A 288,358-nucleotide genomic window follows, 5' to 3' on the forward strand; every position below is an offset into this window, starting at 1 on the left:
AACCAAAGGAATTTGAAGTGGGTTAAGTTTTTATAGAGTTATCATTTTTTTAGAACACAAGAGTGGGAAGTCTAATAGAGTTGAAGATGCTCTTAGTAGAAGAAAACTTTTGCTAGCAGAAATATAGATTAAGGTGGTTGGGTTCAAATAACTTAGTAATTTGTATCTAGAGGATCCTGATTTTGGTGATGCATGGAAGGATTATACAAAACCTATTACACCTGATAGGAAAAAGTGGTTGGATTTCATAATCCAAGATGGTATGTTGTTGAAAGGAAAATAGTTGTGCATTCCAAGAAGTTCAATGAGAAAGAATCTCATCAAGGAGAAACATAACAGAGGATTGGTTGGACACTTTGGTAGAGATAAAACTATTGCTTTGTTTTTTGATAACTATTATTGGCCATAGTTGTAACAAGATGTGAATAAGTTTGTGCAAATTTTCAAAGTATGTTTGTAATACCCTAAAATTGGCACATTGCCATGCTAAACCAATTCTGGTCTATTTGATCAATCCTAAGTCCTATTTTACTAAGAAATTATGATTCTAATAATCTCTACTAGACCTAAGTGTCAAATGTAGAAAATCATAAATCTATATTAATCATAAATCTTATTTAATTCCTAAACATCGACTTGAATTGGCTAAATTAACCTTCTAATTGAATTAATTTAACTATAAGTCATAACACTTTAATTAAATTAAATTCACACCTTTTAGCTAATATAGATGAGGAATTAAATATATTTGATTTGATTAAATATTCTCACTCTAATTGTTGAATTTAATTATTCAATTTAGAATACTCAATTATGAGGTCATATTTAATTTCCTTAAATCAAATATCTTCTCCAATATTCTCTCTTCAGTTCAAAAATGGAAACTCTAAGTGGACTAAAATTAGAAAAGGAATTAAATTAGTTAACTCCTTATTCCACTGAAAAGAAATCAATTAAATTCCTTTTCACAAGGAAAATTTCTATTCTAATTGAATCTTCTTCAGATCACAATTGTATAATCAAATTAATCTTGACCATTGATCAAATTCTTGGATTCTATTTAAGAAGCCCTTAATTCCTCATTTCGAGGGTTAATAATTGATTTGCATTGAAGTTATGTTGAATTAATCACTCGAGCATTTTCATTCATAAAATTGTTATTCTTGCATAGTAATCTCATTTAGTTTAACTGCAACCATTTAAGATTAATTGTTCTTTCTTATTTCTAGCTTAAACTTTCACCTTATCTAGCTTACTATTGCATCTCATTTAGCTTTAAATCCTTCATTCTAGATGTCTGGTTGCTAGGTTATCAGTCTGAGAGCTATAGCATAATCATTCTAGTTAGGAGGTAAGAGATCAAATAATTGGACATTTCAAATGAACAATCCCATGTTTATCCTAAGATGATCCCTCAAATAATGATCATGTTGAAGTGTGTGTGAAGATAGAGGCCCACATTTCCTACATACATTTATGATGCTGACTATTGGGCTGAAAAATCAATTTTTTGGCCTCATCTGTTCCTTTTTTGCATATTTTAGTGTTATGTTGCTTTCTTCCTTACTTGTGTGAAAAATCTCATTCATGCATGAAGAAACTAATATTTCACTCCCTTTAGTACACTTCCTCATGTGAAAAAGTGTATAATTGTGTATTTTCTCACATGGTACACATCATTTTCTTGCTCGGGCATGTGCAAGATTTCATGCAAAATTCAACTTTAGTAAATGAAAAATGCAATTTTTAGATTCTATTTTTATCATCATGATTTAACTAATTGTTATTTCTAAAGAATTTTTATTTTCAGTTTCTAATTTTCAACAACTTAACTATGGTTTGTAGGACACTTTTCGAAGATACCTTATTACAAACCCTTAAAACAATTTGATGGTTTGATTGTAGGATATTTTTTCAAAGATATGCATGTCAAAGAATCAATTCAAACCCACTAAAACATTATGTCCTCTTTTACTACTTTCTTACACATAGTTTAATAGGGCTTGTGAACTTTGTAGGGCTTCAGACAAAGGAATAGTGAAGTATACTCTTTGCTATTTGGAAGTGATGCCCAAGAGTAAATTAGAAACATAGATGCCTTTAGAATATGGTACCCAAGGGAGACAAGAAAGATAGTGGTTCTCCCAAGTAAAACCTTTGATGAAGAGATGATGATTTCCTTTTAGGAGATCAATGTCTTGGAATAGGAAAAGTTGGGATCGATAATCTAACTTGGTGATGAACATGTTCTACATGTTTGGGTATGGTAACAAGGTAGAGGAGTATGCTCTTTCCCCTTGTGGGAAATCAGAAACTTGGATCCTTAGATCTAAACCACCAGTCTGAGTCAACCTTTACAAGGCCTATTGGAATGATCCAAACTTTGAGAACAACCCAAGTGAGCACACTTCTTCCAACAAATATTCCAACTCATAATAATAAAGAAGCTTTGTTGAGTGAAAGACTCCAAAGCCATGTTAATTCCTTCTTCTTCATTCTGATATCACATATCAAGAAGAGGCTTTGTAAACTATACTAGTCGATGCTGACCCTAGTCTTGCTATTTAAGTGTGTGCACTTATAGATGCTAGTTTGGGCTAATAGCCTCAACATTGTTCATCAAGAAAATAGGGGTTAATATGAATGGAAGCCAAGTAAAAAGCTCTTAGTTAAATTGTGATATGAATATCAGGATTTAACTATGTGATTTTGAGTCAAACTCGATGACCCATGTTTCATGAGTAGTGATTCAACATGAATCCATCTCTCATGAGAATAAATGGAACACTTAGCACTCATTGGATCTAGGTGATGCTCACAGGAGTGAAGCACCAAGACTTCCCAAGAGGTCACCCATCCTAGTACTACTCCAGCTTGAGCACACTTAACTACAGAGTTTCCTCCATAGTTAAACCCAAAGCTTGCAACCGCATTTGCCTAGCTTTGGGTTTAACTATGGAGGAAACTCTATAGTTAAGAGTGCTCAAGCTGGAGTAGTACTAGGATGGGTGACCTCTCAAGAAGTCTCGGTGCTTCACCCTTGTGAGCATCACCTAGATCTAATGAGTGCTAAGTGTTCCATTTATTCTCATGAGAGATGGATTCATGTTGAATCACTACTCATGAAACATGGGTCATCGATTTTGACTCAAAATCACAAAGTTAAATCCTGATATTCATATCACAATTTGACTAGCTATGGAAAATATCTTCTACTTATCAAGCTCTTAGTTAGTTGCTACCTAGTTCACCTCTGAAAGGAGGCATAATCTTTGTGCAAGGAGGGGGAAGAATCTCTCTTGTAGATACCCATCATAGGCATGTACTTGGATTTTGGAAGCTTGTATATGTGCTTGACCCTTGCTAAAAGGTTTTTCATTCAATGTATATGTTATTGAGTCCTTGGAATACACCAAAAACATGTGCACCCTCTAGTGGGGTGACACAACTATGTGAGGTGAACGCATGCACATAAGTTGTGAGACAAAGGTTTTGCTTCCTCTACCATTTTTGGTTATAGGGATAAATATTGCCCTTTTCAAGTCTTTAAAGTTGTCCAAATCTATCAAACAAACAAAAGATCAAGGCTCCTCTTTCCCTCTGAGTTACTTTTTCCTTAGTTAGATTATTTGCAACTACTACTTGCTTCCTATGTCTAAAAACAACTGTCTATTTGAGAACCAAAATGATGTCCAAAACTTGAAATATGTGTTGATATCTACTTGAAACTTGTAAAAACAATTAGTCTTCTATTCAAAATTGTTGAATTTATTGAAAATCTCTTCAAATTTAGTCAAAAACTATTAGTCTATCCCTTTTCTCATGCCGAGTTATGCAAATTTTTGTGCAAGAAAACTCCCTATCAGCACTTCCTTGCGAGCTTCTTTGGAGTTCCTCACATGACTATCTAAAAATCTCCACATGAGATTTTTCCAAACACTATATATTGATGCCAATTCCATCTTTTAGTCAAATTTTCAAATCCTCACATAGCTTTGTGCAAGTCCTTGTGCAAGAAAACTAGTCAAAATTTTCTATTCTAAAACTTTTTCTAGTTCATTATGATTTCTCATGCGGTTCCCTATGAATCCTCACATAGGATCTTGTTCTAAAATTGTCAAAATTTTATTTTAGAGTTATCTACACTCCAATTGTAATTTGTGTCTGCAACATTTGATCACTTCTCTATCTATAAACAATGTCAAATAGTAACTTCTTTCTTAGTTTACAACTTGCAATCTACACATGAACTAGTCTCCTCACTTAGTTATCTTATTTTGTCTTTTTGTGTTTGTCATACTTTGTATCATAATAGTCATAAATCTTGGTTGTTCTAGACATTACTTAGATGACTCATACCTAATTATACAACACTCTTATCTCATTTTGAGGCTACATTCTAGTGTGGTCCTTGTTTAGGCTTTTGCTTTTGGTCATTGTCTATGACTATTGGAACAAGGAGTGGAAACATGTTTCATCCCTATAGACTTAGATAAGGTAGAGCTAGGGGTCATAATCATGATAGAGGCTACTTCTTAGCTTATACATAGCCTATGTCCATTACATCTAGTGAGGAGTCTTCACAATCTCCTTCATCAATTAGATCTCCTTCTGTCCAAAGAATGTTTTCCATAAACTTACAACAAACTAGGAATCCCTTGTATCAAGAGGATCCCAAAACTATAAAAGGTCATACATCTCCAAACAACATAGCTGAATTCTCATTTAGACAACCTTTTCAACCAACATACATTGAAACTTATCACATTCCTTAAATGGATGATCAAGACCAAGAAAATGAAGGACATAGTGGAGAACAAGATCACCAAAGGAATGAAAGATGCAAAGAACCTTTTATTGATGAGAATGAGGAAAATGAAGAGATACTTCCTAAAAAAATTGAAAGATTTTGTAAGGATAAAGACTTCTAGAAAGTTGTGGAAATCTTTCTTAACAAGAGAAAGAGAATAACTTTATCAAACTTGCTCAAGAGGGAGCCAAGCTACCTCATCACTTTAATGTCGAAACAATCATAACACCTGAAGAGGAATCTCAAACAACTAAGTTGTAAAAAGAACTAAAGATCATGCAAGAATAGTAGCCCAAATGATGCATGACAAGGATAAACTAGTCCAAACATACACCCTAGACACTCTTTGTCCATTTCCTTTTGATAAGAGTATAGACATACCTTTTTTTACAAGAGGAGTTAAGTTACCCAAGTATAATGAATACTTTGGAACTTTTGATCCCCAAGATCATTTGTAGGAATTTGCTGCCTTGTCTATGGAATTTATGCATAATCAGACATATATCATAGATCTATTTCCATGAAGTCTAGGTGGTCAATCCATAGAATGGCTTTCATGATTATCTACTAGTATCAAAACATTTGATGAGATTACTAATTTGTTTGTTCAATAGTACTCCCACAACATACAACATCCAATTAACATACAAGACTTGTGTAACCTCAAATAGAAATTTGGGGAACCTTTCCTCACATTTCTTTAGAGATGGAGACAAATTTACACCAAATATTCACAAAAGATTCTTGAAATCGAAGAGCTTGATATCTTCACTGATAATCTTTTACCTAACTTTGGGTATAAATTTAAACTTCAAGGTCCATGCACCTTTGAAGCCATGTTTACACAAGCTATCCAAATAGAGGAATTCATGGTCAAAAAGGGAGAAATAACCCTTTAAAAGGACACCAAACAAGGATTAACCTGTAATAAGGACAAATCTAAGTATATGAACAAGAACCAAAAGGTGGTACATGATAAAGTCATTGATGATATTACTCCTAAGCTTGCTAAAGAAACTTTCAATCTTATAGACAAGATTAAAGCATCTAAAAACATTGTCAAACCTCCTCTTGACAACAAGATATTTGGAAAAAACCAAAGAAATCATCTTGGGTTACATGCCAAAAATGAGAATATACACCTCTTCACGAACCTCTAGATGTGGTCTATAAGACTTGCTACAAAACAAGCTCATTTCTCCATTGGATAACTCTCATCATTATGATCCATAACCATGACCTTCATAGTAGAATGCAACTACATTCTGCAAATACCACTAGAAAAAGGTCACAAAACTAGCAATTGCATCAAAATACATCACAAAGTTCAAGACTTAATTGACAATGGTGACATTATTGTGCATGGACATAACAAGAACTTGAATCATAAGGCTTTCAAGGAACCATGCCCATCTTATGAAAAAGGAGAAAAATCAAAACAAAAACCTCATAATAAAGTCAACTACATTTACTCTAATGATGATGAGATAGTCCACATGGTTGAACTGGTGGATTTTGAGCATTGTGACATTATCACCATCAAGGGAAAACAAGACAACACTAAACCTAAGACAACATTTGTCTTATGTGGCACTACATTTAAAACATCTAACAATGAACCATCACAATCTTATGCCAATGCTATTACACATTCTCATTCCAAGATAGTACTCAAAGGCCCTGTGCCTTCTGCTTTTAAGTTAGAACAACACAAAACAAACCTCTTGCCGGTCTATTTGGCAAAGGTATAAAAGTTACAACATCTTTTGCAACTACTAGCTACAATATCCTCAACCAATTACAATGAACAAATGCTCAAATCATGATCTTTATAGTGCTCAAAATCTTGCCTACTCATAAGAAGATTCTTGACAAAGCCCTCATTGAGGAAAATGTACCTCAAGATCTTGATCTTGATATATTCCAATCTATGGTAGGTCATTTGACCTCACCTTACACTATGTCCTTCTTTGAGGAGGATGATAATTAACTGAGTCATCCACATAACCAACCTTTATACATTGAAGTCATGATACACCAAAAACATGTCTACTTTGTGCTCATTGACAATGGAGCTGGTTTAAACATTGTCTCTACTTCTCTACTCATATAATTGGGCTATTTTGAAGAGTCGATTAACCCTCGCCACAAGATAACCATCAAGGCACATGATGAAGTCGAGCATAAATCTTTGGGTCATGTTGTGTAGCCTCTCCAAGTTGGTCCTATAGAAAGGGATGTCACTTGTCAAGTCCTTGATATCCCATTAGTGTACAACATCCTACTAATGGGACCATGGATACATGAAATTCAAGTTGTATTCTCAACTTAACATCAATGCATCAAGTTTCAATTTCACGGCTCTGAAGTCACCATACCTGCAAATACTAGCTATCCTTGTAACATGTTGAAATATATTGAAAGCTTTGCACATACTAATAGGGAATCTATAGAAAATAGTAACAATAAGCTAAAAAAATTTGAGCTGTCACTCAAGCTAAAAGAAATTGGAATGGGTGAATACCACATAGAACTAGTTCTATATTTGACATCTCTTCCTGAGTCTCCTTGTCATTATGGGAGACCATTTGAAGTGAAGAGACCTTTTGTGTTAACAACTCAAACTAAGTACAATGTTACCCTTGTCAAAGCTACTATACCTCTGAAGGAGAAAGATAAAAATAGAGCCATTGCTTCATGGATATACAAAGAGGAAACTCATTTTGACCTCATAGAACAATCTCATGAAATTACTCCTAAAAAGTATGGTCGAAGTCTTAACTCATGGAAAAATTTTGCTACAAGAGGAATGGTCCAATTAGATGCAATAAAAATGGTCTAATTGATCCTATCAAATCAATAGCTAGAAGGTCTCAAGATACATCTAATCTAGGCTTCAAGAAGATTTCCTTCCATCTAGGGCTTAACAAATTTATACCAAAACTTGAGAGTTCACCTAAACATGAGTCACAAGCTGAGTTAGATGACCATGATGATGAAATTGATGATGAGTATCCATATCCTTATCCAATTCCTATTGATCTTGCTAAATTCTTTGCAAAACTAGATGACTTTGTACCATGTGTCAATACTGTGGATGGTGATAGTGATTCTTCTAATAACACTACTAATTCTCCCCATATCCAACAAGAAAAAGGAGAGTCTAGGCATGATTTTTTCATTGAAAAACTTTGTAAAAATCTACATCATGAAGGAGAATGGGTCCCTATTACTAATGGGGAATTCTATAATCTATCTCCATGTACCACAGCTTCTCAAGAATATGAATTCAATTCTCTCTCAGAAGCAACTATAAACAAGGATATAGATCAAGTTCATGTCTATGAAAATTAGTTCAAAGTAGATGAATTATCTAGGATTAAGTTAGATGAGTCTCATCCAACTAGTGTCATTGAGTCTTTAATTAATGATGTTAGAAATCAAAGGCATTTGGACACACTTGTGGGTGAAGCCACTCTAGGTGTCAAATTGCTTGTCCAAGAATTTGATGATTATATTGTGAACACTATCGAACCCACCACATATCTTTCACTCACCTATCTTGAGCTCATAGACTAGAATTCCAATACATGTAGTGAAGTCCCTACATTCCAGAATGACTATGCTCTTGCTTGCTACTTAAAATTTGTTGAACCTATAACATCTTCCACCAGTGAAAAAAGAATCAGCATGACTAAAGCTGACATCAAATATCTCAGTTACATAATAAAATATTAAATTAATAGAAGGTTTGATGGTGAAAATTGCATTATGGTAGTATTGGGACCTAAAATAGTAAAAATAAAAGATTTATCAAAAGGTTAAAACCTCTTTGAGGTGCCCACCGATGAGATATATGATGCACTTCCTACTCATTTTCAAGAAATATCATCAATGTTGATAGAACCAACATAGTCAATAAATTTGGGAACATAGGAATTACGTCACATGATTGCCTCACATGATACATCTTACACAATCTCTATCTCTAGAAGAAAAAGAGGAAATCATTGCCTTCTTCCAAGAGAAAAAGATAATTTTTGTGTGGACATGCTCAGACATGCCAGGCTTGGATCCTGAACTCATTATGCACCATTTATCTATTTCACTAGAAGTTAAATCAATCAAATAAAAACTTAGGAAAGTGCATCCTCATGTTGCATTACTTGCCAAAGCTGAACTGGAAAAGCTTATGAAAGCTAGTTTCATATGCTCTATTGACTATGTTGAATGGGTTTCTTACATTGTTCCAATCTCCAAACATGAAAAATCTATTAGAGTTTGTACAAATTTTTGAGATCTGAACTTATCATGTATGAAGGATTATTTTCCACTCCCCAAAATTGATATCATAGTAGGATATGAAATGTACTCACTCATGGACATATTTTTTGGATATACTAAGATTAAATTTACACCAAAAGATTAGGAAAAGATTGCTTTCACTTGTGCATGGGGAACCTTCCATTGGAATGTGATTCCATTTGGTTTGAAAAATGTTGGTGCCACATATCAAAGGGTAGTTACTAAAAATTTTTGTGATATGATGCATAAGATAATGGAGGACTATATCAATGATAATTTGGTTAAGAGAAAAAAACACAACACTCACCTTCAAGATTTGGGGCCCATCCTAGATCATATGGAGAAATTTAGTTTGAGACTTAATACCAAGAAAATATGCATTTGGTGTAACATATGGGAAATTACTTGGTTACATTGTGTCTACAAAAGGAATCAAGGTCGATCTAGAGAAAGTTCAAGCAATCATGGACATGCCTCCACCCCATAATATAAGTTATATGAGAGGATTACAAGGAAGAGTTCAATCCATTTGTAGATTCATCTCATAGTTGGTAGATAGGTCACAACCATTTACTAAGACTTTGCATAAAGGTGTGAAATATAACTGGAGCCAAGTTTGTTATTAGAGTCTAACACAAAAAAAGAAATACCTTGCTAATCCATCAATCTTGATGCCCCCTATCTATGAGAAGCCTCTAATTCTATACATCTTAGCTATAGAGTCATTTGTTGGTATCTTGCTAACTCAAGAAGATAATGATAACAAAGAAAGAGCTATCTACTATCTAAGTCACACATTGATTTCTTATGAAATGAATTATAGTATCATTGAGAAGGCTTGCTTGGTAGTCATCTTTGCTTCCCAAAAGTTGAGACACTACATGCTCACTCATACTACACAAGTGGTTGCTAAAATTGATCCATTGAAGTACTTACTCAACAAGGAAGCTCTAACAGGAAGGTTAGGTAAGTGAGTCATGATACTAAGTGAGTTTGACATTCAATATGTTGAGAGAAAGGATATCAAAGGAAAAGTAATCATTGATCAATTAGAAGAAGCACCAATGTAGAGTCTTCTTCTGCTAAACATTGACTTTTCTGATGGATCAATTATAATGCTCACACAACAAACTTGGGTGATTTTTTTTTATGGTTCATTCACACAACAAGGATTCGGTGTTGGGCTCTTATTCATAACACCACAGAGGCATTCATTGCCTAAGGCATACAATAATTTGTTTCCCTTTACAAATAATATTTTAGAATAAAAATCCCTAATTAATGGCATGAAGATTGTAGTTGAGTGGAGAGTGGATGAATTAAATATCTTTGATGATTCACAGCTCATAATTAACCAAGTCAATGATGTGTATCAGACAAAGGATGAGAAATTGATACCTTATAAAAGCATGGTGGATGACCTAAAGAAATACTTTGCTCATATCGCTTTTCAAAAAATTCCTTAAGCAAACAACAAAGCAACTGACACAATGGCTAATCTTTCTTCCATGTTACAAATGTTAGAGAATGATCTTCAAAATGAGTTCTTGGTGGAAATGTTACTCTACCTTGCCTATAATTCCCCTGATTCTTAGATGATCTATTCTATTTTAGGACATGACTCCCCTTGCTACCACCATATGTATTCTCACTTGCATGAGCAAACATTTCTAGACTATCTAACCCAAAATTAAAAATGTCACCTTATTTATAATGCTTCACAATATGTTATTATTGCTGATGACTTGTTTAGGAGAGGTCTCAACAGAACACTCCTTAGGTGTCTAGAACCTAATGAGTCCAAATACACATTAATTGATGTACATGAGGGCATTTTTGGATCTCGCTCTAATGGCTTAACACTAGCTCATAAACTTATTAGAGCTAGTTACTACTAGCCAAATATGGAGCAAGAGGCAATCAAATATGTCAAGTCCTAAAAACAATGCTAGCTCCATGGAAATATAATTCATGCTCTAGCTCGGGAGCTAGTTCCATCTATTACATTTTAGCCATTCCAATAATGGGCCTTTGATATTGTGGGTCAGATTCACTCATCTTCTTCAAATGGACACAAGTTCATCATTATAGCTACAAACTACTTCACTAAGTGGGTAAAGGTAGTCTCTCTCTATAGCAAATGGAAAAATTGTAGCTCTTTTCATTATGAATTACATCATATGTAGGTATGGTGTACCTTCCTCCATCATTACTAAAAATAGAGGATAGTTTAAAAACAAGGATCTCAAGTAGTTGTGCAAAAAGTTTAGAATCACCGAACATTGGTCTTCTATTTATTACCCCTAGGGTTATGGACAAGTGAAGGCATCCAACAAGGTGATCCTTAAGATCTTGCATCATATAGTTAATAAATCTAGAAGGGAGTACCACCTTTAGATTAATCTAGATTTATGGGCTTATAGAACTAGTATCAAAACTCCAACAAGTACATCACCCTTTTCTTTGGTAAATGGAGTAGATCTTGTGCTTTCAATTGAGGTTGAGATTCCTACTTTGAGAATCACCACGAATGGCCTCATTACTAATGATGACTATAGAATGTCTCAACTTCAAGAGCTAGAATTGTTAGATGAATGTCAACAAGTGGTGTATGATCATCTTTGAGCTTATCAGTAGTGTATGTCTAGAAGCTACAATAAAAAAGTTAAGCCACGTGACTTCCAACTAGGTGATCTCATTCTGAGAGAAAACCCTAAGAATTGAAACAATGGGTATAGAAGGGGAAGTTTTAATCCAATTGGCTTGGTCCATATATAGTTACTACAATGTTTGGATCTAGTGCTTACTAAATTTCTATAGCCAAGGGAGAGGTGCTCAAGGAGCCCATCAACACTCTCCATCTAAAGAAATTCTATAGCTGATCTAATTTTAAAAAGCTCTCTGAATATACTTAAAAGTCCTACAAAAAGTCTAAAAATTGTAAAAATTCCTTAAAAAATCATTATCTTGGTGAAAACCTGGCAATACAAAACTTGGTAATACCAAAAAAATTAAAAATCAAAATACAAAAAAATTACAAAAGTCAAAAATTCAAAAAAAATCAAAAACAAAAAAAGTGTCATTGATGAAAACTTGGCAAACAAGCATTGTGGTAGCAAAAATAGAATCTCTACCAAGAAGGTGAAAACCTGGTAAATAGGCACCTCTTGTTTCAAATGCGACATATTATAGCACATCTTCTAACTTCTTGTACAGTTGCTTTCATGCTTTATTTTGTTTCTTTTTCTCATGAGTTCATGGATTGAATCTTGTCATAGTCTTGGGTGAAAAACCCTATAGTGTCATAGGAATCTCTTTCACATTAGTCACTAGTTGTTCTAACTACATCATCCTATTTTCGCTTGTGTTACTTTTGAGATTCTTCTCATGGACAATGTCTCTTGTGTTAGTCACCAATTGTTCTAACTATATTTATTTACTATCACTTGGTTTCCTCCAAAGGTTATTCTTACTATAGGTTCCTCTTTGACTTTAGTCATTATTTTTTCTAACTACATTTATCTACTATCATCACCTTACTAAAGATATTTCTTTCATATATGTTCTAATGTTGACACTTGACATAAATCCTATAGTAAAAAATGATGAACTTGTTTGGGATATGCTGATCTTTTCTTTGTTTGTTTTTCTTTCACTCTATCATGTCTCTTTAAGTCACTCAATGATTTCTCTTTTGACTAGAGTAGCAAGGACTAGGGGCATGATCTTTTCTTTTCTTTTTATTTGATGGTTTAGTTCCAATGATCTAAAGCATCCATATTAAAGGGGTGTCCAAAATAAGAGCCTCTATCACATATTGCATGGTTGTGTGTACCTTGACTTGTTTTATATGGTCTCTTCATTAAGGTTGGTTCTTCTCCTTGATTGTTTGAGTGAACTCTCTATGTTATATTAAATACTAATACTCATACTACTAAGTGAACATATGGGTCACTGCAAGTATACCTAGCACACTTCTATCTCAGGTTATGAATGCAAGGGTCATTGTGAACATAATACTTACTAATTACTTAGCATAAGAAGGATCTCTTGTTTGTCTAGTGTGTCTACACATAAGAAACATTCTAGTCATCCTAGCATTTATGCTCTAATTTTTATGTTAGCTTGCTACATCAAAAGGGACAAATATTGTGGTCATTCTGGCTTCTTTTTCCTTGAATTCTTACATTTAATCCCAACAAAACTAGAACATAAGTCCTATTCATATTCCCATGATTGCAATGTTAATGGGAATCATATGACATTTGGGATTTAGGTATATGCTCAATGATGATAATTTTCAAATCTTGATAACTAGAATTAGGGTTGCATCTAGCATAGGGCTACATTGCATAAACATATGGTTTGATCATTGATTTACTTGCATCCTTTATTATGAGGGATTGCTAGTTTCTTCAAACTGTCATGTTTCTTCACGACTACACAAGCTTTTAGTTCTTTGGTTTGTCTTATCGATCTTCATGGGACACCTTTCACTATCAACAAAATGGAACACTACATGAGATGTTAGTTCATTCACATTTTCCATTTCAAATACATAATTTTATGACTCATCTCATCTACACTACATTCATACATCATATAAAATTTGAATTCATAATCATAGCATTAACATCACATGTACAAAAACTATAAAGAAAGAAAGACGATACATGTGAGGATACTCAAATCAAAAATCTTGTATATATGTGTGAACTCAACTATGTACATCACTACAAAACTGCATGCTAATTAAGCACTGTCGATCTCAATATGATAAAAAGTGATATTGGAACACTAATTGATACACAACCAAAGAAAAATTGGAAGAAACTAAGATAATTTTGTCCTTCTCCCTCCTCTATAGCTAGTGGAGGAGGAGGAGGCATATCTAGTCTTGTCAGAGGTTGTGAACCTCCTGACTCTCTAGCATACTAGGAAAATTGGGACACTTACTCTACCACATCTAGCACTACCATAATATATGTCACATAATAGTACATTTCTCTAGATGAATGAAGATGAGCATCATCTTCATGTCACTCCATATGCTCTCATAGCTCACAGATCTCTCAATCTCACTCTGATAAACATGTATCTTGCACTATAAGCTATATATGCATCTCTCCCAACTACCACTATGTTGTCCTTGCTCTCAAGATCTCCTTAGAGTATCCTAGGTCTGTGCTAGGATATCTCTGCCCTATGGCCCCATGGTCAATTTTTCTTGCATCTCATCATCTCCTATTGCATGCTTTGTCTGCTCACCCTCTGTACATGGCCTCTAGGTGTCCCCTTCAATAACTCCTAGGAATCCCATATCATTGTGCAAATGTCTATGTCCTATCCCACTACCACAAGAATCTAGATCTAACCCCATCTACTGAGGAGGAATAAGATACTATCATGTCCTTTTTCTTGTTCTCTCCTACTATGGCTGCTATAGTGGTGGTTGTGGTGCTTAAATTGGTTGTAATAGTATAGCCATCCCTACTGGGTCTATGAATTGAGGGAAATGATGACTCACAAAGTGTTCCTTATATGCGAGTATCATCCTCTCATCTACTATAGTTGGCATGTAATCCCACTATGTTTCTACTATTGTTCATACATCAATCATCGAGTGACCTTGGTCTAACTTTATTGACCACCCATGATCTAGATCTATGGGAAATCAAGCATATGAGAAATACTCCTAAGAGATATCCTATTGTCGACCATACTATTGCTAAACACAAGTAAATGAGAATCTCTTAATGACCTACATGGAGTGACCAATCAATGTTTGAGATTAAAACATGTATCCCACCTTTTCAAGTGCATCATCCCATGCCTCCATCTCTCTCTAGGGTCTCCATACTACATCTACTAGGTCATCTAGTTGACCTCTCCACTACTCAGTCTTCCCCAAAGCTATCTAGGTCAATTGTCCTCGATATCTACATATATATGACTCCAATACCTATCTCTCATCAGCAAAAAATGATCTCATGATGGGAAAATGCTCCCATGGCCACACTTGAACAACATAGAGCCTAGCGTCCATGCTCTTCCTCTTGTGATAAATGATCTCATGCATCTCATGGAACATATGTGCAAGAATGTACTGAGACCATCTATATCGCACCAGCTCATCCAACATCTTCTACAACATCCTACCGCATCCATACTCAAGTTCATGCTAGCCTTTATTGGGCATTAGAAAATAGCTAATGAATATTCTCAATACTATTTCCAACCTATGAGTGGGATAGTAGGTATGCACTAGCTCATCCCATGTGATGACTCTACCCATAATGAAGTCCTCTTAGAATATGGCCCTCAATGTTGTTGTGACTATACATGGCACTATGTCATATACCACCCGTGGCCCATCCGTAGAATCATGTAAATGTGCTTTAGAGTGATAGTCATCTCTCCTTGGGGAAAATGGAAGGTTTTTGTCTCTGAATGAAAATGCTCATGTAGTACTGTCAATAGGTCGCAATTCACTAGTAATACGAGAATCTGGCAAAGATATGACAAACCAAGGGCATTGATGTATGCCATGTTGGCATCATTTAGCTATCATAACAAGGTACCATAAGGAGGATAATGTGATCTAAAAGTGATATTAAGAAAGCTAACCTACACACACAATAATAATAGGCAAACAACTAGTCTTAGATAAGCAAAAATGACGAATGAAAATGAAAAATATCAATGGAAAATAAAATTTCAAACATTAAATTTTACAAATTACACCAGATTTTCATACAAGACTTCATCTTCTCGCACAAGATTGCACCTTTTTGCATGAGGAAACACATCTTCATGCAAGAAATTTCAAAATACTCAGCAAACAAATTGCTAAGTATACGGTTTCTTGCGTGAGATATGGTTATCTTCCATGCAAGGAAACCCACAATACCTAGTGAAGAAGTACTAGCTTGGTACTTCCTCATGTGAAAGGTGATTGGAGTTGCATGAGGAACAACATCCTCATGAAAGAATGAACATGACAAAATTGAAATGCATGAAATTTGAAAAACATAGTGAGATTATTGATGGCTCACTATAGGTTCATAGTCCACCAGCCAGTTGTGTCGCTTGAAGCACTCAAATTGATGTGTATGCATAGGGACCAAAATCTTTCTCCTTGGAGCTCTCTTCTTCACAAAGGAAAAAAGCACAATGAATTGAAAATGACCATTTAGGCCCTTATATAGGTTTTGACCCAATTTTTCAAAGTACTCTGATTGGCATGAAAATCACCCCTAGCTAATTTGGCTTGTCTAAACCCATTTTTGGGATCAAATTTGAAATCTGATACACTTAAACAACTCAAAATTGTATTTGAAAATTTTGGGACTGACGTGATCAAATGCTTGTGCAGTCCATGTTTTTTGATACTTTGTGAATCTTGGAATCTTTTTGAATCACATTTTCTAAATTTTTGGAAAAATTCAACTCTAGTCAACTTAGGTCAACTTTGGTTAAACTTGGTCTTTTGGACCTTGAAATCACTTTGAATCAACTCCAAATTTTCCTTTGATCCTTACAATATCTTCTACATTATTCTGAATCTTAGATTTATTTAGTATCTCTCAATGTAATGCTCTCCATCAGTGTTCTAGTGTGTCATCTTTTGATTTTTCTCCCAAAGGAGGCTAGATGATTACATCATTGAATCTTTCAAAACTAGATTCAACTCAATCTAAATCTTATGCTCTCATCACTTGGGGCATCTTGTTCCCCTCTATTTGGAACCATATGTCATCTACCTTATCTTTTAATCAACTGATCAATCTTATAACAATTCTCATTAGAGTTCAATGTTCAAGTATCAGGATAGTCCAACTCTAACTCTTGAGAATTAAGCCTCATTTTGGGGATGATTCTATGACGCATGATCTTTTATGGACCAGTATTTAGGTGTTCTATCTAGACTATGGGAAATTAAGCACCATTCTAGAGATAATTCCAAATTCTTGTTGAGGATTAAGATTTGTTATTGAGATAATCCTAACTCTCTCTAAGAATTAAGCCTCTTTCTGGGGACAATTTTAAGCTCTTTATTTTCATCACCATTCAATGGACAGTTATCAGGATAGTCTAACCCTAACTCCTAAGGATTAAGCCTCATTCAGGGGATAATTCTACGAATCATGATTAATCTTGTCATCTTCTCATGGATAGGTATCAAGACAGTCTAACCTTGACTCCTCAGAATTGAGTCTCATTCTGGGAACAATTTTGTGAAGTTTGATAATCTTTGTTCTATCAATTTTGGTATCTATGTGTTCTATCTAGATTCCCTAAGGTTAAGCTTGTTTCTAGAGATAACGTTAAAAAACTTATCAATGTTAGTATCTAGGTGTTTTATCTACATCCCTTAAGGTTAAGCTTCATTCTAGAGCTAACAATAAAAATCTTATCAATTGGTCTCTATATCATCAATTTCAGAACCAATCTCATTTCTTGATCTCTACTTCATACTTTTTATTTTTTTGAATCGACATGTTGCTCACACATTCATTCAAACAGGGGAAAATGTAATACCCTTTAATTAGCACATTGCCATGCTAAACCAATTCTGGTATGTTTGATCAATCTTAAGTCCTATTTTATTAAGCAATTTTGATTTTGATAATCTCTACTTGACCTAAGTGTCAAATGCAAAAAATCATAAATTTGTATTAATCAAAAATCTTATTTAATTCCTAAACATCAACTTGATTTGGATAAATTAACCTTTTAATTAAATTAATTAAATTATAAATCCTAGTACATTAATTAAATTAAATTCACCCCTTTTAGCTAATATACATGAGTTATTAAATATATTTGATTTAATTAAATATTCTCATTCTAATTGTTGAATTTAATTATTCAATTTAGAATACTCAACTATGAGGTCATATTTAATTTCTTTAAATCAAATATCTTCTCCAATATTCTCTCTTCAGTTCAGAAATGGAAACTCTAAGTGGACTAAAATTAGAAAAGGAATTAAATTAGTTAATTCCTTATTCCACTCAAAACCAATCAGTTAGCTTCCTTTTCACAAGGAAACTTTCTATTCTAACTAAATCTTCTTCGAATCTCAACTATTCATTCAAATTGATCTTGATCATTGAAAAAATTCTTGGTTTCTATTTAAGAAGCCCTTAATTCCTCATTTTAGGGGTTAACAATTGATTTGCATCAAAGTTATGTTGAATTAATTACTCAAGCATTTTTATTGATAGCATTGTTATTGCTGCATAGTAATCTCATTTAGCTTAAATGCACCCATTTAACATTAATTTTTCTTTCTTTCTTCTAGCTTAAATTTGCATCTCATCTAGCTTACTATTACATCTCATTTAGCTTTAAATCCTTCATTCTAGATGTCTAGTTGCTAGCTTCTTGGTCAAAGAGCAATAGCATAATCATTCTAGTTAGGAGGCAATGGATCAAACTGTTGGACATTAGGATGGTCAATCCCATGTTTATCCTAGGATGATCTTAGATAATGATCATGTTAGTGTGTGTGAAGACAGAGGCCCACATTTCCCACATACAATGTCATATGGTAAAAGGAATAAAGAAAAATATAGGGTTGTATCAATCATTACCTATACTAGAGAATCTTTGGGAGGATGTCAACATGGATTTCGATCTTGGACTACCAAGGAGTTAGTGAGGGTATAATTCTACTTTTATGGTTGTTCACAAGCTTTCAAAAATGGAACATTTCATTCCTTACAAGAAGGCTAGTGATTTTGTTCATGTGGCAAAGTTATTTTTTGGAGAAGTGGTGAGACTACATAGTTTTTTAAAGAGTATAGTTTCTGATCATGATACCAAGTTTTTTGGGCATTTTTGGCATAAATTATAGAAGAAATTGAAGAAAAAATTGAAGTTTTGTTCATCACATCATCCACAGACTGATGGGAAAATAGAGATGGTGAATAGTAGTTTGGGGAATTTGGTGAGATGCTTGTTTGGAGATAAACCAAAGGGATGGGATCTAATTTTACCACAAGTATAATTTTCATATAATAATTCTATTTTTAAGAGTAGTGCTAAATCACCCTTTTAGATTGTATATGGGAGCACTCTTTGAAATGTTTCTAAATTGAGGCAATTGGATAAATGAGAAATAAGTAGTGTTGAAGTAGAAGAATTTGTTGAATATTTGAAAAATATCTATGAGGAGGTGAGGACATACATTATTAAGATGAATACATAGTATAAAGTCAAGACAAGTGTGAGAATGATGTATAACAAATTATAGACTAGAGATGAAGCCATGGTTCATTTTAAAAAGGAGCATTTTCCACTGGGTACATATAATAAGTTGAAAATAAAGAAGTTTGAACTATGCAAGATAGTCAAAAGGCATATTTTGGAAATTCCTATTAAGTGGAAGTGCCTTTTGAATTGAATATTTTACCAGTATTTAACAATTCAAAATTGACAAAGTATTATGAAGAAGGTGAGGCAAATGAAGTTGTAGAAGCATAGTGGAATATTCTAGTAGCTAGGTTGACTCTAAAGGATTTTGAAGAGATACTAAATAGTCATGTTGGAAAAAGTACAAGGAATAGAGCTTATGAAGAATAATTGGTCAAATGGAAATAGAGATCAATAGAGGATTCATCGTGGCTATGTTCATGTTGATATATCAGCCTACCAATTTAGGCTCAATGTTATATCATGAGTATTTATGGATTTATTATAGATTTTTGGTGTGTACGTTTTGTATAAAAACTTCAAGGCCACTATTGATGACATAAACATGCCTGGATGGGGCCCAAAAATTGGACTGGTGACCACTTACATGGATCCAAACCTATAGATTTGGAGCAGAGGATTCTAAAAGTAGTTATAATAGCCAATTGGAGAAATGGTTCAAATGTTATGGCCTTCTAAACTCGGGCTGACCAAAAATTCCAAAATAAATGTCAAAGTTGTATTTGGCTAACTCTATATGAACTATTAAGGACTATCGGCCCTAGGATTAAGTTTGAGTGTCTAGAACCTTCCTAGGTGGCATACAAATATTTATTTAATAAATGCCTATATATTGTTTAGGAAAACTTTGGGTGATAGTTTGCAGCTTTGTCTTATTGATTACTATAATGAAGATTCACATGGTGGTTAGCATATTATAATTCCAAATTCTATAATTCCACATTTGCGGTGATATTAAGAAGCCCATATTTTGTTCTTCAAATTTGTTGTTATTTCTTTATTTATGTTATGTGTTTATGGTATTAAGAGGAGCACCCTTCATCAGGAACCCCTAGATCTATCTACCCATGCTCATGAAAATAGTATCCCTACCCTAATTAAAATGTAATCATAGATATAAATCAAGGCTACACTCACACAAAATAGAATTCATGACTCAAGGGTGATGTACCAATCTAAATAATAGAGACAATGCAATACATAAGGTCCATACATAATACTTGACATATGGATCACATTGAATCTTGATTGTAAAATATATATCCAAACTCATCAAGATACCATACAAGTCTACTAGTCCTAGAAATAAGATTACTAACCATGGTATTAGACTACATGTATAAGCGTTAATCCTAGAATTTGGGGTGATAGTATGATCTACTACCCAAAATAGGGTCAATTCTAACCTCTTTGGGAAATAGTTTCCAATTAATACACATGGGTCAATCTTGACATTTATAAAATACCAATTATTCTTATTTAAAGTTTTAACCCAATTATTTATTATAATTTTACATTTTAGTAAAATCCTAGATTTCTCCACTATAGTTACTTTTGGGCTAGGATCACCATAAGCGGATAATCCCATAACTAGTCAATGTACATAGTCCAAGGCTTAACATACCACTACAAAAGACAACAAAAGGAATGTCCACTCAATATTCATGAGGAGAAAACTAGATCTTCATCAATTTGGATACCCAAGTATGGTAATAAGGACTTTATTCAATTTTCTACAAAAGGACATATAGAATTGGTTTCATTTTCATGGTCTACACCAATGAAAAAAATAAAGAAGCATAAAAAGAATAAGGGGTTGGAGGATAAATCCACTCCAAAATATGTAGGAGTGCAAGCATGATGAAACATAACCAAAAACTTTTAAACAATTCTTCTTAATTAATGACTTTTTTAAGGGTGCATATTCCCAAGAAATCCATTTAAAACATGATAGATACTCACAATGGTAGAAAATGACCAAAAACCTAATTTTTGGCAATTTTTGACAAAGAGTGAAAATTAGTAAATTTGTATTGAAAGGGAATATATTTTGATTGTGATACATGATAGTAGAATATCCTATAACCATTATTATTTTTCAATCCCAAAATAGGCATGAAAGACTACCAAAAATACTCAATTATTTATTTCTAGAATGATTTTAGAAATATTCTAGGTGGCACAAAAAATTATGAGAACCCAATAACACCCAAGATTCCAACATCTCAAAAATCAATGTAATTAAAACCCATTTGAGATTTATACCCAACATCACATAAATCCAATGAAAACCTATTATAGGAACTTCACAAAATCCCAATAGCATAAATATTCTAAAACCTAAAATACAAAGTGGGAAAGCATATATAAATTTGCATAAATCCAACTTCATAATATAATTGCACCAAATCATTAGAGAATATGATAATTCTCAACCTGCCAATCACAATCAACTCAAATAATTTTATTTTTTTAAATGTCAAAAAAGTTATTCAAACAGTCCCACCTCTCACAAAAAAGGGAACCCCCAAATGAGGAGGAAAAAACATAGAATCCACTATATTAGATGAATTTTTTTAGGTTACTCCTTAGATTCAAGTGGATTTTTATGGAACCACAAGAATATTTATGTGTTGGTGTCAAGTGATATTCATTATTTAGGTTTTTGTAAGGCATATTGTATGTTATATTTTATACATCCTAGCATTAGAAGATGTGTGCTAATCTTAGAGAATTATACTTTTGGGAAAGTATGATACATTCCATTTTTAATTTAGTGGCTTCATATCTTGAATGAGAGAGATTCAAGGTAGAGAATCAACATTAAAAGGGTGTTTTTCAACCACATTCTATTCTTGAATGGTAATGGGACACTATATCTATTGATTTCATTACCTGGTTTCCTATCTCATCACATTTTTATAATACTATTATGGTTATAGTGTACAAGTTATCCAAGGTGGCTTATTTTTCACTAATAAGAGCTTTATATACTATTAATTTGGAAGTACATGTGTTCATGGAGGATATAGTTTGGTTTCATGGGATACCTTGTAGGATTATTTCATATAGAGATCTAGTGTTTCCTTATGCACTATGGATATCCCTACAACATGCTTTGGGTGCAAAACTCAAATTTAGTTTAGATTATCAGCTTGAGACCAATGGTCAAACTAAGAAGGTGAACTAGGTTCTCAAGGAAATATTTAGAAGTTCTTGATATGTTAAAAATGAGGTGAGGAGACTATTTTTAATTGGTTGATTTTGTATATAATAATGGGCACCATATTTCTCTTGGCATTTCCCCTTTTTAGGCCTTGTATGGTTGACTATGTTGTACACTTTTGGGTTCGAATCTATTAGAGTAGCAAGTAGTTTTGGGTCATGTGATACTTTAGTAGATGGATGAGAATGTTTTTTTTGCATTAGAGAGCATTTTATGACTACCCAAGATGGATAGAAGAAGTATGTTCTTGTCTATAGGCTTGATTATCACTTCTTAGTTGGTGACTATGTAGCTATGTGAGTTTGGCCACAAAAGATCCCCATCCATTATGGAAAATTCTCTAAGATAGTATCACATTTTTGGACCTTTCAAGTTCCTTGAGAAGATTTTTCATCTTTCCTATCACTTTGTGTTTCTACCTAATCTATCATACATATGTTAATATAATATATGCTTGATGTGACCCATGTTTCTAATTGGGATGCTTTATAGCTAGAGGATGATAAACTTTATTTGGAGCCCATTTGTATCATTTAGCATCAAAGGTTTAACCTCAAAGTTAGAGACATAGAGTAGATAAAGGTCCATGCAACCTGAGTGATGAGACTCCTACTATGTAGGAGGATGCTTTGTAACGGAGAGTTTTGTACCCTTATATTTTTGTAGGCTTCTAGAAGTAAGCATATTCTTAAAGGGGGAGGATGAAGTTACTCTCATGTTTTCATTTTTTCCATGGTGATTTTGATTTTATATATACACTTTTTGTGATATTGTATGATTATGTACATGATGAGTTGTGTTGATGGAAATTAATATTTTTTTCCTTCTAGTAGCTTGCTTGTTATATATGGTTTTATTGTGTTACAATTTTCTATTTGATCATATATACATGATAGTGCTTGTAATATGACATAATTCCTTATGATGATATCTAGTGTATTCGTTTGAGATTATAGATTCTATCATCAAGATTATTTTAGGATTATTACATGATTTATGTTCTTTATATTCTATTGGGTATTTCAATTTCTTAATTTCCTAGATTATTCATATATTACTATAAAGTGATTTATTTAAATTTACTATAATTAAATGGAATTTTAATTAAAATGATATAATGTTTGCTTCTATGGTCACACAACCACTATGCATTATTTTCCTTGTGCTTGTATGAAGTGAGACAAAGTTTTAGTCACTCATTTGTGAGATCTAAAAAATGTATCACTCTCCTTCATTATTTTCTACCATGTATTTTATGTGTTTCAACTATTTAAATATTATTAGTTATACTTTGATGTTTTCATGTTTCGCTAAATATGTACTAGACACACTCTACCTAAGTAAATTTGGTCTTTCAAAATCAAATAATTTCATCCATGTATGGACAATGTATCTATGTTTATTATATTATTCCCTTTGTTGCATATTAATAAATTGATATTCATATTTCATATTATGTTAGATCCATAAGTGGGTCTATACACTTAAAGCTCCACAGTTTTTGGGGACAAATAAATTTTTACTTTTATATGTTGTAGGAATTTTAATGTTATTTGTATTTATCCATTAATTTTTCATAGTTGTGTTCTACTTGATTGGGGCAATTTTATTTAATTTTAAAATAGGTCATTTATTTTATCTAATTGTTTAAATAATCTATTTGAAAGTTACTTTTGGGAAAAGTGCTTTGTATTTTACAATGAGCTAATTGTTACTCAATTCTCATTTTTTCTTGTGATAAAATTATGATTTAATCCAAATTTAAATTGGAAATATCCAAAAAAATCTTGTTCTAGGTTAAACTCATTTTTGAAATTCTTTGTTAGAGTGGTTTATTAGATTTTTGTTGAGATTTATCTTCTTTGTCAAAGATCTTATGTGATTTGGTAGGTTCTTCAATCTAAGCTCTCCTTTTTGGTTTTATCCACTTTGTGAGAGGTATGGATAGTTGGATCTCTAATTTATTTCTTTTTTTGGGTAAAACTAGTTTCTTTGGATTGGTGGGATGAGAATCCATATTTCCCATTTTTTGTTTTATTTCATCACCTAGTGGAATGGGTTTGAGTATTTATGTATTTTTCCATTTTCTTTTTGTGGTTTTAGTGTAGTTATGTTTAATTTTCATGAAGTGGCTAGACATAGAATTTTATGTGATGAATATGCCAATAGGTGGCTAAGAGAAAATGAGTTTTGACGTTGTCAATTTTTATGATGTTTTCTTTTGCACATTTTTAGGTTTTCCTCATTTTGTGTGCTATCCAAAAATTTTTATTAGCTTGTTTAGCACAACCAAACATTGGAGTAGACTTTCCTCTATGTCTGAGATCACCCTATGATTTTTTCTTTAGACTCATTCATGAATCCACTATTGAAAAGAGATTGTTTGAAGTGTATAACCAATCATGGAACAATCATTATTTTTTCAATGATGTCAAGCCTACTACTTGCTAGGGAGATAATTATTTTTTGGTCTAAATGCTATCATTTGTTTGATTGATGAGGAGGATTTGAAAAGAGGAGATAGCAAGACAACCTAAAGAAAGGTTGAGTTATTTAGTGTATAAAAAGAGCACTAAGACCAAGTAAGACATTGATGATATTATGTATTATTGATCTACTTAAGGCTAATGTAAATGGTTACTTTAGCTAAGCCAAAAAGAAGTATTTTCATAAAAAGTGTCTTCCAAGCTTGGCTGAGCAAATAGTGTAAGCTAAGAAAATTCTAGTTCAAGTTGAGCAAAAGGTTAATATAAGCTAAGCATCAGTAAAATTTATTAAGTATCAAGCATTAGGGAAATAATAGTAGTGGCTAAGATGAGAATATGTAGTTGGTGCAAAGCAACCTACTGTTGGTCGAGCATTAGAAGATTATTATTGCTGAGTGAACAATGAAGATGTTGAGTGACAATAAAAAGAGTTTAATCAAAGATTTGACAAATCATAGCTGACTAATTTTATTTCTTGATTTATGTGAAGCATGTGGAAGATAAGTATGATGAGTTGGTGCAACAAAATTCAAGATAAACTATTTTGAGGAAAATTCAAGGAAGCTTGTAGAAGAAGTTTCTAGAAGAGATAAAATAGAAAAGTGGATAGATTCATCAAATATTACCTAACCCTAAAATGTACAATTGTGGTTAAATGAAAAAAGATCTAAATTCTCTATTTATAGAGATAGCATGCTAGAAGCAAAGGTTGTCATGTGTGATAAAATAAGGAAGACAAGAAGTCTAGGGTGTTGCTTCATTTAGTGGCCAAATAGAAGAAACTACAATTGGCATACAAAGCAAGAAGGCTTAAGAGGTTGAATTCTTGAAGGGTGAACAAGCTATCATACATGAAGAGAAGGAATGCCAAGTAGAATGGAGGACTGAACTAGGGAACTATAATCTGTAGATGTGTTGTACTTTATTATCAAATCAAGTCTTGTTGTTACTTTCTAACAATTATATTAGTCCAAATAAATCATTTGGATTAAGGTTGACCTAATAGTCCTTTTTAAATCTTTTAACATGGTGACATTCTAATGGAATGTTCTAAAGTCCTCTAACAAGTCTCCCTCCTAATAGGGTGATTGAAATTATAGTGCCTCTCATGTTTGTAGTCTGAACCTTGTTATATTTTGATTTGAGAGATACTTGATACTCTTGTTATGTTTCATTTGAGATGACCTGAGGGTCAAATATTATATTTTGATTTCAGTATCATAGATGTGATATTGCTATGTTTTTCAGTTGATCATATTTTCATATTGATGTCATTTTGAGATGATAGTAGGTCTATGATGATATATGGTTATCTAGTATTTGGACACATCTCTAATTCTATTATGTGATAGATTTTATGCTATGGATATTTAGTTCATTCTTTCTTCATTATTTTTTATGCAAACATGAGTGATATAAATGGATTATATCATTATAATGGAGTAAATTACTAAATTAGGAATTTAATGTATTTATTGCTTCAGCTATGATATTATATACAATTACAATTTATCATGTGTTTTAGTGTGTAGAATTTATATCCTTGGCAGTGGCACATGGAGTTAGTGATTCAATTATTCATTTTACCAATGTCATCCTATATGATCGACATATCTTTTAAAATGTTTAAATTAAACCCTCCATTGATTTGTTAAATTTGAGCTCATTTGCATTATGTGGCTAGACTTGTGAAAGTGTCTATGCACTTAGAAGTTTGCATTGTTGTGAAAGTTGTTAAGGAAATTTTTGTGATTTTGCATTTTCAGGATTTATTTATTTGATTTTTTTAAAATTTTGGCAACTTTTTCATAGATGAATTTCAATTACTTGGAATAGCCTATTTTTGTCTGGGTTGATTCTATGAATTATTTATTTGACCTAACTATTTTCCATTTTAGCCCTTTTGGCTATCAGGTAGGGCTCTCCTATTTTCATGTTTCAGTTTTGTTTCTAGTAGCTATTTGTTTGGAGTTAGCACTTTTTGCTGTCAAGTAGGGCTCTCCTATTTTCATGTTATAGTTTTGTTTCTAGTAGTTATTTTTTTGGAGGTTGAGAACTAGTGTTTCACTCTGATCTGTTTGATGGTTAAGCTCAGTTGGTCGGGTATGAACTTTTTTCCAATTTTTGGGATGAGGGTTTGGGGTTTCACACTGTTATGCTAGCCATTTTTGCATACAACACCTTAACTCAAATTTTATTGGATTTTTGAGGCTTTTGTGCCCTAAGACCAAATGGGTTTTTATTTCAAATTTGTCTACTTTTGGGGTTTTTATCGTGTTTTGTGTGCTGCCCTATTTTCTTGAATTTTCTTGGCATGATGTTGGTGATGGACCTGGATCATCCATTTGGATGTTATTCAGACCATTGTTTCTCTTTTATGTTGTATTAGGATATGTGTCACATCCATCCTTCTAAGCTTGTTTTTAGTTGAGTGATATTTTGCTTGTGTTCTCATCTAGTCCTTATGTTATGATCTTCATGATGGTGGTGCACCACACGAGTACATGGATGTACATTATTTTGTGACTTACACGGCATCATGTCTCATTTGTACTTTGGTGGAGTTATGATCATTTGGGGTTGGGCTGGGAATATGAATACCTACGAGCACTCATTGTTGGATGAGAATGGGTAGGATAGGGTAGTAAACAGAGGGCGCTTTTATCTTGTAACTTTGTGTTTAGGGAGCCATAGCATTGGTAGAGAAAGTTTTAATTAAGTGATAACTAAATAAAATATTGGGTGGTAATAAAACTTAAGATAATAAAATGCTTCAGTGTGAGAGCCTTCCATTGGAAAGTTGAGTTTGCACGATCAAAACTTAGACTTTCTAATGCCAAGCAACTCTCCATGGTGTCAACCCCTACATATTTACCCATTAAGTGACTTACTAGGACTTGTAGTACTTGCATTATCTCATGATCTTGGTTTCAGTCATCATTACTATCTAGTGTGAGTATTAGCCATGGATATTTTCATTATGTGTATTTGTAGTTGGAACATTATCTCCATCAGTATAGTGGGAGTATACCTATGGTTTTACATGGTTGGGAGGCATAGCTACCTATACCACTACTAGGGATTGGTGTATAAAGATAGTCTATTGTCCTATTGTGATCATTTCTAGATGTTTTCACTTAGTGCTTCAGGTTTTGGAATATGTTTTCTTGTGATTTATGCTTTCATTGGAATGCCTATATATCATGTTTAGATTATGTTAGTTTATTGATACATTCCATTATTATGATGTTTAGGATATGATTTGATCATGTGATTCGGTTAGTTGGAGTATCTATTACTTTTGGATTAACATGTTAGATTTCCTATTCTTATGATGTTATTATGCTTTAGTAGTGACATCCTTATAAGATAGCTCTAACTACTTAGTTGGTAGTTGGGATGTTATGCATGGGGGATAGCTAGGACCTTCGAGGTTTCATGATGCTATTATAGTTGGGAGGAACTACACACTTAGCTTACTATTTTAGTATATTGTGATGTTTCTTTTAGTCTTTCCCTTCATTGTTATGTTAGATGATTAAATGCAATTTTCATCTTGCAATTTAGTGTTTGAGTATCTATACCTTGATATGTGGATTAGGTACTCCCAATGTGGAGGTTATATCTCTTCTTGTAACTTTTTAAATGCTCATTAGAGTGTTCTTGCTTGTTCTAGGTGACCATGTTCTAGCAATAGGTGACACTTATAAAGTGTCACATGCCCAAAGAAGAAATATCGTGCGATACTAGAAAGTATCACACATCTTAAGGAGAAATTTCATGTGATACTAGAAATTATCACAAGCCCATTAAAGAAAGGTCATACGATACCTATGAAGTATCACATAGCTTAAGAAGAAGTGTCACCTAAACCATCAAAGTGTCACACACTTTCTTTAGAAAGTTTGTATGATACTAGAAAGTATCACACAATGCTAAACTAAAGTATCTTGGAATAACCTATTGGGCGAGATAGTAAGCACTTTTTAGTGTGACCAAAAGTTTTTGGGAGGTGTTATGGCTACCCTCTATGATGTTTTTGAATACCTTGGAATTGAATTTTTATTTTGAAATGTTTCAGATTTGAAATCATCTGCATCCTTTTGTGGTTAGTCATTTTAGTCAGTAGTGGCATTTGGAGATCTGTTGGTGATTGCATGTTTGTTTAGTCTTCTATTGTGATATTTATGATCCTCATATGTCATATGTCATGTGAATCCATACTTGTTTTTAAAAAAATTAAAAATTAATCTTAGCTTATATTTATCCATGTTCCAAGGATCTCCAGGCAGGGCATTACATCTAGTATTAGAGCCCATATTGCAACATTGGGATCTCTATGTTATGCTTCCATTAATTTATTGTTTTTAGTTGGTGTTTAGTTAACTTATTCTTGTTTTTTTTTGTCTCGTATGGTTCATGCTTATGACTCTTATGTTTATGATGTATTTTTTTGACCTTATCTTGTTGCTTCCTTAGTAATGCCTCCTTCATGTAGACCTAGTAGTTGGAGTGGTAACTAATAATTTTTTCAAGGAGAAGAATGCCATGAAGAAGAATGGCAAGAAGGAAAGGGAGAACAAGGTAATAATGAGCAGGTTGGCATTGGGCCACTAATGTTAGTACTTCAAGAGATTCTAGCTCGGTTGGGACCTTATGCAAAGGAAAACCAATGTGACAATGGTCAGGAAGAGGAATCTCATCATGGAGATTCACACATGTCTAAGCATAGGGGAGAGGAACATGGTCATGAGCATGAACATTCTCATACACCACCCAATGGTAGAAGGCACCGATGGAGGGGTACTAGTTGAGATAATGATGATTTCACTCAAGTTGAAATGATGTAGGAACTTTGGAGGTCCAAACCACCACTATTTGATGGCTAGGGGACAAGAGTCAAGGCTATGGCTTGATCACTAGATATGGGGTGTTTCTTCTCCTCGCTACCTTACAAGAGTAACATGAAGGCCTATTGCACTAACACATAGTTGAGGGAGCATGGTTCTATTTGGTGGGATATGGAGTGTGTGAAGATTCATATAGGTGTGGTAGATCTCACTTGGGATATCTTCAAGGAGAGGTTCAGGGAGAAATTCCTTTCTCCACAATATTATGAAGCTTATATTGATGAATTTCATGAGCTCAAACAAGGAAACATGATGGTAGACCAATATGAAAAGTGTTTCCATGGGTTGAGACAATATTCAAGATACCAACATGATGAGGCACTCCTCATGCAACATTTTGTTAGGGGCCTTCAGGACTCTATCATTGGGAATGTCCATGTTCACTAGTCAAACACTTGCACATGTAATGGAGAAGGCAAGAATTCTATAGAGTAATGTGACCAAGGGGTTTCAATAGAAAATCTAATTTTTAGAACCTAAGTGCATGACCTTTGGGTTAGGATTCTTAGTCCTTCAGAAAGGACCAAACATTGTCAACACCCTCTCAGGGTGGTAAACATCATGGTCAACAATGAGGCTATTGGACCAAGGGTGGGCAGCCTTTAGGAAACTCAAGGAAGAAGGGAAATGACTAGAGCCATTAATAGAAATCCCAATAAGATCACCCTCCTTAGAGTAGTCAAAAAAACTCTAACAAGGGTAGTACACCATATTCTAGTACTACTCAAGGCGGTCATAGAACTAGTTCTAGCTTTAGGGGAAACTATTATTCTTGTGGCCAGCTTGACAATAAAGCTTTGGGATGTCTTATTAAACCCCCTTAAGGATTTGGTAGAGGTGTGGCTAGATTGAAGCCTACTATAGGAGATGTTGGTAGGAATCATCAAGATGAGCATCAAGGTACCATAGTCGAGGCTATAGGTAGATTGCATGGTATTTCATCTTTAGTAATATTTGGTTTAGGTAATTTAGATTCTTTTATTTTACCATCTCTTGTTCAGTGATGTGGGCTAGTGGTAATCAAGTCAATAGGTGGCAGGTTGAGTTAGCCATGGGATGAAAAGTGGTCAAAGTGGTTATAGACTCCTTGGTTAGTAGTTGTAGTTTGAATTTGGGAACCTTCACCACCACAACAAATCTTTGCATTCTACCTCTAGGATCATATGATATTGTGTTGGATATGGATTGGTTAGTCACCCATTAGACAAATATAGATTGTCACTATAAGTTGGTGCAATATGTTGATGACATTGGTGGGCAGGTGGAACTTTTAGGGGTTTAGAGACTAGTCTCATTTTGTATGGTCTCAACTAATTAGCTGAAGTAGAGTATGTAGAATGGTTGTTAGATGTTTCTAGTTTATATTAGTGGTCTTGAGGAAGTTGAGAGTCATATTGTAACACTTGATGATCACCTACTCCTTTGTGAATATGTAGATGTGTTTACCGATAAAATACCACGTATGCCACCACAATGTGACATTGATTTTCAAATTGATCTCATACTAGGATAAAAAATATTTTCACAAGCTCCTTACCACATGACTACTTAGGAGTTGAGTAAGCTCAGATTGTAGTTGGAAATTTTTTTTTCCAAGTGCCACATTCATCCTAGTGTATCCCTGTGGGGTTTACCAGTTATCTCCATAAATAAGAAGGATGGATTATTGCATTTTTGCATTGACTACCAGTAGTTGAATAATGTGATGGTGAAAATGGTATCCTTTGCTGAGGATAGACGACTTGTTCAATTAGATGAAGGGAGCATTAGTATTCTAAAAGAATTATCTTAAGTCAAGATACCATTAGCTTCATATCCAAGATGTGGACATTCATTGAACAACTTTTCATACATGGTATGGGCATTATGAGTTTATAGTTGTACCCTTTGGGTTAACCAATGTGTCATTGGTGTTTGTGAGCTTAATGAATAGAGTATTTTGCATGTACCTTGATTAGTGTATCATTGTATTCTTGGATAACATATTGATCTATTTAAATATTGTTGAGGAACATGAGGTCCATTTACGTTTGGTGTTGTAGTGCTCGAGAGACCATCAATTGTATGGCAACTTGAGTAAATGTGGATTCTTCTGTAAAGTATTTGGGGCATATCATCATCAGTGATGGTATTGTGTTGGATCCAAAGAAAATATGAGCTATCATAGATTGGTTGTTACCCACTAATGCTTTAGAGGTTCATAGTTTCATGGGATTGGTGTGTTACTACCATCACTTTGTGAAGGATTTCTCATGAGTGTCTCATCCCATCACTTCTCTTCAATAAAAAGGGAAGAATTATGTTTGGTTAGACTAGTGTTATGAAACATTTAATGCTCTTAAGGAGTGTTTGACTAGTATATCAATCCTTGCAATGCCTAATCCTATAGGTGAATTTATGGTTTGCACAAATGCTTTATTGAAAGGTGTGGGTGCAGTGTTGATGCAGGATGTTCATGTGATTACTTATGAGTCTAGGAAACTCAAGGAACATGAGCTTAACTACCCCACTCATGATTTGGAACTTGTAGTCATAGTGCATGCCCTAATTCATTAGAGACATTTCCTTTTGGAACATAGGTTTGAGTTGCATAGAAATCATAGGAGCTTGTAGTATATCTCTACTTAGCCAAACCTAGATGCCCAACAATGTCACTAGATGGAATTCCTATGTGAATATGACTTTGATGTTTAGTACATTAAGGGGAAGGAAAATGTCATCACAGATGCCTTAAGTAGAAAGTGACATGTGATATCAGTGTTGTCATTGGGCATGGATCTATGAGGCCATATCTTGAGGCTTTTCCTAGTGACACTTGGTATTAGGAGGTGAGGGAAAAGATCAAGTCTAGACATACCCTTGAGGGGAGGTTTTCAAGTTACTTGCTTGAGTCTAATGGACTACTGTGGCAGTTGGAGTGTATCTATATACCTATTTCTAGTGATCTTCATACCTTGGTTTTGTTGAAAGCACATCATGCACCATATTTTGCACATACTGGCATCAAGAAGATGCATGTTGATCATAAACAATTGTATTTTTGGGTAGCAATGAGGTGCAATGTTGCTAATTTTGTTGCTTGATGTCTTGACTATTAGAGAGTGAAGGTAGATTATCAGCATCTAGTGGGCATTTTGCAACCACATTCCATTCCACAGTGGAAATGGGAAATGATATCCATTGATTTTATCACAAGGTTGCCTATGTCATCATGGAAACATGATTGTATTATGGTGATAGTGCACAAGTTTTCTAAGGTAGCACATTTCTCACCCATGAGAGCATCCTACACAACTTCTTCTATAGTGTATGTTTTCTTGGAGGATATTGTTCTTTTGCATGGGATCCCTTGTCAGATTATTTTAGATAGAGATCTAGTGTTCATTTTTGCATTATGGACATCTCTCTAGCACACTTTGGGTACACAACTCAATTTTAGTTTGGCTTATCACCCAAAGACCAATGGTTAGACTAAGAGAGCAAGGTAGGTTTTGGAAGATATACTTTGCATGTATGTGATGGATAGGTAGGTGAAGTGGTAGGAGTACTTATAACTTGTTTAGTTTTCATACAACAATAGGTATCGTAGTTCTCTTGGCATGTCACCTTTGTAGGCCTTGTACGGTAGACTATGTCATACCCCTTTGAGTTGGGATTGTTTGGAGGATCAAGTACTTTTAGGTTAGGAGATGCTTTAGGATATGGAGCAATTGGTTGTTCATATTAGGGAGCATTTGGTTACTACTTGAGATAGGTAGAAAAGGTATGCAGATGCCCATAGGTTGGATCATCACTTTTTTGTTAGTGATAGGGTGTTTTTGAGAGTGTGACTGATGAAGAGACCCATCTATTATGGAGAAGGCTCTAAGTTGGCACCACATTTTTTTGGATCATTTGAGATCCTCAAGAGGATTGGTCATGTTTCTTATTGAGTAGCATTGCCACCTAGCCTATCATGCATCTATGATTTTTCTCATGTTTCTATTTTGAGACAATATATTCTTGATGTGATCCATGTTCTTGATTGGGATGCTTTATAGGTGGAGGAAAAAAAACTTTCTTTGGAGCCTATTCGTATCCTTCATCATCAAAGGCTGACTTTGGGAGGTTGAGACATAGAATAGATAAGGGTCTAGTGAGACCCGAGTGATGAGACCTTTACAACTTGGGAAGATGCTACATGATTGAGATAATTGTACCCCTATCTATTTCTGAACTTTTAGGAGTAAGCCAATGGCTAGTGCGGGAGGATGTAGTGCCTCTCATGTTTACAGTCTAAACCTTGTTATATTTTGATTTGAGACATAATTGATACTCTTGTTATGTTTCATTTGAGGTGTCTTGAGGGTTGTATGATATACTTTGATTTTAGTATCATAGATGCTATATTGCTATATTGTTTAGTTTATCATATTTTCATGTTCATGTCATTTTGAGATGATAGTAGGTCTATGATGATACTTGGTTATCTAGTATTTGGACATATCTTTGATTCTATTATGTGGTAGCTTTTATGCTATGGATATTTACTTCATTATTGCTTCATTATGTTTTATGCAAACATGAGTGATGTAAATAGATTATATCAGTATAATTTATTAAATGATTAAATTATGTATTAAATGCACTTATTACTTTGGGTGTGATATTATATGCAATTTTACTTAATCATGTGTTTTAATGTGCAAGATTTATATCACTTATAGTGGCACATGAAGTTAGTGCTTTAGCTATTCATTTTACCAATGTCATCCCTATATGGTTGATGTATCTTTTAAAATGTTTAAATTAAACCCTTTGATTATTTGTTAAATCCAGCCTTATTTGCATTATGTGACTAGACTTGTGAAAGTGTCTATGCATTTAGAGGTTCACATTGTTGTGAAAGTTGTTAAAGAAATTTCTATGATTTTAGGTTTTTTGGCTTTATTTATTTGGTTTTTTAAAATTTTGATAGCTTTTCCATAGATGAATTTCAATTACTTTGAATAACCTATTTTCATTTGGGTTGATTCAAAGTCTAGCTAGTCTAATTGGCTATTTACCTTAATCAATTATTCACTCGAAAAATGAATAAATATTGAAAGAGAAATTTAATTCCTCACTTCTCACTTTTGCAATTTGGAAAATTGTGGGCTTTTTCTAAAATCCTATTCTGAAGGATTGGTTTTTTGTTCATTGAGAGAGCTATGGGCATGGGATCTTCACAAGGACATACTCATTAGAGCTAGCTCAAGGAGACCTTGCTTTGTCACAATTTTTGGTCATATCTATGGATTATTTGTTTTACCTAGCTATTTCCATTTTAGCCCTTTTGGCTATTAGTTCAAGCTCTCCCATTTTCATGTTTCAGCTCTATTTTTGGTTTTGATTCTAGTAGTTTTTTGCTTGGAGGATGAGAACTAGTGTTCCCATCTATTTCTATTTATTGGTTCTATCCCATTGGTTAGGTATGAATGTTTTCCCAATTTTTGGGACAAGGGTTCGGGGTTTCACACCATTATGCTAGCCATTTTTCATACGATGTACAAACCAAAATTTTATTGGATTTCTAAGGATTTTGTGCCCTAAGACCAAATGGATTTTTATTTCAAATTTTTCCAATTTTGTAGTTTTATCTCATTTTGCATGTCACAATGTTTTCTCAAGTTTTCTTAGCATGATGTTGGTGGTGAGCCTAGATCATCCATTTGAATGTCAGTTAGACCTTTTTTTCTCTTTTATGTTGTAATGGGATGCATGTTGCATCCATCCTCTTGAGCTTTTTTTCGATTGAGTGATATTTTTCTTGTTTTCTCATCCAATATTTATTTTATGATCTTCATGATGGTGGTGTGTCACACATGTGTATGTGCATGTACATTTTTGGGTGACTTATGAGGCTTGATCTCTCATTTTTAATTTGGTGGAGTTATGATCATTTGGGGTTGGGTTGGGAATATGCATACCTATGGGTACTCATCATTGGATGAGCATGTGTAGGGTAGGGTAGCACATGGAGGGAGCTTCTATCTCACAACCTAGTCTTTATGGATCCATAGGGTTGGTAGAGGAAGTTTTAATTAAGTGATAACTAAATAAAACATTGGGTGGTAATAAAATTTAAGATAATAAAATGATTTAGTGTGAGATCCTTCCATTGGGAAGTTGAGTTTGCACGATGCAAGCTTGGGCTTTCTAATGTCAACCATCTCTCCATGGTGTCAACCCATACATAATTTCCCATTGAGTATCTAACCAAGACCTATAGTACTTGGATTGTCTCATGATCTTAGTTTCAGTCGTCATCATTGTCTAGCATGAGTCTTAGCCATGGGTATTTGCTTTATGTGTTTTTGTGGTTGGATCATTATCTCCATTACTATAGTGTAAGTAGACCTATGGGTTTTACATGGTTGAGAGGCTTAGCTACCTATAATACTTCTGGGGACTAGTGTATAGAGACGGTCTATTATCTTAGTGCAACTATTGCTAAATTTTTTTATTTGGTACTTTGGGTTCTAAAGTATGCTTTCTTGTGATTTATACTTTCATTGGAATGCTTGTATATCATGTTTAGATGATGTTAATTTATCAACACATTCCCTTATTATGATGTTTAGCATATGATTAGATGATTTGGTTTGGTTAGTTGGAGTATCTATTGCTTTTGGGTTAGCATGTTAGATTTCTTGTTGTTATGATGTTATTATGCTTTAGTAGTGACATCCTTATGAGACAGCTCCAACTATTTAGTTGGTAGTTGGGATATTATGTGTGAGAAATGGCTAGGACCTTCAAGGTTTCATGATTCTATTACAATTGGGAGGAACCACACAATTAGCTTACTAATTTAGTATAATGTGATGTTGCTTTTAGTTCTTTCCCTTCACTATTATGTTAGATGGTTAAATGTAGTTTTTGTCTTGCAGTTTAGTGTTTGGGTGTCTATACCTTGATATGTGGATCTAGTACTCCCTAGTATGGAGGTTCTATCTTTTCTTGTACCTTTTTGAATGCTCATTAGAGAGTTCTTGCTTGTTCTAGGTGACCGTGTTCTAGATTTTGGTGCCACTTATTAAGTGACACACAACTAAAGAATAAATACATGTGATACTGGAAAGTATCACATGTCTTAAGGAGAAATTTTGTGTGATGCTAGAAATTATAGCATGCCCATTGAAGAAATTTCATACAATAATTATGAATTATCACATAGCTTTAGAAGAAGTGTCACCTAGACCTTGAAAGTATTGCATGCCTTTTTTAGAAAGGTCATATGATACTGGAATGTATCGCATAGTGTTGAACTAAAGTATCACTTAGGTCTTGGAAAAACCTATCCGAGAAAAAAATGGGCACTTTTTCATTCGACCAAATTTTTTTGGGAGGTATTATGGCTACCCTCCATGGTGTTCTTGAAAACCCTTGAATTGCATTTTGATTTTGGAATGTTTTGGATTTGAAATCATCTGTGTCCTTGCATGGTTAGTCATTTTGGTCTGTAGTGGCATTTGGAGATCCATTGGTGTTTGGATGTTTACTTAGTCTTCCATTGCAATATTTGTGATCCTCGTATGTCATATGTCCTATACATCCATACTTTTTTTTAAAAGAAAAATCTTGGCTTATATATATCCTTGTTCCAAGGATCTCCGGGTAGGGCATTACAAAAATCCTTTAACTAGGTCACATTTAGCAATGTGTGTTATAATCTTTAATAGGGTTAGCGTTTAATAGGGCGTCACTTTAGAAGAGTTAAATTGGGTAGCATATTACTGGTGTTTTTTCCCAAATTAGGTTTCCACATAAAATCCTTCTATCAAATTGTGTGAATTAGTTTGCGGTATTTCATTTTTACATTTTTGTAAAGTTATTTTGACCTAGGACAGTGACCTACTAAGTTAAGGTATTGTATGATCTAATGGATGCATGCATGTTATGATTTTATTGATATGAATTTGTTAAGCACTAAAAATTTATTTTTACATTTGGAGCTTGGATAACTAATTAGTTATTCTAAAGATTTCCAACATCGACATGCTTGGCAAAATTCCTAGTTGAGGTTTTCATGTGCACTTGCTTTGCATATCCCTTCTTGTATATTTTGCCTCAATTCTCAAATCAAGACTACATTTTGATTATGTGATAAAGGTTTTTGAGATTGATTCATGAGCACACTAATTATTTCTTGCTAAGATCTTGAGAGACCCACACTCATCATTTGAGACCAATATAAAACCATGTGTATTTTAGGTTTCATTGTTTTTCTTATCTATTTCATTTTGCATTGTGATCATTTTATAATGAGAGGATTTTATTAAATGGTTAGAGTTGTGGAGTGCATTCTTGCATTTTCCCTAGATTATAAGTGGTTCAATCTAGTAACATGTAGAAATTCTTAATAAGTGGAAACATATTAAATGAAATTAGGGTTAGAACTTAATAATAAGAGAAAATGAATACCTTTCTACTTGAGGGTGTTGATCTAAGGTAAGTCTTTGTGTGATCATTTGAAGATTTTAATTCAAGACATGTTTTCTAGCCACCTAAGGGTCTTATCAAAGATACATTTTATTCGTCTTCTATAAATATTGATAAAATAATTGATGCTACTATGATCCAAGTTTTACCACTCCACAAGAATCCTTGCATATCAAACCTCCTATCACTTAGAAGTGACCCTAGGATCATGTGTCATATTTATACTTGGATTGTGGTTTCATCCTTAAGTCACACATTTTTTTTGGCATGAGTGTATTTGATGTAGGAGCATCCTGGGTGTAAGCAAAATCTTGTATCACCTAAAAATATTTATATTTTTGTCATTTTCATTAAGGGATGTTTTAGTGTAGAGTTGTTATTTTTAGAAACTTACTAGTTTTATTAAGTTGGTCATATGAGCTTAGAATGTTATAATTTAACAATTGGAGGCTCATCTTAGATATATCAACATGCCAATTGAGTTGCATTTCAATATCATATGTATTGGTGAAGTTACTAAAGAATACTAGTATACATTTTTGGTATAAAATATCTAACCTTAATTTTGAAGGCCTTAAAGGCTTTAAAACAAAGGTCAAACCCTAGGTGACAAATGTTAGATGAGATCATGAGCTATCATTTCCAAAATGTGGTTATAATAGCCAATTAGGTCTATAGTTAAGAATTTATGGCCTCCAAAATTAGGGATACCTAAAATTATAATTTGAAATTGTTTTGAATTGAATCTATGTAAAAAAATGTGAAAAAAAAAGGGTTGGTTGACCTTAAGGGTTGGGGCTAAGTTTATAGCTTCTTGGGTAGTGAAAATTTCCCTATATAAAGAAGGCTCATAGGGTTATCTAGGGAAGTTCTAAGTAGCTTTTTGTGGCCCTAAGTTACATAATATTGTAACAAAAAGACCTTGTATGTGGCTTCACATGGTGTATTTTTGAAATCTATAATTCTATACCTTTTGAGATAATAAGAAGCCCATTTTTTCTTCTAGTGAATTGTTGTTGTTTCTATATTTTCATTATGTGTTTTTGGTATTAGGGGGATTACCCTTCATCAAGTGGTATTAGAGAAGTTTCTAAGTGTGTAGATAGATTGCCAACTATGAGGTAGTTTACACCATGACCATGGTTTGGGGTTTCAATGACAAGCATGAAAATGCCTCCATAAAGGGAATGTCATAGAAGTAATAGATTCATTTTCATAAGCCCAAAAAATCCTTATTCAATCTTCTTATCTTCTACTTATTTTTCTCAAATTCTACTAGCATAATCTCTACTTGTACTTAAACTCCTTGTGAATGTAGGTTTATCCTTTTATATGCTAAACTTTGTTTCCACTCTAACCAGTTCTTCACTCTATTTAATCCATAATTTAGATGAGTCCAATATTGAAAAAATAGTTTCCTTTGTAAGTTAGGTTTATAGGGGACAAAATTTATAATAATTTGTTCCCTTTGGTGTAAAGAAAGTGTCAAAATCTTGAAAGATTTCCACACAATCTCCTATTCTTTCTAGATCCACCAAAATTTCTGATTCCAACAAAAATTACCGATATTATAGAAATTAGTCTCTTATAATTTCATCATTATGCATCTTAGCATCTTGAAACATGCATATCAAACTCTATGATCTATCCTTCTTAGCATGATCATCACCTTCAAATGTTTTATGTAAAGCATTCCAAATTTCATAAGAAAGTCTTAAATCTTTTACCCCTCCATATTCTTATTTCATGAAGAGTTGGTAGTGCTTCTTTAGCAAGCATATTTTGCATGAGTAGATCTTTTTCACTTTCTTCACTAGAGTCAAGCTTATCCTCTTTTATCACCTCCTTTAAATTTGATGTAGCTAGCCAATATTCTAGATCCATGCATAACAAGCGAGTCTTCATCTTTTTCTTCCAACTGTCATAATCAATTCCATCAAACACTACACTTCCTTTTCTGAAATAAGAAGCCATGAATCTCCTTAACCTATTAAAATTTTCTTTCAAGGACCCAATGTTCTAATACCAATTATTAGAAAGTAAAGTCCACTAAGATAACTAGGGGGGGAGGGGGTGGGAGATAAATTACTTATGTAATTACAACAACTCTCAATCAGAGATAACTTTAAAAAAATCCCTCCACAAAAATTATATAAATTTGTGGAAAATCCAACATTAGTTTCAAGAGAAAACATTAATTTCTTTTATTCATTTATTTTCAACATCAAGAAAAGTTTAATTTTACATGTGATTTTTCTTATTCCATAGTAAAATTTCACAAAATCAAGGTAATTTTTTCCTTGAGATAGTTAAAATATATAATTTAAGAGGCATTTTTTTCCCTTGTGATAGAAAAAAAATATATTGTATGAGGAAATTTTTCCCATTTAGTAGGAAAAATATATATTATTAAAGGTTATATTTCATGTTTAGTGGAAAAAAAATTATTTTGGACTAGGTGATTTTTCCCATTTAATAGAAAATACAATACTTTATTAGGCAATTTTTCCCATCTAATGAAAAAAAATATGTTAGGAAATGTGCATTTTGAGATAGCAACTACGGTCATATCATCTGCAAATGATGTGATTACTCAATGAATTAGTTGTTTGAAAATTTTCAAAGGTAGATATTGAATGTTTTCATTTATGGAAACATATCTTCGTTATGAAGAAGGAAAACCTTGAAGATGAAGTTATTCCATTCATACTTAGAAAATTGTTCAAATATTAGTTAGTTTATATGGAAAATCAAATATAGTTTTGATATGTGAAGTTGACTTGAGAATAATGGTAATGTTTATAGTTAGGTATGGATAATACAAAGTGTCAGGATGATGTGCTCAAGTGTTAGAGTTAGTATAGTCAATACAAAATAAGACATAATAGTTTTACCAATTGCAACAATATATAGATAGGAATAGAGTATGATAAAAAAATGGATAATTATGGATTACTTGGAATTATTTTATTTTCAAAATAATTACTTAATTAATTAGGGATGGCATCCTAGATATTAAACCTAAAAGAACAAGTTGTAATAATATTTTGTCAAGCATGTGAAAGCTTGAAGGTTGACTAGACAGTACTATGTGAATTACAAAGGTATAAAGTAAAGTTTGTAAATGTGAAGTTAAGTGTTCTTCTAAGGAAGACTATGTGAACTTCATGTAATGTTAATTTTTATGTATGATTAGAGGATTGTGAATTTTTTGAAGAGTAGCAAGTGCTTTAGTAGATATTGAAGATATTAGCAACAAGCAAGAGGTTTTTGTGTCTATCTTTTTTTATCAAGGAATTCTACTATATATTTCATGCTAGCGTAGTGGGATCTTATTGAATACATTTTTTACTTGTACATAACAACTTCTAACAAGGTTGAGGCTTCCAGCAAGGCCTAAGTCCTCTAACAATGACCAAGACACTTTATGTATGTAATAGACTCCTAATAGGGTCAATATCATTAACCATATACTTTTGATTAGTGGATCATTTTGTTGGTACCATCCTCACCAGGGTTTTCCCTTTTCCAAGGTTTCACTAGTTAAAAAAATATAGTGTTATGAGTTCTCTTATTGCATGGTTATGTTTACTATTTAGTATACATAGTTTTATTTCATATGCAAGTTATAAGGAAATTAATAATCTTCATTTTTGGGCTAAATTTTCTAGAATATTGATTTACAACCCCCCTCCTCTTAGTATTTCCTATATCTAAAAATTAGTATTAGAGAATACTTACTTAGAAGAGGCTTAACAACTTTAGTAAGATCCCTATGGATATGGGACAATTAAAAAAGAATCTAGGAGAAGCTCTTGAGAATATTGACATTCTCACTAGAGAAAGAGAGATAATCTGAATGAGTGATATGAAGATGCAAAAGACTACATTGGTAAGTTAGAAGACAATATTGATCATCTCAAATCCATAAAGGAATCTAAAGATCAAATTAAGGATAGTCATGAAGTCTCAATATTGATGAAATAAAATGAGATTCTAAAACATGAGTTGAAGATCACTAAAAAAAAGTTAAGTTTAAAGAAAGATGATAGGAAAATTGAGTCAGATCTAAAATCTAAGAATACATACCTAAAATCATGTCTTGCAAAAGTTATATCTAAACTTGAATCCACCAAGTTAGAATATGTATAACTTGAGAAGTAAAATACTATTATGAAAGGAGAGTTAGCCTAGACTAAGCAACAATTAGAAAAGTTATATCCTTATAGTGAGAGAATTGATGAGAAATTACATTTTTAGAGACCTTCCTATGATAAGACTAGTCTTGGATATTTTATTGGATAAAAGTTAGCCAAGAAATTTGAAGCTAGAAAGGAAATTAGTTCATAGATTCATCAGCTTACACAAGAGAAAGAAGAACTAAACAAAGTTGAGGCAAATCAGTCTAATAATTCACCTGAGGAGATTGAACAAGTTGACCAACCTAAATAAACTAATAAACCTAAGTAAACTAATCAAGTTGAATTACCCAAGGAAGTAAGTGTAAATCTAGAGGTACATGTTATGAATGCAATTAAATTGGTCATATGATAAGGGATTTTACTTTGGTAATTTATTCAAACCTATTTTGAATTTATATTGTTATAATTGTCATAGTTTTGGTCATAGAGAAGTTGATTGTAAGAAACCTAAATTTGATAGTAATGATAGAAATAGTAGAATGTTTAGAGGTAGTAACCTCGCATGATAAAGAAGGAGACCTAATGAAGGAGCTAATGGAGCAAGGAGCAATATTGTGATACAAATGTAATAACTTTGGACACATTACCTTAAATTGTAGAGAAGTTGTTACCAACCTAGACCTAATTATAGAAATAATGCACTAGTATGTCAATTATGCAATAAGTTTGGTCATTTAGAAAGATTTTGTAAAATGTATATGAGGAACATCAATAGGAACCAAAATTTCAGATGGAATGATGAAATAAATGTCAAAAGGAATGATAACAACAATAGCAATTAGAAATATAAGTTAAGAGAGCATATAGAATAATTCAAAGAAGTATTTGTCAAAACTAAAGATCTATCTAGTTGACACATAGTATTAGAAGAGAAGTCATTTGATGCACCTAAAGCAAGACTAAAGTCAAAAATTATATGTGATTCATCCTATTTGAATTAATTATCTTTTATAATAGAAATAAGCATTAGAAAGATAGAAAAAGTAATAGAAGGAGAATTATGACTTGTGGTATTAGTATGAGGTACTTCATGACCAATTTAAGACGTGGTTAAGAGTGCATATGATTTAGAGACTATATGTGTGTGCACAAAAGAAAACAAGTCTACTTGTAATCATAAACAATATTTTATGAATTGTGTATTTGCGCAAATAATACAAAGATCAATTTGTTAAGATTTAAAGGTTGTGAATGAGATATTGTGTATCATTTGACTATGTGAAAACTTAAGAAGATAATTTACTATTAACCCAAGGCAATCTATGAAGCATTAAAGAGAAGTTATCACAAACTCTGCATTCTGTTGGTCTGATTTTTTGCAAGATAAAGTTTTCCCAATCTAGGTACAAAAAATAAAAGCTGAATCCATTTTTGAAGGCTAGGTTTTTTGGTTTTTGGTCTTACAATTTTTATAACCTTTAAAAACCTAAGTCAAACTCTATATTTCATTTCTTTTGAATTTATTTGGACACGAAACTTTTTAAAATGTGAATATTCCATGTTTAATTCAAATCTTTCGCAACCCCAAGTGACCTTTTTCCCTTTTGTTTCACACTATCTGATCCTTATTAGATCTATAGTAGTCACATCATCGCTATCAATAGATGCAAGTTTTTTACCCTACGCGACAAAGTGACTATCATGAAATTGAAGTGGTAATGTCAAGAAATAGAAGCACAGTGACTAGAAAGTGTTTTACTTCAAAAGTATTTAGTCATGTGTTTTATGTTAGATCTAGCAGAACCATTAAAGGAACCAAAAATAACAAAGTGCAAAAGGCATAAAAAAAATATAGTTTTTTCGATGGGTCACTATGTCGCTGTTAGACTAACTTTACACCCTATAGGTAGCAACATGGAACCTTAATGAAAAATATAGATTATAGTAGCTTTTAAATTTCCCAGTGACCATAAAAGCTCCCAACTAGCATGGTGGACATGCAATTTTATTGTTCTGTTAGAACATTAATTAGGATAATCATGATTTGACAAGTATTTATCTTTGTGGCACCAATTTTTTACAAGAAACCAGAGGTCATTATGTTGTGATCAAAAAATGAATGATCTTCATCATTAATGACATATTGCCTTGACAAAAAATGATAATGCAACAATAATTTCAAAAGATGGGTCCTAGACATATGCTTTGTCAAATATGAATCATGTAACCTTTGGGACATGATGGCATCAAGTTGGAGACATGTATTCATCAAAAATTCTAGGAACACCAGAGGTCACTATGTTGCGATTAGAAAATCTTTGGATCCTACTGTTAGTGACATAATGCCTAGCCAAAAAATGTGCATGTGGTGGGACCTAAGCTATGAGGTGATACAACAAGGATTAAAGTATTAATTTGTGAGCCAACTAGATAGTACATTCTCATGTCAGCAATAACCTGAACCCACACTCTAGTCAGACACTAGATGAAGAATTGTGATCGTTTGATCAAAATGAGATCAACGATAGTTGCTATCTTGCTATGAAAAGATGTTCACTATTTACTCTATGTGACATAGTGACTGGGGACCCACCATAGCTATATTACATGATGCATCAAATGTCCTCCGCTCAATTAAAATGGAATCAATGATAATCACTTTGTTGCTATTGGAAGTTGCTCACTCTTTATGTATAGCAACATAGCAAACAAGGAAAATGTAGGAGGGACCCACCACTCTAGTAGTGAAAATGTAGTAAAATGCATGCCATCAAATTAAGATTAGATCAAGGATTGTCACTTCCTTGCTATGGAAACATGCTCACTCTTTATGTATAGTGAGGTAGCGACTCAATGACACGTGTCCTTAGAAATTAGTGGGTGCAATTTAAAGTGCCAATAGTGAAGGAAATATACACATGGAAAAAGCTCATTAGGTTGAATGCCAAAATGTCAAGTAGAACATGAGTCATCCTTGCTTGTATCCCTAGATCATTGAATTTTTCAAAGATCAATGACACAATTTTGATCGTAGAAGGTGGTGCCACATTGTGCATTTATGAGGAATGAAAGCTTTGTGTGTGAGAAAAATAGAGTATAATATAGGAGATTTCACTAGTTCCATCTCACACAAACAAAGATTTCTAGTTTTTTTTGAGCAAAAGTCATTACTGGGAATATTGTGTTGAGCCTGACAAGAGTGTGAAACAGTTTCCCATTGTTCATGAAGATATTATAGAATTACAGAGAGGAATGAGTAGATAATCAAGTAAGTACTTATATTATAACCACTATAGCATTTCAGTTTTTGCGAATTATAATCAAGATGTCTCCAAAGAAGGTGTTTTCTCATCAAGAGAATTATTTGGATAGCAATATCCACAATAACTTGCTTGAATTGCTCCCTGACTCCACTATTGAGATTGTACAAGTTTAAAAACTAACTTCATTAAACCCTAGGTTGAGAATTGGAGATGGATATATTATATGGCAAGGGAATTGGGTCTAGGATGCTAATGTAGACACCTAAAAACCTTTAGAAAATAAAGTATTTTTATTTTCTGAAAAAGTCCTGATGACATCATCATTAATTAATTAATTAATTAATTAATTTTTATGCCATTAAATCCCTTTATCTTAATTAAAAATATTTAATTAAGGAATCCCTCCCAAAAATGTTTAAATCTTATTTAAACATTATTTCCTTATTTATTAATTATTTAATTAATAAATTGACCAAAAATCCTAAAATAAATAAAAAATTTATTTTTTGCCCAAAAGTTGGCCAATTTCCTTATGACCAATAACCTCTTCCAAAATCTTCTAATCCTTCTTTAATTTTGATTAAAGGCTAATCCCATCATTTCCTACCCCTAATCCCAACTCAAAATATTTAATTAAGATTAAATATTAATCCTCATGTTTATTAAAAAAGTTTTAATAAATATCTCCTCAACCCAAACCCTTGAAATAAATAAAACTTTATTTATTTCCTAAAAATCTAATTTATCCTCATCCTAAGAAGTTCTAGACTATTCTAGAAAGTCTTTATCCTCCTCCAAAATCTAGACTCTTCTAGAAGATGTCTTTAAACCTAATCCTAATCCCCTCCTAACCTTGTCACATTCCCTAAACATGGGTTAAGACTTACTAACCCAAGCCAAAGCTAACAAATATCTCCTCCTTCACCCACCCTTATTAAATGCCATCCACTTGCCTATCCCTAAGCTAATCCTAAACCATCCTAATCCATCCTCTAATCATTTGCACAAGCCTAAGCAAGCTTAAAACCTTCCTAATCAAGTCCAAGTCAAATTTTCTCTCATCACCCTCAAAATATCTCAACCATAAAACTTTATGAAGTCCACTAGGTCATAAATGACTCTTACAAACCCTTTTATTGCTCTTACAAGTCATTATGAGGGTCTTTATGAAGATTTTATCTCTTGAGCCTCCTTTGTTGACTCATCCTTGCCCTTTCCTCCATCCTCTCACCATGTGACATGTGTCACTCCTTGATTGGCTATAAGGAAGCACAATCCATGTGCTCTCCTCTCATGCAATCTGAGCCTTCCATAAGCTTTTTCCCATCCTTGCATCTTAGCCCTCAATCCCTCAAGCCTCTTGCCTATAAATTGGATCCTTCCCCTTTACAAAATAACACAATCCATGAAGTAAAGTTATAATGCTATTTTGAGAGCCAAATCCATACTAAAGCCATCTATCCACACCAAAAATCCACAATCATCCATTGAAGCCTTTGGAAGCATATTGAGCATACATCCTATCCATTTAGACAAAGCCACTCAACAAGAGAGCTTCTTATTGAGAGAGTCCATTAATGGCTCATATTCTCAATTGAGAGCTCATCTTAGTCTATCTTGAAGTTTATGAATTTTTTTTAGTTTGTAGAAGCTTTATTTAAATTTGGCTTCTATTAGCATACTAACATTGCTCATATACATTTTGGCACGCCCGGTGGGACCCTGCATGGGTCATCTTCATTAGCTTTTTTAGTCAAGTTTTGTATGTCATTTGCTGATTTTGGCTAATTTTTCTTGTTTTTGTGATTGGTAGGATTGTATAAATTTGTTTTGTAGGTCCACATGAGCATGAAGAAGACAAATGAACTCATAGTCTATCTCATAGTATTTGCAGATTTTTCAAGCTTATAGGTGGACAAAGCACTTGGAATTCTTCTTCCTCTTCTTGTCTATATTCTTCTTATTCCATCTACATCTTCTTCTTCTTCTTGTGGGAGATCTTGGCCATTTTTTTTTAAGGAAGCAAAATCATACACACTTCTTTTTAGTGCTTAAAATGAACCCCCAAATCATACTTAAATCCATTGAAAAATTAAAAATTTGCAAAAAAGAAAAAATCTTTTAACAAGTGAAACTAAACCAATCTAATCATTTGCATCCTTGCAACATCAAGGTTTTAGATGCATTAATGCAAAATTAGGAACACTTCATTTTTGGGAAATTAAAAAGAACTTCAAGTTTCCATTTCAAAAGGTTCAAAATCAACACTAAGTGCACACTAAAGTTCTTTTAAAAAATCTCATGAAAACTAAGAGTCCTAAATGGTTGCCAAAAATTGTCCTAAAAGCTTTGTTATTTGTTCCAAACAAATGTCTTATTGCCAAATCTTGAAATGTTTCTTAGGTTTTTCATGCATCAAAATAATCTAGGAATATCATTTTTGGGCTTAAAACATGCAAACTAGAACACAAAATCTTGAATGAAAACCAAAGTCCAAAGAGTCATTTTCACTTTTGAGTCCAAAACAATCTTGAATGATCTAAGGTTAAAACAAAGCACTTCAAAGTTCTTAAAACAACACACAAAATCTCAATCTTGAATGCTCAAAGGAAAAAACTTGAATGTTTAATCACTTGTCTTTGAATGCATGTTGCTAAACACACTCTTGAATGCCATGGATTAAAATCAAATTTTCCTTGAATGCACATTAATCTCGCTCACACTTCATTTGGGCATAAAAATTGGACAAATCTTGACGTGGAGGGCCTCCGGGTGTGCGCTTGGCAATCGAGTTTTACACATCTTTGTTTTGGGCTTAAAATAAACTCACACTCAATCTTGAATGCCTAAAAATCAATGAACATCGCATGGTTTTGACGCATTTTCAATGGTGCTCGCATTTCTTATGTTGACGATCTCTCGACTTTCATTATGCTAATGACGCTATCAAATTGGAATGAACATTGTATGCCATAATCAAAAGCGTCTTCAATCATAGCTTACAAAATCTAAATCATCAATTGGAAAAGAACTCTACTTTTTAGCCCAAGGTCATCTGAATCTTCTCTCCCCTTGTCGCCTTTGCAGGCCATCTTGGGTGCATAAGACTAGGATCCAAAACCTTGTTTTTAGTTTTAGGAGGCCTGCTTGGGGATTTCATCACCCCTTGGAACGACCTCAACTCCAGCGTTCCGGCGGAGTATAAAAATCGGGAGGTGAATCCAAAGACACCTCTCTTGGAATCAAGATTTTGTCACTCGGGCTAAGCCTCAAGGAACTTTATACCCTTGAGAAGTGAAAGAGGAGAAGTGGGTTACCGCTCCTCTCGGCTGTGTGACATCTTTTTGGTTTCATCTATGGATTTGGGCCTCACGTACCTTGTGTATATCGAGGACTCCCTAGCGAAACCAAATTTCATCCTTGTAGAAAGCTTCCTAGGATGTTGGTGTGTTTGACGTGCTTGCTGAAAACTTTTGTCTGCTTGTTTGTTCATAGCTTTTGAATGAATATTTGCCAATTTTGGTCAAAATCCCAAAAAAGTAGAAATCTCCCAGCTCAAGGCATACTTCGTGTAGTCACTGCCTCATCAGAAAATCATCCAAGCTCCTCGGATGCAATCGAATCTATCTAGTTCTTTGCCTTAGAACAATCCCAAATCCAAAGTCCATCCAAATCATCCCCCCAGCCAGCTAGCAACCCAATCCAAAATCACCCAAGCCTTTAAAGAGTTGTTGTTACTCTGCCAGAGTTTGCTATCCAATCAATCTATCCTACCAATCAACCAATCTCACCAAGGTTATCCCTCTGACAGAGCATTGTCTAGGGTAATCTAGCTTTGTCACTTGCATCCCTCATCACCTTGAGCTAAAGGTTGGGATCCACAAGTGGTCAATCTTGTGTCATGCCCATAGGATCATTAGTCTATCCTCAAGTTGACACAGCCACCACCAAATCTAGTGCATAGGAAAGCAAAACTCTCACCTTTTGACAACATGCCCTTGAAATCTTCCATCCATAGGAAAGCCAAAAATCTCCAGCCAATCCTCCTTAGGTCTGTCATACAACTTTGACTCTCCCTAGGAAATCCTTCATCAGCCAATCAAAAATCTGTGCTTAATCCAAATCCAACCATGAGCTTCCGTGTTCATCCATATGCAAGACCCCATCCCCATCAAACTCATCATCAAAGCATGAAGTGCCAATCCTATCATGATGTGTTTGGTCGCATTGTCCTTGCTCCTGCCACCTCTTATTCCAATGATGATGAAAATCTTGTTGACTATGACGGGTATATTGAAAGCCTTAGAAACATTCCCCTAAGCATCCCCCAAAATCCAAGAGTTATTCCAAACTATCTAGTCATGCCATCTGATATTCCAGCTTCCCCTCCATCACCCCATCAACCAAGCTTCCAATCTTCCACCCCCATCACACTAGCTATTCCTGTCAATCCACCTCCACCTTCAACACACGAGTCTCCAAGGAATCTCCTAGAGGAAATACAAGAAAAGTTGCCTCCAATAGTTGATAAGCCATGTCATATAATCCAACCATGTGAAGTAGTCAGTGATGAAGCTTCCCCATCTATAATATCACCTCCATCTCCCATAGCTATCATCCCCATACCATCCATCAAATTGCTTAAAATCCTTCCACTTCCCGCAAGCATCAAAATCCCACCACCTGTCAAATCCCTCCAAATCCTATCCACATCGCCTCCAAGCATTTCCCAAAGCTCTCGTAATGACCCTTATGCATCCATCTTCTACTCACCCATCTCCACTACTGAATCTCCCATTTATCCATCCGCTGCCTTTGAAGAATCCATCCCTTCACCTCCTATCGCACCATCCACTCCAAACCAATCCTATCAAGATCCTGCCCAAAAGCATGTTGACATCCCCCAAAGCATAAATGAAGATATCATCATACCATGTCTTCCATCCATAGTGCAGTCACCATCTCCTCCATCTCCAAAACCTCGAGCCATATCTCCTCCACTACAAGATATCTTGTCATCCCACCAGCTACATCAAGATCCTATCCTTCCATCTCCCCCGCTCCATGCTTCCATCTTACCACCTATCCAAGCTATTCCACCATCTATAATCTACCCTCTTGGTTCACTTACATTCATCCATGGTGGCCCTCTCTCAGCAGAAGAATTAAGAACAGTATCTCCCCATTGCAATACACCTAATAAATCACTTCTACCATTTTCTGCAAGCAAAAAGTTTCCTCAGCTAGTTCAAATGCTCAATCGATGGCATTATCAAGATCAAGGTTTAGGACCACAAGAGCAAGGAATCAGAGAGCCTATTATTGCACAAAAAAATCTAGGATTTCATGGTCTTGGATATGTATCCAAAGGCTCACCATCTAAAGGTGTTGGTACACCACACCCCCAAACCAAGCCTATCTCCAAGCCCACCATGCCAGCCTCCCATCACTCCTTCAAGAAATCTTATGTCATCCCCCCTCCACCATTTTTGCAACCCAAAACAACCTACCATATCCCCCCTTCATCCGCTAAATCCATTTTGGGTCCCTATGTCCCAAAATCTACCATCCTCCATCCTCCTATTAGCCATCATAAAAATCCTATTCCATCCATTCCTATGCAAGATCAACAAAGGCACATATCAGGGCACATCATCCATCATCATCCCCCTACATGCTCTTTCATATCCTCTCCATCTCACAAAGCTTCTCCTAACCATCTTCCCAAAGCTTACCATAGCAATGTGAATGCCAACTTCAAAATGCATAAAGCTAAAAATCCACATCCTAGGAAATCATATGTCTATTCTAAAAGACATACTCCAAAAAGGAAAAATCCAATCAAAGAATGCAAAACAATGCAAAAGCCTATGAAAAGAAAATCCAAAACCATGTGGATCCCCAAGAAAAAAGTTGAAACCCAATGCATAATGGCATCCACCATTGCTAATCCCCCATCTAGTGACTCATGTCTCCCATCTCCTAACTCCATCTTGAGTGCCTATATCCCCAAGCACACTTTCACAAATCCTCCATCACGCCCACATCTACCATCTATCCCCCATATGCTCTTTTCACACCCGTTCCAACATGTGCCAATGTTGCTCTTGCAAGCATCCCCATCTCATGCTCCTTTCCAACATTTTCATCCCTCCATCGCCTACCATCAATCCCATCTAATCCGATCTATTGCATAAATCACACATCCGGTGTACCAACAGCTAGCAACAAAATTGAACATTCCAACAGCCAGTGAAAAATCCCAAAAAAGCCAAAATAACTGAAGAAAGCCAAAATCATTCCAGCTAAGTCCAAAGTCAAAAAGTCAAAAAAAGAAAAGAAAAATAAAGCGTCCACTGGTGAAAACTTGGCAATTCAAGCACCTTGGACAAGTACCATGATGAAAACTTGGCAAACAAGCGTCATGCGTAATCCTGCCATCCCTAGCTTAGCCTATCACCCTCATGCTTTTGGTTATCTCTTGACATCCCACTCCATCTTCCAATCTATCCACCTATCCTCCATCCTCCAGCTTCCATCTCACACCATCCACTAATCTTATGCAACTTTAGCCAATCATCTCAGCTATCATCCATCTCCCTATCCCCTTTAGCTTTTTCCATCCTAGCTTCAATCCTATCAAATCCATCATAAGACCTCCTTCCACATGTTATCTTTTGATTGGGGGCACTATATTCCTTGGAGATCTTTTCTTGTCCATCCTCCCTTGTCATTGGTATCTAGCTCTAGGCTATCCTCATGCAAACCCAATGCCATCTCTTTATATCCATCATAATTCTAGCTATCTACCATCCTATCCAGCCATCTCATCCTGCTCCTCTAGCTATCCTTGGTCACAAAATCTCTCATCATCATTGGATGCATCCTTCCAAATCCATATCTTTCATTATCACCCCACCCTTAGCTTTCACATCTTGCACAACATCGAACCATCCCGCTATCCTATCATCCTGAGCTTTTGCCTGCTTGTAACTATCTTGGTCAGCTTCAACTTGTAAATATCTTGGTCCGTCAGCTTGTACATCCTCTTTAGCTTAGTACCATTGTATCTATCCAGCTTTTGTGTCAGTTCCTCCTTGATCAGCATCTTGCACACATCGCACATCTTGGTTAGCTATTCCAACGCATCCTTTAGCCAGATTTCCTATCACCAAAGTGTTATCTTTCTTAGTTCAGCTTGCTAGACGCATCACTCATCCAAATCCACCAGCTTTAGTGCTCTCCGATAGGTCCTTGCAGGATATAGCTTTCCTCATGTCTGATCTTGGTCCGTTAGTACCTCGTCCTACCCATCTCGTTGGCAAACAGTTCTCTTTTGGATTTTCACTTTCTTTTGATTTGGGATCTTCCCTTTTGGGTCTTGAAGTATCTTTTCCAAGCAATCTCCTTGTTCCCTCCTCAAGGTTGCCACGATCTTCCATATCATGGTATGCTGCGAATGGGGCAATTAGAGCGTAAGGTCTTGATCATGTCTTTTGCTTGTTTTCTTTTCTGCTTGTGGGTTACCTAGTGTCGTTTCCACACTGCTTCCTCTTGGATTCATGTGTGATACTGGGGCAATCCTTGCGTGTTTGTTTTGAGTCAGTTCGTCAGTCCTTTGGACGGTTGGTGAAAAGGCCTTGATGTTCTTGGTAACCTTGGCAATTAACCAATAGTCCTATAGCAAATCTAGTGCTCAACTACATGGTGGTACTTCTCTTTGAAGTATCCCCTCGCTCAAAAAGCTTCAATGGGTTTCCTTCATCTCCATTATCCCCCATCCATATCCAGCATCCATCTCTCCTACCCCGGCTGATGCATCAATATCTCTTTGAATCACTCATCACTCTTAGCTTTAGGGATCCACAATCCTAGTCTTAGGGATCCACCAATCCAAATCAACCCACCAAGCCTCATCTTTTGAGATCCACAATCCTAGTCCTAGGGATCTCCGAAACCCATCTTCCACCAATCTAACTCTTTGAAATCCTGTTGCATCAGCTTTATAATCCCCTCATCCATCTCCCCATCCTAGATTCCTTTTTATAGCGCTCTACTCCTTCATCCTCCACCTTCCCTAAAGTCTTAAGCTTGCTTCCTCTTGTGCATCTAATTCTCCTTTATCATTCTCCCATAGTGAGAGTTTGAGCTAATTCAGCCCCTTCTCTTTGCCAATCTGAGTTTCCTTGCTCATCTGAGATTCTTGTACTTTTCAAGAAGCCATCGAGCCTCGCTTTCTCTCCCCGCTACCTTCTTGAGGGGGCATCTCACAGCCTATTCTCTCCTCTTCTGCTCTAGCCTTGGGCATCTTATTTTCTTATCTTTGATGCCATGCCACTTGCGGCATCACATCAAAGAGAGGCAAAATGTAGACACCTAAAAACCTTTAGAAAATAAAGTATTTTTATTTTCTGAAAAAGTCCTGATGACATCATCATTAATTAATTAATTAATTAATTAATTTTTATGCCATTAAATCCCTTTATCTTAATTAAAAATATTTAATTAAGGAATCCCTCCCAAAAATGTTTAAATCTTATTTAAACATTATTTCCTTATTTATTAATTATTTAATTAATAAATTGACCAAAAATCCTAAAATAAATAAAAAATTTATTTTTTGCCCAAAAGTTGGCCAATTTCCTTATGACCAATAACCTCTTCCAAAATCTTCTAATCCTTCTTTAATTTTGATTAAAGGCTAATCCCATCATTTCCTACCCCTAATCCCAACTCAAAATATTTAATTAAGATTAAATATTAATCCTCATGTTTATTAAAAAAGTTTTAATAAATATCTCCTCAACCCAAACCCTTGAAATAAATAAAACTTTATTTATTTCCTAAAAATCTAATTTATCCTCATCCTAAGAAGTTCTAGACTATTCTAGAAAGTCTTTATCCTCCTCCAAAATCTAGACTCTTCTAGAAGATGTCTTTAAACCTAATCCTAATCCCCTCCTAACCTTGTCACATTCCCTAAACATGGGTTAAGACTTACTAACCCAAGCCAAAGCTAACAAATATCTCCTCCTTCACCCACCCTTATTAAATGCCATCCACTTGCCTATCCCTAAGCTAATCCTAAACCATCCTAATCCATCCTCTAATCATTTGCACAAGCCTAAGCAAGCTTAAAACCTTCCTAATCAAGTCCAAGTCGAATTTTCTCTCATCACCCTCAAAATATCTCAACCATAAAACTTTATGAAGTCCACTAGGTCATAAATGACTCTTACAAACCCTTTTATTGCTCTTACAAGTCATTATGAGGGTCTTTATGAAGATTTTATCTCTTGAGCCTCCTTTGTTGACTCATCCTTGCCCTTTCCTCCATCCTCTCACCATGTGACATGTGTCACTCCTTGATTGGCTATAAGGAAGCACAATCCATGTGCTCTCCTCTCATGCAATCTGAGCCTTCCATAAGCTTTTTCCCATCCTTGCATCTTAGCCCTCAATCCCTCAAGCCTCTTGCCTATAAATTGGATCCTTCCCCTTTACAAAATAACACAATCCATGAAGTAAAGTTATAATGCTATTTTGAGAGCCAAATCCATACTAAAGCCATCTATCCACACCAAAAATCCACAATCATCCATTGAAGCCTTTGGAAGCATATTGAGCATACATCCTATCCATTTAGACAAAGCCACTCAACAAGAGAGCTTCTTATTGAGAGAGTCCATTAATGGCTCATATTCTCAATTGAGAGCTCATCTTAGTCTATCTTGAAGTTTATGAATTTTGTTTAGTTTGTAGAAGCTTTATTTAAATTTGGTTTCTATTAGCATACTAACATTGCTCATATACAACTAACACCTCTTAGACTAGTCTGAATTTATTCAAAAAATGGTTTTCAAAGAGGAATTTGTTTGCCCCGCATACCAATATTTAGAACTTTGATTTAGGAAAATTAGTAGTTCCAAGTGTCTTTATGGATTATGACCTCCTTGAGGCTATGGAAAAAAACTATGACCAAGCCATTAGAGTGGTGAGAAGAACTAATGGTGAGATCTTGGTCACAATCAACACAGAGGTAATTAGGGAAGTATTTGGTTTAGGGCATCTCACTGATTATCTTGTGCCCATTGACTTGAAAGGGTTAGAAAAGGAATACATGTCCAAGAAGGATTTAGTTAGGCAAGCTGCACTAAGGGCACATATAGGAAAAAATGGAACTCTATTAGCAATAAAAACATCCACTTGGGAACCTTTCAAAAGGGCATACTTCAACACCAGGGCTGTGGAGGCATACATGACTCTATGCAAAGCTTTTGGAGAAGATGAAGAGGAGTTTATGCCCATGAGTTTTATGTACATGATTACTCAGCTTTCCTCTTTTGGTGTGGACATAATTTTTTATTTTGCTTGTTATTTAGCTGAAGAAATTCATAAGGGCCTAGTTGGGATTGCAAAAGGCAAGGTGGAAAAGATTTTTGGTCACTAGTCTTTGATAATGCACATGTTTTTGTTCAAAGGAGTAACATATTTTGGAAAGGAGATGAAATTGCACAAGGAAAAAGATGGGGAAGCACTGCCAATCCAATTATGGAGTGCAGATATGACCTAGGAGGCAGAAAAGGCTAGTTTTGTCAATTTTGATAGGTATTTTGCTTCCAAATTGAGATGTTTACTATTAAGTGAGAATCCCAGAATACCCAAGGCATTGCCAAGTCATATTAGGCCCCTAGACAATCCTATTGGTTTAAAGGTTTCACACAATTGAGGAGACATCATCCCATATTCAGTCTCAACTATCATTAGGATTCATGGTTTTAGAGGTGCTCCCTGTGTATTACCTTACCAAGTGCCTTTACATGTAGGAATAGCTGAATTTTTGTGGTAGCTAGGTGGATTAGAGGAAATTTATTTGTTGAAAAGGGATAGGGGCTCAATTTTCCCTACTTGCATAGTGGCCCATCAGTTTGTAATCACAAAAGGGGGTTGACTTTCTCTACACAATATTTTGGATTAGTATAAGATGGTTGTTTCCCACCCTTATTTTTTTGACACTGAGGGATTTTATCATTTGGCTTTTAGACATAGAATTAAGCTTGGTAAAATTGAGTATGAATTCTATTTTCCTAAAGATATAATAAGAAATGAATACTCCCTACAAGAGTAGGAGACTAAGAAGGAAAAGTGGAGAGTTTTCTCAAAAGTTTTGGATTTCATTCATTGTTTTGATGTAGATTATAGCCCTTTAGATAATGTTGTTAAAACTACAAATAAATAAATAAACTTATGAATACCTTTCCAAGGATAATAGAGGCCATGAATGAAAAGAAGCAATTCTTTTTTAATTCTTTCCTACATAAGGCTAGGGAGGTAATGAGAAGACTGAGATTTACTCCCAACATAGGTGTAGGTCAATTAACTATCCAAAAGAGGCCAAGTTATACTATTATTCAAAATAAAAGGACCACTATTGACAAAGGTAAACAAATAATTGGGTCCACTAATGCTATCTAGGAAGAGAGGCCTACTGAGTCCTCCCCTAAGAGGTAGAAAGTAATAAGGGAGGAAGGTCCTCACATTGAGGAATACTCACCTTCACAGACCCCTTTAAGGATTGATGAGCAATAGTTCATTGGGGAACAAATTGAACAATTGGGGTCTTAAGGAGGAGCTTTTGTTACTTAATTTGAAATAGATGAAGGAAACCCACAAGAGCCTCCTATGCAAAGTTTTGAGTTGAAAATTGTATATTATAGAGGAAGGGAATTAGACCCTATGTTGGAGCAAGCAAGTCAACAGTTTCTATCAGATGACAATTTTGTCAAATCTAGAGCTTTTTGATAGATTGCATGGAGAACCAACATGAGCAAGTTCGAAGAAAGATGCAATAAGTTAATAATAGAACATCCTGATCTGGAAGAGGTAGCCTTACAAAATCAAATAAAAGAATAGATGATACAAGAATTTCAAAACATAACCCTTGAAGAGGGGAGACGAATGGTAAAGGCCTCCAATATTTTATTATTACCTAATTAGGATATAGTTGATGCCTTGATTTTTAATTCTATTTCAAATAAATTGGATTTGCAAGATCCAAGTAAGAAGGAATTCACAGGGATTGCATTTAGTGAAGACTAGGCTACTCTGGTGATATGGTCATTGAGAAAGGAATCTAGGGTTGTTTCATCACAGCCAGATGATTTAGGATTAATGGGAAATATCATTGTGAGAAGAGTGGTAGAGACATCCCATGTACATGCAGCTCATATGGGTGTAGGAACCTCTTAATTTTTTTTAGCCACTATAGAGAAAGAAGAAAAAACAATATTTGAATTGTAGAGTAACTATGAGAGTGTTTTGGAAGCCTATAATAAAGAAGTTCAAAAGAGGATTGAACTTGAAAATAAAGTAATGGGGAGTCTACAAGGCCAAGAATAACATATCCCTACCCTCTAGGTGAACCTTTTATGTCCACTCCTCTCATAGAGATGCCAGATACCCCACAAAGAACACAATATTACACTATTGAAGACTTTGAAGAAGAAAAGAGCAAACTATGGGCATTGCATGTAGAGCTAAATTTATAGTATGAAGATAAATTGAGAAAAGCTCTCACATATCTAGGGGATAAATTGAATGGCCACTTCTTTATGATCAGTTGTCAAGAGTGATAAACATATGGGATGAGTTGAAAGCCCATGATGAGGCCCTCAAGCCTATTGTGAATAAATGGGTAAAAAGAAGGAAAGAAATGACAATTTTGTGTTACTCTGTCATAGAATTTTCACATGATCAAATTGAAAAAACTTATGATATGGTTACTAATCTTCTAGAATTTGATAATAAAATAATTCATCTATAGAGAAGAATAGTGGGCTACTTGAGCAAATACAAGAGCCATAAATTTGGTTTATTCCCTTGTGCTATAGATAGGAAGAATAAATTAAAGAAAAACAAGACATGCACTAAAGAATTAGATGATTTTCTTTTTCTAAGAATGAATAAAATCATCAATGAAACAAGACATGCATGGTGGGCCACCACAATAGAAGAAATGGTAAAAGCCCAAATATTCTTTGATTCTTTGTTAATATTGGCAGTGAAGTTGGTATGTTATCAAGAAGCAATAGGATATTCTACATTTTGATTGGCCAGATGACACACTTTATGACAAGTGGATGACAAATATTACTTCTGGTGAATAGTTAGAAGAAGCTGAAAGTGATGATGATGAAACACATGAAGATGAACTACAAATTATCGATTCACTTCCATCAACACCTCAAAAAGAAGAAGACAAAGAAGGGTAGTCATCTCATGCAAAATATACAATGGATCAGTTGGATGATGTAACAAAAATAGAACCAAGTGTAACTATCACCTTGGTAATACATGATGCTATGAGTGAAAATGCTAGAGTGGAGGTGAAGTTGCATGAATCAAAGCCAGACACATCACTAGCGAATCTGATAGCTACATATGCTAAGGACTTAGAGTAAATAAAGACCAATCATTGGATGTATAGCATGCAAAGATGTAATAGAAAAGGGGGCCTACCAAGAGAATGATATGATGTTACTTTCATGTTACATGAAGTTTTGTCTTTTTATGTTAAGCATAATGTAAATATCTTTTGTAAAAGGACACCTATCAGTTCTCTATGCCTAAAGCTTGTTGCATCTCACATTATTTAAGTGAGATTCTAGGGCTAGAGAAGGGTCCAATCATTGATGTACTTTTAGTATTACACTTAGGATTTTTTTGGTCTAGTCTTTGAGCAAACTTTATGATGTATCTTCTCTGCAAATTTTCTGAGAATACATTATTGTGGAGTGATCTTCGTGTTTCTTTCTAAGGTCTTTCTAAGTTTACTAAAATTGTATACAATTTTCAAGGAAAATTATTACAAATTTTGAGCTGTCCCCATATCAGTTATTACTGAATTTTGTCTCTTTTATTGTCACCTAGTTATTTTGAGATTGTGTGAGTAAAGCTTGTTCAATTGAATGCAATTCATTTAGGTTGTATGTCAATTCATTACTACTATTAATTCAAATGAATTAAGTAAAAGCTTTGATGAATGTGATGGGATTGTTATGGTAATAGAAAGGATGTTTGTAAGAATGAATTACAGTAAGAATTGTTGTTAATATTTGTTGTAAAGGAAACAAACTAGATCCAAAAGTTGGAGTAGAATATGAATCCCAATGGAATAGGCACTGATCAAATTAATTCAGTTTGCAGATAGGTGGATCATGAATAAGCATCAAATTTAAAATCACAATCAAATTTATTTTACTTTTCTTGAAGATTTTCAAAGGTGGTCAGCACTTGTTTGCATGGAATGTTTTAGCCTTAGTTAGCCATTATTGCTAGGAATAATTGCAAATATATAGAAGAATTTGTGACCAAATCTATTGTATGGTATGTATTTTATCTAAAATATCAAAATCATGTATGTGTCTGAGGATAGAAGATGAGAATCAGAATGAAACTAATATAATTCTCATACAATAGCATTCAGTTTGAATCATCCCTTGGGTCAGAACCTAAAGAGTAGAAAAACATCCTTGCTTTTGTTGAAGTTGGGTAAAAATGGTTTTCACATGTAATTGTTAATAGGAATTAGCTAATCGTTAGGTTGTGTGAGTAATATCAATCTAGTATTGAGCATTTTGTTGTTCAATAGTTTTAAAACATCAACAAAATGGCGACTCTACCGGGAATTTGTCCAACACATGTGCGAGAAGTACTACAATTTCTTTGGTCCTATTGGGTACACATGTGTTAGATCTTTTAGTATTTCTTATGGTTGTGACAAACCTTGAGAATTTAAAAAAGAGGGAAAAGATAATGTGCCATAGAGCTACACTAATGTATTTAGCCCTTCCAAGTGTCTTATCTATCAAGCAAGAGTTGCAATCTTATGATCTTAGTGATTGGTCCATCTATGTGCTAGATATTTCCATATTATATTGTGTTTTTCCTTGAAGTTGGGAGTAATTTTAATTGTTGTATTTCCCTAGGATAGGGTGGCAACTTAGTTGAGGTTTTTAAGCTAGTGCTTATTTGATAAATAGTAAAATTTTTGACAAAAGAAAAAACACAAGAACATACACAAGAGCCAATCCTGATGTACCAATGTATATTGACTTACCTAAAGCTAGTAGGAAGAACCTAAATAAGAAAAAGGTAGACCCAAATCCCACTTGGAAACCTAGAGATAATGTATCCATTAGTTCTCAATATCAACAAGTGGTAGGGAGAGAGTCTTCTTCACTCAGCTTTGAATTAGAAACCATAAGACTCTTACGAGGGATATTTAGTATCCCAATACTAGATGAAAGAACATATCAAGATAAGGATATGTCACCAGTAGGGAATATATCCCCTAGACTAGATCTGACAGCTACGATGAATCACAGGATAGGACTCAGAAGTTCATTTGGAGATCCTTTTAATCCCAAGGTACTCCCATACATGGAACCTAATCTGATAGACTTGGATGATCCTGTTGATTTAGAAGCCGCTTATGTAGATCCTAAAGAAGCATGATCAGAGATAGGAGTTTTGAAGAAATGGATTGTTGAGGAAGAAGCCAAGTGTATTTTCCTAGAAAAAGAAAAAGAGCAAGCCACCTTAGATGCTATAGTGGAAAGAGATAATATGCTTAGAAGGATGGCTACCTTAAAAGAACAAAATAAGAAGTTAGAAGAAAGAACATCAATCCTTCATATTGATGTCTTTGGAGATGTAGACAGTTTGAGAACTAAAGTTTAAGAACAAGAAAATCTCTTTAGTCAAAAGTAAGAACCAGTTATTACTTAAGTCCAAGCTTATAAACCTGTCCATGTAGATCGTGTAGAACCTACTGTAAAGCTACAAATAAAGGAAAGGGAAAAGCCATAGGAATTCAGATAAATGAACCTCAAGCTCTACCAAGAAAATACATAAAACCTTCCATGTAAAATTTAGATCTAGATCTAGAGAAGGCTAGAAAGGAGAAGGAAGACCTTGCAAAAGAATTTGAGAAGGTGGAGAATTAAGCTCAAGCTACAAAAACTAGGAGAAAAATTTAGTTCATTAAGTCTAATTCTACATTAGCCTCATGGCCAAATTTTTCCACCCCAACTTCAACTTCTATACTGGCTTGTGAACTAGTAGGTTCAGTTAAGGGAATATCTCAATCTGCCCCTACCTCATCATCCACCATTAATACTCAAGCCCTTGTTGTCCAATTTTAACAATCTCAAAGTGTTCCTCTTGACCAAGCCAATGTAGCAAGCACTTCAAATGTTGCTAGTTTTTAGAAGAAACATGTATACATGGAAAAAATTAGACAAATATCATTTGCAAATATTCTTGACGCTCCACATCCCATATCTTTTGATTTAAGAGATAAAGTTATTAAGTTCTCTAGAAATAATGTTGTTACTAGCAAAGAGCATTTGAGAATTTGCATAGATATGCTAAATAATTATGAAGTTGAACACAAGGATGTGGTGATGAAGTTATTTTTTCATTCACTAACTAAGGATGCAAGAGATTGGTTTAGAAGGTTACCTGATGATAGCATTAGTTCATGGGGTGATTTAGAGAAGTTATTCAAAGAACAATATGGAGACAACACTAATGTTGGATTCATGTTAAATGAATTCAATAACATCAAAAAGAACCCTAATGAGTCTAAATTTGATTTCAATGTAAGATTCTAGAAAGGTATGTACAAATTATTTCAAGTTATGGGGTTGAATGAGGATGTTTGTCTTACAACATATTTTAATTCTTTTGATAGAAAAATGGCTTATTAGTTGAGGGATAAAGATCCTAAAACTTTGAGAGATGCTTATAAGGTTGTAGTAAATATTGAGAATAATAGGAAGGCATCTAGAAAGCTTGGTAGGAGAGATGATCCAAAGTTGTTCAATCCCAAGAATAACAACAAAAGGGAGGTTGATAAAACTCCTATAGGAAAGAAGCCAAAAGAACCCACAATAGGCCAGGTGTTGGAATTACTAAAAAAGATGAGTCCTACTAGTTTCAATACCTAGAAGCCAAATGTTGCTGAGAAAGCCCCTATGAATAATACCAATTTTAATAGACAACCTAGAATGTAGAATTACCCTTATACCACCCAATGGAAGGATGGAAAGCCAATCCCTAACTAGACCCAAAATGTAAAAGATAAAGGTACACCAAATCCTCTACAAAGAAGTTCTATTAATATGAATGATAGTGTTCCATGGTGTATTATTTGTCAATTAGCTCACTCTTTAGAGTACTGTGTAGTTGCTCAATCATTTTCTTCAGACTATAGTGCACAAACCAAGGAGGAAGAAGAAGAAAAAAGCCATGATGATGTAAGTTGTAATATAATGAGCATTTGCAATGATTTTATGGATTCTGATTTGGAAGAAATAGAAAGTGATCTTGAAAATAAGAAAGTTTCTTATAGGTTGCATTATCAAAAAGGGTTCTCAGATAATGAAGGATATGATGAAGATCATGTATGGGTTACATCTTCTAAAGTTGGTCATGTGAATTTAAGAATTCCTTCTAAAAAGGAAATTGATAGGATCACCATAGAAATGATCTCCCAAGTACATAGTAATTACAACTTGAGAAACCAAACAGTTAACAACGATGTTTGGAAGCCTTTTGGTATATTCATAAAAGATATTACACATAAGCTAAAAGATGAAGAAAAGAAGGCTAATGTAGAGATAGTTAAGATTAAAGAAGTCAAAACCAAGAAGTAGGAACCCAACAAAAAAGTTCAATTTCAAACAAATGAGATAGCAAAAGCAATTGTGCAAGAAAAGGGATTAGGATCTAATATTGCCAAGCAAATAATAGTCCCTACTACTCATAAGGTTCTTACTCTAGGTATGATTGCCAAACCCACTATATCTAATCCTATTGACATGATATCCATGTTGTCACAAATTACTATAAAAGTATCCTTGTCTGAACTATTTAGAATTGAAGAGGATAAGAGAAAAGCTTTATCATTATTGGGAGGGATAGGAAATAATAACAACAATGTATAACAAAATGCCATTCAACAAATCCCCTCAATAGTAGAAGATAGTGGTATTATGTCCTAAACTCCCCAAATGTTCTTGGATGATTCATCAGTAGCATACATAGAAGATATTGACCCATGTTTTCTCAGTATGATTATAAAAGGAAAGACCCTAAAAAATTGCATGATATATTTAGGAGCTTCTAAAACTATCATGCCATTCAAAGTAATGGAAGCTCTAGGATTGAAAGTAGATACTAAAAAAGGAAGATGTAGAGGTATGGATGCTAGAGAAGTCCCAATCATAGGTACTATAAATGATTTACCATTTAAGCTAGCTGCATAACTTGAGGTAGAGTTGACCATGTCAGTCCTTGTAGTTGATATTCCTCCACATTATGGAATGTTGCTTTCTAGAAAATGGAGTGCTTCTATGGGAGTTAGTCTAAAATCTGACCTAACCTATGCAACTTTTCACATAGGTGACAAGTTTTTTAAAGTAAACAAAGAGCCAAGGGTTAGTCATATTTTTGGGGAGGAAATTGACAAAGATGCTAGTTTCCTTTTAGATACTGGTGTGAATGCATTCAGAGCTAAGTTAATTATCCAAAAAGTTGAGAAGTTTCCTGCTTTGATTGAACATGAAGTTGAGAGTTGTATGGACTCACCAATATTATGGACAATTTTCTTTGATGGGGCCAATTCTAAAGAAGGCACATGGGTAGGGGTGGTTTGTGTTTCTCCTAAGAAAAAAATTTTTAGATACTCCTTTACCCTAATTTTTTTTTCATGCACCAACAATATAGCTAAATATGAAGCCTTGTTGTTAGGGTTGAAAGTTGCTACCCATCATAGGATCAAAAGATTGCATGTTATAGGTGATTCTAAATTGATTATCTCATAGATAAGGGGAACATATGATTATAAGAATAAAAGGCTGAAACAATATAGAAATGTTGTTTGGGATCAGATTAATTTTTTTCATGCATTTGGTATATCATGGAGAGATAGAACTCAGAATAAGATGGCTGACTTATTAGCAAATGTAGCAATTAAACCCTAGAAGATATCATTTGTAGGAATCTCATAGATTGAAGTTCAAAATAGGCCATCAATACCTGACAATATTGAACATTGGCAAGTCTTTGAAGATGACAAAGACATTGTGAATTTCTTGCTAAATGAAGATAGATATCATGGTCAAGAGTTGGACTATAGTGATTTGGTTCAAACCATAGATGGGAAGGAAACAATTTTTGGACAAGAGGTTATACAATTAAAGACTAACAAAGTACCTAAAGGTTTGGTTTTTTGGAGAACATGTTTGATAATCAAGATAGGGTAAGGCCTGGGGCTAAAGATTATAAACCTTAAGAGCTAGAAGAGATAAATTTGGGTACTGATGAGGCCCCTAAGAAGGTTTATATTGTCCAAAATTTGTTAGCTAAAATTAGAAATCATTTGATTGACTTATTGAGAAAATATAGACATGTATTTGCATGGTCATATGATTATTTAAAGGCTTATAGAGAGGATCTCTTCCAACATGTCATACCATTGAAGGACAACATAAAACCTTTTAGGCAGAAACACAAACTAGTTAATCCCACTCTAGCACCTAAAATGCAAGAGGAATTAATGAAGTTAAGGGATGGGGGAATAGTTAAACCTATTAGAAATTCCACTTGGGTCTCAAATCTAGTAGCTATTAGGAAAAATAATGGAGATATCAAATTGTGTGTAGATTTTAGAAACTTGAACATTGCTTCCCTAAAAGATAATTATGGGTTACCAAATATGGAAGCTATGTTGCAGCAAGTAACTAGGTTTGAACTTATGTCTATGATGGATGGGTTCTCAAGATATAACCATGTTCTAGTGAAAGAAGAAGAACAATTTAAGATAGCATTTACAAATCCTTGGGGAACTTATGTATATGTTAGAATGCATTTTGGATTGATTAATGCTAGTGCCACTTTTCAAAGAGCCATGGATGTGGCTTTTCATGAGTAAATCAATAATTTTATGGTTGTATACCAAGATGACCTCACAACTTATTCTAAAAAGGCCGAAAACCATTGTAGGCACTTGGAGAAGATATTTATCAAAGCCGTGAAATATGGAGTATCATTAAACCCTAAGATGTGTACATTTGAGGTAACTAAAGAAAAATTATTGGGACATATAGTATCAAAGGATGGAGTAAAGATAGATCCTAAAAGAGTAACAACCATTGATAAAGTCCCTAAGCTAAAGAATGTGAAAGGAATACAATCTTTCTTTGGGGAAGTAAATTTTCTAAGGAGATTTGTTACAAACTTTGCTGAGATTAGCATACCTATTTCAAAAATTATCGAGAAAGGTTCTATTATTAGCTAGGATGATGAACCTTCATAGGCATTTCAAGATATTAAAACTACTATATAGAATGCTCTACTCCTTAGGACTCTAGATTATACAAAACCAATGCACATATTTTCTTTTGCATCTTTCCATACTGTAGCTACAATCCTATTGCAGAAGAATGAGTAAGGATATGAATAGCGAATTGCATTCTTCAATAAGTCATTACAGCCTGCTAAACTAAAATATGAGATAAATGAGAAACAAGCATATGCTTTAGTAAAGGCTATTAAGGCTTTCAGATGTTATTTGGTAGGTGCTATTGTTATTGCATTTGTACCCATTACAGCTATAAAGGACATTTTTTCTCAACAAGATGTTTTAGGTAGAAGATGCAGGTGGATTAACAAGATCCAAGAATTTAACATTGAAATACAGATAACTAAACTAGTAAGAGGTCAAGGTTTGGCTAAGCTTATGACTTAGTCCAACCTAGATGCTAATCAAATAAACATGGCAACAGATGACCTTAGATCTGACATATGTGACATGGATCACTGTGAGTGGTATACTAATATTATCCATTATTTACAACACATGGAAGCTCCATCTCATTTGACTGAAAATGAGAGGAAAAACACTAAATTACAAGCTATCAAGTACATAATTGTCAAGGGAAATTTATGGTGGAAAAATTTTGAAGCTGTGTTACTAAAATGTGTTGAACAAGAAAAGGCAAAAGAAATCTTGAATGAAATGCATGCTAGAGTTTGTGGAGGGCATTATATGGCCAAGACCACTACATACAAGGTAATGCAAGCTTGATTCTAGTGGCCATTCCTTTTTAAGGATGCTCAACTCATGGTTAGGAAATGTGATGCCTATCAAAGGTTTGCTGGAAAATTGAAGTTCTTAGGTAATACCCCATTAAAGCTAGTTGAGGTTCAAGCACCATTTTAGCAATTGGGTATAGATTTCATAGGTGAGATCTCTCCTAAATCTAGCACTGGCTATTCCTAGATTTTAGTTGCTACTGATTATTTCACAAAGAGGGTAGAAGCAATCCCTACAAAAAATGCAACTAGTAAAGTGGTCAACAATTTCTTGCTAAGAAACATTATTTCTAGATTTGGTTGCCCTCAAAGAATTGTAATAAATAATGCAATGTGCTTTAGGTCTGATAAATTCATAAGGTTCTATGAGAAATATAAAATTACTAGATCAACATCCTCAAGGAAATGGATAGGTTGAATCCTCAAATAAGAGCTTGTTAAAAGTCATTAAGAGGACCTTGGATGATAAAAAAAAGGCATGGGATTCTAAGTTGCAGCTAGCAATATGGGCTAACAGAGTGACTGTGAAGAAAGCCATTGGAGTAGCCCCATTTGATCTAGTATATGGAATTCAAGCAAGGATACCTTAGAATAACTTGGTAGGACTTTACAATTACATCTAGTTGTATGATGAAGATGTTTCAGATGACATGCAAGAAAGGCTAGATGAGCTTGTAGGACTAGCATAAACTAGAAGAGAAGCATCTCTCAAAAACCAAAAGTTGCAACTAAAAGTCAAGACATTATATGATAAAAGGACAGTGAGGCAAAAAATTGAAGATGGAGATTTAGTCCTAATGTGGAATACTAGAATTGAGGATAAAGGAAAACATGGTAAGTTTGATCCTATCTAGTTAGGTCCCTTATTAATTGAAAATAAATGGGGAGAAGACTCTTATATCCTCAAGGATTTGTTAGACAATATTCTTGAACTACTAGTTCATGGATAGTTCTTGAAGAGATACTTTTCATAGAGTATCTATTTTCCATGAATAGTAGCTCTAGGGTTTATTGTTCCCTTGTACTTTTGTATATTTTGGAAATCCTTGTAAATGTCTTTGTATAGTGTTTTTCCCTATTTCTATTATTTTGTTCCTATGCCTTCTGAAGAAGTTTTCATTTTTAAGGTTAGGTATGTGGCCTACTCAAGCGTAGATTTTAAATTCTTGTATAGACCCGGGTAGTCTATCATCCCCAGACAGAGCCACTGTTGGTCTGATTTTTTGTAGGATAAAATTTTCTCAATCTAGGTACAAAAAATTAGAGTTGAATCCATTTTTGAAGGCTAGGCTTTTTGGTTTTTGGTCTTACAATTTTTATAACCTTTAAAAACCTTTGTCAAATGCTAGGTCTCATTTCTTTTGAATTTATTCAATTGCAAAACTTTTTAAAACGTGAATATTCCATGTCCAATTCAAATCTTTCATGCCCCCAAGTGACCTTTTGCCCTTTTGTTTCACACTATCTGATCCTTATTAGATCTACAATAGTTGCATCATCTCTACCAAAAGATGCAAGTGTTTTACCCTACATGACATAGTGATTGCTAGGAAATTGAAGTGGCAGTATCGTGAAATAGAAGCACGATGATCAGAAAGTGTTTTTCTTTAGAAGTATTTAGTCATGTGTTTTATGTTAGAGCTATTAGAATAAGAAAAGGAACCAAAAATAATGAAGTAAAAAAGCCATCAATAGAATCCATTTTTTCTGATGGGTCCCTACATCGCTATCAAAAAAACTTTGCACCCTATCAGTAGTGACATGGAGCTTTAACAAAAAATACAAATTACAATAGCTTTTAAATTTCTCGGTGACCATAAAAGCTCCCAAGTGGCATGATTGACATGTGGTTTTATTATTCTATTAGAAGCACTAATTAGGATAATCATGATTTGATAGGTATTTATCTTTTTGGCACCAATTTTTAACGAGACATTGAAGGTTACTATGTCATGATTAGAAAATGAACGATCTTTGCTGTTAGCAACATAGCACCTTGACAAAAAATGATAATTTAGAAATAGTTTCAAAAGGTGGGTCCCAAACATATGCTTCACCAAATATGAATTATGTAACCTTTGGGACACGATGGCATCAATTTGGAGACATGTATGCATCAAAAATTCTAGGAACACTAGACATCTCTATGTCGTGATCAGAAAATCTTTGGATCTTACAATTAGTGACATAGAACCCAGCAAAAAAATATACATGTGGTGGGACCTAAGCTATGAGGTGATACAAAAAGGATTAAAGTATTAATTTGTGAGCCAATTGGATAGTACATTCTTATGTCAGTAGTAACTTGAACCCATGCTCTAGTCAAACACCAAATGAAGAATTGTGATCGTTCGATCAAAATGAGATCAATGATAGTTGCTATCTCGCTATGAAAAGATGTCCATTATTTACTCTATGCGATAGTGATTGGAGACCCACCATAATTGTATTAAATGATGCATCAAATGTCCTCTACTCAAACAAAATAGAATCAATAATAATTGCTTTGTCACTATTAGAAGTTGCTCACTCTTTACGTATAGTGACATAGCAAACAAGGAAAATGTAGGAGGGACCCACCATTCTAGTAATGAAAATGTAGTAAAATGCATCTTGTTAGATTAAGATTAGATCAAGGGTTGTCACTTCCTTGCTATGGAAACATGCTTACTCTTTATGTATAGCGAGGTAGGGACTTAATGACACGTATCCTTAGAAATAAGTGGGTCCAGTTTGAAGTGCCAATAGTGAAGGAAATGTACACATGGAAAAATCTCATTGGGTTGACTACCAACATGTCAAGTAGAACATGAGTCATCCTTGCTTGCATCCCTGGATCATAGGATGTTTTCAAGATCAACAATGTAATTTTGAACATAGAAGGTGGTGCCACTCTGTGCATTTATGAGGAATGAAAGCTTCGTGTGTGAGAAAAATAGAGTATAATATAGGAGATTTCACCAGTTCCATCTCATGCAAATGAAGATTTCAAGTTTTTCTGAGTAGAAGCCATTATTGGGAATATTATGTTGAGCTTGACAAGAATGTGAAGAAATTTCCCATTGTTTGTGAAGATATTACAGAATTACATAGAGGAACAAGCAAAAAATCAAGTAAATACTTATACTATAACCTGTATAACATTTCAGTTTCTATGAATTATAATCAAGATGCCTCCAATGAAGGTTTTTTTTGAGTTAAGAGAATTATTTGGATAGGAATATCCATGATGACCTACTCAAATTGCTTGTTGACTCCACTATTGAGACTGTACAAGTTAAAAAACTAACTTCATTAAACCCTAGGCTGAGAATCAAAGATGGATTATATGACAAGGGGAATTGGGTCTAGGATGCTAACACCTCTCAAACTGGTATGAATTTATTCAAAAAATGGTTTTTAGAGAGGAATTTGTTTGCCCCACATGCCAATATTTGGAGCTTTGATTTAGGAAAATTAGTAGTTCCAAGTGTCTTTATGGATTATGACCTCCTTGAGGCTATGGTAAAAAACTATGACCAAGCCATTAGAGTGGTGAGAAGAACTAATGGTGAGATCTTGATCACAATCAGCCCAGAGGAAATTAGGGAAGCATTTGGTTTAGTGCCTCTCACTGATTATCATGTGCCCATTTATTTGAAAGGTTTAGAAAATGAATACATGTCTAAGACGGATGAAATCAGGCAAGGTGCACTAAGGGCACATATAGGAAAAATTGAAACTCTGTTAGCAATAACAACATCCTTTAGGGAACCTTTCAAAAGGGCATACTTCAATACCAGGGCTGTGGAGGAATACATGACACTATGCAAATTGTTTGGAGAAGATGAAGAGGAGTTTATGCCTACGAGTTTTATGTACACGATTCCTCAGATTTCCTCTTTTTGGTGTGGACATAATTTTTGATTTCGCTTCTTATTCAGCTAAAGAAATTCATAATGGCTTGGTTGGGATTGCGAAAGGCAAGGTGGAAAAGATTTTTGGTCACTATTGTTTGATAATGCACATGTTTTTGTTCCAAGGAGTAATATATTTTGGAAAGGAGATGAAAATGAACAATGAACAAGATGGGGAAGCAATGCCAGTTCAATTATGGAGTGCAGATATGACTTGGGAGGTAGAAAGGGCTAGTTTTTTTAGGTTTGATAGGTATTTTCCTTCCAAATTGAGATGCCTACTATTAAGTGACAATCCCAAAATACCCAAGGCATTGAAAAGTCTTATTAGGCCCCTAGACAATCCTATTGGTTTGAAGGTTTCACACAATTGGGGAGACATCACCCCATATTTAGTCTCAACTGTCATTAGGATTTATGGTTTTAGAGGTACTCCTCATGTATTATTTTACCAAGTGCATTTAAAGGTAGGAATAGCTGGTTTTTTGTGGTAGCTAGGTGGATTGGAGGAAACTTATTTGTTGAACAGGGGTAAGGGCTCAATTTTCACTACTTGCATTAGTGGCCCATTAGTTTGTAATAAAAAAATGGGGTTTTCTTTCTCTACACAAGATTTTGGATCAATATAAGATGGTTGTTTCCCACCCTATTTTTTGTGACACTAAGGGATTTTATCATTTGAATTTTAGACATAGAATTAAGCTTGGTAAAATTGAGTATGAATTCTATTTTCCTAAAGATATAATAAGAAATGAATACTCCCTACAAGAGCAGGAGACTAAGAAGGAAAAGTGGAGAGTTTTCTCAAAAAATTTGGATTTCGTTCATTGTTTTGATGCAGATTATAGCCCTTAAGATAATGCTATTACCACTGTAGATAAAATAAATAAACTTATGAATACTTTTCCTAAGATAATGGATTCCATGAATGAAAAGAAGAAATTCTTTATTAATTCTTTCCTAGATAAGGTTAGGGAGGTAATGAGAAGATTTGGATTTACTCCAAACAAAGGGGTAGGTCAATTAACTATCCAAAAAAAGCCATGTTATAGTATCATTAGAATAAAAGGACCACTGTGGATAAAGGTAAACAAATAATTGGGTCCACTAGCATGGTCTGGGAAGAGAGGTCTCCTAAGCCCTTCCCTAAGAGGTAGAAAGTAATAAGGTAGGAAGGTCCTCACATTGAGGAATACTCACCTTCATGGACCCCTCTGAGGATTGATGAGAAACAGTTTGTTGGGGAACAAATTGAATAGTTGGGGTCTCAAGGAGGATTTTTTGTTACTCAATCTGAAATAGATGAAGGAAACCTCGAAGAGCCTCCTATGCGAAGTTTTGAGTTGAAAATTGTAGATTATAGAGGAAGGGAATTAGACCCTATGTTGGAGCAAGAAAGTCAAAAAAAATTGTCAGATGACAATTTTGTCAAATCTTGAGCTTTTTGCCAATTTGCATGGAGAACTGTAAGAATTTTCCTAAGGGCAAAATTCACCCAAGAACTAAGAACTCAAACACAAATACACATTAGACCAAAAAATGGATCTGATCAATTAATCAGAGTATGTCTCAATACATTGCTCTATTCAGAATGTGATGTTCAACACACTAGGAGTGCCTGTATATAAAGGCCTCTTAGGAAGCACCTAGAATGTCTCTAGAAACAACTAGGAGATAAGACAACTAAGCACCTTATCAAACATTCGAGATGAATCGATAAGAATGAAAAAGTGTCATATGTGTGTAGAAGATTCATGTGTTGTAGACAACATGTGCTTAAAAGAGGTGCGAACCCCTATGATGTCATCATGACAACACACAAGAGTGCACAAACTCCTAAGTTTCTCACTAATAATATAATGCAAATAAAATAAATAATGCATTAACCTAAGTAAACTTAAGTAAGTGTAATAAGAAAATAATTATTTACACCAATAAGAACAAACATGGGCATGTTTGAAGAAAGATGCAATAAGTTAAGATCAAAGCATCCTGAGCTGGAAGAGGTAGCCTTACAAAATCAAATAAAAGAATAGATGATACAAGAATTTCAAAACATAACCCCTGAAGAGGGGAGATGAATGGTAAAGGCCTCCAATATTTTATTATTACCTAATTGGGATATAACTGATGTCTTGATTTTTAATTCTATTTCAAATAAATTGGATTTGCAAGACCCAAGCAAGAAGGAATTCACAGGGATTACATTAAGTGAAGACCAGGCTACTCTGGTGATATGGTCATTGAGAAAGGGATCTAGGGCTATTTCATCATAGCTAGATGATTTAGGATTAATGGGAAATATCATTGTGAGAAGAGTAGCAGAGACATATTATGTACAAGCAGCTCATATGGGTGTAGGAACCTCTCAATTTGTTTTAGCCACTACAAAGAAAGAAGAAAAAATAATGTTTGAATTGCAAAGTATAAGAGTGTTTTAAAAGCCTATAATAAAGAAGTTCAAAAGAGGATTGACCTTGAAAATAAAGTAATGGGGAGGTCTAAAAGGCCAAGAATAACATATCCCCACCCTCTAGTAGAACCTTTTAAGTCCACTCCTGTCATAGAGATGTTGGTTACCCCACAAAGGGCATAGTATTACACTATTGAAGACTTTGAAGAAGAAAAGAGTAAATTGTGGGCATTGCATGTAAAGATAAATTTATAGTATGAAGATAAATTGAGAAAAGCTCTCACATATCTTGAGGATAAAATTGAGTGGCCTCTTCTTTATGATCAGCTGTTAAGAGTGATAAACATATGGGATGAGTTGAAAGCCCATGATGAGGCTCTAAAGCCTATTTTGAATAAATGGCTAAAAAGAAGGAAATAAATAACATTTTTGTGTTACTCTATCATAGAATTTTCACATAATCAAATTAAAAAAACTTATGATATTATTACTAATCTTCTAGAATTTAATAATAAAATAATTCATTTGTAGAGAAGAATAGTGGGCTACTTGAGCAAATACAAGAGCCAAAAATTTGATTTGTTCTGTTGTTCTATAGAGAGGAAAAATAAATTAAAGAAAAAGAAGAAATGGGCTAAGCAATTAGATGATCTATTTTGTCTAAGAATGAATAAAGTCATCAATGAAATAGGACATGCATGGTTGGCCACCACAACAGAAGAAATGGTGAAAGCCCATATATTCTTTGATTCTTTGAAACAATAATTTGTTGATATTGAGAGTGAAGCTGAGTATGTTATCAAGAGGCAATAGGATATTCTACATTTTGATTGGCTAGATGACACACTTTATGACAAGTGGATGGTAGATATTTCTTCTGGTGAATAGTTAGAAGAAGCTGAAAGTGGTGATGATGAAACACATGAAGATGAATTAAAAATCATTGATTCACTTCCATCAACACCTCAAAAAGAAGAATATAAAGAAGGGCAATCATTGCATGCAAAAGATATAATGGATTAGTTAGATTACATAACAAAAATAGAACCAAGTGTAACTGTCAGCTTGGTAATACATGATGATATGAGTAAAAATGCTAGAGTGGAGGTGAAGTTGCATGAATTAGAGCTTGTCACATCACTGGCAAGTTTGTTAGCTACATATGCCAAAGACTTAGAGTAAATAAAGACCAATCACAGGATGTATAGAATGCAAAGATGTAACAGAAAAGGGGGCCTACCAAGAGAATGATATGATGTTACTTTCCTGTTACATGAAGTTTTCTCTTTTTCTGTTAAGCATAATGTAAATATCTTTTGTAAAAGGACACATGTCAGTTCTCTACATAGGAAGCTTGTTGCATCTCACATTATTTAAGTGAGATTCCAGGGCTAGAGAAGGGTCCGATCTTTAATGCACTTTTAGTATTACACTTAGGATGTTTTCAGTCCAATTTTTAAGAAAACTTTATGATGTATCTTCTTTGTAAATTTTTAGAGAATACATTAATGTGGAGTGATCTTTTTGTTTCTTTCTAAGGTCATTCTGAGTTTACTACAATTGTATACAATTTTCAAGGAAAATTAATACAAATTTTGAATTGTCACCATATTAGTTCTTATTGAATTTTGTCTCCTTTATTATTACCTGGTTATTTTGAGATTGTGTGAGTAAAGCTTGTTCAATTGAATGCAATTCATTTAGGTTGTATCTCAATTCATTACTACTATTAATTCAAATGAATTAAGTAAAAGCTTTGATGAATTTGATGGGATTGCTGTGGTAATAGAGAGGATGTTTGTAATAATGAATTATAGTAAAAATTGTTGTTAATATTTGTTGTGAAGGCAACAAATTAGATCCAACAGTTGGAGTAGACTTTGAATCCCAATGGAATAGGCACTGATCAAATTAATTCAGTCTATAGATAGGTAGATCATGAATAAGCATCAAATTTAAAATCACAATCAAATTTATTTTACTTTTCTTGAAGATTTTCAAAGGTGGTTAGCATTTTTTTGCATGGAATTTTTTAGCCTTAGTTAGCCACTATTGTTGGGAATACTTGCAAATATACAGAAGAATTTGTGACCAAATCTACTATTTGGGATGTATTTTATCTAAAATGTCAAAATCATGTATGTGTCTGAGGATAGAAGATCAGTATTAGAATGAAACTAATATAATTCTCATACAATATCATTTAGTTTGAATCATCCCTTGGGTATACCCACCCTGGTTTTGTAGAGCCTAAAGAGTAGAGAACCATCCTTGGTTTTGTTGAAGTTGGGTCCAAATGGTTTGCACATGTAATTGCTAATAGGAATTGGCTAATCCTTAGGTTGTGTGAGTAATATCAATTTGGTATTGAACATTTTTTTATAGTAGTTTTAAAACACCAACACATTCAACAAAAATCAAAGTATTTATCAAATTTCAAGAGTTCCTTTATGATTTTGAAATCAATTTTTTTGATAATCATGGATAGGAGTATGATTCATAATGTGGAGGATGAGGCTAAACCTAAAATGAAGATAAAACCCATCCAACCTTTAGAGGAAGACCCTATAGTTGTATTTTACTTATCCTAGATGAAGTATTATATTTGGAGAATGTAGGATGCTATTTTAGGAGAAAATTTGAAATAGTTGGTGAAGATTACATTTCAAAGGAATTTGATCACATCTACAACCAAGCCATGATATTTGAGAGTGTATATGAATACCTAGAATAGAATTAAATGATTAATATATATTTTTGCATGACTTTGAAAATGAGGATTCGGAAATTATCATATTGAGTAAGATTTGTGATAGAAAATTCTAGTTATGAGATAATGTAGTAGAAATATTAGCTAACCTAATTCATGAGGTGATTGGTCTATGCAATGAAGTGGCAATCCCTATAAATGAAAATAATGTCTAGAAACTAGTGCTAGAAAACACCAAGTTTGAGTATAATGGGAGAGACATTGTAATAAGAAATAAAACAACATGATGTAAGACTCATATGCAAAATTATCACACCAAAGATATGTGCTAACTCCAAAGAGGATGACATTGTAGAAATATTCATACAAGAGATTTACAAGATGTGTGTAGAAAGAGTTAAGGTCAATATATCTGAAATCCTAAGAGTGTAATTAGTAGAGAACTTAGAAAGGGTAAAGAGAGTTAAAAAAAGTCAATTTAGATTCAGATCATTGGTTATCTATATGTTTTTCCATTTGATTAAAATATTTCCATTCCTATCTATGAATGAACTAATTAGTTGTGATTAGTGCACATTTGAGAAGATAACCAACATGTATATAAGATATCTAGTAGATAAGATTGACAATAGTGCAGATTTGATTATAAGATCATTCTAAATAGAGATGAGACAAAAATATAGAATTCTGCTTTCATTTATGAAGAAATTCAAAGATAATATATGTTTTATGGTTGACATAGATTTCACCTATATATAACTAGTGGAACCAATAATGATCTATGTTGAACAACTTGGTTATGAAGTTAGTGAGGAACAAGCAAAAGGATATGAGGAAGAAATCCTAAAATCAGCTAGAAGTGAAGAATGTAATAGATTTGGAACCTATGAAGAGATAATGCAGATGACATCTCAAGTTTAGCTTGAGAAATCTTAAAAGAAAAAGTTTGAGGTCACAATGAGAAAAATCATGCAAGAATCGCATATGTCACTAGAAGAACTAGTAGAAAGAAAACTTATTACTAGAATAAGATAGATTGGTCAATAAGGAATTGTCTATGTGGAAGCATTAGTAGTGGGAGGAACATCTAAGGGCATAAAAGTTGCAAAATCACAAGTAGAAATATTAACCACACCTTATGCCAAAGTTTCAAAAATACAACCTATAGTTGCATTACTAGTGAAAAAGGAGAAAGGTGAAGAAGAAGTAACTATACAAAAAGTGCAATCAACAATGCCTACCAATACTAGTTGATTAGCAAGGTTAACTAAACTCAAGAAAGAACAAGCTAAGTCACAACCAAAGAAAATAATAAAATAGATGGCTAGTGGATTAGGAAAAAGAAGAAAAAATCTACAAATAATTGAATAAGATGAAACTAATGAGGAAGAAGAAATAGAGGACAAGACATTTGAAAGAGTAAAGGTAGATGTAAAGAAACCTTATGGAATAAAAACATGGAAACCAAAGGTTGAGAATTTGAATGTTCAAATTATCAACAACAACAATTTTGTACAACTAAACAAGTTTTATGATCATTATAACAACATGGACAAATTCCAATTGGAGAATGTAGCAGTTAGACATATGATTCTAACAAATAAGAAATTTGAAGATATTGAGAGATACATACCAAAAGATCTATATAATAGATTGATTAATAGAAGGAGTAGGAGAAAAAGAATCAAAGAATAAAAAAATCTAATTAGAAAATTCTGCAAAGTTAACATTGATGTTGACTTAGATAAAATAATGAAGGGCATTGAACCCTTGCTAAGTAACAAAAGAAGAGCAATATTGTTGATGGGTGGTAACTATGAAGAAATAAATAAGGAAATTGAGTCAACAATTGTGAAATTTATGACCTCTACATCAAGTATTCCATATCCTAGTAGAGATTTAGGAGGAGCAATCATTCTAAAAGAAAAGAAGACACTTCTTGTTGAGACCACAACACTGCAAGATGAATCTACAATATCCATAAGAGAATTACATCAGCAACAAAGGTTAGAACAGATACAAAAATGATAGAGACTACTCTATAAATTACCATTGCCACTGATACAATATAGATTGACAAAACAAATGTCATAGTTGATATAGTAGAAGATTCATTCAAAGACTATGGCACAAATGTTATAAATTTGGTGAGCTACACCAGCTCTAAGAATGAAGAAGACTTATCAAATATTAAATTCTCCAACTCATAAATAATTTTCCTTCAACAACTTTGACCAATCTAAAAATTTAACTATGTGGCTAGGAATCTCAATTCCATCACAAACTATCAAATACTAACACTCGACCAATACTATGTTCCTTGACCTTGGTCATCAAGAGATAATTTGGTCAATACTAGATGATTTTCTTAGCTTATACTATCTTTACTTGGTCTGACTTTTCTAATAATCAGTTTTCTTGATGCTTAGTTGACAATATATTTTCTTGGCTTCTATTATTCACTTAGTCAGCACAAGCATAACTCGACTTCAAATATAAGTTTTTTAATCTTATGCTCTATTGCTCAATTTAACCTATTCATTTTGTCCTTCATTGATCATCTTAACTAGACTTCAACTCAGCTATCTTCTCCACTTAGTGTAATGATTAAACAACACATTATCTTACCAATGTACCAAATAATCAAGTGCCTATTGTAGTTTGACATAACTTAACCTTTCCACTAAATCTTTTTTTTATCTCTATTTTTTGAATTCTCTTCATCAATCAAATGATATGAAACTTTGCTTAGGTATCAATTGTCTCACTAGTAAGGTATGATATTAATGACAACATAATAATTGTTCTAACTTGTTTCCAATAGTCTATCAACAATTGTATGATGTAGTGTAAGGTAGGAGAATGCCTAGAAGAGATGTTCCAGCCCCCAACAAATAACCACACAATAGAAACATAATATAAATGCAAGATCTCATACCAAATCACAACTCTTTATTCATAAAATAACTGATTACATGCAATGTGTCAGGCTGTAAGGCCTTCCTAGTTATGGCCAAATACAAAGCAAGTAATAGTTTTGCAAGATCCCTCAAGATCTAATCAAAACACTAGCTAGTTCAGATCTACACTCTAGTAGAAACCTCCAAGGAAGATCTAAACTTGTGCTCACAAGCCCACCAAGAAATCTCCTTTCTTCTAAACCACATCCACTAGCTCTCCTCACAAACTTGCAAATCCACCACAATCCTAATATAAACTACCTCATATTTTGCACTCTATCCATAGACTCAAGAAAAATTTCTCCTTGTCTTCCTCCTTCTCTCTAAGCTTCTACTAAGAAGAGATCACACCTTGAAACTTGATTACAAATGCTCATATACCTTGCTTAAGTAGAAAATTACCATCCAATATGTTACAAACACAACTAATGTGGGATAAAAGGTAAATGCAACTACCTTACAACAAATATTTAATTCCCACCCAAATAGAACTAAGCACCACCATGTGGCCCAACAAATATTAAATGCATGATTTAAGGAAATGTCCACAAACTTCTAGAATTCCACCTATACACCTCAATAAATGGAATGACAACCGTTTTTATTTATTTTTCTACTTATGCGACCTAAGCACCTTAAAAATAGAAATTCCTCTTTTTTACTTTTTTTCTATTTTTTAATTTTTAATTTATTTTTTCCTCTAATTTTTGTCAATTTCTCTCTCCTCCAATTTTTAATTTATTTTCTAATGCAGGATTCTCCTACATCAGACTCCCCAAGTAGATAGAAAAGTGTATCCCACACTTTGACATCAAAAGAAAGATCTACAACCATCTTCATCTTCACCAAAGGTTTCCACTCCATTATGGACTAGAAAAACAACATGCAAATCATCCACATCTACATCACTCTATCAAAAACCAGAATCTCAACCATCCAATTAGCATGCTCATTCCCAAGAACAAAATAAACATAATGCTTCATCTCAAAACTTCATTCACATCAGCAACTAATGAATCCACACTAATAGAAACAAACTCCATATCAACAACAATATGTAGATCTCCATCAATAGATTCCAAACTCACAATATGAGCAGTCTCATTGCTCACAACAAGATGCTCTACAACATACAAGTCACCACCAACAACAACTAGATCATCCATGACTGAGTGCTCTACAATCTCCATGTCAGACTCAACTATTGGTAATGAAAACTAATCCCCATCCCAACATCAACAATGTTAGGAATATCCTTAGCAACAACCTCTAGTTACTTTGTTGGTTCTATATCAGACTCCACAAACTAATCAAAAAAACTAACCTCTTCCACTTCAACCTTGTGATGCCATCTTCTCTCTTGAAAAAGTCTTCTAACTATCTAAACAAATCTCTTCTAGATCAATAGACCCCAACTCCAATAACATATAACTTCCTTATTCTATTTCTCAACTCTTTTAGAAAAAGAAGCATCCACAACAGTGTACACTCGAGCTATTGTCTACTTAATCCTCCCCTCCACTATATCATAGATATTTGAAATCATCCTAGGGTCCAATCCTCTCATAGTCATCTTCTAAGATCTTCACAAACTCTCTACAAAAAATCACCAATAGATCAATCTTCTATCCTCACAACCATAGATCCATCTACATGTCCTCCCAAGGTCTTGGTGCAAATTGCCTCAACTTAGATGATCTATCTACACACTCAAGAAAAACCTTCACTCTAATACCACTTGATGTAGTGCAAGGTAGGAGAATCCCCAAAGGATATGTCCTAGACCCCAGCAAATAACCACACAAAAAAAACACAATAACAATGCAAAATTTGATACCAAATCACAACTCTTTATTCATAAAATAACTGATTACATGCAATGTGCTAGGCTATAAGGCCTTCCCAATTACAACCAAATACAAAAAAAGTAATAGTTTTAAAAGATCCCTCAAAATCCTATCTAAACTCTAGCTAGTCTAGATCCACACTTTGATAGAAACTTCCAAGGAAGATCTAAACTTGTGCTCGCAAGCCCACCAAGAAATCTCCTTGTTTCTAAACTGCAACCACTAGCTCTTCTCACAAACTCGCAACTCTACCACAACCCTACTATAAAATGCCTCACATTTAGTGCTCTATCTATAGACTTAAGAAAACTTTCTCCTTTGCTTATTCCTTCTCTCCAAGCTTCTACTAAGAAGAGATCACAACTTGAAGCTCGATTACAAATGCTCATATACCTTGCTTAAATAGGAACTTACCACCCAAGATGTTACAAACACAAAAAACGTGGGATAAAAGGTAAATGCAACTACCTTACAAAAAATATTTAGTTCCCACCCAAATACAAATATGCACCACCATATGGCCCAACAAATAATAAATGCATGAATTAAGAAAATGTGCACAAACATTTAGAATTCCACCTACACAACTCAATAAATGGAATGACAACCATTTTTTTTTTTTCTATTTATGCCACCTATGCACCTTGAAAATAGAAATTCATCTTTTCTCCTTTTCTCCTATTTATCTATTTATTTATTTCCTCTAATTTTCATCACTTTATCTCTCCTCCAATTTTTTTTTCTAATGCAAGATGCTCTTGCATCATTATAGTTCCAACAATCTCCCTCTTTGGCATTAATGACAACACCTCAAGTTACATGCAATCCAAAACATTTGACTTAGTTCAATCAACTCCATCTATGTTAACTAAGAGATCTTTATTAATATCCTTAGTTTCATTTTGATTCTCATCTCAATTTCCAACAATCTCCCTAATTTTATCTTTGGGTTTCATCTTGATTCTCATCTCTACAACTCTAATACAAATCTAATATGCAACAACTTTAGACACCAATGGTAGAAACAATTGTAATAGCTCCCCTTATCATATCAAAACATGATCTCCCTCTTTGATATATATATTCTCTTGTGGTACCTACATCACTTATCTCCCTCATTTTTTATGGTAATTTTACATACTCTCCCTCATTCTCATTATTGATGGTAACTTCTTGACTCATCTCCCTCTTTGACAATAATGCAAAAGAAACTTCAATCTATCTTATACAGAATAAACATGTAGATATCTCTTTCTCATTTATGTGAACTAGATTTTCCTTTTGTCATCTTGCTTATGATTGCAATTTTCTGAACTTTGCATCTCAAACTCCTGACAATCTTCTCACAAGCTTTCAACATGTTCTAAAGTGTGACCTTATGCATCAATTTGTAAGATAATTTGATCAAAACTTTTTATGCAGAGCTCCATCTTAGCTTAGATAGCCTCAACTAGGGGAATCACCAAAAAATTAACACTTAGATATTCATGAGTATACTTAGGTAAATATTTGTGAATATATTAGCTATTTGTTCCTTTGTATTCACATACTCCAATCTTACTTCTTTGTCTTGTACTAACACTCTTAAGTAGTGATACTTGATAGCAATATTCTTGGTATTGGTGTGCATCAATATATTTTTAGATATGTTTATATCACTTGACTTATCACAGAATATTATGATAGGTTCAATGATCTCTTCCATTATTCCTTTTAACAATTTCTTAATCCACACTATGTTCAAATAATTAACTATTGATGCTATATATTCAACTTCTATTGTAGAAATATAGTTATGTTTCCTTCTTGTTTATGAAACCAATCTCTTTCCTAGAAAGAAAGCTCCAACCCTTGTGCTCTTTCTATCATCAACATTTCTAGCCCAATGTATATCAGTATACACTCTTAGTTCAAACTTGTCATTCTTATTGTAATATAATCTATAATCCTATGTTCCTTTCAAATATCTCACTATCCTTTTTACACCCACAATGTGATTCTCCTTAGGATTCATAGAATATCTAGAAACAATTCCAATTGCTAGTGTAATATATGGTCTATTATGTACAACATATTATATATTTTCAATCATTGATCAAGGTTTGGTTCACATCAGCACAATCATAATTTTTTGAAAGTTTATGTCTAGTAGCCATAGGTGTACTAATTGGTCTTGAGTCTATAATTCCAAAGGTCTTCAATATTTCCTTGATGTACTTGGACTGTGTGATGTATATTCCTTTCTTGATTCGATAGACCTGCAAACCAACAAAAAATTTGATCTCTCCAAACATAAACATTTCAAATTATTTCTTCATTTCATTAGAAAAATGATTTATATGATGATTCTTGTCCTCAAAATATGATATCATCCACAAATATCTCAGCTAACAATATTCCTTTCCCATGTTCCATCTTCAAGTATAGATTACCATTATCATTAGTTCTTGCAAAACCAGTCTTTACCAAGTTTGTGTGCAACCTTTCTTACCATGCTCTAGGGGCTTGTTTCAATCCATACAATACTTTATATAAAAATTCTTCAAGTTGTTCAATGTAGATTTCTTCTTCCATAATTCCATTAAAAAATCAAAATTTAACATCTATTTGATACACTTTGAATCCTTTGTAAGTAGCATATGCAAGAAAAGTTCTTACTCCTTCTAATCTTACAATAGGGAAAAATATCTTTCCATAGTCAATGCCTTCTTCTTGTGCATATCCATTACAAACTACTCTTTATTTGTTTCTTGTGACTTCACTTTCTCATTCATCTTATTTTTGAATACCCATTTTGTTCCAATAGAATTCTTGTCCTTTAGTCTAGGTACCAATGTCCATGTCTTATTCTTCTCTATCTACTCAATTTTCATTCATGGTTGCAATCCAATCTTCATTCTCAAGTGCATATTTTATTGATTTAGGCTCGAATTCACATAATAAGCATGTATCACTCCTTAGTATTTTTCTTGGCATAACTCCTAAATCTTTGTCTCCAATGATCTAATCAGTGGATGATGTCTTCTCACATATTTTACCGACATAGGTTCTTTTCTTCTTACTTCTTGTACTAGATCATTAGGTTCATATTCTATGGTCACTTCAAGTAGTACTTAATATATCTATCCTTCCACTTTTGGTTGTTTGGAAATCACTTTTTGATTCTTGGCATGTTCTTCTTGGCACTCAATACCAATTGCTTGATGCTTGACACATTTTTGTTATAACTTTGCATTTACTAGTTGCTTCTACTTGACAACATTTGTCTCAAGTTTAGGTAAAGTACTAGGCTCTCCTTCATCAATGTATATGAAATTTCTATAGCTTTCAGGTTCCTTCTTACGCTCTACTTCATTCTTTTCTACATATTCATCAACTTTCACATTTGAACTTTCCACTACATTGTTAGTGTTAGAATTAAAATACTTAGATACTTTTCTTTTAGTGGAATAAACTAATAATGTTCCTTCATCACTTATTGCATCAAGTTTTCCATGTCTATTATCTTTTAGTATATAACATTTTCTTCGAAATACTTTAAAATACTTCATATTAGGTGCACATCCATACCATAACTCAACCAGTGTAAAATTTGTACCTTTCTTGACTTGTACTCTATTTAAGGTATAAACTATATTAATTACATCTCTCTCTAGTGCTTTGGTGCAACATTCTTCTTAACAATCAATGTACTAGCATAGTCCATGATTAATATTTTCCTCCTTTTATCTATGGCATTTTGTAGAGGGGTCCTCGGTGTAGACATTGATCTCTTGATTCCTTTATCATTGTAGAATGTGTTGAATTGCTTAGATATAAATTCTCCTCCTCTATCAAATCATAAACACTTCAAGCTTTCACCTATTTCCTTTCCAACTCTATCCAAATACCACTAAAACAATTGAAATACATCATATTTTACTTTAATAAATGTCGCATTCATCATTCTAGAGTAATCATCAAAAAAATATAATAAAATATGTGTCACCATGGTCGCTTTTCACTCTAATAGGTCCATAAAGGTGAGTATGAACCAACTCCAAACTATCATAAGAAGTATAGGTCTTTCTCTTGAAACCAGACTTTGTCATTTTTCCTAATTGACATTGTTTGCACATCACATTATTAGGTTTCTTCAATCTTGGTAATCCTCTCACTCTTTTCATCTTACTAATGGTTAACAAATTATAAAAGTTGACATGTCATAGCCTATAATTCCATAAGGTCAAATGTCTTCATATTGTGCAAACAAGTGTGTATCATTAGATAGGTCTAGATAGAGAAAGTTACCTCTTGTTTTATCTCCACTTACAATCAATTCAATAGAACCACCATAGATCTTATCCTTCTTGTGTTGAAATTAAACTTTGTAACCTAAGCTATTTAACTCTGCAACAATCAACAAATTGTAGTTAAGTCCAACCCAATAAGCATGATCACATATGATCTTATTAGTCAATCTTATTTATCCCTTGCCTTTCACAAGACATGGTTCATCATTACCAAACTTAACATAGCTTCCTTTATAATGTTCTAAGGTTTCAAACTCACTTTTATCACCAGTCATGTGATGTGAGAAACCACTATCAATTATCCATATATCACCTTTACTTGCATATGATATAAGTATAGTTTTTGCATCTTCATCAAAATCATCTTTCATTGAAACATAAACAACTTCATCTCGACTATTAGAAACACTATCATTTTTTCTTCAACAATATAACAAGATTTATTACCTTTTCCTTTTTTGTCTCTTCTATCTCTTCTTCCTTTGAACTGATTTACTTTCCTTTCATCCTTGTCATCCATGTCAAGATAGATTGAATCAATATGAAAAAATTTATTGCATGAAAGAAATATAATAGGAATTTCACCTTTGAATTTTCATTTGCCTCTTGGTAGTCTCCTAGCCATTAATGCTTTAGGATACTCAAGATCATCATCAAATGATTCATAATCACTATCCTCATACTTTCCTTTCTTCTTCTTAGACTTATGTAAAACCAATTGTGACTTGAAAGTAGATTCAATAGTAGGGGAAATTAAATTATCAAAATTTGACATTTAAACAATAGTAAGCCTACTAACTAGACTATCCAAGATTAGATCATTATTTTGAATGCATCTTAGTTCTTGTATTGCAAAAACTCTAATAGAATAAATAGGAAGTAAAGTTTGCAGTATCTTATTGATCATAGTCTCATTATTGTATACATGAAATGGAGGCCTCAGATCCTCACACACACTTCAACATGGTCATTACCTATGAGATCATTCTTAAATAAACATTGTATTGTTTATTTGAAAAGTCTAATAGAGTGACCTATTGCCTTGTCACTAGAAGGATTATACCTTTATTATCAGAATGAGAAGTGGGCAACTAGACCTCTATAATGAAGGATTTATGCAGCTAAATGAAAGTGCAATTAACGTAGATGAGAGATGCAATTGTTAATCTAAAAAATGAAGTAAGATACTATGCTAAATGGATGCATATTTAAAATATAAATGATGTTACAATGCAGGAAATAAAGCTATGACAATGTGAGCAAGATGAGCAAGAATTCCAACATAAGTTTGATGCAAATTCCAAAATTCTCCTCTCTATAATGAGGAATGGCGAGCTTCTTTTATAGAATCCAAGAGATGATCAATAGGCAAGATCAATTGAAATGGATGATCAAGATTGAAGAGGAGATCCAATCATAATGGAAACTTCCTCATGAAAAAGAAGTTAACTAATTGCTTTTGAGTCAAAAAAAGGAGTTAACTGATTTAATTTTGAGTCGAAAAAGGAGTTAACTAACTTAATTACTTTTCTAATTTTAGTTCACCCAGAGTTTCCATTTCTGAACTGAAGAGAAGATTTGGTGAGAATATTTAACTCAATAAAATAGAATATGACCTCATAAATGGGTAAAATTTAATTAATTGAATAATTAAATTCAATAACTAAAAAGAGGAGATATCTTATTAAATAGAATATATTTAATTCCTTTGTATATTAGCTTAAGAGTTAAATTTAATTTAATTAAAGTAGAACACTTATAATTACATTAAGTTAAATCAATAGGTTTATTTAGCTAATTTGAGTCAATACTTAGGAATCAAATAAATAATATGATTAATGTAGGTTAGGGTTTTCTACATTTTGATACCTAGGTCAAGTAGTGATTATCAACATTAGAATTGCCTAGTAAAATAGGACTTAGGAGTAAGTGAATAAACCAAACTTGGTTAATATGGCAATGTGCTAATTTTGGGGAATTAAATTTGCCCCTCTTTGAATGAATGTTCGAGTAGCACATTCGATTCAATGAAATCAGAAGTATGATGCAAAGATCAAGGAATGAAACTGGTTCTAAAATTGATGATACAGAGACCAATTGATGAGCTTTTAAAGGTTATCTTCAGAATGAAGCTTAACCTTAGGGGATCCAGGCAAAACACCTAAATATTGAGATCAATAAGCTTTTAAAGGTTATCTCTAGAATAAAGCTCAACCTTAAGGAACCCAGATTGAACACCTAGATACCAAATTTGATAGAATAAAGATTTGTCAAATTTCATAGAATTTTTTGTAGAGCAAGACTCAACTCTTAGGAGTCAGGATTTAGACTATCCTAATACCTATCCATTAAAAGATGATTCATAGAATTATCCTCGGAATGAGGCTTAATTCTTAGCAAAATTTAGGATTATCTTCAGATCGAAGCTTAATCCCCCACAATCCAAATAGAACACCTAAATACTAGTCCACAAAAGATAGTAAGATCCAATCATGAGTCATAGAATCATCCCTAGAATAAGGCTTGATCCATAGAAATTGGGGTTTAGATTGTCCTGATACATGTCCATCAAACTCTAACTAGAAATGTTATAAGATGTGATCAACTAATCAAAAGATAAGATCAATGACATAGATGCCAGATAGAGGGGAGCAAGATGCCCTAAATGATGAGGATATAAGATTCAGATTAGGTTGAGATTTAGATTCAATGATGTAATCATCATGCCCCCTTGGGACCGAAATCAAATGATGACACACCAAAAATATTATGTAAAGTGATATATCAAGAAAGAAAGAAGATATATGAGATCTTGAAGAATAGAGAAGAGATCAAAATGATCTAAAGAAAATCTTGAAGTCAATTTGAAGTGATTTGGAGGTCTAGAAGACTAAATTTGACCAAATTTTGACTACATTGGATTAGATTTGACTTTTTCCAGAATGTTATTATAAAATTTGAAGAAAATGTGATTCGAAAAGATTCCAAGATTTGCAAAGCATCAGAAAAATGGACTGTACAATCATTCAATTGCGTCAATCCCAAAATTTTAAAATGTAGTTTTGAGTTGTTTAAGTGTGTCAGATTTTGAATTTTATCTCGAAAATGGATTCATAGTGGTTAAATTAGCTAGGGGTGATTTTTGGGTGAATTGGAGCACTTTCAAAAAATTAGATCAAAACCTATATAAGGGACCACAAGGTCATTTTCAAATCATTTGCACTTTTTTCTTTAGTGAAGAAGAGAGCTCTAAGGTAAAGATGGTGATCTCATTGTCTACACATCATTTTGAGCACTCCTAATGACATAGCCAGTTGGCAGACTATGGGCCTCTAGTGAGTAGTCGATAACCTTGCCCTATATTTAGTTTTTCATGCATTTTGAGGCATTTTTAGCACATTCTTATGTGTTTTTGAATAGTCCTATTGGTTCTAGCATGGGGACCTTGTTCTTCATGCAAAGCTAGTCTCTTCTCAAGCAAAGATTCACTAGTCTAGTGTTTCTTTGCATGGGGTGGTGAAGTTTCTAGTGGGGGAGATGCCCACTTCTCATGCAAGAAGCACTAAATTTTGGGCACATTTTTCTTGTATCTTAATTGCTTCTCACACATAGATTTGAATCCTTGCACAAAGATGTGTAATCTCACATGAGGAAGTGAAATTTTGCATGAGAATCTGGTATGAAATACAAAATTAAAAGTTAAAAATTTAATGTTTCATAGTAATTTTGCATATTTTTTTCGTCATATTTTCTTTTTGAGTGGAGACTAGCCATTTGCTTATTTTATTTTCTTGTGTGTGCAAGTCACCTTTGATGATAATAGATTTTGGTCCCATTATTTACCATATAGAGCTTTGTTGCAGAGCCTCAATGCTGTTGATATGATGCATATAGATAGATTGGGGTTATCACATCTATGCTAGATTCCAACAGTGCTAGTGAATCATGGTCTGTTGAGGGCACTAGTGGAGCATTTCCATTCGAAGACAAACACATTCCACTTGCCATAGGGAGAGATGATAGTCACACTTGAGAATATATACATGATCATTTGCATACCTTTCCATGGGCTAAGAGTGGTATATGACATAGTTCCCCAAGTTGGTACAGAGGCACTGTGGGCCATTTTTCAGTAGGATTTGATTATTTCTTGAATGATCACATGGGAGGAGCTTGTACATACCTATAGTCCCACTCATAGATTGGCATTAGTGTTGGAGATTTTCATTAGCTACTTCTTGATGCCTGATAGAGGCTAGCACAAATTAGAGTGTGGCTAGGGCAAGATGCTCCAGAGGATGTTAGATGCCCTAGAGAGATATGGGTGGGGTCAATGCATGCTTGCACATATGTTCCATGAGATGCAAAAAATAATTTATCATGCGAGGAAAGGCATGGCTATTGGGGTCTATGTTCTTGAAATCTAGGCATGGGAGCATCTGCCAATTATGCAGCCCATTTTTGAGGATGAGAGGTAACCTATAGAGCCTTATATTTTTAGGTATAGAGGCCAAATTACCCAAGAAGCTCTAGGTAAGATTGAGAAGTGGAGGGCCTATCTTGATGACTTAGTCTCCATGGTATGGTGGCCCTAGAGAGAGACTGAGGATTGGGACAATGTGGCCCAGGAGCTGAGCCATATGTTTGCATCACAGCCACTAATTGGTCGATCTACATAGATAGTTGAGTGATTCCCACTTACTCATGTGTGGCACCAGTATGGGAGGCTAGAGGATTTCACAAGAGTACTTCTCCTATGCATGTTTGGTGAGAGATATTGGGCATGGATGGTCATAGAGACTAGATCCTAGGAGATCCATGATAGATGTCATCAACTATATTTCAACACAGTGGGACTACTTGCCAATAGTGGTAGATGTATGGATGATGCCAGTTTATCCAACATATTTTGTGAGCCATCTCTTTCCACACTTCACAGATCTAGTAGGGATGGTGGCACCTAGATAGCTAGAGAAGGCACCCCAGGCTCCACCATAGTAGGCACCACATAGAGTACACTAGGTATAGATCTGACCTCAGTAGATGGGGAAAGATCTAGGTGTGGGTGGTAGTAGGATATGTGAGAGGCAATGGTAGAGACCACACATAGAGGAGTGGCCACTAGCTAACCATCCAACTAAGCAAGGTGATGAGGATATACCAAATTAGCCTATTGTAGGAGCCAACCTTTTGGCATAGACACAAGATGCTCTTAGGAGAGTGAGAGAGAGGATACAGGTCACACAGTGATAACTTGGAGAGTTGCAGATCTAGGTAGCTTTTAGAGATACCCAAATAGAAGAGTAGGATCGAGAGATTTGTGATTTGTGAGGATAGTTAGATCTAGTGGCTTAGAGAGCAGAGCAAAGAGCTAAGTAGTAGTAGGAAAAGATCTTGCTATAATTAGATAGAGTGATATATTATTTGTCAGTGTATGTGACGGTCATTCCAGATGAGGTGGAGCAGGTACCTTGATTTTCTTAGTATGCATGAGATTTGAGAGGTGCACAACTACTAGGTAGGCCAGATATGCTTGCTCCACTACCTTCTCCTCCTCCTCTACCTCCAAGAGGTGAGGGAGTAGGAGAGAGTTAGTACCATTATACTCTAATTTTTAATCTAGCTCTGTATGAATTGGTGTGCCAACACCATTTGTATCATTTTGATATTGATAGCCTTTGAGTAGTGATCATTTTTTGGCCCAGATGTACACTTTTGACATATATATGAGATTTTGATTCGAGTACCATCGCATGTGTCACTTTCTTTTCTTGTTCTTTTTAAAGTCTATTGTACATAAGATGCTTATGCTTATGATTATGAATGCAAATATGATGTGATGTATGAATGTAGTGTAGATAAGATGAATTATGATACTATGGATGAAATGGACAATGTCAATGAATTGACATCTCACACAATGTTTTTCTTTTGTTGTAAGTGATAGGTATCCCATGAAGATTGATAGGACAAACAAAAGATCGAACGCTTGTGTAGCCATGAAGAAACATGATACTTTTAAGGAAGCCAACGATTCCTCATTATGAAGGATGGAGTTAAATAAAATGATCAAACTTATGTGAGTAGAATAGGTAATGTAACCCTATGCTAGATACAACCTTAATCTAGATGTGACCCTAGGTTTGGTTACCAGGCTTCAAAAATTCTTGTCACTAAGCATACAGTGAAAACCAATACATCATACAATTCCCACTAACATTTCAATCATGGAAATATGAATAGGACATATGTTCTAGTTTTGTCAGGATTAAATGTAAGCATTCATGGCATAAGAAGCCAAAATGACCAGAACATTTGTCCCTTTTAATGTAGCAAGTTCACATAAGCATCAGAGCATAAATGCTAGGATGACTAGAATGTTTCTTGCATGCAGACATACCAAACACATAGGAGGTCCTTATTATGCTAAGTAATCAGTAAGTATTATGTTCGCAATGACCCTTACATTCATAACCTAAGACATAAGTGTGCTAGATATAATCACAGTGACCCATATGTTCACTTAGTAGGATGAGTATTAGTATTTACTATACCATGAAGAGTTCACTCCAATAAGGAGAAGAACCAACCTCACTAATTTATCCATATAAAAAGAGTCAAGGTACACATGGCCATCTGATACTAGATGGAGGCTCTTATAGTGGACACCCCTCTTATATATATGCTTCATATTATTTGGAACTAAACCACAAATAGAAAGCAAAGAAAAGATCATGCCCCTAGTCCTTGCTTCTCTAGTCAAAAAGGACATCATCGAGTTTCTCAAAGAGACATGATAAAGAAAAAAGTGAAACAAACAAAGAAAATCTCAGCATATCCCAAAAAAATTCATTGTTTTTGAGTTTAGTGTTTTTGTGTTATAGGATTGATGACAAGTGTCATTGTTCATAACATGTTTGAAAGAAATCTCTTCAATAGGGTGACAATAGTAGATAAACACAATTAGAATAAATGGTGACTAAATTCAAAGAGGAATCTTTAGTAAGAAGAACCTTGGTAGGAACTAAGTGAGAGTAGATAGACATAGTTAGAACAACTGGTGACTAACATGGAAGAGATCTTCCATGAGAGGAATCTCAAAAAATGACAAGAGCGATATGAGGCACACACAGTTAGAACAACTAGTGACTAACACATAAGAGATCTTCAATGAGATGAATCTCAAAATGTGACACTAGTGATAGTAGGCAGGCATAGTTAGAACAACTGGTGATTAACACTTAAGAATTATCCTTAAAAAGAATATAAAAAAGTGACACTAGTAATAGTAGGCAAATGCAGTTAGAACAACTAGTGACTATCACTTAAGAGTTATTCATAAGAGGAATCTCTAAGTGACACTAGCAATAGTAGGTAGACACAATTAGAACAACTAGTGACTATCACATGAGATCTTCCATGAGAGGAATCTCAAAAAGTGACACAAGCGACAATAGGCAGACATAGTTAGAGCAATTGGTGACTAATGCTTAAGAGATTATTTGTAAGAGGAATCTCTAAGTGACACTAGAAATAATAGGCAGACATAGTTAGAACAACTAGTGATTTTCACATATGATTCTTATGACATTGTAGGGTGTTGCCCCCAAGTTATGACAAGGTTCAATCCATGGATACATGAGTGAAAGAAACAAGGTAAAGAAGGAAAGCAACTATACATGAGCCAAAAGATATGTTGCAAGATATAGCATGGAAACAAGAGGCACCTATTTACCAAGTTTTCACCTTCTTGGAAAAAATTCTATTTTTGCTACCATGATGCCTATTTCCAGATTTTCACCAATGGCAATTTTTTTGTATTTTTCTCATTTTGATTTTTTTAAAAATATTTTATCTATTACCAAGGTGCCTATTGCTAGGTTTTCACTAGGGTAATGACTTTTTCTAGGACTTTTTCAACTGTAGAACTAGTTTAGGTGAAGAGTGTTGATGGGCTCCTTGAGCACCTCTCCCTTGGCTATAGAAAGTTTGTAAGCACTAGATCCAAACACTATAGTGACTATATATGTACCAAGCTATTTTAGTTTGAACTTTCCCTTTTCTACTTGTTGTTGCCGATTCTTGGGGTTTTCTCTTAGAAGAAGATCACCCAGTTGGAAGTAACATGGCTTAACTTTCTTATTGTAACTTCTAGACATACACTATTGATAAGCTCGAAGATGATCACACACCACTTGCCAACATTCATCCAATAATTCTAGCTCTTGAAGTTGAGATATTCTATAGTCTTCATTAGTGATGAGGCCCTTTATGGAGATTATTAGAGTAGGAATCTTGACCTCAATGGGAAGTACATTTATACCATATACTAAAGCAAAGGGTGTAGTACCTATTGGAGTTCTGATACTAATTCTATAAGCCCATAAAGTTGAATTAATCTAAAGGTACTATCCCTTCTAGATTTACTAACTATGTGACGTAAAATATTAAGGATCACCTTGTTGGATGCTTTTTTTTTAATAAATAGAAGACCAATGTTGCATGATTCTAAATCATTTTCACAACTCCTTAAGATCCTTGTTTTTAAACTATCCTCCATTGTTAGTAATAATAGAGGAAGGTACACCATACTGACATATGACGTAATTCATAATGAACAAAGCTATAGTTTTTCCATTTTCTATGGAATGAGGGACTAGCTCTACCCACTTAGTGAAGTCATCTATAGCAGTAATAATGAACTTATGCCCATTTGAAGAGGAAGGGTGAATCTGACCCACGAGATCAAAGGCCCATTATTAAAATGGCCATAGTGTAACAAATGGAATTAGATCTCTAGCTTGAGAATGAATTAGATTCCCATGGATCTAACATTTCTTATAGGACTTAGCATACTTGATTGCCTCTTGTTCCATGTTTGGCCAGTAGTAACTAGCTCTAATAAGGTTAAGAGCTAGCATTAAGCCATTTGAGTGAGATCTAAAAATTCCCTCATGTGCATTGACTAATGTGTGTTTGGACTCATTAGGTTGTAGACACTAAAGGAGTGTTCTGTTGAGACCTCTCCTAAACAAGTTGTCAGTAATGATAACATATTGTGAAGTATTATAAATAAGGCAAAAAATTTTGTTTTGGGTTAGATTGTAAGGGATGGTTTGGTCATGTAAGTAGGAGTAAATATGGTGGTAGCAAGATGATTCATGTCCTACAATAGAAAAAATATCCTAGATTCAAAAGAGTCATAGGCAAGGTAGAGTAAAGTTTCCACCAGGAACTCATGTTGAAGATTGTTTTACGACATCTGTAAAAAGGAAGCAAGAGTAGCCATGGCATCAACCACTTTGTTGTATACCCAAGGAATCTATTCAAAAGTGATATGAGCAAAGTATTTCTTCAATTTATCCACCATGCATTTATAAGGAATTAATTTCTCATCATTTGTTTAATATACATCATTGACCTAGTTGATTATAAGTTGTGAATCAACAAAGATGTTTAATTGATCCACTCTTCATTCAATTGCAATCTTCATTCCATTAATAAGAGCGTCATACTTTGCAATATTATTGTTACAAGGAAATAAAACCTTGTATGCCTTAGGTAGTGAGTACCTCTATGGTGTGATGAACAAGAGTCCAGCACCTGATCCCTATTGTGTGAATGAACCATCAAAGAACATCATCCAAATTTGATGTGTGATTGTTATAATTGATTCATTATGAAAATAAATGTTGAGTGGAAGACTACTCTCCATTGGTGCTTCTACTAACTGATCAGTGACTACTTGTTCTTTGATATCCTTTTGTTCAACATGCTGAATGTCAAACTCACTTAGTATCATGACCCACTTAGCCAATCTTCCTGTTAGAGCTGCCTTACTGAGTAAGTACTTTAGTGGATCAATTTTAGCAACAAGTCACATAGTATGAGCAAGCATGTAGTGTCTCAAATTTTGAGAAGCAAAGAAAACTACCAAGAAAGCTTTCTTAATGATGCTATAATTCATTTCATAAGAAATCAACATGCGACTTAGATAGTAAATATTGATCTCTGATTGGTTTTGACAATTGAGTGTCAACACACTTAAGATATTTACTAAAGTTCATACCAAGATAGTAATATATGCCAGGTATAATATGTATAGATGTTGAGTTGCAATGAGTGTCAAGTCACTCATGTGCCAAGTAATTCAAGTGCCAAGCATATAGTTGATGCTAAGAAATTTTAGGTGCCAAGCTAGACATAATTACAATAAGTGTCAAGCATCAGTATTATCAAGTATCGAGTAACATAGAATGGACCTAGTTGCTTGTGCTGGCACAAACAACTATATAAACCATTCTTATGTAGACTTATGGAAAGATCTTGAAGCTTTAAAGATAAGGATGAATCTATTTGGATTCCCTATTTAATCAACATGCAACCAATTAAAAAATTTGAAGGGATTAAGTGGCAAAATGAATGAATCTCAATTGTGGATTCATACCTAACCCTAAGCCACCAAAGTCTTTATAAGGAAGATGAAACCCCATAATTCAAGAAGTGATGTGAATGAAGAATATAAGGAAGAAAATGGATGAATTGATTTGAAAGAATTAAAGGTGACTTAGAAGAGTGATAGAATTATAGAATCAATTTGCAGAACAAAGGAGAAATGATACAACATTGTTATAACAGATCAAGAGGATCAAGATGGACATAATTGTGATCTAAAATCAACAAGGAAAAGTTGTAAGCTATCAAATCAAGCATTTTATTGTTACATTCTAACAACTATATCAATAGGGTGAAATCCTTTGGACTAAGGTTGACTTAATAGTCTTTGTAAAATCCTTTAATAGAGTGACATTCCAAGTGAATTTTTTGAAAGTCCTTTAACCAAGCACACTTCTAACAGGGTGTTCAAAATCCTTTAATAGGGTAAGACCCAACAATCCTTTGTAAGCCTTTAATAGGGTATGCCTTTCATAGGGAAGATCATGAAAATGATCAAACTATGTAACCTTTATAGGTGACACTTTATTGCTATAGTAGTGAAGAATTGTGGGTGTCATCCCCACCCCAATTTTACCTTCTCATTTGGAGGGTTTCTGGGTAATCATATCAAGTGTCAAGTGTGTGTATGTTTATATGTTTTGATGCATTTGCTTTACATTTCATTTTAGTTTATTACATGTATCTAAGTGCTAAAGTTTGAACTTTTGATTCACCCCCCCTCAAAAGTATATTTTTTCCATTTGTAATTCCAACAATTGGTATCAGAGTTGAGTTCTTAGGAGGAGAAGCTTTATATCTTGGAGAAAAGATCTTGAAATGGAAGTTTACAAGTTGGGAAAGAAAAATAAAAACTAGGATATTGAGATACATCTCATAATACAAAAATTGAATGAAAATAGAGATGCTTTGAAGAGTTCCTTGAAGAGAAGGAAAGAGATTGCTATAGCAAAAAATGACACACAATACAAAGAGATTGACACCACATAGTTATTTGTAGATGGAAACTCTAGTGAATTCAATGTAGAAATTATAGATCTAATGGAAAAGAATAGAGCACAAGCTGAAGAGATTAGAAATCTCAAGTTGGAACAAGAATCACAAGCTATACTATTGTGTGAGGTGACTGAACAAAAGAAGAAAGCTATAGAAGACAAGGCCATGATTGAAGAAGATAAAAGAATTTTGGCAAACAGATTGGAACAAAAGTTAGTAGAGCTATTCAAGATCTCAAAAATACAATTAGACACCTTAAGGAAAATGATGAATCCTCATCATGAGTTGAATGTAAAAGACATTGAAATAACCACACTCAAGTTGTAGAATGAACTGCTACAGAATGACCTAACAAGAGACAAGGAATTTACTAAAATTTTCAACAAGCCAAATGAAGCCATCAAGTACATTGAGCAGCTACTAAAATCCCCTAGATCTAGTAAAGATAAATTAAGATGGGCTACACAAGCACTGAAGAAGGAGAATCATCCAAAGTTGCTAAGGAAAGGAACAATAAAGGTAAGAACTATAAACCTACTTGTCATCATTGTGGTAAGAAAGGACATACAACAAATATTTATAGGAGTAAGAATTCTAGTCAGAATGCTAAGCCAAAGAACATGACTCATTGTTGCAAGTGCAAAAAACAAGGTCATTAGGCACATGAATGCAAAACTAGAACCATGCATGCACCAAAATTTAAAGGACACTACTACAATTGTCAAAAGTTTGGACACAGAGCTTTTAAATGTAGATCCAAGTCCACATGGTCATCAAGCAAAACAACAAAGAAAAGAATCTATGAAAACTCCTATAACTAGGATTACAATACAATATATACCTTTCATTATGGTCAAGAGTATGGAAAAATCCCTAAGAATTGCATAAGAACACACTTCAGTGATAACTACAATAGATGGTTGAGTAAAACTACATGCTTTAGTTGTTTGAAGATTGGTCATATCAGCAAGCATTTCCCAACAAGGTCAAAGGCACCTAATTTAGAGTTCAACAAAGGAAAAGGCAATGTAGATGTTGAACACATTAGATGAGAGATGAACAAAACATGGAAGAAGAAAGATGGATGCAACACATCAAATGAAGAGATCACTTCACCTAATAGGTCAAGTGGTCATACCTCATCAAATTAAGCTAAAAGGAGGTATGTGGGACTAATATTTAAAATTTTTTATCACACATCAATTCCAAAAAGAAGTTAGTAATAAAAAATATATATTAGCATGAAGAAAGATGCAAGATAATGAGGAAATTCCAAGGTCAAATTTTCAAGTTTTCACATTACTGACGAGTGTGAAAAATACTCTTCAAATGCTAAGTAAAATACTAGCATGTGTTGAGCTATCAACCAAAGTTAGTTGGAGCTAAGTCAATAATAGCTGCTGAGTGATGGTAAAATCAATGGATGCCGAGTGAAATAGAAATTGTATTAAAGCCAAGTTGATAGTTGTACATGCACCATGCAATAAATGCTATATTTTGAAAGGTATAAGGTTGAATTTCACATATTTTTCATCATTAAAAATGCAAAGAAAGAGTGTGTAGAATGAAGAAGTGATTCACAATAAAAATTGAAACATTTGCACGAATCATAGTGAATATCAAACACCAATTCATCGATTTTAAAGGTGTTTTTTCATCTACTGAGCTACACAGTTTCATATTTGTAAAAAATCTAGCTTGCATAATGGCTTCAAGTTCAAAGAATGTAAAGGAGAAAGAAATTTTTGAATTCCAATTGGTTAGCAACAAGGTTAAACAACCCAATTTCAAGGCTATACCAGATATTGCCTACAAGCAAGACCCATAAGGTGCATTATGTATGATTCTACCTAAGGTTGTAACTATACAAGATTTAAGAAAATGCTATAATTGCAAAGTAGAAGGTATTGGGGAAATTGAAATAAGACAAGCATATGAAAAATTATGTGAAAATGGTGTATTGAAGGAGGAATTCAAGATTGTAGAGAGAAAGGGTTTGACTCATGCCCTAGATTTTCCTATGGTTTTTAAAAAAAAATGGATTAAAATAGCTCTGAGTAGGATACATGATGGATGTCTATTGTTAGAACGAGGACCTATTAAATTTTTGAAGAGAATTTTACATAGGGTTACTAGATACCCAACCCTAGATTGGCCCAAGACATTAAGAAGTGACTCCAAAGAGGCCATAGAGAAAAGAATAGGTGCAAAGTGGAACAAACATGGCATGACTATTGACACCATTATAGACGCTTTGCTTGATTTTTCTATTAGGGTCATATTACACGAATTCTATCAATCAAGTAGATTAAATAGTGTTCCCTGCATAGATGTTGATGTAGGTTATACGATTGTCAAGAAAGATCATACCTATGATCTTGCAGAACTCTAAATGTAGAAAATCATGGAGAATCTAGGAGCAATAAGAAAGTCAAAAAGTGCTCAATGTAAATTTGGATCAGTACTGGTATGCATATTTTTCTATGTACAAAATGATTTTTGATCTTTTGGAAAAATAGGATGGAAGGCCAATAGGTCAATTGCTGTTCAAATAAATGAGTATATTGAACAAATGGGAGAAAATTTTGAAGACTTTAAGATGTCTATGAAACAGAGGTTGATGATTCATGTTTCCTTAGTCGAGAAACACTACAATAATATTTGTTTCCTTGTAGAAATTGACTATACTTTCATCAAGATTGATGTACCTAGAGTTAGATGGATAAGGCCCCTAGGATATGAAGTTGATGTTGATGAAGCCTCAACTGCTATCACTATACTCCTTGCTAAAGAAATTGAAAAAAGTGCAAAGATATTTGGTAATTATCAAAGGTTTAAATGGAACTAAAGATAGAAAGAAGGATAAGATGGTAAGGAAACTAAAGACAAATTTTGGAGAAGGTGGAGGTGATGATGAAGAAGAAGATGATGAAGAAGATGAAGAGGAAGAAGAGGTGCAAGGTCAAGAACCTTTAGCTTTAACCCATGGCATGGATGAAGACCAAGAAGAAGAAGGTGCAGAGGAGGAAGAAGTTGAGGAAGCACTAGCAAAGCAAGAACCTAAGAAGAGGAAGGCTAAGGCACATCTTATAGCCAAACCTAAAGCAAAAAGGGCTGCTAAACCAAGTACAATAAAGCCAATTGCTCCAATGACAAGGGCTAGTACAAGGGCCACTACACAAAAGGCCAAAGAGCAGGCAAAGGAGAAAATAAAAGAAACTAAATAGAAGGGCCCAATTCAGAAGAAACAAAGGAGAAAGTATATTGCTCAGCCTAAAATAGATGATGAGAAGATAGATTCTAAGGATACAAGTTAGTTTAGAGTGGTAAGCCATACACCCAAAGCTAATCTTGAAAATATTTGTGATAATATTAGAGATAATGTAGACTTAATAGGATTAAAAGGTATTAATTCTGAAAAACTTGGTAGAAAAGACCAAAATATGATAGAAGAGTTAGTGTATGCCATAATGGAAAAATTCAAGAACACTCCTCTTGAATTAGATAATACAATGCCAAAGGGATTGTAAACCATTGTAGAAAATAAGTGGCATCATTGCTTGAATGTTAATAAACAAATAAGAGAAACAACATAAGCCCAAGTGATGCCTAAACTAACAAAAGAATAAATTACCAAGGCCAATAAGAAATATGGTAGTAGATTTGCACCAAAATACAAGGCGTTTAGCATTCTATAGAATAAATTTGAGAATGTTGTCAAGAAATCCACACAAATGTGAAAATTGATATATGGCTTGACTATAATTAAAGAAGGAGAAGAAGATACCTTTGAGGGTAGAAATAAAAACAAAGATGAGGACAAGGAAGAAGAGACATAAGAAGAAAAGGAAAACACCACTATGGAGGAGACACCAAAGAAGTCAGATGAAATGGAAATAGCTGAAGAGAAGAAAATAGAATAGAGTGTGCAAGAGAAAAAAATGCCAGCCATGAGCCCTCCAAATGACACAAACACACCTGCAAAAACTATAAAAGTAAAGGATGATCCTAATAGTTCACCTTAGAACATCAATTTATTAACTACAAAGGATCTAAAGAAGATCCTTGACCAAACCACACTACAAGCTAGATTATGTGAGAACCCTATGTTGGTCAGTGTGGATGAACTTCAAAAGGTAGTAGCTGATATAACAAGGGACAATGTGAATACACAAGAAACACCTTCTATCATCCTTTCAGCTACTAGTGGTCAACCTCTAGTGCAAACATCAGATGATACATCTACAAAGGTTGATACTATTGTATAAGTTGTCATGGTTGAACAACAAACACAAACTACTAAAGAGGAGAAAACTTTAGAAGCACAAACAAGACAGATAGACATACCTATACCTGATACACAAACTCAAGGAGTAGGTCATATTTTAATAATTGATCAAGACAAGAATGAAGAAAAGGACACACCAAAGGAGAAGAAGCAAGAATCCATACAAACACTAGTAAATTTACCAACATCTAGCACTCCAAAAAAAGTCCTTCAAAGGTCAAGCACTAATGCAATAGCACTATAGATTTCAGCACCATGCTCCAGCTCATCCAAGGTTGCCAAGGTATTTCACTATGGTGATGCAATTTTAGATGAAGAGATAGTGATACCTAAATATAACTATGCAACCATGACATTAGAACTAATAAGTATAATGTAAGAAGCCTTGGAGAGAAAGAAAACTCAAGAAATACTTAGAAAATAGTATAAACAAAGGAAAAAATTATAAGAGATTAAGGACATCTTTTTGGATGCCTTTAGCTTGCAAACACTTGAAGTATCCAAGCCCATATTATAACAACTATCAGAAATTTTTGAATAGGTGACTAATGAAGACCAGGTTACTAATACTAAACTTATGGAATGGTCTAAGAGGAAGTTTCAAGGGAAATTTAATGAGAAAATATCTAGTGAAATAGCACTATCACAAGTTGAATTAGCTACCAAATTTGAGAAAGTGAAGAAGGTACTTGAGAACATATTCTCATTGTACACAAATTTGTGTGATTCCACACTCTTCACATAAGAAATGAGCCATAGGATTCTGAGTCTAGAGAACAATTTGAAACTCTTAGGTATGAAATTACCTAAGAACAAAGCTCAAAGTGAGAAGCATTTTCATTTAGTGCTTCAAACACAAAATCAACTAGTTGTGTTAATAGTAGAAGATGTTAATATAAGAGCCAAGTTGATTAATATACAAGACTCCCTTACCCCTCATATAGGAATACTCCAAAAGGAACTAACTTATGTAGAAATAGTGTTAAAGAAAGATCTTAATATTTCAACTTTGGATGGACTAGTTCACCTTGCAGTAGAGACAACTATCCAAATAAAATCCTTAGATATTGCATTAGACAACTGGGATGCTACTCTATAGATTATAATGGAAGTCCACAAGAAATTTTTGGACAAATACACAATCAATGTAAAAAAGGAGGAGATAATAAAGAATAGAGGGGGAAACAAATGTGCAAGGGGAAATAAAAAGTATCAGTATACAAAGGGAGTTACATATGAAAGGGGGAGACAAAGAGAAAGAGGGAGATAACCTTAAAGGGGGAGAGCAAACAAAGGGGGAGCACAAAAAAAGAGCAGAGATAGAGCATATTAGATAGATAAAAAGTATCAATATTTTTGAAGACAAAGAGTATTAGCAAGAAGAAAATATACTTAGGGAAGAGAAGAGATTTTGGATATTGAATAGGCACATTAACTTAGGGGGAGTTACAAAATATTGAGGTATATAAGTCTATTCTAGAATTTTGAATTTTTTTGAAATTTTGTGTATATACTAAGTTGTGAATGTGTTATACATGATAAGATTAGATCTATTATATATAGTTAAGTGTTTTTGACACTCATATCAAAGGGGGATATTGTTGATCTAAGATTAGTTTTGACAATTGAGTGTCAACACACTTAAGATATTTAAAAAAGTTCATGCCAAGATAGTAATATATGCCGAGTATAATATGTATAGATGTCAAGCTGCAATGAGTGTCAAGTCAATCATGTGCCAAGTAATTCAAGTATTGAGCATACAATTGATGCTGAGAAAGTTTAGGTGTTGAGCTAGATAGAATTACAATAAGTATTGAGCATTAATATTATCAAGTGTCAAGTAAAACAGAATGGACCTAGTTGTTTGTGATGGCACAAACAATGATGTAAACCATTCTTATGTTGACTTATGGATAGATCTTGAAGCTTTGAAGATAAGGAAAAATCTATTTGGATTCTGTATGCAATCAACATGAAGCCAATCAAAAAATTGGAAGGGATTTATCAACAAAATGAATGAATCTCAATCGTAGATTCATACCTAACACAAAGCCACCAAAGTCTTTATAAGGAAGACAAAGCCCCATAATTCAAGAAGTGATGCAAATGAAGAATAGAAGGAAGAAAAGAGCTGAATTGATTTGAAAGAATTCAAGGTGACTTAGAAGAGTGATAGTATTGTAGAATAGAGGAGAAGTGATACAACATTGTTATAACAGATCAAGAGAATCAAGATGGACATAATTATGATCTAAAATCAGCAAGGTAAAGTTGTAAGTTATTAGATCAAACATTTTACTATTACTTTCTAACTACTGTATCAGTAGGGTGAAATCCTTTGGACTAAGGTTGGCTTAACAGTCATTGTAAAATCCTTTAATAGGGTAGGATCCAACAATCCTTTGTAAGCCTTTAATAGGGTGGATCATGAAAATGGTCAACCTATGTAACCTTAATAGGTGACACTTTATTGTTGTAGTAGTGAAGAATTGTGGGTGTCATCCCCACCCTAGTTTTACCTTCTCATTTAGAGGATTTTTTTTTATGCATTTTATTTACATTTCATTTCATTTTATTACATGCATCTAATGAATGGTATAAGAGTTTTAAGTGCTAAAGTTTGAACTTCTGATTCACCCCCCTCCCAGAAGTATATGTTTCCCATTTGTAATTTCAATAGTAGATATCTCTTTCCTTGTTATCATTGTCTTCTTATGCTAGCAAGATAACCAAAGATGATTATGTTGCTAAAATATACAAGATGAGAGATTTTCCATGAATAGGAGGCATCAAGATCGATGGATTAGCAAGGTATTGCTTTATCTTTGTTAAAATTTGCTCGCAATCTTGACTCCAGTTATATTTCAAATTTTTATGAAGTGTCTTGATAAAAGGTTGTGACCTATTTGCCAACTATGAGATGAATTTGTGAATGGATTGAAGTCTTCCTTGTAGGCCTCTCATCTAACTAATATTATGAGGTGGAGGCATGTCCATGATTGCTTGAACTTTCTCTAGATCAAGGTGGATCAACATCAATTGCTTTTGTAGACACAATGTAGCCAAGTAGTTTCCTAGATGTTACACTAAATGCACACTTCTTGGGATTAAGTCTCAGACTAAATTTCTTCATGCGATCTAGGATAGGTCCCAAATCTTGAAGGTGAGTATTTTGTTTTGCGCTCTTAACTAGGGTATCATCCACATAGTCATCCATTGTTTTATGCATCATGTCATGAAAAATTGTAGTAACTACCCTCTAATATGTAGCACCAGCATTTTTCAAGCTAAATGGCATCACATTCCAACAAAAAGTTCCCCATGCATAGGTGAAATTAGTCTTTTCCTTATCTTCTAGTGTAATTTTAATCTAATTATAACCAAAAAATCCATCCATGAGTAATTACATTTCATATCCTACCATCATATCTACTATCATATCAATATTGGGAAGTGGAAAATCATCCTTTGGACATGTTAAGTTTAGATCTCAAAAATCTATACAAACTCTGATAGATTTATCATGCTTGGAGATTGGAATGATGTTTGATATCCATTCAACATAATCAATAGCCTATTTGAAACCAATCTTCAAAAGCTTTTCCAATTCAGCTTTGATAAGTAATGCAACATCAGGATGCATTTTTCTAAGTTTTTGTTTAACTAGTTTAACTCTTGATGTAATGGACAAGTGGTGCATTATAAGATTAGGATCTAATCCTAGCATGTCAGAGTATGTCCATGCAATGTTTATTTTTCTCTTGGAAGAAGGCCATAAAATCCTCTCTTTCTTATGGAGATAGTGACTATGGAAGATTTATTATGTGAGGATTTTCTTCTATTCCCAAGTTGATTGGTTGTGTTGGTTCTATCAATACTGATTATCTCTCCTAAAAATGACTAGGAAGTGCATCAAATATCTCATCCGCTAGTGCCTCAGAGAGGTTTTCACTATTGGATACATCTTTTATTTTTACTTATTTAGGTTTTGACACTGCCACAATGTGGTTTTCACCATCAGACCTTTTATTTCTTTTCTTTTCAGTTGTATGACTGAGATATTTGATGTCATCTTTACTCATATTGACACTTTGTTTGCTGGTGGAAGACATTATAGGTTTGAAAATGTTCAAGTAATAGGAAAAAGCATAGTCATTCTAGAATGTAGGGACTTCACTAGATACATTAGAATTCTAGTCTATGAGCTCCAGATAGGTGAGTGAAAGAGAAGTGACAAGTTCAATATCGTTCATAATATAATTATCAAATTCTTGGACAAGTAATTTAAGACATAGATCATCTTTGGCTATAAGAGTGTTCAAATATCTCTGAATTCTAACATCATTAATCAAAGACTCGATGACACTAGTCAGGTAAGACCCATCTAACCTAACCCTAGATGTTTCACCTACTTTGAGGAGGTTTTCATAAACATGAACTTGATCTATATCTTTGTCTATAGTCATCTCAGAGAGAGAATCAAATTCATATTCCTTAGAATCTGTGCTACATGGTGATAGACTGTAAAATTCCCCAGTAGTGATAGGACAAACTCTCCTTCATAATCTGAATTTTTACAAAGATACTCAATTTTTAAAGCATGACTAGACTCTTCTTATTCTTGTTGGGTATGATGTGAATTAGTAGAGTCATCAGAAGAAACACTATCACGATCCATGGTGCTAACATGTGGTACAAAATCATCAAGTTAAGAAGAGAATTTAGCAAGATCATCAGGAATGGGATAAGGATAAGGATCCTCATCATCAACATTGCCTTCATGGTCATCAAATTTAGCTTGTAACTCATTTTTAGATGAATTTTTAGGTTCTACTACAAATTTTTTGATCCCTAGATGGAAGGGAATCTTCTTGAAACCTAGACTAGATGTATCTCAGTTTCTCCTAGCTATCACCTTGGCCAGGTCAATTAGACCATTTTTATTACATCTAATAGGACCAGTTCCCTTGTAGCCAAAGTGTTTCATGATTTTATGACCTAGACCATACTTCTCTTGAGTAATCTCATGAGACTATTTGGTAAGGTCAACTGAAGTTTCCTCTTTGTAGATCCATGCAACAATAGCTCTATTTTCACTTTCCTCCTCGAGAGGGACTATAGCTTTAGCAAATGTACCATTATACTTGGTTTGAGGTTTCAACACAAAAGGTCTCTTCACTTCAGAGGGTCTCCCATAATGACGAGGAGATTTAGGAAGAGATGTCAATGATAGAATAGGTTCCATTTGATATTCACCCATTCTAGTTTCTTTTAGCTTTAGTGACTACTCAATTTGATTCAACTTTTTATCATGATTATCTATAGACTCTCTATTAGTCAGCACAAAGTTTTTAGCAAATTTTAGCATGTTATAGGTATAGCTAGTACTTGCAAGTATAGTGACTTCAGAGCCATAAAATGGGAATTTCAAGCATTGTTGATAAGTGGAAGGTAAAACCTTCATCTCATGTATCCATTGTCTTCCTAAAAAAATATTGTAAGACAAGGGAATGTCCAAGACTTGACAAGTGACATCCCTTTCAACAAGACCAACTCAGAGAGGTAACACAACAAGACCCAAAGATTTTCACTCAACTTTTTCATACACTTTGATACCTATCTTGCGTTGAGGGTCAATAGACTCTTCAAAATATTCTAATTGTCTGAGCAAAGTAGTAAAGACAATATTCAAACCAACTCCATTATCGATAAGCACATGCCAAACACATTTTTGGTGTATCATAACCTCAATGTGTAGAGGTTGATTATGTGGATGATTCAATGACTTGTTATATTCCTCAAAGAAACTCATATAGTAAGGTGTCAAATGACCTATCATAGATTAGAACCCCTCAATATCAAGATCTTGTGGTACACTTGCCTTAGTGAGGGCTTTGCCAAGAATCTACCTATGAGCAGGCAAGATTTTGAGTAGTTCAAAGATCATGATTTGAGTATTTGTTCTTTGTAACTGATCAAGTATACTGTAACTAGCAAGTTTTGTTCCTTTTCCTAATGGTCTAGCATGAGGTTTATCTTTATGTTGCTCTATCTCAGGAGTAGAAGGTGCAGGGACTTTGACTACTAACTTTACACGAGAATGTGTAATAACGTTAGCACAACTTTGTGATGACTGGTTGTCAGATGTGTTGGAAACGGGGCCTCTTAAGACAAATGGTGTCTTAGGTTTGGTTTTTCTTGTTTACCCTTGATGGTGATAATGTTACAATACTCAACACCTATTGGTTCAACCATATGGACTATCTCATCATTATTGTTAGAGTATGTATAGTTGATCTTGTTGTTAGGATTTGGTTTCAATTTTTCTCCTTTTTCTTATTGAGGAATGACTCCTTGAAAGCCTTGTGATCAGAGTTCTTATTATGTCCTTCCACCACAATGTCACCATCATCAATTAGGTCTTAATTTTGTCACTCAAATTGATACAGTTACTAGTTTTATGACCTTTATTTTGATGGTTTTCACAAAATGAAGTTTCATTCCACCATGGTGGCCATGGTTGTGGATCATAAGGATGAAAATTTTCCAATGGATAAATGAGTTTGTTTTGTAACAAGGTCTTGTAAACCACATCCAAAGTTTCACCAAGAGGTGTAAAATCTCATTTAGGGCATGTAGCCCATGAGTTCCTTGGTTTTCTCTTAGATGTCTTATTATCAGGAAGAGGTTTCTCAACATTATTGGATGCTTTGAGATTACCTATAAGATTGAATGCTGCCTTAGTAGGTTTAGGAGTAATGTTGTCAATAACTCTATCATGTACAACCTCTCAATTTTTTTCACATATCTAGACTTGTCTTTATTAGAGGTTGAGCCTTGTTTAGTGTCCTTTTGAAGGGTGATTTCACCCTCTTTACCCATGAATTCCTTTATTCGAATAACTTGTGTGACCATGTCTTCAAAGGTAAATGGACCTTGATGTTGAACTCTATACCCAAAATTAGGCAAGAGGTTATCCATAAAGATGTCAAGTTTCTTCATTTCTAGAATTTTGCATGAGCATTTAGTGTAAATTTGTCTCCATCTCTAAAGGAATGTGAGAAAAGGTTCCCCAACTCTCTATTTAAGGTTGCATAAGTCTCGAATATTAACTAGGTGCTATATGTTGTGAGATTATTGTTGAGAAAACAAGTTAGAAATTTCATTGAATGTTTTGATACCAACAGACAAGTGTGAAAACCACTCCATAGCTTGACCACCTAGACTCCTTGGAAATAAACACAAGAGATATGTCTAATTATGCATAAATTCCATAGACAAGGTTCTGAATTCTTGCAAATGATCCTGGGGATCGATGGTTCCAAAGTATTTATAATACTTTGGCAATTCAACTCCCCTTGGAAAAGGAAGCATGTTTATACTCTTGTCAAAGGGGAACATACAAAGACCATCTAAAGTGTATGTTTTTATAGGTTTGCGTTTGTCACTCATCATTTAAACTAACTTGTCTTGCATTATTTTTAGTTGTTTTTGCAATTTGGAAGTCTCAGTTTCATCTTTAGGTGTAATGATAGTTTCAACATTGAAATGATGAGATAGCTTGGCTCCCTCTTGGGCAAGTTTGAGAAAGTATTTCTCTTTCTCTTTGTTAAGAAAGATTTCCATGACTTGTTGGAAAATTTTGTATTTACAACATCTCTTAAGATGTTTAGGGAGTATCTCTACCTCTTCTTCATTCTCATTAGTAAAGAAAGGTTCTTTATGTCATTCATCCTTATCTTGATCTTGGTCTCTACTTTGTTCTCCATGTTCAGTTTCTTTATCAGCCATTCCAGGAACATGGTAAGTTTCAATGTACTTTGGTTGAAAAGGCTATCTAAATAAATATTCAATCATGTTATTTAGAGATGTTTGACCTTTTCTAGTTTCATGATTCTCTTGATACAAGGGGTTCCTAGTTTGTTGTAATTTTATAGAGAATGATCGTTGAACATGAGATGATCTTTCAGGTGAGGGGGATTATGAAGATTCCTCACTAGATGAACTAGATATAGACTGTGTACAAACTAAAGAGTGACCTCTACCATGATTAGTACCCCTAGCTCTACCTTGCCTAGGTATTTGGGGATAAAACATGTTTCCACTTCTTGTTAACATAGTCATAGATAAGGAAAAAAAGAAAAATCTTTAAATAAGGACCACACTAGAACATAGTCTCAAAAAGAATGATAGGCATACTATATACTAAGGTATGAGTCATCTGAGTAATGGCTAGAATAGCCAAATATTATAACTATAATGACATAGAGTATGAAAAGCACAAAAGACAAAGGATAAAGAAAATAAGAGACAAGACTAGTTTATTTGTAGGTCATAAGTCATTAGCTAAGAAAGAAGTCATTGTTTGACACTATTCATAGATAAAAAAGAGGTAAAATGTTGTAGACAACAAACAAAATTTAGGATGTAGATAACTCTGATAGGAAAATTTGATATTTCACATTCAAGATTTTGCACAAAGATTCCCTAGGAATTGTGCAAAAAGAAATAGCGAGCTAGGCAAAGATCTAGAACAATAGATTTTGAAGTGTTTTCTAGTGTGAATACATGTGCTGAGCCATGCGAGGATTCACTAAACAATAAAAGTATAGGGTTTAACAAATAGGTCTAAAAGATCTCACATAAAGATTCTAATAGAGGTGCATGAAGACCTGGATAGGGCCACATGAAGAGCTGCAAGGAAAAAAGGTTCTAGCACAAAATCTTGGAAAATCAAGCGCAAAAATAGAGGACCAGACTAACAAGATACTTAATTTTGAAGAGATTTTTGCAAGTTTTAGATAGTTCTGGACAAATTGTTGTTCATTTTGAAAAATTCTGAACAAGTAATAAGACCATTATCAAGTTTTGGATAGCATTTTGGTTGTTTTGAATAAAACAATTGGTTTTCAAATAGACACCAGAACCAAGTAGTAGTCTCAAACAACCCAACTAAGGACAAAGAAACTCAAAGGGGTGGGGAAATCTTGACCTTTAGTTTGTTTTGATAGATTTGGACAAGTTTAAGACTCAATAAAAAACACACTTTAATCCTTAAGATAGAAAAATTGGTAGAGAAGGCAAAACCTTTGTCCCACAACTTATGTGCATGTGTGCAACTCACACAACCATGTCACCCCCTAGAGGACACCTATGCTTTTGGTGTATTCAAAGGGCTCAATAATATATATGCTGAATGAACACCCTTGTGGTAGGGTTCAAGCATGTATACCACCTTCCAATGCCTAGTTGCATGCCTATGGTGAGTTCTACAAGAGAGATTCTTCCCCCTCCTTGCACAAAGATTATGCCTCCTTTTAAAGGTGAACTACATAGAAACTAAGAGGTTTTTACTTGGATTTCATTTATACTAATTCCTAGTGGCTTTGTAAGTGAAGTTGAGGCTAGCAACACACACTAGCATCTGTAAGTGCACACACTTGACTAGAAAGATTGGGGCCAGTGCTGACTAGTGTAGTTTATAGAGCCTCTTCTTGAGATGTGATATCAAAATGAAGAAGAGGAAATTCATATGGCTTTGGAGTCTTTCACTCAAAAAAGCTACTTTATTAGAGTGAGGTGGAATCTTCAGCGAAAAGAGTGTGCTCACTTGGGCCATTCTTAGACGTTGGATCACTCCAATAGGCCCTCTAAAGGTTGACTCAGATTGGTGGTTCGGATCTAAGGCTCAAAGTTTATGATTTCCCTCAAGGGGAAAGAGCATACTCCTCTACCTCATTTTCTTTCCCAAACATGCAAGACATGTTAATCATTGAGTTAGCTTAATCAATCCCACCTTGGCCTATTCCAAAACTTTCATCCCCTAAAAAGAAATCATCATCTCTTCATTAAAGACTTCATTTGGGAGAACCACTAACTTGCTTGTGACCCTTAGATGATGTCTTTTAGAGGCTTCTAGGTTTCTAATTTACCCTTGGTCATGACCTCCAAGTAGTAAAGAGCATACTCCCCTATTCCCCTATCTTGTACCTTACAAAGTTCACAAGCCCTATTTATACTATGTATAGAAAGCAATAAAAGAAGACACAATGTTTATGTGAGTTTGAAATAAGTCTTTGTCATGCATATCTTTGACAAGTGTCCTACATTCACACAGTCAGTACGTGTTTGAAATGTTTAACATAAAAAGGTGTCTTTGTCAAGCATCCTGCAAACCAAAATTATTCTGCAAAAAAATAGAAATCCAAAAGATATGCTTCAAAGGAAAATTGTCAGTCAAACATCATTAAAAATTGTAATCTGGAAAACTATGTTATTGCAGAGTTTCGTGTAAAATCTTGTAGTGACCCAAGCGAGGAAACAGAGTGCACTACATGAGAAAACACACTTTTATGCACTTCTTCACATGAGAAAGTGTAGAGGAAGACATGAAATCTTTGGATCTTCATGTGAAAATGAGTTTTATCCCTCAAAAATTTGGAAAATTGTATGAAAAAACATGACAAAACAATACAAAATGTAGAAAGAAAAGAAAATGAGGCCAAAAAACTTGATTTTTCTTGCCCCATAGTGGGTGCTAGAAATGTGGGCCTCAGATCCTTACATACAATTCAACATGGTCATTACTTGTGAGATCATCCTAGAATAAACATTGTATTGTTTATTTGAAAAGTCTGACAGAGTGATCTATAGCCTTTTAACTAGAAGGATTATGCCTTTACTCTCAGAATGAGAAGTGAGCAACTAGACCTCTAGAATGAATGATTTATGTAGCTAGATGAAAGTGCAATTAACCTAGATGAGATATGTAATTGTTAATCTAAGAAATGAAATAACATACTATGCTAAATGATGCATATTTAAAATCTAAATGATATTACAATGCAAGAAATAAAGTTATGACAATGTGAGTAAGATGAGCAAGAATTCCAGCATAAGTTTGATGCAAATTCCAAAATTCTCCTCCCTATAATGATGAATGGAGAGCTTCTTTTATAGAATCCAAGAGATGATCAATGGTCAAGATCAGTTAAAATGAATGATCAAGATTGAAGAGGAGAGCCAGTCATAAAGGAAACTTCCTCATGAAAAGGAAATTAACTAATTGCTTTTTAGTGGAAAAAAGGAGTTAACTAATTTAATTTTGAGTTGAAAAAGGAGTTAACTGATTTAATTTTGAATTGAAAAAGGAGTTAACAAATTTAATTCCTTTTCTAATTTTAGTTCACCCAAAGTTTCCATTTCTGAACTAAAGAGAAGATTTGGAGAGAATATTTAATTTAATAAAATAGAATATGACCTCATAAATGGGTAAACTTTAATTAATTGGATAATTAAATTCAATAACTAAAAAGAGGAGATATCTCATTAAATCAAATATATTTAATTCCTTTGTATATTAGCTTAAGAGGTTATTTTAATTTAATTAAAGTAGAACTCTTATAATTAAATTAAATTAAATCAATAGGTTTATGTAGATAATTTGAGTCGATACTTAGGAATTAAATAAGTAATATGATTAATGCAGATTAGGGTTTTCTGCATTTTGACACCTAGGTCAAGGAGCAATTATCAACATTAGAATTTCCTAGTAAAATAGGACTTAAGAGTAAGTAAATAAAACAAAGTTGGTTAATATGGCAATGTTCCAATTTTGGGGTATTACAATTACTAATATTTCCTTTAGCTTCTATGATATCATTCACCAGTTCTTTGATTCTTCCAATGTACTAAGAAATATTCTAACCTCCTACCATCTTCATGTCATCAAAATTTCCTCTCAAGATCTCTAATTTGGCTCTTAGTACTTTCTTGTCTCCACCATGGATCTTTACCAATTTGTCCAACATTTTCTTTGTAGTAGTGCACTCTTTTATATCATCACACTCTGAGTAACTTATGGTAGATGCAATCTCCAACATTGCATGGTTATGTTCTTGTTTCTCATTTATCTTCTAGGATGACATAATAAATAGTACTTCTATATAGTTATGCTCAATGAAGTATACTATAGAATCTCAAATTCTAGTAATGTGTAGATTCATCAAACATTTCCATGCAGAGAAGTTCTCCTTGTTCAGCTTGGGTATCTCCTTTCTATACATCTTGATCTTTGGCTTTAAGTCCCTTTAAAATTTTCCTTTCTAGCACCACAAGCTTTGATATCAATTGTTAGAATAATTTAGAATAACTAAGAAGAGGAGGGGTGAATCAATTATCCTCGGGTCCTAATGTACCAATTAAACTTTTAACCACTTTTAACAACTTAGATATATTTCTTAAACATCCCAGTCTCTATAACAACTTATATTTAGTCCACTATCCCAATAATAACCTTCTTGTAGAATTTAAAACATTAAACAATAAAACATCTCAACTAGCACTCACACAAGTATAACACCAGGATTTAACATGGAAACCCAATTTAGTAAAAAACACATGTAACATGCTACTAAATTTCACTCTTTTAAAGTGAGCTATGGTAGGAGCTAACCCTATTAATGGTTACAATACACACTATTAGGTGTGAACTTGTGAAAGGATTTAATCAACCTATTAGGAGTGGACTTGTTAGAGGACTTAAGAATATACCATTATTATATCACCCTGATTAAAAGGGTTTACAAATGATTTTTAGGTCAACCTTGATTAAATTATTTAATTGATACAATGGATAGAAAGTAATAGAAGCTTGATCTAATAAATAAAACTCATTTTGGAAATAGAGATCACAATGTAGCTCATCTAATGATCTATTGACTAGCCTTCATTAATATCTTCATCACTAATTTTCTTGGAAACCCTTCAAGAAATCACACTCCACCTCTACTTATCTATTTAAGCCTTCTACTCAAGTTCTCCTATTAATAGAATCAACAACTACTCCAACCTCTCTATGTTATCCTTATGGCTATTTAAATAGGTAGCTCTAATCTTTTGCATCTTAAACATTAGCATTGATCTTAGGGTTAGGTCAAATTCATCAAATCATTCCATCATTATTTCCCTCCTCCTTCTAGATGCTAATTCTAAGAACTCTTTGAATCGATGCCTATGAACATTCAAAGATAGTTTATCAAAAATGAAATGCTCTTGTTCATCAATAGTTATCCTTACATGCTTTGACCAATCCAAAAATTCAAATGTGTCAGCTAGGAATCTCAATTCCTTCACAAACTATCAAATGTTGACACTTGACCAATATTGTGTTCCTCAACCTCAATCATCACTAGATAACTCAGTCAATATTAACTGACTTTCTTGGCTTATACTGTCTTCTCTCGGTCTAACTTTTTTTGATAATTATTTTTACTGATGGTCGATCAACACTATATTTTCTTAGCTTCTACTATTCATTTGATTGAAACAAGAATAATTTGACTTCAACTATAAGTTCTATAATCTTCTACTATATTTCTTGGTTGAGCTTATGCATTTGGTCCTTTGTTGATCATATCAACTAGACTTCAACTCAACTATCTTCTCCACTTAGTGTAATTATTAAACACCACATTATCTTGCCAATGTGCAAACTAATAAAGTACTCACTGTAGTTCCACATAACTCAACCTTTTCACTAGGTCCTTTTATTATCTCTTCTTTTCAAATCCTCTTCATCAATCAAATGATATGGCACTTTACTTAGGTATCAATTGTCTCACCTATAAGGTTTGACATAAATGACAACATAATATTTGTTCCAACTTATTTCGAACATCATCTCAAAAATTGTAGTTCCATTAATGCACACCTTATGCATCAGTGCATAGATACGCATCATAACCCTATGATAGATTAATAGGTGCACTTTCTTTATGGGGTATGCACAATAAAGTAGGTGATTCAAGTTAAACATGCACATGTGACAAACATTATGTACCATAAGTTCTTGCAAGGGTTTGTATATGTGTATGTTCACCCCAAGTGTATCTTGGGAGATTGAAGAAGGCACACATTGGTAGGTGCAAAGGTGTGGGATCTAGCTTGTCTCAAATACAAATAAAAAATTAATAAGGGCTCCCATATTTATAGGCACCTAGGGTTCCAAGATGTGCACCTAGCACACCTTTGTGGGTGTACAGGGTACACATGTGCATACATGCACATTCCCGAGTCATGATGCATGAGTTTACTAAGTGCAACCTTGAGGTGTGCACATGTGCTCATCTTCTTTTTCCTTAACAAAAATTTTCTTTTTCAAAATTTTGACTATGTTCAACATTGACTGACTAGACATCCTAGAATGACCTAGACCCAAAGGTTGGCCCACCTTCTAAGGTTCTTGAATAGATTAGCTATTCTAGAGAGTGGAATCTCATGCCCTAAAAGGAAAAAAAGGTGGTCCCCAATTTTTTACACAAAAATGGGGCATGCATTGTGAAGCCACAACATTATAAAGCTAGAATTGGTAGCCAATAAACAAATATATTATTCAATGGAACTATACCAAACATATGTTAGTAAACCAAAGTTTTGTAAATTTTAATGAGAAAACAAGTTTTAAAATGCACATAAATGTCATCAAAAAAATATTTCTCACCGAGTAATAAGTCTTGACTAAGGAAATAAAGATGTTGGATTAAATAAGAACACAGGTCAATAAAGAAGAGGAGTTCTAAAAAAATCAAATAAGGGACAATGTTGAGTGATGATATGGAGTGGTCTAGAAGATTCTAAGATAGGAAAATAATTTTAAAAAGAAATCAATGGATGAAAAGGGTTAGGTACATATGAATTCTTAAGATTTATCATTTGCTTCAAGATCCAAGAAAAGTTGAAGTTCCAAGGTGAAAGTGAGTTGGAATAATTCATAAAACATTTTTTCGAGTGATAGATACCTTGAATGTGAGTTGATATTTTATTATATGAATGAGATTGATTTAAGGATACTTGGGTATGTTCAAGATCATGGTGGGCCAAACTATGGCCCTACGTGGCAATGAAAAATTAGGACATCAGTGTTAGTCAATTTGATGTGAAATCTTAAACTAGTTATGAACCTTATATAAAAGAAATTGTAAGAATATAATTTCTAATAAATTGAATTTAGTTTCTAAAATACTATCCCTTCTTTGATAAAAATATAATTTAATTGGTCAAAATTTGAAATTTCAATGCAAAAGTACAAAAAAAAAGGAAAATATAAGAAGTAGGTGTATGTCTCACCACCTTAATCACAATCAAATGATAGCATTTTTCTTAAGGTGCTATATATAAGAAGTATACTCATACCAAAATGTGATACATACTTTTTTGTTTAATTTTATTCAAAGTAAATAATTAATTATGAATTTTCTACTACAACATTGTAGAATTAAAAACTCTCATATCTAACCACCTTAACACATTCAAAACTATACAAAATTAAAATTTGTTTTTGTTTTCCTCACGTAGGAAAATCATAGAATGTGTTGTATTTTTATAATTTTGAAAGGGTTATACCATTTTAAAGTTATAACTTTTTCCAAACCACTATGTAAATCAACACTTTATAGGTAACTTGATTAGAAAATAAGTAATAATTAGTTATGTTGGTGTTTTAAAACTACTAGACAACAACAGCTCAATATCAAAATAATAACACTCACATAATCTAAAGGTTAGAAATTTCCTATCAAAAATTTTGTGTGTAAACCATTTGGAACCAACTTCAACAAAACCAAGACTAGCTTTCTACTCTTTAGGCTCTACAGAACCAAGGTGGGTATACCTAAGGGATGACTCAGAATGACTTTTGTTGCATGAGAATTATATTAGTTTCATGCTAATTCTCATCTTCATTCCCCAATACATACATATTTTATTGACTTCTTCACACTCTCAGATGTAATACACCCCTTATAAATAGATTTGGTCGCAATTCTTCTCTGATTTGTAAATACTTCTAGCAATAGCAGCTAACTAAGGCTAAAATGTTTCATGCAAGCAAGTGTTGACCACCTTTGAAACTCTTTAAAATAGAGAAATAAAATTGATTTTGATTTTAAACTTGATGCTTATTCATGATCTACCTTCCTCCAAACTAGATTAATTTGATCAATGCCTATTCCATTGGGATTGAGAGTCTACTACAATTTATAGATCTGATTTGTTGCATTGCAAAAAATATGATCAACAATTCTTATTGGAATTCATTATTACATATATCCTTTCTATTACCATAGCAATCCCAGCAAATTCATTAAAGCTTTTACTTAATTCATTGAATCAATAGCTATAATGAATTGACATACAACCTAAGTGAATTGCATTCAATTGGATAAGATTTACTTCACACAATATCAAAATAACTAGGTAATAAGTAAGGAGAGAAAATTCAACAAGAACAAATATGGGGACAACTTGATTTTGTATTTATTTTCCTTGAAAATTGTATAAAATTGTAGTAAAACTCAGAATGACTCTAAAAAGACACAAGTATCACATGATATCAATGTATTCTCAAAAAAATTGTAGAGAAGATACATCATAAAGTTTGCTCAATAACTAGACCAAAAAATACTTAATGTAACACTAAAATTGCATTAGAAATCAAACCCTCCTCTAGCCCTAGAATCTCACTTATATAGTGTGAGATGCAATGAGCTTTAGGCATAGAGAACTGATAGGTGTCCCTTTACAAAAAAACATTTATATTTTTCTCCCATAAGAAGACAAAATTGTGTGTAACATGAAAAGTTATACATCATTACATTCTTTTGGTAGAAATTTTTTCTGTTACATCTCTTCAAACAATAAAAATCTATGATTTGTTTCTCTTATTATTCTGAATCTTCAGAATTAGTGGTTATCAGACTTGAAAGTGATGTGTCTTCTTTAGTTACCTGTAGGCTTACTTCAACTTGGGGATTTTCCTTGTCTTCATCATTAACTATTAAGGTAATAGTTACATTTACATCTTCTTCTACCTCATCACCTTCTTCCATCTATTATGTAGACAAAAATTGTTCCTTCCACTCATTGTGAATAGTGTCATTAGGCCAGTCAAAATCTAAAATCTTCCTTTTTACAGTTACTAAAGAATTTCCAATTGCTTCTATTTTAACAAAGTCTTTTTTGATGGCACTATAGAATAACTGCACTTTAACCAATTCCTCATTGGTCATTGACCACAATAAATATCTAGTTTCATTTACGACATTATTTATTCTTTGACAAAATATTTCACCCAATTCCTTTTTCCACCCCTTGTTACTTCCAACTTCATACCCTTAGAGAAAAAAGTAACTCCCTTAAGCAAACATATATGCATGAGTGATGAATACCAAAAAAAGGGTCTATTTATTTTTCCTTGTGATATTCCCATCAAACCATTATGAATTTCTTGTGAAAGAAAATTGGAAAAATCAAGAATACTACTCATTCCAAGTTGTAGTGGCTGAGCCATGATAAGGACAATAGAGCCTTTCATATGCTCCTCTACATCCATCCCAAAAATTTTGCACAGGGTGAAATATAATGCTTGAGCCCTAGGATTGAAATGTTTTCTCATTAATGGTTTTGGTGTATGGGCTATAACCAAAGGCAATGTACCAATCCTAGCAAAATGTTGTTGTAGAGGCACTATCCTTAGGTATGTTCTTTATGTATCATAGCTTTCCTAAAGGTCATCCATGTCAATGGTGTTGGAAATAATCAAGACTAGCTAGGTTACTAAGAGGGGAGGGGTGAATTAGTAACCTTAAAAACTTTAAATCCATTCAGCACTTAACCATATAAATCATTCACAATTCATTCTTCTAATCTGCTGCATGCATGATAAAAGATAAACATTCATAATACATGAACACAATATTTTGGTGACCTAGAAACTTTCCAAATAGAAAGTAAAACTAGGGTGGGGATGATACCCACAAAACTTCACTACTATAGTATAAAGTTGGCCTATTAGGGCTTACATTGACCACTTCTAATGATCTGCCCTGTTAAGAGCAATTAGGATTGCCAGGTCCACCTTGTTAGAGGTTTTACAAACATACAATGAAGTATGCACTCTATTAAGAGATTTATACAAAGACTACTAAGTCTACCCTATTAAAGAATTTAGAAAACTAATTCACTTGTTAGGATGAAATAGTAGATCTAGCTTACAACTTGATCACTAAATAGATCTTGAAGTACAAATCACCTCTTGTGACTGCTATGTCTTTGCTGCTCCTTAATGACCTTGCTGAATACACTACTCTTCTTCTAATTTGCATTCACTCTTTTCAAAACATTACATGTCCATTTCTTAACATACTCATGATCATATTCTTGCAAATGATACAATACTTTACATATATACCATTCCAATAATTATAATTACAAGGTTGGCTATAATACAAGTAAACAAAATATCACTGAGTTGGCCAAATAGTAGAAAACTTGGGCTCTTCAAGCTGAATTGGTGACCTTCTGATACTCAACATCCACTGCATTAATCAACATTGTCATGCACTTATTATAAGTAGAAGCTCAATCCTTACTAATCACACAACATAGCTTGGAACTCGATAACCATTAGATACTCAGTAGATATTGAATGCTTCATTTACCTTGATGTCACTTGGTAAACACTACACATCCATCATTTGGTATAAACTAACTTCATGTTATGCAAAATGATAACTTGGTAGATACTATGAGGCTCAGTGACCATTACTTGTTCAGTGAACACTATAAGCTTGGTAAACACTGTTGAACTACACATTCACTCGATAGCTTCAGGAATGCTCTGTGTGAATTGCTTAACTACTAAACTTACAAGGTAACCATTGAATGCTTAGTATAAATTGTAGACTAAGTGATGAGCTCGATAAGCATTCATAATCAAATAAGTGTTGTCACTAGTGAAAAATACAATATAATGCCAACAATCTCCCCCTTTGGCATTAGTGACAAAAAAAACTTATGAGGAAAAACTTATGTACATTAACATTCTAATTTTTGATTTTTCAAAATTGATCTTTGTAAAGTTGTTGTATATGCATATCTTATATATCTCCCCCATACATATGGCATAATGTATACATAGCTTTTATCTATACATATATCAATTTATTTTCTCCCTTGATTTCTCCACAAGTCTCTTACTATCTCTTTACGCCCTCTGTTCTTATTATCTCATACTCCCCCTTTTTGACAATAATACCAAAGAGATATGAAAAATATTCAAATAGAAAAATCAAAATGTGAGAGAAATTCATAGTGTAACTTGAGAATAAGAGCCAATGCCTTATCTCAATTATCTTGCAAAATTTTGCAGGTGAAGAGGGCCACTTGAATTTCTACAGAAAGTTTAATCATATGATTTGCTACTAAACATTTTTTATCTTGCACCAATTTTTTTGAATATGCAATATGTTTCTCCATTGGGTCCATAACTGGAAGGATCATATTTTGGATATCAATCAGTGTAGACCTAATCTTGGCTTCTTCTCTAAGTAACTCTGCCTACATTTCTGACAAAAATTTCAACTTCATGTGATGTGATGAGCTTGAACTAGGGTCAACCTATAACCTTTGAGCGCTAGCCTTCATGTCCACATCAATCTTATTAAATTTCTCCTTTATATCCTTGGTGTACTCAGTAACATCACAAAGCTTACCAAAAAGTGATGTTACATTTGTGAAGGATTGATCAAGGTTGCTCAAAATTGTAGATAATTCTATCCAATTTATTGCAATGTGCTCAAGCACATTATTGTCAAATTTCTTCTCTACCTTTTAAATAAGCTTTTCTTGGCCAAAAGTGTCCTCATTGAACTTATTCATAGCCTCTTCTAATTGTAACAAAATTTATTGAGATGAGTCAACATCAACACCTATGGCCTTAGTAATTATGTTTTTGGCATTCTCAATTGTATTAAATTCTTTGTCTCTCTCATCTCTAAGTTGTTTATGCCTTGCTTTTTGCTCTAAAAGCTAACTAACTAATATCATTTCATTTGTTGTGGCATTATCTAGTTCTATCTTAGGAATAACAATTTCTTTGTCCAAGTCTATGTCTTCATCAATTGCTTTGCTAGTAAGCAGAAGTTTTAGAGGAGTCTTTGGTTTTACTTTTGTGCTTACTTCCTTGGACTTAGAAATGGAAACAATAGTAGAAGTAGCTAGACTAGTAGAAAAAAATTGAATTGGTCCAACTAAAGGAAAACTGAAAGAAGTAGTGATGTGTTTCCCAAAAATGAAGTACCAATAGGTAATGTACAAACTAGAATATTTACAATTGAAGAACTAACTAGAACAAAAATTTGTACAGTTAAAGTTGTAGATGACAAAATTGTGGAACAAACTAGAAAACTTACTAAACAAGCTATAGTAGAAGTTGACACAATTTGAGAACTGGCAGCTGTGCATACTACTGAAGTAGATTTCTTGGGTGTTGATGAAGAGGGTTGTAGCTTGGTAGATGAAATGGTAGACACTTCCATTGTAGATACCTAGAGCTTTGAGGTAGTAGGTGCAGATGATATTTCTGAGGTTGTTGTAATAATTCCTATTGAAGCTAACTCCAACCCTGATGATGTTGTTGGCTTAGGTGGAGAGTGAGGAAGGGAAGCAATGACTTCTACTGTAAATTTCATTGGATCATTTTCTTCATTTTCTTCCTTGTCTTCCTCATCAACTTCTTCCTCTTTCTCTCCATCATCACCCCTTAGAGCCTGATAGTCTTCAACATCAAATGTGACACCTAGAGTGCTATCATCTCTATCATCACTATCACCATCATCATCCTTGATCTCTACTAGATCATCACTAGGCTTATGCAGATGATAGATGTTTCTCCACATGTTTTTTGTATCTCTTACAACATGCTCAATATCTTTGATGAAAATCAAACATGTGTGAAATTTGATCATCATTTTACCTTCATTATTCTTCATGGTTTCCTTTACTTCTACATTAGTAAGATTAAAGGAAATAATTTCCTCAAAGATTGTTCAGAAATATCTTTGGCTATCTATGTAGCTTACTCCCACCTTGGCTTCAATCTCACTAATAATTCTTTTGAAATTTGGGGAGCAATCTTGTCCAGGGAATACTTCCACTTTCCCATTTTGATGAGTACTAGCTCCTCAATCTACATCTTCTTGGCATCAGTCCTTGTTTCAAACTTTAGGGCCTTGAATTTTGTGATGCTAGCTCCTTCTTCCATCTATTTCAGCTTTTCCTAGAAGGTAAGTGGGGGCTTGCTGAGCACAACTTCACCTTTACCTTTGCCTTTGCCTCTCTTGGTGAAAATAGTTGTGGAGGCCTTTGGAGGTTTTGTAATGATTACCCTCCCTTTCTACTTAGATGGATCTACCTCCTTCTTTGATTCTTTCTCTTCTCCTTCTTCTCCTTCTTCTTCATCCTCTCCTTTTCCCTTGGTAAGCATTAGAGGGCCAGTGGCAGTTTTCATCTTTACTATTTTCCTCTTGCCTTTGTTGATTTCTTGAGGTAGCTTGATTTCTAGTTCAATTCTGGCTTTTGCCTCATCATAAGTGCCACAAACTAGTTGCATAGGGTCTACAAGCTCATTTACCAATTCTTCAACAATGTCTCTAGTTTCATCAATATTGACCTCATAAGGGAGAGGTTTTACCCCTGCAACTCGGGGCATGATTGCCTAAATGTATACTCTATCATAGTCAACCATGAAACACACATCATCTTTATAATCCTCAACAAGTTTAGGATGAATCCTAAACCTATTGTTCATTCTTTCCTTGAAATCTTCAAAATAATTGTCCATTATGCTATCAAATTTTACACCCATTTTTGCAATAAACTCATTTATCTGATATAAAATGGGAACATCTTATCTCCACACAATAGAACATTTAGATGGAAGAATTTTTGCACATAGAAGAAAAGATACATCAACAAAGAACCAAATTTACAAGGGTTATTCTTTGATGTTCAGATACTGTCCATATTTTTGTTTAGTTGTTTGAGTAGTAACTCTGACAAATTCTTCACAACTTTAAATGCTAAGTCCACTACCTCACATGGTACACTATTTGAATGACTAGATTTGTAAATCTTATGGGAAATTACATGAATACCAAACTTTAACTCCACATAAGAAATAGTGCTAATTTTCAAACCTCTACCATCCCACTCGGCTAGGATTTTCTTCTAGAGTTCATCCCGACCTAGGGTTTTGGTAGATTTTTCTTTGCTTAGCATGGGAAGGCCAGTAATCTTGTTAATCATCTTTTTGGTTATCAACATGGACTACTCTAACCATAACAAACCATTGTGCATAGGACTAAGAATATACCTAATCCATTTTATCATAGAACTCCTTGGCATGTGTGAGATATGGGTCAACCCTTTTGTTTCTAAGTGTTTGTGTTTGGGTTTCAATGAGTCATCAACACACATTTCCTCTAAAGAACTATCCATTTCTAGGGTTTCTATCTCCTAAATAGAACATTTTAAATGTGTACAGATGTCATTAATTAGGAGTACCTTTGGTGGAATTTGACATTGTGCACCATTAGGGTCAAGTGCCTCTGTAACTACTGGAACTAGCTTGAAATTCGGCACTTTCCACTCCACACCCTTAACCAACATCTCTAAATCTCTTTTTGCCTTGCTGCTATTGGTGCTTTTGGATTCCATCACTACTTGGTAAGTGAAAGAGATTTTCAAACAAATTCTTCGCTGGAAATTCACTCGAAATTGCTTGGAATTGCTTGAGTGCACTTGGAAATCTCTTAGCTTTTTGAATACTAAAGATGCGGTGAAAAATGGATTCAAATTCTTCCCTTTTTGATAAAAATTCACCATTAATGCTAGGTACCATACTAACATAGTGCATGATAGACTACCATCCACTCATTAGCTCGGTAAAAACTTGTGACTCAGTGATGAAACAAAACTTTACTTCTCTCGACCTAGCTCAGTTGAGTCTATGACTAACCTTGCTCTGTATGAACTAAACTCATGTGATCCTTTTGTATCTAATATATTGATTTGGATCTTCTACTTTTTTCTATTTGGAACTACTCAAGATATAGCTAGAAGATATAGTTCCAATCCCTCCTTTGAAGAATCTAATTGGAAATGGTGGAGTCACCCACTTCTTGAGTGACATTGCCATCATTTGAATTGTTCTGTGTGGTAGATTTAGGAATCCACTACTGTCTCATCAGCTTCCTGATATTATTACTTTATCTTTCTTTTCATCTTCAATTCATGAAAATAATCAATTCAACATTAACCATATAAATCATTCACCATTCATTCTTCTAATCTACTGCATGCATGAGAAAATATAAACATTCATAATACATGAACATAATATTTTGGTGTCCTAGAAACCTTCCAAATAGAAAGTAAAACTAGGGTGGGGATGATACCCACAAAAATTCACTACTGCAGTATAAAGTTGGCCCATTAGGGCTTACATTGACCACTTCTAATGATCTACCCTATTAAGAGCAATTAGGATTGCTAGGTCCACCTTGTTAGAGGTTTTACAAACATACAATGAAGTATGCACTCTCTTAAGAGATTTATACAAAGACTATTAATTCTACCCTATTAAAGAATTTAGAAAACTGATTCACCTATTAGGATGAAACAATAGATCTGACTTACAACTTGATTGCTAAATATATCTTGAAGTACATATCACCTCTTGTGACTGATATGTCTTTGCTACTCCTTAATGACCTTGCTGAATACATTGATCTACTGGTGATTCGCATTCACTCTTCCCAAAACATTACATGTCCATTTCTTAACATACTCATGATCATTTTCTTGCAAATGATACAATACATTACATATATACCATTCTAATAATTACAATTGCAAGGTTGGCTAAAACACAAGTAAACAAAATATCACTGAGTCAGCCAAATAGTAGAAAACACGGGCTCTTCAAGCTGACTTGGTGACCTTCTAATACTTGGGCATCCACTGCATTACTTGGCATCATCATGCACTCAGTAGAAGTAGAAGCTTAGTCCATACTAATCACACAACATAGCTTGGAACTTGATAACGATTGGAGACTCGATAGATATAGTGTCACTTGGTAAACACTAAATCCTTTGATTACCTTGCTGTCACTTGATAAAAACTACACATCCATCATTTGGTAGAAACTAACTTCATATTACGCAAACTAATAACTTGGTAGATACTATGAAGCTTGGTGACCATTACTTGTTTAGCAAACACTATAAGCTTAGTAAACACTATTAAAGTACACATTCACTTGGTAGCTTCAGGAATGCTTAGTGTGAACTACTTAATTGCTAAACTTACAAGGTAAACACTAAATGCTTAGTATAAACTGTAGACTAAGTGATGAGCTCGGTAAGCATTCAAAATCAAATAAGTGTTCTCACTAATGACAAATACAATATAATGCCAACAAATGGTCTCATGCATAGCACAGTTAGGGTTAAGATTGAAAACCTCCTTAATCAATTCAGGAGAAACCTTAAAAAGATTGTCTCTAGCATAATTCTTCACAAATCTAGTAATATGATCATACTTCTTAGCTAAATCAGTAAGTGGATCACTATCAAAGAAAACCCCAGGTACTACTAGTTTCCCAATGTCTAATTCTCAAACATTGCTCAAAGGGGTGTCAAGGTTTCTCTCAGAAAACCATTTTTTAAACAATTCTAGACTTCCCATAGAAACCTTTGCATCTCTTACCCAATTCGCTCTATCATAGAAACCCTCAGCTACAACTACCCTAGGATTCTTAGGAATCAACTCTCTTCCCTTAGTTATTTCATTTATAGATAGTGGGAATTGTTCAAGGAAATCATCATGCGCAGTCCTCTTAAGGTAATTAGTCTATCTAGAAAATTCCTTTTGTGGAGGCATTTTGAAAACTTCAAACTTTCACAACACCAAATAATTAATTTTATGAGTTACAAATCTCTTACCCACCAAATTTGCATTTCTTTTCTATTGAATTTTTGCTGCAATTTGTTAAATCACTTGGTAGAATTTTTGTGCCCTTGCTTTGAAAGTTCCTTGTGTTTTGATAACTTTTTGCACTTTGTTAGTTCAATAATGGTGAGATTGTGAACTATATCAAGGCTTTGAAATCACAGGAATGAGTTTGAAGTAGTATTAACTTCCATTAGCCGTTATTTCCATGTTGCCATCAAATTTGAATCTCATTCATTGATTTTAGTAGATCAGATGACCCTAACTCAAAAATTAGAATTTCTTTATTGCTTTAAAAATCTGGCCACATGTCAAACAAGTGCTTCCCTTCTTTGTTTAAACTTCTTATATTTTGAAATTGTGGGCAAGCACTAGTCATTGACCTTCCTCCAGATCAATGGCCAAGAGAAATAAAACATTTTTATTACAATAGGTGAAAAGTGTAATACAATTGGCTTAATAAATATTCTAACCTAGCACACATCATCCCACTTTGGTCGCAACTGCTCCTACTTTGCCACTTATCACATTAGTGTTTTCCTGCATTGCTTAAACTTCTTGCACCTTGAAATTGCAAGCAAGCACTAACCCTTGATCATAGTTGAATCGACGATCATGGATTATTGTATTTTGATGATACCCAGTTAGCTACATTGACCAATAGGAAATCTCCATGTGAATTAGTGCCTTAGGGAAAACTTCCATCCAAGTGGGTCCCATTTTATCTTCTGAGAATGTGGGTCCTTGACATCACCTTTGTCACATGTCAGGCTAGTGCTTCCCTGCTTTGTTTCACCAGTGAACATTTTCTTGATGCGAGCAAGCACAAGCCTTTGATTTTTGTAAGATCAATGATGGCATTGCTTAAACCCTTTTTATAGTGTAAGATGGAGGTGCTGACATAATCATAGACATGTGTCCACATGGCACTTACCCACTTTACATAAACTTCTTGTAAGTTCTTGATGCGGGGAAGCATCCTTTATCGATCTGACCAAGATCGATTGTGGATCAAAATCTTTGTCTTTTATGGTCCCATCACCTAATTTGACCAATAAAATAATACCTTTTAACCATCATTCTCTAAAAATTCTAACTACCAGATTAATTGTTAGAGTTTATGCACCCATGACATCATCAATTCCAACTTGGCATACACCTCACATTTGACCAATGAATGCACTTGAATTCTTACAGTCTTACAACATGGCATGATTTAGCAATCTCCCTAGAACCTAGTCCCACTATGCCACATGGAACAAGGATGCTTTCCCGTATTGCTTAAAATTTTGGCAATTTCTTATTGTGGGTAAGTGCTAGCCACTAATCTTTAAAAGATCTATGGTCATGAGGATTCAAACCCTTTTTGAAAAACAACCCTTTTGACTGGTCTAGCTAACATTACACATTAGCAACATTTTACAGCTTGGGACAACTGAGCACATACCCTATGTAGTTGGTCCCACCTGGCCATGTGTTAGATTAGCACTTTCTCGCATTCTTTAAAATTCATGAAACTTCATATAGTAGGTAAGCACTGACCATGGATCTTACATAGATCAACAATCATGAAATCTTGCACCTTTACAACATCAAGTCTGTAGGAATGACCAATGAGACACTTCACTTTAATCCAACTCATATGATAGTTTCCATGGAAGATATATCATTATTATGCTCTAAAAAGGTAGGCCCATGATGTCACATAGTGCTACATGTCTTGTTGGCACTTCCCTACATTGTCTAGTTCTCTTGCATTTTCAAATTGCAGACAAACACTGGCCTTTGATCTAAAAAAGATCAACGATGCATAAAAACTAAACATAAAGTAATACCTTCATTAATAGACCAACCAATGACATTGCAAGAATTTTAGAACATGAATTAAAGGTATTGAAAACTCTACAAAAAGGTTCTAACCAAATCTAACAAACCATAAATTTTGCAGCACACTGAAGTTCCATCGTTAGCAAGGGCTATGTGGTGCAAAGGTACTTTCCCACTTTAGTCAAAAACCTTACATTTTAGTGTTATAGGGAAGTTCCCTCCATCGATTTGACCAAGATTAACAGTTGATCAAAAGGTACTGTAGTTAATATTTTTAACCAAATATTCAAAATAATTACAACTAAAAACAAGGATATAAAAGGTTTTGACAAAAATTAATGAAGTCATCCTTGCAAAAGTTAAACATTAGGGTAAAATGTCCCACCTAAAAATAGTTTGAAATAGTATTTTCAAAAGTTTTCAAAAACTAGGGTAAAGCAAGATAAAACATTAGGGTTTTTTTGATGAATTTTACCTAGGGACTTAACCTAATTTCAAAATTTTCAAGGCACATAGTCAAGGATTTTCACTACTGAGTGTACAAAAAAAGAATGGCGAAAAACCAAGCCAATAGTGGCTTTATCTAGGGATGTTGAATTCTCTAGATTTAAATGATAGCTTAGAATTTCTGGGAGAAGTAGACCACAAAAAAATATTCCTTAAAATTTGACAACTTTGAGAGAGCAACAAACATAGGGAAAAACTATGTATAGGAAACTACACAAAGACCAAAGGATTTACAAATGTACAGAAAAACCCTAAACTATTGTTCATGGAAAATAAGTATTTTTTCAAGAAAAATACCTCTTCAAGAACTGTCCATGAACTAGCAGTTCAAGAATGTTGTCTGACAAATCTTTGAGAATATAAGAGTCATCTCTCCATGTATTTTCAACCAAATAGGGACATAACCAGATAGGATCAAACTTACCATGTTTTCCTTTCTCCTCAATTATGGCATTCCACATGAGGGCTAAATCTCCATCTTCAAACTTTTTCTTAACTGTCCTCTTGTCATATAATGTCTTGACTTGTAGTTGCAACTTTTGGTTCTCGAGGGATGCTTCTCTCCTAGTTTCTACTAATCCTACCAGCTCATCCATTGTTTCTTGCATATCATCAATGATATCCTCATCATACATTTGAATTTAGTTATATAAGCTCATTAGGTTATTTTGAGGCATCCTTTCCTAAATTCCATATACCATATCAAATGGGGCTACTCCAATGGCTTTCTTCACAGTCACCCTACTAGCCCATATTGCTAGCTGCAACATGGAATCCAATGCCTTCTTGTTATCATCCAAGGTCTTCTTAATGACTTTTAACAAGCTTTTACTTGTAGATTTAGCTTATCCATTTCCTTGCGGATGATATGGGGAGGATTTTGATTTGATAATTCCATATTTGTCACAAAATTTTATGAATTCCTCAAACCTAAAGCACATTGCATTATTTGTTACAATTTTATGAGGGAAACCAAATCTAGAAATAATATTATTTATCAAGAAATTGTTGACAACTTTAATAGTTGCATTTCTTATAGGGATTTCTTCTACCCACTTTGTGAAATAATCAGTACCAACTAAAATCTAGGAATAACCAGTGCTAGATTTAGGAGAGATCTCACCTATGAAATCCATACCCCATTGCTGAAATGGTGCTTGAACCTCAATTGGCTTTAATGGAGTATTACCTAAGAACTTCAATTTTCCAACAAACCTTTGACAGACATCACATTTCCTAACCATGATTTGAGCATCTTTGAAAAGGGATGGCCACTAGAATCCTTCTCTCATTACCTTGTGCACAGTGGTCTTGGCGATATAATGTCCTCCAAAGACTCTAGCATGCATTTCACACAAGATTTCTTTTGCCTTTTCTTGATGAACACATTTCAGTAATACTCCCTCAAAATTTCTCCACCATAAACTATCCTTAATAATAATATACCTAATGTCTTGTAACTTGGTACTCCTCTTCTAATTTTCAATCAAATGGGAAGGATCTTCCATGTGTTGTAGATAATGGATAACATTAGCATACCACTCACATTAGCATACCACTCATATCTTTATTTAGCAAGAAATTCACAATGTCAATGTCTTTGTCATCTTCAAAGACTTGCCAATGTTCAATATTGTCAGGTATTGATGGCCTATTTTGAACCTCAGTCTATGAAATTCCTACAAATGATATCTCCTGAGGTTTAATTGCTATATTTGCTAACAAGTCAACCATATTATTCTAATTTCTATCTCTCCATGATATACCAAATGATCAAAAAATTCAATCTGATCCCAACCAAAATTTCTATATTGTTTCAACCTTCTATTCTTAGAAGCACACATTTCCTTGGTCTATGAAACGACCAATTTAGAATCACCTGTAACATGCAACCTTTTGATCCCATGGTGGGTAGGAACTTTCAACCCTAATAGTAAGGCTTTATATTCAGCTATATTGTTAGTACATGCAAAGTTTATGGTAAAGGATTACTTAAAAGTATTTTTCTTGGGAGAAACAAAAACTACCCCTACCCTACACCTTATTTGGAACTGACCCCATCAAAAAATATTGTCCATAATATTGGTGAATCCATAAAACACTCAACTTCATGTTCAATCATAGCAGGTAACTTCTCAACTTCTTGGATAATTAACTCATTTCTGAATGCATTCACATCAATATCTAAAAAACAAGTAGCATCTTTATAAATTTCCTCCCCCAAATATGACTGACCCTTGGCTCTTTGTCTACTTTAACAACCTTGTCACCTATGTAAAATCTTGCATAGATTAGGTCACATTATAGACTACCTCCTATAGCAACACTCCATTTTCTAGAAAGCAACATTCTATAATGTGGAGGAATATCAACTACAAGGACTGACATGGTCAACTCTACCTCAAGGTATGCAACTAGCTTAAATGGTAAACCATTTATAGTACCTATGACTGGGACTTCTCTAGCATCCATACCTCTACATCTTCCTTGTTTAGTATCTACTTTCAATCCTAGGGCTTCCATTACTTTGAATGTTATGATGGTATTAGAAGCTCCTGAATCTATCATGCAATTTTTTAGGGTCTTTCCTTTTATAATTAGACTAAGAAAAAATGGGTCAATATCTTCTATGTATGCTACTGATGAATTGTCCAAGAACATTTGGGGAATTTGGGACATAATACCACTATCTTCTACTACTAAGGGGATTTTTTGAATGATATTTTGTTCTACATTGTTTTTATTATTTTCTATCCCTTCCAACCATGATAAAGCTCTACTCATATGTTCCTCAATTCTAAATAGTTCAGACAAGGGTATCTTAACAATAATTTGTGACAACATGGATATCATGTCAATAGGATCAGACATAGTGGGTTTCTCAATCATACCTAGAGTAGGAACCTTCTGAGTAGCAAGGACTATTGTTTTCTTGGTAGTATCAGATCTTGATCCCTTTTCTTGCACAATTGCTTTTTTTGTCTCATTTTTTTGAAATTGAACTTTCTTCTTGGGTTTCCACTTCTTGGTTTTGATTTCTTTAATCTTGACTAGCTCTACATTAGCCTTTTTGTCTTCATCTTTCATCATATGTGTAATATCTTTTATGAATCTACTAAAAAGCTTCCCAAAATCATTGTTAACTATTTGGTTTCTCAAATTGTAATTTCTATGTACTTGGGAGATCATCTCTATAGTGATCCTATCAATTTCCTCTTTGGAAGGCATTCTCAAGTTCACATGACCAACTTCAGAAGATGTAGCACATATCTAATCTTCATCATGCCCTTCATTGTCTAAGAACACTTGTTGATGGTGTAACTGATAAGAAATTTTCTTATCTTCAAGATCACCTTCTATTTCTTCCAAATCAAAATCCAGACAATCATTGCACATGCTAACCATATTACAACTTACATCATTGTGGCTTTTTCCTTCTTCCTCCTCCTCATTTTGTGTACTATGGTCTAAAGAAAATGACTAACCAACAGCACAATACTTTGAAGAGTGAGGTGACTAACAAATGATACACCATGGTACATCATCATTCATATTAATAGAGCTCTTTTGTAAAGGGTCTGGTGTATCTTTGTCTTTCATATTTTGGGCCTGGTTAGGAATTGGCTTATCATCCTTCCATTGAGTGGTATAAGGATTGTTTTGCATTCTAGGTTGTCTATTGAAATTTTTTTTATTCACTAGGGCTTTCTCACCAACATTTGGCTTATATGTATTGAAAGTAGTTGGGTTCATCTTTTTTAACAAGTCCAATACTTGGCCTATTGTGGGTTCTTCAGTTTTCTTTCTAGTAGGGATTTTATCAACATCCCTTTTGTTATTAGCCTTGGGATTGAATAACTTTGGATCATCTCTCCTACCAAGCTTGCTAGATGTTTTTCTATTATTTTCAATATTCATTGCAATCTTATAAGTATCCCTTAGAGTTTTGGGATCTTTATCCCTCAACTGGTAAGCCATTTTGCTGTTAAAAGCATTAAAATAAGTTGTAAGATAGACATCCTCATTCATCCTCATAACCTAGAATAATTTGTACATACCTTTTTGGAGTCTTACATTGAAATTATATGTAGATTCATTAGGGTTTTTCTTGATGTTATTGAAGTCATTCAACATAAATCTAGTACTAGTATTATCTCCATACTGTTCTTTGAACAAACTTTCCAAATCACTCCATGAATTAATGTTGTCATCAAGTAATCTTTTGAACTAATCTCGTGCATCTTTGATCAAGCAATGAACAAAAAACTTCATCACCACATCCTCATGTTCAACCTTAAATTCATTTAGCATGTCTATGAAAACTCTTAAATGTTCTTCACTAGTAACAATGTTATTCCCAAAGAACTTGACAACTTTATCTCTCAAATCAAAAGATATAGGGTGTGGGGCACTAGGAATACCTACAAATGATATTTGTCTATATTTATCCATATAGATAGGTTTCCTCTAAAAGCTAGCTACATTCAAGGTACTTTCCATATTGGCTTGGTTAAGACAACACTCTGAGATTGTTGAGGTTGGTCAAAGGGAACTTGAGTACTAATCATGGATGATAAGGTAGGGGCAGCTTGAGATGTTCCCTAAATTGAAATTAATGGACCACAAGCTAGTATAGGAGTTACAACTAGGATAGACAAATTTGGCTATGAAGCCAATGTAGAATTAGACTTTATGAACTGGATTTTCCTCCTAGTTTTTGTGGCTTGGGCTTCATTTTCAACCCTTTCAAGTTCTTTTGTGAGATCTTCTTTCTCCTTCCTAGCATTTTCCGAATCTAGATCCAACTTAGACATGGGAGGGTGTATAGATTTTCTTGGTAGAGCTTGGGGTTCATTTATTTAGATTCCTATAGCTTTACCTTTACCTTTATTAGTAGCTTTCATAGCATTTTCTATAGGGTCCACTTGAATAGGCTTATAAGCTTGAACTTGAGTGATGACAAGTTTTTACTTCTGGCTTAGGAATTTTTCTTGTTCTAGAACCTTAGATCTTAGAGTATCTATATCTCCAAACACATCAGCATGAAGGAATGAGGTCCTTTCTTCTAACTTATTATTTTTTTCTTTTCGGGTAGTCATCCTTCTAAACAAATTATCTCTCTCAATAATAGCATCTACGGTGTCTTTTTCCTTCTCCTTTTCTAGATGAATACACTTAGCTTCTTCCTCAACAACCCATTTCTTTAGAAATCCTATCTTTGATTGTAGTTTTGCATGATTAGTAGAAGTAGCTTCCAAATTAGCAGGGTGATCTAGGTCTATAAGATTAGGCTCCATATATGGGACTATTTTAGAATTAGAAAGATCTCCAAATGAACTCCTGAGTCCTAGCCTATGATGCATTTCAGCTATCAGATCTAGTCTAGGGGATTTATTCCCTATTGGTGACATATCCTTATCTTGATATGTTCTTTCATCTAGTAATGGGGTACTAAATATTCCTCCTAGGAGTCTCATGGTTTTTGATTTAGAACTGAGTGAAGAAGACTCTCCCTACCACTAGCTGGTACTAAGAATTAGTTGATACACTACCTCTTGGTTTCCAAGTGGGATTAGGGTCTCCCTTCTTCTTATTCTAATTCTTCCTACCACCCTAAGGTAAGTCATTAGACATTGGTACATCAATATTGGCTCTTGTGTAAGCTTTTGTGTTTTTCCTTTTGTTGGCCATACTCACTATTTATAAAATTGGCACTAGCTTTCAAAACCTTGACTGAGTCGCTACCCTATTTTAGGGAGAAATTACAACAATGAAAAGTACTTCTAGCTTTAAGGGAAGAGCATAAGACATATGGAATTATCTAAGATATAGATGAACTAATCAAATGAGATTATAAGACAACAACTCTTGCATAATAGATAAGACACTTGGAAGGGTTGTATATGTCAGTGTAGCTCCATGGTATTTGGTTTTTCTCTTTTCTCTTTTTAAATTCTCAAGGTTTGTCACTAAAACATACCAATTACTACCAAAAGTAGTACTAAAAAGATCTGATACATGTGCACAACAGGACCAAAGAAACTATAGTACTTTTCATAGATGTGTTGGACAAATCCCCAATAGAGTCACCATTTTGTTGGTGTTTTAAAACTACTGAACAACAAAGGTTCAATACCAAAATAATAACACTCACATAATCTAAGGGTTAGCTATTTCTAATCAAAAATTATGTATGTAAACCATTTGGAACCAACTTCAACAAAACCAAGACTGGCTTTCTACTCTTTAGGCTCTATAGAACCAAGGTGGGTATACCTAAGGGATGACTCAGAACAAATGCTTTTGCATGAGAATTATATTAGTTTCATGCTGATTCTCATCTTCATTCCCTAATACATACATAGTTTATTGACTTCTTCACACTCTCAAATGAAATACACCCCTTATAAATAGAATTGGTCACAATTCTTCTCTGATTTGCAAATACTTCCAGCAATAGCAACTAACTAAGTATAAAATGTTTCATTAAAGCATGTGTTGACCACCTTTGAAACTCTTTAAAATATTGAAATAAAATTTATTTTTATTTTAAACTTGATGGTTATTCATGATTTACCTTCCTGCATACTGGATTAATTTGATCATTGCCTATTCCATTGGGATTGAGAGTCTACTACAATTTATAGATCTGATTTGTTGCATTGCAAAAAATATGACCAGCAATTCTTATTGGAATTCATTCTTACATATATCCTTTCTATTACCATAGAAATCCCATCAAATTCATTAAAGCTTTTACTTAATTCATTGAATCAATAGTTATAATGAATTGACATACAACCTAAGTGAATTGCATTCAATTGGATAAGCTTTACTTCACACAAAATCAAAATAACCAAGTAATAACTAAGGATACAAAATTCAACAAGAAAAAATATGGGGACAACTTTATTTCATATTTATTTTCCTTGAAAATTGTATACAATTGTAGTAAAACTCAAAATGACTCTAAAAAGACACAAGTATCACATGATACCAATGTATTCTTAGAAAATTTGCAGAGAAGATACATCATAAAGTTTTCTCAATAACTATACTAAAGCATACTTAATGTAACACTAAAATTTCATTAGAAATTGGACCCTCCTCTAGCCCTAGAATCTCACTTATATAGTGTGAGATACAACAAGCTTCAGGCATAGAGTACTGACAGGTGTCACTTTACAAAAAACATTTATATTTTATCTTCTGACAAAGTAGGTCCTTGACATCACTTCCATGCAAGTGGGTCCCATTTTATCTTCTAAGAAATTGGGTCCTTGACATCACCTTTGCCACATGTTAGGCTAGTGCTTCCCCACTTTTTTAACTTATGAGCATTTTCCTTATGCAGGCAAGCACAAGTCGTCAATCTCTGTAAGATCAAGGACAACATAGCTTAAACCCTTTTTATAGTCTAAGATGGAGGTGCTAACATAATCATGGACACATATCCACATGGTTCTTACCTTCTTTGCTTAAACTTCTTGTAGGTTCTTAATGCAGAGAAGAATCCTTCATCGATCCAACCAAGATCGACGGTGGGTCAAAATATTTGTCTTTTATGGTCCCATCACCCAATTTGACCAATAAAATAATACCCTTTAACCATCCTACTCTGACAAGTTTGACTGCCATATTAATTGTTAGAGTTTTTGCACCCATGACATCATTAATTCCAACTTGGCATACATGTCACATTCGACCAATGAATGTGCTTGAATTCTTATAGTCTTACAATATGACATGACTCAACAATCTCTTCAAAACCTGGTCTCACTATGCCATGTGGTGCAAGGATGCTTTCCCCCATTGTTTAAAAGTTGAGCAATTTCTTACTATGGGTAAGTGTTGGCCACTCATCTTTAAAAGATCTATGGTCGTGAGGATTTAAACCCTTTTTGATAGACAACCCTTTTGATTGGTCTAACTAGCATTACACATTAGCGACCTTTTATAGCTTGGCACAACTAAGCACATACCTTGTGTAGTTGGTCCCACCTTGCCACACATCAAATTAGCACTTTCTTGCATTCTTGAAAATTCATTGAACTTCATATAGTGGGTAAGCACTGACCATGGATCTTACATAGGATGATCACAAAATCTTGTACCCTTACAACATCAAGTCAGTAGAAATGACCAATGAGACACTTCACTTTAATCCAACTCATATGACAATTGCCATGAAAGATATTTCATTATTATGCTCTAAAAATATAGGCCCATGATGTTACATAGTGCTATGTGTCTTTTTGGCAGCTCCCTACATTATCTAATCCTCGTGCATTTTCAAATTGGGGGCAAGCACTGGCCTTTGATCTAAACAAGATCAATGGTGCATAAAAATTAAACATAAAGTAATACCTTCATTAAAAAACCAACAAATGACATTGCAAGAATTTTATAATGTGCATTAAAGGTACTCACAACTCTAAAAAAAGATTCTAACCAAATATGACAAACCATAAAATTTTTAGCACACTAAAGTTCCATCATTAGCAAGGGATATGTGGTGTAAAGGCGCTTGCCCACTTTAGTTTTAAAACTTACATTTTAGTGTTGTAGGGAAGCACCCTCCATCGATCTAACCAAGATCGACGGTTGATCAAAAGGTATTGCAGTTAATATTTTTAAACAAATATTCGAAATAACTATGACTATAAACAAGGATATAAAAGTTTTTGACAAAAATTAATGAAGTCATCCTTGTGTAAGTTAAACATTAGGGTAAAATGTCTTACCTAAAAATAGTTTGAAATAGTATTTTTCAAAGTTTTCAAAAACTAGGGTAAAACAAGATGAAACATTGGGGTTTTTTGATGAATTTTTCCCAGGGACTTAACCTAATTTCAAAATTTTCAAGGCACATAGCAGGGTTTTTCACTACTAAGTGTACAAAACAAGAATGATGAAAAACCAAGCCAACAAGTTACTAAACTCATAATTTGATAGTAATTATATCGATGAAAAGATGATAATGTCCTTAAGAAACCATTTTTATTTCATCAAATTTAGATGAAAAGTGATTTTTTTTCCATATCACCACTTTTTGGTTCCTTGTGATCTTAGACATACCCACCCTAATGAATGTGATTTAGTGGAAAATTCATCCATATAAAGGATGATCAAGAAGGTTGGTGTTGCTAATAGCCAAGTGAATACAAAAGAGCACACTGAGAAAAAATATAATTAAAGAAAGGAATGAGTCAAGTAAAGGAAGAAAATGATATGAATATTGAGTGTTGATCAATTAGTAAGGAATATTTTGAAGAGAAAAAACTAGTAGAAAGGAGATCTAAATAGGCAAAGGTAGTAGCACATTTTAATAGATCATTTCAATGTTATTTTCTATCCATTCTAGAAAAAAAATCATAACCAAGTAGATTTACCATTCCTATTTCTAATATTTTTGTAAGGTGGAATTCTAATGAATGAAATAAGTCCTTTAGTAAAGCCACTCATTGTATACTAATAGCTCTAATTGATCTTTGATGAAAATCCCCTAACAGGGTCACATCTAGTAAATGTGTTCATAAACTTTGATAGGGTTGGCTCTTAACTAAGCTCACTTCAAAAGAGTGAATTTCTCTATGGGTGATAATTCCCATAGTAGATTTTTCCCAATTTGGGTTCCCACATTAAATACGAGTGTTAATGTTTCGTTGAATTTTTGGCATGTTATATTCTATATATTGTTATGTTCAGTTAAATGTATAAATCTAATTATTAAGATTAGTTGTTGAAAAGGGATGAAGTTGAAATTATTTAATGAAACTTTAGATAATTTATTCACCACCTATCAGTTATCCAACATATATAAGTTCCCATATTATTTTCATGCCCTCCTAATACTTGTTGTACCTTCAAATTAAATTATAAGACCTATATTGACTCATCCAAAATATAGGTTGGCCCTTATTTCTAAGAGTGGTCCTCTATAATTTTTCCTCAACTCAAATAATTCATCTCATTGGACCTTTATTAATTTAAATTAATATTATGAGTACTCTCATAAATTATTTTCACTAGTTTATTTCATCTCCTCACTCTAAGATGGGTCTTAACTTGTTTTATAGTTTTAGGCATGATTTCCACATCTAATGATCTTATATTTTTGCATTATTTCTCTTTTGGGGTATAGAGTCTCTTAAATTTATCCCCATAGAATTTCAATGAATAGGACATGCTAAAAGTTAATTAAATGCCCCACCAAGGAACCTAAAAGGACTAGGTCTAAGTTTCCTAAGTTTGGTAGCAATAAAAAAAAATTAACATTCATTTGTCCCAATAGGTTTTTAAACAACCAAGTCCCTAGATTCATCACCTAAAAGTATTGAAGATTTATTAATTAAAAAAATCCTACCTCTAAGGTATAATCAAAAATTACAATATTCATATAATATAATTGTACTTTATAAAGAAAAGATCACAGTACAAAGGGAGAGCATATCTCTTAATAAAAACTTAATACATGATACTTTCCAACTTTTCCAAAGGAATAACCACAACATTTTCCATTAACAAGTTTTCAGGAGAAAGAGATAACAACCATATCATTAAATATCATTGATTCCCAATTAAAACACTTATTTCCTATCTACCCAACCCTTTTACATTGCTTTCTTTTGATATTAATAATAATTTCCCCTTTAGGGTATACATTTTATATCAAGTACAAAGTGATTTGGAAACATATTTGAAAAATCCTCATAAGCATCATAGAAACTCCAATGTCAAACCACATACAAGCCTCACAATATTTTATCAACCAACTGCATGGAACCAAAAGGAACTACTCCCCTAAGCTAGGAGACAAAATCGTGATCTACATAGGCTCTAAGGTAATATAAGGCTTTTACCCTAAATCAAGTATAGAGGTAACATGAGACTAAACAAAAGCATAATGCCCAAAATGAAATCACAAAGCAAATGGATGACTAGAGGCAAAAAAAGAGTGAGACATTAAACTACATCTAGGTGAGTGTTATCATACACTATTAAAATTTTGGGATCCTTCCCTTGAGCCAAAGACCATCCTACCAGATAGAGCATCTTCTCCTCGATGACTCCAATGAGATATTTATTGCACTATAGTGTTGGGATTTTTTCTAGAATCAAAGATTTTCCTACTACATAAAACATCTTCTCTTTGAGTACTCCAACAATACATCCTTATTATTTTGATTAGTGTGACTTTCCAAACCCCCATATCTCATAAGTTAATTAATATTATCAATTATTAACTAGCTTGCATGTAGAGCCAGTCTATGCAGGGCTTTGATCTCTAACACATAGAATCCTCTGGTAGCCACTTTTAGGCCCCAATACCTATGCTAAGCCACTCACCTAGGGTCTCTTCTTGTTTGTTATTATTTCCTTCCCACCAAAATGATGCAGGGTGCTCCCCTTAAAACCATAAACTCATAATAGAAACAAAGAAACAACAACCAATGCAAGAACAAAATATAGACTTCTTATTTGCACTACAAATGTGGAATTAGAGAATTCTCAAGTACAATATGCTAACCCACATGGGCACTTTCATTACAATAATTTGCAAGATAAGCTGTGAACTATCACCCAGAGCTCTCCTAGACAATATTTGGGCTTTTCTTAAATAGGTAATTTTATGCCACCCAGGAAGGTTCTAGACATTGAAACTTAATACCTAGGGCCGAAAGAGCCTAAAAATACATATAGAGTCAGCCAAATACATATTTGACAATTATTTTAGATATTTTAGGTAGCCCAACTTTGAAAGGCCATAACTCATGAGTCATTGCTCCGATCAACAATTATAACCACTTTTTAGAAAGGCTAGCTCTTGATCTACAAACTTAGAACTATGCTAGCACCCTTTTGTCAAGTTTTTAGACCTCTTCCAGGAACTCTAAGGCCTTCAATGGTGAGCCTGAAGTTTTTTCTATAAATTTTTCCACAAAAAAAAAACACAATAACTTCTTCAATACTTATGCTTGAGCAATGAGATTTTTATCGTAGGCTTACAACTCTAAAATGAACCTTCTTGTAGAAAATGAGAATATTCTAAGCTCATATGAAAAAATTAATAAAAATAAATAGTTCTCATAAATAGTAACCACCCTATCTACTAGTCCTTATTAAAATAGAAAAGACTGAAAATAAAATATTTTTAGGTGATACAAGACTGCCCTTGCACCCAGGATGCTCCTGCATCAGAAAGCTCATATGACAAACTTACTAAAAATAACAAGTTCCCATAAATAGTAACCACTCTTCCTACTAGTCCTTATTAAAATAGAAAAGACTAAAAATAAAATATTTTTGGGTGATGCAAGATTGCCCTTGCACCTAGGATGCTCTTGCATCAAACACTTGGGCCGATTTGAGAAGTGACCCTGCCACATCTTAGGTGTTCAGAGGAAAACCAAGATGGTTAACCTCCTCCTTTTCTAGCCATGATGAATCCTCAACTAATCTCCCTTTCCATTTGACTAGATATTCCTCATAAGTTCTATTTCTAGTACTTTTTCAAACACAAGTGTCTAGTATCTCCTCAATCTCCTTTGTAGCCAAACTAGCTGCTAGAATGATCCATCATGCTTCTACAAATTCATCTCCATTGCCTCCTTCATAATAATTTTTCAAATCTAAAATGTTAAATATTGGTGATATATTCAATTTAGCAGGTAAATCCACTTCATACACATTGCTAGAATCATTCCTCTTCACTATTTTGCATGGTCCAAACTTCTTCATCTTTAACTTATTATATGTACCCACTAGAAAACACTCCTTTCTCAAATGAACCATGACTTCATCCCCAATTTAAAATTCCTTATATCTCCTTTTCACATCTACCTTAGCCTTATACTATGTATTCATCTTTATGATGTGCTTCCTCACCTCCTCATGGATGTTCTTCAAATATTCGGCAAAATCTTCTACTTCATCACTACTTATCTCTCCTTTATCCAACTACCTCAGTTAAGAAGCATTTCTAGGACTACTCCCATATACAATCTAGAATGGTGATTTACCAATGCTCCTATCGATAGAATTATTATATGAAAATTCCACTTGTGGTAGAATCTTATCCCATCCTTTTGGTTTATCTCCAATCAAACATCTCAGCAAATTTCCCAAACTATGATTCATAGATTTTGTTTGTCCATCACTATGTGGATGATGTGATGAACTAAACTTCAAGTATTTCTTCAACTTCTTCCACAATGTATGCCAAAAATACCCAACAAATTTGGTATCACAATCTAAAAATATACTCTTTGGCAGACCATGTATCTCACCACTTCTCTGAAAAAAATTCTACTACATGAACAACATCACTAGTCTTCTTGCAAGGAATAAAATGTGTCATCTTTGAAAACCTGTCAACCACCACAAAAATAGAATCATGCCCATGTTGTGTCCTCAATAGTCCAAGAACAAAATCTATGTTGATATCATCCCACATTTTTTGTGGTATAGGTAATGGCTGATATAATCCTATATTCTACTTCACTCCTTTTTCCATATGACATACTCGACAACTTTGTAAAAACTTCATCACATCTTGCTACAATTGTAGCCAGTAGTAATTTTCAACAACCAAAGCTATGGTTTTATGTCTAGCCAATTCTCCACTAAGCTTCTCCTTGATGAGGTTCTCTCTCATTGAACTTTTGGGAATGCACAACTGGCTTCTTTTGAACAACATACTATCCTAGATCATAAAATCGAACCACTTTATCCTATCAAGTGTAATAGGTTCTGTAAAAGCCTTCCATGCTTTACCAAAATCAAGATCATTTGGATACAATGTATTGAGTTCCTTGAACCCAAGCACCTCTACCTACATTTCTGTCAGCAAAAGATGTCTTCTACTATGAGAATCTATAACTTTTTTAGACTTCCCACTCTTATATTTCAAAAGAAATGTATAACTCTAAAAAAACTCAACCCACTTTAAATGCCTTTGGTTCAATTTTCCTTGATTATTCAAATATTGCAAATCTTGATGATCAGTATACAAAAAAAGCTCCTTAGGAAGAAGATAATGTCTCCACTTCTTCAATGATTGAACTATAACATAAAATTCCTAATCATAAATGGAATATTTTCTTTTTGCATCATTCAACTTCACTAAAATAAGAAATTGGTCTACCTTCCTAGCTCAAAATAGCTCCTATTGTAGTACCACTAGCATCACAGTCTACTTGAAACACCTTCTTAAAATTAAGAAGTGCTAAAATAGGTTGCTCAATAACTTTCTATTTCAACAAATTAAAACTTTTATCTACTCCTATAGTCCACTTAAACTATTTCCTATCCCCTCTCATTGTTTTAGTAAGGAGTCCACAAATATTGCTATAACTTCTTATGAACTTTCTGTAAAATGTTGCCATTCCATGAAAAGATCTTATCTTTGTTGCACTCCTTGGAGTAGGCCATTCAAGGATAGCCTTCAATTTCTCTAGGTCTATTTTTAGACCTTCTCCTAAGACTACAAATCCTAGGAACCCCAACTCTTTCTTTACAAAGTTGCACTTCTTCAAGTTTATCAACAACTTTTCTTCCCTCATCTTATCAAACATCTTGTGAATATGAATCAAATGCTCCTCCAATGTCTTACTAAAGACCAATATATCATCTAGGTAAAAAATGAAAAACTTACCCAAAAACCCCTTTAGTACCTCATTCATGAGCCTCATGAAAGTTCTTGGTGCATTGGTTAGCCCAAAAGGCATGACTAACCACTCATATAGTCCTTCCCTTGTCTTGGAAGTAGTCTTCCACTCATCACCTTCTCTAATACAAATCTAAAGGTACCCACTCTTTAGATCTATCTTTGTGAAATACTTAGCTCCACTCAAATAGTTCATAATATCATCCATCCTAGGCAATGGAAATCTATACTTTATTGTGATCTTGTTGATAGCATGAGAATCTATGCACATCATCCATTCTCCATTCTTCTTTGGTGTTAATACTGCTGGTACAACACATCGACTCAGACTCTCTTGAATCAACCCCTTCTGCAATAACTCATGAACATGCCTATTCAACTCTTCACTTTCTGCTGGTGTCATTCTTTGCACTACTTTGTTTGGAAAACTATCTCCTAGAACCAAATCTATATGGTGATTGATCTTTCTCATTGGGGGCAATCCATTAGGTACATTATCTGATACAATATCAGAAAAATCTTCCAACATATCTACAACTTCTATAGGTACCTCTTCTACTTCTTTTTTACTATCTTTAGGAATTATAGAAAAACACATATGCTCATGTTTCATACCTTTAAGAAACTCTTTTCCATCAACAACATATATTCTAGCAGCACTACATACCTTTTCTTCTTTATTCTTCAATGGTTTCAACTTATGTTTCACTCTATCCTTGGTCAAAGTGTAGGTATTTGCTTGCCCATTGTGTATATCATGCCTGTCAAACTGCCATGGCCTACCCAAAAACATATGACATATGTCCATAGGTATCATATCACATAGTACCTCATCTTGGTAGCTTGCAATCTTGAACTTCACTGATCACTTCTCATTGACCATAACCTTGTGGTCATCTTGCACCCAAGAACTATGGTATTGACATGAGTGTTTCTATCTCTTCAACTTCAACTTGGTAACCATCATTTCTGACACTAAATTGTAAGTACTTCTACCATCAATGATCACATCACAAAACTTATCTTCACATCTGCACCTTGTGTGAAAAAAACTCCTTCTTTGATCAGGGTCATTCTCGCCACTCAGCAGGAATCTTTTGTTAACTAAGACTTCTCCTCTTTTATCATCTTCAGAATGTGAGGATATGGCATCTTTATCAACATGTGAAACTCTTGCCTAACCTTCTATTCTTCAATTTGTCCTTCCTTGGCACTAGGTACATTCAAATGCTCTATGCCCTTCTTCTCCATAGTGAAAACATTTTCCATGGAAGCCTCATCTTCCATATCCTTGTCCTCTACCTCTTCCTCTTTGATCTCTATGTTTTGATCATGGAAATGATTGGAATTATTTCCCCTTTGGTTCTAATTTCTACTTCTAGCCTTATCCTTGTTCTTCTAATCATCATTACAGCCTCCATAAGATTGTCCACTAGATCTTCCACCATGACCTCTTCCACTATTCTTATTGTCAAACTTCTTCCTCAATTTCTCCTCAACTCTTAGGGAAAACTGGTATGCCTCCTCAATGTTGCTCAGTTGAACTATACTTAGATCATCTTGAATGATTGGCCTTAACCCATTAAGATAATGGGGCAACTTTCTCCTTATCAGGTTCTGCATGGCTAGTTCTAATGAGAACTTGGTAGAACTCTTTGGTATACTCTTGAATAAATTTTCTTGCTAGCTTCATTCCTTGCATCTTCTTCAATAGATCAAGCTCATAATCCATAGGAATGGATTGTCACTTCATTTTAGCTATCATCTAATCCCATCTCATAATTTTGTCCTTTCCCTTTCTATTTCACTCTACTTGAACCTTTTGCCACCAAATCTTTGCATGTCCCTTCAATTTTTCCTTCACAAACTTGACCCTATTTGGATTCTTAATATCTTTATACTCAAAGTACTCCTCTAGTTCATTGATCCAATCGATCAGCTCTTCTAGGTTAAGATTTCCTAAAAATGTGGGAACCTCAAACTTAGATCTTTTTCTAATCTTGGAGATGGCCCTAAAAAGCCTCTCTTCCTCTAGGTTTAGAACTGCCTCTGCTCTGGCATTTTCTTCTACTTCATCCTCATCCTTGCATTCATCTCTCATACAAAAATTTATTCCTCTTTGCATTTTTTCTTCCAATGCTTGCATTTTCCTTTGGAGGGCTCATAAATCCTCAGGTGTAATACCTACAACTCTTCCACCATGTGCTCTTCACAGAGGTATTTCTATGCTTCCACTAAAACACTAGTAAAAATTGCCTCACAATCAGTGATCTATCTACATGCTCAACCCAAACCATGTTCCTAGTGTGAACTGCCTCATAGTATGTGATCTATTCACACACTCAAGAACTCTATCTTTGATACCACTTGATGCAAGGTGCTCCCCTTAAAACCATAAATTCATAATAGAAACAAAGAAACAACAACCAATGTGAGAACAACATATGGACTTCTTATTTGCATCACAAATGTAGAAATACAAAATTCTCAAGTACAATATGCTAACCCACATGAGCACCTTCATTACAATAATTTGTAAGACAAGCTGTGAACTATAACCTAGAGCTCTCTCAGAGAATGTTTGGGCCTTTCTTAAATATGCAATTTTAGGCTGCCTGGGAAGGTTCTAGACATTCAAACTTAATACCTAGGGCCAACAGACCCTAACAATACATATAGAGTCAGCCAAATACATCTTTAACAATTATTTTAGATATTTTGGGTAGCCCAACTTTGAAAGGCCATAACTCATCAACTGTTGCTCAGATTAGCTATTATAACCACTTTTTGGAAATGCTAGCTCCTGATCTATAGGCTCTAAACACCACTAGCACCCTTTCGTCGAGTTTTCAGATCTTATTTTGACACTCTAAGGCCTCGAATAGTGAGCCTAAAGATTTTTCTTCAAATTTTTCCACCAAAAATCCACAATAACTTCTCTAATACTTATGCTTGAGCAATGAGATTTTTATGGTAGGCTTACAACTCTAAAATGAACCTTCCTATAGAAAATGAAAAAATTCCAAGCTCATATGAAAAACTTACTAAAAATAGCAAGTTCTCATAAATAGTAACCACTCTGTCTACTAGTCCTTCTTAAAATAGAAAAGGCTGAAAATAAAATATTTTTGGGTGATGCAAGATTTTCCTTGCACCCAAGATGCTCCTACATCACAAAATTTCCATATTAGAATTCAAACCTAGTTAACATTCATAATATTCAAATATTCAAATATGGGACATGAAAATACTTATATTAAACTTAGGTTATCACCTTTTTTCCCAACTGTTTGCATGATTTAATATATTTTCGTGATGCATGGCCATCACCTTGTCACTTTGTAGAAGTGTTTGTTCTTTATTTCATGCAATATCACACAATGTGTATGTGTTGGTCCAAGTTTCTTTGGTGGGCCATATTTTGACTATGCTGACATGTCAATGTGAGTTAGAATACAACTTTAATTCTATTAGTTGTCACTTTCTCACATTATTTATTTTGTCAAATTTTTTGACAATGTAGGGAAGTGATGTTATAACATGTGGACTCGTGGGCCAAGTCAGGTTGTGTGTGTTGTAATGTGACAAGGTGATGAGTCAGACTAAGCTAGCATATGGTGGGCATTTCATTAATTGAGTCTCTAACATGGTTAGTTTTGGTGGGCTGCATGTTCTTAGTTTTTTCTTTATTTATTAGATGATGGTAGATCAACATCTCTTGTTATGTCACTATAGGAAAATGATCAATCTTTAGTTATAGTGACAAAGTGAGGATTTTCCATGTGTCTTGGTGGGCCCTTTTTGGTAGGTGTACTTAGGTTGACATTGCAATTATAATTAACAATATTATAAGCTATCATGGTCAAGTTTTAAAGGGTGACATAGTTAGTTAAATAATGCAGTCAAACATGTGAAGACTCCATGAGGTGGCAAAAAAAAAATATGGTTGGTCCATGAGGAAGTTTTTGGTTGCTTGACTAGGTTGACCTGTTGACTTTGTTGATTCATAATCTAGAAATGAAGGGAATTAGGTTTTCTTACATGATCTAATCTTCTTGATTGATCCCAACTACTTTTGAATAAATCCAAGGCAAAAAATGACATTAAGGACACTTCTCCCACTGTCTAATTGCTAATTTTAGGGTTTTCTGCATTGAATGGCACCATTTTTGTCATTTCTAGGTTCCTTCTAGCTAGGGTTTTAATGATTATGTTGTGTCTGGGGTTTCTCCATGATCAAATTTCTTCTAGATTTATAGTAACTATTGAGTGTAATGGTTGCATTTGGTTTAGGGAAGAAAAATATCTCAGTTATGCCTAAGCTATAAAAGAAAATTTTGTAATTTTTGTAAGGTTGTTGATCATTCTTTGATTCTCTAGTGTTTCTTCCATGCATACTACTATAATTTCTCATGCCTTTGAGCCATTATAATTCTCTACTAAGTCTATTTTAGCCATTAACATACTTTGCAAGACTTCTTTGCCTCTAGTTAATGTTCTTGTCTATATTCTGTAATTTTCATGATTGTATCTACTTATGGCATTTGAATGATATTAAGTAAAGTTTCTTCCTATAGAATTCTATCATTTTTTGATCTACATGTGGTTGTTGAATTAGGTAAAGCCTGAATCTATATTCTTTAATGTTACAACTGGTTAACTATGTATTTATGGGTAGAGATAAGATCAAACACTCTATTTTAGTACATCACCTCCTTAGATTAGATTAGATAGTTTGCTTCTATGCATTCCTTCTCCCTTTTCCTCTCCAAGAGTAGTTAGGCACATCTTAATAGTAGAGAAAGCTAGCCTTCTCTAGTGACTCAACCTTATAGTTCAAATCTCATAGCTTGGAGGTTGTTTCCATGTTTCACAAGGTTGTCCTTAGGTAAAAACTTTGGACAAGGATGCAAACATTTGCAACAATAGTTTTTGGCATGCCTAGTGGAACAACATTTTAGAAGATTTTAAAGCCTAGTAGTGTTAAAAGAGAATAATTTTAAAGTTGATACTAAGAAGATAGTGTTGCTCTCAGTATTGTAGGCCTTCAAGAGGCTCATTTCTACAAAGAACTTGGTGAATCTACACCCTTCATATCTAGTTCAAGACCAAAGTTTTTGTGATTCATGCCCAAATATGAAACAAGGGAATCTTCTAGAGGTAAATTTCAGTATCAAGAGCTTTCATTTTCAAATCCTAGAAGAAGAAAGACTAGATTATCTTTGTCACTAGTTAGGAGTATAGAGGAAATACATACCCTTGCAAGATCAATCTCCACTCCTCTTATTGTGAGATCTCAACCTAGAAAGCCATCAACTCATATTAATATACCACTTACTTATATGGCTAGAGCTCATGCTTTTTCCACCTTTAATGGAGGAAGTCCCCTTTTATTGGCCCAAAGACATGACATACCAGTAGCTACACTTAAAAGTATACCTCAATTTACGAGTGAGACTTCTATCTCTCCCTTAGAACACATTCAAGAGGTCGCAAATGTCTGCAATATCCATGGTATTATAAAAGATGATGTAGTAGTTAAGCTCTTAGCTTCATTCTTGAAAGGAAAAACATTGCAATGGTATAGGGGGTTTCTTGATAACTCTATAATAGATTGGGATGGATTAGGAATAGGAAAATGTAAACATTTTGAGGACAAAACTAACTATTTGTCACTTTTAGAATAGCTAACCACCATAAAAGGATCCCCCCATCAATGTATGAATGATTTCAACTACAAATTTTAGAAGTTATGGGAAATAATACTTACCTCAGTAAAGCCTACCCCTGGTAATGCCTTCTTGCATTACCTCAAAGCTTTTAATAGTGATATTTCCACTACAATCCGTACCATGGAAGGAGAAACCTTACTTGATGCTTATGTAATTTCCATTAGGGAAAAGAATATCTTGATATAGGGAGGAAATTCAGCTCTAACACCTCCTATTCCCTTCTTCCCTAATATGCCAAATCACCAACAAATAATAGCCCCTATCCCCATAACTTCCACATCAGAACCCCTTTCTCTATCCCCTCAAGCTTCCACATCTTTAAATGGAATGGATGAAATCAAGGAGATGATGCATTCTATGATGTTGAACATAGATAAAAGATTGCAAGGTCAGGAGAAGAAGTTCAAAAATATCTTCTTTGTGATATTGAAAGTAAGCAACAAAGTGGTGACTCTGGAGAGATGGCAAGCTCAAGGTAATAACTTCAAATAATGGTAGGCCTCCAAATCACAATTATGAGAATACTTCTTTTGATCAAAGTAGGCAGAACAATCATGCCTCTACTTCAAGTGAAAATCAAAGTAGGGCCATAGTTCCTCAAAACAATATGGCTCAAGACAAAGATTTTTGCTCCTCCTACAATTATTCATATGCCTATTGTATGTGTCAAAAGGTTGAATCTTATTTGGATTCGACTACCTAGGAGCCTACAATAGGACAATGATATCATGAAATCCAACCCAAAGATGCCTCACATATGCAAAGACATGGTGATTGCTCCTTCATCAATCATTAGGTGGAAGAACATTGTAATGTAAACTATGACTCCATTTCTTACAATACTAGGAACAAAAGAAGAGTTGTTGAAGATGTTACCCCTTCTCCTCCCAATTAGGCCTCAATGTCAAATGCAATACTTTGGGTGCAAGTAGAAAATGATCAACCAAATGCTCCTCAACAAGAAAATCAAAATAGTAACAGAGGATATCTGAATAGTCCCCAAGTTATTCCATCCAAATGTCCCATACATACAACTCACAAAGCTTCTACCAAAGCACCTAATGCCTCATTTATTTTAGTAGACCAAATGAAGAAGACAAATGTAAATATTTCTATGTGGGATGGTGTTGCTACTATACCTATGCAAAAGAGATTGTTGCAACAAGAATTTGAGAGCATTGAACTAAGGGATCAACTATCAAGAGAAGAAAGTGTCATAAGTGCGGTATGTTAGAAACAATAGTCCATCAAGATAACTGAGAGGGGGGAGGGGAGGTGAATCAGTTATCTAATAATTAAAAAATTCATCTTCCTTAGAAAAAGTTAACCATTTAACCAAAGTAAAAATGAACCATACTAAGATGCACATAGACAATTACACTAGATATGTTAACTAGGGAAATCCTTGATCAGAGGGAAACCCCTAGTGGGAATGATGCCCACAAGATGATGTACTAATATAAATATTCCTTGTTAGAGGATGGACCCTATTAGGAGTTTGTTACAACATTTAGTACATAGAGTCCCTATTAGGAGACTTGTTAGGAGATTCCAACCCTATTAGGAGTTGTAGTGCAATGTATGCAAGATGAGCCCACTACCCAAACATGCAATTTCAACCACCAGAATAGCTCACTGCTCAAACATATAGTTTACTATTATGTTCTTCTTCCCTTTGTTTTGTCAACTAAACCAGTTACTATGAGACCTTGTAGACTAGTTCATGAACCTCAGATCCAATTATCAAACCTTAGATCACTCAGTAAAACCTCAGTAATGAAGTTTCCTTCACTTCCACACTACTCTACTCAACTTAGCATTCTACTCTTACTACTACGTATCATCAATGATAAACCATATCATTCCATACTATGATAAAGAAAAATATCCTTTCTTTATACCAAGTCCTCAAAAAAATTCCTTGAGTTGGCTATTAGACCTTCTTAATTAATTATTATAGGACCACATTAAGAACATGTTACACTTAGTGATAACATAAATATTCTGCCTTACAACTTGAATAAGTTTCCATACATGTAGTATTATGATGAGAAAACTTAGTCACATCATTGTCAAAATTTATTCTTCATGTCCTCAACCTTAATCTTTAGAATAACAACTCTGCTAAGAGATGTAACAATTTACTAGAACATACCTCTGTAAACTCTATCTCAAAATAGTTATCACCAAAACTTACATAACTTCTTCTAGACTTATCATTTCTTCTTCTAACATTAACTAGATATACTAGATACTCAAAAGTATCTCCCATAACCTTGGATAGTCATAATACTCAACTGGTTGTCCATGCTAACTTGATCTTTCCATTGTTCTTTGATCAGATGCCATAGAAAATAGCTATGTTGACATCAACATATCTGCAATACTCTCCCATAGGAATATCATCAGAATTCATGGTTCCAAAAACCTCCTCCTTTAGCATTAATGGCAACATAGATGAAGAACATCTAGTTCTAAGAATACCAACAAAATATTATTCAGCTTAATTTTCAATCCTCTTCATCAATCATTCTCCCCCATTGATATACTTCAATGTACTTTCTATCAAACTATCATTCCATGCTATACTTATGTCAAACATCTCCAACTATCATGCATACTATTTTTCCATGCTATTTTTCATGCCAAACTTCTCCCCCATTGAAATCAATGTCAAAGGTTTCAAAAACCAACTTTACTACATCAAACTTTGCAACAACTGATTCTTATTTAGCTTGAGTGTCAAAAGACACTATTTAAAACAACATTCAACAAGAGACTTAGATTACTCTATCCATCATAGATACTCCCACATATAGGAAGCATCAACATTCAGTCCAAACAAAAATGGCGCTTTGTTACACTAGACTGATGCACTCTTGCATCTTCTACTCTAATGTAGGAAGGAGCCTAACCCCAAGCATACCTCACAAATACTCAAAAGTCTCTTTGGGAAGAGGTTTAGTGAATATATCTGCAATCTACTCTTTAGTGCTCACATACTCCAATCTAATTACCCTTTCTACAACTTTTTCTCTCAACATATGATACTTTATAGAAATATTCTTAGTCTTAGAATGCAATATTAGATTCTTAGACATATTTAACGCACTTGTGTTGTCACAATGTATGACAATAGGTTCATTGATTTCTATCCTCATATCCTTTAGCATCTACTTAATCCAAATGACTTGATTGAGACTATTTACTGCTGCAACATATTTTGCTTCTGATGTACTTTGCAATGTTCCACTAATCTTCTTCCAAGAAATAATGTTCCACCACTGGTGCTCTTTCTATCATCCATATGACCTACCCAATCAGCATCAATATAAGCACTTAGAGTGAAATCATTAGATCTATCATACAAAAATTTGAACTCAGATGTTCCCTTAAGATATCTAAATATCCTTTTGACTATTGCATAATGTGCTTCTCTGGGATTAGCTTGGAATCTTGCAATAATTCCAACTGTATTTTATATATCCATTTTTTTGTGAGTCAGATATTGCAATTGTCTGATCATAGATCTATACTTTTTCTGCTCAATAGTAGGTGTCTCATCCTTTGTAGATACCTTATGTCTAGTTACCATAGGTCTTCCAACATGTTTGCATGTTTCCAAACCAAATCTTTTTAGTAAATCCTTTAAGTACTTAGTCTAAGAAGTAAAGATTCCTTTTTTATTTTGTATAATCTACAATCCTAAGAAATATTTCATCTCTCCTATCATACTCATTTCAAATTCTTTCTTCATCTCTTCTGTAAACTTCTTACTTTCTTCATCATTTCCTCCAAATATGATATCATCAAAAAAATTACCAAAATCATCAAACCATCATTAATTTCTTTCCAATATAGATTACTGTATGTCATACTTTTTCTATATCCAAGCTTAGTCAAATGTTTTTTCAACCTTGCATACCAAGTTCTAGGTGCTTGCTTCATACTATATAATGCTTTCCTCAATTTGCATACTATGTCCTTATCATCTGTCAAAGGGCATCCTTTAGGTTGCTCAATGTAGTTTTGTTCTTCAAGTTCTCCATTCAGATATGTTGACTTGACATCCATATGATATACTTTGAATTTATTTTGTGCTTCATAGGATAAGAATAATCTTACTACTTCTATTATAGCCATTGGAGCATGATTCTCCTCATAATCTATTCCTTCTTGCTATGAGTAACCTTTACATACCAATCTTTATTTGATTCTTATAACTTCTCCTTGTTCATTCAAAAAAAATTTGAATACCCATTTAGTTCTTATCATATTCTTGTCTTCTACTTTGGGGGACCAATTCCCATGTCTCATTCTTTACTATCTGATCCAATTCCTTGCTCATGTCTTGTTTCCAATAATCATCTTTACATGCTTCATTTGTATTCTTAGGCTCAACTTGAGATATCAAGCATAGTGTTTCATTTACTCTACTTCTTTTCATCACACCTTTGTCTTTTCTTCTGATGATCTACTGGGATGGGTGATTCGTTATCATATTCTTTCCTAAAGTAGGAGTTACTATCTCAACTCTTGGCTCTGCTAAAGGTTTTGAGCTTTGTTCTTTCTTTGGCTCTCCTTCATTCTACAAATCATTGTTAGTCTCAAGAAATACCTCATCATTCCTTGGATTAGTAACATCATCATCTAAATTGTAATCAACTATTCTCTCTTGTATCCTGAATTTCTCATCAATTCTCACATTTACACTTTTCATAATAGTCTTAGTTCCCTGATTATAATATCTATAAGCATTTATTTTCAATGAATAACCAAGAAACATACCTTCATCACTTCTATCATCAAACTTACCAATATCATCATCTCTTTTAATATAACACTTACTCCAAAAAAAGTTGAAATACTTAACTATAGGTGAGTGACCAAACCATACTTCATAAGGGGTCTTGTTTGTGTCTTTCTTAACTTGTACTATGTTCATAGTGTATACTTTTGTATTCATAGCTTCTCTCCAAAATATCTTGGATACATCATTCTCTACTAACATAGCTCTTGCAACTTCTCTGACTAACTTGTTCCTTCTCTCTGCAACACCATTCTACTCAGGGGTTCTCGGAGTTGATAACTATCTTTTAATTCCATTTTCTTCAAAAAATATATTAAACTCATTTGAATTGAATTCTCCACCTCTATTTAAACTTAGACATTTAATCTTCATACTAGATTCATTCTCAACTCTATTCTCAAATATCTTAAACTTATCATATGCCTCATATTTCTCTTTAAGAAATGCAACCTACATCATTCTAGAAAAGTCATCAACTAGAATCATAAAATAACATTAGCCATAGAATCCTTTAGTCTTTGTAGGACCACTAAGATCTATCTATACAATCTCCAACTTCACGAGTAGTGGTAAAATTCTTGCTGGAAAAAGAAGTTTTGTATGCTTTGCTAGAACAAGCTCATTACAAATTGTGTTAGTAGGCTTTACAATCTTTGGCAAATCTCTAACTAGAAACATTCTACTAGTTTTCACAATACTATCGAAGTTTATATGACAAAATCTCTTATGCCATAACCAACTATCATCTACCTTTGCAACCAAACATGTCATTTCAATGAGATTCAACTAAAATACATTAGCTCTAGATTTGGTTCCTATTCCAATTACCTTTCCATCTTTGTCTTTGATCATGCATGTCTTCTCTATGAACTACAATTGATAACCTTTGTTTACTAGTTGTCCAACACTCAAAAGATTATGCTTTAAACCATAAAAAAAGTATAAATCCTCAGTGTTAGTTTTACCATCAAGAGTTATAGATCCAATACCTGTAACTTGGCATGTTGCATTGTTTCTAACTCCTACAATGCCTCCATCCTGATATTTATAGTTAACAAACTTGTTCATATCACCAATCATATGATGTGAAAAACCACTGTCAATTATCCAATCAGATTTCTTCTCAACCTATGGCACCAAAGCTACTTTCTCTAAAATTTCTTCTTTAATTGCCACAAATCCAATTTCATCATCACTAGCACTTACTACTTGATCAACAAAATCATTTTCTTTATTTTCATACAAAAAATCTCTATTTTTTCAAGATTTGTAATTTCCCTTATACTTTTTCTCTCTTTTAGGACACTTAGATGCATAATGACCATATTCATCAAAAGTCCAACATTTAAAGATTTTATTAACTCCTTTTTCTCTTTTTACTAGAAGGTCTACTCCTTCAATCTTTCTATCTTCCTTAGATTTGTTGCTATTGGTGAAATTTCCTCTAGCACTTGTGCTTCTTGATAGACTAAGTCAAATATTCAAGGCACTGAAAGTTGTCTCTATTTTGGTCAATTCTTTGGATTGTCTAAGCTCATTCTTGACTACATCAAGTCTTCCAAGAAATGATTCCTTTGTGAAATATTTGGTTCAAGATACCAACAATTGTATCATCTAAATTCTTGACTTAAATGGTGGTGTTAGAGTCTTCAATATCTTCCATATAACCTCATCATCTTCTTTGGTTCATCCTTGAGCTTTGGCACCTACAAAAATTTATGATATCCTTGATGGAAATATAAGAGGAGTAACTAAGAGGGGAGGGGTGAATCAGTTACTAAAATAAATCTCAAATCCCTTAGATGTCAGTACAAACTACAAATTAAAAACTAAATACTACTGGTGCTTGGTAAAAATACATAAACTAATGTAACTCGGTAATTATTGAATGTACTCAGTAAATGCTTAATATACAAACTTTAGATGTTATATATGATTACCATTACTTTAACTTAGTTGCAAACACATAAAATAAAATAACATGAATACATTTGACACCAGGATTTAATGTGGAAACTCAATTTGGGAAAAACCACCAATTGCAACTAGTTGCTATTTTCATTCTTCTAAAGTGATCCCTATTAGGAGCCAAACCTATTAAAGGTTACAAAACACACTGTTAGGTGTGATGCTTTTAATTGATTTAATCACCCTATTAAGAGTGGCCTTGTTAGAGGTCTTGAGACAATTCAATAAAACTACCACCATGTTAGAGGATTTGAAAATAACTATTAAGCCAACTCTATTAAGAGATTTAGATCACTGCTACAATGGTTAGAGAGTAACAATGAGATGACCTAATTTGAATGCAACTAAATTGCTGATTACAAATCTCTATTTTGGCTTGTAGTTGATTCTTCCTAATTGAATATAGATTTTCTACTCCACAATGATATTCTACTTATCCTTCAAATTTGCTTCCTCTTCTCATTATTAAATCTTCAATAACATCTTCATACTTTTTTTCTTCCATACTTTGAATCCACAACTTGACCTTATACTTATATCCTTCATATTGTTAGGTCAACTCAAATACAACTTAGAATAATTAATATTCATCACCTCAATTGGTTAGAACCAATAGATAAATCAATTAAGTTTAATATGCCAAAATAAGAAAATCCTTTGTTAGCTAACCCAACTCAGTAGAAACTAACTCAGAAATGACTTCCTATGTTAACCAACAAAAGCTCAGTTAACACTACAAAAATGTAAAGATCCTTTAGCAACTAAGTAAGCTTGGTTAGCACTGGTTCCATCCAACTTTCCTTCATTAACCGAGTAAGCTTAGTTAACACTCATCTTCTCCATACTTTTCTTTAAAAACTAAGTGAACTTGGTAGACACTACCTTCTGAACTAGGCAACCACAAGAACACTCGGTAGAAATAGAAAACTATCTTCACTACTTGATTGAGCTTGGCATATATTGACTAATAATTATATGACATTTATGTAACATCAAAGAGAGTACACAATTTAATCAATTTTATCCAACAATCTCCTTCTTTTGCATTGATGGCAACACAACATGTCATAGCACAATAAAACTTTTGATTTATTCTTGAGAACTCCCTTTTTTAGTATAAGCTCTTCCTATCACTGAATTCTTCCTTTGTCTAAAACAACTTCTACCAAGTTCATTCATAGAGCTTTCTCCCTCTTACAACAAACTTCTCCTTCTTTGGAATGACAAAAATATCTCAAATATATGACAATAAACTTCTGCCTCTTTGAAAACACATGCCAAAGATAATAATTCTATTAATATCAATGTATCTTAAGTACTGATTCATTTGCAATATGCCCTTGTCAATTCTACACCAATTGATTGATCTTCAACTAGGTCTTGTTGATGCATCACTAAGCTTTGTTTAGTGAACTTCAAATAGGGGAATGACCCCTAGCTTACCTCTTAGATACAAAATTGCATCCTTAGATAATGGCTTGGTGAATATGTCTACAATCTGTTCTTTTGTATTAACATATTCGAATCTAACTTCTTTATCCTATACCAACTCTCTTAAGAAGTGATATTTTATAGCAATTTGCTTTGTTTTGGTATGCATCACTGGATTCTTTGATATGTTGATTGAACTGGTGTTATTATAGTATATGACTATTAGATCCTTGATTTCTATCTTCATTCTTTCCAATAGTTGTTTGAACCAAACAATGTTAGAATAATTAACTATTGCTACCACATATTCTAGCTCCGTTGTAGATTGAGATGTGCAATTTTTCTTCTTGCTTGTCCAAGACACTACTCTTTTATCAAGAAAGAATGCTCCACCACTAGTGCTTTTTATGTCATCAATTCTTCCTACCCAATCAACATCAATAAATGTTTTCAAGTCCAAATTGCCTCCAAGTTTATACCATAAACCATAATCTTCAATACCTTTTAGATATTTCATGATTCTCTTGATTGCATCATGTGATTTTCTTTAGGATTTGCTAAGAATCTTCCCACTATTCCAACTACTAGAGCAATAACAAGCCTTATATATACTACATACTACAATTTTCTAATCATTTCTGTATGTGGTTGATCTACTTCTTTGGAATCATCATTCTTGGAAAGCTTATGTCTAATAGACATAGGGGTTCTAATTAGTATTGAATCTTCCATTCAAAACTTCTTCAGTATCTCCTTGATATACCTAGATTGAGTAATGTAGATACCATTTTTGTTCTTGTTGTATCTATAACCCAACAAAGAATTTTATCTCACCAAACATGGAAATCTCAAATTATTTTCTCATTTCCTTTGAAAATTCTATGTACAAGTCATCATTCCTATAAATAGAGTATCATTAATAAATATTTTTTCTAACATAAATTTCTTGTCTAGTCCTTCATATATAGGCTACTATTGTCATTTGTTCTTTGAAAGCCAATATGTACCAAGTAATTATGAAGTCTTTCATGCCAAGCTCTAGGAGCTTGCTTGAGACCATATAATGCTTTGTGTAACTTGCAAACCATGTCTCTTTTTCTATGATCTACAAAACCTTTTGGTTGTTCAATGTAGACTTCTTCATCAAGAATTCCATTCAAAAATGCGGATTTAACATCTTTTTGATACACTATAAATCCTTTATGTGTTGCATATGCTAGTAAAGTTCTAACACCTTCTAGTCTTGCTATAGGAGTAAAAGTCTCACGATAATCAATACCTTCTTCTTGAGAATAATCTTTACATGCCAGGCTTTCTTTGTTTCTTGAAACTTTTCCATCTTCATTTAGCTTATTTCTAAATACACACTTTGTACCAATTACATTTTTATCCTTGGGTCTAGGAACAAGGGTCCAAGTTTTGTTCTTTTCTATCTATTCTATCTCTTCAATCATTACTTTAATCCAATTTTCATTATCCATAGCATCTTTAACATTTCTAGGTTCAAATTTGGCAAGTAAACATGTACCTTTTAATTTTCTTCTTGTCATTATTCCATCAAATTTGTCTCCAATGATATGATCAGGTGCATGATGCCTTCTAACATATCTTGCTAACATGGGATCTTTGGGCTTTGAATGAGTTCCACTGTCTTCATTATGAAATTTAGTTTCAAACTCAATTCTTTCTGTCTATGACTCAAGTCCATCAAATTTAGTTTGAACTAGATTAGTAGCCTCCAACTGTGACTCATGTCCTTCAGACTGTGACTTAGGTTGTACTATCTACAACTTGATAACTATTGGGGATTTTGGGAACTCGACAAATGAAGCTTCCTTTCTTTCAAATAGATTTTGCAAGGTACTAGGTTCATAGTAAAAAAATCTTCTATAATCCTCTAGCTTCTTGTTGCTTTCTTCTTTGCTCTTTTCTACAAATTCATTAATTCTAACATGGGCACTTTCTATTATTTTATGAGTAGACAAATTCAAACATTTGTATGCCTTACCTCTGTAGAATTATCCTAGAAATATGCCTTCATCACCTTTTACATCAAATTTTCCTTTTCTAGATTCTTTGAAGATATAAGATTTGCTGCCAAATATTTTCAAGTAACTTACATTAGGTTTGTAATCATACCATAGTTGATAAGGAGTTTTGTTTAAATATTTCTTCAGATGTACTCTATTCAAGGTATGAATTGTTGTGCTAATAGCTTCCTTCTAGTATTTGAGAGAAACATTATTTTCAATCATTAGGGTTCTTGCATAGTCCATGATAGATTTATTTCTTCTTTCAGCTATACCATTCTGTTGTGGTGTACCAGGGGCTGATACTCGTCTTTTGATTCCTCTTTCAATGCAAAAATTATTGAATTAATTAGAGATGAATTCACGACCTATATTAGATCTTAAAATTTCAAACTCTTTCTTGTTTCTTTTTCTACTCTTTCCAGATACCACTTGAACTTTTGAAAGGCTTCTAATTTTTCTTTTAGATACATTATAGTCATCATTCTAGAATAGTCATCAACAAAAAGAATGAAAAAATTTTCTCCACTGTAACTTTCTATTCTAGTAGGTCCACATAATTATTTGAGAGAAACATTATTTTCAATCATCATGGTTCTTGCACAATCCATGATACATCTATTTCTTCTTTCAATTATACCATTCTGTTGTGGTGTACTAGGGGCTGATACTTGTCTTTTAATTCCTCTTTCAATGCATAAATTATTAAATTCATTGGAGATGAATTCATGACCTCTATTTGATCTTAAACATTTCAACCTCTTACGAGTTTCTTTTTCTACTCTTTCCAGATACCACTTGAACATTCGAAAGGCTTCTAATTTTTCTTTTAGATACATTATAGTCATCATTCTAGAATAATCATCAACAAAAAGAATGAAAAAATTTTCTCCACTATAACTTTCTATTCTAGTAGGTCCACATAAGTATGTATGAACAATTTCTAAGACTTCTTCTAACTGATAGTTTTTTCTTTTGAATCTAGGCTTTCCCATCTTACCAATTTGGCAATTCTTGCATAAACCCATATCAAGTTTCTTCAAACTAGGAATGCCTCTTACTCTTTTATGTTTTCTTATATTAACCAGATTATCAAAGTTTACATGACATAGTCTTTTGTGCCATAACCAACTTTCTTCTACTTGAGAAATAAAACATGAACAATCATTGAGATAAGATCAAATAGATTACCTTATGTTTGCTTGCTAGATCCAACCAGATTTCCTTTTTCATCTAGCAATTTGGCATGTCCATTCATAAATTCTACCTTGAATCCAATTTTATTTAGTTATGCCACACTCAGTATATTATTCTTTAGTCCTTCAACCCAATAAGCATTGTCACATATAAGTTCTTTAGTTAGTGAAATACATCATTTTCCTTTTATGTTACAAGGTTCATGATTTCCAAATCTCACACTACCTCTATCATAATATTCCATGTGCTCAAATTTTGTTTTGTCTCTAGTCATATGATGTGAATAGCCACTGTCAATAATCTATATTTCATTTTTGCTAACATGAGATATAAGTTCCATCTTATCCCCTTCATCATCAGATTCATCTTTTACAACAATGTATACCATTTCATCTTCATTGTTATCAGAATCTTTAGCTATAAAATAAGTTTTCTTACCTTTTCCCTTGTAGTTCTTGTAGCTCTTGGAATATTTCTTTCCTTTGTGCTTATTGATTTTCTATTCATCTTCGATTTCCTTATTTGGACCCCTTGCAACAATGTGACCAACTTCTTCATAGGAAAAGTAGATCATAGGAACTTTGAACCTTTGTACTTTCCTCTGCCTTTGGAATACTTCCTTGCAAGTAGGGCTTCAAAAACTTTAAGATCAATGTCTATGCTTTCTTCTAATTCTTCTTCTTCACTACCTAATTGACTAGATTTTGATTTCTTACCCTTTTCTTTGAGTGAGAGTTTGGCTTTAAAAGAAAATTCAATAACCTTTGAACTAGGAACATAGTTATCAAAGTTATCTAACTCAAAAGTTGTCAACCTTCCAACTAGAGCATCCAAAGATATTTTATTATTTGGATCACATCTCATTTCTTGAATAATAGATACTCTAATTGCATAAATAGGAAGACAAGTTCTAAGTGCCTTGCTTACAATTGTTTTCTCTTCAATGTCTCCTCTAGATGCTTTGATTGCACTTACACTTGCTTTGATCCTTTCCACATGTTTTACAATGTTCTCATCTTCTCTCATTTTCATCTAATCAAAATGACCTCTAAGACTTTCAGCCTTAGCTCTTCTTACATTTTCATCTCCTCCATATATGTATTTTAGTTTGATCCACATTTAATGAGCTATCTTTTAGTCTTTGACTTCATCAAATTTAGCATAACTAAGAGCAGATGCAATGTCAATCATCATGATGTTATGATTCTTCTTTTTAGCAATATCTTAAATAGATAATGTTCCAGTGGGAGTCTTGTATTCAATATCAAGATATTTTCACCCCAAGTCACTAATGGTAGCCAAGTGTAACCTCATAAGTCCTTGCCATGATGAAAAATTGTCTCTATTTAGCTTGGGGATCTCTCTTCTATAAGACATCCTGATCTTTAGCATAGGTCCTTGAAACCTTCTCTAAAAGAACCAAAAGCTCTGATACCAATTGTTGGAAATATTAGGGTAGTAACTGAGAAGGGAGGGGTGAATTAGTTACTAAAATAAATCCCAAGTCCCCTAGATGTCAGTACACACTACAAATATACATAAACTGGTGTAACTCAGCTCTCGATAAATGCTTAACATAAAAAATTTAGATGTTATCTATGATTACCATTACTTTAACTTAATTTTCAAACACATAAAATAAAATATCATGAACACATTTGACACCAGGATTTAATATGGAAACCCAATTTGGGAAAAGCCACCAATTGCAACTAGTTAATATTTTCACTCTTCTGAAGTGAGCCCTATTAGGAGCCAACCCTGTTAAAGGTTAAAAAACACACTATTAGGTGTGACCCTATTAAATAATTTAATCACCCTATTAGGAGTGGCCTTGTTAGAGGTCTTGATACAATTCAATAGAACTGCCACCTTGTTAGAGGATTTGCAAATAATTGTTAAGCTAACTCTGTTGAGAGATTTAGATCATCGCTACAATGGTTAGAGAGTAACAACGAAGTGACCTGATTTGAATGCAACTAAATTGATAATTGTAGATCTCTATTCTAGATTTTACTTGATCCTTCCCAATTCAATATAGCTTTTCTACTCCACAAGGATATTATGCTTATCCTTCAAATTTTCTTTCTCTTCTCATTATTAAATCTTCAATAACATCTTCATACTTTTTTTCTTCCATACTTTGAAGCCACAACTTGACCTTATACTTACATCCTTCATATTGTCAAGTCAACTCAAATACAACTTAGAATAATTAATATTCATCACCTCAGCCGACTAGAACCAATAGATGAATCAATTAAGTTTAATATGCTAAAATAAGAAAATCCTTCATTAGCTGACACAACTCAGTAGAAACTAACTCAGAAATAATTTCCTATGTTAACCAATAGAAGCTTGGTTAACACTAAAAACTTGCAAAGATCCATTGGCAACTGAGTGAGCTTGTAGGTTAGCATTGGTTCCATCCAACTTTCCTTCACTAATCAAGTGAGCTTAGTTAACACTCATCTTCTGCATACTTTTCTTTGACACCTGAGTAAACTTGATAGACACTGCCTTCTAAAATAGGAAACAATAGGAATGCTTGGTAGACACAGAAAACTATCTTCACTACCTGAGTGAGCTCAACATATACCAACTGATAATGATATGACATTTGTGTAACATCAAAGAAAATACACAATTTAATCAATTGCATCCAATAATATTGCCTATATATGTTCTTATAGATTCATCTTCCACCATTTTAGCAACTTGAAATGCACAAATCCAACTTTGTAGGCTCAACTTCTTAGAATGTGCATCACCTTCAAAACTATTTTCCAAAGCTTTCCAAATCAAATGTAAAGTAGCAAGTGATTTTACCTGATTGTACTCAATTTCAAGAAGTGCAGTCAATAGTGCTTCTCTATCTTTCATGTTGCACATAAAAAGATCTCTTTTTGCATTAGTAAAAGTTTCCAAATCCTTTTTAACAAAGATTGTCTTCATTGATTTTGTCAAGTCCAACATCCCAAATCCATACACAATAAATGTGTCTTCATCTTTTCCTCCTAGCTATCATAATTTGTTCCATCAAACTTTGGACTATCTTTCCTAAACATCTTCACCATAGATCTCCCAAAGTTGTTAAATTTTATCTTCAAGGACCTAATGCTCTAATACCAATTGTTAGAAACAATAGTCCACCAAGATAACTAATAGGGGAGGGGGTGAATTGGTTATCTAACAATTAAAAAATTCATCTTCTGTAAACAAAATTAACCATTCAACCAAAGTAAACAACAACCATAATAAGATGCACATAGACAATCATACTAGATATGTTAATTAGGGAAACCCTTGATCAGAGGAAAAACCCTGGTGGGAATGATGCCCACAAGATGATTTACTAATATAAATATTATTTATTAGAGGTTGGACCATATTAGGAGTTTGTTACAACATTTAGTACATAGAGTCCCTATTAGGAGTTGTGCCAACCCTATTAGGATTTGTAGTATAATGTATGAAAGATGACCCCACTGCCAAAACATACAATATCAACTAGAAGAAGAGCTCACTGCTCAAACATGCAGTTTACTATTATGTTCTTCTTCCCTTTGTTCTATCAAGTTTACTATTAGACCTTGTAGACCAGGTAACAATCCTTGGATACAACTATCAAACCTTGGATAACTCAGCAAAACCTCAGAAATGAAGTTTCCTTCACTTCCTCACTACTTTACTTAACTTCACTTTCTGCTCTTACTGCTATTTATCATCAATCCTAAACCATATCATTCCATACCATAATAAAGGAAAATGTCCTTCCTTTATAATGAATACTCAAAATAGTTCCCTGAGTCTATTGTTAGACCTAAATTAATTATTATAGGAGCACATTAAGAACACATTACACTTAGTGATAACATAAATCTTCTACCATGAAACTTGAATAACTTTTTGTACCTGCAATATTATGATGATTGAACTTAGCCATGCCATCATCAACATGTCTTCTTTATGTGTTCAACCTTAATACTTAGAATATCAACTCTGCTAAGATATATATCGAGTTTACTAGAACATGCCTCTGTAAACTCTATCTCAGAATGGATATCACCAAAACTTACATAACTTCTTCTGACATTAACTACATATACCAGATACTCAAAACTATCTCCCATAACCTTGAATAGTTATAATACTCCACTAGCCATTTGTACCAACTTGATCTTTCCATTGTTCTTCCATTAGATACCATAGAAAATTGTTATGTTGACATCAATGAAAAACTCAGTCATGAATGTAACATATCAACATATCTACAATACTCCCCCATAGGAATATCATCAGTATTCATGCTTTTAATATTGTACAACCATCAAGGGAGGTAGAAACAAGTAAAAAGGTTAGACCTCATCCATTTTAAGTTACTCTGATTATAGGGGATTTAAGCTAGTCCACAACTGCATGATTGATTTAGGGGCTTGTAGTTCGGTGATGCCTAAGTGTGCTGCTTATGCTTTAGAAATGAAATAAGAGCCCATTGTTAGGGTAGTACTATCAAGACTTTAGTGATCATTAGGAATGTGGAAATGGCCCTACATGCATGTCTTAGTTGTACTATACTTCAAGATATATCAGTTGTTGAGGTCAAGCCACACTTTTCCATTTGCCTCTCAAGATATTTCACTGCCCAAATAGGTGGCTACATATACTCTGATTAGTCATACATGTTTTTTAGAACAAGATATGGAACCAAGGCTTTAATCAGAACAAAGCCTCTAGCCCTCCATCATATTAAGCCATACACTCCTAATCTCATCAATATGAACTATACCATCATAGATATAGATGAAAATGATATAGTAAATAATCTTGCTACTTCTCTAGCAAAGAAACCTAATTTTCTCCTAGATGAATGGACTAATGCATTCTAGTTTGATTCTATATTAGAAACTCTAGAGACAGGCCTTGGTACATATTGCATATCAGAAAAGGATGCTCTTGTCCCAACTTTATGAAGACCAAAGAAGATACAAGTGGGATGTGTAGTATGTTTTTTGATGGATCAAGAAATAAAAATGGATCAAGGGCTAGTGTGATGTTGATTTCTCCCACACAAGTAAAGTATACTTCTTCTTTAGGCTTCAATTCAATTATACCAATAATGTGGCCAAGTATGAATCCTTGATCCAAGGTCTTCTAATTAATCAAAAAAAGAGGAATTAAAGTATGAAGTGTATATGGACATAGCAAGTTGGTGGTCAATCAGGTGAGAAATCAAAATATCACTAAGAATGGTTTGTTCAAGTCTTATAAACATAGAGTACGAGATTTTCTTGAAGGTTTCAATGCATTTAATATTTAGAGCATCCCTAGGAAGGAGAATAGATATGTTAATAGACTTATAGCCATTGGTACATCTTATTATGTGCCAGAGAATCTTGGGGAGGAGAAGAAGAAAAAAATTAGAGTGGTAGTTAGACCTCCAACTCCTAAAAACAACACCAATTGGCAAGTCTTTGAATTGGATGCACAAATTGTAAGTTTCTTGTAGAATGAAGAAGAATTCTCAGAGAGAAACCAATCTAGGTTGCATGACCAATGTGGGGATCAAATCATCAATCTTAGTTCCAACAAGTTTCCTAAGGTTCTCATTACCTTGGAAAGCATCTTCAATCTTGATGACCAAGCAAGAGATAGAAGCATGAATCTAGCTACTAACAAAGATTATTGCACACCAATTAGGTTGCTGATGAAAAACCTTAAACATGGGAAAGGTATGTTCTAAAATTGAGAAATAAAGTTTTATTCATCTATGTCAAGAATTTAGTGATGTATTTGCATGGACATGTGACGATCTAAAAGGCTTTGACCCAAGCCTATTTCAACATACCATAGATCTGGTAGAAAATGTCAAACCAATAAGACAAAAGAAGAGGCTACTAAATCCTAAGATTAAACCATTAATGAGAAAAGAGCTATCCAAGATAATTGAAGCTAATATAATTCTCCCTATCAAGCATTCATCATGGGTAGAAAACCTTGTCCATGTTAGGAAGAAGAATGAAGAAATTAGATTATGTGTGGATTTTAGGGACCTTAACCAAGCTTCCCTTAAAGATCATCATCCTATAAAAAAAAATTGTCCAAGGTCACTAGCTCAGAGAGGTTCTCATTCTTGATGGATTCTCTAATTATAATCAACTGTTGTTCAAGGAGGCCAACAAATATAAGACTACATTCACAATGAAGTGGGCACCTATGATTATAGTAAAATGCCTTTTGGGCTAACAAATGTAGGTGCCACATTTAAAAAGGCAATGGAGATGGTCTTCAAAAACATGATCAAAAGGTTTGTGTTGTTTTACCTTGATGATACCATAGTGTACTCAAAGGATATAGAAAATTATTTTAATCATCTTCGACAAGTGTTCATAATATGTAGAGAATTTGAAGTATCTTTGAATCCAAGCAAGTGTGTCTTTGCTACTAATCAAGGGAAACTATTAGAAAACATTGTATCTAAGGATGGTTTAGCCATTTATCTAGGAGGAACAAAGGTGATACTTTCTCTCTCCCTTCCTAGTTGTAAGAAAGGTCTACAAATTTTTCTTGGTAGAATAAATTCTGTGAGGAGATTTATCCCTAATTTAGCTACCATGGTGAAACCTCATACAACCATGCTTAAGAAAAAAATGGTCTTTGTATGGAGTAAGGAAGGGAAGGTAAGTTTTTAAGAGATCAAAGAAGCCATAGCTTCAGCCCCTACTCTCATCAATCCAAATTTTGTGAAGGATTTCATTATTTAGTTGGTGAGTCAAGCATTTTTTTTGTCTTGACTCAAAAAAATGATAAGAATGAAGAACAACACATTACCTTGTCTAGTGAAGGGCTTAAGGAATATGAAGACAAATATAGTTATGTAGAAAAGAAAACCCTTGTAGTCATAAGAGCTATGAAGAAATTCAGATACCTTTTGTCTCATAACAAGATCCACTTTTTAGCCCCCCATGCTAGTGTGAAGGACTTTCTTTTGAGAAAAGATATTAGTGAGAAGAGAGCTAGATGGATCACTAAGGTAATGGAGTATGACATAGACATTTATATTACCAAGTTGGTAAGGGGAAAAAGGATTATGCAAATAGATGATCTGATCTCAGGAATCAGATAAGGAAGTTGTCTTTGTATTGATAGAGAAAGACGAAGCAAGAAATGATAATCCAAAGAGTTGGATAAATGATATAAAGACCTTCTTAATAGGAAACAATTATCCTTAAGGGTTGGATAAGGCTAAAAGGAAATAGTTCAAATTATAGTCAATCTTGTATGCTATAGTTGATGGTACCCTATTTAGGAAAGACTTTAATGGAGCCTTATTGAGATGTATTGATATAGATCAAGTTGATAGAGTGATCAAAGAGCTTCATGATGGTACTAATGGTGGCCACTTTTTAAAAAGGATAACTGTAATGAAAATTATGAGAGCTAGTTATTACTAGCTATCCCTATTCCATGATTGTCATAGACATGTGAGAAAGTGTGAAAAATGTGCTTTCTTTTCTAGTAATAAAAGACTTGCAACTCTTCCTCTTCATCCCATTTAGGTAGACAAGCCTTTTGCTCAATGGGGATTGGATTTCATAGACTGTATCAATCCACCTTCCAACTCTGGTCATAAATGGATCCTAGCAGCTATAGATTACTTCACCAAATGGATAGAGGTAGTTGTATTGAAGGATGCCATAGAATATTTAGTTGTTGACTTCAACCATTATTTTAGATAATGCAAAATCTTTTTTAGGAGCTTAGATTTGTGCATGCACAATTGATCATAATATCTACTTGGGCACATCCTCAAACTACTATCCTTCGGGCAATGTATTGGCTGAGTCATCTAAAAAAAACCTAATTGAGATTATGAAAAGGAATATAGAGGATAAATAGAGGTGTTTATATTAAGATTTGAAGATAGCACTGTGGATAGATAGAATAACACCTAAGAGGGCAATTGGAAATTTACCCTTTATGTTGGTATATGGAAGGGAAGAAAGGCTTCCGATTTCATAAGAATTCCCATTTTTGGTGTTTTAAAAGTACTAAGCAATAGAGTGCTTCAATATTAAAATTATAAGACTTATGCAACCTAAGGATTAGCCATTTCCTATTTTCAATTACACGTGCAAACCATTTGGATCCAACATTAACAAAACCAAGAATGGTTTCCTTCTCTTAAGGCTCTACAAAACTAAGGTGGTTATACCTAAGGGATGGATCAATTTGAATATTGTTGTATGAAAACTATCTTAGTTTCATCCTAATTCTCATCCTCAATCCATAAACACACAGCTAATTATGACATTTTAAACATAATACATCCCATATAACAGATTTGGTCATAAATTCTTCTATAGATCTACAAGTATTCTTTGCAATAGTGGCTAACTAAGGCTAGAATATTTCATGCATACAAGTATTGACCAAATTTGAAGATCTTTAGGAAATAAAAGTGAAATTGGTTATAACTTCACATTTGATATTTATTTATAATATATTTCTCTTCCAGCTGAATTAATTTGACCAATGCCTAATTCATTGGGATATAGAGTCTATTGCAATTCCAGAGATCTGATTTGTTGCCTTACAACAAATATTATCAGCAATTCTTACTAAAATCTATCATTCAAAACATCCTTCCCATTACTATAGAAACCTTATCAAATTCATCAAAGCTTTTACTTAATTCATTGAGCTAACATCAGAGATCAAAGATATACAACCTAAATGGATTGCATTCAACTGCACAAGCTTTTACTCACACAACATCAAGGTAACTAAGTAATCAAAAGGAGATAGAATTTAGAAAGAACTGATATGGGAACAACTCATACTTTGTATTCATTTTCCCTAAAAATTGTATACATATGCAGTTAACTCAAAATGACCTTAGAAAGAAACATAGAGATCATTCTATATTCATGTATTCTCATAAAACTTGTAGAGAAAATACATCATAAGACTTGCTCATAAATTATTGGACTGAAAACCAACCAAGTATATGACTAAAAAGAATTAGAAATTGGACCCTCCTCTAGCCTTGGAATCTCACTTATATGATGTGAAATGCAACAAGCTTCAAGCTAAGAGAATTGACAGGTGTCTTGACAAGAGATATTCTCATATACCTATTCACAAAATGACAAAAATTTTATTAATAAAAAGACGTACAGATAAAAAAATTCTTTTTTGGGTCCCTTTCTATTACATCTCTTTATGTTGATTTGGCTGCTACTCTAATTCTTCCATGTATGCAACTACTAAGCCCACCAATGATGAAATTTGTTCTCATGATTTCTAACTAACCTCAACCATGGGTTTCAAAACCATTATACTATACTATAAGAGTCACTTTTTACCTTTCACTCTTCCTTGGTTAGATCAACATCCTAGGGTTATGGAATTATCACTTAATATGAAGCATATAAGCTTGGAGGTAATGTTGCTATCACATATAACAAAATGGGCATCTTCTACTTCCCCAATCATATCTACATTCAAAACCATTCCTCTACCAAAATATGTCACCCCCTTAAAAAGAAAGATGTACATTAATAAAAGGTAAGTGTAACTATACACATGAAACTCATGGGTATAAAATCTTCTTCACCCTCTCCAAAAACTTTGCACAGGGTCCTATATATCTCTACTACCATGACATTGACGTATTCTTTCTTGAAAAATTCTTTGGAGAATGATGTTATTGTTGGCAGGGTTCTAATTTTGCCAAGTTCACCCTTTGCTCTTCTCACTATGTTAGTGGCTTGATCACAACTCTTTGCCACAGTCTTAAGGAGATCATAATCCATAAAAGAATTTAGGATTACTAGTTTTCCTTGATCAAAATTCCATATACTAGCATGTGGGGCAAACAAATTCCTCTCTACAAACCATTTTTTGAACAAATTTAAAACCAGTTTGCAAGGTATTAGCATCCTGGACCCAATTACCTTCTTTAAGGAATCCCTCTACTATCCACAACCTAGGATTTAATGAGTCTAGGGGAGGCATTTTTTGATTATATCTTGCAGGACTGGAGCACAATAGAAATTACAGTATAGTTACTTACGTAAAATTCTTTCTTATTCCTTTTTGTAATTCTACAACTTCTCAAACAAACTGTTTCACATACTTGCCAAAATCAATACAATCTTCTTAGTAATTGTTTCTACTCATAAAAACTCACAATCTTTGTTCGTACAAGGTGGCATTGAGAAAATCTTCTATGTTATACTCATTTTTTACACACAAAGCTTTCATATCTCATGAATACATAGAGTGGCACCACCTTTGTGTTTAAATCTGTATTGTTGATCTTTTCAAAATCTTACAATCAAGGGATGTGAAAAAGGTGACAAGCATTCCACTTAACAATTTGGCCAATCAACCAAATTAGAACTAACCACGTGTATAGTTCCTCCAATGTTGACATTTTCATCTGGATCCACTGGTGACTAAGGACATGTGTCAACAAGTTGCTACTTTGCTACACATAATTTTTGAGCATCTGCTATAGCGAGATAGCGATAACCATTGATTCTACTTTGATCGCATGACAAATATTTGATACAACTCTTATGAGAAATATGGTGGGTCCCTCATTCACTATCTCATCATACATAATCTTCATGCAACTCTTCATAGCGAGATAGTGATGGCCATAGATTAGAAGTTGATATGAGGACATGGAAATTGCATGAATCTTTTAAGTTGTGGTGGGTCCCCTACTCGCTACCTCACTATACATAATCTTCGTGCATCTTTCCATAGTGAGATAATGAGTATCGTTAATCCATGCTTGATTTGTCGATCAGAATCTATCATACAAATGGAAATAGGACTAGGTTATTGATGAGGCACTGACAATTGCTCAGCCGACATATAAAAACATATTCGAGTCCTAGTTGTGTTGCCAAGTTGCTTGGGTCCCACTGTGCCTTGAAATTCCTAGTGCCTTCACATGTCCTACGAGATACCACATGTCTTGTGACAAATATCTAAGAAAACAAGTGCTTGGGACCCATCTCCTAAGAATGTTGCTACCTAATGACTTTTCGTCAAGTCACTATGTCACTGACCATGAAATTTATATATTTCTCGACAGTGACAATGTGACCTTCGGTGACTTATTTTATCTTGGTGTTGGAAAATAAAAGCATGTCACATCATAATCATCCACTCCATGGTTTTGACATGATAATGATATCATCATTTATTATGCCACTTGGAACTCTTAATGACCATCAAGAAGTTTGGTGGCCGCTTTGATATGGGTTTTTGGGTTGATTGCTACATTGCTATTGGCTAGAACCTTGATTTTCTTGGCAATGATGATGCGACTATCGATGCCTAAAATATTTTTGAGATCCTTGGTTCCTTCTCTAGCTTAGGTAGTAAAAACAAAGTACACGTGATTGAAAAATCCAACACAAAACCTTTCTAGTCACCGCCTCCATCTATCTGAGAAAAATAACTTAGTTTAATAGTAGTCGCTATGTCATGATGGTTATTTCACTCACATCTTATCATAACGACAAAGTGATAGCCATCGATCTTTCATGATCGAGTGGTGCTCCTTAAAAAGGAAAAAGTGATGTAGGGCATGAAATCCTAAAAACATAAGAGAATATTCAAAAATTTGAAATGTTCATGCCCAAATTTAAATAAATAAAGGAGACCTGGGGTTTACCTAGGGTTTTCAAGGTTTTTCAAACCTATGAAACAAAAGCTCAGCAACCCTGATTTTAACCAAGGACTCAAATCTGATTTTTTTTACCATGATTTGAAAGAAATTTATTCTACAAAAAATTAGACCAACAGTGGCTCTATCTAGGGATGATAGACTACTTGAGTCTATGCAAGAATTCAAAATCTCTAGGTTTGCAAACCAAATACATAATAGTAAAATGACAACTTCTTCAGAGAACACAGCGACAAAACATAGGAACAAGGAAAACCACTATACAGGGACATTTACATGAGTTTACAATATATACACAGAATGTATAGGGGAACAAGAAACCCTAAATTTACTGTTCATGGAGAAACAGATACTTTTAAGGAAAGTATCTCTTCAAGAACTATCCATGAACTAGCAGTTCTAGAATGTTGTCTAATAAATCCTTGAGAACATATGAATCTTCTCCCCATATACTTTCAATCAAATAGGGGCCTAGCTAGATAGGGTCAAACTTACCATGTTTTCCTTTATCTTTGATTCTAGCATTCCACATAAGGACTAAGTCTCCATCTTGGATTTTTTTACTCACTATCCTTTTATCATATAGTGTCTTAACTTGTAGTTGCAACTTTTGATTCCTAAAAGATGCTTCTTTTCTAGTTTCTGCTAACCCTACAAGCTCATCCAACCTTTCTTGCATATCATCTGTAATATCTTCATCATACAACTGGATGTAATTATAGAGTCCTACTAGGTTATTCTAAGGCATCCTTGCCTGAATTCCATACACTAGATCAAAAGGAGCTACTCCAATGGCTTTTTTCACAGTCACTCTATCAGCCCATATTGCAAGTTGTATCTTAGAGTCCCATGCCTTCTTGTTATCATCTAGGGTCCTCTTAGTAACCTTTAACAAGCTCTTATTTGTGGATTCAGCTTGTCCATTTCCTTGTGGATGATATGGGGAAGATTTTGACCTAGTTATTCCATACTTGTCACAAAACTTTGTAAATTCCTCAAACCTAAAGCACATGGCATTATCTATCACAATTTTTTGAGGGCAACCAAATTTGGAAATAACATTACTTAGCAAGAAATTACTGACAACTTTACTTGTTGCATTTCTTGTAGGGATAGCTTCTACCCATTTTGTAAACTAGTCAGTAGTAACTAAAATCCATGAATAGCCAGTACTAGATTTGTAAGAAATCTCACCTATGAAATCCATACCCTACTACTGAAATGGTGCTTGCACCTCAACTGGCATTAAAGGAGTATTACCTAAAAATTTTAGTTTTCTAGCAAACCTTTGGCAAGAGTCACATTTCCTAACCAAAATTTGAGCATCTTTAAAAAGAGATGGCCACCAAAATCTAGCTCTCATTACCTTGTGTGCAGTAGTCTTAGCCATATAATGTCCCCCACACACTCCAATATGCATCTCATTTATAATCTCTTGGGCTCTTTCTTGATCAACACATTTTAGTAATATCCCTTAAAAATTTCTCCACCACAAACTACCTTTGACAATTATGTACCTAATGGCTTGCAATTGTGTGCTCCTCTTCTCATTTTCAGTTAAGTGAGATGGAACCTCTATGTGTTGCAGATAGTGAATAACATTGCTATACCATTCACAATGGCTCATATCACATGAATTAGATCTAAGGTTATATGTTACCATATTGATCTGGTTAGCATCCAAATTAGATTGAGCCATGAGTTCAGCCAAACCTTGACCTTTTGCCAACTTTGTTATTTGCATCTCAATATTAAATTCTTAGATCCTGTTGATCCACCTACATCTTCTTCCTAATACTTCTTGTTGAGAAAAAATGTCTTTCACATTAGCACTAGGCACAAATGCAATGACAATAGCCCCTACCAAGTAGCATGCAAAAGCCTTAACAGCCTTTACCAGAGCATATGCTTGCTTTTCATTGATCTCATATTTTAATTCTACTAGTTGCAGTGACTTACTAAAAAATGCAATTGGTTGCTCATATCCTTCATTATTTTTCTATAGCAAGACTGTAGCTATAGTATGAAAAAAAGAAAAAGAAAATATGTGCATGGGCTTTGTGTAGTCAGGAGTTCTTAGCAGTGGAGCATTTTTTATTGTAGTTTTAATATCTTGGAATGCTTATGAAGGCTCACCATTCCAATCCATAGTAGCTCCTTTCTTGAGCATCTTTGAAATAGGTCTACTAATTTTAGCAAAGTTAGTAACAAACCTTCTCAAAAAATTAACTTGCCCAAAGAAGGATTGAATTCCTTTTTCATTCTTTAGCTTAGGGACCTTATCAATAGTTGCTACCCTCTTAGGATCTATATTTACTCCATCCTTTGATACTATATGGCCTAATAACTTACCTTCAATTACCCTAAATGCACATTTCTTAGGGTTTAATGACACTCCATATTCCAATGTTTTAATGAAAATTCTTTCTAGATGCCCACAATGGTCTTCAGTCTTCTTGGAATAAGTTGTGAGGTCATCTTGATATACCACCATGAATTTATTTATATATTCATGAAAAGCCACATCCATGCCTCTTTGGAATGTGGCACTAGCATTAATAAATCCAAAAGGAATCCTTACATATACAATGCTATCTTGAATTGTTCTTCTTCTTTCACTAGGACCTGGTTATATACTAAGAATCCATCCATCGTTGACATAAGTTTAGACCCTATTACCCACTGCAGCATGTCTTCCATATTAGGTAACCCATAATTATCTTTCAAGGAAACAATGTTCATATTTCTAAAATCTACATAGAGTTTGAAATCTCCATTCTTTTTTCTAACATGAACTAAGTTTGAAACCTAGGTGGAATGTCTAATAGGCTTGATTATTCCCCCATCTCTTAACTTCATCAATTCCTCCTACAGTTTAGGGGCTAGGATTGGACTAAATAGCCTCTGCTTTTGCCTAAAAGGTTTCACATTGTCTTTCAATGGTATAAAATGTTGAAAGAGATCTTCTCTGTAGGCTTTCAAGTGATGATATGACCAAGAAAAAACATGTCTATATTTTCTTAATAGGTCAATCAAAAGCTTCTTAATTTTAGTTGATAAATTCTAACCAATGTAGACCTTCTTTGGGGCCTCATTTGTACACAAATTTATCTCCTCTAGCTCTTGAGGCTTACAGTCCTTAGTTCCATGTCTTACCCTATCCTGGTTATCAAACATATTCTCCAAGATAACTAGACCTTTAGGTACTTTGTTTCTTTTTAACTATATAACTTCCTAGCCAAATATTGTTTCCCTCCCCTCTATGGTCTCAACCAAGTCACTGCAATCCATCTCTTGACCATGATACTTATCTTCATTTAACAATAAATTGACAATATCTTTATCATCTTCAAATACTTGCCAATGTTCAATGATATTAGCTACTGAGGGTCTATTCTAAACCTAAATCTATGAGATTCCTACAAATGACATTTCTTGTGGCTTAATTGTTACATTTGCCAATAGGTCAGCCATCTTATTTTGAGTTCTATCTCTCCATGATATACCAAATGCATCAAATAATTCAATCTGATCCCAAACAACATTTCTATACTATTTCAACCTTCTACTTTTTATAAGCATATGTTCCCTTTATCTATGAGATAATCAACTCAGAATCACCTATGACGTGTAACTTTTTGATCTGGTGATGGGTAGCAACTTTCAATCCTAACAACAAGGCTTCATACTCAGCTATATTATTAGTACATGAAAAATTCAAGGTAAATGAATATTTGAAAGTGTGTTTCTTTGGAGAAACAAAAACCACCTTGTCCCCTACACCTTCTTTAGAACTAGCCCCATCAAAGAACATCATCCATAATATTGGTGAGTCTGTACAACACTCAACTTTATGTTCAATTACAACAAGTGAATTTTTCAACTTCTTGTATAATCAATTCAGCTCTGAACACATTCACACCAGTATCTAAAAAGCAATTAGCATCTTTATCAATTTCTTCACCCAAGATATGACTATCTCTTGGCTCTGTGTCTACTTTAATAGCCTTATCACCTATGTGAAAAGTTGCATAATTTAAGTTACACTGTAGGCTACCTCCCATAGCAGCACTCCATTTTCTAGAAAGCAACATTCCATAGTGTGGAGGTATGTCAACCACAAGGACTGACATGGTCAATTCTACCGTAGGATATGTAGCTAGCTTGAATGGCAAGGCATTTATAGTACCTATGACTGGGACTTCCCTAGCATCCATACCTCTACATCTTCCTTCTGTAGTGTCTACTTTAAACCCTAAGGCTTCCATTACCTTGAAAGGCATTATGGTGTTAGAGGCTCCCAAGTCTATCATGCAATTTTTTAGGGTCTTCCCTTTTATAATTAGACTAAGAAAGAATGGGTCAATATCATCTATGTGTGCTACTAATGAGTCATCCAAGAACATTTGGGGAATTTGGGACATGATACCACTATCTTCTATTACTAAGGGGATATGTTGGGTAACATTTTGTTCTACATTGTTATTACTTTTTCGTATCCCTCCCAACCATGACAAGGCTTTACTCTTATGCTCTTCAATTCTAAAGAGTTTAGACAAAAGTACCTTAATAGTGATTTGGGAAAACATGGATATCATATCAATTGGCTTAGACATAGTGGGTTTAACAATCATACCTAGAGTAGGAGCCTTTTGAATAGCAGGGATTATTATTTGCTTGGAATTATCAGACCCTGATCCCTTCTCTTGCACAATTTCTTTTGTTGTCTCATTAGCTTGGAATTGCACTTTCTTCCTAGGTTCCCACTTCTTAGTTTTAAAATCTTTAACCTTGACTATCTCTATACTAGCCTTCTTGTCTTCATCTTTCATCTTATGGGTGATATCTTTTATGAATATATCAGAAGGTTTCCCAATTTCATTGTTAACTATTTTGTTTCTCAAATTATAATTGCTATGTACTTGGGAAATCATTTCTATAGTGATCCTATCAATTTATTCTTTGGAAGGCATTCTTAAAATTATATGACCCACTTTAGAAGATGTAACACATACTTGATCTTCATCATAGCCTTAATTATCTGAAAAACTTGTTGGTGATGTAATTGATAAGCAATTTTCTTATTATCCAGATCACTCTCTATTACTTCTAAATCAGAATCAACACAATCACTACACATGCTTACCATGTTACAACTTAAATCATCATGACTCTTTTCTTCTTCCTCCTCCTCAGTTTGTAAATAGTGATCAGAAGCAAATGATTGAGAAACTGTACAATATTCTATAGAGAGAAGTGATTGGCAAATAATACACCATGGCACATTGTCATTCATATTTATTGAACTCCTTTGTAGAGGATCTAATGTACCCTTATCTTTTACATTTTGAATCTAGTTAGGGATTGGCCTACCATCTTTCTACTGAGTTGTATAGGGGTAATTCTGCATTCTAAGTTGTCAACTAAAATTGCTATTATTCATAGAGGTTTTTTCAGTAACACTTGGCTTATTAAAACTAGTGGGTTTCATCTTCTTTAGCAATTTCAACACCTGGCCTATTGTAACTTTTTATGGATTCTTTCCTTCAGGAGTTTTATCACCCTCCCTTTTTTTTTATTCTTGGGATTAAAAAGCTTTGGATCATCTCTCCTACCCAATTTTCCAAATGCTTTCCTATTATTCTCAATATTTATTGCAACCTTGTAAGCATCCCTTAGAGTTTTAGGATCCTTATCCCTCAATTGGTAAGACATTTTTCTATTAAAAGCATTAAAATATGTTGTGAGACAAACATCCTCATTCAACCTCATAACCTAAAACAATTTGTACATACCTTTCTGGAATCATACATTGAAATCAAATGCAGACTCATTAGGATTCTTCTTGATATTGTTGAATTCATTTAACATGAATCTAACATTAGTGCTACCTCCATATTGTTCTTTGAATAACTTCTCTAAATCACTCCATGAACTAATACTGTCATTAGGTAGCCTTCTAAACAAATCCCTTACATCCTTAGTTAGTGAATGCACAAACAACTTCATGACCACATCTTCATGTTCAATTTCATAATCATTCAACATGTCTATGAAAGTTCTTAAATGTTCTTCACTAGTAACAACATTATTTCCAAAAAACTTAACCACTTTATCTCTTAAATCAAAAGATATGGCATGTGGGGCACCTGGAATACCTACAAATGAAATTTGGCTATACTTTTCCATGTATATAGGTTTCTTCTGAAAACTAGGAATGTTTGAAGTGCTCGCTACATTTGCTTGTACTTTGGGATTGTTGAAGTTGGACAATAGGGGCTTGAGTATGAGTGGTGGATGATGAGGTAGGAGTAGACTGAGATATTCCCTGAACTAAAACTACTAGTCCACAAGGAGGTATAGAAACTGAAGCTGGGGTGGATAAGTTTGGCCACAAGGCTAATGCAGAATTAGACTTAATGAACTAAATTTTTCTCCTAGTTTCTATAGCTTGAGCTTCATTCTCCACCTTCTCAAGCTCTATTGCAAGATCTTCCTTCTCCCTTCTATCCTTCTCTAGATCTAAATCTAATTTTGACATGAAAGGTTTTAAGAATTTTCTTGGTAGAACTTGGGGTTCATTTATTTAGATTCCTGCTGCTTTGCCCTTTCCCTTATCTGTGGGCTTCACAGTGGTTTCTAGAGGATCTACTTGGACAAGCTTGTAAGCTTGGACTTGAGTAATGAATGGCTCTTGCTTTTGGTTTAGGAATTTTTCTTATTCCTGAAATTTAGCTCTTAGACTATCTACATCTCCAAAAAATCAGTATGGAAAGTTGTAGTTTTCTCTTCTAACTTTTTGTTCTGTTCTTTCAAGGTAGCCATCCTTCTCAGCAGAGTATCTCTTTCTATTATAGCATCCAAGCTAGCTTACTCCTCTTTTTCAAGATGAATGTGCTTATCTTCTTCCTCAGTAAGCCATTTCTTCAAAAATCCTATCTCTGATTGTACTTCTGCATGATCTACAGAAGTAGCTTTCGAATCAATAGGGTCATCCAGATCTATGAGATTTGGTTCAATATATGGGATTGTTTTAGGATTAGAAGGATTTCCAAAAGGATTCCTGAGTCCTAACCTATGCTGCATTTCAACTATGAGATCTGGTCTAGGGGATATATTCCCTACTAGTGACATATCCTTATCTTGATATGTTCTTTCATCTGGTACTGGGGTAGTAAATATCCCTCCTAAGAGTCTTGCAATTTTTGATTCATAGTTGAGTGAAGAAGACTCTCTCCCTGTCACTAGTTGATACTAGGAATTGACGAATACATTACCTCTAGGTTTCTAGGTGGGATTTGGATCTATCCTTTTCCTATTTAGGTTCTTTCTACCACCTTTAGGTAAATCAGCATACATTTTTTTATTAGGATGGGCTCTTGTTAAGCTCTTGTGTTTCTCCTTTTGTTAGCCATTTTACTATATACTAAATAAGCACCAGCTTCAAAACCTTGACTGAGTCACCACCCTTTTTCTAGGAAAATACATAATTATGATTATTTCTGACTTTAAGGAAAAAACATAAATGGAAATATCTAACAAAGATGGACCAATTACTAAGATTATAAGATTGCAACTCTTGCTTTGTTAGATAAGACACTTAGAAAGGCTAGATATGTAAGTGTATCTTTGTGATATTTTAGGTTTTTCTTTCTTTCTTTTTAAATTCTCAAGGTTTTTCACTAAAACAACATCTCATAACCACGGGAAAAAAACTAAACAATCTGACACCCACATACACAACAAGACCAAAGAAACTGTAGCACTTTGTACAAACATGTTGGACAATTGCCTAGTAGAGTTGCCATTTTTTTAGTGTTTTAAAACTACTAAGAAATTGAGTGCTTCAATACCAAAATGATAACACTTATGCAAACTAAGGATTAGCCATTTCCTATTTTCAATTACCCATGCAAACCATTTGGATGCAACATTAACAAAACCAAGAATGGTTTCCTTCTCTTTAGGCTCTGCAAAACCAAGGTGGGTATACCTAAGGGATGACTCAATTTGACTACTGTTGTATGAAAACTATCTTAGTTTCATTTTGATTCTCATCCTCAATCCATAAACACATAGCTAATTATGACATTTTAAACATAATACATCCCATATAATAGATTTGGTCATAAATTCTTCTATAGATCTGCAAGTATTTTTTGCAGTAGTGGCTAACTAAAGTTAGAATATTTCATGCAAACAAGTATTGACCAACTTTGAAAATCTTTAGGAAATAAAAGTGAAAATTCTTATAACTTCACATTTGATATTCATCTATGATCTATTTCTCTTCTAGCTAAATTAATTTGACTAGTTCCTAATTCAATGGGGTTCAAAGTCTATTGCAATTCCATGGATCTGATTTGGTGCCATACAACAAATACTATTACCAATTCTTACTAGAATCCATCATTCAAAACATCCTTCCCATTACTATAGTAACCTTATCAAATTCATCAAATATTTTACTTAATTCATTGAACTAATAACAATGATGAAAGATATACAACCTAAATGGATTGCATTCAATTGCAAAAGCTTTTACTCACACAACATCAAGGTAACTAAGTAATCAAAAGGAGACAGAATTTAGAAAGAACTGATATGGGAACAACTCATACTTTGTATTTATTTTCCCCAAAAAATTTATACATATGTAGTTAACTCAAAATGACCTTAGAAAGAAACATAGAGATCATTCTATATTCATGTATTCTCATAAAACTTGTAGAGAAAATACATCATAAGACTTGCTCATAAATTATTGGACTGAAAACCAACCAAGTATATGACTAAAAAGAATTAGAAATTGGACCCTCCTCTAGCCTTGGAATCTCACTTATATGATGTGAAATGCAACAAGCTTCAAGCTAAGAGAATTGACAGGTGTCTTGACAAGAGATATTCTCATATACCTATTCACAAAATGACAAAAATTTTATTAATAAAAAGACGTACAGATAAAAAAATTCTTTTTTGGGTCCCTTTCTATTACATCTCTTTATGTTGATTTGGCTGCTACTCTAATTCTTCCATGTATGCAACTACTAAGCCCACCAATGATGAAATTTGTTCTCATGATTTCTAACTAACCTCAACCATGGGTTTCACTATCATTACATTGTACTATAAGAGTCACGTTTTACCTTTCACTCTTCCTTGGTTAGATCAACATCCTAGGGTTATGGGATTATTGCTTAATTTGAAGCATCTAAGCTTACAGGTAATGTGGCTATCACATATAAAAAAATGGGAATTTTCTACTTCCCCAGTCATATCTACATTCAAAACCATTCCTCTACCAAAATATATCACCCCCTTAGAAAGAAAGACATACATTAACAAAAAGTAAGAGTAACTATACACTTGAAACTCATGGGTATAAAATCTTCTTCACCCTCTCCAAAAACTCTACACAGGGTCCTATATATCTCTACCACCCTGGCATTGAAGTATACTTTCTTGAAAAAATCTTTAGAAAATGATGTTATTGCTAGTAGGGTTCTAATTTTGCCAAGTTCACCCTTTGCTCTTCTCACTACTTTAGTGGCTTGATCACAGCTCTTTGCCACAGTCTTAAGGAGATCATAATCCATTAAAACACTTAGAATTACTAGTTTTCCTTGGTCAAAATTCCATATACTGGCATGTGGGGCAAACAACTTCCTCTCTATAAACCATCTTTTGAACAAATTTAAAACCAGTTTGCAAGGTATTAGCATCATAGAACCAATTACATTTATTAAGCAATCCCTCTGCTATCCACAACCTAGTATTTAATGAGTCCATGTGAGGCATTTTTTGATTATATCTTGTAGGACTAGAGCACAATAGAAATTACAATATAGTTACTTACTTGAATTTTTTTTTTTTATTCCTTTCTATAATCCTAGAACTTCTCCCCAAACAAACTGATTCACACACTTGCTAAAATTAGTACAATCTTCTTAGTAATTGTTTCTACTCAGAAAAACTCAAAATCTTTGTTCACACAAGGCATCACTAACAAAATATTTTGTGTTATACTCCTTTTTTACAAGAAAATATTTCATATCTCATTAATACACAGAGTCACACCACATTTTTGTTTAAATCTATACCATCGATCTTTTCAAAATCTTACAATCAAGGGATGTGAAAAAGTTGACAAGCATTCCACTTGACAATTTGGCCAGTCAACCCAATTAGAACTAACCATGTGTACAGTTCCTTCAATGTTGGCATTTTCATCTGGATCCACTGGTGACTAAGGACTCATGTCAAAAAGTTGCTACCTTGCTACACATAATTTTTTAGCATCTTCTATAGTGAGATAGCAATAACCATTGATTTTGCTTTGATCGCATGCAGATATTTGATACAACTCTTATGAGAAATATGGTGGGGGCCTCATTCCCTATCTCACTATACATAATCTTCATGCAACTCTTCATAGTGAGATAGCAACAACTATAGATTGGAAGTTGATCTGAGGGCATGGAAATAGCATGAATCTTTTAAGCTATGGTGGGTCCCTTACTCGCTACCTCGCTATACATAATTTTTTTGCATCTTTCCATAGTGAGATAGTGAGTATCGTTGATCCATGCTTGATCTATCGATTATAATCTATCATACAAATGGAAATAGTATGAGGCCATTGATGAGGCACTAACAACTACTCATCTGGCATATAAAAACATATTCGAGTCCTAGTTGTGTTGCCAAGTCGCTTCGGTCCACTGTGCCTTGAAATTCTTGGTGCCTTCACACATCCTAGGAGATGACACATGTCCTGCAATTGATATCTGACAAAGCAAGTGCATGGGACCCATCTCCTAAGGATGTTTCCACTTGATGAATTTTCATCAAGTCACTACGTTACTGACAGTGAAATTTATATATTTCTCGAGAGTGACAACGTAACCTCCAGTGACTTATTTTATCTTGGTGCTAGAAAATAAAAGTATGTCACATCATAATTATCCACTCCATGGTTTTGACATGGCAATGATACCATCATTTATTATGCTAGTTGGAACTCTTAATGATCACTAGGAAGTTTGGCAGCCGCCATGATATGTGTTTTTGGGTTGATCGCTACTCGCTATTAGCTAGAAGCTTGATTTTCTCAATAGGGACGATGCAACTACTGGTGCCTAAAATATTTTTGGGATCCTTGGTTCCTTTTTTGGCTCAGGTAGCAAAAAAAAGGTACACACAATTGAAAAATCCAATGTGAAACCTTTTTGGTCACCACCTCCATCTATCTAAGCACAATAGCTTAGTTTAATGGTAGTCACTATGTTGCGATGGTTATTTCACTCACGTCTTATCATAACAACAAAGTGATAGCCAATGATCTTGTCACAATTTGGTGGTGCTCCTTAAAAAGGAAAAAGTGATGCAGGGTGTGAAAGCCTAAAAACATAAGGGAATATTTGAAAATTTGAAATGTTCACGCCTGAATTTAAATAAACAAAGGAGACCTAGGGTTTTCAAGGTTTTCCAAACCTGTGAAACAAAAGCTCAACAACCCTGATTTTAACCAAGGACTCAAATCTAATTATTTTTTACCATGATTTTAAGGAAATTTATTATACAAAAAATTAAACCAACACCCATCTCTAGAATTGGCTCATCAAATGGAGCTAATGGAAAGTGAGTCATGACAATAAGAATGGCAAAGCTAATTGAGTTGTAAGAGAAAAGAAACCAGACCATATAGACCCTAGAAGCACATTATCAACAAATGAAAATGAGCTTTGGTAAGAAGACTAAGGTTAGAATTTTTAGAGAGGATGACCTTGTGCTCAAGTACAATGAAGATAGGGAAAAACTAGGGAGGCACTAAAAATTTGATGCACAATGGAGTGGTCCCTATGTAGTTTTCAATTGCAAATAGGATAATGCCTTTCAATTAAGAAGGCCTAATGGTGAAATTCTACCTATTCCAGTTAGTGGAATATATCTAAGTCTTTCTTTTGATAAAAGATGAGTATTTCATGTATATAGTTAGGTTAGTTTCTTTCCTATGGTTTCATATTTTCCAAGAAGTGCACAAGCACATGTCTCTTTTGTCGAGGTTGCAGAGGATTTTGGTTCCTGGTTTTAGTTACAGAGAGACAGTTTTGAGGTTCCTAGGCATGTTTTTTTGATTTTAGGGTTTTTTCTAGGTGGATCATCATGACTTCTATGAATCTATTGTCCAATGGATATGAAGGCTACTGGTCTATGCATAGCTAGCTTGCATCCCCCCTCAGTCACTAGATTTGTTGGTTAGTTTTGCCTTCCACCAAAATTTCCATATTGGAATTCAAACCCAGTTAATGTTCATAATATTCAAATATGGGGCACAAAAATACTTATATTAAACTTAGGTTATCACCATTTTCCTAAATGTTTTCATAATTTAATATTTTTACATGCCCATATTTCACCCACCATCAGATCTTTTCATGATCCATGGCCATCACTTTATCACTTTGTAGAAGTGCTTGTTCTTTACTTAATGTGACAAAGAAAAATCATGCTATGTGTATGTGTGGGTCCAATTTTCTTTGATGGGTCATCTTTTGACTATGCTAACATGTCAATGTGAGTTAGAATGTGGCTAGAATTCTATTGGTTGTTGTTTTCCCACATTCTGTATTTTGTCATATTTTTTTGACAATGTGGAGAAGTGACATTATGACATGTGGACTTATGGGCTAGGTCATGTTATGTGGGTCACAATGTGATAAGGTGATGAGTCAAACTAAGTTGGCATATAGTGGGTATTTCATTGGTTGAGTCTCTGACATGGTCAGTTTGGTAGGTCACATGTTCTTAGATTCTATTTTCTTCATCAGATGATAGAAGATCAATGTCTCTTATTATGTCATTCTAGGAAAATGATTGATCTTTAGTTATAGAGACAAAGCAAGGATTTTCCACATGTCCTAGTAGCCCTAGTTTGGTAGGCATTGTTAGGTTGACATCACAGTTAAAATTAACAATATTGTAAGCCATCATAGTCAAGTTTTAAAGGGTGGTACAATTAGTTAAATGATGTGGTCAAATGTTTGAAGACTCCATGAGGTGGCAAAAAGAAATAATATGGTTGGTCCATGAGGAGGTTTATAGTTTTTTGATTGGGTTGACCTACCAACTTTGCTGATTTATAAGCCATAAATGAAGGGAATTGGGTTTTCTTGCACGATCTGATCTTCTTGATCAATCTCAACTACTTTGAAATAAATCTAAGAGCAAAAACTATAGGAAGGACACTTCTCCCACTATTTGATTACCCATTTTGGGGTTTTTTGCATTGAATAGCACCATTTCTATCATATCTAGGGTCCTTGTAGCTAGGGTTTTAATGATTATGTTGTATCTAGGGTTGCTCCATTATTATATTTCTTCTAGATTTGTAGTAATTACTAAGTGTAATGTTACACTTGGTTGAGGGTAGAAAAATATCTCAGTTATGCCTAAGCTATAAAGGCATATTTTGTAATTTTTGTAAGGTTGTTGATCTTTCTCTAATTCTCTAGTGTTTCTTCCATGTATACTACTATAATTTCTCATACCTCTGAGCCATTTTAATTCTACATTTGAGTCTCTTTTAGCCATTAACATACTATGCAAGACTTCTTTGCCTCTAGTTAATGTTCTTGTCTATATTCAGCAATTTTCAATATTGTATCTACTTATGAAATTTGAATGATATTAAGTGAAGTTTCTTCCTATAGTATTCTTTTGTTGTCTAATATACATGTGGTTGTTGAATTAAGAAAAGTTTGTAACAATATTCTTTGAGGTTATAAATAGTTAACTATGTATTTATGGTTAGAGATAAGATCAAACACTCTATTTTGGTGCATCACCTCCTTAGATTAGATTAGGTAGTTTGCTTCTATGCATTCCTCCTCCATTTTCCTCTCTAAAAGTAGTTAGGTGCATCCTAATAGTAGAGGAAGCCAGACTTCTCTGGAGACTCAACCTCACAATTCAAGTCCCACAACTTGGAGATTGTTTCCATGTTTCACAAGGTTGTCCTAGGTAAAAGGTTTCGAGGTGCAAACTTTTGTGACAACACTACCCTACTCACCAAAATGATCTAAAAGCATAAAGAGTTCTAAGGTATAATAGCCTAGGGTCTCATATCCCTAGTCCAAAACCCTAACTCATATATTAAAGTATATTCACATTAAACAACACTAAAATCATAGTAATATAGAAAATGTTCTCTTCCAACAAGCCACAAAATCTGTAAGTCTCTACTGGCCAAAAATAAAAAATAATCACAACAACTTAATCAAGAGATGTATGTCTACACAATTAAAACACTTATAAAAATATTAAATATTAATATAACAATGCCTTGAGATCAATTAACAAAATTATTTAACATAAAACACTTAATAGTAATTATAAATTATTTTATATTGTGTAAATTTAATATTACTATCACTAAATATGGTAGAGTTTAATTTAAAAAGGTGTATCAAATATAAGTGGGAAGAAAATAATAATAAAATGTATTTCCTATATTTACTCCTACTTCTTCTCTAATTCTCTTTCCTCTAAGTTATTTTGGGGAGGTTGTGGAACTGAAGACCTCTTACATATTAGTGGCCTCAAGTTATTGTTGAAATAAGTGACTTATTTGAGAACCTTTCCCCTTTATTATGTATTTAATTAAATACTAATTGCAAAATATTAAATAAAAAAATCAAACTTTATAACTTTATTATTTCATGTATTTTTGGCATCCAATTCTTCATATATTATTCTAAAACTTATTGTAAAATATTTAAGAATTAATTGACATCATTTTGGCCCTCAAGTCCAATACAAATCAAGAAAGTTATGTCATTTTTGGTGCAAGTTTTCCAAATGGGTGCTCGAAAAAAAATTATAATCTAAAATAAATAATGGTTAAGCAGCCAATGGACTCATAAGACCATGCAATTCTAGGAGATTGTAGGTCTTTAAATTATCTGCAACTTTTAATTATTTCAACAAATTTTAATTTTGATGTTCAAAGGGTCTATCAAACCAATTTCCAAAAACTATCTTAGGAAGTGTTAGTCTCATAATGGTTTTTGACATTTGAGTGCCAACACACTTAACCACTCTCTACATTGGCACTGAGCACACTATGTCTGCTAAGCCACAACATGAGCTGAGTCAAAAAATACAATAGGTGTCGAGTGATCTTGAGGTGCCGAGCAGCCTTTAGGTGTTGAGTGAAGATCAAGTGCTGAGTGACTTCAGGTGCCAAGCATGATACATGAGCTGAGTGATAATTAAATGCCAAGTCATAGACAATGCTGAGCAAAACAAAAATGCAACAAGAGCTAAGTAAGCTAGTTTGTTATAAGTGTCAAGCATCCGGAATCAGTAAGTGCCAAGTAACACAAAATGCACATATGAGTTTATAAATTCAATAATTTAGATGTAAATCATTTTCATGGCCGACATATGACGAATCTCAAAGGATTAAAGTGACAAGATCGAATCTTTTGTATTTCCTATGCAATCTACATGCAGCCAATAAGAAAAATGGAGAAGGCATGCAACCAATAATAAAAGTGCAAGGAATGAGTGAGAAACAAAGATTCAATATGGATCATAGATCCACATCTAACCCTAAGTCTTCGAATGTCTTTATAAGGAAGATGAAATCTGACTGAATCAAAGTGATGGATGAAGGAGTGTATGGAGAAATTATACTAGAGTTTAGAGTAAATATTAAAAAGACTTAGAGGAAGAGAGCAACAATGAAATATTCAGTTGATTAGAACAAAGCAAGGGATAAAAATGAGTATTAGATCTTAGAGGATCAAGATCACAGAAAGTAGATCAAGTGCCTATATTTAGAAATCAAAGGATTGTAAGCTATCAAGTTTATTATACCTAATACTCTCTAGTAATTGTATTAGAAAGGAAACCCTATGTTGATAGGTTAGCTTAACAACTATTTTGTAGAACCTTTAAAGAGGTGATTAAATCCTTTAACAGGGTAACACTTCATGTAAAGTGTTTGTAAATCCTTTAACTAGGTCACTATTGACATAGTGTAAAGCCTTCAACAGGGCAGGCCTTTAACAGGGTAGACCATCAGAAGTGGTCAAACATTATTGCTGCAGTGATTTTATGGGTATCATCCCCACTCCAATTTTACCTTCTTATTCCTGGAGGGTTTCTGGGTTACCAAAATCTCAAGTGTTATGTGGTGATGCATGTATGTTTCTCATGATTGCTTAATGTTTATATGCAAGCATGTTCATTTTAATAATATGTTATTAAGGGTTTAAAAATAGATCAAAAGCTAATACTTTTGATTCACCCCCCGACACCCCCCCCCCTCCTCAGAATCATTCTTTTTATTTGAATATTCCAACAATTGGTATCAGAGAAAAGTTCTCTCAAGAAGAAGCCTAACAGCTTGGAGGAAAAGATCTAAAGATGGAAGTTTTCAAACTTGGAAAGATCATTGAGAACCAGGTGATAGATGTGCATCTCGCTCTATAGAAGGTAGAAGAAGCTAGAGTGGAATTAAGAAAATCCTTGAAAAGAAGGAAAGAGATAGCCATAGCTGAAAATGATCTAAACTACAGGAAAATTGATACCACACAAGTGTTTGCCAATGGAAACACTAAAGAGTTTGATGTAGAAATAGCAAAACTGATGGAGAAAAAAAAAGTTCAAGCATAAGAGATAAGATCTCTCAAGAATTAACATGAATCACAGGCCATAATGTTATGTGAAATCACTGAACAAAAGAAAAGAGCAATTGAGGATAGATTCATGATAGAAGATGACAAAAGGAATCTTGCAAACAGACTTGAAGAAAAATGTATTGAATTAATAAGGATCTCAAACATGCAAATGGACACACTTGCCCAAATGATGAACCTTCATCATGAACTCAATATGAAAGATATTGAGATCTCTACTTTTAAGATGCAGAATGAACAACTAAAAAATGAATTGAATAGCGAAAAAGAGATAGCAAAGAATCTCAATAGGTCAAGTGAAGCCATCAAGTACTTTGAATAGTTGATGAAATTCCCAAGATCAGCCCATGATACTTTAGGACTTGGATACAATAGCATTGAAGTTGGAGAATCATCAAAGAGTGGCAAGAAAAGAAGTGACAAAGGTAAGGATTCTAAACCCACTTGTCATTACTGTAATAAAAGGGGCATACTGCTAATGTTTGTAGGAGTAAAAGAATCAATCAACCAAACACACCCAAAAGCAAGAGTTACTATCACAAGTGCAACATGCAAGGAAATATGACACAAGATTGCAGATCCAAAGTCACAAGGACACAAAGATTTGATGGACATTGTCATAATTGTAAGAAGTATGGACATAGAGAATTTGAATGTAGATCAAAGCCTATGTGGACATCAAATCAACTAGAAAAAACAAAAGAAAACCACTACTGTTGGGATTATAACACTAGGTATAGGTGTCATTATTGTCAAGAATATGGACATATGCCCCAAAACTGCATAAGAACACATTTCAAGGGGAACTATAAAACATGGTTGAACCAAACCACATGTTTCAATTGCCTAAAAATTGGTCATATCAGCAGAAACTGTCCTACAAGGTCAAAGGCACCCAAGACTGAAGTAAATAAGGGCAAAGAAAAGATTGATGAAGAACACATTAGAACAGACATGAAGAAGACATGGCAGAAAAAGAATGAATCAAGTACATCCAATGGAAGGGTCACTTAACCCACAAGGTCAAGTGATTATTTCTCATCCAATTAATCACAAGATGAGCCTATGGGGCTAATACATATAAGGAAGTATCATACATCAGCCCTAAACCATGAAGAAGCAATGCAAAGTATAAATCTGCATGAGACAAGATGCCAAGACAAAAATTTAAATGATGATGTCGAGTTGTCTTTAGATGCCGAGTAAAATTCTAGTGGATGTCGAGTTCCTAACAGTGAGTGAGTTGATAACTAATGCCAAGTTAAATAACTCCAATGGAAGCTGAGTGAAGTGGAAATATAGTGCAAGTCGAGTAATGTCAAAATTATTTCAGAAGCTGAGTGGGCAATTGAGAATTTAATGTGATGGAAATAGGGTATATTATTGCGATTTCAATCATTCTTCCTCATCACAATCAAGAGGAAAAGAAGAGAAAGAGAGCAGAGAAACTTTATAGTAGAGAATCTAGTATTCCAAGTAGATTCCAACCTCTTACAATGCATTTTCATTGATCTTGAGGTATTTTCATTTGTGTCGAGCTACACAGTTTCATATTTCTATGTAAAGGAAACCCTAGTTTGCACAAATGGCTTTGAGTTCTAAGAAAACCCATGACAAAGAGTCATTTAATGATGTTAAGTAGCCTAATATTCACCCTATCCCTAAAGTTGCATACAAGAATGACCCAATCGGAACCCTTTCTCACATACCCCCAAAAGTTGTAATGGTTCACGATGTAAGAAGATGCTATAATTGTAAGATAGGAGCCATATGAGATATGGAAATAAGGGAAGCCTATGAGAAGTTGTGTGTAGATGGAGTTTTGAAGGATGAATACAAAATTGTTGAAAGGAAGGCTTTAACACGATTTTTGAGTTTTCCCACCATATTTAAGACATAATGGATTAGACTTGTGTTAAGTAGAATTCATGATGGTAGTTTGTGGCTAGAAGATGTTCCCATCAAGATCATGAAAAGAATCATTCATAGGGTAACTAGATATCCTACCCTAGATTGGTTCAAGACCTTGAGAAGTGAATCCAAGGAGGTTATTGAGAAACACATAGGTGCCTAGTGGAATAAAAAAGGAATGACAATTCACACCATTCAAGATCCTCTCATTGAATTTTCTGTTAGAGTTATTGCCCATAAATTCTATCAATCCAATAGATTCAACAGTGTGCCATGTATTGTAGTAGATGTAGGCTACAAATTAGTGAAAAAGGATCATACTTATGATCTTGTAGAACTACAACTACAATAGATTAATGAAAACCTAGCAACTATAAGAAGGGCAAAGTGTGCCCAATGCAAATTTGGAGCAATTTTGGTTTGTGTATTCTTTTATATTCAGAATGAATTTCCTTCTTTTGGAAAATTTACATGGAGAAATGATAGAACTATCATTGCCCAAATTAATTAATATATAGAACAAATGGGAGACAATTTTGACACACTAATGGGAAGCTATTTTAAGGATTTCAAGAAATCCATAAAGCAAAGGGTAAGAATACAAGTTTCCTTAGTGGAAAAATGTACTAACGATATATGCTTCTTAGTTGATATTGATTTCACCTATATCCAAGCAATAGTTCCAAGGGTGAGATGGCTAAGGCCATTTGGTTATGAGATCAACATAGATAAAGCATCTGTAGCAATAACTGCATTATTAGTAGAAGAGATAGACAAGAGTGCCCTACACTTTGGCACTTATGATGTGGTAAGGCCAAAGGTGAATATGGAGTTAAAGACTACTTCCATAATGAAGAAGAAAGATAAATTGGTGAAGAAAATTAAGAAGAAATTTGGTGAAGGAATTGAGGCTGAAGCAGAAGAAGAAGAAGAGATGATGACGATGATGATGATGAGGATGAACAAGAGCAAGGCCAAATGGAATTGAATCAAGGCCTAGGTGAAGACAAGGAGGAAGGTGCTAAGGAAGAAGAAGTTGAGGAAGCACCAACCCAAGCCAAACCAAAGAAAAGAAAGGCAATAGTACAGCCTCCAGCCCAGCCCAAAAAAAAGAAGGGTGCTAAGCCAACTCAAGCCAAGCCATAAATACCGGTCACAAGGGCCACCACAAGGGCATCTTCACAAAAGGCCAAGGAAAAAATCAAAGAGAAGAAGAAGGCTATTGAATAGACTGGTGAAGTGCCAAGAAAAAGAAGAAAATATGTAGCATAACCAGATTTTGATGAGGAGAAAAGAACTAAGTTAGAAGATATCAGCCAATTCAGAGTGGTAAGTCATCCTCCCAAATCAGCCTTAGATAAATTTTGTGAAAATATTAAGAATGCAGATTTTGCTAATTTGAAAATCATTGACTTCAACAAGATCAGTAAAGAAGAGCAAAATAGAATAGAAGAATTAGTATATGCCATGATGGCTGAATTCAAGACTACACCTCTAGAGCTAGACAATACCGTGCCTAGAGAATTATATGAGATAATTAAAAACAAATGACATCATTGTCTAAAAATTGAAAAGGAGATAAGAGAATCTACCTTAGCACAGGTGATGCATTACCTAACAAGAGGTCAAATAATAAAGGCTAATAAGAAATATAGTGGCAATTTCACACTAAAGCATAGAGCCTTTGATATCTTACAAAACAAGATTGAAAATGTAGTTAGTAAGTCAACAAAAATATGGAAGTTGATATATGGCTTGAATACTGTCAAAGATGGAGAAGAAGATCCCCTTGAGGGACAAAACACAGAACATAAAGAGCCTAGTGAGAAAGAGGAGGAAGAAGTAAAGAACATAGAAAAAGGAGAAGAAGAGAAGAAGGAAGAAGAAAAGAAAGAAGAAGAGGAGAAGAAGGAAGAAGAAAAGTAAGAAGAAGAAGAGAATAAGGGAGAAGAAAAGAAATATGGAGAGGAGAAAGAAACAGAGGAGGAGGAGACACAAAAACAAGACCAAAGTGTGCAAGACACACAATTGCCACCCTCTAGCCCTCCTCATGTACCCATCACACCTGCAGAAACTATAATTGTACAGGATGTTCCTGACACTTCTGCTCAGAACATCAATCCTTTAACTGTAGAGGATCTCAAAAGAATCCTTAACCAATCCACACAACAAGAAAAATTATGTACAGATCCAGTATTGGTTAGTGTGGATGAATTACAAAAATTAGTAGAAGACACTGTTAGAGATAAGGTGAATCCACAAGAACCACCTTCCATCATCTCTATAGCTACTAGTGGTCAACTTCAAATGAAAACAATTGTTTCATCAAGAATAGTTGACAACATAGTATAGAAGCCAAGTGCAGTAGGAGACAAAGAAATAGAACAAACATGACAGACTATTACATCTGATCCTATAGCACAAATACAAGGTGCACTTCCTAAAATTACTATAATTGATCAAGGTAGTAGATATGAGGAGAAAATAGAGGAAAACCCTAAAGAGCATGAGGTGATATAAACATTGATAAATTTTCCAACCTCAAGAACTCCTTCAAAATAACTAAGTAATTATGCAATGCCACTACAAATATCAGCACCAGGATCAAGTTCTATAAAAGTTGCAAGGGTACTTCACTATGGAGACCATGAATTAGATGAGGAGATAGTCATACCAAGTTATAACTCAAAAAAAAAAAAGCATTGATCAAATCAATGAGGTGTAGGAAGAATTGAATAGAAGAAAGAGGCAAGAGATACTCAGGAAGGAGTATAAAGAAAAGAAAACATTACATGAGATTAAGGACATCTTTATGGATGCCTTCAATTTGTAGTCACCAGAAGAGTCAAAGCATATAATGGAGCAATTATCAGATATTGTTGACTAGGTGACAAATGAAGACCAAGAAAAAAATATAAAACTTATGGAATGGTTTGAAAGGAAATTCTAAGGGAAAGTAAATGATAAAATATCGAGTGAAATTGCACTTTCGTAGGTTGAATTGGAAAAGATGATTGACAAAGTAAAAAAGGTACTTGAGAATATGTTCTCTACACAAAGCTGTGTGACTTTTCATACTTCACACAGGAGACAAGCCAAAGAATAATGAGCCTACAGAGAAATCTAAAGATTTCAAGCACGCAACTACCCCAAGGTCCAACTCCAAGTGAGAAGCACTTAAATCAAATGCTTCACACTCAGAAAGAAGTAGTTGTGTTAACAGCAGAAGAGGCCACCATCAAGGCAAAACTGATATAGCTCCAATCCTCCATTACCCCACATTTGGAAGTACTCCATAAAAAATAGGTCTATGCTGAAACTATTCTCAAGAAAGATCCTAATCTTTCTACTTTAGATGGAATTGTTCACATTGTTGTAGAGACTGCCATCCAACACAAGTCATTGGAAATTGCTTTGCATAATTGGGATGTAGCTCTTAGGATGATTATGGAGGTAAATAGCACATTTTTGGCAAAATATGGTCTTAAACCTTAGCACTCTTTGACATAAGTTTCAAAGAGGGGGAGATATTATATTATAAGATGAATAGGTGAGACAAAATGAATGGGGGAGACAAGATAAAAGGGGAGCATGATATACAACACAAAATTTTGGTTACCAAGATAGCACAGATAATGGCACAATCAACTCAGGGGGAGTTACAATAATTTTGAGGTATATATTTTAAGTTACAAAATTTTGATCAAGGTTTTAAAACCTCTGTATATATACCGAGCAGATTAGTGAATTTACTCATAAGGTCAGATAAATAATGCTTAGTTAAGTGTTTTTGTCACTCATGTCAAAGGGGGAGATTGTTAGTCTCAGAATGGTTTTTGACATTTGAGTGCTAACACACTTAACCACTCTCTACATTGGAGCGGAGCACACTACGTATGCCGAGCCACAACATGAGCCAAGTCAGAAAATCCAACAAGTGTCAAGTGATCTTCAAGTGTTGAGTGAAGATCAAGTGTTGAGTGACTTCAAGTGTTGAGCATGATATAAGAGCTGAGTGATATTTAAGTGCCAAGTCATAGATGATGTCGAGCAAAATAGAAATGCAATAGGAGCTGAGTAAGCTAGTTTGTTATATGTGTCAAGCATTAGGAATCAGTAAGTGCCGAGTAACACAAAATGCACATATGAGTTTTTAACTTCACTAATTCAAATGTAAACCATTTTCATGGCTAACATATGACTGTAATACCCCAAAATTGGCTCATTGCCATTATACCAATTCTAGTCTATTTCTGATAGTATTTACTCATATTAGTAAATGGAAATGAGCCAATTTTACCCCAAAATACTATAATACCCCAAAATATTCATCATGCTTATTATTTAATTCCTATAGTATTTACTCATATTAGTCACATTAAACCTATTGATTAATATTTAATTTAATTATTAAGTATTTATACTTTAATTAAATTAAATTATATCCTAAGGCTAATGTACTATGGAATTAAATTTATTTAATTTAATAGATACGCCTATCTTAATTAATTAAATGGGAAATGTATTTCTAATTAATTAAAAGAAATTATTTAATTAAATGGAGTACTTACTTCTAAATAATTAAACAAAGTTATTTAATTAAATGGGAAGCCATTCCTAATTAATTAAATGAAGTTATTTAATTAAACAAAGTGTCTCTAATTAATTAAAGATTATTTAATTAAATAGAAAAAGTAATTATGAGAGCATATCTCATTTTATTAAATTAAATATCTCAACAAAATCTCTCTTCAGTTCAAAAAGGGAAATTTCCAGTTCACTATTGATCAAAAATGAGTATAATCAATTAACTCCTTTTTCTACTCAAATTAAAATAGTTAACTCCTTATTTTACTCAAATTAAGTTTGTTAACTCCCTTTAATTTAGGAATATCCCTTTATGACTGAACCTCATCTTCAATCCTAACCGTTGATCTGAATCGATCTCAACCGTTGATGGATTCCAGGAGAGTCTATTTAAGAGACCCTCGTCTCTTCATTTTGAGAGGATGAATTTGGAGAATTTACATCGAATCGCTGCTAAAATTCATGCTCATATTTACTTACATTTCTTACATACATTCTCATTCTTAGTTTAATCATGCATATGCTTAATCTAGTTTGCTTTATTTGTTCTTAGATTACATTGCATCTTTCATTTTAGATTAATCTACATACTCATTCTTAGCTTAATTTCATTGTCAAATCCTTCATTCTTAGAGGGTCTGGTTTCCTAGACATTGATTATGAGGATATTAACAAGCAAAATCCCTTTAGATAGAAGGCAACAAGTCGCTTTGCAGGTCAATTTTCGAATGAACAATCCAATGTTCATTCCGAGATGAATCTGCATGCAATGACCATGTTGAAGTGTGTGTGTTAGCATAGGCCACATTTTCACATATACAATGACAAATCTCAAAGGATTAAAATGATAAGATCAAATCTTTTGTATCTCCTATGCAATCTACATGCAACCAATAAGAAAAATGGAGAAGGCATGCAACCAATAATAAAAGTGCAAGGGATGAGCAGGAAATAGAGATTCAATATGGATTATAGATCCACATCTAACCCTAAGTCTTTGAATTTCTTTATAAGGAAGATGAAATCTCATTGAATCAAGGTGATGGATGAAGGAGTGTATGGGGAAATTATACTAGAGTTTAGAGTAAAGAGTAAAAAGGCTTAGAGGAAGAGAGCAATAGTGAAATATTCAATTGATTAAAACAAAGCAAGGGATAAAAATGAGTATCAGATCTTAGAGGATCAAGATCAGAGAAAGCAGATCAAGTGCCTGTATTCAAAAATGAAAGGATTGTAAACTATCAGGTTTATTATACCTAATACTCTCTAGCAATAGTATTAGAAAGGAAACCCTATGTTGATAGGTTAGCTTAATAGCTATTTTATAGATCCTTTAAAGAGGTGATTAAATCTTTTAACATGGTAACACTTCATGTAAAGTGTTTGTAAATCCTTTAACCAGGTCACTATTGACATAGTGTAAAGCCTTTAATAGGGCAAGCCTTTAATATGGTAGACCATCAGAAGTGGTCAAACATTATTGTTGTAGTGATTTTATGGGTATCATCCCCACCCTAGTTTTACCTTCTTATTCCTGGAGGGTTTCTGGGTTACCAAAATCTCAAGTGTTATGTGGTGATGCATGTATGTTTCTCATGATTGCTTAATGTTTATATGCATGCATGTTCATTTCAATAATATGTTATTAAGGGTTTAAAAATAGGTCAAAAGCTAATACTTCAGATTCACCCCCCCCCCCCCCCCCCCCCTGCCACCCTCCCCCCTGAGAAGCATTCTTTCTATTTGAATATTCCAACAGGAAGATTGAATTTAAGACATCCCTCAAACCTCCACATTCAATTCTTAACAAACAAAACCCCAAGGATATAAAATATCATGCAGCCATATGTGGTGTATAGAGATTAGTTCAATTAAAGTTTATCATCATAGAATGAATAGAGAAGTTTGACACACATAAAGATCATTCAAGAAAAATTCAACACAAATATCATTCAAGATTAATTCAAACACACACATATATCATATTATTTCTCTTATTATAAATATTCTAGGATGAAGGTTCAAATGAAACCTACTTGGAGGGTCTTCTTCAAATTTCTAAGGTGATCACATTTCTTACCAAGCCCCTATTAAATCTCATGAATCTTACAATTCCTATCTTCCCTTTCAAAGTCTCTTGGCTAAAATTTTCTTTATAGTTTTTTCCCTCCTCCTAAAATCTTGGGAACACTCTAGATTTGTCAGAAATGGTTGTATTCATTTGCAACTATTCCCAAAGATTTGATTTATTAAATTAAATAATTATTTATTTGTTATATTTTTCAATTTTATATTTTGACAAATTTCTAACTTAAATATGATATCATCGAAACATTTATACCAAAGAATACACTTGGGATAGTGTTTAAGGCTCCCCTTTATGCTTTGGAGATCAAGGGCTCAACTCCCATTTCTTATGTTAGCTCGTTCTCACCCAATTATCCGTAAAAGTAACATATAAGTTAGTTTTCCTTCTAAGGTTCTCAAATAGCAAGATAGATGAATTGGTAGATAGAAGATCTAGAGGGTGGGAGGTCATAAGTTTGAGTCCCCAAAACCATTTATAATTTTTAACTATCTTTTATTTATTTATTATATTTAATTTTTGTTTTTATTTTTTATTTTTTTACAATCACATAACTAAAAATAGATATTTAAAGCATTATAAAATGTGTTGTTGTATATTTATTTGGGTATATACATGTGCACTCATATATATACTTAGTCAAGTAATAGAAAAGACAAGGTATAATCCATACATAACACCATAATTAGAAATAATAAAACATCAACTCATCCAAATATCAAATTGAAAACATTAATCCAAAAGTTCCACAAATTAGAAAGTTGACTCCTTAATTAGGACCTATAAGTTTAGGGTGCCTATATGGATCATAGTTCCATCTCTACATCAATAGATAATATAGAGGCTTTTAGTACATGTTCTTTCCACACCTTGATTACTGACAAAACCAACACAGATTTCAACAAATAACATGATCATATCATATAGTAATATAAACATCATATAGGTTAGTTGAGGTAGAAATCCATAGAAATCTATAATGCATAATCCATATTTGAAAGAATATGAAATGTATCATAGGAAGTATATCTAAAAACACATCATGTAAAGTATCATCTAACCTCCTACCATAATCATAAAACATAAGAAGAAAATCTAGTATCTCAAAATAGATCTCAAATCATATTGCTAGGGTGGCATTAAAACTGACATTTCCTTAGAAAGATGTTAATTTTCAACATATTCTTTGTAAATTTTCCAAAAGTTTTAAGGATCTTACACTCCCCAAAGCTAGATATATGGATCATTATCAATTTTGTAAGTCAAACTAAAGCTGGTTTCATTTTGAAATATCTATATAAAGTCCCCATTTTGCATTCTTCATAAGGAGAGAAATAACAAGAAAGAATAGGGACCCAACATAGAAATCAAGAAAAAATACAAGTTCATAAGATATTAAAGACATTCTTCTCCCTCTTCATCAAGTATTGTGGCAAACTACAACATCCATTATACAAGGCTTATATTTCATGATTTCATTTTGTGTTTTTGTGGAGATTAAGTTATTGTATTAAAATCTGTGATCACATCCACAAAAGAATTGTGACATCAAGATATAAGTTTATTTATGTTCCTAATCTAGCTTATATTTTATCTTTCCTTATTAAATTAAATTTCTTCGTTGGTTCCTAAAGAAGTGTTTGACCTAGGGAAAGCCCTTTTCCAAACTTCCTTCCCTTATGTTTTGTGTTAGAACTATTTAGAGATTTTAATTACTAGGGATATTGTTAAAGATTGTGGTTAATAGGGTATTATTAGAAATTATTGGATTGTGAAGTGCCTCTCCCTCCCTTTCATTGCTAGGAGGTAATGAAACCTCAAACCTTGGATTGTATGTGCATTAAGGTAAGTATACGTTTTCTAATATACTTAATGATCTAACTAAGAATATAGATTAAGATAAATGGAATAATAAGATATTATATCATGACATTAATTACCTTTTTTTATAGTATACTCATGATGAAAATTTCATCAATTAAATAGACAACATGTTTATGTTCAAAAGATTGGATTAATAGATTAGGAAGATTTTCATTTACTCCTAGACACTGTGCCTTATATTTTGTTTTTTAGTTTAGGAAGATTTAAATTGATATATGTTCATGTTTCTAGAAATTATCATTTTAGTGTCTTAATTTAAAAGAAATATCATGTGATTATGTTGTGATTTTGTATCCCAAGTCACTACTATGGAATTTGCATGTTGGTGCTAGTACAGAGTGGGAATGGAGTTGTAGTTTCTTTCTTATGAGATCTACAAAGTGTTCTATTCTCCTTCATGCAAATATGAGACTATTTATGCTTTGGCCATTTATATATTAAGAATCTACACTTGATGTATTTTATTTATTGAATGGGTACTAGGTACACATTCACTCCAAAGTTAGGATCTAGGTGTGTACCTATATCCCTAACGATGGACACTAGGAGATATTGACTTTGACCTTTAATATAGAGCCAATATTGTTCCTATATAGATGGCATATCTATGTTAGTGTATAATTATAATTCCTCTTAAATATGTAAATTCGGGTTCATAATGCATTATGTGATTTGACTAGTGAGTGAATTTGTGCATTTATGATTTTGATGTTGTCACTAAAGTTATTAAATTAATAATGTTCTTTAATTATTATTATAAAGTATTTTTATATTTTACAATACTTTTTTCATAGTTTTATCCCTTTTAATTAGAATTGAATAAATTAATCCAGGTTGATTTTGGGGTTTTAATTGATCTTGTTTTAATTTAACCCTTTTAGGTTTTTAGGGGAAAAGTGACTTTTAATGAGAAATTAGAACTCATTTGTTTTTACTTTTCATTTTTGGGCAAGAAATTTGTCTAGCCCCTCTTGTGAGTAATTCAGAGAATTGTTTATAGGTGCAATCCATCTCACAAATTTAAGTGTGGTATAGATCTTTTGATTTATAGTAGGATTGCTATGTTGTGTCAAAATTTCCACCTAATCTCATGTTGTACTTATTTTTTCCTCTTTGTTTTTTTTTTTACCTTTTACTATGAAGTAGGGCATTCTATATCTTATGTTTTAATCCATCTTCTTTCTTTAAGTAAATGGTCAAATTTTCATGGGATGAGAACTAGTGTTCCCTCACATTTTTATTGATTTTCTCCACCCAATTGGGTGGTGTGAGAACTTTATTCTTTCCCATGTGGTAGTTTGATTTTTTTATGATGTTATGTTGCCCATTTTTTGGTGTTAACCAAAAGTGTGTTTCTGGGTAGATTTGGACCAATGATTTTAATTTCATAGCCTAATTCAAAGTTTTCTTTTTGGACTTTTTATTTTCCAAACCATTTTGTGTACTATTCAAAACTTGCCATTTGTCATGTTGAAAAATGTCTATTAGATAACTAAGATGAGGGTGAATTGATTATGTAGTTATCATACAATCCATTTCAAACATTTTAGTACTAATTAAACATCATAAAAGTTAACTTCAATTACTTGGTGTAATCATGCAACTTAATACTTAACTCTTGCATTCATTTTATAGAAAATTACTAAGAACCTACTCCTTACATTATATACTAATGGTAAAATTCTAGTTATTACATAGTGATATCTTAGTTATTATTGAGTTGTAGAAAATTGTAAAAACATGTAAAAGAACTTGCAACACAAATAACATTCACACAATTAACACCATTATTTTAACATGGAAACCATGCCAAGGGAAAAACCACCTAGGATAAACAACCCAAAACTTTCATTCTTCTTAAGTAAGATTTTCTAGGAGCCAACCTTGTTAAATGTTACATACACATTGTTAATGTGACCCTATTACAGGTTTTCACCAAAAGATCATCTAGACCTTATCACTCCTTTTCCTTGACTAAAAGAGTGGCCCAATTTAAAGGACTTACAAATACCACTAATTAATGTTACCATATAGGATTTCATAGACTTGTTAGGTCCACTTGGTACTTATGAGACTTTTTGCTACAATGGTTAAATAGTAATCATATAAAGTAATTTTTGAAGAATAGCAACTACCTTTGCATGTAAAAAAAAAAATTCTTCCTCTTTTTGTCTTTTTCTCACTTGGGTGATTCTCTCTTTCACAAATTGTTTGTCACTTAATCAACATTAGTGATCTTAGGTTTATAAAATAATTCCTTCATATAATGAATTTCGACATGTAGAAAATATAACTTGCATAGAACTTTGTGTCCATCCTTATCTTCATTCAATTTTCTTGATCATATCCTTCTTAAATTTTCTCATCCATAGATATTGAAACAAACTTTGACTCATGCCTTAGACCTTCTTGAACTTTCAAAATTTCTATCAAAAGTTGGCCTTAGATTCCAATTTCCTAAACTTCTTCATCATGTTTTCACTCACTAAATGTAAAATTTATTCAAGCAACATATCACTCAATTAATATTGACTTGCTTGGGTAATACTATGTTCCCTTCTTTCTTTTTTAATACCTCAAGCAATATAGTAGTCACTTGGTGATTACAATCTCCCTTCATAAGTTGTGTTACTTGGTTAATATTGTTTTCTACAATACATTACAACAATACAAGATTGTAAAACAATCCAACTAATAATACATTACCATTGTCCAACTCATTCAAGCACCCATTGAATACCTTACATATCACTTATGTCTTCATCATACTTTCTTCAAATCTTCTTCATCAATCAAATCCTCTTCATAAATCTAAGGATGTGGTACTTTACTGAGTTAGCATAATGTCTAGCCAACTAAGAATTTGACATCAATAACCATATAACAACTAATATGACTCTTTTACTGGTATTCATGTCATCATCATCTAACAATATTCTACTATTAATTACATTATTAGTTGGGGCTAATAATCTCCCCCTTTGGCATTAATAGAAACACATGACATAAAATTTTACATACAAAACATTATATAAGATAATAAAATGAATGCATTGACACCAATATATCTTTTCAGTAGTGTGTCTTCAAACTGGTTCTCGGTCTATATCTTCAGCAACAACAATATTCAACATCTTCAACATTTCTCCCTCTTTGGTTGTGATCTCTTATTTTAGTGACCTATTTCCTTTTTCTATTCTCGTACTTCTCATGTTTGGGTATATTCTCCCACTTTATCATCTTATTTTAGTAATCTTCTCCCCCTTTGACATACATTTCTCTTACCATTCAGTATATTCTCCCCCTTTGATAACACTACCAAAGGTCATTGTAAATATCAACATGAAACTTCTAAAACCTTGTAGTTATCCTTGTACCTTGAATGTATATATTACTTTAATTTTATTACATTCAGCTTCACAACTTCATAAATATTCCCAAAGTGTGAACACTTTTTCATCAATTCCATAAAGTTATTAAAATTCACCCATGAATTAATGCAACATGAAAATTCTCCTAGTGAATTTTAGATAGGTGAAAGAACCCTAGTTTACCTCTTGGATACTCAAAAGTATCCTTAGGTAGTAGCTTTATGCTTATATTAACAATTTGTTCCTTTGACTTCACATATTTAATTCTCACTTGCTTCTCTTTAACTTTCTCCCTCAAGTAATGATACTTTATTGATACATTATTTGTTTTTTCATGCACTACTACATTTTTTGAAATATTTATGGCACTTGTATTATCATCTTAATATTACCATCAATATAGACTTAAGATTAAATTCATCCTCTTTTTTATACCATAATCCATAATATTTATTTCCCATGAGATATCTAAATATCCTTTTCACAAGAGTCATATGAGTTTCCCTTGGATTAATAGATGAAAACCTTGTAACAATTCCAACACCTAGGGTAATATCTAGTCTACTATTTATAGAATATTGTAGCTTTCCAATAATAGATCTATATTGTGTTTGGTCAACCTTACCAATAGGTTCTTCTTTTGATAATTTTACTCCAGTCACCATAGGTATACCAACTAGCTTAGACTCATCCATCTCAAAAGTTTTCAAGATTTCTTTCACATACTTAGACTGTGTAACATAGATACTTTTTTGTGTTTTGATCTTCCTTTATTGCAACATATCCATTTAAACTACTTCCTTCTCATCATATGAACTTGACTCGGTATGCTTTTCTTTACTAATGTAGGGTGACTTCTTTCCTTTGTCTTTGTAATCTATGTTCTTCCTGTACTTTTAATCTTTCTTATCATTTCTATCATTTCTAATAGACTTTATTTGATTAGGATATTTAGTAGTACAATGACCAACCTCATTACATATAAAATAGATAAAGGTTAGTTTACCTTTGTATTTACCTTTACCTCTTGATAGCCTTATTGCAATCAATGCTTAAATCTCTTCAAGATCATCTTCAGTTTCATACTCACTTTCTTCTTCAATTTTCTTCTCTTTCTTTGAATTGATAATGGTTAGTAAAGACTTAAAAGAATTTCCCATTATAACCATATTGTTATCTTGATTTATCAACTCAAATGTAGTCAACTTACCAATTAGACCATCAAGTATCAAATCATTTCTCAGTATATCTCTTACTTATTAAATATCAAAAACTTTGATAGCATAAATAACTAGAAGATTCTAAGAACTTTACTCTCAATTTCAAAATCAGCAATAGCTCATCCAATAGCTCTGATTTACTTATAACATCCTTGATTTGGTTCACATATTGTGTAACATTCTCACATTATTCTACTCTCATGTCATCATACTTAACTCTGAGACTATCAGCTCTAGCTCTTCTTACATTGAAATCTCCTCTATTTACTAGCTTTAGTTTATCCCATATTTTCTTAGCATTTGCACAGTTCTTGATATCATAAAACTTGGCATCATTAAGAGCTAATGTAATCTCTATTATCAAACTATGATGGTTTCTCTTCTCATTCATTTTCTCCATAGTTAGGGGACCATAAACTATAGTATATTCTTTCTCCAACAATGTGTGACATTATCACTAATACTAGAAAGATGCATCTTCATTTGGTCTTTCCATGAGGAAAAGTTATCCTTGTTTAGATTTGGTACCCCTCTCTTATAAATCTTCTATATTTAGCTCAAGTTCCTTTTAACTTCTTTCTTCAAGCACTCAATCTTGATGCCAAATCATTAGATAATTGGGCAAGGTGGGGGGTGCATCAACTATGTCTAGTTGTCATATTGGTGTAAGAGGGCACCTAGGTAGGCTAAATGAAGATCTAGTGTTCCTAAGATATTTTTTCTTGTATTGGTACTAGCCACACCACTAGGGAAATAAATGGACTTTCTTAGTCCTAAGTTGAGGAGTGTTGAGTATAGAAAGTCATATTAGGCCTTAGTTTCTCTTTGTTGCAAGAATTGTCTATTTTAGGTCAAATAGGATAATTGTTTTATTTTGAGGGTATAATGGAACAATAAGTGTTTTAAGGTCATTTTTCCATGTTTTAAATCCTTTTTCAAATTTTAGTAAATTTTGGTAGCCTTTGGGATAAGTTTGAGTACAACAAGCAAAAAGTTATAAAAGTTGCTCAACAATTGTCAGTGTTGTCATTGACAACATTGATAATTTTGTGCCGCATAAGAGCAAATTTGTAGATTGGGCTTGATAACTATTTTTAATAGTTAGTATTGGACATTGGACAACTATACAAGGCCATACTTGACCTATTCAAGGGGTCAAAAGAAGTTATGATTTTGTGTGTATAGACTATACAGGAGTAATACAGTGATAGTTCTGTATTTTTCAAGTTTTGTAAGCTTTTTTGGATTGAAAGAAGTGTGTTAACCATTAGAAATTCTAGTTCAATTCCTTTCTAGATTTTGTACGATGTTGGATTGCAGTTGTTTTGTTTTGTAGATAGTTAGTTAAATCATTTTGGTTTTTATTAGTCTATTATCCTAAACCAGACATTTGGCCAAGATGGAGTCATAGAGCCTCTTCCTACCATAGGATCTATATGGGCTATTATGATTAAGACAATGCTCCATGTAAATATTTTATAGTAAAGGAGGGGTTCTAGAAAGAAAGGATGGTGATGTCCTAGGCAAGCCAGAGATGCATGGCTAGGGATCACAATATACATCATAGGGGTTAGGAGGGATTGAAAGAAATGATAGCTTCAATCAAAGTTTGGAGTGGGGTAGAGGTATGAGTGTTGAAGCCTAAACTTCTAGGGAAGAAAGATATTTGGTGGGGAAAACTTGCATCTTCTTAGACAAATCTAATTTCTTGGTAAACACTAATTTTTAGGCACTATAGTAGGTTGTACAATATTGATTGATTGGGAGTCTAAGTCCTCCAAAATATTTTAGTTCTCTAAAAAGGGTATTTGGATAAAGAGTTAGCTTATCCCCTTGTTAAAATTTTTTACAAGTTATTCATGATTTTCACCAGATGGAGGGCTAATTTCTTATAGCCCTATTTGTAAGCATTTTCGTGTGGTTCTTAGAACTTGATTAGGGTTTCAATGAAAAATGTAGTTGTAATTCTTGGAGAGGATTATAATTTCTTCTTAGGTGTTTGTATTTAAATTTGGAATGAAAGTTGAGATGGTGGGGCAGATTGTGGAGTTGGTGGAGAGGTATTACTAGGAGCTAATACAAACCTAGGAAGTGGTGAAAGAGTTGTTATCCTACCTAGTTAGTGTTCACTAGTTGAAAAGAGTAGGACCTTGTAGATAGGATCCTAAGGAGAGTGGGGTTGTAAGAAAACCTATTAGGCCAAGAGAAATACCTAAGGAAACCCTAGAATAAGTTTGGGTAGAAGCAAGGCTATTGTTACATTAGAGTGGTATCAGAGTAGGTTAAAGATTTGGGAAGCTAGTATATGTCTGCAACTGCTAGGGAATTAGTGGATGAGTGAAGTATGGTGAAAAATGAAAAGATAAAAAAATATGTTAATGAGAAAAAGGAAAAGAATAGACTCCTTCAAGAAGCCCTAGAAGAGGTGAAGATAAATCTGGATGTAGTGGCTGATGCAACCAAGATAAGGGAAGAGGAGAGCAATGTTAGGGGTAAGAAGATACCAAAGGAAGATGTTGTCCCTAAACCAAACCCTATCTTGAATTAAGAGCCTTTCTTGAAGGCCATAAAAGCCCTAGGAGGGAAGGCCTTGGAATTTGTGCAACTATTTAGTGGAAATATGGACATAGATGCAGTGATAGATTGGATAGATGGGATGGAGAACCACTTTGAATGTAAAGGAGTATAGAGGCAAAGAAGATAAAAGTAGCCAAGTCTAGACACAGAGGGTCAGCATTAACATGGTAAAAATATGTCCAATATGAGACGATTAGGATGGGGAATAAGCCTATAGCCAATTGGAATGTCATGGTAACCAAATTGATGGAGAATTTCCTACTAGAGGATTATGGGATTCAACTTTATGAGAGGAGACAAGAACTAAAGTAGAAAGACATGGATGTGGCCTCTTATATAGTGGACTTTAAGAGGTTATGTCTAAGGTCCAAGAACCAAGAAGATGAGCCAATAAAAGTGGCTAGATACTTGGGTTGTTTAAAGTGGAATATCTAAGATGAGCTAAGCTTGTGGAAACCTACTACTATTCAAAGGTGCCACCAACTAGCCTTAAAGGTGGAAGAAATGAATAGGAAGGAGGGGGGTTCTAACTACAAGGATAGAGGGAAGGGAAGAAATTAGAGGGGTAAAAGATGAGGATATCAAGTCAGAGGTAATGAGTAAAGGAACCATGGTGAGACCAAACTCATTGAGAAAACTACTTAAAGAACTACTATAGGAGGTTATGGTAGAGGAAGGGGTAACCAAGGAGGCTCTAGTAGAGGTAGAGGATTAGGTAGAAGTAACTCTTATTTTTATAGCATGAAATGTTATAACTATAGTCAACTAGGCCATCTAGAATATAGGTGCCCTAAAAAGGCTTCTTCTTTAAGTTATGAAAAGAGAGTGGCATATGCTCAAGAGGATAACTCCATTGGCAAGGAACCTAAAGTGAATCACCTAGAATCAAAGAAAGGAGAAAAATTCATGTTTAAAAGGGTATTGATCAAGAAACCAGCTCTATATGAACCTAAGAATAGGAGGGTTTTGTGTAAGATCATATGTGAGATTCTTGGGAAGGTCTACAAGGTGGTGGTGGACTCTAGCTCCACTAATAATGCAGTATCAAAGGAGGGAGTGAACAAGCTCAAATTGACCAAGATACCCCATGTGAATCCTTATAAGGTAACTTGGATCAACAAGGGTCAAAGAATTTTAGTGAATGAAGAGACTTGGGTTGAGTTCTCTATAGAAGGGTGCAAAGATAGGTTTTTGTGTGACATATTTCCCATCAATTCTTTCCATCTACTATTACGTAGGCCCTAGCATAGAGGTGCAGTTTATGATGGGAAGGAAAGTTCCATATCATTCGAGAAGGGAGACTGAAATTTTAAAATTCAAGCTCTGTTGGAAGGAGATACACCACATTCCAAGGTGCCTAGTGTGTTACTATGTAGTGGAAAATAGTCTATCAATGATCTCAAATATGATGAGAGCCAAATCTATGTAGTTGTACTAAAGTCTAAAGGAGAAGAAAAGATAGTTCAAGAACCATTGCCTATAGAGGTGTAAGAATTTCTTGAAACATATATAGATATTGTAAGTGGTGGAACTCCTGCTACTTTACCTTCTAGAAGAGTGATAAGACACCAAATAGATGTTTTTCCTAGTGCATCTTTACCAAACAAAGTAGCATATAAGCTCACTCCAGACCAAAACTTGGAAGTATCAAGACAAGTTCAAAAACTCTTAGATTAAGGCTTGATCAAGAAAAGTATAAGCCCATGTGTAGTCCCTATTGTACTAGCATCCAAGAAGGGAAGAAAGTGGAGGGTATGAATAGACTCAAGGGCTATAAATAGGATCAAAATCAGGTATAGGTTTCCCATACCTAGGATTAATGATCTGATGGATTATCTTAGAGGGCCACTGTGGTTCACAAAGTTAGATTTGAAGAGTGGATATCACCAAATTAGGATTAAGGAGGGAGATGAATGGAAGACAACTTTGAAGACAACATGTAACACTCCAATAGGTGACCCAAAAGAAATTAACCTAAAGTTTCACTAAGTTTTCCAACTTTTCTTTTTGAAAGATAATAACTTAACAACAATAGATATAATATAGAAAAAGCATGAACATTCACATAAACACATACCATAAAATAGATAACAATTCTTAAGGCTCCCCTAACATTGAATCACATTTAAGTCTTATTAATATTAAATCTAACATATAATAATTCCATGTCATGGAATAACTACAAATATGAATCCATTTAAATAATATACAATAAAAGGATGCCACTTGGCAATAAATAGAATGCACAATCATCCATTGTACAAGTCATAGGGTATGAGAGGCTGAAATAATATACATAATGAAATAGACTACATCATCTTGTAAGATATATGAAATAAAATGCAATATAATATAGTAGTAAAACCATCCATCATACTACACAAGAATAGAATGAAAGGAAATGCAAAATAGGGAACTCCAACCACAACATCAAATTGTCAAATCTCAATGGTAAAAGTAAAAAGCACTACCACCTAACCTTGTGGTAACCTAAAAATGGTACACTCCAACTATGCTAAGGAGATAGACTCAAATTTCAAATGGATAACAAAATCAAAAGTCAAAACCAACATCTAGGTTAAAGGAATCACCTAAAAGAAAACTATCTCAAAGGGTACCAAGACTGATGGAGACACAACCCACACACAGAATGGACACAACGAGGAAAAGGGAAATTGTATTAACTGTGAAAATAAGCTAGTACATTTAGTATAGAGAAAATAGACTTCAAAACATGCCCTAAGGGCTTACAATAACATAAATTTGGAGATAATTTATCCTTTTAGTACCTCCTCTTAATTTCCACTCCGAACTGCCTTTTTCAATGCCAGAAATGTCCTTAAATAGACCCCGAAGGGTTAAGGACTAGGAATACATTCTAGAAAGTGCTAGTAGGCATCCATTGACAAGTAGAAGGCTCCAGAAGCCGTGTTAGAATTTGGTGCAAATCCAGAAGAATCCAAAAATAGTAATCGAACTTTTGGGAGGCATAACTTTTGAACCATAGCTCCGATTGACAAACCGTTTACATTTTTAGAAAGCTCTTGAAGCGCTCTATAGCCTTATGGATAGCTTTGCTCATCCTGCATTTTTTGAACCTTTTTGAGGTCATTTAATTCCCCTAACCTAACTTTGAAGCATTCTTAGGAGGTCTCCAAAACCTGAAAAATTGCAATAACTTTCAAACCGTGGGGCCTTTTGATCTGATTCTTTTTCTGGAATGCTCTAAATTACAATTACATTAATCTAGCCAATTTACACCTCCTAGTTCACCAAAATGATGGCTCAATTACATACTCCTATTTTTTTGACATTTACATGTATCCCAAGGTGTTCAAATACTCTATCCTCGAACACTGATAGTGGAACTGTGAGAGTTAGAACCTTTATTTGACCCAAATGGGTATCCAAAAATGAAAGCACATGAAACAAAAACTAAGTCTAAGTACATTTTTTTAGGTGACACAGGATTGCCCTTATACCTCTGGATGCTCCTGCATCAAAGACACAAGTATCAACTAATCCTAGAGGCAACAAAGATGCATAGGAAATATACTATGCAATTGGGTAAGTTTCATCACATGAGCCAACTCTAAGGTTACCCTTGTAGCCACTATGGACTCCATACCCTGTAGTGTCTCTATGTGGCATCAGTAGATAAGGCATACTAACAAGACAGCTCTAAGGATACCCTAGTAGTCTTTTAATACTCTAGACCCCCTAATGACTTTCTATAGTACCAATATCTTATTAATTTATTTTAACCCATTTAATGAAATGTTATCACTTATTAAAATAACCTACAATGGGTTACCTTAGTCCTATACAAGCAACTGGGAAGCAATCCAAATATAATTGATTGAAGACTCAAAGGTTATATTAGAAAAGTCTAACCATTCACTTCAAGTCAATAAAAGAGAAACTGAAAGTAATAAAAAAATATCTAATCAACTCAGCATAGGGCACACACATGAAACATCGCCATGGTTAGGTATAAAATATTGTAATCAAAATACCATCATGACATAATAAAACAAAAACTCCCAAGCCTCTAGTAAACATCTTGATTTGGTTAAAGCTACGAAAATCCCAAAACCCCAACACCAATAAACCACACATCGTATACAACACATGAAATAGTAACTTTCATAATTCATTAGGTTTTGAAAAACACATAAGTTTAATTTTCACTATAGGTTTCCAAGTTTCTCATTTTTGTTTTCAAGTACAAGACTCGATGTTCAAAACTAGGGTTTTAGTTTTCATTTTCATTTCCAAATATTACAATTCATAATGTTTTTGATCTCAATTAGGGTTTTTGTTTCCATTTCTTTAGTTACTAGATTCACTAGGGTTTTTTATTTCACTAGAATCCTAGACGATTCAACAATTCATATAAAGTTGTTTATACATTGTTTCATAGTTCAAATTGTTATCAAAATAAAAGATTCAATAAACATACACATTATAGTTTTCATCTTTTCTAATGTATTATATTTTGACAGGGTTTTCAAAACATAATAATGTTTAATGTGTAAACAAGGTTCTAGTTTTCATTACCAAAGTATCAAAACTACTAAGTTAAACCCAAAACCCAACATGAGATACATCATACATTTCATCAGAAGTTTAACAATTGTTTTCATAAATCATTTGGTTTTCAAAACACAAAAGTTTGATATACAATCAAGGTTTTCAATTTTTATTGATTCAAAATATCAAGATGGTGAGAGTTTTCAAATAACAAAATCTCCCTAGTAATAAAATCATTTTCATATAAAACAAAATCCAAAAAGTAAACCTCAAGTTACTAAAATAATCATTTCAACAATTACCATCTTCAAAATTACTTTCCAAATATATTTATAACAACTTGACAAATAAATATTATTATTACAATTATATTAACTATTATTAAATTAGTAATACTAATAATTATTTAATTAATAACAAAATAATATATATAATATATTATTTAATAATAATTATTATTATTGAATTAATAATTATAATAACATTAATATAATAATAATTATAATAACAAAAATCTTTTTAATAATCTTAATATTAAATAGTTTTTCATATTAAATAACATTTAATATATTAAAATAATAAAAATTAAAATTTATTAATAAATTTTAATAACATTAAAAAAATTGATAACATTAAAAATAAACTAAAACCAAAATTTAAAAGTGATTTAGTATCATTGCCCCAACTATGGGGAGGTTGTTTAAAGGCCCTGTTTTGGCAGCTTATTGCCTTAGCAATGTATGTTTCCGGCAACACTTGTTACCTCGACAGTAGCTGCTATTTTGGTAGCATTCTATCATCGTAGGGTTGGGGGTGGGGGGGATTTCACAGCCCCTCCTCAATTTTATTTTATTATTTTATTTTTAAAATACATAAAACAAAACAATGCCCCTCCCTACTAAATGCAGTTTCACATTTTTTCATAAGTATTATGTGACAAGAATTATCACAATAAATATTTTACTATGGTAATTTTTATTGCCATATTTTAAAAAAAAAATTCTAATACAGATATGATGGGAGAAATACAGATAACCAAACAAATTTTACAATTCAAATCATGCTTTCTTTTCCAAACCCTACCCAATTAAAATATAATTCTATTAAATTAATAGAATGAAGGTTTCTAATGCTCAATCCTCGTATATAGAGAATCTCAAAATGAAGAACAAATAAAATTTACCATAAGGGTTTCAAACCAAACTTAAAACTCAAAATATAGATTTATCTAGACATGAAGAAAACATAAGTTTGGAGAATGAAATACCACTATACAAATAAACCACGACATCCTACCTGGATCTAATGCTACAAATGATAATTGCATGGAGCATGCAAATAATCCTCTTTTTCTTAAACCCTCCTCTAAAATTGCTCCTCCAAAACCTTGGTTAATGCAAAATGAGCTCTAAATCTCTAATAAAGAGGTCTCCCATATTAGGGCTTTGATTGTGCAATCACCTGAGAAGACTCATTGATCCTTATCTTTTATTATCTTATTATATTTTAAATATTCATGCACACTTTTTGTCAATTTAAAATATCTTTATTAAATTAATTTTTTTAATCTCTTTATTTAATTTATTATATTTTAATTTCATGCATAAGCTTTATGCAATTTAATTAAAATAAACTTTATTAAATTTATGTTTTCTTTCTTTAGTTAATTATGAGATGTTTTAATAATATATTTATTAATTCAACTAATAATATTATTTAGAGTTTATTATTAAAAATAAAACTCCTAAATAATAATTATTAAATTAAATAAATATAAATACACCTAAATTAGAACTTTAATAAAATATTTTAAATATAATTCTTTTATTTAATCAATTTCTCAATTAATTAAATATATTTAAATATTGATTTTTCTTTATAAAATTTCTATTAAATTATCTTTTGATATGATTTAATTATTAAAAAAAAATCATCACAAAACCACAAAACCAAATATGACAACTCAACTAAAATACAAGGCACATAATCAAACTCTAGGGCTAAAATCACGAATTCACATCATTTGACAAATTCAGACTGGTAAAAAACTCATATACTTATTCTACTTTCTAGTACAATTGGCTTATGTTAGGGTTTGGACTCAAGAGTTATCTCTGCAATTATACCATTGAAATATTGCAATAGGGTATGCTCATCCTGGAAATTCAAGGAAGTTGATACTTTGTACCTATAATCTACATAAAATCCATACATGTGCATATACATATCTTCTAAACTAAATAGGCTATGGTGGGGATTGGTACATTGTGTAGATCCCAACTAGTCAGTGACCATGACTCCCTCCCTCAACCATATCAGAAATGTTAAACATAAAGTAAAAATAAACAAGTACACCATACACATGCAAGTATGGGGTAAGTAACCATAGAACTACATATAAATCATTCCTCTAACTAACATCATGAAATAACTGAAAGAGATTAAATGAATGCATATGTCATCACCAAAATAATCCTAAAATTACTAAAATAACTTAGTAACTAATCACATATATAAACTGAGTATGAAATACATTTAATCTAATCTGGTAACCATGTACCAATAATCATAAAACATAATCAAAAAATTGGCCTAAAAGAATCAAGCAATATAACAGAAAAGTCAAGTAGGGGTAGGCATTACACAACAGATGGGTTGTATGAGTGGCTTGTGATGTCATTTGGCCTCTCAAATTCTTCTAGCACATTCATGAGGCTCATGAATGAATTGCTTAAGGACTTCACAGGAAGGTTTGTAGTTGTATATCTAGATGATATACTAATATTTAGTAGGACAAAGGGAGAACACATTAAACATGTTGAAGTTGTATTGCAAAGGTTGCATGAAGAAAAGCTTGCCATTAACCTTGAGAAGTGTGACTTTTTCAAACAAGATCTTGTGTATTTGTGCTTTGTAGTGTCAAAGGGGTCCTTGAAGATAGATCAAGAGAAGGTTGTAGCTATTCTCAACTAGCCTCCACCTACCACCTCTACTAACGTACAAAGTTTCCATGGTTTAGCCAAGTTTTATAGAAAATTCATTAGGAATTTTAGTGGAATATGTGCACCTTTTTTAGACACCATCAAGGGTAGGGCTAAGACTAGGTTCAAATGGACCTTAAAAGAAAAGAAATCCTTTGAGATGCTAAAGAAACAAGTAGCCACTCAACCTATCTTATAGCTACCTAGTTTTGAGAAACTCTTCACTTTAGAAGAGTTTCAAGTGACTTAGCAGTGAAAGGAGTGTTGAGTCAAAAGGTAGGCTAGTAGCCTTCTTTAGTGAAAAATGAAATGAAGCCAAAAAGAAGTATTCTTCTTATGATGTTGAACTTTATGCATTAGTTTAGTCTGTTAGGATGTGGAGACATTATTTGTTGCCCAAGGAATCTATTGCATTCACTAATAACCAAGCCTTTAGTTACATTAATACTCAAGAGAGGTTGATTAATAGGCATTTGAAATCGATGGAGTACTTACAAGAATTCACTTTCACAATCAAGCATAAGAAAGGGAAAATGAACAAGCTAGTAGATGCATTGAGTAGGAGACTACTAACTATCGAAGAGATTCAACTTCAAAGCATTGGGATAGATAGTTTCAAGAATCTATACAAGGAGGATGAAGACTTTGTAGAGGTGTACAAGGTATGTTCTAATTTTGAAAATCATTTCCATAGAAAATTCTCTAAATTTACCTTATAGAATGGGATACTCTTTAAGGGAAATTAGTTATGTGTTCCCAAAAGATCAATAAGGGAGAACCTTATTCAATAAAATCATAATGGAAGCCTTAGTGGATACTTTGGTGTGAACACAACTATAGAGTTAGTCAAAAGATTTTACTATTGGCCAAAACTAGTTATGGATCTAACTACGTATGTTGAACAATGCATGGTGTACATCAAAGGCATGGGTGGAATGAGAAATTTAGGTCTATATCATCCCTTACTAGCCCCAAATTGACCATGGAAGTGTATGAGTATAGATGTTATAGTAGGTTTTCCCAAGACAAAATAGGGATGTGACAATATCTATGTAGTTGTTGATAGATTCAGCAAAATGGGGCATTTCATGCCTTGCAAGACTACTAATGATGCTAGTCACATAGAAAACTTATTCTTTAAGAAATTTGTGAGGATTCATGGATTCCCTATCAATAATGTGTTAGATAGAGATGTAAAACTGATGAGCCATTTTTGGAAGACCTTGTGGAGCAGACTTGGTTGAAATCTATCTTTTGGTTTAGCCTATCATTCTTAGACTAATAGTTAGACTAAGGTGGTTAACAAGGTGTTGGGTAACCTCTTGAGGTGCCTAACTAAATAATATAGTCAAACATGGGATGTTATCATTCCTCAAGTAGAATATGCTTATAATGATAGCAAGAATAGAACCATAGGTAGAAGTCCTTTTGAAATTGTACATATGGAATGCATCCAAGGGGTGTCATTAAATTGAGAGATCTTGGAGGAATGGAATATAGAAGTGGACATTGCAACTATTTTTACCAAACAATGAAATAAATCCAAGAGAAATTAAAGAAAACTATCCAAGATAGCACACAAAAGTTTAAATCCAAGGTGGATGAGAAAAAAAAGACATTCAATTTTCCATAGGAGACTATGTCATGGTGCATTTGAACAAGACAAGGTTGTTGAAGGTGTGCCAACTAAGCTACAAATGAAGAGAGTGGGACCTTGTAAAGTCCTAGAAAAATATGGAGTCAATTCCTATAAGGATGATTTTCCAATAGATTTGGCATATCTCCTATTTTAAATGTCCATGACCTAGTTCAATTCAAAGGTCCAATGACTGAGATCACTCACAACAGTCAGAAAGTCAGTGCTAATCTAGAACCTAAAGTAGTACCTTCACTAATCAAGTTGGAAGTTGAACAAGTGTTGGACTCGGGAGTCAAGAAGGCCACCAAACATAAGGTGTCTATGGAGCACATCATCAAGTGGAAGTACAAGACATATTCAAAGGCAAGTTGGATTGTTGAGACTAACTTCACCAAATTGGGCATCTACAAAGACCTATTGTCCATAGGAGTGACATAGTTTTTCTTTGTGGGTGAGTATGGTGTAGGGGTACCTAGGTAGGATAAATGAAGACCTAGTGTTCCTAAGGTGTTTTTTCTTGTAGTGGTACTGGTGTGGGGGGTAAAGGGACTATTTAGTCCTAAGTTTAGGATTTTTGAGTATAGAAAGTCATATTATGCCTTAGTTTCTCTTTGTTGTAACAATTGTCCATTTTAGGTCAAATAGGAAAATTGTTTGATTTTGAGGGTAGAATGGCCAAATAAGTTTTTAAAGTTCATTTTTCCATGTTTTAAGTCTATTTCAAGCTTTTAGTAAATTTTGGTAGCCTTTGGAAAAAATTTGAGTGCAACAAGCAAAAAGTTGTAAAAGTTGCTGAAAAGTTTGACAACTTTTTGTTGCATAAGAGAAACTTAATGGATGGGGATTGATAACTGTCTGAAGTAATTAGTATTGGACATTGAACAAATATATAAGGTCATAGTTGACCTGTTCAAGGGGTTGGAGGAATTTATGATTTTGTGTGTACAGACTGTATAGGACTAATACGATGACAATTCTATGTTTTTAAAGTTTTGTGAGCTTTATTGGATTGAAAGAAGTGTGGTAACCATTATAAATGCTAGATTAATTCCTTTCTATATTTTTTACAATTTTGGATTTCAATTTTGTGGTTTTGTAGATATTTAGTTAAATCATTTTGGTTTTTTCTAGTCTGTTGTCCTGAACTAGGTAGTTGGCCAAGATGGAATCATAGAATCTCTTCCTACCATAGGATCTATATGGTCTATAGGGATTAGGAAAATGAATCCATGTATATATTGTATAGTAAAGGAGGGGAAATAGAAAGAAAGAATGGTATTTTTATGGTGATATCCTATGTCAGTCATAGATGCATGGCTAGGGATCACAATATACAATAGAGGGGTTAAGAGGGACTGAAAGTAGTGATAGCTTCAATCAAAGTTTGGATTGGGGTAGAGGTATGAGTTTTGAAGCCTCAACTGCTAGGGAAGGAAATGGTGAAAGATCTTTGGAGGGGAAAACTTAAATCTTCTTAGACATACCTCATTTTTTGGTAAACTTTGATTTATAGACACTATAGTAAGTCATATTGTATAGATTGATTGGGAGTTTAAGTCCCCCAAGATCTTTTAGTTCTATAAAAAGGGTATTTGGATCAAGAATTATCTTACCACTTGTCAAGAACTTTTTAAAGTTATTTATGATTTTCACTAGATGGAGAGCTAATTACTTGTATCCCTATTTGCAAGCATTTTTGTGTAGTTCTTGGAACTCAATTAGGGTTTCAATGAAAAATGCGGTTGTAATTCTTAGAGAAGATTCTAAGGTCTTCATAGATGTCCATATTTACATTGGGAATTAAAGTTGAGATGTTGGGGAAAATTGTGGAGTTGGTGGAGAGGGAGTAGTAGGGGCTAATACAAGCCTAGGAAGTGGTGAAAGAGTTGTTATCCTACCTATTTGGTGATCAGTAGTTGAAAGGAGTAGGACCTCATAGATAGGATCCTAAGGAGAGTGGCATTTTAAGAAAGCCTTTTAGGTAAATAGAAAGACCTAGGGAGACCCTAGAAGAAGTTGGGGTAGAAGCAAGAATAGTGTTTCATTAAATAAAATCCCTTTCAAACATTTTAGTACCAACTAAAAATCATAAACATTAATTTTAATCACTTGGTGTAATCATCCAACTCAATAATTAACTCTTTCATTTACTTCATAGAAAATTATTAACAAATTGTTCCTTGTATTATATACTGGTAGTAAAATTCTAGTTATTACCTAGTGATATCTTAGTTTTTACCTAGTTGTAGTAAGCTATAAAAAAAATGTTTAAAAAATTGCAACATAACGTTCACACAATTAACATCATGATTTTATCATGGAAACCTCGTGAAGGGAAAAAAGCACCTCAGACAAACAACCAAAAAATCTCACTCTTCTAATGTTATCTCTACTAGGATCTAACCTTATTAAAGGTTGGATACACATTGTTAATGTGACCTTATTAGAGAATTTCACCAAAATATTAACTAGACCTTATCACTCCCTTTCCTTCACTAAAAAGAGTTCCCTAATTTAAAGGACTTACAAACAACACTAATCGATGTTACTATTAGATAGTAAAGTCCACCCTGATAATTGAGTGGTGGGGCATGAATCAATTCTCAGCAATATAACTTTTATCAACTTTATTAAACCTTAAATATATGAACACTATAATCACAAACCATAAGAATAAATGTATACACAATAACACTAGATATGTTAACTAGGGAAACCCTTGATCAGAGGGAAAACCTGTGGGGATGGTACCCACAAAATAATGTACTAATATATAAGTTCCTTGTAAGAGGATGGACTAGGGGAATTTGAATCCTTGTTAGGAGATTCCAACACTATTAGGAGTTATGCCAACCCTGTTAGGAGCTATAGAAGGTAGATGGACCCACTATCCAAACTACTTTAGGGGAACATCACTAAACTCACTATCCAACTAGTCTCTATATTATTCATTGTACAATAATAGAAATATAACTGATCTCCATAACTCAAACTCTTTCTATGTGCTCTTACTATTCCAATGCCACACTAGATACCTTCATAGATCTCAATACTAGATCTTTAAATTTGCATCACAATGATCCCTTTGATCGCTCACTCGCATTTATCAACTTTGTATATCACTTACACAATTCTCACTCACACACATTGCAATTTACACTTCATCACAAGAAAAATAACCTTCCTTTATACCATGTCCTCAAAATAATTATTTGAGTCATCCTTGAGGCTTTCCCAATTAATTATAATAGGACCTCATTAAGATATTACAATTCATTACATCTTTTCAAAACACTATTGGCTCATAGGAATTACAACTTTTCACATGTGATTTAACCTCACACACTCATTGATGTCATCATTAGGTTATCTACTATCACCATTTAAATTCACTCATGATGATTCTCCCCCTATTAGGAGATACAATCTAAACACCAAAAACCACTTCTTAGGTATCCTATTTGCAAAATGTCTTCTATAAATCACAAATAACTTCCACATGTCTTCAACTTTCTCCACACATGATTGTCCACTTCATTAGGAAATATTGTAGAATATACCATCAACCAAACTTGACCTCAACATCAATACATAGTCTTAATGACCTCAATTTAATTGTCTTCTACTCTATCAGTCTTTACAGAAAAAGTACAATGTTGACTTCAATGAAAAACACAGTCATGAATACAACATGTCGATCATGTTTACACACTCCTTGACTACTCTAGAAATGCTTACAATACTCCACCAAAGGAATACCATTAGCATTCATGATAATAATTTCCCCCTCTGGCATTAATGAGAACATAAATGAAAAATATCTTAGTTCCAAGAATGCCAAATCCAACACTATTAATGTTGTTGCTCTCAAATTTTCAAATCCTCTTCATCAATAAAATCTAAAACTTATAGGAAACACTCTTCATCTATTCTTCCTCATGCTTACATGGATGACATCAATTGTTCACCCTTCTTCCTCATTGATATAATTTAATGTGGTTCACACTTGTCCCCGTGCATTCTCTCCCTTATATACATCTCTCACATTCTATTAGAAGTTGGTTTTCAAGAAATCTCTCCCCCGTTGACATCAATGAAAAAGGCATCATTATGTCAATAAATTGCTCAAAGTCATCCACCATCTCATGTGACAAAAGATACTATTTCATACCAGCTACCAAGAGTCTTTAGTGACTTTTCTCAACTAAAAATACTCTCCCATACAAGAAGCATCAACATTTAGTCTAAATAAATAGCAATGTTTTATACCACTAGACTAATGCAATCTTTCCATCATCTACTTAGAAGTAGGTGGGGGCATAAGCCCAAGCATACCTCACAAGTATACTCAAATGTATCCCTATAAAAAGAGTTCATAAAAATATATGTAATATATCCTCTTTTATATTAACATACTCTAATATGATTTCTTTCTCTATAGCTTTCTCTCTCAGAACATAATACTTAATCGATATATGATTAGTGTTAACATGAGATTTTTAAACACACTCACTATACTTGTGTTATCACAATGTATAATAACAAGTTCTAAAAACTCTATTCCAATATACTTCAAAATTTATTTCATGCACATGATCTAATTGCAATTGTTTGTTGTTTCTACATACTCTCCTTTTGATGTACTCTATGAAATACAATCTTGTTTCTTTCTTAGCCAAGAAACCAATCTTCCTCCAAAGAAAAATGCTCCACCTCTTGTACTCTTTATGTCATCCATATTGCTTTCCCAATCTATATCTTTACATGCACATAGAGTAAAGTCATTTGATCTATCATACCACAATCCAAAATTACGTGTACCCTTCAAATATATGGATATTATTTTTACTACTACATAGTGTGACTCTTTAGGGTCTTCTTGAAATATTGGTACTATACCAACTACATTTGCTATATATGGTCTTGTGTGAGTTAGATATTGCAAACCTCTAATCATGGATCTATACTTCTTCTACTCAAATATAGGTTTTTCATCTTTGCTAGATAACTTATGACCAATTATCATAGGTGAACCAATTGGCTTGCAACTTTCCAAGAAAAATCTCTTCAAAAAATCTTTCAAATACTTAGCTTGTGATAGGAAAATACCACCACTATTCTATATAGTTTGTAAACCTAAGAAATATTCCATCTTACCAATCACGCTCATCTCAAATTCATTCTTGATATTATTAGCAAATTCATCACTTTCTTCATCATTACCTCCAAATATTATTTCATCCACAAATATCACAATAATCAACAAGCCATTCTCAATTTCTTCAAATATAAGTTACTATCTACAACAACCTTTGGCAAATCCCAATTTTACTAGATACTTGTCCAACCTCATATACCAAGTTTTAGGTGCTTACATTAGTCCTTGCAATGATTACTTTAACTTGCACACCATATCTCCTTCTTGTGTCAAAGAAAATCCTTTAGGCTACTCAATGTACACTTCTTCAAGTTCTACATTTAGAAATTTTGATTTTGCATCCATCTAATACACTTTGAACTTCTTACTTGAAGCATAAGCCAAAAATGTCTTTACCGCTTTAGTTCTAGCAACAGGTGCAAACATCTCTTCATAGTCTATACCTTCTTGTTGTGATTATCCTTTACATACCAATCTTTTTATTTTTTTTCTCACAACCTCATATATTTCATTCATCATTTTACATATATTGTACTACAACTCCTAAAACCATTTGCATAACTCCTAACAAGGTTGGAATCTCCTAATAGGGACTCATATGTACTAAATGTTGTAATAGACTCCTAATAGGGTCCATCCTCTAATAAGGAATATTTATATTAGTACATCATACTGTGGGCACCATTCACACTAGGGTTTTCCCTCTGATCAAGGGTTTCCTTAGTTAACATATCTAGTGTAACTATTTTAAAGGAGATAAATGTTCTAATTGTTGGATAACTAATTCACCCCCCCCCCCCCCCCATTTATCTTTGTGGACTATTATTTCTAAAAATTGGTAATAGAGCATCACATCCTTGAAGATAAAGTTTAACAACTTTGAGAGATCCATGGCGAGCATATTCAGGAAAGATAGTCTGAAGTTTGATGGAAAAAATTATGATAGCTGAAAGGAAAATATGAAGGCACATCTATTGTGTATGGGTCCAAGATATTGGATCTTGAAAAAAATAGAAAAGACAATCATTTCTGAAAAGGATTTGGAAAATTGCACTGAGTATGAAAGAGATCTTTTTATGTGTGACATGAGATTGAATACAATTAGGTAAAATCATGTGTTACTTCACATTTGATTTGGAAAGCTTTGGAAACTAGTTTTAAAGTTGATGCATATTCTTAGAAGTTGAGGCTGCAAAGTTGGATTTTTGCATTTCAAGATGTTGAAATGATGGAAGATGAATTTGTAAGAACATATGTAGGCAAGATATAAGAAATTAATATTGGTATTAAATCTCAAGGAGGAAACAAAAAAGATGATGAGGTTATATGAAAGATATTGAAAACTCTAACATTGCCATTTAAGTTAGCAGTTCAAATGATACATTTTTTGATATCTTGTACCAAAGATTTCACAAATGAGACATTGCTTGGAAGACTTGAAGAAGTTGAGAATAAGATTAGACAATCTATAGAATTGATCAAAATAGAGACAAATTTTAGTGCCTTGAATATTTGACCTATTTTATCAAGGAGGACAAGTGCTAGAGGATATTTTTCTAGCAATAGCAGATCTAAGGACGACAAAAAAATTGAAGGAGTAGTCCTTCTGGTAGGAAGAGAAAAAGGTGGTAAGAAAATCATTAAATTTTGGACTTGTGATGAATATGGTCATTATGCATCTAAGTGTTGTTAGGATTAACCTTAGATAGAAATAATAGTTACCTAAAAACATAATCAATACCAAAAAATAGTAGATCACATAAAAGAGAACACAAGACACCAAGATTTAACATGGTTCACCTAATCCCCAGGCTACATCCACCAACATCAATTCGAATGTTGTTATTATCCAATGATTACAATCTACAATCCCTTATAGCTCAATACCTCTACAAGAAGCTACAATATCACCATTACATTATGGAATCGCTAACCCTAAGAATATTTGTACAATCTTTTTTTACCAATTAAAAAATTAGGGCTAGACTAAGTTGTCCAATAGGAAAAATAGTAGTTGACACCTTTTACAATATAGGGTCATATTTTACTCTAGGGGCACTACCCCTAAAAACCCCCTATGGGGGCATTGCCCCTCAACCCCACCCTATACTACAACAGGGAGCACACCCCATAGGGGCACTGCGCCTTGATCCCATCTTGGGGGTGCTACTCCTAAACCCCTGTAGAAATTATATGGGGAGAAAACCATGCTGAATAAAACTCCAAGTTTGATTAGGCTCCACATCACAACAATCTCCCACTTAGAGACTGATCATAACATTGCTAAGCCTATAGCTCCCACTAGAATATATATAACCACCCTAAACTCTATTGTTCTTTTATTATGTTCAGTTGATAAGGTTGTAAGGGTTTCATAATAGATGAAGATAATCAAACCATTATCTTTCTTAAAGATTTTATATCTATTCTGAAGACTACCTATTCCATCATGAAATACAATTAAGTTGTGAACCAAAGGACATTCGACTTAAAATGGGTCACCATGGTACGTGTACTAAGTTCCTTTAAGAGTCTTAACATGTATGTTGTTGGAAAGTAAAATCCATGAAAGGAATCTATAATACTATGACAAAATAATAAACACACTTGGACTAACAATAGATAATTGTAGAAAGCTTTGGAAAATGAATCTAAACTAGTTAACAACTCAAAACATCCACCATGATCATTTTTTACAAGTGTTGTTGGAAGTTTCACAGTAACAATGTTGCAAGATGAATATAGTAAATCTATCTTGAAAATAAGAAATTGAAAGGAATGAATCTACTCTACCTAAATCTATTCCACCTCCCAAGTAGGCCCCCTTGGTTGGTTTCAACTAACTAAGAACACAAGTATTCCAAAATTACTCTTTCATTAAAATCCTTCTTTGATAACATCAACTAAATAATTCATGAAGAACAAGAAAAAAGTAACTTCTGAATCTTAAACTAACATTGTCTATTTTCTCATTACTTCCTTACTAAGATTATTCAAATCAACTATATAGAGGATTGAATACTTCCAAAAAACATGACATAAAGAGTATTCAACAAACATCACCAGAAAAGAAGGTGGAAGATCAACCATGACATAGTACATTTATTATTAAACAACAAAATAACAACTCACAGGAAATATAGCAAGTCAGGTCTTCTTAGATTTTCTAGAATAGTAACTCCTCTACAGGCACAACTTATCCATAGGAAATAAAATATACTTTCCTTTCCATGATTGGTATCCATCATTCCTCTTCCTTTAATGCAGCAATCACCACCCTTTGCATCACTCTTCATTTCTTGAAAGTTAGAAACATCCAGAACACACATGCAAGATAACATTCCTACTCTTATTCAGATATGAGAACATAGCTTAAAATATATTTAAATGAAATACTACATTCTATGTATAATATTAAGAAAAGTATGTCATGCACACTACCCATATGTTTAGTATGTTCTAGTTGTCTCTGGGATAAGTTCACAAAATATTTACACAAATGTTTTGGAAATGTTTTTAGAAAAAGAACAAAGAGTAAGTCCAAACTATAAAAACTATATCAAAATTGAGACATTAATATGCCTCATCATCTACCCCCCACTATTTAAATGCTTGTCCTCAATAATTATACTTTTTTTCCATAGCTCTAAAATCTCCCACTATAGTTTTCCCTTGCTTCCCACTTCTAAAAGTGTATAAGAATCCTCTGGTGCACTTCGAATGTTCACCCAGGTGTTCCTCAACCAATGGATCCAGTCTAGTAGCATTGTTATCATAAAGAGGCCAAAGAAGGGTAGGAGGCTGAAAAGTCAATGACATCCATAGTTCCTTTTTTATTTATCTTCTCAAATGTATATACTTAGCAACCCAATTAATAGCTACCTCATAATTGATAGGGCTATGTGGCTTTGTCTTTTTGAAAGCTTCTGGCAATCAATTCCATTGGTTCCTAAGCCCTACAATAGCTCTTTTGTGTAAAGTTTGGAATTTTTGGGTACTCTCAATAAACCTTTTCTCTTTCTACAAACACCTTCTCCTTGATCTCTAGTTTCAATCTTCCATAGGTTAATCTAAACTAGTCTCTTAGAAGGTCATCAGGCTTGTGTGATTCAGCCTGTAGTGGTAATGGTTTAGAGTTCTCAAGATCTCTATAGTTATCTAACTACCTATCATAATTTGTCTTGTTTTGCATCCAACACATTAAAAATCTAAGGTGAACATCCCCTATGTAAAGAAGAAGGTTCCACTCTATCTCATGTGGAATTATGAAATTATGTAAATAAAATTCACACAACAAATTCTTCTACCATGAAGGAAAAGTCTAATACACATTGTAGAAATCTTTAGCATTTTTAAATTCACAATAAACATCCCTTATTGTCATCATCATTTGAAATAGAAAAAATTACTCCTTTAGACAAAGGGAATACACCATGGGTGATGGCCTACAGGCCATCACCTGGTTAGCTAACATTAAAGCTTTATTCATTTGTTATTTTTGTTTCTCAAGTTGCTCCTTTAGTGACTCAATTTCCTCATCTTTGTCAAATATTACTTTCTACATTAGGTCTCTTTCTTGCCGCCACAAGGCCTTTTGAAAAATGAAATGATTATACAGACCAAATAATATAGATTGAATTATTGATGAAGGGAATTCTTGAGCCATAGCTTTCTCTTTTTTCTCCTTAGCAACTTGCTGGAAGTAATGAGTATACCATGAGGATCTAAAAGGCATGATAGAAACATTAAAATATATAGGGACTAGTGGTGTGATAGGTTGATCATTTTTAGGGGCTCTTTCTGAGACAACAACAAGGTATGACTCACACATTTCTTGATTTCCCTATGGCATTTCATTAATACGCTCATTTTTATTTCTTTCCACATTTTGGAGAGTTATCTAGAATATTCTCAACTATTAATTCTATATGAGATTTTGAAATTGAAGCATTTAGGTTTTTAGTGGAAACTAGGGATACTTGACCTTGCATGCAAGGGCTTTGAAACATAGGAACCTCTTTAAATTTTACTATTTTGCAGGTATGCTTTGGTTTAGGTGTGAGTAGGGTAGATGCTACTGGAGTGGTTGTTGTAGGAATAGACCTTTTTCTCTTTGTTACTTTAACAAAAGTTTTTTGGGCTTCCTTTTCAATATTAGGGCTCTCTTTACCAACCTTACACTTTCCTTTGTCTCTAGAAGATCTAGGTATATCACCCTCTGAAATAGGCTCAATAGGTTTATCAGGAGAGGGTAATGCTAGTTCTTTTTCTATTTTAGATGAATTCTGACTAGGCTCTACAATTTCTTCCTCATTCCCTAAATTTTGTAGAACAGGGTTGCCTTGAGGTTGCAAGGTCTTAAATTCAACAAATTCTACCCATGATATAGAGGAGGAATCCCTAAGGGACCTTTCAACTAATATTTTTATGAGGGCATGATGAGAAATATAATTTGCATTTCCTTTCTGAGTTTCTTCAGTGCTAGTACGTAGCATATTATAAAGGAAATTGGGGACATTAACTTGAATTTTATGTCCTATACAATTGAGTAGCTAAAAATGATGATCATGCAAGTTTGAAAACCTACCTTTGCACAACAAATACCTAATGATATGGGTTACCAATTATGGATATGGAGCTAGAAGAGAGAGTCTTTTACACCCTTGCTTTGAAATGTCTAGTAGAGGGTCACCTAGGAAGAGAACTATGCCTATGAAAACCTAGCATCATGTTCATTCGGATAATGCTCCCCATTAGCTAGTAGTCCTATGACTTCTTCTATCTGCTCCTCAATAGAAATTACTTTTAATCCCCATACTGTCGCTTCCCCTTCATCAAATATTCTCATAAACTCCATTGCTATTTCTTCATTGAGCTTAGTTAACTGCAAGAAGTAGCCAGCCATCCACAAGCATGAAATCATTGGACTTCTTCTATGTGCCCCCCATCTTAAAAATTCCTAGCCTCAAATTTCTCTATTCTCACCACCTCGATAAGTTTCACCCCTTTAACACTTTTGCAAATACCCTCTTCTCAGAATTTCAAATTGATCTTTCTGAGAAATGTTAATACCACATTCTCTTAACAATAATCTATTGTGTTTGGGATATAAAATAATGATGCAATTAATTATGAAGGACATCAAGGTGTAACTGGAAGTGTTCTAGTAATAAATCATTGTTATTTTTTAGTCATGTCAATCATAGGAGATCTTTCCCAAAATTGTAATGAAAAGGTATGACAGATACAAAAAGATTTTAAAAATTAAAATCATAGCACCACCAAAGTACAAACTATAATATGGACATGACTAAGGTGACATGGAGATGACATTTGGAAATTAATACACTTTCTTGGCCCCCCACTAAATTTTGACAAGTGTCTACACTTAAAAATTTTGGCATAAGAATGAGAAACTGGCTTAAGGCTTAAATGATAAATTTAATGTAGTATTATATATAAATATTTAAACCTATGCACTAAAATGAATAAAGAGTAAAAATGTTGTACCTAAAATTTTAGAGCATACTTATGCATGCAAATTGCTGAGTTGGTGAAGTCTAATGACCATAGAAAAGGTGTTGATGGTATGGTTTATTGAAAGTAGTAAAAACAAAATTTATGGGTGACGAGGAGTGTGAGTGGATGATAGATAAAGAAATGAGATGAATTGATATGAAGAGGAGGAAAAATGAATGAAAGAATGGATGAGTTTTCGTTGAGGGTTTGTCATGGTATGGCCACAAGAAGAAGGTTTGTAGCCTCTGGTGCAGGAATTGTGTCTATAGGAGCTGGTAAATAGTTTAGTTAGAACTATTGCATGAACTCATCTTTGGTCTATGGATTATGATAGAGGCACAACCTATTGCCGTTTACAAGTCATTTGAACTAGATAGGATCAATAGTTGCTAGCTAGACTGCTCCATTGTCAAATACATACTAAATTTCATAAGGCCCTAGTCATCGAGTCTACAACTTCCTTGGATTCTCTAGGAGAGTCCAATCACTCACTTGGAATTTTTTACTATTGATATGTGCATCATGCCACTTTTGTTGCTACTATTGAATGATCTCAGTTATTTCCAATGTTGTCCTTCTGATTTCATCTAGAGAGTTCAAGTGGAGAAGTCACTCTTGTTGTGCTTCAAGAAGATTGATGTTCAATTCCAAGGTAGTGCGTAGTGTTTTATGCTCAAATTTAGTAGGCAAAATTGCTGCTTTTTCATACACAAGTTCAAATGGAGTGAATCTAGTTGTTGTCTTCCATGTAGTTTAGTATACCCAAATAGCTTCAATTAACCTACTACTCCAATCTTTCCTATGTATTTGCATTGTCTTGGTTAGAATGGCTTCAATTTCTCTATTGGCAACCTCTACTTGCCCATTTTCCTAAGGGTGATAAGGACTAGATTTTTTGTGCCTTATGTTGCATTCTTTCATAACTTCAATGATCAAGTTTGATGTAAACTAGGTGCCTTGATCTGTGACAAGTTCTCTAGGAACCCAATAGCATGTGAATATTTCCTCATATAAGAATTTAGCTACTTTCTCATCCATTGCAATTTTCATTAGCCTAACTTCCACCCTTTACCCCACTTGTCAAAGGGTCTTACGATAATTTGTGGATTGAGTGGCATCTCATTTGACTTGGTTGATTGTCCCATCCTCTAGCATTTGTCACACTTGGTGGTATAATTTGTTGCATCCTTATGTAATGTTGGCCAATAATATCCAGTTGTAAGTACCTTCAATTTTTTCCTTTTTCCTAAAAAATGGCCTCCACATGGTTTTTCATGGTAGGCATGTAGTATGTCATATATCTCATCCTCTCTAACACATCTCCTCATGACCTAATCTGGTCCAATATAGAAGAGATTGTTATCTATCCATGAATAATGAAAAATTTTCTTTGCTAGCTTCCTCTTGTCTTTATGAGAGAAGTGTGGGGGCATTTGATTTACAGCAAGATGGTTTTCTATGTCTGCATGCCATGGTGTATGATTTTATATGTGGAACAAATGCTCATTTGGAAAGGCATCTTCAATTGGAGTCAGATCTTCATCAGCAATGTGTAGTCTGGAAAAATAATTAGCAACTATGTTGGACTTACTTGGCTAATCAACAATGGTAATATCAAACTCCTACAACAACAAGAGCCATCTTACCAATCTACCAGTTATAGAAAGTTTTTTTATTAAGTACCTTATAGTTGAGTGGTAAGTATGAACAAAAATATGATATCTACTTACATAATGTTTGAATTTGTTCATTGCCTAAACTACAACTAAATTTTTTTCTCAGTTACTATGTAGTTTAGTTCAAGACCATGGAGGCTTTTACTAATATAGTATATTGCATTTTCAAGATTAGCAATCTTTTGTCCTAATACAACACCTACAACATAGTTTGATGCATCAGTATGGATATGAAATGGAATTGACCAATCTGGTCCCTTTACAACTAGTGTTGTGGTGAGGAGTTTCTTAAGTTATAGGAAGGCTTCATTACATGTGGGTGTCCAATTGAATTTAGGTTCTCTAGTTAATATTGTATACAAAGAACTAGCTATTTTACTAAAATCTTTGATGAAACACCTATAATAGCCAACATGACCTAAAAATGATCTTACATCCTTTGGTTTTGTAGGTATGGGCAATGTTAGAATTACCTCTATCGTAGATGGGTCCACTTGTATCCCAACAACTAATATAAAATGACCAAGCACCACTCCTTCCTACATGAGAATGAAATTTTTCTCACTATTGAGTGATAGATTATGTTCCTTGCATTGGACAAGAACCTTTTCAAGATTCATTAAGGCTTCCTTAGAGGTGGCTCCAAATACTATGAAATCATCCATATATATTTCCATGTAGTCATGTGATATATTAGCAGAAAAACTAATTACAGTTATTTGAAATGCCATGAGAGCATTACATAGGCCAAATGCTAAGAAAAAATATGCAAAAGTACCCCATGGGTATATAAATGTGATTTTATCCTGATCTTCTAGAGCTATACTTAACTGATTATAGCCACTATACCCATCTAGGAAAGAAAAATATTTCTTACTATCCAAAGTGTCTAGAACCTGATTGATAAAGGGTAAAGGAAAGTAATCCTTCTTGGTTGCCTTATTCAATTCTCTAAATCTACACAAGTCTATCATTTTCCTCCCTTTTTAGGTACTATAACCAAAGATGAGACCCATCTACTATCAGATATAGGGTATATAAAACCAGCATCAAGCAACTTTTGCAGTTTTATTTTAGCTATTTCTTTGAGTGTTGGATTAATCCTCCTCTGGGGTTGACAGAGTGGCAGGAACCTTTCATTGATTTATATTCTATGAGTGCATAATGTAGGACTTAACCCTTTCATATCCCCATAATCCCATGCAAAAGCCTTTTCATGTTTTTGAAGAAGCTTTGTTAACTATTTTGTCTATTTGGGAGGCAGTTTGTGATTGACATGGAGATTGTGACCTTTTGACAACTCAACAGTAGTTGTGAGATTAGCCATAGTAGCTTCAAAGATTGGACTTGTATCTAATTCACATGGTAAAAGCTAATGGATATTTTTGGCTCCTTGGGTAGAAAATAGTTCTCACTAAATACCTCATGTATAGTTAGTTCCAATATAGAACTATCAGATACATTCTTTTCTACCACACAAGTATTATTAAGAATACTCTGAATTACTGAATCATCCTCTTATAGCTTTAGAAAAGACTATCTATGTAACATCATAAGTTGTGCTATAGAGTTTAACTCTTCCTCTCCATCCCCTAAATTTTTCCATACATATGTGCTTAAATCTAGTTGGGGTTGTATTGGAGGATACAGGTCAAATTTCTTTGTTGCTTGTCCATCTGATATGGTCATATTTCCTAACCTATAACTTATATTTACATCAGTTGTGGCTAACCATGGTCATCCTAAAATGACAGGGTAATAGAATAAGTTGACTTTAGCAAAAAAATCATGAAATTTATAGGGTACTCTAGAGAGTCTAGGGTTACTATTATGTCTTCTATCATCCCATCAGGAGTGAGAGTAGAACTATTTGCAAGTTGCATAATTGTTGGGGTGGCCCTTAATCCTTCTCTATTCATCTTTTTCATAGTATTATTTGTCATAATATTTATAGTAGCACCAAGATCAATCAAAGCATTTTTAATGGACTGACCATTTATAATCACATTCACAACTAGACTTCTTCGATCAGAATATTTTGGAATAACTAATTTTCCTAGTGTAATATCAACCAATTTTCCTACAACATGTATTATGGTTGGGTCCTTTTTCTTTCTTCCAATTTTTTTTAAACAGGCTTCTCTAATGGCTTTGCCATAAATAGGAACATATTTAATAGCTTGGAATAAAGCAATTTGGACATACATGTTTTTTAGCTAATCAATGATGTCAAAAGATTGTTCCCCTATTTGTAATGGTTTACTTTGTATGAGCTTTTGTGGAAAAGGAGGTTCAACTACTATTTGAGTTTGAGCTAAGCTAGTTACATTGGTTGGGTCAACCATTTGTGGTAGAGAAGTTGTGGGTATTGATGTTGTAGGATTATATAGTATTTCTATTATGAGAGGTAGTTTAGGCACTGGTAGGATGATATTAGATATCAAATGTATATCTACAACATTTAGAGCATAAAAAGGATATTTTTGAGTATCAACAAAATACATGGGTTGTTGTGGCAGTTGATTATTTGGATTTGGTTGAGGTTGTGTAGGAAAATGAGTCTAATTTTAAAGTCCAAAACTTGTAGGTGGTGGCATTAGTTCAGGTTGATGGACTAGAGGTGGTAGTTGTGGATTAGCAAGATTTTGGTTAGAACATTGTTGAGGTCCTCTCCATTGGTTTGTAGATTGCCAATTCCCTTGGGGTGGTTACCATTGGTTCTATTGATTTTGCTAGTTATGCCAATGGTTATTTTTTTGGTTTGGCCAAGAAGGTTGGGAGCTCTGAGCCCATTGAGGTTGTTGTGGATTATTTTTCCAAGCATTATTCTAATTAGGTTGACTATATTATGGAGGACCTTGGGCACTACAATTTTTCCCTTGATTACCATATAGATTTGAATTTTGTAAAGGATCTTGAGGGATACCATGTCATGAGGCCCATGGCTAGCATTGAGCAATGAAGAATACTTTCAAATCCTCTCCTTCTATCTTGATGTACTTAGTTACAAGATGTTGGTTCTCTACACTAGCGCCCAATTTTCATTGACAATCTTTCTTTTGCTTCCAATAGTGTGGTTAGTACTCAGCTAACTACACCCTAGCTTTTGAATGCTTCTTCTTTGATGTAATTGTGTCAAGATGTGTCACAACATCATTTATGATATCTTGCTTAAAATTTGAGAGTAGATTAGATGTCTCAAGCTTTGAAATATCCTAACTGGTCCCTTTAGTGGCTATGAACCAGTGTCCTCTGGCTTTCTTCATAGTTGACCTTGAGTAGCTAACAAATTTTCTTGAGGTCATCCCAAGAAGATTGATATACATCACCACCAGCCTTCAGGTCTAGTGCTTCTAGAAAATTATCATTCAACCCTCTCAAGAAGACTAGTTTCTATGAATCCTCTACTAGTACATGTTGGGGGTTCTTCTGTAGTGTATACAAGAAATGTGAAACATAGTCTTCCAATGCTTCATCCTCCTTCTATGATATTCTAAAGATATAATCTTCTCTTTGATCATTCTCCTTGTAATACTCTTTGTATTTCTCTAGAAACAAAGTTTACATTTCATCCTAGGAACCTATTGCATTGGCTCCTAAGCCCATGAACCATCATAACGTTGATTCTTTTAGTGTTGTTGGAAAAAAATTGAGCTTATGGCCATCAATGTTATAGTCAAAGCTACGATAGAGTATGTCAAATGCAAACAAGAAAATATTAGGATCCTTAGTTGCAAGGCCATAGAACTTTGGAAGAGCAACTTTGGGTATATTTTTGAGGTTGGCATTGGTAATGAAGCTTGGGAGAGGAAATGGAAAGGTAGACTATGTCATTACTAGAGGTATTTGATTATGGGGTTGCTGCTAAAAAGGAATGTTGGCTACAAGATTGTTAACAATAGGTGGTTTTGGACCAAAACTATCAAGAAAGCTAGCCAAAATTTAAGCAAAAGGCTGAAGACCACTTGTATCCAAGGGTTCTACTCTAGAGGAAGATCCTATAGGAAAATCAGGGCTTGCATCCTCAAAAGGCATCTTAGCTTCTTCAATTTCTTTGTTCAAATTAATAAACTCTCATGGAAGAAATTTCCCATGTTCATCTCATTGTCTTCCTCTTTGATGCATGCAATTGAATTGGTGACTTGTTAATCAAAACCATAACTTTATAGTTTTTAGCTAACAAACCAATCTAAAAATAAAGGACTCATGAAGGTTCCTAGTTTGACACCATCCCTGGCAATGACGCCAAAAATGTAAGGATTTCATAATAAATAAAAATAGTCACACCATTATCTTTCTCAAGGATACTATATCTATTCTGAAGACTACCTATTCCATCATGAAATGCACTTGAATTGTCAACCTAGGGACATAGGACTTAAAATGGGTTAGCACAGTATGTGCACTAAGTTCCTTTAAGATTCTTAACACCTATGCTACAGGAAAGTAAAATACATGAAAGGAATCTATACTACTATGGAAAAATAGAAAACACACTTGAACTAAGAATAGATAACTATAGAAAGCTTTGGAAAATAGATCTAAACTAATTAACAACTCAAAACATCCACCATGATATTTTTTTGCAAGTGTTGCAGGAAATTTCATACTAACAATGTTGCAGGATGAATACAGTAAATCTATCTTGAAAATAGGAAATTGCAAGGAATGAATCTACTCTACCTAAATCTATTCCACCTGCCAAGTGGGTCCCCTTGGTTGGTTTCAACTAACTAAGAACACAAAAAGTATTCCAAAATCACTCTTTCATTAAAATCTTTCTTTTCTTACATCGATCAAATAATTCATGAAGAATAGGAAAAGAGTTACATCTAAATCTTAAACTAGCATTGCCAATTTTCTCATTACTTCCTTACTAAGATGATCCAAATCCATTATATAGAGTATTGGATACTTATTAAAAACATGACATAAAAATTCTTGAACAAACATCGCCATAAAAGGTGGAAGGTCATCCATGACATAGTACATTTGTTACTAAGCAATAGAATAACAACTCACAAGAAATATGGCAAGTCTGGTCTTCCTAGATTTTTTAGAATAGTAAATCCTTTGTAGGTGTTGCTTATCCATAGGAACTGAATTGTGCTTTCCTTTCCATGGTTGGTTTCCATTATTCATCTTCCTTTAATGTAGTAATCACCACCCTTTGCATTGCTATTCATTTCCTAAAAGCTAGAAACATCCGAAAAACATATGCAAGATAAAATTCCTACACTTATTTAGATATTAGAACATAGCTGAAAATATATTTATATGAAATACTACATTCTATGTGTAATATTAAGAAAAGAATGTCATACACACTACCTATAGGTTTAGTGATTTCTAGCTATCTTTGGCATAAATTCACAAGATAATTATAGAAATATTTTGGAAATATTTTTAGACAAAGCACAAAGAGTAAGTCCAAACTATAAAAATTGTATCAAAATGAGACATTAATATGCCTCATCAAAAACCAACCAAAGTTAAAGATGAATTCAACCTCTACCTTGTCACTACCTTTGTAAACATATCCACTGGATTGTCATCTATATATATCTTATCTAGCTTTAACTATCCATCATCCAAAACTGATCAAATGAAATGGTATGGCAACTGAATGTATTTTATCTTTGAATGTAGAATTGAATTCTTCACAAGATGAATGACACTCTAACTATCTATAAAAAAACAATTATCCTTCTGAGGGTATCCCAAATACTCAAGAAGAATTGAAGCCATATCATCTCCTTGGTTGCCTTTATAGCAACAATAGACTCTACCTCTATAGTGGATAAAGCATTAACCTTTTGTAATTGAGAAATCTAGCTCACTTCTCCCCCACCAAAAGTAAATACATAACCTATTGTACTCCACCTGATATCAATACCCCTTGCCAAATTTGAGCTAATGTAGTCCTATAAATTAGTATTAGAGCCCCAAAAGTGTAAACACTTACTGGATGTTCCTCTCAGATACCTAAGAATCCATTTTATGACATTCCAATGCTTAATTCCTAGATGACTCATATACCTGCTAACAACTCCCACTACATGTGCAATATCTAGCCTAGTACATACCATATTATACATCAAACTTCCTATAGCTAAATCATATGGTACCTTAGAAATCTTATCCTCCCCTTTTTGTGTCTTGGGACACATCTCCTTAGTCAACTTCAAATGACTAGGTAAAGGTGTGCTGATAGCTTTAGAATTCTCTATAACACCTTCACAATATAATCAACTTGAGATAATATCAATTTTATATTCTTCATATCTTTACAAATCTTTATACCAAGGATTTTTTTTACTACTCCCAAATCCTTCATATAAAATGCATGTGCTAACTAGCGTTTTAGCCCCTTAATGTGATCGATGTTAGACCTAGATACAAGCATATCATCAACATATAAAAATAAAATAATGTAGTTACTATCATCCAACCTCTTAAAAAAACATGATGATCTGAATGACACCTACTATATCTATGCTTGTGCATAAAACTGTCAAATTTTAGATACCATTGTCGAGGTGCTTGCTTCAAGCCATATAAACTTTCCTTCAATCTGCACATTAAGTTCTCCTTATCTTTAACCTCAAATCCCTATGGCTGAGCCATAGATATCTCTTCATCAAAATCACCATGAAGGAAGGTTATTTTAACATCAAGGTACTCCAAATACAAATCTTTAGTAGCTATAATACTTAAAATAGTGCAAATAGAAGTCATCTTAACAATAGGAGAGAATATCTCATCAAAATCAATGTCTTTTTTCTGTTCAAATTCTTTTACCACTAACGTGGCTTTAAATATTTTCTTACCTCCATCCTCTTCTTTCAACTTGTAAACTCACTTATTCTGTCAAGACATTTTACTTGTAGGGAATGTGCATAAATCTCATGTCTTATTTTTCAGAAAAGAGTCCATTTATTCTTTCATTGCAGACTCCCACTGAATCTTTGTATCCACCTACACAACTTCATCATAACATTTAGGTTCACTAGCATCAGCAATTAAAATAGAATACAAGGAAGGAGAAAATATTTCTAGAGTCTACTTAGCCTTTTTGACCATCTAACATTCACTGGGGTGTGTAGTATTTGTTGTTGCAATTGTTGCAGATCATGAGGAATTACTAGAGCATTAGCTTTTGGAGTATCATCCAACACTGCATAATCATCTTCTTTCTTCTCATTTTGATGAAAGAGATCTTTGTACAACACTTTCTCATTGAATATGACATCCCTAATTCTTACAATTATATGATTTTCAAAATCCAAAAGCCTGTAGCCAAATTCATTAATGTCAAATCCAACAAATACACATTTCTTTGACTTAGCTTCCAGCTTGGTTCTATTTTAGAATCTATATGAGCAAATGTTCATAACCAAAGGTTTTGAGAAAAGAATAACTCACCTTCTTACCAGTCCATGCTTCCTCTAGAATACCATAACCCAAAGGAGTAGAGGGACCTCTATTAATCAAATATACAATAATATTAATAACCTCCACACACATTTTTAAGGAAAACCCTACATGCAACCTCATGCTTCTTGTACGCTCCATTATACTCTTGTTCATGCATTTAGCCATTCTATTTTCCCATGGAGTCCTTGGAATAGTTTTCTATCTATGAATACGATTAGCAGAGAAATAATCTTCAAATTCATGACTATAATTCTCACCACCATTATCAAATATGAGACATTTTAATTTCTTTCCAATCTCGCTTTCAACCAAGAATTTCTATTTCTTAAAAGTTTGAAATACATCATATTTTTGTCTAAGGAAATAGACCCATACTTTTTGACTTCCATCATCAATAAAGGTAACATAATAATGAGATCCACCAAGGTAAGATACTGAATCTGGTCTCCATACATCTGTATGTACAAGCTATAATTTCTTACTTTTATTTTCCTTCCCACTCTTCACAAAACTCACTGTCTTTTATTTTTTTATATACACAACTTTCACAGAAATCCATATTAACACATTTCAAACCTAGTAAAACTTTTTTTGAATGAATTACCTTTATACCTTTCTCACTCAAGTGCCCAAGTCTATTGTGCCACAACATTGTATCAAAATTTATAGTAGCTATTTATTCTCCCTACTCATTTGTAGCAACTATCCCTGAACATTTATTTTTCTCTAAAAAAATAAAAGTAGAAGGAACAATATGACCTATACAAAGATATAAGGTGCCTACTTTTACACCTTTTGCTACTACAAGGGAATCTTTCAAAACTTTCCAATTTTTATCATTAAAAGAAATTACACAATCCTCATCACCAAGTTTCCCTACTAAAATTAAATTTCTACTCAGCCTTGGAACATGTCTTACCTCATGTAATACCCAATGATTCCCATTCTACAACTTATTCTTAACTATTCCCTTTCCAAAAATCTAACATGATTCATTATGCCCCAAATAAACAAGCCCAAAACCCCCTTGGACATAATCAATAAAATAACCTCTTTGAGGTGTAGCATTAAATGAAGCACTAGAATCTAAACTCCATGAATCATCAATACTTTTTAAAGAAATAAGTAAATCATCCTCTTCAAATTTGTTACTTACCACATATTTCTCCTTGTTCCCTTTCAATTTATCTCCTTCATTGTTCTTTTGATTCCAAAAATATTTCTTCTTATGCCTAATTTCCCACAATATTAGCAATCTTTCAATCCTCTAGATTGAGACCTCTTACCCTTTGACTTTCCTCTTGATTTCCTAGATTTCTAGAATTATTTCCTCTCTTAGTTGTTCTACCTTTGCTTTGTGCATTCAAATTACTTTCTAATGTAGATCCACCTGAGCTTTTCGTACGAGTTTCCTCACTCAAAATAACACCAATCACATCATCATATTTTAAAGTATTAGATCCATAAATGTAATTACTTACATCCATTACTTAAGCCATTCGAGCTTTTAGGAAAAGAACACAAAATAAAGAGAGCCCTAATTCCTTCATCAAAATTAATACCCATAGAAGATAACTAACTAGTAATAGTATTAAACTCATTTAAATGATCTACAATACCTTGTTTGAAGTAGAGGGCTTTTCATATAGTTTCACTAGGGTTTTTCTCAACTCTTCTATCATCGATGCTTTAGTAATATTTGTATCACCTAATCTAGTAATGTAACATGAATACTAACTATTAAATGAGAGTATTAACAAAACTAAAGTAGTTAACAATTAAGATAGGAGTGACGGTTATCACCACAAAAGGAAGAAAACTGAGAATGGTAGGCTCCTTATGGTATAACCCATGATGAAGTGGATGTGTCTTTGATGGGAGAGGATGTATGCTCATGTGCTCGAGCTTCCAAAGGATGGAAGTTTTTACCAAGTGTGTGTATGGGTGAGGGTTTCAAACAATGGAGGTATGAAGAGATTTCAACAGTATGATGGTATTTTGGTAGTTTTTACGCTCTCAAAATAGCATGATAACTTTACATGAAAGGTGGATGATGTTTGTGAAGGGAGAGGGTTCCATTTATAGGCTAAGGGGTAGACAGATGGATGGTCAGGATGTAAGGATATGAAAAGGGTGTGGGAGGGTCAAGATGCACTCAAAAGGGAGCACATGGATTAGGCTTATTTAGAGCCAATAGGGAAGTGACACATGTCACAAGGTGATTGGATGAAATGAAGGGCAAGGTGGATGGTCAAAAAAGGAGGCTCAAGAGATAAGGGCTCCATAAATGCTTTGTAAGAGTCATAAATATTTGTGTAAGAGCCATAGAGGGAGATGTAAGAGTCATAAATGTTGGAGGGTGAGGGTGAGGATGAGTTTGTTGACTTTAGCTTGGGTTAGCATGTGTTAACCCTTGTTTAAGATTGTGCACATGTTTAGGAGGGGGATTAGGAATAGCTTAGAAATGGGGTTAGGGGTAAGTGGTTTAGCTTTGATGGGATGGGTCAGTTAAGTGGCTAAGTGAGGTTACTATGAGTGAATGGGTTGGATTAGGAGTTAGGATAGGGTTTAGGGATTATTTTTAGGGTTTTTAGATATTTTATTAAATTATTTAACAAAATTTGAGTATGGGATTAGATTAAATAATTTTGAGGATTTATTTAATTTAATAGAGGAATAGGGATTTAATTGATAAATTGATTTTGGGTTATCATTTGATTTTATCAATTGGACTATAGTTAATTAAATAAATTAATTAACTAGGGGATGATGATTAATTAATTAAATAGTAAATATTTAATCAATAATTTCCTAGGAGATAAGTAAATATGATTACTTAGTGATGCAATTAGATTTAGGTGTCTACATTTTGCCCCTCTTTGACATAGTGTTGAAACAACACTATTTCAAAGAAGTTTGAATATAAACGACATGAAGAAGATTTCTTAAAGTAACATGGTTGCCCCAGTTTTAAGTAGAAGAAGAGAGAGTGGACTAGGTGATGCCCCCTTAAGAAGGTGGTGGGGAAGGAACACGAGGCATGATGACTACTTGAAAAAGTTGTAGTAGGCCTGTGGGGGAGCACAAGGACATGGAAGAGGGAAAAAATAGATAAAAAGGGAAATAAATGGGAGGAAGAAGAAGGGTGGGAAGAAATAGGAGGTTGTTGGAGAAGTCAAAGGGGTAGCTAGGGCACCAGAGGGGGTCTATAAGGGGCTAGAAGAGGCTAGAAAGGGTTATTTTCTTTCATACGGATGAGGAGATATTACTCGCAAGAGCTCTGAGTTGGATTTTATAATGGCAGTGATTGAATGACCTGAGCATCGATTTGATGTGGTGCGATGAGTACAAGTGTAGTGGATGACCAATCATTCAATAGAGTCAAAAACCTCTTTGTGATTTTTTATTTTCTAGTAGATTAGAGTGTTCCCACGAAAGTAAAATTGTAATCTTGTGGACTCAGTTCTGGTAGGAACATGTGCAGAATCGATAGGATCATGATCCCATAAAAATAGCTAGGTGAAGGTCCAAAAAGGGGTGGAAAAGAAATTTTTGTGGCATCACAAGTTTAGGAAAGAAATTTTTGGTAGGAATGATGGTCAGTAGGTGGGATCGCAATCCTGCTAGGAAAAGTGTGAATAACCCTATGGGGATGCAATCCTGCGGTAGGGATGAGGTCAATGTGGGAATGAGATAAGGTTGACTAGGGGGGAGAAAAGGAAAAATGTGATCTTGTAGGAACATGGGTCCATGGGATCGCTAGGTTAAGTTGTGCAGGAACATAAGTGGAAACATGGGTCAAACTGGTTAAGGATGGGAAAGGTCAAAGGGCAATCCCACAAGCACATATCCTAGTGGGATCACTAGAGTTATGTTTTGTGGGAACACATTTGGGGGAAGGAAAGTTAAATTGGCTAAGGATGGGAAAGGTCAAAGGGCAATCCTATGGGCACATATCCTAGCGGGATCAGTAGATTTATGTTTCATGAGAATGCATTTGCGGGAATGCAGGTTTATGAAAAAAAGTGCAAAAAACTAGGGGTTTGTGTAAGATAAGGTGTGAAAAGATAGGGTAGGAAAATTATGAGAAAAAATACTGATGTGTGATTAGGTTTGTGGTGTGTAGTGGTCATTTGATGCCTTGGTGTCATGCGAGCAACAAGTAGTCATGCTACATGCAAGAGATCAGCTGACGGCCACAAATTTGGCAAGGATCAAGGGCATTGGTCTTGGATACTTGGTGAGGCTGCCCCATATGTGGACATATATGGCCATGGTTACAACTTTTTTTGAGCGGTGGAATAGTGAGACAGCCACCTTCCACCTACTGATAGGAGAGATGACGGTGATGCTAGAGGACATATACTAGATCTTCAAACTACCAGTACGAGGGACACCAGTGATGGAAACAAGAGAGATGACCATAGAGGTAGCAGTACAAGGATTGGTTCGGCTAGGGGTTGCATTCTAGATTTGGAGGAGATAGTTCATATTGGATGAGCATTTGGATCGAGTGGCCCCTAAGAGATGGATTTACTTCTACGTGTGCGAGCTAGTCTCAAGATGCATTGCCCCAGCTATAGGGGGACAGAAGTGACATTAGTGTTGATCCCCATGATCATGTGGATAGTAGATGCGGGAGTCCCCATTGTGTGGGGATCATTGATGTTGGCTAAGTTGTACAAAGATCTACACCAGATTGTTTATTAGGGAGCCAGTTGATAGGTGAGGAGTATAGGGTTCCCCACCTTATTACAGGTATAGGCCTAGGAGCATATTGTAGTATTTAGGCTAATTGGGCAGAGAGACAAGCAAGTAGAGGAGCCAATGGTATAAAACTAGGGGGAGCTATTGATGTACCACCATACAGAGGATATGGACTACTGGACAGTCTGGATGGATGAGATTGCAATAGTTGTATGGAGACCCTATATGGGTCTCAAGCCATGAGCAGAGGAGTGATAGTACCTACCATATACCATATCCCCTTGTTTCATTTTTGGATAGTGAGAGTACATTGCTAAGTAGTACCAACTAGATAAGACCCTACAATAATTTGGATGGTAATAGGTGGCTCCCGAAGAACTGAATTGGTATCAGTGAGTGACACATGAGCCAGTGTTAATGTATGACCAGTATTGCAAAGAGAGTGTTTTCTTAAGGGCTACCTAGAGTTAGAGCCATAGCAGTGGGATTGATACAATAGGATAGTAGATGTAGGCTCCACTTAGGAGTACTAAGATGGTTTTCAATAGCCAAGACTAGTAGGCTAAGCACAGGTCACGAGGGTAGCAGTGGTGGTAGGAGAGCTAGCCCAAGTAGCATGGTAGGGGAGATACGTAGAGAGAGGGCTATGAAAATGGGTAGATTCCATTCCATAGGAGGAGGGGCTAGTGTAGTAGAGATAGAGGTTTGGGAGGTAGGAGAGAGTGGCACAATTGGAGAGAGGGTAGAGCCAAAGAGAGGAGGAGAGGAGACCATAGGGGCTAATGGAGGAGGGTCATCTACAAGGGGAGGGGATGATGGATAGGAAGCCCATTACACATCATTGTAGCAAATCCATGATGCCACTAGCTAGCTACTACACGATACATAGTAGGAGCAAGATCAGTTATAGAATGAGTGGGATGTGGCACAGGGTCAGGCTGATAGGGCGAGGATAGAGGTGGGGAGACTGTAGATGAAGGTGGGGTAGATAGAGGGGAGGCTAAATGTGGTTAGCTTAGAGAGGTAGGTTGTACAAGGGAGATTAGATGTCATGCAACAAGAGTAGGAAAAATTGGTGGTGGAGGTGGTGACGCTATGAGTGCATATGGTGGTGGGTGGAGGGATGGAGGAGTTGAGGAGACTATGGGCTGAGGTGGAGGATCTAAGGGAGAGGTTAGGATTTTATCGAGGGAGGTACCATGCAGTGGTCCTAGTAGACTAGATAGAGCACTATGGGTGATCAACATGGTTAGGGATAGTTGGGACCCACACAAGGATGCAGGGAGGGGGGAGAGTGAATGTAGTACTAGGGGCTTACAGAGGACAAGTAGGTCTCAACATATAGGGCATAGTAATAGGATAGGACAGAGCCAGAGCTAGGACATAGGGATGATGGGGAGGAGGGATGAGGCAAAGAGCTCGGGGATAGGAGGAGAATTGATGAGGCCACCACCTCCACCACTTGTTTCACCAAGGGTAGGGAGGGACATAGAGGAGGATACATATTCAAATATGATAGATTAGGGAGACTAGTGACATTATTGGGTACACTTTGTATTATTAGTGTTTTGTTTTGTATATCGATAGTTTTGAGATCTATGTTTTTTTTGTGCAAGCACAAACTCATTGGAGTGAGATATATGATATGGATATAGTATATTTGGATTTTGATGGACTATATTCATTTATTCTTTCATTTATTCGTTGTGGAGGATATATATATATATATATATATATATAGAGCGGATCATTCTTTGGGGCAGGATATGTATTATGTACTTATGATTGCATTAGTGTAGTTATATATGGTTAGATGTAGATGAGAGACTAATATATTTGATATGTAGGATGTGACATGGGATGAGAAATATGATATTGCTAATAGTTGTGATGTAGGATGTGATTTTTTAGGATATATATGATATTGTTGATAGTTTGTGATGCAGGATGTGATTTTTTGAGGATAGATATGATATTGCAGATAGTTTTTGATGTAGAATGTGACAAATTTTGAGGATGAGGCTAGTGTTTGATAGCTCAAGATGTGATTTTCTATGAAAATGAAAATATGATGTGATATGTTTTGATGTGACTTTGATGATGTGTTTTTCTATGATAGCACTGACATGATGTGATATGTTTTGATGTGATTTGTTATGATAGTGCTAATATGCTATTTTTATGATGAGGAAAATGTTTATATAGTATTCAAAAATGACCACAAACTAAACATAAATTATAGATTTTGAAAGGAACACAAACTAAAGATGAATGACAAAATTAAAATGAACACAAACTAAAGATAATGATAGAGTTAAAATGAACACAAACTAAAGATAGATGACAGAGTTAAAATGAACACAAACTAAAGATGGATGATAGATTTAAAATAAACACAAACTAAAGATGGATGATAGATTTAAAATGAACACAAATGAAAAGATGGATGACAAATTTTAAAAAATGATTGATATATTTATAAAAAGAGCACAAACAAACTAAAGAATGAATGTGAGATTTATGATATGCTAAAATGAACATAAACTACAATTGCATGAGTTTTATGATAAGCTAAAATGAACACAGATTAAAAAATGAATGTGAGATTTATGATAAGCATTTGATGATAACAAATGCAAAGTGAGCTAAAATAGTGAACAGTGAATGAAAGATCTAATGCTAGGATATAAGAGAGATCCAAGGTATGATAAAAGGGTAGATGAACACAAGCTATGATAATACAACATGATAAATTCTAGGAGGTGGGGAGATAGTAAATAAACATAGGAAATGATGACAATAATGAGATATAGGACAAACTATGATGGTGGAATAGGATAACCAAGACTTGAATTAGGATAATGATTTATGATATAAAAAATGATCATAAGATGTAGGAGATACTGACTCTAAGTAGGATGATGTTGGAAAATGTGTGACCAACAAACCCATAGTTAGAAGGATAGTAGAGATTAGAGCAAGGATAGTGACTTATGACAAGGATCACATCATGATGGTGGTGAAATCGTAGCCTAAGGGATGAAAAGCTATAAGAGTAGGATAATGTAGATAAGTCAATGTTTGATGATAAGGATATTGAATGGAAAGATTCTGATAGTGGAAAAATCTGACTTTTGAGAGAGGTAGGTGATGTAAAGGAAGAGGATATCATGGGCTATGATAGGGAAGAGAAGGAAAGTAACAAGCAAACAAATGTGAAGTGTATGGGAAGCTTGAGAGTGAGGTACTTCATGAAGAAGTACCACCATGGAGTGTGAGCACTTTATTTGATATAGGAATATTAAGGACCTACCAAGGTTACTAAGAACATTAAGGCATTTTCCCCAATATTACATAGGACTGACTCAAACAAGCACACAAGGATTTCCCCAGCATCACACATGAGTCTCGAAGAGATTAGTGTGGGAAAAATGCTAGGTGATCCACAAGAAAAAAATATTGCCCAAGTGCATCATGTTATCAGAAATGAAAACATGTTTGAAATATGCAAGAGTGATATCTGACTGATTTACAAGCAGAAGAAGACTGTGATTGAAATAATGTCTTGGAGTTTCCCTAGTCAAAATGTACCATGATATGAAAGGATCATGGAGACCTTGAGGAGGGAACAAATAAAAAAATACATGGAAGTGACCAATTTAAAATATACAAAAAACCAATTTTTTAAGAAGAAAGAACAAAATTGTGAAAAAGTAACCTTTTTATAAAGAGATTAGGATCATTGGCTATTGACAAGCTAAAAAACATGGAAAAGACACTTGGAAAGGACTTTAAGGCTAGGACATGTAGGGTATTGAGAAAAAGGGACAATGACTTCTTTCCTATAGATAACGAGCTAGGGACATGGGGTGTCACAATATGACCTAAACAAGATGTACAAGCATGAATTATACAATGAATGGGGACTCAGGAACATATGATAAAATATGGTAGTAGGTATCTATATGAAGGGGGGAAGCTCAAGATGAGGAGATAGAATTTTTTATAATATAGTTATTGTTGTAGGGCTGTGATATGTAAGGTGCAACTATTGTTACAAGGATTATGATAATGTTATATTTACAAGATTCATGATATATAGGATACAATTGTTAGTACAAGGATATGATACACAAAATACTACTTGATAGGTAGGATATATATGGTAAATTAGAAGGATGAAAAACACAGGATAAGATACATGTGGTAGAGTATAATGGTAGTGTATGTTTGATATGATACATGGGGTAAAGTACAATGGTAGAGTACATTCAATATGATACATGGGGTATATATGAATGAGCTATAATATAGGAGCTAGGTGGGGTGCTGCAAAGTGCAAGGTGTTGGGAGGTGACATTGCGAGGTGTGGTGGGAGTGTAAATAGTAAACCTACAGGGAACACCTTGGAAAAATAGGGAGATGTGTTATGTGATATGGAGTGATGGTGGGAGAGACATGTGTCATTGATAGATAATAAAAAGGCTAAGTACACCTAGAGCTAATTGCTAGGTTTTCACCAAGGTACCTATCCAAGGCACTTGAATTGCCAAGCTTTCACCAGTGGACACTTTTTTTTCTTTACCTGTTTCTTACTGAGAATTTTTTTTTTTAAGCATAGAATTTCTTAAGGTGAATGATGTTGGTAGGATCATTCAAAATTTCACCTTCAAGTGTAGATAGCTGATAGGCCCCTGAGCCAAAAGATGCGGTGACGACATAAGTACCAAGCCATGTGGGCTCGAATTTTCCTTTCTTTTCTTGGTCAGTCTGAACCTTCATGTTCTCCTTGAGGACCATGTCTCCTTCTTGAAAGTGGCATGGATGGACCTTCCTATTGAAATTGTGCTTGAGGTGATTCTGGTAGACCATGATGTGATCATAAGCATGTTGCCTCTTTTCATTAAGTAGATCAAATTCATGCTAGTAGATTGATAGAACCGATGTGGTTTCTCAATAGCAACTAGTGTGTGTCAGTAGAGATGCCCCCCTCGTATGGCTATTATTGGATGGAATTGATCAAGATATTGGTAGATAGAGATGTTGGTACCGAACTGATAGATATGGGGTGTGTTGGTGTTTGAAAATGTTGGAGGGTTTTCAATTATCCCCATGAGAATATGACATATCTAGGGGCATCTAATTCCCATTCTTAACATATCATTTCAGACACAGGGCCAACTATAAGGCTTAACCCTTCTTCTACTTTAGGCTCTACTAAACCTAGGTGGGTAGACCTCAGATTCAAATGATACCATACCAGTGCAAAAACATATCCCTGAATCTATTAAGTAGATTTTACCCTTATTTCTCCTGATGACTCTCGAAATGACATAGATTTAGAGTAGGTAAATGCAAAGCTATGAATCTGATAAGCTGAGTGAGGGTTAAACATTTAGGTCCTTCAACATGAAAGGGAAACAATGTTTGATTAATAATGTTTATTTTAGCAAACCCCTAATATGCAGCAATAAGACCTAATGATCCTATAACCAATTAGTGCCTTATCTATTCGGAAAATCCATGAATCAAATGCATGCATATGTATATCTAACACTTATGTATATATTCAAATATATGATCTATCTATTTACCTTGTAAATAAACATCTGTGGTCAATCCGGACCACATTCTTACATGATATCCTTCTCAATAAACCTCCAACCCTATTGATTTACTAAAGCATTTACATAACCCCTTGAGTTACAAGAAATAATAAGACAACATACAACCTTAAGGGACTGCAACTACAATCTAGGCTCTTTGTTCAAAGATCGTAAAACATTGAAGCTCATTGAGATAGGTGACAAGATTCAAGATGAAACTCAACCTGTTGCTGCTCTTTATATTATTTCCTTGAAATTATATAGTCACATGCATGAAATGAAAAATATGAAACAACCTAATAGATCTAAACTATCTATATATTCCTTCCTACTTCTGTTCACATGAGAGAATTATGCTGAAAAATATGGTGTCTCAGTATGGAAACACATCAAAACTAGATCCAAAACCTGGTATCACAGTAGTGAGTGGTTTTTTTCTCCAAAAATAGGAAATTGTACAATGAGAAAGAATGAGAGATATATAGGAAGAATGAATTCTTGGATCTACTTTGCAACTGACAAGTATCCACTCAAAATTCCTTACCAAGAAGATGAGAAAACCTCTTTCTACCCTCTCTCTTCAACTGTATATCAAATCCCATCATTTAGCCTCTACAATGCAGAAATATCTCAGATATTTGATTCACCATCATAACTGATTTATGATGCTAAAGTTGAACTCATGGTAAAAGTGGAAAATCAGTTGAATATGGCCTTTAGAATGCAATATAATCTTTCCTAGCTTATTTTTACCACATTCAAGCTCCAAAAAGTCATCAAATTTGCCCTCTAACAAACTTTGATGATTAATGATCAAATTTGCCTATTCTATTGCCAATGCCCTAGATTTTGCGAATTGACCTATAGCATGAACTGGTGAATACCTATGCACAAACTAACTTCATATTCGGAAAGTTTGTCTTGTTCTAGTTTTAGTGGTATATTGAAGTACCCATTTTTGATAAAAATCACCCTGGTTATGCCCTTTTGAAAATCAAGTCTTCATTCCTGGCTTCCATTGCATTAAAATTTTTTAAAAATTTTGACACATTATAAAGTCTGAACTATGTTATAAGTTCAAACTTTATTTAAAATGAGTAGATACATGGACAGGAGAAAAAATAAAAATTAATTTTATAACTTTGAAATTTCCTTCAATCTTCCATTTAGGTCAAACTTGGCTTGACCATTTGTGACATGTGGCACATTTTGATTGGCTCATTACTGCTTCATCCTCAAACCCTATCACCTAGGTGCCACATCATCTCCAGTTGGTCCTGCCACATAGGCACTCGCTATGTCACTATACTAACCTTCTTGCATCTTTCCTTTAGTGACATAGTGAGAACCATTTGATTCACCATGTGGCATGGTCTCATGCCCCTGAGATATCTATCACCACATCATAGTTTGCCTTGGACTTTATGCCATGCGGCACCTTGTGATTGGTCATTGACCCCCAAGTAGGACCCACATTGAAATAGCACTGAAGTTTGAGGTTTTTTGGTGACTCACTATGTCGCTAGCCGAAAATCATAGATTTTTCGGCTAGCGACATAGTGACTAGCTGAAGTTCTCAACTTTTTGGCGAGCTTGAAATGTGATGACATCACTAGGTTCTTGGGAATATTGATTCAAAATTGATGCATTGCATCTCCATGTTGGCCGACTGGCACCCACAACATGAGCCCTGGCTTTGCCTTTTAAAATGTGTTTCTCTTTGGACACTTAAATTATGTAAGCAATAATATTTGAAAAAAAAAACTTACTCCTCCAAAACACATGTGAGATAAATATCTTACATGGTTTCCCATACTCCTACGCTGCTCTCTTTTCACATAGCAGATCCTATTCTTGCAAAGAGTTATGATCAAGCCACTAGGGTAGTGAGAAGAGTAGATGGTGAAATTCTAATCACCATCATCCCAAAAGAGATTAGAGAAGTTTTCCGTTTGGGACCTCTCACTAGGTATCATGTGCCCATCGATTTGACAAAATTAGAAAAGGAATATATGTCAAAGAAGGATGTAGTTAGACAAGGTGCATTTAAGGCCCACATTGGCAAAATTGGAACCCTACCAGCAATAACATCATCCTCTAAAGAACCTTTTAAGAAATCATGCTTCAATGCCAGGGCAGTAGAGATATATAGGACCTTGTGCAGAGTTTGTAGAGAGGATGAAGAAGACTTTATCCCTGTGAGTTTTATGTATATGATCACTCAAATCTCCTCATTCGGTGTGGAAATAATTTTTAATTTTGCTTCTTATCTGGTTGATGAGATTCACAATGGATTGGTAGGGATTGCAAAGGGTAAGGTTGAAAAGGTTTGGGGTCAATATTCCCTATTGAAGCACATGTTTTTGTTTAAGGGGGTTAAATACTTTAGTAAAGAAATGGTTTTGAATAGAGAACAAGAGGGAGAAGCACTACTAGCTCAATTATGGAGTGCAAATATGATTGGGGAGGAAGAAAATGCTAGTTTTGTTAGATTTGACAGGCACTTCACCTCTAAATTGAGATGCCTCATATTGAGTGACAATCCTAGTATTCCTAAGGCACTAATGCATCTTATTAGGCCTATGGACAAACCCCATGGTCTAAAAATTTCACATAATTTGGGAGATATCATCCCTTATTTAGTTTCAACTGTCATCAAAGTTTATGGATTCAAAGGGGCACCCCATGTACTACCTTACCAAGTTCCCTTAAAGCTAGGAGTGGCTGAATTTTTGTGGTAGTTGGGAGGAGTGGAAGAAGACTTTTTGCACAAAAGGGGAATAGGATCACTTTTCTCCACATGCATAGTAGCCCACCAATTTGTAATAACCAAGGAGGGGTGGGTCTTCCTCTACAAATTTTTGGATGAGTATAAAATGATAGTATCTCACTCTCATTTTTGTGATGCAAAAGATTTCTTTAATTTTGCTCTTAGGCATAGAAAGAAGCTTTGCCTAGTTCAACATGAATTTTATTTCCCTAAAGATGTAATAAGGAATGAATACTCTTTACAGGAGCAAGAAACAAAGAAAGAAAAGTGGAGAGTATATTCAAAAGTTCTGAACTTTATTAATTGTTTTGATAAAGATTACAACCCTCTTAGTAAAGCTATGACTACTGCAGATGGAGTGAATTAGCTTATGAGTACATTCCCTGAAATAATGGAGGTAATGAATGAGAAGAAGAAACATTTCATTGATTCTTTTCTAGATAAAGCTAGGGAAATGATGAGAAAATTGGGTTTCACTCCTAATATAGGGGTAGGCCCACTGGTTGTGCAAAGGAGGATAGGATATATTGTCATTTAGGATCAAAGGCCCATTGTGAATAAAATAAAATAGATAGTTGAATCTACTAGTGATGTTTTTGAAGAAAGGCCACTTGAATCCTCTCCTAAGAGAAGAAAGATAATAAGGGAAGAGCAACCACATGATGAAAGTTACTCACCTTCCCAAACTCCTATGAGAATGGAGGAGCAGCTCACTGATGAGAAAATTGAACAAATTGGATCACAAGGGGGAGTATTTGTTACCCAGGCAGAGATTGATGAAGGGAACCCCCAGGAGCCTCCCATGCCAAGTTTTGAGTTAACTATAGAAAATTTCAGGGGAAGGGAATTAGACCCTATTTTAGAACAAGCTAGTCATCAATTTTAGTATGATGACAGATTTGTAAAATCTAAGGCTTTCCATTAGTTTGCTTGAAGGGAAAACATGCACAATTTTGAGGAAAGATGTAAAAATATGAGAATAGAGCATCCAGAAATGGATGAAGCCTCCATTCAGGATCAAACAAAGGAACAAATGATACAAGAATTCTAGAATATAACCCCTACAGAGGGGAGATAGATGGTAAAGGCTGCAAATATTCTATTACTTCCCAATTGGGACATTGTTGATGCCTTGATTTCTAATTTTGTGCCAAATAATTTGGGATTGAAAGATCTAGATAAAAGGGAATTCTTGGGAGCTACATTCAGTAATGACCAAGTTGCTCTTGTTATTTGGTCATTAAGAAGAGGATCCAGGACTACTCCATCACAGCTTGATGATTCAGGACTAATAGGGAGTATCATTGTGAGGAGAGTTGTTGATACTTCACATGTATAGGGAACCCACATGAATGTGGATTATTCTCAATTTTCCTTGGCTACTGCAGAAAAGGAAGAAAAGGAAATGACTGAGTTGTAGAGCAAGTATGAAATAGTGGTGGATGCCTACAATAAAGAGGTAAAAAAGAGAATTGAGCTTGAGAACAAGCTATTGGGAAAGTCCACTAGGAGAAGAATAACCTACCCTCACCTCCCAATTGAACCTTTCAAATCCACCCCCCTCATAGAAATGCCAAATACACCCCAAAAGCCACAATACTACACTTCTGAGGATTTTGAAGAAGAAAAAGGCAAATTGTGGGCCTTACATGTAGAATTGGAATCCAAATATGAAAATAAAGTAAGAAAATCTCTCACATATTTGGGAGACAAAGTTGAATGGCCGCTAACTTATGATTAGTTGGCCAGGGTGATCAGTATCTGGGAAGATTTGAAAGCAAATGATGAGGCTCTAATGCCTATTGTGAATGAATGGGTAAGAAGGGAGAAAGAAATAACATTTTTGTGTTTCTCTGTTATAGATGATTCTTTTGATCAAATTGAAAAATATTTAATATTGTTTATGATCTTGCTAACTTTGATAATAAAAGGATTCATTTACAAAAAGTAGTAGTAGGCTACCTAAAAAAGTACAAGAGCTAGAAATTCAATTTGTTTCCTCATGCCCTAGATAAAAAGAATAATTTGAAAAGAAAAGATGAATGGGCAAAGGAACTTGATGATTTATTCTATTTAAGAATGAATCAACTCATTAATGAATCAGGGCATTCATGGTGGGCCACCACAACAGAAGAAATGGTGAAGGCCCAAATATTCTTTGATTCTTCAAAACAAGAATTTTTTACCATTAATAATGAAGCTAAATATGTGCTAAAAAGATAGAGGGATATTTTGCAATTCAATTGGCTACATGATACATTATTTGACAAGTGGATGGTAGAAATGGCTCCTCGTGAACAATTTAATGAAGATAAAACTGACAGTGATGAGGTGCAAGGTGGAGAAATTCAAATCGTTGACACTGTCACTACACAAGCCCAACTAGAAGAAGAAAACAAAAATAAATAATCACCTTCAGTTGCAGGCTTAGGCCCATAGGATGCTGACATGACTAAAGAAGTGAAAAAGGTAGATGTTGTTCCTACCATACAAGATAAAGGTGGTGAAGACCCACAGGTGGAGGTTGGCATGCAATCATCAGAACAAACTTCATCATTGGTTAATTTGGCTGTTGCATATGAAGAAGGATCAGAATAGTAGCCAACTCAGCAACATTAAAGCATGTGACAGAAGATGACCCACCAAAAGAATGTTTCGACTTAGACATCTTTTGTTACCAACATTTTTGTCATTTTGTGGTAGATGTCTGTGTCTTCCTAAAGCTTGTTGCATCTCACCCCATATAAGTCAAATTCTAGGGCTAGAGAAAAGGTCTAAATTCTATTTTTCTAAGCGATATACTTAGTCTATTTTTGGTCCATTTTTTTGAATGAATTGGTGGTGTATTTTCTCTATTAGCTCTTGAGAATACATGAATATAGAATGAGCTGTGTTTCTTCTAAAGGTCATTCTGAATCTATTGTAAATTGTATACAATTTTCAAGGAAAATGAATACAAATTATGAACTATCCCAGTATCAGTTCTTTCTGAACTTTGTCTCCTTTTAATTACTTGGTTATCTTGATGTTGTATAGGTAAAGGCTTGTGCAATTGAATGAAATCTAGGTAGGTTGTATATCTATTTATCACTGCTATTAATTATATGGATTAAGTAAAAGCTTTGATGAATATCATAAGATTACTGTAGTAGGGGAAATGATTTTGAATGATGAGTTTTGATAAGAATTGCTGATGAAATTTTTTGTAAGGTAGCAAATTAGATCTAAGAATTTGCTACAGACTCTGAACCCCAATGGATTAGGCACTGATCAAATTTGATCCAGCTAAAAGAGAAAAGTATCACAAATGGTTGTCAAAATGCAATATCAAATAAATTTTTACTTTTATTTCTTGAAGATTTTCAAAATTGGCCAGTACTTTTCTGCATGGAATATTTTAGCTTCAGTTAGCCACTTTTGTTGAGAACATCTGTAGATCTATAGAAGATTTTTTGCCATATCTATTATATGGGATGTGTTTATCAAGTTATCAAGAATTGTGTATGTATTTGAGAATTTGAGATGAGAATCAGAATGAAACTAAAAATAATCCTCATATAGTTTTCCTAGTCTTGAATCATCCCTGGGTATACCCATCCTTATTTTGCAGAGCTAGAAGAGTAGAAAACCACCCTTGGTTTTGTTGAAGTTGGGCCCAAATGCTTTGCACATGCAATTGTTAATAAGAATTGGCTAGTCTTTAGATTGTGTGAGTACTGTTATCTTGGTATTAAACATTTTATTGCTTAGTAGTTTTTAAGTCACCAAAAAAATGACGACTCTACTGGGGAGTTGTCTAACACATCTATGAAAAGTATTGTAGTTTCTTTGGTCCTACTGTGTACGTGTGTGTTAGGTTATCTAAGTGTTTCCCATGGGTATTAGGGAATATTTTAGTGACAAACCTTGAGAATTTAAAGAGAGAATAGCCCAAGTACCATAGTTACACACTAACGTATCCACCCCATCTAGGTGTCTTATCTAACAAGAAAGAGTTATAGTCTTATGATCTCAGTGATTGATCTATCCATGTCAGATATTTATATTTCTACTTGTGTGGTTTTTTCTTTGAGTCAGCAATAATTGTCATTATGTATTTTCTTGAGAGTGGCAACTCAGTTAAGGTTTTGAAGCTAGTGCTTATTTTAACAAAAGGTGAATATGGCTGATAAGAGAAAGAAAACAAGAGCTTACATGAGAGCCAATCCTAATGTACCAATGTATACTGATTTACCCCAAGGTGGTAGGAAGAACCAAAATAAGATAAGGACAGATCCAAATCCTACCTGGAAACCCAGAGGCAATGCATCCATCAATTCCTAGTATCAACCAAAATTAGGAAGAGAGTATTCTTCACTTAGTTTTGAATTCAAAACTACAAGACCCTTAGGAGGCATTTTCAGTACCCCATTACCAGATAAGAGATTTTTTTAGGACAAACATGTGTCCATGCTAGGAATTGATTCATCAAGGCCAGATCCCATAGTAGATATGAATTATAGGCTAGGATTTAGGAGTTCATTTGATGATCCTTTTAACCTCAGAGTAGCTCCATATGTGGAGACCAATCTTATAGACTTGGAGGATCCTGCTGATTTAGAGACTACTTCTACAGATCCTAAAGAAGCTCATTCTGAGATAGGAGTCCTAAATAAATGGATTGTTGAGGAAGAAGCTAAATGTGTTTTTCTTGAAAAAGAAAAGGAGAAAGCCACCTTGGATTCCATAATAGAAAGGGATGCCCTGCTAAGAAGGATGGTTGCCTTGAAGGAATAGAATAAAAAGTTAGAAGAAAATACCACAACTCTCCATATTGATGTATTTGGAGATGTAGACAATCTGAGAGCTAAAGTTCAAGAATAAGAAAAATGCCTAACTCAAAGGCAAGAACTAGTTATTGCTCAAGTCCAAGCCTATAACCCTATTTAAGTGGACCCTATAGAGCCCACTGCAAAAGCTCTAGATAAAGGGAAAGGAAAAGCTATAGGAATCCAAATAAATGAGCCTCAAGCTATACCAAGCAAACCCATACAACCCTCCATGTCAAAATTAGATCTACATCTAGAGAAGGCTAGAAAAGAGAGAGAAGATCTTGCAAAATAACTTGAGAAGGTTGAGAATGAAGCTCAAGCTATAGAAACTAGGAGAAAAATCCAATTCATAAAATCTAATTTTGCATTGGCTTCATGGCCAAATTTGTCCATACCACTTGCAACTCTTGCACTAGCCAGTGGTCCAATAATCTCGACTCAAGGAATATCCCAATCTGCCCCTGCCTCATCATCCACTATTAGCACCCAAGTCCCCTTTGTTCAACCTCAACTATCCCAAGCCGCTCCTCTAAGCCAAGCTAACATAGCAAGTACCTCAAATGTTCTTGGTTTCTAGAAGAAACCTATATACTTGGAAAAGTATAGACAAATATTATTTTCTAGTATTCCTAGTGCCCCACATCCCATATTGTTTGTTTTAAGAGACAAAGTGGTTAAGTTCTCTAGGAATAGTGTTGTTACTAGTGAAGAACATTTGAGAATTTTCATTGATATGTTGAATAATTATGAAGTTTAACATGAAGATATGGTAATGAAATTGTTTGTGCATCCACTAACTAAGGACACAAGGGATTGGTTTAGGAGGTTGCCTGATGATAGTATCACCTCGTGGAGTGACTTGGAGAAATTATTCAAGGAGAAATATGGAGAAAACACTAATGCAGGATTCATGTTAAATGAATTCAACAACATCAAGAAGAATCCCAATGAGTCCACATTTGATTTCAATGTAAGATTCTAGAAAGGTATGTACAAACTATTTCAAGTTATGAGGTTAAATGAGAATGTCTATCTTACAAGGTATTTCAATGCTTTTGATAGAAAAATGGCTTATCAATTGAGGGATAAGGATCCCAAGACTTTAAGGGATGCCTATAAAATTGCATTAAATATAGAGAATAATTGGAAGGCATCTAGAAAATTGGGTAGGAGGGATGATCCAAAGCTTTTTAACCCTAAGAATAATAACAAAAGGGAGGCTGATAAAACTCCTATAGGAAAGAAGCCAAAAGAACCTACTACAGGCTAGGTTTTGGAATTGCTCAAGAAGATGAATCTCACTAATTTTAGTAAGACAAATGTTGCTGAGAGAACCCCTGTCAGTTTCAATAGGCAACCTAGAATGCAAAATTACCTTTACACCACCCAGTGGAAATATGGTAAGCCAGTCCCCAACCAGACACAAAATGTGAAAGACAAGGGTACCCTGGATCCCCTACAAAGGAACACTGTGAATATGAATGATGATGTACCATGGTGCATTGTATGTCAATCATCTCATTCTACTAATTATTGTGGTGTTTCTCATTCATTTGCCCAAGATCAAGAAGTGCATGCTAAAGAAGGAAGTGAAGAGAAAAGCCATGATGATATAAGTTGCAATATGGTGAGCATGTGTGATGACCTTGTAGATTTTGATTTTGAGGAACCTGAAAATGATATTACCAATAAGAGAATTGCTTATCATTTACATCATCAGAAATTTCTTTCAAATGATGAAGGTTATGATATAAATAAGGTATGTGTTACATCCTCTGATGTAGGTCACACAAACTTAAGAATGCCCTCCAAAGAAGAGATTGACAGAATCATAGCTGAAATGATTTCTCAGATTCATAGTAATTACAATTTGAGAAGTAGAATAGTAAATAATGATGTAGGAAAGCCATCTAGTGTATTCATCAAAGATATCACCCATAAGATGAATGATCAAAATAAGAGAGTCAATGTAGATGTGCCTAAGATCAAAGAAAATAAGGGTAAGAAGTGGGAACCAAAAAAGAAAGTTTAGTTTCAAATAAATGAAACAAAAAAAATAGTTGTGCAATTGAAGAGATCAGAACCTGATACTATTAAGCAAAAAATGGTGCCTGTTGTCCAAAAGACTTCAACTCTAGGTACTCTTGTAAAACCCACTATTGTTGAACCTGTTGATATGATATCTATGTTGTCCCAAATTACTATAAAAGTGCCCTTGTCTGAACTTCTTAGAATTGAAGAGCATAAGAGCAAGGCTTTATCATGGTTGGGTGGGATAGGGAACAATAATATTGCCATAGATCAAACTGTTGCCCAAAAAACTCCATTAGTAGTAGAGGATAGTGGTATCATATCCAAGATTCCCCAAAGTTTTTTAGATGATTCCTCAATGGCATTTATAGAAGATATTGACCATTTTTTCCTTAGTCTAACCATAAAAAGGAAAGACCCTAAAAAATTGTATGATAGACTTAGGAGCTTCCAACACCATAATGCCTCTCAATGTAGTGGAAGCCTTAGGATTGAAACTGGATACCAAGTAGGGTAGATGCAGAGGAATGGATGCTAGGGAAGTCACAATCATAGGTACAATAAATTATTTACCATTCAAATTAGTTGCATATCCTGAAGTAGAGTTAACCATGTATGTCCTTGTAGTGGATATACCTCCACACTATGGAATGTTGATCTCTCATAAATGGAGTGTTGCCATGGGGGAAAGCCTGTAGTGTGACTTAACCTATGCTACTTTCCACATTGAGGATAAAGCTATGAGGGTAAATAGAGAGCCAAGGGTTAATCACATTTTAGGGGAAGAAATTGACAAAGATGCCACTTGTTTCTTAGATACTGGTGTCAATGCTTTCAAAGCTGAATTGATTATTCATGAAGTTGAAAATTTACTTGCTATCATTGAACATGAAGTTGAGTGTTGCACTAACTCACCAGTGTTATGGACAATGTTTTTTGATGGGGTAAGTTCAAAAGAGGGTGCAGGGGCGGGTGTAGTTTTTGTTTCCCCTGAGAAAAATACTTTTAGATATTCATTCACTTTGAAGTTTTCTTGCACAAATAATATTGCAGAATATGAGGCATTGTTGCTAAGATTGAAAGTTTCCACACATCATGGAATTAAGAAATTACATGTCATAGGGGATTCTGAGTTAGTTATCTCCCAAATAAAAGAAACTTATGCATCCAAGAATAGGAGATTAAAGCAGTATAGAAATTTAGTTTGGGATCAGATAGAATCTTTTGATGCATTTAGTATATCATAGAGAGATAGGACTCAAAATAAGATGGCTGATTTGTTAGAAAATGTAGCAATCAAGCCTAAGGAGATATCATTTGCAGGAATATCTCAAATTGAGGTACAAAATAGGCCTTCCATACCTGATAACATTGAAAATTGGCAAGTCTTTGAAGATGACCAAGACATTACAAATTTTTTTAAATGAAGATAAGTACCATGGTCAAGAAATGGATTGCAGTGAACTAATTGAAACCATAGATGGTAAGGAAACCATTTTTGGTCAGGAGATTATGCAATTGAAAACCAATAAGGTGCCTAAGGGGTTAGTGGTCTTGGAAAATATTTTTAATAACCAGGATAGAGTAAAACCAGGAGCTAAGGACCCTAAGCCTTAGGAATTAGAAGAGATAAACCAGGGTATTGATGAAGCTCCCAAAAAAGTTTATATTGGCCAAAATTTGCATGCTAAAATTAGAAAAACATTGATTGACTTGCTTAGAAAGTACAGACATGTTTTTGCATGGTCATATGATGACCTTAAGGCTTAGAGGAAAGATTTGTTCCAGCATGTCATACCCTTAAAAGATAACGTAAAAGCTTTCAGATAGAAATAGAGACCAGTAAACCCTACCCTAGCTCCCAAAATGCAAGAAGAGTTGATGAAACTAAGGGATGGAGGGATAATCAAACCAATTAGGCATTCCACCTAGGTTTCAAATTTGGTATCTATCAGAAAGAAGAATGGAGATATAAGATTATGCATAGATTTCAAGAATCTGAACATTGCATCTTTGAAGGACAATTATGGATTACCCAATATGGAAGTCATGTTGTAGCAAGTGACTAGTTCTGAACTAATGTCAATGATGGATGGTTTCTTTGGATATAATCAAGTTTTGTTAAACGAAAGTGAACAATTCAAGATGGCCTTCACAATCCCATAGGGAATATATGTAAATGTAAGGATGCCATTTGGCCTAATTAATGCAGGAGCTACTTTCCAAAGAGCCATGGATGTGGCATTTCATGATTATATTGACAAATTTATGGTTGTATACTAGGATGACCTTACAACATATTCTAAGAAGGTTGAGGATCACTGCAGGAGTTTAGAAAAAATCTTTATCAAAGCTCTAGAATATGGAGTATCCTTGAACCCAAAGAAATGCACATTCAAGGTCACAGAAGGCAAATTACTAGGACATATAGTGTCCAAGGATGGGGTGAAAATAGACCTTGAGAGAGTAGCAACTATTGATAAAGTCCCCAAGACAAAAAATATAAAAGGAATTCAATCTTTCTTTGGCCAAGTTAATTTTCTTAGAAGGTTTGTTACCAATTTTTCTAAAATCAGTAGTCCTATCTCAAAAATGCTCAAGAAGGGAGCTTCTATAGATTGGAATGGTGAGCCTTCACAAGCATTCCGGGATATTAAAACTATAATAAAAAATACTTCAGTACTAAGAACTCCTGATTATTCAAAGCCTATACATATCTTTTCTTTTGCATCCTTTCACACTATGGTTGTAGTCTTGTTGCAGAAAAATGAAGAAGGATATGAATAGCCCATTGCCTTTTTTCGTAAGTCAATTTAGCCTGCTGAATTGAAATATGAGATAAATGAAAAATAGGCATATGCTTAATTGAAGGCTATAAAGGCTTTTAAGTTCTACCTAGTAGGTTCTACTATCATTGCCTTTGTACCTAGTGCTACAGTGAAAGATATATTTGCTCAACAGGAAGTATCAGGTAGAAGGTGTAGATGGATCAACAGGATCTAGGAATTCAATATTGAAATATGGATAACTAAGTTGGTAAGAGGTCAAGGTTTGGCTAAACTCATGGCTGAATCTAATTTGGATGCCAATCAAATAAATGTGGTGGTTGATGACCTCAAACTAGACTTATATGACATGGATCGTTGTGATTGGTACATAAATGTTATATATTACTTGCAACACATGGAAGCTCCTCCCCACTTGCCTAAAAATGAAAAGAGGAGTACTAAATTGCAAGCCATTAGATACATAATTGTCCAAGGTAGTTTATGGTGGAGAAATTTTGAGGGAGTGTTGTTGAAATGTGTTGATCAAGAAAAGGCAAAAGAAGTCTTGGAGGAAATGCATGCTAGAGTGTGTGGAGGGCACTATATGGCCAAGACCACTGCACATAAAGTGATGAGGGCTGGATTTTGGTGGCCCTCCCTTTTCAAGGATGCCCAAATTATGATTAGGAAATGTGACCCTTGTCAGAGGTTTGCTGGAAAACTAAAGTTCTAAGGTAATACTCCATTGAAGCCAATAGAGGTTCAAGCACCCTTTCAACAATGGGGTATGGATTTCATAGGAGAGATTTCCCCCAAGTCTAGCACTGGCTATTCTTGGATATTAGCGGCTACTGACTACTTTACAAAATGGGTAGAGGCTATCCCCACAAGAAATGCAATAAGTAAAGTTGTCAATAACTTCCTACTAAATAATATTATCTCCAGATTTGGTTGCCCTTAGAAAATTGTAATAGACAATGCAATGTGCTTCAGGTCTGAAGAGTTCATTAAATTTTGTGATAAATATGGAATAACAAGGTCATCATCTTCTCCTTATCATCTAGAAGGAAATGGACAAGCTGAATCCACAAATAAGGGCCTATTGAAGGTTATTAAGAGAACCTTGGATGATAACAAAAAGGCATGGGATTCCAAGTTACAGTTAGCAATATGAGCTGACAGGGTAACTATGAAGAATGCCATTGGTGTAGCTCTATTTGATATGGTGTATGGAATTCAAGCATGAATGCCTCAAAACAACTTGATGGGACTCTACAATTACATTTAGTTGTATGATGAAGATACTTCAAATGAAATGCAAGAAAGGATGGATGAATTGGTAGAACTGACAGAAACCAAAAGAGAAGCATCTCTTAAAAACCAAAAGTTGCAACTACAAGTTAAGACACTTTATGATAGAAGAACAGTAAGTAGAAAGTTTGAAGATGGAGATCTAGTGTTAATGTGGAATGCCAGAATTGAAGATATAGGGAAACATGGAAAATTTGATCCTATCTGGTTAGGCCCTTATTTGATTGAAACTACTTGGGGTGAGGATTCTTATGTACTCAAATATCTATCAGACAATATTCTTGAACTGCCAGTTCATGGATAGTTCTTGAAGAGGTATTTTTCTTGAAAAAATACTTATTATTTCCATGAATAGTAGTTTAGGGTTTTCTTGTACATATCTGTAAAGCTTTTCGTTTGTGTATAGTTTCTTGTGCATAGTTTTCCCATGTGTGTTATTTCTCTTAGTAAATTGTTGATCTCTTCGGAGTTTGTGTGTGGTCTACTTCTCCCAAAAATTTTGAGCCCTCATTTGAATCCAAAGAATTCAATGTCCCTAGATAGAGCCACTATTGGTTTGACTTTTTATATGATAGAAATCCTTGGTCCAGATATAGAAAAATCAGTTTGTACCCATTAATGGATGATAGGGTTTTCTACATGAGTTTCCCTTTTGCAAGATTTTGAAGTTTTTATGTGAAAACCCTACTTTTATTTCCATTCGTAAATGGTTAGGTGTGAAATGTTTGAAATTTTAAATTGGGCAAATATTCTATTCCCTTTATATCCTCCATGCCCTTGAGCTACTTTTCCTCTCAGATTCCCCAGTTGTCCAATCTAATTAGATCAACCATTGTCATTTCCTTGCTATGAAAACATGGGTACTCTTTATGTATAGCGAGGTAGCGAGTGCCAAAAAGTTGTAAAACGGGACTGCAAAATGAAACATGGCAATTAGAGATTTGTTTTCTGGCTGATCATTCAGTCATAGACACCTAGCAAGTGTTGTCAGAACAGAAAAAGGAACCCAATGGAAGTAGTTAGAAGTCGGCACCAGAATGATGATTATTCTAATGTCTTGCTACCTCACTATTGGAAAAAGTTTACATCTCACCGTTAGTGAAGTAGTGAGGTGTCGTGAAATCAAAGGTATGATGGCTTTGAAATTTATCAGTAACCATGATTTGTCCAAGTGACATGATCAGTAATAACTGTTTTTGTCAAAAGTAGTTGGTAGAAGCAATAATGATTTGATGGGTCCTTGTCTTTTATGGTGCCAAGATTTATTAAAATTGTCTGAGCTTACTACCTCGTTATCAAAAAATTCTAGCATCTTGCCGTTAGCGAAGTAGTGAGGCATTGTAAAATCAACTGCTAGTGGGATTTCTAGTAACACAGATGATGAGTAGGACTGAAGTAAAGTCTTGTTGGGTGCCAGTAGTGCAGAATCTCCTATGTCATCAATACTCTAGATCCATGCCCCACTGATCAAGTGTACAAGAGATCCTAATCATCAGAGCAAAGAAAAATCAATAGTCCTCGCTATATCACTTTGGAAAGTTGCAAGTTGTTTAAGCTAAGTGAGATAGCGAGTATGGGACCCACCATCTTTCAGGAAACCTCATGCAGTTTCTCCACCTTTGATTCAATCTCATATCAATGGCCATTACTGTCTTGCCATAAAGAGTTGCTCGAACAATACGTATAGTGAGGTAGCGAATGAGGGCCCATCACTATCTTTCTAAGCAATACAGTACCATATCATCTGCAAGATCAAGATTAGATCGATGATTGTCACTGCTTTGCTATAGCAAGGTGCTCATTCTTTATGTATAGCGAAGTAGTGACCTGCTGCAACATGTCCTTAGTTGCCAGTGGTTCTAGATAGAAGTGCCATCAAGGAAAGAGTTGTGTACGTGGGTAATTTTCATTGGATTGATTGACCAACTTGTCAAGTGCAACACCTAGTTATTTTTCTCCATATCCCATGATCGTAGGATTTTTAAATATTGACGATGCAGATTTAAATGTAGAATATGGTCCCACTTTGTGTATTAATTAGACATGAAAGCTTCACATGTGAGGAAAAAATAGAGTATAATACAAAAGATTTCATCAGTTTCACCTTACACATGCAAAGATTTTGAGATATTACTGAGTAGAAGCAATTACTGAAGAAAATCATGCTAAAGTTTGGCAAACCTGTGAAACAGTTTGTTCAAGGAAAAAATCCATAGGAATATAGAGGAAAACAAGGACTCAATTCAAGTAAATAAATCTTTTGTAATCTCTGTAGGTGTTTCATTTCTACAAAGCATAATCAAAGATGCCTCCAAAGAAGGGATTTTCAGGTCAAGTAAATTATTTGGATAGAAATGTACATGATGACTTGCTTGAGTAGTTTCCTGAGCCTACTATAGAAACAGTGCAAGTTAAAATGTTGACCTCATTAAACCCTAGGTTGAGAATAGTTGATGGATTGTATGGCAAGGGTAATTGGGTCCAGGATTCTCAAACCTTGCAAACTGGTTTAAATTTATTCAAGAAGTGGTTTGCAGAAAGGAAATTGTATGCCCCACATGCCAATATATGGAATTTTGACCTCAAAAAGCTAGTCGTTCCACTATGTTTATGGATTATGACCTCCTTGAGGCCATGGCAAAGAGTTATGATCAAGCTACTAGGGTAGTGAGAATAGTAGATGGTGAAATTCTAATCATCATCAGCCCAGAAGCTATTAGAGAAGTTTTCCATTTGGGACCTCTCAATAGGTATCATGTGCCCATCGATTTGATAGAATTAGAAAAGAAATATATGTCAAAGAAGGACATAGTTAGAAAAGGTGCACTAAAGGCCCACATTGGCAGAATTGAAACCCTACCAGCAATAACATCATCCTCTAAAGAACCTTTTAAGAAATCATACTTCAATGCCAGGGCAGTAGAGATATATAGGACCCTGTGCAAAGTTTTTAGAGAGGATGAAGAAGAATTTATCCCTGTGAGTTTTATGTATATGATCACTCAAATCTCCTTATTTGGTGTGGAAATAATTTTTGATTTTGCTTCTTATTTGGCTAATGAGATTCACAATGGATTGGTAGGGATTGCAAAGGGTAAGGTTGAAAAGGTTTGGGGTCAATATTCCCTATTGATGCAAATGTTTTTATTTAAGTGGGTTAAATACATCGGTAAAGAAATGGTTCTGAATAAAGAACAAGAGGGAGAAGCACTTCCAATTCAATTATGGAGTGCAAATATGACTGGGGAGGAAGAAAATGCTAGTTTTGTTAGATTTGACAGGCACTTCGCCTCCAAATTGAGATGCCTCATATTGAGTGACAATCATAGAATTCCTAAGGCACTAATGCATCTTATTAGGCCTATGGAGAAACCCCATAGTCTAAAAATTTCACATAATTGGGGAGATATCATCCCTTATTCAATTTTAACTATCATCAGAGTTTATGGATTCAAAGGGACACCCCATGTACTACCTTACCAAGTGCCCTTAAAGGTAGGAGTGGCTGAATTTTTGTGGTAGTTGGGAGGAGTGGAAGAAGCATTTTTTCACAAAATGGGAACAGGGTCAATTTTTCGCACTTGCACAGTAGCCCACCAGTTTGTAATAACCAAGGGGGGTGGATCTTCCTCTAAAATTTTTTGGATCAATATAAAATGGCAGTATCTCGCTCTCATTTTTGTGATGCAGAAGATTTCTTTAATTCTTCTCTTAGGCATAGAATCAAGCTTCTTCTAGTTCAACATGAATTTTATTTCCCTGAAGATGTAATAAGGAATGAATACTCTTTGCAGAAGCAAGAAACAAAGAAAGAAAAGTGGAGAGCATACTCAAAAGTTTTGAATTGTATTAATTGTTTTGATAAAGATTATAGCCCTATTAGTAATGTTGTGAATACTGCAGATGGAGTGAATAAGCTTATGAGTACATTCCTTGAAATAATGGAGGTAATGAATGAGAAGAAGCAACGTTTCATTGATTCTTTTCTAGATAAAGCCAGGGAAATAATGAAAAAATTGGGTTTCACTCCCAATATAGGGGTAGGCCCACTATTTGTGCAAAGGAGGATAGGATATACTATCATTCAGGATCAAAGGTCCATTGTGAATAAAGGAAAATAGATAGTTGAATCTACTAATGATGTTTCTAAAGAAAGGCCACTTGAATCCTCTCCTAAGAGAAGAAAGATAATAAGGGAAGAGCAACCACATGATGAAAGTTAGTCACCTTCCCAAACCCCTATGAGAATTGAGGAGGAGTAGCTCACTGATAAGAAAATTGAGCAAATTGGATCACAAGGGGGAGTCTTTGTTACCCAGGAAGAGATTGATGAAGGGAACCCCCAGGAGCCTCCCATGCCAAGTTTTGAGTTAACTATAGCAGATTTCAGGGGAAGGGAATTAGACCATGCTTTAGAACAAGCTAGTCATCAATTTTTGTCTGATGACAGTTTTGTAAAATCTAGGGCTTTCCATCAGTTTTCTTGGAGGGAAAAGATGCACAATTTTGAGGAAAGATGTAAAAATATGAGAACAGAGCATCTAGAAATGGACAAAGCCTCCATTTAGGATCAAATAAAGGAACAAATGATAAAAGAATTTCAGAATATAACGACTACAGAGAGGAGACAGATGGTAAAGGCTGCAAATATTTTATTATTGCCCAATTGGGACATTGTTGATTCCTTGATTTTTTATTATGTGTCAAATAATTTAGGATTACGAGATCTAGATAAAAGGGAATTCTTGGGAACTGTATTTAGTAATGACCAAGTTTCTCTTGTTATGTGGTCATTAAGAAGAAGATCCAGGACTACTCCATCACAGCCTGATGATTCAAGACTAACAAGGAGTATCATTGTGAGGAGAGTTGTTGATACTTCACATGTACAGGCAGCCCACATGAATGTGGAGTATTCTCAATTTCCCTTGGCTACTGCAGAAAAGGAAGAAAAGGAAATGACTAAGCTACAAAGCAAGTATGAAATAGTGGTGGATGCCTACAATAAAGAGGTAAAAAAGAGAATTAAGCTTGAGAACAAGCTATTGGGAAAGTCCACTAAGTCAAGAATAAGCTACCCTCGCCCCCCAGTTGAACCTTTCAAATCCACCTCGCTCATAGAAATACCAGATACAACCCCAAAAGCCACAATACTACACTGCTGAGGATTTTGAAGAAGAAAAAGGCAAACTATGGGCATTAGATGTAGAATTGGAATCCAAATATGAAAATAAAGTAAGAAAAGCTCTCACATATTTTGGAGACAAAGTTGAATGGCTGCTAGTTTATGATCAGTTGGCCAGGGTGATTAGTATCTAGGAGGATTTGAAAGATAATGATGAGACTCTGATGCCTATTGTGAATAAATGGGTAAGAAAGGAGAAAGAAATAAAATTTTTTTGTTTCTCTATTATAGATGATTCTTTTGATCAAATTGAAAAAACATTTGATATTGTTTCTAATCTTGCTGACTTTGATAATAAAAGGATTCATTTACAAAAAATAGTAGTAGGCTATTTGAAAAAGTATAAGAGCCAAAAATTCAATTTGTTTCCTCATGCCCTAGATAAAAAGAATAATTTGGAAAGCAAAGATGAATGGGCAAAGGAACTTGATGATTTATTCTATTTAAGAATGAATCAACTCATTAATGAATCACGGCATGCATGGTGGGCCACCACAATAGAAGAAACAGTGAAGGCCCAAATATTCTTTGATTCTTTAAAAAAAGAATTTGTTACCATTAATAATGAAGCTAAATATGTGTTGAAAAGATAGAGGGATATTTTGCAATTCAATTGGCCAGAGTATACATTATTTGACAAGTGGATGATAGAAATGGCTCGTAGTGAACAATTTAATGAAGATTAAATTGGCAATGATGAGGTGCAAGGTGAAAAAATCCAAATCATTGACACTGTCACTACACAAGCCCAACTAGAAGAAGAAGACAAAAAAAAAACAATCACCTTCAGTTGTAGGCTTCGGCCCACAGGATGCTGACATGACTGAAGAAGTGAAAAAAGTAGATGTTGTTCCTACCATACAAGATAAAGGTGGTGAAGACCCATAGGTGTAGGTTGGCCTTCCATCATTAGAACAAACTTTGTCATTGGTTAATTTGGCTATTGCATACGAATAAGGATCAGAATAGTAGCCAACTCAGCAACATTAAAGCATGTGATAGAAGCTGACCCACCAAAAGAATGTTTTGACTTAGACATCTTCTATTACCAACATTTTTGTCATTTTGTGGTAGATTTCTATGTCTTCCTCTTGTAAAGGACACCTATCATTTTCTCTTAGCCTAAAGCTTGTCTCATCTCACCCTATATAAGTGAGATTCTAGGGCTAGAGAAAAGGTTTGAATTCTATTTTTCTAAGTGATATACTTAGTCTATTTTTGGTCCATTGTTTTGAATGAATTAGTGGTGTATTTTCTCTATCAAATCTTGAGAATACATGAATATAGAATGAATTGTGTTTCTTCTGAAGGTCATTCTAAGTCTATTGTAAATTGTATACAATTTTCAAGGAAAATGAATACAAATTATGAATTGTCCCCATATCAGTTCTTTCTGAACTTTGTCTCCTTTTAATTACTTGGTTATCTTGATGTTGTATAGGTAAAGGCTTGTGCAATTGAATGCAATCCAGTTTGGTTATACATCTGTTTATCACTGCTATTAATTTAATGGATTAAGTAAAAGCTCTGATGAATATGATAAGATTACTATAGTTGGGGAAAGGATATTGAATGATGAGTTCTGATAAGAATTGTTGATGAAATTTTTTGTAAGGCAGAAAATTAGATCTAAGAATTTGCTATAGACTCTGAACCCCAATGGATTAGGCACTGATCAAATTTGATCCAGCTGAAAGAGAAAAGCATAACAAATGGTTGTCAAAATGCAATATCAAATAAATTTTTACTTTTATTTCTTGAAGATTTTCAAAGTTGGCGAGTATTTTTCTGCATGGAATATTTTAGCTTCAGTTAGCCACTTTTTCTGAGAACACCTATAGATCTATAGAAGATTTTTGGCCATATCTACTATATGGGATGTATTTATCAAGTTATCAACAATTGTGTATGTATTTGAGGATTTGAGATGAGAATCGGAATGAAACTAAAAATAATCCTCATACAATTTTCCTAGTCTTGAATCATCCCTTGGTATACCCACCCTAGTTTTGCAAATCTAGAAGAGTAGAAAACCACCGTTAGTTTTGTTGAAGTTGGGCCCAAATGCTTGGCACATGCAATTGTTAATAAAAATTGGCTAGTCTTTAGATTGTGTGAGTACTATCATCTTGGTATTAAGCATTTTATTTCTTAGTAGTTTTAAGTCACCAATACACCCAGCACATCAACATTTGCAATTAGTTCATTAGGCAAAACAAAACTATCATCAGTATCTTCATAGTGCATATAAAAATTAGACATACTTTCTTCACTTTGCTCACTATGAAAATATGAATCAGCGTGACCATAACAATTGACATTAAATTGAAACTGACCATTACTGACTAAATGATGGATTTCTTCGACTAGAAACACAAAAGCATGGTATTCTACTTCAGTCAACTAGTTACATGAATCAGATTGTAACTCACCTTGTGCCTCTGAATATGAAGAGTATGAGAAATCTAATTTCTCTTCACTTGTAGCATTAGTACACCATAAATCAGATTGAATAGAAGTTGTATTGTCTTCATATTCTAACAAATTATTAGAAACTAAATCACAAGAGTCATCATGAAATTGCATTCTAACAATATGTTGATCTGTATAAAAAACTTCCTCAAACAACTCACTAGGATAAACCATTTCATTAATATTACTTTTCTTGTCATATGAGCTATCCAAATGTATCTCATCTTCATGAAAATGAGAAAAATATGAACCAGCAACAGACATTGTCTCTACATCTTCATTTTCAACATAGAAGTCATCATGTGCATTGATGTACATATTACCATCACATACACCTCCAAAATTTAACAAAGCATATTCTAAAACCACCTCTTCTTTAGCATCAAATTTAGGGGAATTGAGTTCACTATATGAAATTTCAAAATGTGGCAAAACATAAGCATCCTTAGATAGATTAGCATACCTTTCAAAATTGTGAGCCGACAAATCAAAAATCTCATCAACACTTAACAAGACTTTATCCCTGGTTTCTTCTCCTTGGCTGTGATTATTATCTGGATGGCTTGGCACATTTACAACATTAGACTTATTAGTAACATATTCTAAAAAATTAGAACACTAATCATCACATAAATCTTCTTCCTTAGACAACACCTCAACAACCGGTATCTTAGAACATTTACATTCATCACTAGAAGGACTATTACTATTGTTACACCTTTCTTCTTCTATATATTCATCATCACAAAAGTATGAATCCACAATATGCATATTATCAAATTGCTGATTACTATCCTCTGATTCATAAAACTAAGACTCTTCATTTTCCATATCACTTTCAATAGACTCATTACATTCACTAACATTAGACTCATTAGACATTAAATCACATTCAATTTCTGTTATAATATCTTGGAATTTAATAATCCTTTCGCACCTTGACTTTTCTGGCCAATTAACCAAATAAGGCATAAGAACTTCTAGGAGTATCACTGGCCATATGGCTTTCTCTGGTCTAAAAGACTCATCAAGATTCATAACTGCTGATTTGAACTTCATGTAAGTTTGAAATCCATCAAGATCATTGACATCACCAACTATACTTCTTAATATGAAGACCATATTATCATGATTTTCTCTTTTTAATCTAGCAATGTTCATACAAACACTTTCATGAGTTGGCACATCATTTTGAGATCTAAACTCAGAATCCATCTCTTAAGTTTTAAACTTCTACCTCTACTTTCTTAGAGAACCACTAGATGGAGGCAACCATTTCTACCATTCAATTTTCATGAATGACAAGGACATGAAAACTGAAAATACCTTTATGTGTTGCTGTCTGAAACCTCATATCAACTGATTGGTAGAAGTGGAAAAATGAAACCCTTCACACCTTAGATAGAATCCTTGTAGAGTTGCCACCTCCTTTAAGAGGAAAATGAAATCACAATAGTGATTCACCCTTTGAAATGAATTTCTTCAGGATATACAAGCAACCGCATAAACCATTAATCAAGAAACTTATAATTTCTCTTTCCCAACAAACTAGATCTACCCAAAAATACTAAAAGCCTCTAATATTAAGACAAAACATGCACTGGTACAGAGATTTACTTCAAAGTTACCACTCACACTCAATGAGAAAGATTTAAAACAATTTTATGATTGATACATTCTAAACTAGACTTTCAATAGAAAATCTCATAGATCACTAACACCTTGGAAAGAGGATACACTTCATGTTCAAACTCTTGACTCTAATTTTTAAAATAGTATTTTGAAAACTAGATTGATTGAATTGATTGAACATAAAACTTAGTAGCAACACAATCTATACTCAATCCCTCAAATATATTGTTGTCTTGAACAAAGCATCACTGGGGTGCACGACATTTAAGTAAGAAAACTGAAACACATATCAGAGAACTTAATCTTGAAAATTTTCCATGCACATCTTCCTACTTTATTGAATCCCTTTTTAAATTCTCAATGTTTTTCTATCATTCTAATTCAATATGGTCCCCAATAGAGTCACCATTTTGTTGGTGTTTGAAAATGCTAGAGGGTTTTCAATTATCCCCATGAGAATATGACATATCTAGGGGCACCTAACTCCCATTCTTAACATATCATTTCAGACACAGGGCCAACTATAAGGCTTGACCCTTCTTCTACTTCAGGCTCTGCTAAACCTAGGTGGGTAGACCTTAGATTCAAATGATACTGTACCAGTGTAAAAACATATCCCTGAATCTATTAAGTAGATTTTACAATTATTTCTCCTAATGACTCATGAAATGACATAGATCTGGAATAGCTAAATGCAAAGCTATGAATCTCATAAGATGAGTGAGGGTTAAACATTTAGGTCCTTCAACATGAAAGGGAAAGAACATTTGATTAATAATGATGATTTTAGCAAACCCCTAATATGCAGCAATAAGACCTAATGATCCTATAACCGATCAGTGCCTTATCTATTGGGAAAATCCATGAATCAAATACATGCATATGGATATCTAATACTTATGTATATATTTAGATATATGATCTATCTATTTACCTTGTAAATAAACATTTGTGCTCAATCTGAACCTCATTCTTACATGATATCCTTCTCAATAAACCTCCAACCCTATTGATTCACTGAAGCATTTACATAACCCCTTGAGTTACAAGCAACAATAAGACAACATACAGCATTAAGAGACTACAACTACAATCTAGGCTCTTTGTTCAAAGATAGTAAAACATTGAAGCTCGCTGGGATAGGAGACAAGATTCAAGATGAAACTCAACATGTTGTTGCTTTTTGTATTATTTCCTTGAAATTATACAGTCACATGCATGAAATGAAAAATATGAAACAACCTAATAGATCTGAACTATCTATATATTCCTTCCTATGGCTATTCATATGAGGGAATTATGCTAAAAAATATGGTGTCTCAGTATGGGAACACATCAAAACTAGATCCAAAACCTAGTATCATAGTAGTGAGTGGTTTTTTCTCCAAAAATAGGAACCTGTACAATGAGAAAGGAATGAGAGATATATAGGAAGAAGGAATTCTCGGATCTACTCTAAAACTGACAAGTTTCCACACAAAATTCCTTCCCAAGAAGATGAAAAAACCTCTTTCTACCCTCTCTTTTAATTGTATATCAAATCCCATCATTTGGCCTCTACAAGGTAGAAATATCTTAGATATTTGATTCACCATCATAATTGATTTCTGATGCTAAAGTTGAACTCATGGTAAAAGTGAAAAATTAGTTGAATATGGCCTTCAGAATGCAATATAATCTTTCCTAGCTTATTTTTACCAAACTTAGGCTCCAAAAAGTCATCAAATCTACCCTCTAACAAACTCTGATGATTAATGATCAAATTAACCTATAGCATGAACTAGTGAATACTTGTACACAAACTGACTTCATATTTGAAAATTCCATCTCATTTTGGTTTCAATGGTATATTGAAGTGCCCATTTTTTATAAAAATTGCCCCGTTTATGCCCTTTTGAAAATTAGGTCTTCATTCTTGGCTTCCATTGCATTCGAAAATTTCAAAAATTTTGACGCATTATAAAGTTTGAACTATGTTATAAGTTTAGAATTTATTTAAAATGAGTAGATACATGCACAGGAGACAAAATAAAAATTAATTTTATAACTTCAAAATTTCCTTCAATCTTCCATCTGGGTCAAACTTGGTTTGACCACTGGTGACACGTGGCACATTCTTATTGGCTCATTGCTACTTCATCATCAAACCCTGTCACCTGGGCACCACATCATCACCAATTGGTCCCACCACATAGGCATTTGCTATGTTGCTATACTAACCTTCTTGCATTTTTTTGTTAGCGACATAGCGAGAACCATTTGATTCACCACATGTCATGATCTCGTGCCCCTAAGATATCTACCACCACATCATAATTTTCCTTGGACATTGTGCCACATGGCACCTTTGTGATTGGTTGTTGACTCCCGAGTGGGACCCATGTTGAAACTACACCAGATTTAGAGGTTTTTTGATGACTCACTATGTCGATAGCTAAAAATCCTAGATTTTCTAGCTAGCGACATAGGGACTAGCTGAATTTCTCAACTTTCTGGTGACCTTAAAATGTGATGAAATCATTGAGTTCTTGGGAATATTCATTCAAATTGATGCATTACACCTCCATGTTGGTTAGCTGGGACCCACAACATGAGTGCTGAATTTTCCTTTTAAAAGGCATTTCTTTTTAGACACTTAAAGTATGTAAGCAATCATATTTAGAAAACAAAACTTACTCTACCACAACTCATGTGGGCAAAATATCTTACATGGTTTCCCATATTCTTGTGCTGCTCTCTTTTCACATGGCAGATCCTATTCTTGTGGGTCCTCCCTTTATACATGCCAAGTTTTGCCTTCACCCATTGGCATTTTCTTTCAAAACATTAACTCTGCTTCTTACTCGATTTTCCCTATTCACACATTTTCTCTTTCTCATAACACGGGCTCTATCTTCTTAACTGGTGGATTTTCTCCTATTCATATACTTTGACTATTTTAATGGTGTGAGACAACTCTGTACTCATGAGATGTTTATCTTTCCAATGCCATGGGAATTACTCTTTGCATAGATGATTGCTACTCCTGCTTTAACAATGACACAGGGTGTCTTTTACTTTTAATATGCAACTTTTGCTTCCATCACTGCCATGACTTCTAATCTTTATGTGGGCATAGGCATTCATATTTTTACTTGGTCTAAAACTGCTTACGTAGGAAGTGTTTAAACTTTGCATCTTTTATACATTGCGTAAGTTCTCTTTTCTTCAGCATTCCCCTTTTATAAGCCGACTACCCCTTTTGCTTGATGCACAGACCTCTTTATGCTTTCATGCATTTGGCATGGATGGCTTACTCAATTCATGAGTTTTTTCCTTCATAGCATGGGTTATTTCTTACTTTGATCCTATCACATGCAGCATGTCCCCTTATTTAAATCTATCACTGAATGGGCACCTCCCCTTTTCATGCTGTCTCCCATTCACAGCCTCTTTATAAATGTTGACTTGCAATTTTTGTCTGCTACAGCTTTACTCCTTGCATGTGGGCTTCCAAATTCTACCATGGCCTCTCTCCAAAAAATGTCCCCTATTTGTGTTGAGGCATTATAATGATATGCCTCCCTTTGACATCAAACTTCTAATTTTCTTTCCATGAAACAAGATACGATACACTATATCATCTACACTAGGCATTGCATCTCTTTCTTTTCCATGGGGACTTTATTTACAATGAAATGCCTTCCCTTTATTCACATGGGCATCTTTTTCCTTTAAGGTTGCATGCTCCTCTGCTCCTACATGGGATTGCTTTCTTTAACCAGTAGGCGCTTGATTTTAGCTAGTGTCATGTTCTTTTTTTAGTAACATTTGACTTCAATTTATAGATAGCAAATCCATTGTTACAACTAGTATTTGACCATGGTTCTCTAATGCATCACCTGTCCTAAGAAATTCCTTGATTATATCCATTGTTTAAAATCAAAACAAGCTCACCATGAATGCTTAATGTGGACAATTCATTAAGATTAGAATCTATTTCACCATTTTCCTGCTCAGGGCACTTTAAAGAGACATTGTCGACCTCACTTCTCCATTCCTACCATTAGACTTCTTTTTTGGTTTAGAGTTTTTAGGAAGTCTCTTCAGTGTAGCTAGGAATCACTTCCATCGGAGTTTCCATTCGAAGATGACACCTAAAACATGGAGGCATTCACTTTAACTGTTTTGAATTAGTCTACCTGATGAAATCAGTCGGGCCCCAATGTGGCTCCAGCTAAAAATTTTTTGTTTCTAAACAACTGAATTGACAAATTGATCTATTCACTATCTGATACTCACTGGAATTGAATTTGAGCACTAACTGATCCTTGAAACTCATTTTTACCTCTTCTTGCAAACAATCAATTTCATGCCAGGAGGCCCTTTGGCTAGCCTTAAAAACTGACCCAAATCTCTGATCAGGCTCTAAAAATTGGCACACTAAATCTTTGTTTTCTATACTTGCACCCTGTTGAATCTCATCTCATGAATAATTTGGGGTCAAGAGATATTCACCATCAAAGTTGACCTTTCAGAATTACCTACAACAAAACATGTCAGAAAACCACAAATTGGGTTCAAAATTGGCTAAGAAAACTGGGCAAACTGACACTTGGGGAAACAAAAACTAGGGCAATAATTCTTTTTCATGAGGGAACTATGAATCTACAATTTGGACTCATGACAAATCAGGGGGTGCATTTGGCGAGCGGTCAAAGTGGGCTACTCAAAATTTAACAACTGGAAACACTAACAGAAAACATTTTTTGCAAATGGATTCGTCAAGATGTGAAAATTGGCATACTTGAAGTATTTTTAGAGGAAAATATAGTGGTACAATCCATTCAATCTTACTAATCACAGATCAGGAGAAATAACATCACGAACAGGGCTACTGACAAATTTGCAAATGCTGACACTAGTAAGACTTAAGAAATTGCACTTGGAATTGTGTTTGAAAACTGATGAAACGGATTTTTCATGAGCTGAAAATTGAAACATAACAATTCTTTGACATCTACAATGCAATAAAAAAGAAATTTTAGCATTTTGGTCAACTGGGTCAAAATTATAGCATGTCAAACAGGGCCTTCTAGAATTATGTGCAATGTGCATTAGCATGAAAATAGTAAACTACCAGTTTGAGGGATTCAAAACCTAGTCAAACAGACACGAAACGGCTCAAAATATGAAACATAGATTCTTGAGTATGGACACTAGGCACTCCCAAAAAATAAATTAACAAAAAATTTCTAGGTGTGAGATATTCACTCACAAATAAGGCCTCCTGTCGCTACTTGACACTTAGGGTAAAATGCAGATTTGAAATTTGCTCAAAATGAGATTTCACAAAATAACTCAAAATGGTGATTTAACTTCATGGAACAAGTAGACACACTAAAAGGAAAGTGTTAGAAGCATTGAACACCTCTTGGGCCTCAAAAGTATGACTAGGTACATGCACATTTATAGGCATTCATAGGGCTTGATTTGACTCAAAATTTGAAAAGGATGCTCAAAATGGGAATGCAATTTTGAGTGCCAACAGTGGCTCTGTCTGGGGATGAATGTCCATTGTGGGCATGGCAAGGATTTAGATCTTTGGAAGAAGTAGACCACACACCTAACAACAAAACATTCTCGAACAACATTATTGAAAATAGGGAAACTATTCTAACTATGTACACACAATGGCCCCATGCCACCGAAAAGTTTTCAAAACTTTTTACCTCTGTCATACACTTGATTTTCATTTACATTCTCCTGAAGTGAACTAAAATTCTCATTTCCATTTTTTTCACCTAGCACATCAACATTTGCAATTAGTTCATTAGGCAAAACAAAATTATCATCATTATCTTCATAGTGCGAATAAAAATCAAACATGCTTTCTTCACTTTGCTCACTATGAAAATATGAATCAGCATGACCATAACAACTTAAATTAAAGTAAAAATGATCACTACTGACTGAATGATGGATTCCTTCAATTGGAAACACAAAAATTTTGTATTCTACTTTATTCAACGAGTTACATGAATCAGATTGTAACTCACCTTGTGCCTTCGAATATGAAGAGTATGAGAAATCTAATTTCTCTTCACTTGCAACATCAGTACACCATAAATCAAATTGAACAAATTTTGTATTGTCTTCATATTCTAAAAAATAATTAGATACTAAATCACAAGAGTCAGAATGAAATTGCATTCTAGCAATATGTTGATCCATATAAAAAATTTCCTCAAACAACTCACTAGGATAAACCATTTCATTAATATTACTTTTCTTGTCATATGAGCTATCCAAATGTATCTCATCTTCATGAAAACAAGAAAAATATGAACCAGAAATAGACCTTGTCTCTACACCTTCATTTTCAACATAGAATTCGTCATGTGCATTGATATACATATTACCGTCACATACACCTCCAAAATTTGACAAAGCATATTCTGAAACCACCTCTTCTTTAGCATCAAATTTAGGGGAATTGAGTTCACTCTATGAAATTGAAAAATATGGCAAAACATAAGAATCCTTAGATAGATTAGCATACCTTTCAAAATCATGAGCCAACAAATCAAAAATCTCATCAACACTTAACAAGACTTCATCCCTAGTTTCTTCTCCTTGGCTATGATTGTTATCTGGATGACTTGGCACATTTGCAATAGAAGACTTATTAGTAACATATTCTAAAAAATCAGAACTATGATCATCACATAAATCTTCTTCCTTAGACAACACCTCAACAACCGGTATCTTAGAACATTTACATTCATCACTAGAAGAAGGACTATTATTGCTATTACACCTTTCTTCTTCTATATATTCATCATCACAAAAGTATGAATCCACATTATGCATATTATCAAATTGCTGATTACTATCCTATAATTCATAAAGCTAAGACTCTTCATTTTTCATATCACTTTCAACAGACTCATTACATTCTCTAACATTAGACTCATTAGCCTTTAAATCACATTCAATTTCTGTGATAATATCTTGGAGTTTAATAATCCTTTTGAACCTTGACTTGGCTGGCCAATTAACCAAATAAGGCATAAAAACTTCTAAGAGTATCATTGACCATAAGGCTTTCTCCAGTCTAAAAGACTCATCAAGATTCATAACTACTGATTTGAACTTCATGTAAGTTTGAAATCCATCAAGATCATTGACATCACCAACTATACTTCTTAATATGAAGACCATATTATCATGATTTTCTATTTTTAATCTAGCAATATTCGCACGAACACTTTCATGAGTTGGCACATCATTTTGAGATCTAAACTCAGAATCCATCTCTTAAGATTAACATGTTGTTGATAGGGTAAACATCATTTCAGAAATTCAAATGCACCATGCTCTAGAGTAGGCCAATAATACCCAGCTCAAAGGATTTTCTTAGTTAGAACTATCTTGCTCATGTGAGCACCAAAAAGTCTAGCATGTACCTCCTTGAGAGCCATTGTAGCCTCATTTTGGTCTAGACATTGAGAGAGAGTATCATGATAACCACGATGATATAGGGTTTGGGTGATGATTGTATAACACGAAGCTCTGCAAATAATGTTTTGGCATTGGGTTTGTGTGAGATGGGGAGATATGGTACCATTTAGTAGGTAAGCATGAATTTTGTGGTACCATGGGGATTAGGGACCAACCAAGATGCATACCCGTATTGACTCATTATTCTCATGTAGTTGCTCAACCAAGAATTCACACTGTGTAGCCTCACATGGTATTTCCAAAAGAGAACAAATAGTAGCCATGGAATCTGTTGCCTTGTTTTGTAGTCTAGGTATTTGTATAAACTAGAGTTGAGTAAGATGTTCCTTCAATTGATCAACCAACTCCTTGTAAGGTAGTAGCTTTTCATCCTTGGTCTGATATTCATTCAAGACTTGTTTGATGATAAGCTGGGAATCACTGTAGACCTGTAGCTCCATGATATTCCATTCAATGGCTATTTTGATCCCTGCAACAAGGGTTTTATACTCTGAGATGTTATTGGTACACTAAAATTGTAGTTTGGAAGTTTTAGGAATGTAATCTCCTTGAGGTGTGACCAGGAGTATGCTAGTGCCAGAGCCATGGGATGTGTAAGATCCATCAAAGTACAATTTCTAGGATGGTTATTCTTCTATCAAACAGAGATATTCATCTAGAAATTCCATAATGTGAGGCTGGTGTGCAACCAAGGGTGCATCCACCAAGTGATCTATAATAGCCTGGCCTTTGATGGCCTTTCTATCAACATATTGGATGTCAAATTTGTTGAGAAGCATGAACCATTTAGCTAGGTGCCTTGTGAGTACTATGCAAGATAATATATATTTTAATGGATCAATTTTGGAGATTAGTTGCACAGTATTTCTCAACATGTAATGATGCAACTTCTGAGTGGAAAATACCATAACTAAGCAGGCCTTTTCCATCGGTGTATAATTGAGCTCATATCCCACTAGAGTATGACTAGTATAGTAAATAGACCTTTTCTTTCCTAAATCATTAAGTTGTGCTAGAAGAGCACCTAATGCTATGGGAGTAACTATAATGTATAATATGAGTAGATGCCCTGCAAGCAAAAGAAACAAAATAGGTGGGTTAGCCAAGTTTTTCTTGATGAGCTCAAAGTTGTGCTAGCAACCAAGATCCCATCTGAAGTTCTTATCCTTTTTGAGTAAATGTGTAAATGGTTAGCATTTATCAACAAGCTAGGAGATGAACTGTCTAATGGATTGAAGTTTCCCCTAAAGAGAACAAAGGTTCTTGAGTGTCTTATGAGGAGCCATATCCATGATGGCCTTGACTTTTTTTAGGATCAATCTTAATACCATGTTGTGATACAATGAATCCCAAGATCTTTCCTAAGGTGATGCCAAAGACACATTTCTTAGGATTAAGCATGAGACTATCAATCAAACACCTCCTTGAGATGAGATAAGTGATCAAGGGTATTAAGAGACTTGACTAAAATATCATCTACATAATCTTCAAGAGTCTTATGGATTAGGTCATGGAAGATGACCATCATGGTGCACTGATATGTTGCCCCAATTTTCTTTAGCCCAGATGGCATCATATTATAATAAAATGTTCCACAAGGTGTATTAAATTTCATTTTATGTTGTTCTTCCTCTATTATCTAAATTTGGTTGTATTTGGAGAAACCATCCATAAGTGATAAGAGCTCATGGTATGCGGTGAGGTCAACAATCATGTTTATATTTGGTAATGAGAAATTATCCTTCGGGCAAACTTTGTTGAGATCTCTGAAGTCTATGCAAATTTTGATATCAATGGAAGGTTTTATAATAGGTACCATGCTCAAAATCCATTTAGAATAGTCAATTGGGAAAATGATTTTTGCCTCTAGAAATTTTTCTAACTCTACTTTAACTAATAAAGAAACTTTGAGGTGCATCTTATGGAGCTTTTGCTTGATAGGTTTTGCCTTTGGATCCACAGCCAAATGATGCACTACTAACTTGGGGTCCAATCCTAACATGCCTTGATAGGACAATGCAAAACAACCAACATTTTCACAAAGAACTTCAATGATAAGATCTACTTTCTTAGGTGGTAGAGAGGCTGCAATATATGTGATATGTGGTATTTTTGTTAGACTGATATTGACTAGTCTAGTTTCCTTTGTTAAGACTAAAGACATGGGAGGCCTATGCTCTTGTGGGGAAAGGATGAAATCTCCATCCTTGAGTGCCTCTGAGAGGTTTTCACTGTTAGATATGTCCTTTATTTTCATTTCATTTTGTGAGTCATCCAATGGTGCCCCAAAGGATTTTTCACCAGAGGATGTTTTTCTTTTTCTTTTTTGCATTTTTGTTTCTTTTTTCAATTCAATTTTGTGAATGGAGACTTCCTTCTCCCCAAAGTAATCTATTGGATCTAGTTTGTAGACATATGTTGATGGTGGTGGCAGGCATTTATGCAATGTTTCTACCCCCATGAATTTAAGGAGTGCATGCTTGGTAGAGAATTCATCAACATGGACAACACTTGGTTGGTCCCAATCAATGAGTTCAAGGTGAGTGAGGGGTAGTCTATAAGATTTAGGGATAATTGGCAGAGCACAAATGTTTCTAAGATAATCTTGTCAAGGAAAATATCATCATAGGATCTCTTTTCTACTTCCTCATGAATGTCTTCGACCTCAACAAGACTATTTTGGATGTTTGTGAAGGCATGGCCTTCTTTCATAGTGCCCCTAGTTGTGGGCAGTCCATAGCCTAAGCCTTGCTTTTTGTTTTCTGGGTATGCTTCTATAGGCTACCTGATACCTAATTCTAGACTTCCTAGACCACCTCCTTGATAATCCCATTGTTCAATGGCTAGGTGATTTGATCGTGGGTGCTTTTGTTTAAGGCGATCAAGAAACTCTTCACTCTTTAGAGGTGGCTCTTTGTATAGCCATGTGTTAATATCTGGAGCAATTTCCTTGCCATCAAGGATACCCTTGGTCATGAAAGTTATAGGGCCCATCTAGCTAAGTTGAGAGGTGGTATCTAGCTTTGGCCCTTAATGCACCAGACATCCTTGAGTATGTAGATCAATTGGTAGAGCACTGGAAACAAAAGCATCTATGAGACTGTATTTGCCACAACCTTGGTAGTTGATCTTAACTGTGGAAAGAGTGGAGACTAAAATGGTATCTGGATCAAGGTAGGTGCTAGAGGAACTAGTTGTGGTGTGGTCAATTTAAATTCTAGGACAATGGTTGGTGTATGAACCTTTGACCACATTGCAATAAGCAAAGGCTTTAGGATCTGCATGGATGGTTACCTCAGTGCCATTATATAGAAATTTGATGCACTAATGATATGTAGATGGAATGGCATTCATGGCATGAATCCATGAGTGGCCAAGGAGGATATTGTATGGAAGGTTAAGATCAACTATGTGACAAACTATTTCTTGAGTGGCTAGGCCAACTCTAAGAGGGAGCAAGATGGTTCCTTTAGTGGTGCACTCCAAGTTGTCATATGCCTTGATGGTGATTACCTAATTAATGATATCTACCTTCGTGTATCCTACCTATTTGATGAATTTTAAAGTACGTTGATTTAAAGCTGATCCATTATCTATCATGACTCGTTTGACTGTAGAGTTATAAACCATGACAACTATGTGAAGTGGAAGGATATGATCGAGTTCAACTATTGTGAAGTTGGTGGTTTTGAAGGATAAAACACATGATGTTGAAAGGTGGCCAACCAAGTTGTGGAACTCGGTGGCATTTATGTCAGTGAGGATGGGTGACTCATGGAGAGTACTATCAAGGATCTCTTGATAAAGTGGGTTTGTTTGTAAGAGATCTAGAATGGAAATCTGAGCTAGTGTGTTTCCAAGGTGTTCCAAGATATTATACTATGGTCATAATGAGGGTGATCTTGTGGTCTTGATGGTGTAGACATAGGTGGCCCAGTGGTATTGAGTTGAGTTTGGCAAGTAGTAACTACACATTGGGTATCTAGGCCTTTGATGTTTATAACATTGATAGATGGCTCAACTTGGGAGATGTAGCCAATGAGGCTCTTATAGTCCAAATATGTTGAGATATAGTTTTGAGACTTATCTTAGTTATCACCTTGTTTAGTTTGAGCATTGTTTGGTTTGTTGACAGGAGTGTTTGTAGGTGCTTTTCCTATGTTTGTGCTATGAGGAGGAAATTTTTTTTGATATAGCATCAATCCTATATTGGGTGAAGCTTGTGCCCCTACTATGATCTCTTGATTGATAAGGTCTTGGACATAATCTTTGAGTTGCATGCACTTAAGGGTGGTATGTATTTTGACACGATGGAATTTGCAGAACTCATTATCCATATACTAGGATGCTCTAGACTGATTAGGTTCCAAGGGTTGTGTCTGTAGATATCAAACAAGATTATCCTTGGCTAGTTTTTCAAATATTGCATCAAGGGACTCCCCCAATGGGGTGTATGTGTGTGGTTGTCTCTAAACACGTGGTTTAGGTCTAGCTGAAAGTGTGGTGGCATTAGTTTTATTTTGATGGGTGGGTACTTGTTGATTGTTCTGCATAGGTGGTTGTTGATATATGGGGGATTGTTTCTAATAAGGTTTCTATTGATAAAATATGGTGGGGTTGTTGGCAGTATCCCCAACAATATGAACATGTTAGGTGTTGATGATGCCATCTGTCACCATGTTTTTGTTTTTATTCCAATATCATGTTTTGTCATTGTTTGGGCCTTGGTCTTGGGTGTTTTCTTTGTAAAGTTTGATAACACCACCCTTGATGAGCCCTTGTTCAAGTCTCATCCCTTTTTCCTTAATGTCTTTTTATGTTTGCAAACAATTCATAACCATGTGATAGGAAAGACTAGGATGTACATTATTTATGAACATTTTGACAAGGTGACATTTTGGGATGGTACATGAGATCCTAGTTGTGAGGATTTTCCAATTTTGTAGGTATTCTGCAAGGCTTTCTCCTCCTTTTTTCTTGGTATGAACCAGGTCTACTATAGATAATTTAGTTTTGACAAGATGGGTATATTGAGCCACAAAGGCTTCAGAAAGATCAGCAAAGGTTTTAATGTTACCCTAAGGGATATGACAGAACCATTCTAGAGCTAGTCCCCCTAAGATTTTTGAAAAAAGTTGCATGAGTAATACATCATTATAGGAAACTTCTTGAAAATACATATAGAACTCTTTGACATGTGTGACTAGATCACTTTTCCCCCTAAATTTATCAAACTTGGGGATCTCAAAGTGTTTAGGAAATGGTGTCATTGTGATGGTTTTGTCAAATGAATATGGGTAATCATTTTTAAATTTAAAGGTTTTGGAGTTTGTCCCATCTTTGAGTGCCTTGAGAACATTTTTCATTTCCTTCCATTCAGAGTTTACAGGTGGAGGAGTAGATGCCCCCAATCCATGTGCCCCTAGTGTGGGATACATAATAGATGCTGAAGATTGATATGGAAAACTTTGACTGTCATATGGTGTTTGTGGCAAAATAGGTTGCACAACTACTGAGATAGATGACATGGATTGTTGGAATGTAGTTTGTACATATTGGTGCATCTGTTGGGTAGACTGTGGATGGGGTTGATAAGTATGAGGTTGTTGCCTTGCTAGATAATTCTACATAGATACCTAAGCATACTATTGATGTGATGATTGCAGCTAAAAGGGTGGTATTGTTGGTAATGCCTAAGCCATGCTTTGGGAATATATACCTTACCCAATATATGTTGGTTGTGCTCCTATTTGAGAAAGTGACTAATTATGGATAGGTGCAAGGAAATTAATATGAGGAAAAGTACTCATAGTAAGGAATTGTAGTGGAGGGGTGTTTTGGCTATTTCCTAAGGGTGGCATAGAAAATTAGTTTGTGAGGGGTGGTAGGGAATAGCTTTGCAAAGTGAGGGATAAAAGTGTCTAAGGAATGGACATGGATGCAATGGTAAAGAGGAGGCTAGTGGTAGGCCCTTGTGCCATAGTAACATTCCAAGGTCCCAAAGGAAATGAGGCCAAAGAACTTTGACTAGCTACAAAGGGGTTGATAGTGATGTTGGGTGGAATGGAAGATGAGGTATTTGACCCTAGTGGTGGCATTTGAGTAGTAAATGGGCTAGATGTGTTGTTAGGTGGAAGGGAAAATGCAATGTTGTTGGATGCAAGAGGAGGATTTTATGAAGTAGAAGATGAGTGGTGGAAGTAGATGCAGATGATATGCTTGGGATTGTTTGAAATGTAGTATATACTAAGGGTTGAGTGAGGATGGGATGGGTGTTTTGTGGAATGGGAGTAGTCACCTAGGTTGAGGGTATATTTGGGTTTATCATTTCTTCTTGCAGTGGTTGGTATCCACTATTGGGTAAGGAGAAAGGATCTAATGGGGTTGATGACCTCACGAAAGGTGGTTGCCACCCAAATAGGGGATGTGCAGGATCCATAATGTGGGGCTGTGGTGGGCACCCAAACTTGAAGGAACCCACATTGTCCCTTAAGAAATTACTCATGATGGTTTCCTTATTTCTATCTATGATGGCATTAACAATGGTTGCATGGCCAAGTTGATTCATGAAAGCATCAATATCTATGGAGGAACCTGTTTCTTCTAGGATTTGTGGTGGTGGATCTGGTGGTATCATGGAAACTATAGGGTATGTGAAGGAGGTTGTTTTTCCCTTAAATATGATCTTGGAAATGTGATGGTGATATGAAATGTATGGCCCAAAACTTTGGCTCAAGGTGATGTGGGACACAAATGACAACTTATTTCTAGAAAATGTTGAGTTTTAAGGATAACTATGATGGTGGGACGAATGATGCTAAATGTTTCTAAGTATGTGAGTAAGTGATGGAAGGCACTAGGTCTTAATCATGCATGTGGAGGATTCTTTGAAAACCTAAGGTTGATGCAAACATGGAAGGAGGTGATCCTATTTTAAATGCTTGTATGTGGTAGTGGTCTTTTTCATGCAAGACTAAACCTATGAGGAGATAAGTGCACAAGTGTGTATGGAAAAAGGAAGGACCTAATCAAAATGAGTAACACTAGAATTGTTGATAAGGCTCTAATTAACACCGCATCAGAGAGTTAGGTTCTGAATTTTGTAATCCCACTCAAATTGTAATGCTACGTCTCCACCATCTTTCTCAATTTGGTCTAGTTTGGCAATCCTTGGGTTGGGGGTGTATTTCTGATGTTCTACTTCTATTTCCTTGTAAACTGGTATTTGTGGAAGTTTAGCTTTTTTGAACTTAGTTCTAGGTTGGCCTAACATGAGATAACTCTAGGAGATTTTGATCATAACTGTGGGGTTTTAATAGGTAGTGACTATGCTAAGTATACCTTTTGGACCTTTGGTTGGGAACATGAATCAATTGATAAATAGTTAAGATTCTAAAAACAATGGTAAAACTTGAGTGAAGTGGGACAAAATAGACTTTAGGATTTTTTGTGAATGAACTTGCTAACAATCTTTTAGTCAAGAGTGAAAGTGTTTGCTTTTAGTCAAGTAGGGTAGCTAACAAGGATACTTTGGACAAAGCAAAAAAAAATTGGGTTGAGAAAAAAAGATTGTTTACAAATGGATTTTGTTGGGTATTGTGGGTTTTTTAGATAACAAGTATAGTTGTAGAAAGGGTAAGGATAAACCAAGAAAGAAAAATGTTTTTGCAAATGGACTTGCTAACAACTATTTGTATTTGGAAAGATGGGGTCGTTCAAAGACAAAATGTGTTTATTTGTGGTCAAGTAGGATGGGTAATAAGGATATTTTGAAAAAGGACAAAACTTTTTGTTTAAGGACAAAGAGTTTATAACTAGGACTTGTTTTGTGGTTTCTTGCTTTGGGGGAACAACTATAATTTTGAAAAAAAGGGGAAATTTGAACCAACGAGACAAAGGTTGTTGCAAATGGACTTGCTAACACTTACTTTCTGAAATAACAAAGATGGGATTTTTTTGAAATGAGGGATTTTATGAGCAAACAATTTCTCAAAGGACAAAGTAACTTTTAGAAAGACAAAAAAATGAGCTCTTTAGCAAAAGGATTTGATGGTAACCATAAGAATCTGTATGTTTTACAAATGTTTTTCATGGGTCTTGAGCATACATAAGACAATTCAAACACATGCTCTATCCCTAAGGTCAAGTTTTTTGGTTGCAATATGCTATTCAACGACCCACAACTTGATGTCTCCTAATTCTAGTGCAATATGTCCCTCTCATTGAAGAGGTAAGTCGATACAAGTGTTGATCAACAAATGATACACATCAAAGAATCTTTAAGGCATGGAAATTAGAAGTCCCCCTTCTGCAAGAACAATAGCCCTTGGAGATGAAACCCAAGTGGCCTTATGCCTCTACCAGGGGAGTACAATGGTGAGTAATCTTGAGGGATGTTGTTTCCCTTACATTCTGAATGAACATACCATGGATAAAATCAAGAAACTTTGACTAAGAGGGTTGTAAATGGGTCTGTGGTGTCTCACCAAATAGTTGTTACATATATGATCCACTTAAGAATCTATTCTGGACATGTTGAAATGGTGGAAAAGTTTTCACACCTTAGGCTACCCCCAGAAACACATTGCTTGAACTTGGGTGATAGAGCAAGAAATTTTACCTTTCCCCTCATTTATATATCGGCCAGACTTTTTATCGGTTTGAGCTTCTCACCAAAGGGGAAGTACTTCCCAAAGGTGGATGAACTCACTAAAAGCACTCCTAGGTTGTTTTAGACGATCTTGCTAACAACTTTGGTACATGTGTCACATATTTAAATGTTCTTACTTTGCAAGAAATAGAGAAGTCAAAGATGTCCTAAAGGAAAAATCTCAAGACACATAAGACATTGGATTCATTGCTATTTGGAAACTTTAGTGCTCTATTTTATAATTTTGAAGGCACATGTGATTAACATTCAAAGGTTCTTTCCAACTTAACAATGTCATCAACAAAAATAAATCAAGTCAAAAAAAGGGAAATCAAGCATGAAAGATTTAAAGAGGAGGGAATAAGAATGTTTTTTTACTTCAGAGCATTCAAGATTGGATGAAGTTTATTTTAAGCACCAAATTTGAAGTGTTCACCCATAATGTTCATTTGCACTTAAAACAAAATGTTCATCACATTGGTTCAATTTTAAGCTTTAATCATTCATTCCATGGAAAATGCAACATTTGTTCAATTTTAAACTATTAAAAGAAAAATATGATGATAAAACCTATAGAAAATTAGTTAGTTCAAAAACCTATAACAGAAAATGTCAGCAATTACAACAGAGCAGTCAACACTGTAAACCCATAGGTATCGATAGCAATCCCACAAGTGTGGGAACGTGGTTAGAGGTTGTGGGAGTGATGTATAGGACTAATAAAAAAAATTTAAGAGAGTCTATGGGATGAAAATTCACAGAGAAATCCTATGAGAAGTGATCCCAAGAACGTTTTAGCAGTGTTCCCATGGATAAGTTCTTTGACAGGTTTGATTAATAATAGGAAAAGTGTGTTTTGCAAGTTTTACTAATAGGAGAATGTGTTCCTGTAAGTATTAAACATCAATCTTGTAAATGAATTTTGGCATCCCCTATTGGAATGTCTTAATGGGAAGAGTGCTTCTAAGAGGGGGGGTGAATCAAAAGTACTAGCCTTTTGTCCCTTTTTTAAAAAAAAAATCCTTAATAACATATAACTGAAATTAACAAGCATGCATAAAAACATTAAACAATCATGAGAAGCAAACATGCATCACCACATAACACTTGAGATTTTGATGACCCAGAAACCCTCCAGGAATAAGAAGGTAAAACTGGAGTGGGGACGATACCCACAAAATTACTGCAGCAATTGATTTCAACCACTTCTGATGGTTTGCCCTATTAAAGGCCTGCCCTGTTAAAGGCTACAACACACTATTAAATGTGACCTTGTTAAAGGATTTCTACACCCTGTTAGGAGTGTGCCTTGTTAGAGGACTTAATAACATTCAACTTAGAATGCCACCCTATTAAAGGATTTACATAAGGCTATTAAACACACCTAACTCAATAGGATTTCCAAATTCCTAATACAATTGTGAGAGAGTATTAGAATAGTACACCTAATCTAATGCAATCTTTGGTACTAATTTTAGGCTCTTGATCTACTCTTCTATCACTAATCTCTACTAGATCTAATCTTTTGATTATGTTCCTTGTTCTGTTATGATCAACTAGATGTGTAAATGTTGTCCTTTCTACTAAATCATTGACACCAATGTTCTGCAATGACCTTAATAATAGGCTTTGCTTTTCCTTCTTCTTTTGACTCCACTCCTCTACACTATTCAATGGCTTCAAGACTCCCTTATAAATATTAGTGGTTCATTATGCATCCTTGATTCAAGTTTTTGCACTCAAATCCTAAAAATTCACCCATTGGTTGCATGCAATCTCTAATTTTCTGATTGGCTGCATGTAGAATGCATGAACAAAAGAAAGGCTTTGATCTTATCTCCTTATCCTATTATGAGTCATGCATAACCATTTTACATCTTTTTTTGTGATTGTACAAACTTTCATGTTGATTCTGCATTGCTCAACACATGAAGTAATACTGATGCTCGGTACCATCTATTCTAGATTGTTTGACATCCACTGTGTTTCCTAGTTTCTTGGCTCTTATAAAATTACTATGTCACTCAACACCTATTAGTTTTTTGCATTGCTCAACTCTTCTTGGATCCTGAGTTACTTAGCACATGTTGGTCTCATCTGCTCAGCACCTAGTGTGACTTGTTCGGCACATACTATCTTTTAGTCTACTCAGCACTATCTATGACTCAGCATGTGTTAGAGTTCTAGCTCAGCTTCCATTGTATACTTGGAATTTATAGTGAAAATGGTTAAGTGTGTTGACACTCATTTGTCAATCTTACTTATTTGATCAACAATCTCCCCCTTTGACATGAGTGTCAGAAAAACTTAACTGATCATTCATGATCTAAACCTTATGTGTCCATTCTTCACTTACAAAATTTCAGAAAAATATTGTGAACAAAAATATACCTTATGACTCCCCCTAAGTTGATTATGTCATGAATTTTGATGTCTTGTTCCATTGTGCCTGATGTACTTTGTTCTTTGACCTGTTTCTAACTTGTTCTTGCCTTCTGATCTTGTTATCTCCTTATTTTACTATATTCATTTCTCCTCCTTTAATATATCTCCCCCTTAAAAATATTATCTCCTAAATTATCTCCCCCTTTGAATATTTTCTCCCCCTTTTTGACACTTATGTCAAAGGATTCTAAATGGTAATTCCATGCTTGGCCAAAAATGTCTTATTTACCTCAAGGAGAATTTTGAGAGTTTCATCTTAGTTATTCAATGCAATATCCAATGACTTGTGTTGGATTGCAAGCTTTGTTGCTAGATCAACAAGTCCTTCATGTGTAGAAATATTTGGATCCTTCTTCAAGACTATTTCTACATACATTTTCTCCTTGTGTAAGACTTCCAAATGGGGAGTGATAGAGGCTTGTATTTTCATTAGCTTTTCTTTAATTGTGGCCTCCTCTACTAATAATGCAGCTAATTCCATTTGAGTGTGAAGCATTTGAGCAAAATGCTTCTCACTTTGTGCAGGATTTGAGGGTAGTTGAATGTTGGAGAGCTTTAGTTTTCTCTCAAGGTTCAAAATTTTTGGATTTATTTCTTGTGTG

Source organism: Cupressus sempervirens, chromosome 10 (genome assembly GCF_028749045.1).
Source record: "Cupressus sempervirens isolate cs-2001-9-10 chromosome 10, ASM2874904v1, whole genome shotgun sequence".
In the NCBI taxonomy this organism is placed as follows: domain Eukaryota; kingdom Viridiplantae; phylum Streptophyta; class Pinopsida; order Cupressales; family Cupressaceae; genus Cupressus; species Cupressus sempervirens.